Source organism: Hemiscyllium ocellatum, chromosome 29 (assembly GCF_020745735.1).
Source record: "Hemiscyllium ocellatum isolate sHemOce1 chromosome 29, sHemOce1.pat.X.cur, whole genome shotgun sequence".
Classification (NCBI taxonomy): Eukaryota; Metazoa; Chordata; class Chondrichthyes; order Orectolobiformes; family Hemiscylliidae; genus Hemiscyllium; species Hemiscyllium ocellatum.
Window position 1 is genome coordinate 21,520,078 of NC_083429.1, and position 288,358 is coordinate 21,808,435.

Sequence of the window (288,358 nt, forward strand, 5' to 3'; positions counted from 1 at the left end):
GGCGCAACAACTTGCTTTGTATTTACGACACTTTCATTTGGTTTAATATCCAAAAGCACATAACCACATAAATACAAAAGATTTATCTCTTTTGGCAAAATTTGAAGTGCTTGCTTATGGTCCTGGTCCTGTTTTGTTTATTATTTATGTAAATGATTTGGAGGAAAATATAGAAGGCATTGTAAGGAAGTTGCGGATTACACCAAAATTAGTGGCAGAGGAGACAGTGAAGAAGGTTTTCTATGATTACAAAGGGATCTTGATCAAATGGGTCAACGGGCTGAAAAATGACAGATGGGGTTCAATCGTGATAAATGCAAGGTATTGCAACGAACAAGGCTCATACAATGAATGGTCAGGCCTTTGATATTATTCTAGAAGAGAGACCAAATAGTGCAGGTACACAATTTCCTGAAGTTTGCGTCACCACCACCTTCTCAAGGGCAAATAGGGATAGGCTATCAATGCTAGCCAGCCAGCGACGCCCAAGTCCCACAAATGAATTTTAAAAAAACAGACAGGATGGTTAAAAGGTGTTTAGCATGATTGCCTTCATTGCTCACTCTTTTGAGTGCAGGAGTTTGGAAGTCACGTTGAGGTTGAAGTCATTATTAAGCTGGAGAGGGTTCAAAAGAGATTTACTAGGAGGTTGCCAGGTATGGACGGTCTGAGTTATAAAAAAAAGATTGGCTAGGTTGGGATGTTTTTCACTGCAGTGTAAGAGGTTGAGAGGTGACCTGATAGAAGTTTATAGATAGAGATAACGGTAGTTGTCTTTTTCCTAGGATGGAGGATTTCAAGACTAGGAGGCCCACTAAGGTGAGAGGAGAGAGATTTCAAAAAGACGTTAAGGAATTTTTTTTTAAACTCAGGGTGGTTTGCATGTGGAATGGACTTCCTGAGGAAGTGGTGAATGTAGGTACAGTTATGTTTAAATGACATTTGGATAAGTACATGAATAGGAAAGGTTTGGAGGGATATGGGCTAGAAGCAGACAGGTAGGACCAGTTTAGTTTGGGATTATGTTTAGCATAGACTGGTTGGGTCAAAGGATCTGTTTCTGTGCTCAATGATTCTCTATGTCTAAGGGATCCAAAGCTCAATTTGGCAAAACACTCATCACTATTTGGAACAACAAATTCCAAAAATAGTGAAGGTCAGCACAAGCCAAAAACTCTACAGACATCTCGTGTCACTCCTTTTCAGATACAAAAAAGCTAGTGGCATTGGGGCCAAAACAAAGAAACTTGACATTCACCACAGGAGCATTTTGTCTTTAAAAACCTACTATACCTAACACATCAGAAGTCATAAATTATGGAGATGAAGCAGAGAAAGATTTATTTTCCAATTCAGGAATAGGGACCATGTCACAACAGAATCTCTCAGAACCAAGCCTAATTTTCTTCTATAACTTTCAGGCAAACAAGTTGGTGGGCTCAAGTCTCATTTAGAGATTGCAGCACAAAATCTCGGCTGACACTCCGATGTGATACTGAGTGGCGTGCAGCATTCTTGGAGATATTATTTTCAAGGCCCTAGGTATTCCCTCAGAATGACATGAAAGATCCTACCTCATTATTCAAAAAGAAAGATGCTTCGAGTGAACTGAACAAACAATTATTCCTCAAATATGTAATAGTATTGCAAACAAAGGAATGGACCTGGTGGTCTGGATAGGGACTCCACCCTCTTGTGCTGGAGAACATAGAGCGGTCTTTAGTACAAATACAGAACTCCACTTCCTACTATTGCAGGTTGGAATTCTTTTAAAAAATGATTTTGAATGTTTCCTGAATTTTAAGCATACATAATAATTTTATAACTTTGAAAATAAATTTTAGATTACATACGGATGAGATTTGAGAGAATTGTCAACACTGAGATGGAGTGCAACAAATCACAAGAAGAAATTAAGAACCGGCAGTATGGGTATATAATTAACAGCTGAATTTCAAATACAGATAAATGCTAAACTTGTATTGAGCTCAGAGTACCATGTACAATTCTGGTCATTATATTAAAAAATTAGGCAGTTAGAAAGCAAAAAGATGTTGTAAGGACTAGAACAGAAACAGTGGGGGTGAACCTATCAAGAAAAAGGTGAACAATCTGGCTGTCTTCACACAAAAGCAGAAGGCGGAGAGTTGATTATAAAACAGGGTTAGATTTTGATGTGCAGACTCAGACTGGATGTTTTTACTTGTGGGAAAGTACAAAAGTACTCATCCATCTGACCAGATATGCTAAATTGTTCTAATCCCATTTGCCAGCATTTGACCAATATCCCTCTGAACCCCTCTATTCATATATAGATGCAGATGTCTTTTTAAACAGTATCATTGTACCAGTCTCCACCACTTCTTTTGGCAGTTCATTCTATACATGCACCACCTCTGCTTGAAAAAACATTACCCCTTGCAAAATGATCTCCCAACTCCTAAACTCAATGCACTGCCAATAAAGACAAGCATATCAAACACCTTCTTCACTATCCTGTCTACCTTTCAAGGAACTATGAACTTGCACTCCAAGGTCCCTTTGTTCAGCAACTCTCCCCAGGATCTTACCATTAAAATGTACAAGTCCTGCCCTGATTTGCCCTACCAAAATATAGCACCTCACATTTATCAGACAAGGAGCCCATCTGATCAAGTTCCCATTGTACCTGAGGTAATCTTCTTCGCTGTCCGCTACACCATCACCAGTTCCCACTTGGACAGTTTTCCTCCCTTACCCCACCACCCTTCAAGGGACAGACAGCCAAGAAATACAATCTTTTCAGATCTATTGATCAGAAGTTGTCCTGTATTGAAGAGAAACACAGTGAATACAATGCAATGTTTTTTTTCTTCTTAGAAGCTAAGTTTATGGTCATGGGATGCATGGCACTGAAAAGCCACTGCAGAAAATAACCAATCAAGAAGGTTAAGGTGATACTGATATAGCTTGGGAAATCAAAGTTTTAAAAAGGAGAAAAAGAGTGAGAAATTGGAACAAATAAATTTTTTTAACTATTGCACCATGGCAGAGTAAATATCAAATAAAAGTGCAGATATAGAAATGTTGATTGTAAATGTTGCTGAAGGTCTTGATTTTTAAAAAACCGAATGCTAGGTCATCACACTGCAATAATTCATGAAAGAGCACAGGTCCACCATTTAGTCTGCAATCTGCCAAGGATCAGTCTGGGAAGACAAGTTGCAGGAGATTCAAATTGCAGGAGATTCAAATTGCTTTTAAAAATTCAGTTCAAAGGTATCCAACATTTACATATGGAAGGACCAGGATTTGCCACGATTACGTCTTGTGAAGTAGAGATGAACAGTAACTGTCAATCAAAAATAATATCTCTGATGTCTTTTAGGATATCTGATCACAAGAGGATTGCAGGATTTCACACTATGTTATTTTCCAGTACTTTGGTTCCTTTGAAGAATCGGATAAAGTCAAATGCACTTAGGTCAAGTGTTTTGAACTTTCCATCAAGAATGAGTTCAGCAATAGCTCTGCCCACAGCTGGAGAGTGTTGTATGCCATGCCCACTGAAGCCAGTTGCAAAATACATGTTGGCAACCAATGGATGAGTGCCGATGATTGCATTCTGGTCGAAGGTGTTGTAATCATAGTAACCTGCCCAAGCACTTTTCAACTGAAGACAGAAATACACGAGATTAAAACAATGACAACAATTTTCCTATTGCATTTCTCTAAAAACCCATAAATGCCTCTAGACATACCCTGAAATTACACAAATAGCTCAGAGATCCCCTGTAAATGCACACATCCATAGAGACCCTTGCATATGCTCAATGATACCTCAGATTCCTCAGCAAATATGCACCCCCACCTCTCAGACACTTCTTGTAACTATGCACACAGGTCACACCCCCACCCTAACTCCCACAGAAAACACCTGCAAAAATGCAATCACACACCCACTGAGACTTCCAGCAGGTGAGATTCGGAGAGGTAACCAGCATTTTAATAAAACGTGTTATTTTTAAGGAAGACTTTATAGGAAAATGCAAAGTTGTATGTAGAGCAAATTTCACAGCTTTAGGCCTCATTGAGTGAAGGCACAACTGCCCATGGTCGGGTCAAAGGACTGGGAAGGCATTAGAGTCTAGCAAGGGAGATCAACAGAAATAGTAACCGAGAGTTAGCTGGAGCTAGCATTAAGTGGCTGGAGTTTACTCTTCTCACTTTTCAGTTTGGAATCCAATGGACATGCCCACCACAGTAGGAAGCTTCAACTAAAGCCAAATCAATGTTAGCTTCCCCACTTAACACTGTCCACAAAACAGATTTCAGGCCAAAAATGGTCTGTGACTCAAGTTGCAGTACATACTGAATTAATTGACGTTGGTTGGGTGGGTGGTAATGTACACGCTTAACGTTTCTAAACGCCCTTATTCTCCATAATTTATTTCTCCTTAACAGCCATTCCAGATTCCCAACCAGTGACTTCAACTTGTAGAACACAAGCTAAGTTTAAGGTAGGATCAGGCTCAGAAACAATGTCCTTTCACAGTTAAGCTAACTGCTGATTGTGAGCGATTTGTGGGCTCCCACAAGTAAAACAGCCAGGTAAGTGAGGGACTGAGGATAGATGGAGTCTTACTTCAGTCACCAAGAAGACAAGACAATATTCAGGAACAGTCACCAATATCCATGAAGGTATTAAAGTGTCTCACAAGCTTACCTTCAAACACTCAAAGGCAGGCACTCTCTGAGCCAGTGTGGGCCAAACCGAGTTATGGAAGTATTCATAATCCACCTCCAGATCACTGATATCTGGTTCCTCCTCCTATAAAAGCCAGGAATTGGATTATTAATGGAATTAGTGTGTCAATTATGTTTTACCCAAAGCAAAACAGATGACTACATTCCCATTTATTACAACTTTTTTTGTGGATGGCCTATTTGAGGTGACGAACATTAGAAATTGAAAAACAGAGAATGCACCATCTAACACTCCCAGGCAAAGTACAGTATAGCTCAGCCCAAACACGCACTCCCAGATCTCAGTGCAATTGGATTAAGATTGAATTAAATTCATGCCACAGTATTTGGTTCATGGCTGGGGCTTTCAATTCAACAACTTCAAGTAAGATTAAGCATCAGGATATTAATCTAAGGCTAGAGAATTAATTATCCCATAAAAGATGATGGAAGAACATTCAAAAAGAAATTGGAAAACTTCTTTGAAAAAAAAAACACTATCACCAGGCATAATGGACCAAATGCCTCCATTGCTGAGTGTCATACTCCCTGCCAAAGAGAATGGAACTAAACTTGGAATTTGACGAGATTGGATGGCGAAAACAGTTAATGAGAATAAAAACAGGCAGACATCTTCACAGGCAACCAAGCACAGACAGTATATAACCAACCTTGCCATCCTTCATCACAAGCTTGTAACTAAAAAAGAGAAATGAAAAACACAGCTTACATAGGCCTGGCTGTGCTTACCTCAGTTGGTGAAAGTCCTCCCAAGTAGTTTCCTCCTAAACCGTCTCGACGGCAGTAAACTCCCTTGTTGTCAACAATTAATGGGCATTCCAACCCTGGACCATTTGGGCAGTGGAAGACATACACATATCTGACAGAATAAGGAAACAAAAATATATTTCAATGAAGCCTCATTGCTCTAAATGACAATGACAACCTAAAATAAGCACAAAGTTAAAAATCACAACACCAGGTTATAGTCCAACAGATTTAATTGGAAGCACACTAGCTTTCGGAGCGACGCTCCTTCATCAGGTGATTGTAGAGGGCTCGATCGTAACAGAATTTATAGCAAAAATTTGCAGTGTGATGTAACTCAAATTATACGTTGAAAAATTGGTTGTCTGTTAAGCCTTTCATCTGTTAGAATACAGTGATAGTTTCACTTCTTTCATGTGTAAATCACAAAACCCTTTTTTTAAAAAAGTTGCATTCTCGGGTTAGCTGTTAACAATGGTGATAGCTAGACAATATGTTGAAGGTGTTAGCTCCCTGTGTTCTGTCTATGACCTGATGTTTAGATTGATTCTAATCCAAAGTGAGATAACAGAGTTTTACATAACTTCATGCAGTTTTTGAGCTCAGAGTTCTACATGAATGAATGCAGTTTTTGAGCAAAGTGCAATGTAACCCTGCAAGTACAAATTCACCGCACAAAATATGTGTGTGTGCGTGTCTGTCTGGGGTGGGGGTTGTGAGTGTGAGAAAGCTAGTGTGCTTCCAATTAAACCTGTTGGACTATAATCTGGTGTTGTGATTTTTAACTTTGTACACCCCAGTCCAACACTGGCATCTCCAAATCAAAAAATAAGCACAGACTCAAGGTCCTAGCATGGACCCAGAGTTTGCTGAGCTACTTAGTCTTGACAGACGTAGTGGTGGAAACAATACAATTAATTTTACCAACTTTTGGCTGGCAGCGAGATAAAAGCCAGGGATCCTGCTTGTAATCATTAACATTCTCAGTTGGCACACCACTCAATCACAAAGTTCACTCCAGGACCAGAATGTAAAAATCAAGCTGACATTCAAGCAGTGTTGAGTGAGTATTATACTGTTTGAAGTGCAGTGTTGCAAATAAAATGTTAAACCAATAATCAATTTGTTCACTCAGGTGGGGGCAAAAGATCACAGTAACCCCTGGCACCAACCAGAAAAGCATCTGAAAAGCAAAAAGGTCTGCAGTTGCTGGAAATTGCACAAATGCTCCTGATGGCATTCCAGTTGAAGTTTTCAAACTTTCCTTATTAGTGTCATAGTACCTCAAAATGAAGACCAAGGTACCAATTCCTGAGAGTGACATGAGAAAATGCCTCAAGGTAACAAGACTGCCTGCACCAATAACAATGAATGTGTCAGCCTAGAACACTGCAAAATGGAATAAACCATAGCTACCACAGAACTGTGCCTTAACTAACTTGCCCAAAGTTTCTTCTTCAAAGCAGCAGGGGGCAGACGTTTGAACAGTTTGATCAGTCCATCAGTTGTGAAGATGCCTCCCAAGTCAGAAATGCTTTGTGGAACAAGTTCATGTCCAGCCCAGTTAGCTCAGTTCATAGTTAGTCTTAATTCCAGGAGCAAGGTCTCAAGTTCCACACTGGGGATAACGATCCATTGTTTAATATTCTATTTAAGGAGTTAAAATATTGGACACTAATAAAAGGAGCAAAAAACAAAAACAACAGGTAATCTGGTCATCACTTTGTAGTATGTGGGAGTTTATTATGTGCAAATGAACTGCTGTCAAACAACTACACTTCAAAATTATTTAATTAACTGTAAAGCACAAATATTAGCTGGTTACAGCTATATAAATGCAAGTGCCTTTTTCGGACTTTGTGAACACAGGATTCACAAAATTGATATCTTTGTTGGCATGTTCTGCCTTTGCCGATACTTGAAGGTCAGATACCTCTGACCAAACTAAACCTACCGCAGTAACAGTCACTAATCCAAGGGGAGGGAACATACAAATGGTTAAAAATTACATATGCGTTTCAATAAGAAAGAATTGACATTTTACATCTCCTATGTAAAACTCAGTCAGGTTAATAAATTTGCAGAGGTTGTAGTGGGTGCAGTAAGCATAGATTCTCAGAATATTCTGATTCAAATCACCAGTCCAGAAAGTTAAACAAAATCTTGAGCTGTCATGATTTGTTGGACTGCTTTGAGATCATTACCAAAAGCCTGGTAATTCTACCATTCTATAATTCTACCAAATAAGGAGGCCATGCAGGCTTGTGCATTCCTGCCGGCCCTCTCCAAGAGCAAGTCTGCTAGTTTACTCTTCCCTGGAGTCAACAAATGTTTTCTCTTCAGGTCATAACCAAATTTTTGTTGTGAAGATCACGACTGGATCCACCTGCATCAGACACTGCGTTCCAGCTCAAAGTTCAACACAATACTCCAGTTGATGCCAAACCAAAGGTGTGCTTTATAAAGGCTCACCATACTTTAAATGATTTTATATTTACATTTCCATTTAAAAACCCAGAATTCCACATGCCCCAGTGATTCCTTTCTCAACCTGCCCTTGCCTATTTCAAATTGACCAGGGTTTTGGTAATGATCTCAGCAGTCCAAACAAATAATAAAGTTAAAAATCACACAACACCAGGTTATGGTCCAACAGGTTTAATTGGGAGCACACTAGCTTTTGGAGCAACGCTCCTTCATCAGGTGGTAGTGGAGGGCTCAATCCTAACACTGGACATTTATCCACAGCCCAGTCCAACACCGGAATCTCCAAACAAATCGAACAAATAATGGCAGCTAAAGATTTTGTTAAATATTCCAGACTGGTGATTTGCATCGGAATATTCTGAGAATCTATGCTTACTGCACCCCTCCCCCCCCCAGTTCTTCTGCATAACCCTGGGTTAATATCTTTCTGCTTTCCCTTTACAATTGTACACTACATTCTATACTGCCCTCCCTAATCTTCTGACAAAAAAGTAACAAACTCATATTTCTTTACATGAAATTTCAGTGTCATTTGTCTGCTCATTCTACCAACATACTTCACTTCTCTTCTCTTGGGATCAGTCAGTATCTTCTCCACAATTCCCAAACCTTAGTTTCAAATTTGGAAGTAACAGAAATTGTGCTTTGCACACCCAAGTCTAGATTATTGACATGAGTAGGAAAGCATCAGTCCTAATATCAATCCTGGAGAACTCCACTTTGTAAATCCTTTCAATACAAAAAAAACAACATTGCTCAGTACTGGTCTTTGCTGTCATTCAACTCCAATCCACAGCGTTTGTCCCCTTGGGCTTCAAATGCAGTACAAAATTACACTGGATCACTTTTGCACCTGATGCTTCAATCAGGAAGCCCCATTGGGAGAAAAAAATCACAAGCAGGAACACATTCAACACCATGCATCCTGACTGCTCCTTCCCAGCAAACCTCAGGTGGTGCCTGCTTTGATTCCTTAATCACATCATGTTAGAGCCCATGTGAACTTTCAGTGGAGTGGCCGATATACCAGATGATCACAAATGAAAATTCAACTAAGTTTGCGATCCCATAGCGGGGAGCGGGGGGGTGGAATAGGAATGCCTTTTGTTCTGACTGCAGATTCTGTAGGGCACATATTGCAGCCTTGCCTGTTCTGTATTTTGCAGAAAGATGCTTCATTTGCTCACCTTTTTCTGGGTTCTACTGGGAGTTTTATGCCCTCCAAGGTGCCTTCAGGTCCATTACCAATGCCAATCATCTCTGCCACTTTTCCTGACCATGCGCCAGCCACATTGACTATGATGGCACACTCCACTGGTTGGTACTCTATGCTATTTGGCATCCGCACCTGTAATGTAGAAGACACAGCAAGGGTCACTATGAGATCCCAATCAGACATTTATGAAGGGAATCTCTTGATTGGTATCCATTTGTGTTGTGTTAGGCAACAACTTGAGTGTATTGTAGGGACATAGTGCTCCACCTCTAGTCACCATTTAGCCTTGTCTGGGGTCGGAGAGTCCAGAACTAGAGGGCATAGGTTTAGGGTGAGAGGGGAAAGATATAAGAGAGATCTGTGGGGCAACTTTTTCACACAGATGGTGGTATGTGTATGGAATGACCTGCCAGAGGATGTGGTGGAGGCTGGTACAATTGCAACATTTAAGAGGCATTTGGATGGGTATATGAATAGGAAGGGTTTGGAGGGATATGGGCCAGGTGCTGGCAGATGGGACTAGATTGGGTTGTGATATCTGGTTGGCATGGATGAGTTGGACCAAAGGTCTGTTTCCATGCTGTACAACTCTATGACTCTGACTCTATAACAGCTGAGAGACATTCAGAGAACTTGTAAAGTCACCCAGTTCATTTAAAAAATTGATGAACAGCAGTTTTAGCAGTCAAAGCTTTCTGTACACTGCTGACCTATCAAGAAAAGGAGAATGGAAAGAGAGGCTTCATAATGAAAACGTTCTTCTATATCACACTCAGATGATTATCGTACTCAAAAGCTTTGGGTGACAGTAGGTGTGACCAAAGGTGGGCTTTTGAGGTCATAGGGTGAACAGTGAGAGCCTTGTTCCTCGGATGGTGATGGCGGGCACAAGATGACATAGCTTTAAATTAAGGGGCGTTATGAAAGTGTAGAAGTGTACTGTACCTTTAAGAGAATTAAAAGCTAGCAGATCTACTTAACAGCACCAAGTGTTCTGAACAAGACATAATGGAACCTTTTTGTTCAGCAGCTAGAGCAGCTGGTTGCCTGGAGACCAAAAAAATTCAAATTAGGCCAATCGGTTTAAATTATACCCCAGAAAATACCAAATTCCAATCACATTTGAATTTAGTATACTGACAATATTGAAAGCCAATGACACAATCTGATGCTTTGGGGTACAAAACCGGGGAAAATTGAACAGCTGAGGGAAAACTGCCAAGCCACCAACACAAGCAGACTTCCAGGAGAATAGCTCTCTTAAAAAAGATACCTTTATCAATCAGTAACCTGTGAAACAGAAATCCCTAAGAAGAAAAGAAGACAAAGGAAGATATAAAGAGGAGATTCGATAGCTGGCTGGTTTTAAAATTTGAATTTTTGGTAAATCTTAATTGGGGATTTTATCGGACTAGTATTGTAGCGGGGAAAAGTAAAAGATAGGTTAGAGAAAAGAGTTGTAAATAGTTGTTACTTAATTATTCGCTGTTACACTTTAAGAAATAAAGTTGTTAATTTTTACTTGAAATACTGACCTTTGGGATAGTATTTTGCCTCTTGAATTTTGACAGAATACTGCACAGATAAATCTTTTCCGTGTTGCTGGTGTAAATTAAGCAGGAAGGTTTATCCATATTGTAACAGGGATGATAGATATAGGACAGACGTCAGAGGTAGTTTTACTCTGAGAATAGACAGGCATAGAACACTCTGCCTGCAACAGCAGTAGACTCACCAACTTTGAGGGCATTTAAATGGTCATTAGATAAACATAGATGTAAATTGAATAATGTAGGTTAGATGGGCTTCACATTGGTTTCACAGGTCGGTGCAACATTGAGAGCAGAAAGGCCTGTACTGCGCTGTAATGTTCTATTCTCTAAAAGCCCTGGGAACTGCTCAGAGCAGTTGGATCTTAGAAGAAAATTGTTGGGAACGATGGTTTCGTACAGCTGAAAATGGGGTGAAGGATGCCCAGAGCAGTATTTGTTTGAAGCTAACAAATATTGAAGCTGGGATAAACCCAAGGAGTGGTGTCAGCTTTGTATTCGAGCTATCTGCATAGGTCTGGAATTGTATCGACGAGTAGGTGCTGAAATGCAGTCTCAAAAGTTGAGTGGAATGCAGTTTTAGGGGAGGAGTTAAACGATCAACATGTGAGCAGTTGCGTAAGCAGCCAACGTTTAAAAGAACTTCAAAGTTAGGACTTCAAAAGTGAAGTGAATTGGAATACCTTGTGAAGGAGATAAATTTTCAATCAATTTGGTGATCCACAGTATCACTAATATTTGGGGGGTTTCTAGGAGATCTGTCAGCTTCACCTTGACCACAACTTTTTTATTTGATAGACTCGATGGGGTGGTTCATGATATTTTGTCTCTCACTCATATTTTACTTATGAATTCTGGGTGTTAAAAAAATAGGTGCAGGACTAGGCCATTCGGCCCTATCAAGCCTGCACCACCATTCAGTGCGATCATACAATTTCAGTATCCTATACCCACCCTCTCCTTACACCCCATGATTCCTCTAGCCAAAGGGCCACATCCAACTTCTTGAATTTATCGTATGGCTTGGCCCCAACAATTTTCTGTGGGAGAGTTCCACAGGTTCACATTCTTCCTCATATGAGTTCTGAATGGTTTACCTTCTACTCCTAGACTGTCACCCCTTGTTCTGGACTTTGCCCAATATTGGGGCAGCATGGTGGCTCAGTAGTTAGCACTGATGCCTCACAGCACAAGGGTCCCAGGTTAGATTCCAGCCTCAGGCAATTGTCTGTGCAGAGTTTGCACATTCTGCCAGTGTCTGCGTGGATTTCCTCCCACAGTTCAAAGATGTTCAGGCCAGGTGAACTGGCCATGCTAAATTGCCCATAGTGTTATGTGCATTAGTTAGTGGGAAATGGGTCTGGGTGGATTACTCTTCAGAGGGTCAGTGTGGACTTGTTGGGCCGAAGAGCCTGTTGCCACACTGTAGGGAATCTAATCTAACTGCAAACATTCTTCCTGCTTTTAGCCTGTCCAGACCCATCAGGACTTTGTATGTTTCTGAGAGATCCCCCTTCTTTCTTCTAAATTCCAGCAAATACAAGCCCAGTCGATCCACACAGATAGAAGTAGCAGCTTTCAATGAAGAGTCAATGGACTAACAACAATTATGCTGCTTTCTCTCTATAGATGCTGCCAGACCCGCTGAGTTTCTATTTTGGATGCTCTCCAACATCCAATACTCTTGGTTTTATCCTAGTGTAGGTTTAATGTAGCTCTGGTGGTACAGAGATGATAAAGAGCCTCTTCTGAATAGTGTCAGTCTATGCAATAGAAACCCTTTCCTTGTGGGAGCATACAGAACCAAGAGTTATAACTCTAAAATTAAAGCCACACATTCAGGGGTGAGATCAACAGAAATTAAAGGAAGTTTAACTGACAAGGGTATTTTACACAGCCAAATAAATGGAATGAAGATGGAAATCAGCCATTATCTAATTGAGTGTAAAGGACTCAAAAAACTTAATGTCCTTCTATTAAGAGACTGAAATAAGTTACCACTAGTCCCGTACATTGACATGGTGAATTCTTTTTAGTGAGACACTCCTATCGTCGTCTGTCTTCATCTCTCTGGTTGAATACTGAAAATCTGCCAGAACACAGAAATTTTTTAAAGATCTTATTGAGCAGCCTGGAGATTAGTAATACTGCAACAATACTGCTATGCATATTGTCCTTCTATCAACCTCCCATCTAATGCAGCAAATATTGCGCAAGTTCAGTGGTGTAGATAGAGAGCTCAACCCTTCTCATTGCTTGGACAGAAGCGCTGAACCAGCTGAAAGCTCTGATGTTGAATCAGGTTTATACGAAGAGTGAGCTGCCAGAAATAATGGGTTACGAGTAAGCGCAAGTGCAATCACCAGATATCCTCAAGCTTCTTTGCTAAAATCAAACTTCTATTTTTGATTAATAGTTTGGCAAGACTTGTTAAAGTCACGTCAGTATCACTCCTTCATTTCTGTTTAGGTGCTAAACAAAATAGCAGAACAATGAGATGGGATTTTATGCTAATGTCACCACCCAATATATTTTGTTCAGCTTAATGTCACAGTTTACAAGATCGATGAAGATTGGAAGCATTATTTCATCTATTTTAGTGAATAAATGCCAAACTAATCTACATTCTTTCCAACATCACTCAACTGGTACTTCTGAGATATGGTGTGCCATGCAAAGTCGGTATTATGCATGTACCTAGTTGTCTGGAGAACAGTAGGAATCAATCATATAACACAAGACTGAAGACATATGTACAACACACACATATGTGAACAAGTTGGGTTTTGACACCTGCTCTCGTGGTGATTTTTGTGCAACAACTGCAACCACTCTGCCTGTTGTTCATTTGGATGATGACAGTGTGAGCAGGAGGGAATGCCAGTGACCCATATAACTTAAGATTATAAGATGGTGTACAATGAGTTGAATGATTAATACATGTAAAGAGAATTTTGAATGGTTAGATCTTCAGTAAAATGGAAAAATCATTATGTACCAAGTGATTCAGCAGGGAGTTAAAAAATTTAGTACAGTGTAAGTTAGTAATGGAAGCTAGTATTAATATAGCATGAAATGAAAATTTAAGTGCAGTACAAGCTAATGCACAGTTTACGTTATTAGAATGATACCAGTGAAAGCCAATCATGACATATTGTAAATTTTTGGATAATTTAAGAAGAAAGCAGGTTTTACTATACGATCAGAGCAAAGAATTGTGTACAGTCTATTTGTCTAATATGTCAAATGTACATATTTATAACGTGCAAGCTCTCCGTGCAGCCACTTGACATCAGCAGCGTCATCAAGACAGCTATGTTGTCACCCAAACAACGACTATTGACTGAACTTGACAGCAGGCTTATATACACCATTTAGCCACCGACAAGGCGATTGCTCAATTTGACAACTTTGCACATGAAATAAACATATCCTGAAAAGAATGTGTCTGATAATAATTATGGGGGGCTATTTTGAACAAGTATAATTAAAATTCAAAATGTGGAGATCCCAGTTGGAGTTCTCATATGGGAGAAGCCAAATTGTAGAAATGATGATCTCTGATGCACATTTGGTAAAAGTTGGTTGGAAACTTTATTACATAATCTGGCACATTATGTAATCATGCTGCAGTTTTCTATTTCTTTAATGTTTCAGATTTTCTTTCATCAATTACCCTTTCGTTCACTGATCTGTTCACCAGATTGATCTTGTGTTCCCTTAACAGATTAATTTTTATTTATACATTTAACTTTCCCTACATGAAATGATTGCTCTGACATTTTGCAGACTTGCTGATAAAGTACTACAGTGTAAAAATTAACGTTGGAACTAGTTAGTTTCTGAAACTGAACTGTGGAGTTAATAGTACATCTAGAATGAACCTCCCTCCTTAAGTTCAGAAATAAGAATGTTTGTTGGTGACTGCATAGTGATCAGCACCATTTCTGATTCCTCATTCAGAAGCAGTCCATGTCTAAATGCAACAAACCTGGACAATATTCAAACTTGAGCTGAAAAATGGCATATAATATTGCTGTCACACAAATGGCAGGGAACGACCATTGCCAACAAGTGACTACCTAACCACCCAATGATATTCAATGGAATTACTTAACAACCATTGACCAGAAACTAACTGGACTTGCCATATAAATACAGTAGCCTTTGATCTAGTCTTGTAGCAAATAACTCTCAACATGATTGCCCAAGGCTTGTCCACCATTTATAAGTACAAATCATGAATGCGATAGAATTGTCTGTATTTGCCTGGATAAGTGCAGCTTCAAAAACACTCAAGAATTTGACACCATTCAGAATAAAGTGGCCAGCTTGATTGGCATCACATCCACAAACAGTCATTTTACCATCAACATTTTGCACCTTCCAAAACTATCATCTAGACAGACGAGGGCAACAGAAACATTTGAACATCACCACCTGCAAATTCCTTTCCAAGCCTCTCACCATCCTGACTTGGAAATATATCACCAGTCAAAATCCTGGAATTCTTTCCCTCTAATGACATAATGGGTCAACTTACAGCACATGGACTGCAGCAGTTCAAGAAGGCAGTCCACCGCAACCTTCTCAAGACAAACAGGGCCAGGCAATAAATACTTGCCCAACCAGCAACACCCACAGATGAATAAAACAAAAGTCTTCATTAAATTTAATTGTAATCTTTTCGTGATACCCATCAACTGATGGAAACAGTTAGACAGATCACTAAGTTTTTGAATCACCTCCAGTTAGTCCCAGCAGCTGATCTCAGCAGGAATAACAGCCGAGGTGCTACAACTGGCTCCATGACCGGAGGTAGGAAGGAGGAAGCTATTATTCAGGGTCCTGTCCGCTATTCAATGAGCACAGTTGGAAGTAAATGTCAATGAATGTCGGACAAGTTCAATTCGGTTTGCCTACGATTGCCATGAAGCGGAACAGACGAGAAGGGTCAAGCAGGAGAAAGTGAGGACTGTATGTCCTATTTCTGCTTTGTAATAACCTGCCAATATTCTGTCTTAGTGTAAATGAAGAATTAGAGAAGTCTTGGGGACAATTGCCAGTTGTGAAATTTGAGAGCAAGAAATAATCAACTTGAAATATTCCTGAGACACCACAGAGATTGGGTATATGCACTGGGGTGTGAATTACAGTTGAGTGACTCTCCATTCTGAATCTGGAAACAACAGGCCTTTGATCAGTATTGACAAATACTGCATGATCATGATGTGCAATGGTTGCTACTGTTCATATTTTTAGCGCAAAAATGCTGAAAACAAGTCAGAAAGTCACGAATCAAGGCGACTGATGAAAACGATCAGTCGTCCTCATGGATATCCAATATTTTCTGGTGCAACTAAAACTATTACTGCTTCCTTCAACCAAATCTACCAACAGTCTGAATCATCTCCGAGAGGCAAAAGAAAATTGAAAAACCATTGGATAATTTTGGCTAACTGAAAACAGTTAGCACTTATACAATACCTTCATATAGTAGTGTTGTGGAACAAAATTTGATACTCAAATGAAACTTAGGCCTGGAAACCAAACGTTTAGAACTCACCCAATTTCTTCTCAAACACTTGCAATGAATCGTGCACTCATTACACAAACTCAACTTGGTAAAATGGTGAATAATAATGTGCAAAATACAGGTAGCTGATATGTAATGTAGCTCAATGCTTACAATAATCGAGGCACCCCAAGCTCTCCCTGACAAACCTAGTTCATTAACCTTTCAGCAAGGACAAAATTTAATTGTTTTATTATTTTAAAGACCCCCATCAAATTTCCTTTTTAAAAAGCATATCACCCAGTGCGGAACACCAGATCGTTTGACTGTCAGCTGATTTGCATCTGAATTCTTGGTTCCATAACACATGATATACTTGTCTACAAAATTTTTGCTTTGCAATTTATCAAATGATTTGGTGATAAGTTCCTTTATTGAATGAAGCGTAAAATAAAAAAAAGCAGGGATATTATGCTGGAATTGTTTAAAGTGTTACTTATTTTGCACATAGTTCTAGTCACATTACAGGAAGGACATCATTTCTCACTCTCTCAGCTATGAGGCTGAGCTTATCTTAACTGAGGTGCATAAAATTATATGAGGGCCATGGCAGAGTAGACAAGACTGCCCTATTTCCTCTATTGGTGAATTCAGTTACCAAAGGGGCACAGATTTAAGGTAACTAGTAGAAAGATTAGAAGGGACAGAAGGAAAACTTTTGGGTGGTTGTCTAGAATTTACTGTGTGGTTTGGTGATAAGAGGCAGAAACCCTCAACTCATTTAAAACATTGCCTGGAACTGCACCTGTAACCTGCAAGGCTAGGACCAGGTGTTGGAAGGTGGGATTGGAACAGCTAGCTTTTTCAAAAATCTTTTCCAGGTGGTGCAAACATGTTTGGTTGAATGGCCTCTTCCTGTGCCATAACTTTGCTATGCAAGATCAGGATCTCACCAGCAGTACTCACATCCTTATGGGGAACTAAGCTTTTCTTAAAATCACGCTTGGCGTTATCTTGCCCCTGGTCTGATTATATTACTGCCAAAGTAGAAGGTGATTGCTGCTTAGTATTCCAGGTCCTGAGCCCTTGCATGCTTATCCCTCTGATCATAGCAAACAGATGAAGCAGAACTGGGGGATTCCGCTAAGCAAATGCTAATGGAGAATCACCAAAAATCCCCTCACCTCAGAATTTGAAGAGAAAGAGACTGAATTTTTGGAAATTGACATTTTGGTTTATTTCTAGAAGAACTTCAAGGAAGTAAAAATATGAAAAAAGTTTAAAATACAAATAGAACAGGAATAGTTGGGTTTGGAATAGTGCTTCTTTGTCTTTTGTCAATAAAACACTAATTCTTTAAAAGAAATTATCATGTTGCATGGCCTTTTCAGTTAATAATGGGGAATTCAAGCTTACATTTTGCAAGTCTCTACAGAGATTGTAACATTAGCTCTAAATTTAAGGCCATGATTCAATTTGGAGAGATACAAGGTGATCTGGTCAATGTCAGTGTCAGTCAACAAACAACATTCAATCATTTATTTTGCTGCTGCATGTCTGATCTTGTGCACAATTTAGTAGACAATTTAAACATTGATGATATTTCAAACAATACTTAACTGCTCGTGAAGTGTTGTGCAACATCACCGGGTTACAAAAGCAACTATATGAACAACAAACTGGACCAATGCTGGTAGTGGTTTAATGTACCAATGACCCATTTAAACCAATTCTTGAACTCAGACAATTGAATGCTCTCCACCTCTTTAAAAGAGGACCATACCATCAAAATGATTGCATTTAAACTGCTCACCTATCACCTCTCCATAACATGGAAACACGCCCATTGATATCGCTTTCCTTCGGAAAGCATTCAGCAGCAGCCAGGGGTCAAACCAACCTTCGTTCTCTAGACCTGTAACAGAGTTCAACAATCAATCGGCAAAATCAGGCCATTTCTATTAAAAGAAAACAAAGAACTGTGGATGCTGAAAATCTGAAACAAAAATGGAAATTGCTGGTGAAACTCAGCAGATCTGGCAGCATCTGTGTAAAGAAAGCAAAGCTGGTGGATTGTAGTATCTATTCATACTCTGATGGAAGATGATCCATCCCACATTAGTTTGCTTCGCTATTGGAATTCAGCCTTTAATCCCGGATGTAATTTTAAAATATAAATTAAACGATGATAATCTATAATCCCCATCAGATGTATGACAAATTGTTACAAAAATGTTGGGAATTGTTGACACACAATACTCGAGTTAAGATGTTAAAGCAAAATTCAAGAAGAAGTGCAACATTGCAACTTAAAACTGCTTGTGGACAAATTCCTGTAAGTCAAAGCTCCTTGACATATGTTTGAGTATCTGAAAGTGAGCAATATTCACCAGCACATAGAAATGGAATTGCAATTCCTGACAAAATCTAAAATATGTAATAACCGGGGATTAAATTCCAGGGAAGAAACCTACAAGCTGAGTTATGCAAAAGATTTTTGTTTGATTTTTTTTTGGGGGGGGGGGGGGGAAAAGAGGAGGTGGCAGCTAAAGCCATCAAGTGTTAAAATTTTGCCCATTTCAGCGAGTACGGATCTTCTATTCGGCAAGTCAAACAAACAATCTTGTGTTTGAGTGGCTATGTTCTTTTTGTCACAACACAAAATGGACTTTAATTTCAGCACAGTAGACACTCACATCACGCAAGGCCAAATGCTGGCTGATGCAGCAAATGACAATGTGGTGCACAAGGGCTTTACATTGAAGACTGAGCTGTCAAATAGTTTGAACTTGTACTTTGTATCGAACCTGGATGTGATCAATTTAACATTTGAGCCTGATGTCACTGTTACTCAACAGTGACACCTTCCACTTTGGTAAATACATTAGAATCACTAATTGTTCTAAATAATTCAAGTTTTTTTCTCAAAATTCAGACTTTTTCATGATACACTCACCATATGAAGCTAGAGCAACCCCGTCTGTGTTCATCCATGGGAATTTCCTTTGTAATTGCTGAGGTGAGAGCAGAGTGACTGCTGCTCCTTCAGCTCTAGAGAGATAGAAACATTGCATTAAAGTTCTAACTTGGAAATGAGCTACTCTCATCTTTCCATCAGTAATCACCATGCAACTGCTCCCCACAATTTGATGTCCTCGGTACGATAGATTGTACAAGCAAATATTGGTGACTTCTTGAGGAGATTGGCTTTTGAGAGTTTCTCTTCCTGTCAGCAATGGAAAACTTAACATTCAATTTGCACTTTCCCACATGGTTTATCTCAGGTTGAAAATCTCAGCAAACAAAATAAAGAAGACCTACATCCACCTAAGTTTGTTCAAAGTGGGTCAGATATGAACTAAAAAACTGTTTGTTGAGCCGGTGCAGCTCCCCTTACACCCACTCCCAGTTTCGGTTACACTCGAAACGTTGACTTCTCCACCTCCTGATGCTGCCCGGCATGCTGTGCTCTTCTGGCCTCCTGATCTTGTGGCATAGGAGTTGTACAATATACCCTATACCATAAGGGTGGAACAAACTAACAGTTTTCCATTCAGCTGAGCATGAGATTATGGAACCTGACTTTTCTTGCTATCTATTAACCGTTAAGAGAGAGTGAGTCTGTTTAGTACTGTTTCATTTCAATGTCAGTTACTGGAGCCTGAATTCTTTAGAGTTGAAAGATTTGGTTTTCAATAGTTTTGTATTGGTTTGGCCAGGGGTTCTTATCTATGCAACACAAAAAGCTCGCATGCAGGCGCAGGTGATCAAGGCATCTAATGGAATATTGGCCCAATTCCAAGGAGATTGCAGTATAACAGTAAGGAATCTGTACAAGTTGCTGGTGAGACCATATCTGGTGTACTAAGTGCAGTTTTGATCCCCTGATTTAAGGTGAGGTATTATTTTATTGGAGGCAGTTCAGAGAAGTTTCACGCGGATGACGCCTGGTACGGAGAGATCGTCTAAAACTATTCACTGGAGTTCAGATGTAAGAGGGGATCTCATATAGGATGTTTTAGGGGCTTTTGAGTTAATACTGAGAGAATGTTCCCCCTCGTGGGAGAATCTAGCATTGAGCATCTAGAACAAATTTAAGAATGAGACGAGGAGGAACTTCTTCTTTCAGAAGGTTAAGAATCATTGGACAGAGTTGTGGGGGCAGGGTCGTTGTGTAGACTTAGGGCTGACATAGATAAACTCCTAACAGTAGGAATATCAAGGATAATTGGGGAAAGGTTGAGATAGGCAATCTGTAGATCAGTAGGAGAATTAAGAGTAATGGGAAAGTGGACGTGAGAATGTCAGAACCCAACCTTAGCTTTTTTTTAGACTTACAGTGTGGAAACAGGCCCTCCGGCCCAACAAGTCCACACCGACCCGCCGAAGCGCAACCCACCCATACCCCTACATTTACCCCTTACCTAACACTACGGGCAATTTAGCTTGGCCAATTCACCTGACCCGCACATCTTTGGACTGTGGGAGGAAACCGGAGCACCCGGAGGAAACCCACGCAGACACGGGGAGAACGTGCAAACTCCACACAGTTAGTCGCCTGAGTCGGGAATTGAACCCGGGTCTACAGGCGCTGTGAGGCAGCAGTGCTAACCACTGTGCCACCGTGCCGCCCACTTTCAAACCAATATTTACAGAAATTTGGTTCAAGTCCCTTCATTTAAAACAATGATTTGATTTTTTGCCATACGTATTCATTAGAAATACAGTGAAAACTGTTGTTTAGTGCTTGCAATTTTAAGTGAAAAACTACTGCCTAATTCCCATGTACAAACATCAAGTGTACATGAGATACGGCTCAGTTTTGTCTCGAGAGCTAATATCTCAGTATTACGTATTTTGTAGGCTAATTCAAGAATAAATAGGTGGGAGAGGCGCTCGAGATGCTGGAGCACAACAAAAAATAGGTAAAAACAAGGACTGCAGATGCTAGAAATCAGAGTCTAGATTAAAGTGGTGCTGGAAAAGCACAGCAGTTCAGGCAGCATCCGAGGAGCAGGAAAATCGACGTTTCGGGCAAAAGTCCTTCATCAGGAATACAGGCAGGGAGCCTGAAGAGAGGAGAGATAAATGAGGGGGCAGGTGGGGGTGGGGAGAAAGTAGCTTTTGCCCAAAACATCGGTTTTCCTGCTCCTCGGATACTGCCTGAACTGCTGCGCTTTTCCAGCACCACTCTAAATCGACAACAAAAAACTTAAAGACCATACCTTCATTGGCTACTAGGCGATACCAGACCATGCAAAAGCGAGGATTGCAGATGCTGGAAATTAGAGTCTAGATTAGAGTGGTGCTGGAAAAGCACAGCAGCTCAGACAGCATCCAAGGAGCAGGAAAATCGACGTTTTGGACAAAAACCCTTACTTAGGAATGAGGCTGTGGACCTTGGAGGTAAAGAGAAAATGGGAAGGGGTGGGGCTAGGGAGAAAGTAGCTGAGAGTACAATGATAGAGGGTAACGGAGATAGGTCGGAGGAGAGGGTGAAGTGGATAGGTGGGAAGGAAGAGGGAATGTGGGACAGGTCATGAAGGCGGTGCTGAGTTGGAAGGTTGGAAGTGGGATAAGGTGGGGGAAGGGCAAATGAGGAAACTGGTGAAATCCACATTGATGCCATGGGGGTGAATGGTCTAGAGGCGGAAGATGAGTTGTGGTTCTGTTCGCCGAGCTGGGAATTTGTGTTGCAGACATTTCGTCCCCTGTCTAGGTGACATCCTCAGTGCTTGGGAGCCTCCTGTGAAATGCTTCTGTGACGTTTCTTCCGGCATTTATAGTGATTTGTATCTGCCGCAGATTCAATCAATAAGCACATCGACCTGGACCCAATATACCGACCACAGCAGCGGACAGCTGGAACTGACAACCGGAAACGGCAGATACAAATCACTATAAATGCCAGAGGAAACGTCACAGAAACGCTTCACAGGAGGCTCCCAAACACTGAGAATGTCACCTAGACAAGGGACGAAACGTCTTCAACACAAATTCCCAGCTCAGAGAACAGAACCACAACGAGCACCCGAGCTACAAATCTTCTCACAAACTTTGAGCAGAAGATGAGGCGTTCTTCCTCCAGGCGTTGTATGGTGAGGGAGTGGCGATCGAGGCGGCCCAGGACCTGCAGGTCCTCAATGGATGGGAGGTGGAGTTGACATGTTCAGCCATGGGGCGGTGGGGTTGGTTGGTACAGGTGTCCCAGAGGTGTTCTCTGAAGTGCTCTAAGGGTTGGTGTCCTGTTTCCCCAATGTAGAGGCGGCCACATTGGGAGCAATGGATACAATGAATGGCGTGTGAAAGTGCAGGTGAAACTTTGATGGATGTGGAAGTCTCCTTTGGGGCCTTGGTTGGAGGTGAGGAGGGAGGTGTGGGCCCAGGTTTTGCAATTCCTGTGACAGCAGGGAAAGGTGCCAGGAGGGGACGGTGGGTTGTTGGGGGGCATGGACCTGACAAGGTAGTTGCAGAGGGAACTACAGGAGGAGGATAAGGAGGATGAAATTGCAGTCTTTAAAGGAGGCAGCCATCTAGTGTGTTCGTATGTGGAAATGGTCCTCCTGGGAGAAGATGTGATGGAGGCGGAGGAATTGGGAATAAGGAATAGCATTTTTGCAGGAGGCAGGGTAGGAGGAGGTGTAATCCAGGAGTCAGTGGGTTTGCAAAAAATGTCAGTGTTGAGTCAGTCACCGTTAATAGAGATGGAAAGGTCCAGTAAGGGGAGGGAGGTGTCAGAGATAGTCCAAGTGAATTTAAGGTCAGGTGGAACGTGTTGGTGAAGTTGATGAACTGTTCAACCTCCTCATGGGAGCAAGAGGTGACGTTGACGCAGTCAATGTAGGCAGAAAAGGTGGGGAGTGATGGTGACGTAACTGCAGAAGGTAGACTGTTCTTCGTAGCCGACAAAGAGACAGGCATAACTGGGGCCCATGGCTACCCCTTTCATCTGGAGGAAGTGGGAGGATTCGAAGGAGAAATTTAAGGGTAGGGACTAGTTCAGCCAAACAAATTAGAGTGTCAGTGGAAGGGTACTGGTGGGGATGTTGGGAGGGGAAGAAACAGAGGGCTTGGAGGCCCTAGTCATGGCAGATGGAAGTGTATAGGGACTGAATGTGAAGATGAGGCATTGGGGGCCAGGGAAAAAGGAGGTCTTGGAGGCTGTGGAGGGCAAAGGTGGTCCCCTGTACGTATGTGATGAGTTCCTGGAGCAGGGGGTATAGGACAGCATTGAGGTATGTGGAGATGAATTCGGTTAGCAGGCTGTGACGACAGACCATGGCCTAGTCTGTGGGGAGCGGTCAGAATGCAGAGCAGCAGCAGCACGGAGTACCAAACCCACTGAGCTCGGGGAGCATGGCTTGGTCAGCAGGCAATGGTTGGAAGGCAGAGCAGCACGGAGTGAGTATAAAACTCACTGAGCTCAGGGTGAGCGGCCTAATCGTACATTGTGATTGCGAGAGATACTGGGGTGATATCAAAGGGAAGCTGCGACGTGTTTTAGATTAGATTCCCAACAGTATGGAAACATTTGGCCCAACAGTCCACACCGACCCAATCCCCTACTGTATATTTACCTCTGACTAATGCACCTAACACTATGGACAATTTAGCATGGCCAATTCACCTGACCTGCACATATTTGGCTCATGGGAGAAAACCCGAGGACCCGAAGGAAACCCACACAGACATGGGGAGAATGTGCAAATGCCAGACAGACAGCTGCTCAAGATGGGAATTGAACCCAGGTCCCTGTTGCTGGGAGGCAGCAGTGCTAACCACTGAGCCACCATGCTGCCCATACCAACTTGATTAGGTATTAGGAAATCTGTAGCAATTTTGAAAAACAGCATTGTAGAGAAGTATCAGAAATGAATTAACTTATACATTTATATAAATTAATAAAGTAACTGAGTCAAGATGGTTGGGCAGGTGATGTGCTGCAGCTGTATGCTGCCACCATTTCTGCAGCATGTGCTCGTTGCTGGAGGAACTCCGGCTCAGAATTAACAAGCTGGAATCTGAGCTTCAAACACTGACACACTCGGGAGGGGGAAAGAGTTACCTGGACGTTTTGTTTCAGGAGGCAGTCACACCCACTAGATTAAGTAATTCAAATTCAGTTGGTGATCAGGGACAACAGGGTGTGATTGCAAATGAGGTGGGTAGAGGGATCCTGAGTTCAGGAACGGAACAGCCTCAGTTCTGGACCTTGTCCAATAGGTATGAGATGCTTGCTCCGTGTGTGGATGAGGAAAAGGCCTGCGGGGAGAATGAGGCAGCTGACAACGGCATTGTGGTGCAGAAGGCCAATCAAGAGGGCGGAGCAAAGAGACAAGTGATAGTTACAGGGGGTTCTATAATTAGGGGGATGGATGGTATCCTTTGCAAGCCGGATCAGGAGTCCTGCATGGTGCCAGGACACAGGAAGGATATTGGAGTGGAAGGGGGAGAATCCAGGTGTTGTGGCCCATGCTGGGATAAACAACACAGGCAAAGCTAAGGAGGAGAACCTGTTTGGGGAAGACCAGGCACTAGGAACAAAATTATGGAACAGGTCCTTGAGGATTGTAATCTCTGGAGCCACATTCAAATTGGTTTGGGGATAAGAAAATTTGGGAATTAAACATCTGGCTAAGGGTGTGGTTTGGAAGAGAGGGGTTCCATTTCATGAGGCATTGGTATCAGTTTGGAACAGAAGGGATCTGTACCGATGGGACGGTCTCTACCTGAACCGATCTGGAACAAGTGTTCTAGGGAAAGGGACAGAGTGATCACTAGGAGTTTAAACTAGTGAGTCGGGGAGAAGGGAAAACGACTGAAAGTATGGTGGTAAGTAAAAAGGTAAGCAGCAGGGTAGCATGTGTTCAGGAGGGTTTAACTAGAAGGCAGACTATGAAAGAAGTAAAAATGAAGGTTAAGTCAGAAGATATTGAGAGATGTTGGAAATCATGAGGGTATGAAAATGGGCATAAAGGCACTTTACTGAATGATTGTAGCATTCGTAACAAGGTCAATGACTGAATGGCACAAATCACTGATTGAATATGATTTAGTAGCCATTACGGAGACATGCTTACAGGATGGTCACAACTGGGAGTTAAATATCCATGGGTATCAGACTATTCGGAAACAGACAGGAAGATGAGGGAGGTGGTGTGGTTCTGATATGAAGGATGACTTCAGGGCCGTGCTGAGAGATGATTTCGGTTCTATGGAGAATAAGGTTGAATCCATTTGGCTGGAAATTAGAAATTCTAAGAAGAAAACGTCACTGCTGGACGTAGTCACCACCAAATAATAACATCACATTGGGGCAAGCAATAAACAAAGAAATAACTAATGCCTGTAAAAATGGCTTGGCAATTATCATGGGGGATTTTTGATCTACGTGTCAACTGTTGAACCAGCTCAGTCAGGTTAGCCTCGAGGTGGAGTTCATTGAGTGTATCCACAATAGTTTTCTTGACCAGCATATAATGGAACTGATGAGGGAGCAAGTTATCCTAGATCTAGCCCTGTGTAATGAGACAGGAATAATTAATGATCTCATGGTTAAGGATTCTCTTGGAAGGAGCGATTACAGTTGAATTCAGAATACAGATGGAGAGTGTGAAGATAAAATCCAATACCAGGGTCCTGTGCTTAAACAAGGGAGACTACAACAGGATGAGGGAGGAGTTGGCTAAAGTAGACTGGAAGCAAAGATTTTATGGTGGAACAGTTGGAAAACAGTGGTGGACTTTCAAAGCAACTTTTCCAAAGTGGTCAGCAAAAGTATATTCCAGTGAAATGGAAGGACTGTAAGAAAAGGGGTAATCTGCCATGGGGTGTCTAAGGAAATAAGGCAGGCTATCAAACTGAAAGAGAAGGCATACAAAGTGGCCAAGAACAGCAGGAAACCAGAAGATTAGGAAAACTTAAAGGTCAACAGAAAGCCACTAAAAGAGCTATAAAGAAAAGTACATGAGAAAAACTAGCACCAAATATAAAGACAGATAGCAAAAAAGAGTGGCTAAAGTGAACACTGGTCCTTTAGAGGATGAAAGGAGACATTTAGTTATGGGAGATGATGAAATGGCTGAGGAACTGAACACGTATTTTGTGTCAACTTTAACAGTGGAGGACACTAATAACATGCCAGTAATTGACAAGGAGACAAAGGTAGGTGAGAACCTGGAAACAATTATTATGGAAGAGGTAGCATTGGGCAAGCTAGTGGAGCTAAGGATAGACAAGTCTCCTGGCCCTGATGGAATGAATCTCAGGGTACTAAAAGGTGGCAGGAGAAATAGCAAGTGCACTTGTGGTAATTTTCCAAAATTCGCAAGACTCAGATAGTTCCACCAGGTTGGAAAATAGCAAATGTCTTGCAACTGTTTTAAAAGGGCAGCAGACCAAAGATGGGAAATTTTAGGCTGGTCAGCTTAACTTTTGTACTGGGGAAGATGCTCGAGTCTATTATCAAAGAAGAAATAGCAAGGCATCTAGATAGAAATTGGCTCGTTGGGCAGATGCAGGATGGTTTCATGAAGGGCAGGTCATGCTTAACTAATCTTTTGAAATTCTATGAAGACATTATGAACATGGTGGACAACGGGGACCCAGTGGATGTGGTGTACTTAGATTTCCAAAAGGCCTTTGACAAGGTGCTACACAAGAGACTGCTAAATAAGGTAAAGATGCACAGTGTTACGGGTAAAGAATTAGCAAGGATAGAGGGTTGGTTGACTAATAGGAAGCAAAGAGTGGGGATAAATGAGTGCTTTTCTGGTTGGCAATCAATAACTAGTGGTGTGTCTCAGGAAAGAGTGTTGGGACTAGAATTATTCATAATTTACATAGATGATTTGGAGTTGGTGTCCACATGTAGCGTGTCAAAGTTGGCAGATGACACTAAGATGAGTGGCAGAGCAAAGTATGCAGAGGACTGTAAAACTTTGTAGAGGAACATAGATACATTGAGTGAGTGAACAAAGGTTTGGCAGATGGAATACAACGCGAATAAATGTGAAGTCATCCATTTTGGTAGGAGTAACAGTAAAAAGGATTATTACTTGAATGGTAAAAAGCTGCAGCGTGCTGCTATGCAGAGGGACCTGGATGTCCTTGTGCATGAATTACAGAAGGTTGGTCAGCAGATACAACAGATAATTAGGAAGTCACATGGAATTTTGTCCTTCGCTGCTAAAGGGATTGAGTTATGTTGCAGCTGTATAGGTTGCTGGTGAGTCAACATCTGGAGTACTGCACAGAGTTTTGGTCTCCTTACTCAAGGAAGGATGTACAGCCACTAGAGAGGGTGCAGAGGGGGTTCACTAGGTTGATTCTGGAGTTGAGGGGGTTGGTTTATGAAGAGAGACTGTGTAAACTGGAATTATATTCATTGGAATTTAGAAGAATTGGGGGGGGGTGAAGAGAAGAGGAGGGGATCTTATAGAAACATATAAAATGATGAAGAAAATAGATAAAATAGACGTAGAGAGAATGTTTCCACTGGCAGGTGAAACTAGGACAAGGAGCATAGCTTCAAAATTAGGGGGAAAGCAGATTTAGTACTGAATCGAGACGCAAGTTCTTCACCCAGAAGGTGGTGAATTTATGGAATTCCCTGCCTAGTGAAGTAGTTGATGCTACTTCAGTAAATGTTTTTAGAGCCAAGATAGATTTTTTTAAACAACAAAGGAATTAAGAGTTATGGTGAGAGGGCGGGTAAGTGGACCTGAGGCCATTAAAAGATTAATCATGATCTTATCGAATGGCGGAGCAGGCTCAGAGGGCCAGGTAGCCTACTTGTAGTTTTTACATTCAAAAAAAAAATTCAGATGAAAAAAACTTTTAAAAAAATTATTAAAGCCTTGACTTTCAAACATCTCACCTTTGAATTTGATAGTTTTCTTCTAAAATCGCACTTTGCTCCTGTCCAGCCAGAAAGAGATAGCCTGTGGGGTTGAACTGGATATCCACAGGTTCCTCATTCACCACATTTAAGTGCTCCTGTATTCAGGAAGGAAATTTACTACTATCAGAAATAATGGGCTCCTCCACTGATTCATTGGCTACATTATTGAAGCTCAAAAATGCAATTAAATAGATGTACTCAGTTGCTGGTACATTTTATTCAAGTGTGATTTTGTAGAATCCCTAAAGTGGAGAAAGAGACACCATTTGGTCACGAAGTCTGCACCCACCCACAGAAGAGCATCCCACCCAGACCAAGCCTTCCACCCTACCTCCATAAGCTCTCAATCACCATGGCTAATCCGCCTCGCCTGCACATTCCTGGACATTACAGACAATTTAGCATGGCCAATCCACCTAATCTACGCATATTTGGACTATGGGAAGAAACCAGAGCAACTAGCGGAAACCAAGGCAGACGTAGGGAAAACATTCAAACTCCACACATATGGTCACCCAATGCTTGAATCGAATCTGGGTACTTGGTGCTGTAAGGCAATGAGTGCTAACCACTAAGCTACTGCACCATCCTTATTTTCATTGGATTTGTTATCTTTAGTATTGCAGACAGCAATATTCTGAAAAAAAAATTGGTTTAATAGAACATTAGATGATTCATCTATATCTATTGTACAAGCTGATCATTTGTCAACGTTGAGTGCTTTTAATTCTTGATCAAACCTTGAGTTTACCTCAAAAGGTAAGCTTCTCACTGGAAGATCTAGAAGAATTATTCCCAGTTCACAGAACATCAGCAGCTCAGATAGTATGCAAAAAGAACTGGGTCTATTTACATCAGAGCAGCACAGACTTAAAGGCAGTCTGAGGAGTTAATTTGCCTAGCCTCCTGATAACATGGATGATACGGTGGCTGCCGACTCTCTAAGGTCAAGGGAAGTGGGTGAAGCAATTTCACTTTTGGGACAGGATTGTATTTTATGTGGATTCACAGATATGGAAACATACAACCAAAGTGATCTCCTGGATGAATTTTGAGGGACTCAAAGGAATTTTCCAGTGTCCTTTTCCCCTTTCGTGGTTTTTTTTTTAAAAACATACCATCATGCACAGGTAATCTCTCAGATCCTCTAGGTAAAAACAATGACTGCAGATGCTGGAAACCAGATTCTGGATTAGTGGTGCTGGAAGAGCACAGCAGTTTAGGCAGCATCCAAAGTGCAGCGAAATCAACATTTCGGGCAAAAGCCCTTCATCAGGAATAAAGGCAGTGAGCCTGAAGCGTGGAGAGATAAGCTAGAGGAGGGTGGGGGTGGGGAGGAAGCAGCATAGAGTACAATGGGTGAGTGGGGGAGGGATGAACGTGACAGGTCAGGGAGGAGAGGGTGGAGTGGAGAGGTGGAAAAGGAGCTAGGCAGGTCAGACAAGTCCAGACAAGTCATGGTGACAGTGCTGAGTTGGAAGTTTGGAACTAGGGTGAGGTGGGGGAAGGGGAAATGTGGAAACTGTTGAAGTCCACATTGATGCCCTGGGGTTGAAGTGTTCCGAGGCGGAAGATGAGGCGTTCTTCCTCCAGGCGTCTGGTGGTGAGGGAGCAGCGGTGAAGGAGGCCCAGGACCTCCATGTCCTTAGCAGAGTGGGAGGGGGAGTTAAAATGGTGGGGCACGGGGCGGTGTGGTTGATTGGTGCGGGTGTCCCAGAGATGTTCCCTAAAGTGCTCTGCTAAGAGGCGCCTAGTCTCCCCAATGTAGAGGAGACCGCACTGGGAGCGACGGATACAATAAATGATATTAGTGGATGTGCAGGTAAAACTTTGATGGATGTGGAAGGCTCCTTTAGGGCCTTGGATAGAGGTGAGGGAGGTGGTGTGGGCACAGATTTTGCAGTTCCTGCAGTGGCTGGGGAAAGTGACAGAATGGGAGGGTGGATTGTCGGGGGGCATGGACCTGACCAGGTAGTCACGGAGGGAACGGTCTTTGCAGAAGGTGGAAAGAGGTGGGGAGGGAAATATATCCCTGGTGGTGGGGTCTTTTTGGAGGTGACGGATATGTCGGCAGATAATTGGTTTACTCAAAGGTTTGTAGGATGGAAGGTGAGCACCAGGGGCAATCTGTCCTTGTTACGGTCGGAGGGGTGGGGTCTGAGGGCGGAGGTGCGGGATGTGGATGAGATGCATCTTTAGGAGGGCATCTTTAACCACGTGGGAAGGGAAATTGCGGTCTCCAAGAAAGGAGGCCATCTGGTCTGTTCTGTGGTGGAACTGGTCCTCCTGGGAGCAGATAAGGCGTAGGCATTGAGAATATGGGATGGCATTTTTGCAAAAGGTAGGGTGGGATGAGGTGTAATCCATGTAGTTGTGGGAGTCGTTGGATTTGTAAAAAACGTCAGTGTCAAGTCGGTCGCCATTAATGGTGATGGAGAGGTCCAGGAAGGGGAGGGAGGTGTCAGAGATGGTCCAGGTAAATCTAAGATCAGGGTGGAATGTGTTGGTGAAGTTGATGAATTGCTCAACTTCCTCGCGGGAGCACGAGGTGGCGCCAATGCAGTCATCAATGTAGCGGAGGAAGAGGTGGGGAGTGGTGCCGGTGTAATTACAGAAGATCAACTGTTCTACGTAGCCAACAAAGAGACAGGCATAGCTGGGGCCCATACGTGTGCCCATGGCTACCCCTTTGGTCTGGAGGAAGTGGGAGGATTCAAAGGAGAAATTGTTATAGGTGAGGACCAGTTCAGCCAAACGAATGAGAGTGTCGGTGGAAGGGTACTGTTGGGGACATTTGGAGAGGAATAAATGGAGGGCTTGGAGGCCCTGGTCATGGTGGATGGAGGTGTGGAGGGATTGGATATCCATGGTGAAGATGAGGCGTTGGGGGCCGGGGAAACAGAAGTCTTGGAGGGGGTGGAGGCCGTGGGTGGTGTCTCGAGCGCATGTGGGGAGTGCCTGGACTAGGGGGGGATAGGACAGTGCCGAGGTAGGTAGAGATGAGTTCAGTGGGGCAGGAGCATGCTGAGACAATGGGTCTGCCAGGGTGGTCAGGCTTGTGGGTCTTGGGAAGGAGGTAGAACCGGGCAGTGCGGGGTTCCTGGACTATGAGGTTGGAAGCGGTGGATGGGAGATCTCCTGAGGTGAGGAGGTTCTGTATGGTCTGGGAGATGATGGTTTGGTGATGGGGGGTGGGGTCATGGTCGAGGGGGCAGTAGGAAGAGGTGTCCTCGAGTTGGCACTTGGCTTCAGCGGTGTAGAGGCCAGTGCGCCAGACTACCACTGCGCCCCCTTTATCTGCTGGCTTAATGGTGAGGTTGGGATTGGAGCAGAGGGATTGGAGGGCTGGGCATTGTGAGGGCGAGAGGTTGGAGTGGGGGAGGGGGGTAGAAAGGTTGAGGCGGTTAATGTCCTGGCGGCAGTTGGAAATGAAGAGGTCGAGGGCAGGTAATAGGCCAGCGCGGTGTGTCCAGGTGGATGCAGTGTGTTGGAGGTGGGCGAAGGGGTCCTCGGAAGGTGGGCGGGAATCCTGATTGTGAAAGTAAGCTCGGAGGCGGAGGCTACGGAAGAATTGTTTGACGTCACTTTCTCCCCACCCCCACCCTCCTCTAGCTCATCTCTCCACGCTTCAGGCTCACTGCCTTTATTCCTAATGAAGGGCTATTGCCCGAAACGTCGATTTCGCTGCACTTTGGATGCTGCCTGAACTGCTGTGCTCTTCCAGCACCACTAATCCAGAATCTTGAATCCTCTAGCCTGCTCTGCCATTCAAAATGTTGTGGTTAATTGGTTAGTATTGGAACCTACACACTTCCAATAACCTTTCACCCCTTACTTATGAAGAATCTCTGCCTCAAATGTATTCAAAGATGATGCTTCCATGCCTTTCAAGGCAGAGAGTTTCAAAGACTCACTACCATCTTATAGAGAAAAAAATTCTCATCCATCTGAAATTTGTGATCATTGATTTTTAAACAGTGACCCCTGGATTCTCTAACAAGAGGAAGTACCCTTTTCACATGCACCCTGTCAAGGTTCTGCAGGATATTGTATGTTTCAATTAAGCCACTTCTTACTCATTTAAACTCCAAGCCTGTGTAAATTTTTCCTCTTAAGATAATCACGTTTGCCAAGAGTTGTCTAGTAAACCTATGAACTGCTTCGAATACATCTTTCTTTAAATAAGGAGACCTATGGTATACACAGTATTCCAGATATTATCTCAACAATGTCCTAATTGAAGCATAATCTCCTTTTGTTTTCAAATCACTTTGTAATAAAGAATAATATTCAATTGGTTCTCAAGTAATTTCCCTCTAATCAAAAACATGTCTGCTCACAACTACACTATGCTTCCAAAAATATATCTGCTCACAACTACACTATGCTTCCAACCATTTGGTCAATTACAAAGCCAAATTACATGTAATCCCACATATTTCCACTTTCATTTATATGAATTTGTATTTATAGATTTGTATTTATTCTTATATTAACCATTGTGAAATAGAAAAGCTTTAAAATCATAACAGCGAAGAATGTCTGCGCTTGCTTCGCTCATCAGTGTTTGTGCATAAATGACTAACTTCAGTTGGAGGGTTTGAGCTAAAGGGAGAGACTGAACAAGCTGGGGCTACTTTCCCTGGAGCGACGGAAGCTGAGAGGTGACAAATTGGACCGAAGAGTCTGTTGCCGTGCTGTACAACTCTGACTTCATAACACTTATCAGGTTGCCTATGTTTGCATTGTAAGATAAATTGTGTTATGATACAATAAGTGCCACTCCGACGTAAGCTGCAAATTAATGACTGTGACAAAAAAGTTTCACTGCAATGTTCAGATTCACCTCCAGTGTAATGACTGTGTTCCAATTTTCTGGAGCCATAACTGCAGAAATTAAACTTCCATCTTTTATCCATGTGTACTCATTTATTATTGGTCCTGCAAGTTTGCAATTTAATGGAGGAGTTTATGCTGACTGCTCAGTGGAGAAAATACATGTTTAAGTAACTATTATATCTGAATGCCTACATGTTGAACAATTTACACTCAGTCAGAGAAGTACAGCACGGAAATAGACCTTCGGTTCAACTCATCCATGCCAACCAGATATCCCAATCTAGTCCCACCTGCCAGCATCCACCTCATATCCCTCCAAACCCTTCCTATTCATATACCCATCCAAATGCCTTTTAAAATGTTGCAATTGTACCAGCCTCCACCACGTCTTCTGGCAACTCATCCCAAACACGCACCACCCTCTGTATGAAAACGTTGCCCCGTAGGTCTCTTATATCTTTCCCCTCTTACCCTAAACCTATGCCCTCTAGTTCTGGACTCCCCCACTTCAGGGAAAAGGCTTTGCCTATTTACCCTATCCATGCCCCTCATGATTTTATAAACCTCTTTAAGGTCACTCCTCAGTCTCCAATGCTCCAGGGAAAACAGCCCCAGCCTGTTCAGCCTCTCCCGATAACTAAAATCCTCCAACCCTGGCAACATGCTGGCTCAAGTGTTAGTACTGCTGCTTCACAGTGCCAGTGGCCTTGGTTCAATTCCAGCCTGTGGATTTGTTGGGCTGAATGGCCTGTTTCCACACTGCAGGGATTGTACGATACTAACCTGTTAGGGGCAGCACGGTGGCTAGCACTGCTGCCTCACAAAGCCAGAGACCTGGGTTCAATTCCCGCCTCAGGCAACTGTGTGGAGTTTGCATATTCTCCCCGTGTCTGCATGGGTATAGTGTCTTTAATGTAACAACAATGCTATGAACCACCTTGAAATATTTTATTTAAAAAAAATGACAATGGACCATACAAATACATATGACAACTGGCCAAAATATCTGAGGGTGGTGATCAGAACCAAATTGACCTTGTTGACAAGGTCGTTGATTGGCCTAGCATAACAAGTCTAATCAGGAAAGTCTTGGAAGACCACTGTAACCAGGAGATTAGATCTCCTCAGTTCAGGTGACTGACTCAGAGCTGGCTGGCCACAACAAGGGCCTGGGACTATCAAAAGGTCCAAAGCCACTTTACATGTCGACCAGGCAGTAATTCTGAGGTTTTGCAATGCCCGGCCCGGTGCCATTTGCTTTGTGTGCAATAGCAGAGGTGGAAACCAGGAGACTGGAGAGCCAAGGAATCATCAAACCAGAGCAATTTACTGAGTGTGCAACACTACTCATACAGACTGTGAAACTCAGGTTGGCTTTGGGGGAATTTTTAAGCAAACAGTAAACCACTTCTTGCAGCTGGATAAACAAAGAGGACCTGTACACAAAGTCGGTGGGGGGGGGGGGGAGAGAGAAAGAATATCCATTGCAAAGCTGGACGTAAGTCATCCCGCCTGCAAATGCAGCTAACCTGACGTGTCTAACCACGATATTCCAGCCACTAAAGTACAGAATGGCCTTAAAATGAATCAGTTAGTAATTTTCTACCTGGCATTTCCATATGTTTGTGGAAAAGCGCAGCAGGTCAGGCAGCATCCAAAGAGCAGGAGAATCGACGTTTCAGGCATGAGCCCAATTTCAGGAATGAGGAAAAAGGGCTCATGCCCGAAATGTCGATTCTCCTGCTCTTTGGATGCTGCCTGACCTGCTGCGCCTTTCCAGCAATACATTTTTCAGCTCTGATCTCCAGCATCTGCAGTCCTCACTTTCTCCTATTTCCATATGTTTGCATGGATTAACTTTACCAGCTAGAATTAATCCTCAACTACTTTTTATTTTGATACTGCTTAAATTTTCAAGAGTTAATTATCAAAGGTGCAAATCAATCTTGATTTGGAGCAGGAGGAAAAAGGTACAAGGCAAAAGAAAAATATTCCTCATCAGCTGGTGCCAAACTGTAAACCTAAATCCCTTGTTGGATCTAGTTCTAAAGCAACAGCCAAAAGCAAATACCATTGTCTGACAAGATTTCGGTTAGGTTTGCTCTGATATAGTTACCATAATAAGCTACTTTGAGCTGTATACTCCTTTTCCAGTCTGTCACTTGCGATCAAAGCACAGATAATATTTTGGGTCATAATTTGTAAGCTTTGTGTGCTTTTATGGAGTTTGTGTTCCTGCTACAGTCAAACAGCAGTTTCAGCCAAGTGTTCAGTACTTGGAACCCTGACCAACCTACCTTCTATCTTAACCAGTAAATCCACTAGTATAATCAGATTAAGGACAAGATATTGTAGATCATAATTTTAAGGATTGAATTTTTCACAGGGATTGTATACTGCCAGATTGATACTGAGTCATACTGATTTGGAACATCCAGCTTCTAATTCTTGCCTGTGCCGAATCATCTAATCTCACAGGTAGCTGTTGTACACAATTTATAACAGGAGCAAATAGGCAGAAATCAGCCAAAGTTTCTATGGGAAACCTTCAGGCTCAATTCCCACAGGGTCGAATATTCTTTCAATACTCATTGCACAGACTTGGGAAAGCTTGTGGGCAAGGTACTGAAAGGCTGCCAACACCTGTAAAATTGTACCCATGAATAAGTCACCAAGTTTGACAGAAAATAGATGGGCAAAGCGGTCTGAACATTTTTAAAAATAAATGTCTACAAGGCTGGAAGTTACCAGTAGTCCTTTAACCCCTGTAAGAAACCATTCACCAAAGTCAAAACGTTCAAGCAACAGTTAGCTACGAGCAACAGCCAACCAACTGGTACCTGGATATTGCGAAGGAAGTGAGCAGATTCAATAGACAGGTGGATATTTTCTGGCAGAGAGAACTGCTGGCGAATGCCTCCTACAGACAAGACTGTGGAGGCTTGGGCATACTGGGTACAAGAGAAAACAAATTAGCAACTGTAGCCAGAGACACTCAGTAAAACAAAACTTTACTTGGCCAATATGTTGGGTTGGACTAACTGATGCCACATTTTGCCTCTGTTATGCTGTTGTGTTGTCAGTTTTATTTTTATTAATAAGTGGGACAACACAAGATTTTCATTATTATATATATGAGGATTGAAAACATGCAGAAAATAAAATAAAACAAAACAAACTTCCGGTTTATTTACAAGATCACAGTTACATTATAACTTACGCAAAACAGCTTAGCACTTGGCTGTGTTTAACCCCTGCTTTCAGTAAAGTTGAGGCAACAGGTCGCCTTCACACTGGTTAGGTTTGGGCAATTTCAATTAACATTCTAGGCAGTGTTTGATTTACTTACATACATTCTCAGTTACAAATGACAGAGCAAGTTGTTGCCAAAGAAAAGATGAGAGAAAGTGGTTTTTAAGGAAAAACATTTAAATTGTTTCCAGCAGGGAAGCTGGCCATTATACAAAAAAATGCTTTGAGCTTCCAACAATCATATCTGTAGTTGCCCCAAAGTTGGAAAGTTCCTCAAAAAATTATAGAAATAATTATCAGTTACCTTCCCTCAATTGAACACTCATCTTTTGTATTTCAAATGATCAACCTATCAAACTCAGGGAGCTCATGGTGTTTGTCCCCCAATGAAAACCAGTCATCTCAAATAATGTTTGAATATTCCAGCAATACGTTTTTCAACCCAAAGGCACAGCTGCTAGTTTGGTGCAATTTCATTTGAATAAATAAGAGTACCATTCTGTCAGTGATCCCTCCTGGTTTCTCACACTAACTTTGGCACATGCAAACCATTTCTTTGACTAGATATATTATAAATGGTGGCAAATCTAAAACAGAAACAGAAAATGCTGGAAAGAGAATAGTAGACAAAAAGGAATACTGGACTCAATGTTAATTCCGTTTCTCTCCCCAGATGCTACGTGTCTCCAGCATGTTGTGTTTCAGAGCTCTGCTTTATGCTTTTCTACAGTTTGAGCTCTAAACCAAAATACAAAGTGAACAATTTTGTTCATATTTTCTCAGTGCCAGTTCTTATTTTTTTAGTGTATTTTCCTTTGATTTCTGGCTGACGAGCAGTTTCTTAAACAGGCTGCAAGCCAACCAAATGAAATTTTATTCCCAAACTGTATTCCACCCTCTAAAATGGTGTGTTGGAACAAGAAAACAAACTGATATATAAGCTAGACAAGTACATAGGATTACTGAAATGGTATCAGGGATATTGACCCAGAAAATTATGGAGAGAGATTACAGAAGCTGGACCAGTTTGTCTTAGAAAAAGGTGATAAACCTGAAAAAGCATTGCACATTGGTGTTGGAAGAATGAATGGTGACCTTACTGAAGATTAGATGGCATAGATGCTGGAAGGATGTTTCCCCACATGAGGGAATCTGGAACCACAGGGCAGAGTTTAAAAATGACATGACTCCAATTTAAGATGGAGAACAAGAGCATTTGTTCTTTCTGAACATTATGTCTTTGGAATTTTCTTTTACACTGCCAGCAAAGTCAGGAATTGTGGACGCAGGCAAAAAAAGTGGAATTATGGTCACGGTTAGGTAAATTTATCTAATGACGCAGCAGGTTCAATGCACCAGATGGACTTGCGTCTTAGAGCTTTATAAAGTCATGACGGGCATAGATAAAGGTAAATAGGGAAGGCCTTTTTCATAGGATGGTGGAGTTCAAAATGAGTGAGCATAATTTTTAAGGTGAGAAGAGAAACCTTTGAGGACGAGGGGCAATTCCTCACCAGCACAGACACTGTGGCCTACTGTCTGAAATGTCGAAATTAAAATTCAAAGGTCATAATTGAATATAATAAAGAAAGAGCAACATTCAGTTCAAGTGAAATGCAAAACTGGAGAACAAAGGAAAGGAATGGACCATCAGGTATCTGCAGAGTGCTGACATTTTGTTATATGCTTTTGTAGAATAGGCTTATAATAGAGAAAAGGCTACTTAAATTTTGTTTACTGTAAAATTAGTTTTAGTACCACTGTATCTAATTGAGACATGAAATAGTCATTATCCTTCTATTGATTTACTCACAGTTGGGTCTCTCTCTATGACCACCACTCGGACCCCTTCCCGAATTGCCTCTTTTTTCTTCAACCAGTAAGCAGTGGACCAGCCAATTACCCCTCCTCCCACAATGACAATATCGGCCCACTCAGGAGGCAGTCCAGGAGTCTGGTGCAATGGACTCCAATCACTGCCAGGAAGTACTTCCTTTGCTTTCTGCCTGAATTTGACAAACTCCTTTTCTAGATCTGGAACAAAGAAGAGCATTTCAAGGATAGATGATAACTACCACAAGCAAATAAAGTGCAAACATATTACTGTCAAATCTTCTTCAATCATGATCCAACATTCAAGCATATTTGTGCAACAAGTGATGGGAACCCTAAGAGATTTCACCCACAAACAGATGCCTAAAGGGCAAACACAGCACCAATATTATTTCCATGACTAAAGGAAACTCTCAGTTAGGTGTAAAATCCTAAATGAATCTAATTTATTTGGTCTGGTATTATACTGAGCAATGCAATTAACAATTGAACTATCAGTGATTTAGAAAAAGAATCAGCTAAGAGTTCTAAGTCTGAATGGTTGCTTACTTCAAAAGGTTATTGCTAATTAGCTTGGAGAACTATTATTTGTTTTGATGTAGAGGGAATTAATGTCATGCAGTCATTTACAGCACAGGAGGTAATTCAGCCTATTAAATTCATGCTGGCTCAGTTAAACAATCCAGCCAATCCCACTTCTCCACTGGTTTTCTGAAGACCTGTATTATGACAAGGGGTAACCCTCCCGCTAATTTAAACCAGCAACACGGAAAAGATTCACCCCGTGCTATAATCTGTTAAACTTCAAGAGACAAAGAACTATTCCCAAAAGTCACTAAAGTAAAAATTAAAACCTTCATTTTTTAAAAAAAACTAACAAAATAATTAAATAACAACTATTTACAAGACTTATCTCTAACCTATCTTTTACTCCCCCCTCTACACTACTGGTCCGACAAAAACCCTGATTAAGGTTTACCAAAACATTCACATTTCAAAACCAGCCAGCTGTCGAATCTTCTCTTTGTATCTTCCTCTGTCTTCTTTTCCTCTTCTTAGGGTTTTTGTTTCACAGATCGTTGCTACATAAGAGACCTTTAAGAGAACTATTCTACAGGCAGTCTGCATATGTTGATTCAACTTTTCAATTTGCTTAATATTTAAACCCCAAAGCATTGGATCATTTTATTTTTTTTTCAAGAGAACAAATGTCTTCCCTACACGGGATCGTTTCATCGGTCTTAATATTGTCAAAATACCAAATTAAAACTTGGTTGGAGTGGAGTATCTTGGGGCATGACTGGCTGAATTTGAATTTATTTTTTGTCTCATAGCAACCCAGGTACTGTGTGCTGCTGGAGCAAATGTTACACTGTAAATTCTCCAGCACTCTGGGCGCTTGTGAATTCTTTCAACTCTCAAAAGGTACAGCACACCTCTACAACTTCATAACACCTACAAGTTTATTTTCTCCAATACCCATTCAATTTTTTTGGTATTTATCAAACATTCAATGTCAACTTTCATTTTATATTGTACTTTTAATGTAATAAACAATCTCAGAAAGTTTCATAGGTATTATAGAACAACATTTGCCAATAAACCACAATGGGATTATCAGGAAAAACGTGAAGAAAGAGTATCTTTTGAATATCTCAACAAGGTAGAGATATTTTGAGAGGGAATGCCAAAGTAAAAGGTCCCCAGCAGCTGAACATACAACCACCAATGAAGATCAAGTGTGTTCAGGTGGCCAGAGATTTGGGAGAACTGGAAAACTGCATGAGGTTACAGAAACTGGAAAAGGTTCAGAAGAGATTTACTAGGATGTTGCCAGGTATGGAAGGTGTGAATTATAAAGAAAGGCTGAATAGACTGGGACTTTATTCACTGGAGTGCAAGAGGTTGACAGCCAACCTGATATGCCTATAAAATAATGAGGAGTGTAAATAGAGTTAATGGTAGTTGTCTTTTCCCGAGAATGGGGTATTTGAAGACTAGCAAGCACATTTTTAAAGTCAGAGGAGAAACATTTAAGACAAACACAAGGTGACCTTTTAAAAAAGAAAAAGAGGGTGGTTCATATGTGGAACGACCTTTTGAGCAAGTGGTGGATGTAGGCACAATTACAACATTTAAAAGGCATTTGGATAAGTACATGAATAGGAAAGGTTTGGAGGGATATGGGCCAGTAGCAGGCAGATGGGACTAGTTTAGTTTGGGATTATGTTTGGCATGAACTAATTAGGCCAAAGGAGATCATTTCTATGCTGTATGACTCTTAATAAGGAAGGGGAGGCCACAGAATGAGGAAAAATGTAAAATAGGCATGAAGAAAAGTATTGTCACAATTATTGCTTTAGATGTATTAACTGGTACGTATTGGGAACAGGTATGGCTGGCTAACAGAATTGTCAACGTATCACTTATTCACTACTTTATTTTCAACTGTAGTACTTCAAGGGGATGCTTCCCCACAAGTGGAAGGTGCTCTTTGATATTGCCAAAAATTAATGGCCAGGGTTGAGTCCATTTAAACTGAAAATGATCTCCAGCTTCTGAGAAGTCACAGAATGTTTTGCCAATGTAATGCCTCTAACTTTGAGTTGGGAATGCTTCTTTTTCTTGTAGTTAGAATAGCAATAACACTTGACTTTATTAATAAACAGTGCATAAAAGCTCATAGTTAAACTAGAAATTCAAAAAGAACAATTTGGCCTCAGAGAGGATTCACGGAAATGAGAGCAGGGATGAGGGATTTCAGTTTTAGGGTGGGACTAGAAAAGCTGAACTGAGGTTAGGTGATGATCTGATGGAGACGTTCAAAATCCAAGTGATTTCAATAGTGAAAATAAAGTTATAAACCATCCAATGCTTGAAGGATAAATAAACAGAGCTCACAGATTTGGCAAAAGAACCAGAAGTGACATGAAAACAACAAGTATGTAGTAAGCACTTATGGTCAGGTGTGCAGTGCCTGAGAGTTTGGCAGAAGGAAATTTGAAATGGGAATCAGCAAAATACCTATTCATGCTGTGGATTTTTTTTGGATGAAATGTTGAACCAAAGACCTGCTACTGTGAGGTAGCTACAAATGATTCAATGATCTTATTTGAACAAGTAGCTTTCCTGATATCCTGGCCAGCTTTATTCTTTCTCAACAGTTTGTTTATTCACATTTATCACTGTTGTTTGTTGAACCATGCTGTACCATTTGTGAATTTGTCCTTAATCTTAAGTGTGATGACTGATGTTGATAGGAAAATAGAAGTAGACCATACAGCTGCTTAAGCCTACTATGGCATTCAACATGATCATGATTGAATTTCTGCCTCAACTTCACTTTTCTATATTTCCCAAATCACTGCCAGCTGAGTGTATCAAAAAGGACATGAACATGGCACATGAAAAATTCAAATCTTAGCCTTGTTATCCAAGATTTACTCTTCACATTACAGCAAAAAAAATGACTGAAATAATAAAAGAAAAAAATTACCTTATCTGTCCATTTTGATGTCCCCCTTGATACTTTATTGATTCTGAATTGTTCACCTTGATAGCCCATGTTTTGCAGCTCATTAACATGTTTCTTTAAACATACCTTCATGAGTGGATTCTGTCAGTTTCAAATGACTCTTTTGTATTTCCTTGACAAAATTACTTCTCTCTCCAAATCTCTTGCATACTAAGCCTCTCTTTATACTTATTGTGCATGGCTTGCAACATAGCCTGAATAAAGTTTTGACAGGCAACGTGAAATTTGCTCTGAAACATATACAGCACATGTACTACTCCAGTCCAACTTTGACTGGGCCTGCAGTAGTATAGAACAATACTGAAATAAATGAAATTTGTGGTATCTATGTTCACTTTGTTTCTTAGCTATTTCTTTAACTGGTCCTGGTAGCAATCTGGCTTGTACAGACAATGTAAACCCAGACAAAGGTGTTAAAAATTGAAAGTTCAAGAGAGTTAACAATAAAAGATTGTATTTACCTATTGTAAATCATTGACAAGTAAAATCCAAGAACCTATTTGCTTGCTAAATTCTTTCTCAATAACTGCTGCCACTTACAAAGATCAATGGGCACACTAAATTTCCACCCCTCTGACAATCATTGTTCCACAGAACACTGGTATACATATCCATCCATCCCTTAAGGTAGGACAGGTAGATGAAGTGGTTAAGGAGGCATATGGAATACTTGTTTTTAGTAGCTAAGGGATAGAGTTTAAGAACAAGATGGTCATGCTGAAACAGTATAAAATATCAGTTAGATTCCAGCTAGTGTTGTGTTTAGGTCTGGAACCCACATTATGAGAGGAATGTGATTTCACTGGAGAGAGTACAGAGGAGATTTACTGGGATGTTGCCTGAAGGGAAGCTTAAATAATAAAGAGATTGAATACAATGGACATGATTTTGACGTATAAAATTATGACAGAATAGACTGGGTGGATGGGAAGAAGCTTTTCCCCCTTGACAGACAGATCAAAGACCTTTGAGCATGGATTTGAGATAAGGGGCAAAAGGTTGAGAGAGGATGTAAGGAAACTGATTTTGCCTGCAGACGGTAGTAGGAATCTAGAACTCGCTATAAGGACAGTGGAGACACATAAAAGCTCGTAACGTTGAAGTTGTACTAAATGTTCAGTTACGATTCCAGGGCATACAGAGCTGTGTGCTGGGACACAGGACTAGAATAGGTAGGTACTAGTTTTTGATCGGTGCAGACTCATGTCATTTATGCGGTAAGACAAAAAGAGCTCCTTTCACGAGAGTAACATATCTTCCGAGTTCTCATGAAAGGTCATAAAAAACGAAGTACGTTTCTCTCCTTCCAAAAAGGCTTTTAATTCTAAGATTGAACTGTAAAAGTGTTAGGAAGCGTCAATGTGTTAGCTGTTGGGGACGCTGGCGGTCACACTGCCACAGCCTTCCGTCGGGCTAACGCCAGACCCCCTTACCTTTCACAAAGTCGCTTAGCCTCTGTGCACTGGTGCTGACGGCGCGCCGGCCTTGCCCTGGGCAGGGTAAACAGAGGCAGGGACAGCGGCGCGGGGAGCCCAGGGGCCGGCACCTGCGGACAACTCGGCACAACATCACACCAACTGCTGGCCTGTGCGCGCGAGAGCGAGTGAAGCAGTGCGCGCAAGCGCAAAGCGCTGGGAAGGCGGGGCACCCACGACCCAGGCACGCGCTGACGTATTCGCCGTTACCTACGCCATTACGCCGGAACGGCTACCCATCACGTGATATCCCCTCGACCATTAAAGCGGGAATTTCAAACAAAAAGACCTGACTTCACTGTAAGCATGGTGTCTTTGCCCTTTCCCGCAGAGATATGGAGCTGCTGTACTCGCACCATTTCTCCTTCACTCGTTTTTTTCGGTTCGCGGTCCGCATGAAATGATCTATGGAGGCCGCTGTCCCGCTACCAACTCAACTTTAATTTACATATGATCCATCGAGTCCACCAACCCCGAGGGATTGGATGTAGTGAAATCACTGAGTACAGAACATGGGGGGGGGGTCACTGTCATAAAATTAGGACTGAGATATTTGGGAATAAAGTCAGCCTCAGACAAAAGGTCATGGAAATTCGGAACTCTTTCTGTCAATAGAATCCTTGCAGTTTGTATGCAGACCATTTAGGTAAAAACAATGATTGCAGATGCTGGAAACCAGATTCTGGATTAGTGGTGCTGGAAGAGCACAGAAGTTCAGGAAGCATTCAAGGAACAGCGAAATTGACAAAACGTCAATTTCGCTGCTCCTTGGATGCTGCCTGAACTGCTGTGCTCTTCCAGTACCACTAATCTAGAATGCAGACCATTTAGCCCATCAAATCCACCTCACCAGAGGCCTGATCTCTATAATTCTGCATTTCCCTATGGTTAACCCACCTAATGCACATACCACGTGCAATCTAGCATAGCAAATCTGCATACCTGAATAACTGCATATTTTTGGACTGAGGAAAGAAACCAGAGCACTTCAGGTAAACCCACACAGATGTGGGGAGAACGTGCAAACTCTACACAGTCACCTGAAGGTAAAACCAAATCTGGTGTCCCTGGTAATGTGAGGCAGCAGTGCTAGCGACTAAGCCACTGGGCTTCTACAGTCTATAAGGCAAATGGCATTTGTCAAGTCATGCAGAATTGTGGAACTGCTTCCTAGTCAACAAGCAAAATAGCCTTAACTCCTTTTAAACTCCTGAAAATCATCCAAATTTTTTTTTAGATTAGATTACTTACAGTGTGGAAACAGGCCCTTCGGCCCAACAAGTCCACACCGACCCGCCGAAGCGCAACCCACCCATACCCCTAACGTAACACTACGGACAATTTAACATGGCCAATTCACCTGACCCGCACATCTTTGGACTGTGGGAGGAAACCGGAGCACCCGGAGGAAACCCACGCAGACACGGGGAGAATGTGCAAACTCCACACAGTCAGTCGCCTGAGGCGGGAATTGAACCCAGGTCCCTGGCGCTGTAAGGCAGCAGTGCTAACCACTGTGCCACCGTGCTGCCCCAAATAGAACTTAATTCAGGCAGCTATTTTCTAATTGAAAAATGCTGAGCCAATCTAGGTGCATCTTTCTCAACTAATTTTGCCACATCAAGCTTGGGCCTGGGACTTCACTACAATTAGTGGTAACTGAACCAGCTGCTCATAAGAGACCACAACTGAAGTTGTACCTTTAATCTGTAAAGGTATAGGTGCTCAATCTAGCTGAGCTCTTGTGCAAATTTAAGTGTTGGAGACGAGAGCCAATTTTATTAAAGACTAGTTCTACTATCTATGCCAACATCAACCTCCATTAAAATCGGGTGACTATTTAACCATATATGTATTTTGATTGGTTCAGATTTGTGTGTTGCTAAGTAATTTAACTGTTCCAAGCCGGATGTACACAGACTTTTGAGGATTTGCACTCTCATGGATACTCCGGGGGACTCTTGCTGTCTCTTTTCTGCTGGCCCAGATCCTGAATAAAACTATAACTGTTTGGCTGAGGATTGGCTTTGTGTGGGGTTTCGCTGTGTATCTAGAGGAGCTCTGCTTAGGATATGTCCTGTGTAATTGCCTTCACTTAAATGGTGTTCCCCAAGCTCAGTTGGGCTAGTGAGGGTGTCTACTTCCATTTGAATACCCTGCAATTAATTTGCTCCACTTGCCATTTTTTTAATTGATAAAGTCAGTTGTGCAGTCCAGTTGGGTTTCAGCTAGTAAATGTTTTTTGCATGATTACATCAATAAAAGGCATATCAAATGGTTTCACGGCATCTCACTCAGGGTGAAAATAAAGTCACCCAGTGATTTTTGCCTTTGCCAGTGATCTTAACCTGGTCAAAAATTCCAATGCAGATTCTTGTATTCTCAAATTGCCAAGTAAAAATTATAGCATTTCAGAATTAGGAGGCTTGGCATTGCAATTTTCCTTGACTAAATCTGTCAACTCTTGAAAGGTTTTAGTATCTGGTGCCTCAAATTAGGTTCCTTATAGCCAAAAAAGCTTCCCAAATAAAAGCGTGATGCCAGAAATGCTTACCTCATCTTAAAGACCACGTTTACAAGTGAATTTCATCAGGAGTGTACTTTTCTCTTGTTGCCGTGGAAATAACTCCACAAAAGCCAGTATCCTAGCACCAAGTTATGCTCTATTTATACATCCTGGACTCTGTTCAAGCTTTTTCAGGGTTAACACAACCTCTGGCATGCTTGTTTTACATCTGTCAGCCAGGGCTCCCTGATTGCACTGGTTAACAACCCCAATCGGGCAAGTTAAAAATCAAACACCAGGTTATAGTCCAACAGGTTTAATAGGAAACACTAGCTTTCGGGCGCTGCTCCTACAACAGCCTGATGAAGGAGCAGCGCTCCGAAAGCTAATGCTTCTAATTAAACCTGATGGACTATAACCTGGTGTGGTGTGATTTTTAACTTTATCCACCCCAGTCCAACACCAGCATCTCCAAATCATGACTCCCAATCAGGGAACTCATTCGATGAGGTTCTCCTGGCTGACTTTGTTACAATCACCCCGCCACCTTTGGGGTTCTTCTTTTCAAATCGGGGACACGATGAACCAATTGTTTTAAATCACATTGCGGATTTTTTTTCAGCGGAATGTGCGAGTCTGCCGCGCAGGGGACTGAAGACCAACATTCACGTCAACACCTCCTTGCAGCGCCTGGTGACCGTCTCCAGGAAGTGACGCGACCTCCGGGAAGTGACGCGCCGTGGTCCTGACGTGTCCCTCTCCCCCGGATTATTCTGGATGGTTCTGAGGTAGCTCGCGCCATGCTCGACTTCTTCACCATCCTCAGTAAGGGTGGCATCGTGCTCTGGTGCTTCCAGGGCGTCAGCAGCCCCTTCAGCGGCACCGTCAATGCGCTCATTCGGAGCGTCATCCTCCAGGTGAGGGAGGGGGGCCCTGGGATCTGGAGGGCCGGGGAGTGAGAGAGGGAGGCCCCGGGGGATGGGGATGGGGAGCTTGGGACCCGGGACCCGGGACAGAGCACACTCAGGACCCGATCGCGGAGGCGGCGGTGGGGAGGAGAGGGGGTCGACCCATGGCCTGGGAGGGAGAGGGGGTCGACCCATGGCCTGGGAGGGAGAGGGGGTCGACCCATGGCCTGGGAGGGAGAGGGGGTCGACCCATGGCCTGGGAGGGAGAGGGGGTCGACCCATGGCCTGGGAGGGAGAGGGGGTCGACCCATGGCCTGGGAGGGAGAGGGGGTCGACCCATGGCCTGGGAGGGAGAGGGGGTCGACCCATGGCCTGGGAGGGAGAGGGGGTCGACCCATGGCCTGGGAGGGAGAGGGGGTCGTTGGAAACTCCGGCCTCTGGTTGATTGCCCCCTTTCCCGCGAACCATTTACGTCGCCGCTAGACCCCTGAACAGGTTGTCAATAAAGCGTTGGATTAGGGAACGATCTAAAGCGGAGAATAACGGAATTGCTTGCCTCCTCGATTGAGAGTAGTAATTGCCCATCTCACTGAATCAATAGTTGGTCATACTGAGTCTTAATCTTTCGCTGACGCAAGACTCGAAGAAGTAACATGTTTCACAAACTCAGCTTTTCAAAGTATGCTGCATCAAATTGTGTACTCTTGGAAGTGTGGCTGCTGTTGTCATTTGCAGCACCCATTTTACAGAGCATTGTTCTGTAAGTATCGGTGTGATCGTACTCACATCATTTGTTTTCATGATGTAGGTCAAATAATTAAATAGTAAGGGATCCTTCCATATCCGCCACAAGTTCACCTGTACCTCCACACACATCATCTATTGCATCCGCTGCACCCGATGTGGCCTCCTCTATATTGGGGAGACGGGCCGCTTACTTGCGGAACGCTTCAGAGAACACCTCCGGGCCGCCCGAACCAACCAACCCAACCACCCCGTGGCTCAACACTTTAACTCTCCCTCCCACTCCACCGAGGACATGCAGGTCCTTGGACTCCTCCACCGGCAGACCATAACAACACGACGGCTGGAGGAGGAGCGCCTCATCTTCCGCCTGGGAACCCTCCAACCACAAGGAAGGAACTCAGATTTCTCCAGTTTCCTCATTTCCCCTTCCCCCACCTTGTCTCAGTCGGTTCCCTCAACTCAGCACCGCCTTCCTAACCTGCAATCTTCTTCCTGACCTCTCCGCCCCCATCCCACTCCGGCCTATCACCCTCACCTTGACCTCCTTCCATCTATCACATCTCCATCGCCCCTCCCCCAAGTCCCTCCTCCCTACCTTTTATCTTAGCCTGCTTGGCACACTCTCCTCATTCCTGATGAAGGGCTTATGCCCGAAACGTCGAATTTCCTATTCCTTGGATGCTGCCTAACCAGCTGTGCTTTAACCAGCAACACATTTTCAGCAGCATCAGAAATAATTAAATACCAGCCCAGTTAGGATGATGAACTTGCCCTTTTTTTTTAAATCAGAATATTTTCTGCTCACCTTTGAAAGTAGACAGTTGTCAACTTAGATTTTTGCACTCAAATGTTTGGATTAGGATGCAAATTTTGTAACATGGAGTTGAGTGTTACTGATCGAGCTATCAGCAAAATGAACTTTTCATAGCCCTAGTTTGAATAAATAACTATGAACCAAACATATGTAAAACCAAATTAATAGTATAGGCAGCATGATGCATTGGGAAATGAGGTGATAGAACATAGAAAGATACAGCGCAGTACAGGCCCTTCGGCCCTCGATGTTGCGCCGATCCAAGCCCACCTAACCTACACTAGCCCACTTTCCTCCATAAGCCTATCCGATGCCCCTTTAAATGCCCATAAAGAGGGAGAGTCCACCACTGTTACTGGCAGGGCATTCCATGAACTCACGCCTCGCTGAGTAAAGAATCTACCCCTAACATCAGTCCTATACCTACCACCCCTTAATTTAAAGCTATGCCCCCTCGTAATAGCTGACTCCATACGTGGAAAAAGGTTCTCATGGTCAACCCTATCTAAACCCCTAATGATCTTGTACACCTCTATCAAGTCACCCCTAAACCTTCTTTTCTCCAATGACAGCCCCAAGTGCCTCAGCCTTTCCTCATATGATCTTCCTACCATACCAGGCAACATCCTGGTAAACCTCCTCTGCACCCGTTCCAGTGCCTCCACATCCTTCCTATAGTATGGCGATCAAAACTGCACACAATACTCCAGATGAGGCCGCACCAGAGTCTTATACAACTGCAACATGACCTCAGGACTCCGGAACTCAATTCCTCTACCAATAAAGCCCAGTACACCATATGCCTTCCTCACAGCACTATTTACCTGGGTGGCAACTTTCAGAGATCTGTGTACATGGACACCAAGATCCCTCTGCTCATCCACACTACCAAGTATCCGACCATTAGCCCAGTACTCCATCTTCTTGTTACTCTTACCTGATGAATCTAGTTTACTTCAAATGTGTGCAGTTTGCAAAGTTTCAGTCTTATGTTTAAGCAGTGCGCTGTCAGAGTTCCCAGCTGGGACTAGATATTTTTAAAAAATGGATTATAAATTTCCTGAGTTTATGCAATGCATAACTATAATATCAAAATGACTTCTCATGCTTGTTCATATTAACTAAGGACAATCCAGTTTGGGAATGTTGATTTAAAGACATATGCTTTTATCTCTGATTTGTCCCAGTTTCCCTCATTATTGCATCTAAAATCACTTTGTATTTTGAGTGTTGTTATGTTGGACAATAGAAATTTTGACTGTTTATTCATTGAGTAGGAGGTGTATAGCCCACATTACTGTATTGAGACCTTGTATAGAAATACAGACATAGCTGCATTTGTAATTCAGCATTAAATACAGTAACCTGATTAGTGTGGTAGCTGCAATCTTGCCATTGTAGAATTTATCTTCCCATTTGGATATAACTTGTTTTTACATCTCTGTACAATATTTACTGTATTTCATTTTGCGTTTGGGGAGAAGGATGAACATTTGTTCGTCATTCTCCGCAGCATACATCATCAGTATCAAACATAACTAGGAATGATCCACCAGGTGGCATATTGTGATCTGGGGATACCTGCATGATATTTTCCCCTTGCTTTGTGTGTAGTTTATGATCTCTAGGCATTGTGTGAAGCAAAGAGACTGGTAACAGGCTTTGGAATCACACTGGGGAGTTCAAGCCCTTGCTTGTTAGTCAAATTCCAAAGCTGAATTTAGAATGATTGAAGTACAAAATGAATGACAAGTCCTAATTGCTGTTCTGGGTTGCTTCTACAAATAAAGCATAAAATGAGCTATCAAATTGGGATGATTGTGAAATTGTTATGTTGACCTTCAAGAATTGTCAGGTTTTTTTTCTCTTCAGTTGAATAGAATAAGAGAATCAAGACTGTGGTGTTTATCTTGCCCCAGTTCAGGTAGAAGTGATATTATGTAATATTGTCTTCATTGTATTGGCAAAAAATCAAACCAGCTTCAGTGATCTCTGCTGAGAAGTGTAAGCTGAATTGGACTGGCTACGGCTTTCCTTGTTATTGAATAGCTTAGCGATCACCTTGCATTTATAGAAGAGGTTCTTTCTGAGGAGAGTTTCAAGGAATGTGGGAGAAAAGGATCTTAAAGTGAGAAGTTCAAAATGCAGAAAACATCATCTGAACGACTTGACTAGTTTCATATTTAAGATTGGAAAATTAATCAGAAAGCCAATCTGAATTGCTCTGGTGATTTATTGCCTCTGCAATCAAACAGCTTGTTGGCTGTCATCGCTTTGGTACATGTTCTTGATTTATGTTGCCAACTCTATTAACAATTGGCAAAAAAAATCACAAAATAGTTGTGCATGCTGGAACTCTGAAACAAAAACAGAACTTACTGGAAAAACTCAGCAGGTCTGGCAAGTTCTGTGGAGAGAAATCAGTTAACATTTCAGGTCAGCTGTCACTGACCCAAAATGTTAACTCTGTCTCTCCGCAGATACTGCCAGACCTGGTGAGGTTTTCCACCATTTCTATTTTTATTTGCTATTAATTTGTCCCTTGTCATCAAAATACGATATCAATTTTCAAACAGCACAATTTTGCAGAAGCATAGCCAGTTATTAATTTAATAATTAAATTTTATGTTGTTTATAGTGTTGGTTGAAGGATTAATATTGGCCAGAATATACAATCTTTGCAAACCAAAGAATTTTGTCGCTAGGGAGTGAACCTGTCAAGGCTTCTACTCCTATTTTTGTTCTTGGCTAACACCTATTTGTCATCTGTCAGGAGATGGGTTAAATAAATTGGAATCAAAGATTGACAGAAGAAATGGTAGTTGATCAATGGTCTGCTCTCAAAGAATAGGTGGTTCACAAACAGTTAAGGCATGTTTCCCCCAAAGGGAAGATCAGGCAAACAAATCCAGAGGTCTCTGGATGACTAGATAGATATTGTGATAAAAGGTAATATGTGCTTAGGGCATGTAAGTTAGAAATTACACTTGAGAACCCTCAGGCTGAAGATGGAAGGTTCAGAAGGATGATGAAAAGGCAAATAAGAAGGGCCAAGAGGGAGTATTGAAAGAAACTTGCAGTGAACAGGAAAAGGAATCCCAAAGTTTTCTGTGGACACAATCAGTAAAAGGGAAGCAGAAGAAGAAATTGAGCTGATTAGGAGCCAGAAAAGAATTAGCGTATAAATGCAGAGGTCTTGATTGAAGTATTAAACGAATATTTATATTTGCATTGGCCCTTCAGGGAGGAAGATGGTACCCAGGCCCTGGTAAAAATGCAGGAAACGCAGACATGAGGAATTTAAAATTTGTAAGGCTGATGTTTTGGATAGGCTATTGGCACATAAAGTTGGCAAGTTTTACAAAGATGCTGAAGGAAGTGAGGGTGGGAATTGAAGAATTACTGGTATTCATTTTTCAGTCACTCAGGTGCTGTCAGAGGGCTGGAGAATTGCAAACTATTCTGTGGTTCAAACTATGACGCAGAGATAAGCTCAGCAATTAGACTAGTCATCTTTGCTTTCAGAAACTTGGACAATAATTATGGGCAAAAAATAATAGTCACATCGTCAATGTGGATTAACTAAAGAGAACGAAAATGGATTTCATTTGGGAAAATAATATTCAATTAACTTGAGCTTTTAGATGTGGTAACAGAAGATATTTGATTCACTACCACTTGAGAACCTTTTTCAGCAAAGTTAGAATAAAAAAGGATAGTAACAACATGGATACAAAAGTAGCTGAATGACGAGAAAGACTAATGGATAGTTGAGGAAGCAGTGACATAATGGTAATGCCACTGGATTAGTAGTATAAAAACCCAGAGTAATTTTATGGGATATGGGCTTAAATCCCACCATGGCACATGGTGAAATTCTAATTTATTAGAAATTAGGAATAGAATCCTCGCAAAATGACAACTGGATAGCTGCTGCCAATTGTTGTAAAAACCCATCTAGTTTAGTATTGCCATTTAGGGAAGGAAATTGGCTATGCTTGTTTGGCCCACATGTGACTCCAGACCCACAACAATCTGTTTACCTAACTGTCTGTGTAACTGAGGATCATCAATGAACGCCAGCCTAAATAGTAATGCCAATGAGTTATGAATGAATTTTTAAAAAGATGTTGTTCAGGCACCATTTAATGGTGCAATTCCCTGGGTCCAGTGTTTTTTCACTCACTTTCAGTTGTGGGAGGGTTGATAGCTTTTGCTGATAGTATTTTAATTAGCTAGACATTGCAGTTTAATGCACATTTTTTAATATCTGCTAATTGAAAGGACTTTACAAGTATTATAAATGGAGGAATATAGTTTAGGACCTCAATAATACAAAGATGTATATGTTGGTGCAGTGAGCACATCAGGTGGCAGATGAGGTCCACAAGACCATAACACACAGGAATAGAAGTAAGGCCATTCGGCCCAGCAAGTCCACTCTGCCACTTAATCATGGCTGATGAGCATTTCAACTCCACTTACCTGCACTCTCCCCGTAGCCCTTAATTCCTTGCGAGATCAAGAATTTATCAATCTCTGCCTTGAAGACGTTTAATGCCCGGCCTCCGCTGCACTCCATGGCAATGAATTCCATTGGCCCACCACTCACTGGCTGAAGAAATGTTTCCTTATTTCTGTTCTAAATTTACTCCCCCTAATTGTAAGGCTGTGCCCACGGGTCCTGGTCTTCCCACCTTTTGTAAGCCATGTATTATCTTGTACGTTTCTATTAGATATCCCCTTTACCTTCTAAACTCTAATGAATATAATCCCAGGATCCTGAGCTGTTCATCTTATGTTAGGCCTACCATTCCAGGGATCATCTGTGTGAATCTCCACTGGACATGCTCCGGTGCCAGTATATCCTTTCTGAGGTGTGGCACCTGAAGTTGGACACAGTATTCTAAATGGAACCTAACTAGAGCTCAGAAGCACATTGCTGCTTTTACATTTCAACCTGCTTGATATAAATGACAACATTACATTTTCTTTCTGAATCACAGACTGAACCTGCAAGCTTAACCTTTAAAGAATCCTGGACTAGCACTACCCTTTATACTTCGGCTTTATGAATTTTTTTACTGTTTAGAAAATAGTTCATGCTTGTGGTCTTTTTTTCCTGTTGAATTTCATCAGCCATTCCCTGGACCACTCTCCTGAACTGTCTAAATCTTTCTGCAGCCTCTCCACTTCCTCAGCACTGCCTGCCTGTCCACCTAACTTGGTATCATCGGCAAACTTGGCCAGAATGCTCCCAGTCCCTTCATCCAGATCATTAATTTATAAAGTGAACAGCTGTGGCCCCAACACTGAACCCTGTGGAACACCACTTGTCACCAGCTGCCATTCTGAAAAAGAACCTTTTATCCCGACTCTCACCTTTCTGTCAGACAACCAATCCTCAATCCATGCCAGTACCTCACCTTGAACACCATGGGCTCTCACCTTACTCAGCAGCCTCTCATGAAACACCTTATCAGAAGTCTTTTTTGGAAGTGTAGATAGATAACATCCACTGGTTTCCCTGGGTTATACTTGTTACCTCTTCAAAGAATTCTACAGGTTTGTCAGGCACGACCTCTCCATACTAAATCCATGCTGACTTGTTCTAATCCGACCCTGTACTTCAAAGAATTTAGAAATCTCATCCTTAACAACGGATTCTAGAATTTTACCAACAACCAAAGTAATGCTAATTTGTCTATAATTTTTCACCTTTTGTCTTCATTCTTCCTTTTAATAAGGGGGTTACAACAGCGATCTTCCAATCATCTGGGAATTTCCTGACTCCAGTGACTTTTGAAAGATCACAACCCATGCCTCCACTGTTTCCTCAGCCACATCCTCAGAACTCTATGATGTAGCCCATCAGGGCCAGGAGGTTGATCAATTTTTGGACCTTTTAGCTTTTCTACACTTTCTCTTTTGTAATGGCTACCATACTCAACTCTGCCCGTGACTCTCCTTAATTGTTGGGATATCACTGATGTCTTCCACTGTGAAGACTGACGCAAATTACTTATTACTTTCTTCAGCTGTTTCCTTATCTCCCATCGCTAGCCTTCCAGCATCAATTTGGAGTGGCCCAGTGTCTGCTTTTGCCTCTCGTTTGTTTCTTATGTATTAAAATAAACTTTTACTGTCATTTCTAATATTACTGGTTAGCCTACCTTCATATTTGATGTTGTCCTTTCTTATTTCTCTCTTTGTCATCCTCTGTTTATTTTGTAGTCTTCCCTGTCTTCTGATATCTCAGTACTCTTGGCCACTTTATAGGCTCCCTCTTTTTCTTTGATACATTTCCTGTCTTGCTTTGTCAACCATAACTGTCTAATTCCCCCCCCTGCCCCTCACAATCTTTCTTTTCTTTGGGATGAACTGTGTCCTCAATTATACCCAGAAACTCCTGCCATTGTTGCTCTACTGTCTTCCCCATTAGGTTCCGTTTCTAGCCCGATTTTTGTCAGTTCCTCTATCATGCCCATGTAGTTACCTTTATTTAACATAACACCATTACATCTGATATTGTCTTCTCTTTCAAATTGCAGACTGAACTCTACCATATTATGATCGCTGCATCCTAAATGTTCCCTTAGTCAGGAGAAGTAAGAGGTAATCGTTTTGGTAGGAAGAATGTACAGATACAGTAGAAAGTGAAGGCTGTTACTCCAAAGGGAGTGCAGGAACAGAGGGCTTTTTTTTGTGTGTATGCATAGCTATTAAATGTGGCAGTGCCAGTTGAGAGCGGTAAGTACATCATTCTGTATCCCTGGTTTTATTAATGAGGTGGAGAGTAAAAAGTCAGACTTATGTTGAATATCTAGAAGATGATCGTCCAACTTCAGCAGGAGTATTGCATCCAGTTGTGGACAGTGCACCTTAAGAAAGATATGATGGAAAGTGTGTAGAAGAGGTTTAGGGGAATGGTTCCAGTGATGAGGAATTTCAGTTATTATGAAGATAGATTGGAGAAGGTGGCAGAATTTGGAGCGATAAAGGCTGAGAGGAGATCTGGTTGAAGTGATCAAAATCATGAGAGATCTCGATAGAAAAAGTGGGGAGAAAATGTTCTTCCTCATGAACTGATTGAGAACGAGATGACATAGAATTTAAATCCACTTCCGAAAGATGCATAGGTGATATGAGGGAAAGATTTTTTTTCCGTGCAGCAAGTGATTAGGATCTGCAGTGAACTGCCTGAGTGTGTGGTGTAGGTAAGCTCAATTAAGATGTTAAGTTCTTTTACTGACGTTTCATACACGAGATGCAATTCGCACCCACCAACTTTTGCAAATAGTTAAAGTTTATTAAAACCTACACAACCTAGTTGACCCCTTTGACCCTCCTCACAGACATGCAAAGTCGAGTCAAAGAGGCCCAAAACAAAGAAAATACATCCCCTTTTTACAGGTCAGTTGGTAATGCTTACATGTACTCTGGCCTCTCCCTCACCGTCACCTGCCATTGAAGACAAACCCCCAGCTATTCCCTAACAGTCAAATGTTAACCGAGGTACAATGGTAGGATGAGATCCTCCTCTGAGATAATGTAAATGCCCTAATCCTGGGTAATCATTATGCAAGCGATTTCCTGACTCGGTGATTCCCGAAGACAATGTAGATGTGATATGCCCTAGCTTCGGGGGATGGCTGTGAAAGCATTTCTGAAAGTTTAATTTGATAATGGGGGAGTAGTAGCAAATGACTGCATTAATGGAGTGGGAGTCATCCACATTCCTGTATGAATGTCGTCCCCACCCACTTCCAGGATGTTCAACTAGTGTAATTTAACCCTTTAATATTACATTAATGTCCAGAGAGATGCTCCCATTTAATCTTTTAACATTACGATGATACTCAAAAGCAAGGTAGATGTTTCAATGAAAAAGTACAATGTGCAGGGTTCCAGGGAAAAGGCAGAAAAATGGCATCAGGTAAGATGCTCATTGGAACAATGGCCATAACTTGCTTGGTAACAGTTGTGAATCTGCTACCTCTTTTCTGACATCTGAAAGTATGGGGCTACTTTTCATATATATGTTGTCAACACCCAGCTCTACAAATTCTCCACTTCCCTCAACTCATTTACAGTGTCTGAATTGCCAGGATGGTTGACTGACATTCAACACTGATTATTCCATATAATGGATAGCCAAACTAGTGGCAGTTTGGTCCCTATTGCAAACTCAATCCCCTAATCACTGATTCTGTCCAATTTCCTGACAATCATTTGAGGCTGTACCAGACTATAGTGTCATAAGTGGCTACAAGATGACAACCAAGCATGTATCAATGTCGTAATTAAGATAACCTATTTCCATGACACTGTCCAACTCAGTTAATCTATTCCTGAAACTCTCATCAGGCTTTTGTTACTGACTGGACTTGTTTATTGGAAAGCTCTACTGCTCAGCTTCCCATGCACTACTTTTATGTAAGCTTGAGGCATCTCTTGCATGAACCTTAACACAAACCGTGTCTCATTTATGCAGCAACCCTGTGTTCACTGACATACATTGGCTTGCAAACCTTGGATTTAAAGTTATAATGCTTCTTTCCAAATAATAATGGCATAAGGAAGAAGAGCATGTATAGATGATACAGCTCCTTGAAGGAGGAGTAAACATGAATGGAGAGAGTTTGCTTTGACTCCTATTTTTCCGCGTGCTCTGCATAAATCCCTTGATGGCATTGCCCCACCCCTCTTCTTCCAGCCCCATAACCTTCCAAGATAACACGTTTTAATTTTGATTTTTTGAGCATCCCTGATGTGAATGTGTATTCAACTTCCAAGGCTCCTCTGTGCCAAATTTGTTTTCTAACCCTGAAGAAAATTTTACAGCTTGTTTTTCTTTACAGGTACCTCAGAGATTTTATCTTTTTGGGCTTTTGCTTTAATGTATTTATTTATCTCCTGTTTTACTTCACACATGGGACATTACAAGCCCTTCTACAAATACAAAAACATTCATGAAAAAAATGTTTGTTTTTGAAGTTCTGTTCCAGCAGCAGCTGCTGTTTAATGGCTTGGTTCCTTTAGTTCTTGACTTATTGGTAAATCATAAAATGCTTACAGTGCAGATCAAGGCCATTCAGCCCATTGGGTCTGCACTGACCCTCTGAAGAGCTACCCACCCAGACCTGTTATCCCGATTCCTCCTCCTCCTCCTCTCTCTCTCTCTCTCTCTCTCTCTCTCCCCCCCCCCCCCCCCCCCCCACCAAATCAAATCAAAACGCTTAGAGACACCGTATAGTTTTACCTTCTTCTTCATTCTCCTCCCTGGAGGGAGAGAGAACGATCACCCATGTGTGCAGGGAAATGAGTTCTCAGTCTTTTCTAGATGGGCAGTTTCTTACTGAACTTTATAGTCAACTTACAGGGAGGAGCATCCAGATAAGGCAACATACATATTGATTGGGTGACCTTTACAATCAGCGAGTGTCAGTAGCATAGATGAAGCCATCTCATGTTACACAATGAATGTTCTTCACCTTAACTGGCTTCACATAATGAATACCTCTCACCTTGTTAAACTGACCGTACATGCTAAATGCTTCCAATATCGTTAAATGGCTCTATAATGAGTGCTTTTTCATCTTGTTAACCTGTTACCCTTGCCTCCAGCACCCCATTGTTAACTGTAAGTTCTTATCTTATCTGATCTGATCTTAGCTGACTCTCTTGTTTCACGAAACTCACAAGAAACTCTTTCCCTACCTGCTTATACCATATACACATTCTCATTCCCTCCTTTTATAATTTACTGGCATTACCAGCTTTCATAAGACTCTGACAGCCAGTATCCAAGCAAGTCATTGACATACAGCATTCAATAATGATAACAACAAAAATTACTAGTCTGTTACAGTAAGTAGAATTTGAAGAATCCTCCCATGTGGAAACAAAATCACCAGTAAAGTTCTTAAATTCACAGTCCTAAGTGACCATTCCATCCTCTCCAAGTTGAGTGGAAATGAGCCAGTTCTCCAAACTTTCCATCAGTAAAATACAACCTGAAAATAAAATTCAGTCTGTCCTTGTGCATCACTCCGCAGAGTATCTGATTTTCTGGATAAGGGCAGTTAAATGCTTCACAAAATTGAAGAGACTTCCATCCTTCTGGAGATGCTTGAGATGGAGGATACCAATGCATCTGAATGTGTAGTGCAGTTGCAGGCTAGATGAATGTAGCATTCTTTGCTGCTTCTGCTCCTGTTTTGCTGTTACATGTAACAAATGATCAGTGAACATTTATATCCCTTAAATGATCGAAAGACAAGAAATGGTTTAATGTCCATAGGAAAGTCACTGACAAAAAGCATACCGACCTCCTCTTTACCGTTGTTAGCTTCTTCACTTTTTTCGTGCTCGTGACCAGGGAGCTGATTGAATCCATTGGATCAGGTTGTGGAGGGGCGGGTGGTGGTCCAAAGGCGTGCTTTACCTGTGAATGAAGAAACTGTAGATACGATGTTAGCTGCTGGAAGTATCTTTGCATTTCCTCTCTCATTCCTTCTTTGCCAAGGTGGTTATCAGTATAAAGACAGTCACACATTTTGGCACGGTGGCACAGTGGTTAGCACTGCTGCCTCACAGCACCTGAGACCCGGGTTCAATTCCCGACTCAGGCGACTGACTGTGTGGAGTTTGCACGTTCTCCCCGTGTCTGCGTGGGTTTCCTCCGGGTGCTCCGGTTTCCTCCCACAGTCGAAAGATGTGCGGGTCAGGTGAATTGGCCATGCTAAATTGCCCGTAGTGTTAGGTAAGGGGTAAATGTAAGGGTATGGGTGGGTTTCGCTTCGGCGGGTCGGTGTGGACTTGTTGGGCCGAAGGGCCTGTTTCCACACTGTAAATCTAATCTAATCTACATAAAATTGTGTCTGCCTATTTCAACATTCTCTGTTGTCTTGAAGTCTGTCACCCTGTTCATTATTTATGACATTATCAAGTTTGATACAATCCATTAACTTCAAAATTTTACTGCCTAAATAAACAACACTTAATGGTCCTAAAATCAAACCCTTAAGGGATCCCATTCAGGTTATTCAAAAATTATTTTTCTTTAACAAATTAATCTCTGGCTAATGTGAAAGCTGTCAGGTATTTCAAAAGTTGGGAACAACAAGAAAACAACTAAAGGCTTCCTGTGCTTTAGCAATTGAAGGGGCAGTTTCAGTTCAGATTTAAATCTCAAATATTCACGGAAACCAAATGCAGAATATACTAAAAAAAGTTCTTGAAATGAAACTTCCCAAAAAAAAGTTGGATTACAATGGCAACTTTAGTAGAGATCAACTTTCTTTGAATTTGCAATATGAAGGATGCCAATGAAGTCTTCACAATAATTAACAGTTTAAATAGCTCAGCCTCAAGTTCTGATGTTCTCTAAAATCTCAACAAAACATCAAACTCAAAATGCACTCATCGTTCTGTGGGCAGTCCATTTAAAAACACAGCAGCAAGATATTATAATACATATAACGTTATCTGGCTAAAACAAGACCACTGACTTATTTTTTTTAATCAGGCATTGTAGAATTTCAGGCAAATCAGGAACTTAAGACACTCAATCAATTTGTTTTAAGGTTACAAGTTAGATCATTTTAAAAAGGACATATTGTTGTACAATTCTGATGTAAAAACAAAATCTTCCCTATTACAAAGCCCACAAAACATATTGGATTGAGATTCTGATTAAAACAAGGCAAAACAGTTACATAAAAGGATTTTCCGAACAAACCAACATTTTTAAACATCAAAAACTCACAGCATGGCATAATGTACCTTGAAGGAGAAAGTGAGGACTGCAGATGCTGGAGATCAGAGCTGAAAATGTGTTGCTGGAAAAGCGCAGCAGGTCAGTCAGCATCCAAGGAGCAGGAGAATCGACGTTTCGGCCAAGAGCCCTTCTCCAGGAAGGAGGAGAGTGTGCCCAGCAGGCTAAGATAAAAGGTAGGGAGGAGGGACTTGGGGGAGGGGCGTTGGAAATACGATAGGTGGAAGGAGGTTAAGGTGAGGGTGATAGGCCGTAGTGGGGTTGGGGGCAGAGAGGTCAGGAAGAAGATTGCAGGTTAGGAAGGTGGTGCTGAGTTTGAGGGTTGGGACTGAGACAAGGTGGGGGGAGGGGAAATGAGAAAATTGGAGAAATCTGACTTCATCCCTTGTGGTTGGAGGGTTCCTAGGCGGAAGAGGAGGCGCTCTTCCTCCAGCCGTCCTGTTGCTATGGTCTGGCAATGGAGTCCAAGGACCTGCATGTCCTTGGTGGAGTGGGAGGGGGAATTAAAGTGTTGAGCCAAGGGGTGGTTGGGTTGGTTGGTCCGGGTGTCCCAGAGGCGTTCTCTGAAATGTTCCGCAAGTAGGCGGCCTGTCTCCCCAATATAGAGGAGGCCACATCGGGTGCACCGGATGCAGTAAATGATGTGTGCGGAGGTGAATTTGTGGCGGATATGGAAGGATCCCCTGGGGCCTTGGAGGGAAGTAAGGGGGGAGGTGTGGGCGCAAGTTTTGCATTTCATGCGGTTGCAGGGGAAGGTGCCGGGAGTGGAGGTTGGGTTGGTGGGTGGTGTGGACCTGGCGAGGGAGTCATGGAGGGAGTGGTCATTTCGGAATGCTGATAGGGAGGGGAGGGAAATATATCCCTGGTGGTGGGGTCCGTTTGGAGGTGGCGGAAATGATGACGGATGATACGATGTATATGTAGGTTGGTGGGTAGGTGAGGACAAGTGGGGTTCTGTCCTGGTGGCGATTGGAGGGGCATGGCTCCAGGGCGGAGGAGCGGGAAGTGGAGGAGATGCGGTGGAGAGCATCGTCGACCACATCTGGGGGGAAATTGCGGTCTTTGAAGAAAGATGCCATCTGGGTTGTTCGGTATTGGAACTGGTTCTCCTGGGAACAGATGCAGCGGAGACGAAGGAATTGGGAATATGGGATGGCGTTTTTACCATTTAAATGTCATTTCCGCTGCCTCCAAACGGACCCCACCACCAGGGATATATTTCTCTCCCCTCGCCTATCAGCATTCCGAAAAGACCACTCCCTCCATGACTCTGGTGTAACACAATGAATGGTCTTCACCTTAACTGGCTTCACAAAATGAATACTTCTTACCTTATTAAACTGACCTTACATACTGAATGCTTCCAATATTGTTAAATGGCTCTGCATAATGAATGCTTTTCCACCTTGTTAACTGATTACCCTTGCCTCCAGCACCCCATTGCTAACTGTATGGTCTTATCTAATCTGAGTCATGCTCAGCTGAACCTCTTTTTCACAAAACTCAGAACTTAACTCTTTCCCTACCTGCTTATACCTTTACACATTCTCAGACCTACTACCCCTATCCCGGCAATCCACATTTACATGGCTAATTCACCTAGTCTACACATCCCTGGACACTATTGGGCAAATAAGCCCAGCAAATTCACCTAGCCTGCACATGTTTGGATTGTGGGAGGAAATTGGAGCACCCGATGGAGAGAATGTGGAAACTGCACATGGACTGTTGTCAGAAGTAAGAATCAAACTCCGGTCCCTGGCACTGTGAGGCAGCAGTGTTAACCACTGTGCCACCATGTGAATACACATATCAATTATATTCCTGTTTTCATGATATCTTAAAACATAGTAACCAGTTTGCACACAGTAAGGTATTACAAGCAGTAGTCAGCAAAGGGCTAGATAGTCTGCGTAGATATTGTCTATTGAGGGATGAATGCTGACCAGGATAATTCGGCTTGCATAGCATGGTGCAGGTGAAAAATAAGATGTAAATTAGCATTGAACCAGAATGTGATGAGAAAGCTTGAGAGATATTTTAAGGAGTATCTAAAGGGAACTTTATGGCTAGATGGCTGACCTGGAGCTACCAATTTCTTTGCATGAGAGAATTTACCTCTTCATTATTATGACACTAGCCATGATTATGTGCACATGACCCTGAAATGGAGCTTCAGGAAGGTTTGAAAAATTGAGGATTAAAATGTAGGGAAAATGCTTTCGTTTCTGAGTAAGCCCAAAACTCAGGACTACTAATGTAATATAGTGAATTCAGTACAAATGTTTTACCTTGACAATGATAAAAAGTAGTTGGAACACATGGATACATTTAAGAAGAAATTAGGTCGGTACATGAGGCAGAGAGGAATAGAAGGATTAGCTGAGAGGTTGAGTTGAAGGAGACAGTAAGCAAATGGCCTGTTGTTACCAATTCACATGAAATGGTAAAGTCAGTCATGTGGTTCGTTCTTCCAGGCAGAGAAGGGGCACTGGGGCAAATTAATTGAACATAAGCTGCTGGAATGTGGCGAATTGGTCAAGGTTATCATCTTTATCACAGTTTGAACAACAGTGCTCCTCTTAACTTTAAAACAGCTGCAGGCATCTCATCTGATGTTTCTGAAATGAGCTTTCTGCTTCTATGCTAATAGATACCAGAACTCAGCAGTGAAAGGCAATTGTCTTTCTAGACTCATTCTTGTTTATAGCCCAGAATGAAGCATGTAGCCCATAGTTTCCTGTCAGTGAATGAAGATCTGACTGTACTGATCACATTTTCCACCTCTGGCTGTTTTTTATTTCATTTGAGGAAGTCGGGTAAAGAGCCAAAGGCCTTCATGGTTAACGAAGAGCAAGACGAGAGCAAAATGAATCTTTGTGATTCAAGGGTTTACAGATTTAAGAATTTTTTTTGTGAGAGTTCATTCTCCGAATGTAGAGTGTCACTGGCAAATCTGGCATTATTGCCTACCTCCAGTTGCCTCCCCTTGAGAAGATGGTGGTGGACAGTCCAGTTGGACCAATGCACTCCATGGGGTCATGATACTCCTTCAGTGTAACTTGATACAACTAGGTGTGTAGCTGTTGAAGTAGTCGGTCTTGGATATACTTAATGAGCCTCAACATCCCTCTGCGGTAAGGCATTCTTTCTCACCTCTATCCTAAATGGGCGGTTGCTTATGCTGAGGTTTTGCCTTCTGGTCCTAGACTCTCCCACAAGTGGAAATAACACCTCAGCATATACCCTTAAGACTCTTCTATTTTTTTAATAAAGTCTCCCCTCATTCACCTAATCTCGTATGAATACAGTCTCAACTTCTCCTTGTAAGAAAATCCGTCCATATGCTTTGACCTAATGAATCTATTCTGAACTATCTCTAATGTCAGCATATGTTCCTTGAGATAAGGGGACGAAAACTGTTCATTGTATTGTATGTGTGCCTTATATAGTGCCTTATATACTTACAGGCAAAAGTTTGCTATTTTTATTCTCCATTCCAGTTTGTAATAATGGCAATGTTTATTTTGCCTTCCCTACTGTCTGAACTTTTATGTCAACATTTTGTGATTTAGGACACCCAAATCCCTCTGTTCTGTAGCTTTCTGTGATTTTTTAAAAAAATCCAAGTTAAATAATATTCGGCTTCTTTATTATTCTGCTAAATTGCATAAGCTGACATTTTCCCTCATTATATTCCCTCTGTCAAATATTGAGCCATTCATTTAACCTGTTGATATCCCTGATTAATTTTGTCATGCTCACCACTTGCCTTCCCGCCTATTTTTAGGACAGCTATTTATCCATTTCTATATTGAAATCCTGATCCACTTGTGAAAACATTAATACTCAAGCCCTACGACTCCTGGGATCATCACAAAAGTTAATGATTTAATCAAATTACTCAAAGTCCCCAATTTTCCTATCTGTCAAAAAACTGTTGTGGGTCAGACCAGGCCCCCTCAAAATATTTTAAGAAGGTGGCCTGAACCCTAATTTTTTTTTATATTTTAAAGGTAGATGTGAAGTGCATGTTCCAAATGTGATGCGCATTGGTCAAACTATTTGATGTTAAGCAAAACACAATTTATTTAAACACTATAATTAAGATGTAAACAAAAAAAAATTAGAGTAACAACAATAGGAAAATTTAACCTAATATTAGATATAATACCTGTTACTAATTAACTGATCCAACCTAATACTATCCCATAAACACATTCCTTGGCAAAAAGGCAAATTGAGATGCAGATTCTTACATATAGTTCTCCAAGAAGAAACATCAAGAGAAAATTCAGAGAGTGTGGCAGCCAAGAAACATTCACTGAAGCTTCCAACTCTTTGGAGATCCCAAACAGCTTCTCACACTACTAGAAAAAATCAAAACCTGCGCCTCTGGAAATGTGAGAGCTGGCCACACCCATTCAGGCTGTTTCCATTGTTCCAACTTTAAAAAAAAACTAACGGCCTCTGAAGTTGTTTACTGAAGTCATCTTCAACTAGCCAGTTCGGTGCCTCTTGCTTCCAATCTCTCTCCACAACAAAACAAGACAAAATAACTTTTTAAAATGACAGCATCGTCACAAAACATTGGCCAAGTTTTGTATTTAAGAAATTCTTACTTGTTTGCAAACAAATCGATTCTAAGTACAGGCAAACAAAGTATGAATTTTCAACTTAAACCTCTATTCCTTCTGAAACACTTAGACGCATCTGTCAACTGATACTCATAGACAAAAAAAAATTAGGGAAACACTGTTTAATTTAACCAGTCCACAGGCATCAATGAGGTATCTTTGTGCTCCTTCCAAGTCCTTCTGACCACCCTTTTCCTTTCCAAGTCCTTTCAATCTTAGCTGCACACACAACAGTTGACACTATGGTTAGTTGCTTGGTCACTAGTAAGAGCCAACAGCTTGATGGCTAATCATGAATGAAAGTAGCTAGCTGTCTTACCTCTTATTACTTCTTTTTAAGGAAAGAGAAGTGCTACTTGTTTCAACTTTGGAATATTTCCCAACTAAATTGTCCACACACAGTACATCCTCCTGTGTGGGAGCCAATAGGGTTGATTTGCAGATGACTCCTGACCTGCATAACTGGTCATGATTGAAAAATCAATCAACAGGCTATCCCTGCCACTAAGTCTTCAGCATCTCTTCTCCATATGACACCACCCCCTTACCCCCGGCTGTACCCTGTTCAAAACAAACAAACTGTCTCATGTGCATACAGTCACTCTGCTTGTTCTCCTCTATATCTCTCATCAACTCTGTCTCTCTCGCTCAGTGTCTCTGTCTCTCTTGGTCCCGCTGGGTGCCAGGGGCGGTCGGTCCCGCTGGGTGCTGGGGATAGTCGGTCCCTCTGGGCGCCGGTGGCGGTTGGTTGGTTCTGCTGGGAGCCGGTGGAGGTCGGTTGGTCCCGTTGAACGCCGGTGACGGTCGGTCCCGCTGGGCACTGGGGATAGTCGGTCCCTCTCGGTCCCGCTCTGCGCCGGGGGCGGTCGGTCCCTCTGGGCGCCGGTGGCGGTCGGTTGGTTCTGCGCGGTCGGTTGGTCCCGTTGAGTGCCGGTGACGGTCGGTCCCGCTGGGCGCCGGGGATAGTCGGTCCCTCTCGTTCCCGCTGGGCGCCGGTGGCGGTCGGTCCCACTGGGCGCCGGTGGCGGTCGGTTGGTTCCGCTGGGCGCCGGTGGCGGTCGGTCCCACTGGGCGCCGGGGATAGTCGGTCCCCGTCGGTCCCGCTGGGCGCCGGTGGCGGTCGGTCCTGCTGGGCGCCGGTGGCGGTCGGTCCCTCTCGGTCCCGCTGGGTGCCGAGGGCGGTCGGTCCCACTGGGTGCCGGTGGCGGTCGGTCCCGCTGGGCGCCGGGGATAGTTGGTTCCTCTCGGTCCCGCTTGGTGCCGGTGGCGGTCGGTCCCACTGGGTGCCGGTGGCGGTCGGTCCCGCTGGGCGCCGGTGGCGGTCGGTCGGTCCCACTGGGTGCTGGTGGCGGTCGGTCCCGCTGGGCGCCGGGGATAGTTGGTCCCTCTCGGTCCCGCTTGGTGCCGGTGGCGGTCGGTCCCACTGGGTGCCGGTGGCGGTCGGTCCCGCTGGGCGCCGGTGGCGGTCGGTTGGTTCTGCTGGGTGCCAGGGGCGGTCGGTCCCGCTCGGCGCCGGGGATAGTCGGTCCCTCTCGGTCCAGCTGGGTGCCGGGGGCGGTCGGTCCCGCTGGGTACCGAGGGCGGTCGGTCCAGTTGGGTTCCAGAGGTGGTCCTTCAAGCTGGGTGCTGGGGTGGTCGGTCCCGCTCTGTATATCTGTCTGTCTCCCCCTCTCTCCCTTTCCCTCTCGCTCCGTGCCTCTGTCTAAATAAGGCAACAATGTAAATATAATTCTTAATGAATTCCAATACTTGTTTTAAAATTTCAATTTCATCTTTCATTATTTGGTTCTTGTTTTAAAACAGTATCCTTTTCCCATTTTATGCCACAATCCAAAATAATTTGATCTTCACAGCACCTTACATCTGACTCCATACTCTGTTGCTGCATTCCAAGCCTTAATTAATCATTGCCTAATCTTTTCCTTACATTGATTCTTTTGTCAATCCCTTTAAATCTTTGTCATCTAGTTCTCGATATCTTTCACAGAGGGAGCTACTTCTTTTTCTTTGTCTAGATTATGATCTTGATCACCTCTTAATTTTTTTGCTCAATCTTCCATCGTCAATCTGTCCATTTAATAAAATCCCCCTTGCTCATTGGGAATGCCCTCCATCATGCTGTGTGGCATCATCACTGTGCTAAATGGGAAAGACTTAAAAGATCTAGCAACCCAAGACTAGGCTGTCAACAGTAGTAGAATTGTACTGCAGCACAATCTGTAACCTTATGACCCTGCCAGGGATCAACTCTGATTCAATTGGGAGTGCAGAAGACATGCCAGGAGCTGCACCAGGCATAATTTAAAATGAAGCGTCAACCTGGTGGAACTTGCAACGGGATTACTTGCATGCAAAACAGTAAACAGATCTATGCGGTCCCAGAACCAACAGATCTGATCTAAAGTCTGCAGTTCTACTACGTACAGTTGTGAATGGTGGTGGACAATTAAGCAACTCACTGGAGGAGGAAGCTTCACAAATATCTCCATCCTCAATGATGAAAGAGCCCAACACAACAGTGCAAACAATAAGGCTGAAGCATTCACAGCAATTTTCAACCAGAAGTACCAATGGTTGATCCATCTTGGCCTCTGCTCCTGATCCCTCACACCTCAGATACCAGTCTTCAAGCTATCCGCATCACTCCGTGTGATATTAAGAAATGATTGGAAGCACTGAATAGTGCAAAGGCTATGGGCCCTTACAACATTCCAGAACTTGCTGCTCCTCAGCTCTTCCAGTACGTTTACATTACTGATGTCTACCCGACAGTGTTGAAAATTGACCAGATATGTCCTGTTGCATAAAATGCACGACAAATCCAATTACACCCTCATCAGTCTACTCTCAATTATCAGTGAAGTAATGGAAAGTGTCGTCAACAGTGCTATTAAGCAATAACCTGCTCAGAGATGTCCAGTTCAGATTCCACCAGGACAACTCAGTTCTTGACCTGATCACAGCCTGAGTTCAAATGTGGACAAAAGAGTTGAATTCCAGAGGTGAGCTAAGAGTGACCATTCTTGATATCAAGGATGCATTCAACTGAGGGTGTAATCAAGGAGCCTTAGCAATACTGGAATAAATGGGTACTGGGGCCAAACTCTCTGGTTAGAGTCATACCTGTCACATGGAAAGATGGTTATGGCTTTGGAGGTGAGTGACCTCAGCTGCAGGTCATCTGTGCAGGAGGTCCTCAAGATAGTGTCCTAGGTTCAACCATCTTCAACTGCTACATCAATGACCATCTCGCTCACACCATTCTCACCCGCCACCCCCTGAAAATCATAAGTTCGGAGACTTGGATGTTCGCCAGTGATTGCACAATATTCAGCACCATTCATGACTCCTCAGATACAGAAGGCAGTCTATGTTTAAATGTAACAAGATTTGGACAATATCCAGCTTGGGCTGACAAGTGCAACTAACATTTGCATCACAGAAATGCCAAGCAATGACTATCTCCAATAAGAGAAAATTTAACCAAAGCCCCTTGATATTCAATGGTGTTACCATCACTGGGATCCCCTCCTATCAACATCCTTGGAGTGACTATTGACCAGAAACTCAGCTAGACCTGCCTCGTAATCATTGGCTACAAGGGCAGGTGAGGGGTTAAGACTATTGCAGTGAGTAACTCACTTCCTGACTCTCCAAAGCCTGTCCACTATCAAAAAGGCGCAAGTCAGGAATTGTTAGAATGTGCCTGGATGAATGCAATGGCAACTGAAGAAGCTCAAGTCGCTTACAAAATTGGCTTGAAGGTATGAGACAGGGTGATGTTAGAGGGTTTCTTTTGGGACTGGAGAACTGAGAGTATCAGTGTGCCACAAGGATCAGTTCTGGCTCTGCTGCTTTTTGTCATTTTTATAAGTGATTTGGATGTGAATATTGAAGGCATGGTTTGTGAGTTTGCGGATGACTTCAAAATAAATGTGTAACAGACAGTGTAGTGGACAGTGAACAAAGTTACCTCAGAGTACAACACGACCTTGATCAGGTGGGATAATGGGCCAAGAAATGGCAAGTGGAGTTTAATTGAGATAAATGTGAGGTATTGCATTCTAGTAGGGCAAACCAGGGCAGAACTTGTACAGTTAATTTTGGAGCACTGGCGAATGTTGCTGAACAAGGAGTTGTAGGGGTGCTGGTACACAGTACCTTCCAAATGGAGTCTCAGGTTGTCAGGGTGGTGAAGAAAGTGTTTGGCATGCTTGCCTTTATTGATCAGAATATTGAATACAGGAGTTGCTATGTCGTGTTGCAGCTGTACAGGACATCAGTGAGGACACTTTTACAATCTGCGCACAATTCTGGTTGCCCTTTTATGGTAAAGAAGTTGTTAATCTTGAAGGTGCAGAAAAGCTTTACAAGGATGTTGCCAGGACTTGAGGGTTTGAGTTATAGAGAGAGGCTGAGTAGGTTGGTGTATTTTTCCTTGGAGTGTTGGAGTTTGAGGGTGATCTTGCAGAGGTTTATAATATCATGAGGGACATAGATAAGGTGGATAGTCAAGGTTATTTTTCTCGGGTGATGGAGTTCAGAACGAGAGGGCATAGGTTAAGGTGACGGGGAAAGAGTAATAGATGAGGTGAGGGGGTACTTTTGCACACAGAGGGTGGTGCATTTGTGGAAGGAGCCGCCAGAAGAAGTAGAGGAAGAAGGTACAATTAAAAAATTTAAAACATTGAGCACTTTGGGGACAGTGACCACAATTTGGTGATTTTTAGTCTAGTGATGGACAGGGATAAGTGTGCACTGCAGGGCAAGAGTTATAGCTGGGGGCAGGGAAATTATGATGCGGTGAGGCATGACTTAGGATGCGTGGCTTGGAAAAGTAGGCTTCAACGGAAGGACACAATTGATATGTGGAGCTTGTTCAAGGAGCAGCTATTGAGTGTCCTTGATAAGTATGTACCTGTCAGGCAGGGAGGAAAGGGTCATGTGAGGGAGCCGTGGTTTAATAATGAATTGGAATCCCTTGTGAAAGGGAAGGGGGCGGCCTATGTAAAGATGAGGCGTGGAAGTTCAATTGGGGCGATTGAGAGTTATAAGGTAGCCAGGAAGGATCTAAAGAGAGAGCTAAGAGCAGCAAGGAGGGGACATGAAAAGTCCTTGGTTGATAGGATTAGGGAAAATCCAAAGGCTTTCTATAGGTATGTCAGGAATAAAAGAATGACTAGGGTAGGAATAGGTCCAATCACGGATAGTAGTGGGAAGTTGTGCGTGGAGGCTGAAGAGATTGGAGAGACACTGAATGAATACTTTTCGTCAGTATTCACTCAGGAACAGGACATTGTTGCCGATGTGAATACTGAGTCACAATTAATTAGAATGGATGGCTTTGAGGTATGTAGGGAAGCGGTGTTGGAAATTCTGGAAATGGTGAAAATAGATAAGTCCCCTGGGCCTGATGGCATTTATCCTAGGATTCTCTGGGAAGCAAGGGAGGAGATTCATAATAATTGTTTTTCAAAATCAAACTGCTGACTTCAAATTGCTGAGGAACCTTAAGTGTGACAGCAAACCATGTGACAGATTTGCTGCAGTACATTAGTTAATTTCTTGGATTATTTTGTTTTGGTTTGAAAACCTTTACAAAATATAACTAATAATGTTCAAACCCTCCAAGAAAATTAGAAGAGTTTGGAAAAAATACTTCCCAAACCATTGCAGCCACCAGATTCTCAATCTTCATCCCTGGATGGTTTCACTCAGTTGAATCAAGAATCTGTGGAAAATTTGCTGAAAAAAAACAAGCTTGTCATTTTCTTCCCTGTTTGTTTTTGGGCTAGTCTGTGCAATAGCTCTCGGATTGCACCTACTCTCAAATTGGCCTGACTTGACTCTCAAGTTATATTCTCTGTAATCTTAATATATGCAAAACTTCCTGGTCATGTTTATCTCGCGCTAAGTCTCATTCACCCAATACCCCTCCATTGTCTTCCAGTCAAGCAATGTCTTAGTTTTTAAATCCATTATTTTGTTTCTTGATTCCTTTGTGGCCTTCTCTTTTGCTATCCTTCAGTCCCTGAAACCTCCGATATGTGTCCCTTTAATCAGGACCTCTGAAATCCTGATTTGAATCACTCCTTCATTGGTGGTTACACTTTTGGCTGCCTGGGCTCTAAGCTCTGGAATTCCTTCCTGAAAGCCCACCACGTTCTCTTTACTCCTTGAAGAAGTTCCTTTAAAAACAGTCTATTTGATCTAATCTTTGGTACGAGCCAATGGGATCCAGAGCAATTTGACAAATAGGATCTAAAATTGGCTTAGTGACAGGAAGCAGAGGATGATAGTATATGGGTGCTTTTTATGACCGGAAGCCAATGTGACATACCATGAAAAAAATCTTTTAAATGTCCAGTGGTGTACCAGTCAGTTCATTCCTGGCTCACCTGCTGTGTACATTTTTGTGTACATTCATGATTTAGTCATAAATATGGGAGGTACGAACAGTGAGTTTGTAGATGACATAAACATTGGTGGTGTACTAAATTGTGACAAGGAAAGCTTTTGACTACAGAATGATATCGCAGCTGGTCTGATAGGTTGAAAGATAACAAATGGAATTTAATTGAATCGAAGAGTGTGGCGCTGGAAAAGCGCAGCCAGTCAGGCAGCTTCTGAGGAGCAGGAGAATTGACGTTTCAGGCGTAAGTCATTAGTCAGGAATGAGGTTCATTCCTGATGAACAGCTTATGCCTGAAATGTTGATTCTCCTGCTCCTCGGATGCTGCCTGACGGCTGTGCTTTTCTAGCACCACACTCTTTGATTCTGATCTCCAGCATTTGCAGTCCTCACTTTCTACCAAATGGAATTTAATGCTGACATGAAGTGGGAAAACTAACAAGACAAGGGAGTACATATTGAATCTTAGGATCCTAGGAAGAGCATAGGATCTAAGGGACCTTGGTGTGCACATTCATATCTGTGAAGGCAGCAAAAAGCTAAATATGATGATTAAGAAGGGTATGGGATAGTTGTTTTTATTAGTCAAGGCAGTAGATACATGAGCAAGGAGATTGTATTCAGCTCCAATTCAATGTTAGTTAGATCATTTTATTGTGTGCGATTCTGGTCACTGCCCTATAGGAAAGATGTGACTGCACGGGGGAATGTGCGAAGGAGATTTACCCGGATGTTGCCTGGGTTGAGCAATTCAGGCAACTGTGAATTGAGAGACTGTGTAGGCTGGTGTTCTTTTCCATAGGGCAGAGAACAGTGAGGAGAGATATGATGAAAATGTACAAAGTTATGAACAGCATATGTACAGAGAAACATTTCCCTTTTGAGAGGGTTCAATAACCAGGGTGCACAGTTTTCGGGTAGGGAACCGGAGGTTTAGAGGGGATTTTGAGGATGATGGGTATTTGAAACTCACTACACAAAAAAAAGGGCTAGGAATGCTGTAATCGTACAAGACTACAGGCCAAGTGCTGGAAAGTGGGATCAGAACAGATATTTACCTGATGAGCAGTCGGATTCAGAACACCATGGATTTTTTTAATGCTGTAAAAACTCGGACTATAATTGGCCCTGAGTTCTTGTATGACTGTGTGAAATATTGTCTCATTTCCCCTGTAAGATTTCACACTTTATTCCATCTCAGCTGGACACAGGTTGTCCAGTAGCACAGAAGTTAAACACTTTCGTGTTCCTCGGAGAAACTGCGCACATGGCTTAAGACAGACATTTTTATACCTTTTTTGAGAAAAGTACAGGGTATCGTGACAGAGCACATTCAGACAATTACCAATTTTAATGAAATGACTTTATTGACAGCAACTTAGCCCAATGGTATTTCCTGGGAACCAACTTTGTTTTCCAACATTCTCGTGAACCTAGTGTCTGCACCTGTACTTGAAAGGTCAGTAAGAATGGCTAATAATGTCTTATCTAGCCTAGTTATTTCTATGCTGTAAAGGAAGCATTGTCTGCTAATCTTTGTTGACACAGACAATGGTTAGTTCAGCTTTTAGCAGGGTTAAAAGCCATTTTATGCAGCTTTGAGCAGAATTGTCAATTTGCAGCCTAGAAGCCATTTTGTCATATTACTTGCATTAAGAAGCCATGTTATTGCTGCCTATGTGAGTAAGAGCATGTATTGAATGGTTGTTCCTTACTACAACTAGTTACTGCAGCCTGTATTCAAATTTCAGGTCCTCTGATCTACTGCTTTTCGTCATTTATATAAATGATTTGGATGTGAACATAGGAGGTACATAAGTTTGCAGATGACACCAAAATTGGAAGTATAGCGGACGGCGAAGAAGGTTACCTCAAAGTACGTTGGGATCTTGATCAGATGGACCAATGGGATGAGGAGTGGCAGATGAAGTTTAATTTAGATAAATGCGAGGTGCTCCATTTTGGAAAGGCAAATCAAGTCAAGATTGTATACTTAATGGTATGGTCCTGGGGAGTATTGCTGAACAACCAGACTTTGGAGTGCATATTCATAGTTCCTTGAAAGTGAGGTTGCAGGTAGATAGGTTAGTCAAGAAGGCATTTAGTATGCGTTCTTTTATTGGTCAGAGCATTGAATGTCGGAGTTGGGAGGTAATGTTGAGGCTATACAGGACATTGAGCCACTTTTAGAATATTGTGTGCACTTCTAGTCTTCCTACTATAGGAAGGATGCTGTGAAACTTAAAAGGTCAGAAAAGATTTACCAGGACGTTATCAGGGTTGAAGGGTTTCAGCTATGGGGAGAGGCTGAATAGGCTGGGGCTATTTTCCCTGCAGTGTCTGAGGCTGATAGGTGACCTTTTAGAGGTTTATAAAATCGTGAGGGGCAGGGATAGGGGAAATAGACAAGCTCTTTTCCCCAGGGTGCGGGATTCTAGAACCAGAGGAATAGGTTTAGGATAAGAGGGGGAAAAAGTTGAAAGGGACCTAAGGGGCAACATTTTCACGTGGAGGGTGGTGTGTATAAGGAGCGAGCTGTCAGAGGAAGTGATGGAGACTGATATTATTACATCATTTAAACGGCATCTGGGTAGGTATATGAATAGGAAGGGTTTAGAAGGATATGGGCCAAATACTGGCAAATGGGACTAGATTAATTTAGGATATCTAGTTGGCATGGTCAAGTTGGACAGAAGGGTCTGTTTTCATGCTGTACATTTCGATGACCCAGTGACATAGTACTTTTGCACAAATATATACACAAGTGCACAAGGTTGGAGCCTGCAGCAATTTATTTTCTTAATCATCTCCAGTCATTTTTTTTTTATTCATTTGGAGTACAGCGGAGTGCCTAAATGCTTGACACTAAGGCTGGGAGTTGAGTTGAGTTCTTACATTAATATGAGGTATCCAAAGTAATAGCTCACTAAAGGATGACGTAACAATAATATGTTTAACATTGAGAGATTGAGTAGGTTGTTCATTTGTAGGGGAATGCACATAATGCCAAGGGCATGTTATTTTAAACTTGACTTTGGTATCAAGTTGCCAGACGCACATACCAGGTGATAATTATTTTCAAAGTTTTCATGAATTGATAAAAGGGTATTTTTCAAATTGAGATATTCTTGGTTTTTTCTTGCATAGTTTTGCTGTTTTTAGTCCTGAAAGTGCTTGTGTTTGCAGAATGTAATTGAATTCTCTGTCACTTCATCTAGAGTTAACTGCTGATTCACTATGATTATGAACAGTGAGTGTTGTAGCTTTTTGACCATAAAGAGCATCAAACTGAGTTTGAAGCTGTTCTCACTTGATAAAAGCAGTTGTGTTTTCAATGATAGTTGTTTGCTGTCAATTAGAAGCAAAACCCTCTTTAATGGATACAAGAAGATGAATTTTTGTCAGTTTTATAACTGACCTGGAAGAGGGCCCAGACGGATGGGTTAGTAAACTTGCAGATGACAATAAGGTCGGTAGAGTTGTAGGTAGTGCAGAAGGATATTGTAGGTTACAGAGGTACATCGATAAGCTGCAGAGCTGGGCTGAGAGGTGGCAAATGTAGTTCAATGCGGTAAAGTGTATACTGGGCTAATGGTAAGATTCTTGGTAGTGTAGATGAACAGAGAGATCTCGGTTTCCATGTACATAGATCCCTGAGGGTTGCCAGCCAGTTGGTAAGGTTGTTAAGAAGGCATAGAGTGTGTTAGCTTTTTTTAGGAGAGGGATTGAGTTTTGGAGCCATGAGGTCATGCTGCACCTGTACAAAGCTCTGATGCGGTTGCACTTGGAGTATTATGTACAGTTCTGATCACCGTGTTAAAGGAAAAATGTGGAAGCTTTGGAAAGGGTTCAGAGGAGCTTTACTAGGATATTGCTTGGTATGGAGGGAAGGTCTTATGAGGAAAGGCTGAGGGACATGAGGCTGTTTTTGTTAAAGAGAAGAAGGTTGAGAAATGACTTAATTGAGACATATAAGAGAATTCTGGGTAATCAAAGATGGAGGACAGGATAAATTTCTGGTTATAACAGGCTGCTCCTTTTTTGAGGCATTTAAGGTGTTGGAGGTGATTTTCTTGAATTCCGGAACAGCAATTGCTGTTTTTTTTTAAATGTTGTTGCATTGTTTTGGAACTTCGGAGGGGGAACAAAGTCAAAACACTGCACTTGTATAATGGAGAGGAACAGACAAGGAAGCATATGGTGAGGTCAGTGCAGGAGCGAGAGAGAGAAAGAACCCCACACTGCTAACTAACACAGCTGTGAACCTGCACAGTTACTACATTTGCTGTTTGAATTCATGTATCACTGGACATCGGAGTGCATCTGGGATTAACAAACAGTGAAATTCACGACTAATCTTGGAGGAATCTGTTGGGAGAGGTCACAGCACAGAATCAGATAAGTGAATATTTTGAGCATGGCTAACTAAGTCTGCAGTAGATTTTTTGTTGATTATGTTATATGAGATATGTCTGTTTGATAAAACTTAAAAGTATATGCCATAAGTATTCATTTAAGCTGGAGCAGTGTTTTGTAGAGAAATAGGACAGTGCTATATTCTGGGTCTGTAGATTGAAGGAAGCAAAAATGGCTTTTAGTAGAGTGATATGCTCTTCTTGTCAGATGTGGAAGTTTAAGGAGAGTTTACATGTTACTGAGGATTATATCTGCAATAAATGCCATTGTTCGCGAATCCTATCAGACCGAATGGATTGGTTGGAGATACAGTTAGAGGCAATGAGGAATTTACAAGAGCAAGGGGGTGTGATGCATGGCTGTAATAGGAAGGGGGGAAAAAGCCACAGACACAATCACAGATGGGTTAACTCTGGGAAAGGTAAGAGAGGTAGGCAGTTAGTGCAGGAGTCTTCTGTGGCTATATCCATTTCAAACAGGTATGTTGTTTTGGAAAATGTAGGAGGTGATGGATTCTCAGGGGAACATAGCAAGAACAACCAAGTTTCTAGTATTGAGACTGGCTCTCATGCAATGAGGGATACATCGGGTTCGAAGAGATCGATTGTGTTAGGGGACTCTCTGGTGTGAGGTACAGACAGACGTTTCTGTGGCCAGCAGCGAAAAATCAGAATAGTGTGTTGCATCCCTGGTGCCAGGATCAAAGTTGTCTCAGAGGGTGCAGAATGTCCTCAAGGGGGATAGGGCCCAGGAAGAGGTCACGTTACAAATTGGAACCAACAACATAGGAAGGGAAAAGATTGAAATTGTGAAGGGAGATTACAGAGTTAGGCAGGAATTTAAAAAGGAGTTCCTCGAGAATAGTAATATCTGGATTACTCACAGTGAGATAGTGAGGGCAGGAATAGGACGATAGAACAGATGAATAAAACGCTGAGGAGCTGGTGTATGGGAGAAGGATTCAAATTTTTGGGTCATTGGAATCTCTTCTGGGATAGAAGAGACCTGTACAAGACGGACGGATTGCACTTAAATTGGAAGGGGTCTAAAAACAGGCTGGGAGGTTGGCTAGAGCTGCTCAGGAGGATTTAAATGAGTAAACTGGGGGAATAGGACCCAGGAAGATAGTGAGGAAAGAGATTAATCTGAGACTGGTATAGTTGAGAATAGACACGAGACAAACAGTCAGGGAGGGCAGGGACAAATCAGAGAGCAAGGTAGGACTGATAAATTAAACTGCATTTATTTCAATGCAAGGGGCCTAGTAGGGAAGGCAGATGAATTCAGGGTATGGTGAGGAACATGGGACTGACATATTACAGCAATTACGAAAACATGGCTCAGGGATGGACAGGACTGGCAGCTTAATGTTCCAGGATACAAATGCGACAGGAAGGACAGAAAGGGAGGCACGGGGTGGAGGGGGAGTGGCATTTTTGACAAGGGATAACATTACAGCTGTATTAAGGGAGGATATTCCCAGAAATACATCCAGGGAAGTATTTGGGTGGAACTGAGAAATAAGAAAAGGATGATCACCTTATTGGGATTTTATTATAGACTCCCTAATAGAGGAAATTTGTGAAACAAACTTGTAAGGAGTTCTCAGTTATCTGTAAGAATAGTAGGGTGGCTATGGTAGGAGATATTAACTTTCCAAACATAGACTGGAACTGCCATAGTATTAAGTGTTTAGATGGAGAGGAATTTAAGTGTGTACAAGAAAATTTTCTGATTCAGTATGTGGATGTACCTAATAGAGACGGTGCAAAACGTGACCTATTCTTTGGAAATAAGGCAGGGCAGGTGACTGAGGTGTCAGTGGGGGAGTGCTTTGGGGCCAGCAAGCGTAATTCTATTAGTTTTAAAATAGTGATGGAAAAGGATAGACCACATCTAAAAGTTGAAGTCCTTGATTGGACAAAGGCCAATTTTGACGGTATTAGGCAAGATTGGGGGCAGATGTTCGCAGGTAAAGGGATGGCTGGAAAATGGAAAGCCTTCAGAAATGAGATAACGAGAGTGCAGCGACACAATATTCCTGTTCGGGTGAAAGGAAAGGCTGGTAGGTGTAGGGAATGCTGGATGATTAAAGAAATTGAGGGTTTGGTTAAGAAAAAGAAGGAAGCATACGTCAGGCATAGAGAGCAGAGATCGGGTGAACCCTTAGAGTATAAAGGCAGGAGGAGTATACTTAAGAGGGAAATAAAGAGGGCAAAAAGGGGACATGAGATAGCTTTGGCAAATAGAGTTAAGGAGAAGCCGAAGAGCTTTTACAAATACATTAAGGACAAATGGGTAACTGGGGAGAGAATAGGGCCTCTCAAAGCTTTTGTGTGGAGCCACAGGAGATGGGAGTGATAGTGAACGAGTATTTTGCATCAGTATTTACTGTGGAAAAGGACATGGAAGATATAGAATGTAGGGAAATTGATGGTGACATCTTGAAAAGCCTCCATATTACAGAGGAGCAAGTGTTGGATGTCTTGAAATGCATAAAGGTGGATAAATCCCCAGGAGCTGATCAGGTGTACCCTAGAACTCTAGGGAAAGCTAGGGAAGTGTTTGCTAGGTCTCTTTCTGAGATACTTGTATCATTGATAGTCACAGGTGAGGTGTTGGAAGACTGGAGGTTGGCTAATGTGGTGCCACTGTTTAAGAAAAGTGGTAAGGACAAGCCAGGGAACTATAGATCAGTGAGCCTGACATCGGTGGCAGGCATGTTGTTGGAGGGAATCCTCAGGGACAGGATGTACATATATTTGGAAAAGCAAGGACTGATTAGGGTTAGTCAACATGGCTTTGTGCATGGGAATTCATTTCTCACAAACTTGAGTTTTTTGAAGAAGAAGCAAAGAGGATTGATGAGGGCAGATTAGTAGATGTGATCTGTATGGATTTCAGTAAGGCGTTCGACAAGGGTCCCCATGGGAGACTGGTTAGCAAGGTTAGAGCTCACGAAATACAGGGAGAACTAGCCATTTGGATACAGAACTGGCTCAAAGGTAGAAGACAGAGGGTGGTGGTGGAGGGTTGTTTTTCAGACTGGAGGCCTGTGACCAATGGAGTGCCACAAGTATTGGTGCTGGGTCCACTACATTTTATCATTTATATAAATGCTTTGGATGTGAGCATAAGAGGTATAGTGAGTAAGTTAGCTGATGAGACCAAAATTGGAGATGTAGTGGATAGCGAAGAAGGTTACCTCGGATTACAATGGGATCTTAATCAGATGGGCCAATGGGCTGAGAAGTGGGTGATGGAATTTAATTTAGATAAATGTGAGGTGCTGCATTTTGGGAAAGCAAATCTGAGCAGGACTTATGCACTTCATGGTAAGGCCCGAGGGAGTGTTGCTGAACAAGGAGACATTGGAGTGCAGGTTCAGAGCTCCTTGAAAGTGGAGTTGCAGGTAGATAGGACAGTGAAGAAGGCGTTTGATATGCTTTCCTTTATTGGTCAGAGTATTGAGTTCAGGAGTTGGGAGGTCATGTTGTGGCAGTACAGGGCATTGATTAGGCCACTCCTGGTCGAAACTTGAAAGGATTCAGAAAAGATTTACAAGGATGTTGGCAAGGTTGGAAGATTTGAGCTATAGGGCGAGGTTGAATATGCTAAGGCTGTTTTCCCTGGAGTGTCGGGGGCTGAGGGGTGACCTTATAGAGGTTTACAAAATCGTGAGGGGCATGGATAGGATAAATAGACAAAGTCTTTTCCCTCAGGTGGCAGAGTCCAAAAGTGGAGGGCATAGATGAAGGGTGAGAGGGGATAGATACAAAAGACACCTAAGGGGCATCTTTTTCATGCAGAGGGTGGTATGTATTTGAAATGAGCTGCCGAAGGAGGCGGTGGGGGCTAGTACAATTGCAACATTTAAAAGGCGTATGGACAGGTATATGAATAAGAAGGGTTTGGAGGCTTATGAGCTGGGTGCTGGCAGGTGGGACTAGATTGGGTTGGTATATCTGGTAGGCATGGACAAGTTGAACCGAAGAGTCTGTTTCCATGCTGTACATCTATATGACTGTCCGACTGTATGACCCTAAGATAATCAGGAGGCCAGTTAGGGTGGACAGTGGGAGCCTTTTTCCTCAAATGGAGATGGCTAGCACGTGGGGACATAGCTTTAAATTGAGGGGTGATAGATATAAGACAAATGTCAGGTCTTTCTTTACTCAGATAGTAGAACGTAGAACATAGAACAGTACATTGCAGAACAGGCCCGTTGGCCCTCGATGTTGCGCCAACCTATGAACTAATCTTAACCTATCCCCCTTCACTCTTCCATCATCATCATCCATATGCTTATCCAAGGACTGTTTAAATGCCTCTAATTTGGCTGTGTCAACTACATTGGCAGACAGGACATTCCACACCCTTCCCACTCTGAGTGAAGAACCTGCCTCTGATGTCTACCTCAAATCTATCACCCCTCAATTTGCAGCTGTGCCCCCTCACACAAACCCAACATCATCATCTTTGGGAAAAGACCCTCGCTGTCCACTAATCCTCTGATCATCTTGTATGTTTCTATCAAAGCCCCTCTTAGCCTTTTTCTCTCCAAAGAGAACAGACCCAAGTCCCTCAGCCTTTCCTCATAAGACCTTGCCTCCAGACCAGGCAACATCCTGTTAAATCTCCTTTGCACCTTTTCCAATGCTTCCACATCCTTCCTGTAATGGGACAACCAAAACTGTACACAATTTGCCCAGTGAGCCCAAGTAGCGTTTTGTACAGTTGGACTATGACATCACGGTTCTGGAACTCAATCCCTCTACTAATGAAACCGAACACACTGTATGCCTTATTAAATGCACAATCAATCTGGGTGGCAACTTTCAGGGATCTCTGAACATGGACACTAAGATCCCTCTGCACATCCACACTCCCAAGAATCTTTCCATTGACCCAGTATTCCAATTTCCTGTTATTCTTCTCAAAGTGAATCACCTCACATTTATCTGCATTGATCTGCCACTTCTCAGCCCAATTCTGCAGTTTATCCAAGCCCCCCTGCAACATTCTTTCACACTGTCTACCACTCCGCCAACTTTAGTGTCATTTGCACACTTGCTAACAAATCCACCTATGCCTGCGTCCAAGTAATTTATAAAAATGACAAACAGCAGTGGTCCCAGAACAGATCCTTGTGGCATACCACGAGTAACTGGAATCCAGGCTGAATGTTTTCCATCCAGCACCACTTGATGTCTTCTTACAGAAAGCCAGTTCCTAATCCAAACTGCTAAATCGCCCACATCCCCTTACTTCTGCACTTTTCTACTACAGCCTACCATGTGGAACCTCATCAAAGGCTTTACTGAAGTCCATGTACACCACATCAACTGCTCTACCCTCATCTACATGCTTGGTTACCTTCTCTAAAAACTCGATGAGGTTTGTGAGAGACGACCTGCCCTTGATGAAACCATGTTGACCATCTCCAATCAACTTGTTGCTTGCTAGATGATTATAAATCCTGTCTCTTATAATTCTTTCCCAAGATTTTTCCTGCAACAGATGTCACGCTCATGTCTTTAATTACCTGGGTTACCTCTGCTGCCCTTCTTGAACAAGGACACAACATTTGCAATCCTCCAGTCCTCTGGTACTAAACCTGTAGACAATGACCACTTAAAGATCAAAGCCAAAGGCTCCAACATCTCTTGCCTAGCTTTCCAGAGAATCCTCTGCTAAATCCCATCTGGCCCATGGGTCTTGTCTCCTTTCACTCCTTCTAGAATTGGTAAAATCTCTTCCTTACTAACCTCGATCCCTTCTAATTTATTATGCCATATCTCCTCCTTCACCTCTACAATATTCTCCTTTTCCTGAGTGAAAACAGATGAGAAATATCCGTTTAGCACCTCTCCGATCTCCACAGGGTTCACACACCACTTCGAAGTTGTGTGAGTAGTAGAGGCGTGGAATGCCCTGTCTGCAGCATTAGTAGACTCACTAACTTTAAGGACATTTAAATGGTCATTGGATAAACATATGGATGAAAATGGAATAGTGTAGGTTATTTGGGGTTTAGATTTGTTTTCACAGGTCGGTGCAGTATCTAGGGCCGAAGGGCCTATATTGCACTGTAATGTTCTATGATCCATGAATTGTGCTCCGTTACCATTGCTTTGTCTAATATCAGCTAATTCAGGACTGGCTACAGATCAAACCTGGGACCTTTTTGGATCTGTGTACTAAGCACTAGCCCACATCATGAATTCAGCCACCAAAGAGCTCTTGCTAATCAATTATAATAATTCCCAATGATGCTATTTAGAGTTCAACACAGTTTACATCACATTACAATACGCTTAGGGTTCAGAAGCAAAATGAAAAAGTGAATAAAGTAGTTACAGTAATGTACCTTTTTATTTAAGGTATTTGAGATGGAATTTAAAGTAGTCAGGGTTTAAAATATTCTTCTGAATTGTTCTGAGGTAGGATCACTTGATCTGAAATGTTAACCAATTTCTCTCCACTGATGCTAGACTAACTGAACTTTTCCAGCAATTTCTATTGTTGTCTCTGCTTTACAGCATCCACTGTTCTTTCAGTTTCAATTTAAAATATTCTTGCTGACTTGGTTTAGTAGGCTGTCAGGCATGCTTATTTATATCCTGGACTGATGTATTTTGTCTGTGTTGAGATTATAATTTTATATCTCTAAGTGCTGTGTAATATATCTCTTAGCTATCTTCCCTTTTGGGTCCCAGTCCAAGGCTCACTTGTCTGCCATGTCACAAACATCAAAGTAGCACACCTGCCATAAGTTGTCTACTTAACCTTCTCTTCTATCACTCCTCATAGTCATTGAATTATCGAAAACTCAATGAAAATCTTCTGCTTCAGTTCTTCAGAATTTTCTCTAACTTGTTTTTGTACTACTCTACCAGTACTTTACTGGATAAAAAATTTGCCTTATTTTAAATTGCACCTACAAGAGTTGTGTTTCAATCATACTCTATAATCCTGCATCCAAGGAACAGGAAATTCCACGTTTCGGGCCAGAGCCCTTCATCAGGCCCGAAACGTCGAATTTCCTGTTCCTTGGATGCTGCCTAACCTGCTGTGCTTTTAACCAGCAACACATTTTCAGCTCTGATCTCCAGCATCTGCAGACCTCACTTTTTACTCTATAATCCTGTTTAGGGCCTGCGCATGTAGTAACATTTTTGTCAGGGAGAGCATCTGCGCAACTGTTCAGAGTTGGGAATGATTCTTGCAACTTTCCTCTAGCTTGAGTTGTTCTTTAAATATGTACTAATTAATTTATTGTGAAAACCAAAACAACTGCTGATGCTGTGACTCAGAAACAAAAACAGAAGTTGCTGGAAAAGCACAACAGGTCTGGCAGCATCTATGAAGAGAAATCAAAGTTAATGTTTCAGGTCCCGTGACTCTTCCACAGTTCTGAGGGATGGCGGGATGGTAAGTTGCAATGAAGAAATAAGACCTTACAAATGGATATAGATAGTTTAGGAGAGTGGGCCAAAAATGTGGCAGATAGAGTTTAATGTGGATAAGTGCATGGTCATACATTTGGATGGAAAAAAACAGGAAGGTGACCTATTACCTTAATGGGGAGAGAGTTCGAGGTGCAAGGGGGATCTAGGTGTACTCATTCATGAGACACAGAAAACTACCATGCAGATACAGCAGCTCAAAGCAAGTGGAATGTTGACTTTTATAGCTAATTGAATAGAATGTAAAGGTAAGGAAGTATTGTTGCAACCGTACAAGGTATTGATGAGACCGCACCAGGAGTATTGTGCACAGTTTGGACCCCTTATTTGAAGAAAGTTGGAGCATTGGAGGCAGGTTAGAGGAGGTTCACTAGATTAATCCCATGAACGTAGTGTTTGTCGTTTGAAGAGAGATTTGAACTGTTTGGGCCTATACTCTCTGGAATTTAGAAGAATAAAAGGATATTCAAGATGATAAACGTTATGATAAAATAGACATGGAACAGATGCTTCCTTTTGTGGGGCATTCTAGGATGAGAGTATAGTCTTAGGATAAGGGATAGCCTTTGTAAAACAGAGTTGAGGAGAAACTACTTCTCCCAAAGGGATGTGAATCTGTCGAATTCGCAACCTGAAAGTGCAGTGAATGCTGGGACAGTGAGTAAATTTAAGGAGGAGTTAGACAGATTTTTAATTGGTAATAGGTTGAAGGGTAATGGAGAGAAGGCAGGAAAATAGTGGTGAGGAGCATATTGGCCATGGTTGACTGTCGGAGCAGACTTAATGGATCAAATGGCCGAATTTGGCTCCAGTATGTTATGAACTTATGAACTTTGAAGTATAAGTCATCAAGTGACATGAGGGTCAGACCAGGTTTCATATACATAATTCAGGTCATACAAAAGCAAACTTCGAATTAGAATATATGTTTATACATTCCTATTTTCGCACCTCACTTGGAGAAAAATGCAGTTATATTCTAGATATTGTAATGCAGTTTCCATTTCCAAATCTTGGCAAATGTGGAGATTTGGTAAGCTAGTCATTCCTTGCTTAGTGTATTAGTACAAGAGAAATATTTGTTATATCGACTTCCCAGTGCAAATTCACTAAGCCTTGCTATGTTATTGACAAGTGTCAGACAACAATGATTTTATTAATTCAACTGTTATCCCTTTTGCAGGAGAGAGGAGGAAATAACTCTTTCACTCATGAAGCCCTCACTCTTAAATACAAACTGGACAATGAGTTTGAGTTGCTATTTGTGGTGAGTATTCAACAGAGTTAAGATCCTTTCTAAATATATAAAGCACAGCAAGAGGTTATCCTGTCTGTTCAGATACTTTGTTGAATCTCAGTGTTACCAAATGTTGGACTATAAATTCCCTTAAACCTGAAGCTATGAGCACAAGAAAATCATAATGACACAGATGAAAGAATTTGTTTCAATGGGAGCGCAGTAAAACCTGTCCAATTGGACAGATAGTGGCTGTTGCAAACAATGTACTTATGATTGTATAAGTTGCATTTATAACTTGCAAGTGTCCATGGTTTCAAGCTTTTAACCTGCCAAACACCAGGCCTCATTATTCTCTCAGAGCCAGGAGCTACAGCAACAATAACATGCGTAGAAGTAGCATTTGTGAAGTCTGTGAAGAACAGATCCTTATCAGTTGCAGCTGTTGGTGCTAGAAGCTGCTACTTATGAAAGGGAAGAGAATAAATATCCAGAAAGATGGAGTTTGAGAAGATTGGATGCAACAAGATAGAGGGCCACAGTGTGATCTTCTCTTTCTACCTTGTAATTCCTGAACTTGCCCCCTTGTTTATGGCTTATGCCTGGTTATAGAGCCAAAGAGCTGTACAGCATGGAAACACACCCTTTGGTCCAATTCAACCATGCCAACCAGATTTCCGAAATTAGTCTAGCCTCATTTACCAGTATTTGTCCCACATCCCTCTAAACCCTTCCTATTCATGTATCCATCCAGATGTCTTTTAAATGTTGTAATTGTACCAGCCCCCACCACTTCCTCCGACAGCTCATTCTATACATGCACCACCCTCTGTATGAAAAGGTTGCCTCTTAGGTCCCTTTGAAATTTTTCCCCTCTCACCTTAAACCTATGCCGTCTAGTTTTGGACTCCCAAAAGACCTTGGCTATTCATTCTATCCACGCTGTTCGTGACTTTATAACGTCACCCTACAGCCTCCAAAAATCCAGAGAAAATAGCCCCAGCCTATTCAGCTTTCCCAGACAGCTCAAACCCTCCAACTTTGGCAAAATACTTCTAATCTTTTCTGAACCCTTCCAAGTTTCACAACGTCCTTCCTATATCAGGAAGGCCAGAACTTAATGCTGTATTCTAAAAATGGCCTAACTAAAGTCTTGTATAGCTGCGACATGACCTCTCGACTCCTATGCTCAACGCACTGACCAATAAAGGCAAACATACCAAACGCCTTCTCACCTATCCTGTCTACCTGTGATTCCACTTTCAAGGATACTTAAGTATTTTTTGGAACTCCTCACAATGCCAATATAGTTGAATGTGGAATCAGAATGTACACCCTCAATGCTAAAGAAGCACAGATAGCAATGAACTTGGGTATTAGTTGAATGAAGTTACATGCTGACGGAGACCCAAAAAACTCCTGATCTGAAGTGAGGATAAAACAAAAAAATGGATGCTGTATGAGATGCAGCCAATCCTAAAATAGTTGGTTCCTGAAGCTTATTGTAGGAATATAATTAATATTTTGAAAATAGTGGCACTGAAATAATGATCACTTGATACCAGTAACTGTTTTGGGTTTGAATTTAGTGGTTTCACTATATCTATAATATGTGTTGATTTACTTCTTGCAGTAGTCAGTGGGGACTCCATAGTTAGGGAGACAGATAGGAGGTTCTGTGGGTACGAGAGACACTCACGTGCCAGGGTTCGTGATGTCTCTGATCGTGTTTTTGGGATCCTTAAGGGGGAGGGGGAGCAGCCCCAAGTCGTGGTCCACATAGGCGCCAACGACAAGAGAGATGGGGATTTAAGGCAGAAATTCAGGGAGCTAGGATGGAAGCTTGAAGCTAGGATGAAAGCTTAGAGATAGGACGAACAGAGTTGTCTCTGATTTGTTGCCTGTGCCACGGCCTAGTGAGGCGAGGAATAGGGAGAGAGAGGAGTTGAAAACGTGGCTACAGGGATGGTGCAGGAGGGAGGGTTTTAGATTCTTGGATAATTGGGGTTCTTTCTGGGGTAGGTGGGACCTCTACAAGCAGGATGGTCTTCATCTGAACCAGAGGGATACCAGTATCCTTGGGGGGCGAGGGGGGGATATTTGCTAAGGCTATTTGGGGTGGGTTTAAACTAATCCAGCAGGGGGATGGGAAGCAAAATTGTAGTTCGAGTATAGAAAAGGTTGAAAGTAAGCAGGTCCAACACCAAGTTTCAGGACGCAAGATGGGACCGGCAAGAAGGAAGTTGGTTTGAAGTGTGTCGACTTTAACGCAAGGAGCATCCGGAATAAGGTGGATGAACTTGCAGTATGGGTTGGTACCTGGAACTTCGATGTTGTGGCCGTTTCGGAGACATGGATAGAGCAGGGACAGGAATGGTTGACGCAGGTTCCAGGATTTAGATGTTTCGGTAAGAACACAAAAGATGGTAAAAGAGGGGGAGGTGTGGCATTGTTGGTCAAGGACAATATTACAGTTGCAGAAAGGATATTTGGGGACTCGTCAACTGAGGTAGTATGGACTGAGTTTAGAAACAGGAAAGGAGAGGTCACCCTTTGGGAGTTTTCTATAGACCTCCAAATAGTTCCAGAGATGTAGAGGAAACGATAGCAAAGATGATTCTCGATAGGAGTGAGAGAGACAGGGTAGTTGTCATGGGGGACTTCAACTTTCGAAATATTGACTGGGAACACTATAGTACGGGTACTATAGGTGGGTCAGTTTTTGTCCAATGTGCACAGGAGGGTTTCCTGACACAGGATGTAGGTAAAAACAATGACTGCAGATGCTGAAAACCAGATTCTGGATTAGTCTAGTTCAGGCAGCATCCGAGGAGCAGTAAAATCGACGTTTTGGGCAAAAGCCCTTCAGGGACACAGTATGTAGACAGGCCAACAAGGGTTTAGATTTGGTACTGGGTAATGAGCCTGGCTAGGTGTTAGACTTGGAGCTAGGTGAATACTTTGGTGATAGCAATCAAAATTCTGTTATGTTTACTTGAGTGATAGAAAGGGATAGGTGTATATCACGGGGCAAGAGTTATAGCTGGGCCAAAGGCAATTACGATGCAATTGGGCAAGATTTTGTTTGAATTCGTGTATTGCTGGACATCGGAGTGCATCTGGGAAAATTAACAAACAGTGAAATTCACAACTAATCTTGGAGGAACAGTTGGGTGAAGTTCACAGCACAGAATCAGATAAGTTAATTGTTGTTTTTAAGTCTATCAAATAGAAAGGCTGCAGTAGTGGGTACAGTGGATTCTTTCTTGATTATATGGTTTTGGAGATAAGTTTCTTGATTAAACTTAAAATATAAGCCATAGCTATCAATTTAACCTGGGGCAGTGTTTGCAAAGGAATAAGACGGTGTTATTTTCTGGGTCTGTAGATTGTGAAGGAGCAAAAATGGTCTTTTCAGTGATATGTACTTGTCAGATGTGGGAGTTTAAAGAGAGTTTAAGGGTTACTGTGGATTATATCTGCCCTAAATGCTGTTGGATGCAAATCTTATCAGATCGAGTGGATCAGTTGGAGAGACAAATAGAAGCGATGAGGAATTTGCAACAGCCACAGTATCTGATGGATGTCAGTTATAGAAAGGGAGGAAAGTCTAAGATACAGTAACATAGATGGGTTAACTCCAGGAAGGGTAAGAGAGGTATGCAGCTAAAGCAGGAGTCTTTTGTGGATATACCCATTTCAAACAGGTATGCTGTTTTAGAAAATGTAGGGGATGATGGATTCTCAGGGGAACGTAGCACAAACAGCCAAGTTTCTTGTATTGAGACTGACTCTAATGCAACAAGAGGTACATCGGCTTCCAAGAGATCAATTGTGTTCGGGGATTCTCTTGTCAGAAGTACAGACAGACGTTTCTGTGGCTAGCAGAGAAAAAGCAGAATGGTGTGTTGTTTCCCTGGTGCCAGGATTAAGGATGTCTCAGAAGAGGGTGCAGAATGTTCTCACGGGGGAGAGGGGCCAGCAGGAGGTCATTGTCCACATTGGAACCAACGACATTGGAAGGGAAAAGGTTGAGACTCTGAAGGGAGATTACAGAGAGGTAGAATTTTAAAAAGGAGGTCCTCAAGGGTAGTAATATCTGGATTACTCCCAGCGCTATTAGCTAGTGAGGGCAGGAATAGGAGGATAGAGCAGATGAATGCATGGCTGAGGAGCTGGTGTATGGGAGAAGGATTCACATTTTTGATCATTGGAATCTCTTTTGGGGTGGAAGTGACCTGTACAAGAAGGACGGATTGCACCTAAATTGGAAGGGGACTAATAAACTGGCAGGGAAATTTGCTAGAACTGCTTGGGAGGATTTAAACTAGTAAGGTGGGAGTGTGGGACCCAGGAAGATAGTGAGGAAAGAGATCGATCTGAGACAGGTACAGCTAAGAACAGAAGTGAGTCAAACAGTCGGGGCAGGCAGGAACAAGGTAGGACTAATAAATTAAACTGCATTTATTTCAATGCAAGGGGCCTAACAGGGAAGGCAGATGAACTCAGGGTATGGTTAGGAACATGGGACTGGGATGTCATAGCAATTACAGAAACGTGGTTCAGGGATGGGCAGTACTGACAGCTGAATGTTCTAGGATACAAATGCTACAGGAACGATAGAAATGGAGGCAAAAGAGGAGGGGGAGTGGCATTTTTGATAAGGGATAGCATTACTGCTGTGCTAAGGGAGGATATTCCCAGAAATACATCCAGGGAAGTTATTTGGGTGGAACTGAGAAATAAGAAAGAGATGCTCACCTTATTGGGATTGTATTATAGACCCCTCAATAGTCAGAGGGAAATTGAGAAACAAACTTGTAAGGAGATCTCAGCTATCTGTAAGAATAATAGGGTGGTTATGGTAGGGGATTTTAACTTTCCAAACATAGACTGGGACTGCTATAATGTTAAAGGTTTAAATGGAGAGGAATTTCTTAAGTGTGTACAAGACAATTTTGTGATTCAGTATGTGGATGTACCTACTAGAGACAGTGCAAAACTTGACCTACTCTTGGGAAATAAGGCAGGGCAGGTGACTGAGGTGTCAGTGGGGTAGCACTTTGGGGCCAGTGACCATAATTCTATTCGTTTTAAAATAGTGATGGAAAAGGATAGACCAGATCTAAGTTGAAGTTCTAAATTGGAGAAAGACCAATTTCAACGGTATTAGGCAAGAACTTTCAAAAGCTGATTGGAGGCAGATGTTCGCAGGTAAAGGGGCGGCTGGAAAATGGGAAGCCTTCAGAAATGAGATAACAAGAATCCAGAGAAAGTATATTTCTGTCAGGGTGAAAGGGAAGGCTCATAACTATAGGGAATGCTGGATGATTAAAGAAATTGAGGGTTTGGTTAAGAAAAAGGAAGCATATATCAGGTATAGACAGGATAGGTCGAGTGAATCCTTAGAAGAGTATAAAGTATACTTAAGGGAGTATACTTAAGAGAGAAATCAGTAGGGCAAAACGGGGACATGAGATAGCTTTGGCAAATAGAATTAAAGAGAATCCAAAGGAGTTTTACAAATATATTAAGGACAAAAAGGTAACTAGGGAGAGAATAGGGCTCCACTCAAAGATCAGCAAGGCGGCCTTTGTGTGGAGCCACAGAAAATGGGGGTGATGTTAAATGAATATTTTGCATCAGTATTTACTGTGGAAAAGGATATGGAAGATATAGACTGTAGGGAAATGGATGGTGACATCTTGCAAAATGTCCAGATTACAGAGGAGGAACTGTTGGATGTCTTGAAACGGTTGAAGGTAGATAAATCCCCAGGACCTGATCATGTGTACCTGAGAACTCTATGGGAATCTAGAGAAGTGATTGCTGGGCCTCATGCTGAGATATTTGTATCGATAGTCACAGGTGAGGTGCCGGAAGACTGGAGGTTGGCAAACGTGGTACCACTGTTTAAGGAGGGTGGTAAGGACAAGCCAGGGAACTATAGACCAGTGAGCCTGACCTCAGTGGTGGGCAAGTTGTTGGAGGGAATCCTGAGGGACAAAATGTGCATGTATTTGGAAAGGCAAGGACTGGTTCTGGATAATCAACATGGCTTTGTGCGTGGGAAATCATGTCTCACAAACTTGATTGAGTTTTTTGATGAAGTAATGAAGAAGATTGATGAGGGCAAAGCAATAGATGTGATCTATATGGACTTCAGTAAGGCGTTCGACAATGTTCCCCATGGGAGACTGATTAGCAAGGTTAGATCTCATGGAATACAGGGAGAACTAGCCATTTGGATGCAGAACTGGCTCAAAGGTAGAAGACAGAGGGTCGTAGTGGAGGGTTGTTTTTCAGACTGGAGGCCTGTGACCAATGGAGTGCCACAAGGATCGGTGCTGGGCCCTCTACTTTTTGTCATTTACATAAATGATTTGGATGTGAGCATAAGAGGTACAGTTAGTAAGTTTGCAGATGACATCAAAATTGGAGGTGTAGTGGACAGTGAAGAGGGTTACCTCAGATTACACCGGGATCTTGACCAGATGGGCCAATGGGCTGAGAAGTGGCAGATGGAGTTTAATTCAGATAAATGCGAGGTGCTGCATTTTGGGAAAGCAAACCTTAGCAGAACTTATACACTTAATGGTAAGGTCCTAGGGAGTGTTGCTGAACAAAGAGACCTTGGAGTGCAGGTTCATAGCTCTTTGAAAGTGGATCGCAGGTAGATAGGATAGTGAAGAAGGCATTTGGTATGCTTTCTTTTATTGGTCAGAATATTGAGTTCAGGAGTTGGGAGGTCATGTTGCAGCTGTACAGGACATTGGTTAGGCCACTGTTGGAATATTGCATGCAATTCTGATCTCCTTCCTCTCGGAAAGATGTTATGAAACTTGAAAAGGTTCAGAAAAGATTTACAAGAATGTTGCCAGGGATGGAGGATCTGAGCTACAGGGAGAGCTTGAACAGGCTGTGGCTGATTTCCCTGGAGCGTCAGAGGCTGAGGGGTGACCTTATAGAGGTTTACAAAATTATGAGGGGCATGGATAGGATAAATAGGCAAAGTCTTTTCCCTGGGATTGGGGAGTCCAGAACTAGAGGGCATAGGTTTAGGGTGAGAGGGGAAAGATATAAAAGAGACCTAAGGAGCAACGTTTTCACGTAGAGGGTGGTACGTGTATGGAATGAGCTGCCAGAGGATGTGGTGGAGGCTGGTACAATTGCAACATTTGTGAGACATTTGGATGGATAAATGAATAGGAAGGGTTTGGAGGGATATGGGCCGGGTGCTGGCAGGCGAGACTAGATTGGTTTGGGATATCTATTGGATTGAAAGGTCTGTTTCCATGCTGTACAACTGAATCTATTATTCTATTTAGGAAGCATAGGATGGGGAAGGAATCTGCAGGGGATGGACACATTTGAAATGTGGAGCTTATTCAAGGAAAAGCTCCTGAGTATCCTAGATAAGTACGTACCTGTCAGGCAGAGAGAAAGCCGCAGAGCGCAGGAGCCATGGTTTACGAAGGAAGTGGAATCTCTGGTCAAGAGGAAGAAGAAGGCTTATGTTAGGATGAGATGTGAAGGCTGAGTTAGTGCACTTGAGGGTTACAAGGTAGCCAGGAAAGACCTAAAGAGAGAGTTCAAAAAAGCCAGGAGGAGACATGAGAAGTTGTTGGCGGATAGCATTAGGGTAAACCCTAAGGTTTTCTATCGGTTTTTAAGGAATAAAAGAATGACAAGAGTAAGATTAGGGCCAATCAAGGATAGTAGTGGGAAGTTGAGTGGAGTCAGAAGAGATAGGGGAAGCACTAAATGAATATTTTTCGACAGCATTCACTTTGGAAAACGACACTGTTGTCAAGGAGAATACTGAAATACAGGCTACTAGACTAGGTGTGATTGAGGTTCACAAGGAAGAGGTATTAGAAATCCTGCAGAGTGTGAAAATAGATAAGTCCTCTGGGCCAGATGGGATTTAACCTAGGATCTTCTGGGAAGCCAGGGAGGAGATTGCCGAGCCTTTGACATCATTCTTTAAATCATCATTGTCTATAGGAATAGTACCAGAAGACTGAAGGATAGCAAATGTGGTTCCCCTGTTCAAGAAGGGGAGTAGAGACAACCCTGGTAATTATAGACCATTGAGCCTTACTTCAGTTGTTGGTAAAGTGTTGGAAAAGGTTATAAGAGATAGGATTTATAATCATCTAGAAAAGAATAATTTGATTAAGGATAGTCAGCACGGTTTTGTGAAGGGTAGGTCGTGCCTCACAAACCTTATTGAGTTCTTTGAGAAGGTGACCAAACAGGTAGATGAGAGTAAACCAGTTGATGTGATGTATATGGATTTCAGCAAGGCATTTGATAAGGTTCCCAAAGTAGGCTATTGTACAAAATGCGGAGGAATGGGATTGTGGGAGATATAGCAGTTTGGATTAGTAATTGGTTTGCTGAAAGAAGACAGAGGGTAGTGGTTGATGGGAAATGTTCATCCTGGAGTCCAGTTACTCGTGGTGTACCACTAGGGTTGGTGTTGGGTCCACTGCTGTTCATCATTTTTATGAACAATCTGGATGAAGATGTAGAATGGTGAGTTAGTAAATTTGCAGATGGCACTAAGGTCGGTGGAGTTGTGGATAGTGACAAAGGATGTTGTAGGTTACAGAGAGACATAGATAAGCTGCAGAGTTGGGCTGAGAGGTGGCAAATGGAGTTTAATGCGGACAAGTGTGAGGTGATTCACTTTGGTCGGAGTAACCGGAATGCAAAGTACTGGGCTAATGGTAAGATTCTTGGTAGTGTAGGTGAGCAGAGAGATCTCGGTGTGCAGGTACACAGATTCTTGAAAGTTGCCACCCAGGTTGACAGGGATGTTAAGAAGGCATACAGTATTTAGCTTTTATTAATAGAGGGATCAAGTTCCGGAAGCATGAGGTTATGCTACAGCTGTACAAATCTCTGGTACAGCCGCACTTGGAGTATTTCGTATAGTTCTGGTCACCACATTATAAGAATAATGTGGAAGCTTTGGAAAGGGTGCAGAGGAGGTTTACTAGAATGTTACCTGGTATGGAGGGAAGGTCTTAGGAGGAAAGGCTGAGGGACTTGAGGCTGTTTTCATTGGAGAGAAGAAGGTTGAGAGGTGACTTAGCAGAGACATTCAAGATAATCAGAGGGTTAGATAGGGTGCACAGGAAGAGCCTTTTTCAAGTATGGTGACGGCGAGGATGAGGGGGTATAACTTTAAATTGAGGGGTGATAGATATAGGACAGATGTTAGAGGTAGTTTCTTTACTCAGAGTAGAATGGGTATGGAGTGCTTTGCCTGCAACGGTAGTAGATTCGCCAACTTTAAGTGCATTTAACAAGCACTGGACAAGCATATGGAAGTATATGGAATAGTGTAGGTTAGATGGGCTTCAGATTGGTATGACTGGTCGGAACAGCATCGAGGGCCGAAGGGCCTGTACTGCGCTGTTATGTTCTATGGTCTTACTGTGCAATGCCCATCCATGTATATAGTAGGAGCAACCATTGCTTATATTTTTCCCATATTTACTGGAATAAATGCCTACATTACAGAATTAATTGGGTCAATTTGCATTAATTATCATTTCAACACAGAGGATCTGAATTTTATTTCGATAGATAAAGATTGCAGAAAGTGCAACATAAAAGGATTTGGAGTTCTCGTGAATAAATCCCAGAAGAGTTCGCTTATAAGTTCAGTTAATAGGGAAGGCAAAAAGAATGTTGACCTTTATCACGGAAGGAGTACAGTACAAAAATTGGGAAGTTCTGCTCACCTGGACAAGGCACTTATTAGAAGTGCACTTAGAACACCACCTTTTTGGTCTCCTTATCTCAGGAAAGATATACTAGCACTGGAGGCAGTTCAGAGAAGATTCATTCCATTGATCCTGAGTATGGAGATATCTTGTTGTGAGATGTTGAGTAAGTTGGGCTTGTAGTCACTAGATCTTGGAAGAATGAAAGGCAACCTTTATGAAACATACAAGGTTCTTTGAGGACCTGACAGAGTAGCTGCTGAGGAATTGTTTCCCATTATTAATTGGATTCTGACCAGAGGGCAAAATCTCAGGATTTAAATCAGAGACTAGGAGGATTTTTTTCTGAGATTAGTTTATCCATGGAATTCTTTCCTGCAGAGGCTGGTTAATTCAATGTATTCAAAGTTGAGATGGACTAATTTTTAATTAGTAAGTGAATGAAGTATTCTGGGAAAAGGCAAGAAAGTGGAGTTGACAATTATCAAATCAACCATGATCCCATTGAATAGTGGAGCAGACCTAATAGATCAAATGGTCCACTTCTGATCCTACATCTTTGTGGTCTTAAAATTCTAAATAATCAAAAATGAAATGGAGTTGTTTCACAGACTCACATTGACTGATTTTAACACGTTGTTATTGTGAATGTCAGAATGAGGCCCAGTTCATTTCATGGCTTTTCCCCCTCTCTCTTTGTGCTTCAGGTGGGCTACCAAAAAATTCTGACACTAACGTATATAGACAAGTTTATTGATGATATCCACATGCAATTTCGGGATAAATATAGGAACCAGTTGCAGCAGCAAGGGGTGATGGGCCTCCTCAATGGTTCCTTTGATTTTTCGGATGACTTCAGAGGGCTCCTGAGGTAAGAGATTGAAACTTCATCTTTCAAAACTTACTTTTCCGTTTACTTGTCATACTTTCAAGGCAAGAAATAATACTTAAGACTTGTTTCAGTCCCTTGTGTAATTACTGCAGGGTGTGAGAATACAAAAGGGAAGGTTTTGCTATATTGGTTCCAAAGGGATATGCAGCAACACAATGGAAATATTCACATCTGTGGAATGGAAAACTGCTGGAGACAAAGAATCCAATTAAGAAGGGAGACAAAAAAGCTTGAATTCTTCAGCCTTGCAACTTAGCTCAGTTTGATCGACGGTTGATTTATGATGCAGTGATGCCAAGAGCATGGGTTCAATCCCTGCAACACCTGAGATTACCATGAAGGTTTCTCCTTCTCAACCTCTCTCGTGCCTGAGGCATAGTGACGTTAATGTTAAACCACCACTGGTCATCTCTTTCTGAAATTTGCCTATTGTATTTGTATTTATCTGTTGTTGTGGTTCTGTTCGCCGAGCTGGGAATTTTTGTTGCAAACGTTTCGTCCCCTTTCTAGGTGACATCCTCAGTGCTTGGGAGCCTCCTGTGAAGCGCTTCTGTGCTGATTCCTCCAGCATTTATAGTGGCTTGTCTCTGCCGCTTCCGGTTGTCAGTGTCTCCGGCAGAGACACACTACTATAAATGCCGGAGGAATCAGCACAGAAGCACTTCATAGGAGGCTCCCAAGCACTGAGGATGTCACCTAGAAAGAGGACGAAACGTTTGCAACAAAAACTCCCAGCTTGGTGAACAGAACCACAACAACGAGCACCTGAGCTACAAATCTTCTCACAAACTTTTGAATTTATCTGTTGTCTTGCTGTTGAATTTATCTTGAACTGTTAGGAGGTCTACAGTACATTCTTCACGCTTGTCCTTCCTGTGTGCCTCTCACTTACTCCTAACCACCCCTTCATCAACGTAAGTGCTATCCTCTCCCAGCTATTTTTGTTTCTAACGAAGGGTCGCTGGACTCAAAATATTAGTATCTGTGAAGAACAAAACAGATTTGTCAGACCTGCTACATTTTTCCAACACTTTGTTTTTGTTTCAGATTTTCAGCATCCACAGTTTCTTTGTTGATCCAACACTATAAATTGTACGTTTCAATCAGACTTAAATGAGGAATTAAACTTCCTGCTAGGTTTGTTTCCTATTGTGATGCACCTACATAAGTTATAGAGTTGCTGAAATGATTAGAGTACACAGTGAGACCGTGTGGCTTGTTGTCTTCATCATGGCTGAAAATCTAAGCTAGTCACAGTTGCCGCCCTTTTCCCTGTAGACCTGTGAATGTTTTCCCTTCAAGTAATTTTCCAACTTCAACTTCTGACTTTTTGCTGTGTACAAACATTTTGCCTTATTTTGACTTCACTTTTACTATTCACCTTAAATCAGTATCCTCTGTCCTTCAGTCAAACTGAACAATTTTTCTGTTTCTAATATGATGCATTCATCACTGTAATAGTCGAATGCAAATTAGAGATGCTTTTGAAGTATGTTTAAACAGAAAGGTTTTAGCTAGATTGGGATTGGAGAAATAGAAAGCGAATATCCCTCTTGTAAAGATTACAAACTCATAAACCATCTGTGCAGACCCTTTATGATTTTGAACCCCTGTATTAAATGTTCTCATAACTTTCTCAAAGGAGAACAGCCGTAGCACTCTAATCTCTTCAACTGAAAACCCTCATCACTGGAACCGTGATTGTGCTGTTTCTAATACGTTCACATCTGTCCTAAATTGTAGCACTTAAAATTGGATAATATTCCAGTTCAAGTTCAAGCAATGTAATTATAAAAGTTCACCATTAACTTCCTTGCTTTTGCACTTTGATTTATTTGAGTGATTTTTCAATCTGCCCATCCATCTTCAAAAACTTGTGCACATGCCCACCGGTGCCTCTACTCCAGCATCTCTTTAAAACCATTTGTTCTTCCGATCAAAATGCATTCAATTGACACTTCTCTGCATTAAGTGTAATCTGTTACTTGTCTGCCCATTTCATCACCATATGTATGTTCAGTTGAAGTTTTTCCTTACCCTTCTTGCAGCTCATAATAGGAGCAAGAGTAGGCCATTCAGCCTGTCAGAATGTGCTCCCATTCAATACAATCATGAATCATACATTCATCAAATGAAAACTTCAATGCCTTTTCCTATCCCATAACCTTGTCCGCCTTTGGTCATCAGAACTTTATTAATATCTAGTTTAACCTCCAAGTTTGACCTTTACAGCCATCTATGTTAAAGAATTCCAAAGGTTTACAACCAGAGTACAACAATTTCTCCTCATCACAGTTTTATGTGGCATATCCCATATTATTAAATTGTGCCCTCACAGCTCGAGAGCACCCCATCCTCCTCCCCAGTGAGGGGAAGGAGAAAGTTTAAAGGAGATGTGCAAGGCAAGTTTTTTTTTTACACAAAAGGTTGTAGGTGCCTGTAATATACCAGGGACGTGGTAGAAATTGATACAGTAGCAACGTTTGAGGCATTCGGATAGAAATGTAAACAGGCAGAGAATAAAGGGATACAGACCATGTGCAGGCAGCTGGGATTAGTTTTGAATGGCATCATGGTCAGCATATATATCGTGAACCAAAGGACCTGATCCTGTGCAGTACTGTTCTGTTGTGTTCTAGAGAATTCCTGCTAGTTTGCCCAGTCTGTCTTTGGAGAGCAGTCCTGCCATTCTGGGAACAAATCTGGGTGAGCTTTCATTGCGTTTTCTTGATGGCAATAATATCCTTCCTGAAATGGAAACCATATTGCCACCAGATGTAGTCTAGTCAAGTTCCTAAACAATTGAAGCAAGACTTCACTACTCCTGTACTCAAAATCTTTTGCACTGAAGGTCAACATTTCGTTAGCCTTTCCTGATAGCTTTCTGCACCTGCATGTTAGCCTTCAGTGACTTATTGATAAGGATATCGAAGTGTTTTTGTACATCTTCGCTTTGCAACCTCAAATCATTTAAAAATACTCTAAACAATACTGTCTCACTAAAGTGGGCAACCACACATTTTTTTCACATTAAGTTACATTTGCCAGTTCTTTTCCATTCACTAAGCCTGTCAAAAACCCCTCTTTCACAACACACTCCACTTGGCTTTGTATTATCTGTAAAAGTATTATTGTATAAGTTTAAGCTTTTCCCTATATTTTACCAAATTGTTCAGTGCAGAGTACAAGTGACAATAAGTCATCATTCATTCATTCATTCATTTGTAAATTTGCAAATCTTGCATTTGATCCCCTTCTCCAAATCTTTGATTGTATACTGTGAAATGCTGGAGACCAAGCAATGATCCTTGTGATAACCCATAACCTAGCCTGCTACTGGCCAATTTATTCATATTCTGTGTTCTGTCTGCTCGCCAATCGTTAATCCATGCCAGTGTGTTTCTTCCTGTCCCATGTGCTTTAATTTTTCTGACTGGCTTCCTCTGGGGGAAATTATCAAAAGCCTTCTAAAAATCTAAACATGTCCTTCAGTAGTTCTTTATGAATTTCATAGTGATATGTTGCAAATCCCAAAGTTTGTCAAATGTGATTTCTCAATATTTCTAAGTTTTGTATTGCTTACATGTGAAAGCATGCCCTGGACGCCCAAATCTAGGCTATTAGTATAGTTAAAGAAAAGTAGTGTCCTGATACTGACCATTGGTAGTTCCAATGTATACCCCATCCACAAGTCCTGAAACCAATTATTTGTCTCTATTCTGATTTCTGTCAGTCAACCGGTTTCATATCTTTGTTTCTGTGCTCATTTTGTTGCATGCTGATAAACCTGTGACAATCTATGAGATGTCTTATGAATGTCTATATGCACTACATAACTTTCATTTTGCTTTCAATATCTTTCGTCATTTTGGGGACTGTGGCTTTGTTTGTCCCACCATTATCCTCCGATGGAAATAGATTTTTACAGAAGCTGGACTATGTCTTTTGAAGAGAGCCCATTTTCTGTCATAGGTTTGCCAGTAATCTTTGGTTACATTTGATAAACCCCTGTTGACAAGTAAGTATACATATTATAGATCAAGAGAGGATCATCCTTCACTCCGAATCCCTCTTAAAGTAGAATAACTAGCTTGTTTTCCACTGCTTAGACTTTTCTATTGGGATCAGATACTGGCCACATCCTTTAGAGCTACCAAAGGAGGGAGTCCTTATAGAATCCCCACAGTGTGGAAACAGGCTGTTCACCCCAACAAGTCCACACCCTACTCCATAACCCTGCATTTCCTCTGGCTCATACAACTATCATACACATCCCCAGACACTATGGGCAAGTTAGTATGGCCAATCCACCTAACTTGTACATCTTTCGACTGCATTATGGAAAGTGTAGATGCACAAAAAAATGTACTTCTCTCAATGTAGAAAAGTAATATGACAACGTTGCCTTTGTTTTTTAAAAATCTTTTATCCATTTCTGATTGGATAATTCTACTCTCGATCTATTCTGTTTTGTTGGTGGTCTTCAGAGCTGCTGAGGAACGCACCAAAGGAAAAGCACCTTCTGTAATGAAGACATTTGAACAATCCGATAAATCAAAGAAAACTGTGAAATCTATGATAGAAGTCCGTGGAGAAAAGGGGAAGGAGAACAAGAAGAACAAGAAAGATGGTATGTAATGGTCTGTTGCAGAGGAAGTTGCTCAGATTGTTTATTGCGCTGCAGTGAAGGAAACAGATGTGATTAAACAGGGTGCTGAGTAAGGAAGGTAGCAAATTATCAGAGAGCACTGTCTTTACTGGAAGGTAAACCTTTGTTTCATGAGGCAGGAATCTGTTCATCAGAAAATGTTCATTACTTTCTCCATGTTGCTTCCTATGTTCATACTTCTTTGGAGTTACTGGTTGGATCAGATATATTGTATAGAGCACCTAATGAGGGAGGAATGAAATTTCTGTCTAATGTCAGGAGCCATTGCTGCTGCTTCCGTGTCTCAAGAGGGAAGTTGTGCAGATGGGTGTTCTTAAATTGGCAGCAGGAGGCAACTACACTTGCTTGTATGCAGATATTTGTAATGCTTGAGTAATGCACTATCCAGTTTAATATCACAGCTAAATGTTCCACTGTGCTGTGTCACAAGGTTTAAAACTGGAGGTTCTCTGGGCAAGAATCCCCCTCTTGAGTGGGAGAGGCAGTTATGTCTATAACTGTCCTTGTGTTTCCTAGTGGTAAGAATGTGTCAGTCTGCCATGTTTGTGGAGGTGGTTGTTGAAAGTGCAGAAAAAGAAAAATTCAGTTTTGATGAAGCCAGTTGTGAAGAGACGTTCTAATGAGAAGACTAGTGATCTCATTTCCAGTCTGAATTAGTTGATCTTGGGCAGGACAAATTTTGAAATAGAATTAAATGTCATCCATGACTCAGAAGAACAATAAGTAAGTCAGGAACCACTTGGCTCTTTCCTTGCTGAAATATAAGGGTGATTTTTGATGTAAAGTGCTGCACACATCCCGGTAATAAACATTGATATAAGGGAGCCACTGGTCGCGTGCCAGCTAATTCACAAATGCAAGATGGCAGTTAGAGCAGCGCCACCAAAACAGAAGAGTATTGTATAGCATCATGATTGCCAATAATATTTCTTTTTGAAATATAAACATTGTTGTAATTTGAAATACACAGCAAGCTTCCACAAACAGCAAAACAATAATGACTAGAATTTGTATTTTACCCATGTTGATTGAGGGATAAATATTAACCAGGTTCCTGGGGAGATCTGAGTCTTCAAATAGCTCACTGAGATATGACATTAACAAAAAGAGGGGAAATGGAGTAATGGTTTAATTTGCTGTCTGAAAGACACTGTCGCAGTGCCTCAGCAGTGCATTGGAGTGTCCACCTAGATTTTGTGCTCAAATTCCCAGGGTCTTGTGAAATGGTTAGTCTGCTACTGCTAAAACATGGCTAGCAAAAGTCAGTTTCATATTAAAAATAAACTTACATACAACAAAATTAGAAAAAATACATGGAAAAAGTTAAAATTAATTACTTGTTAATCATTGGAGCATTTGAGTGCTAGAGTCCACTTTTTTTAAAGCTTGTTATACCGTTTTGGATACTGTTGTGGGGGATGACTTACTAGGGGCATGCAATGGGGTGCAGGTCTCTAGCACAGTGTCTGTCCCTGTTCCACAGAAGGGAACGGGGGGAAGGAGGAGAGGGTTTGTCATTGGGAACACAACAGTTAGAGGGTCAGATAGAACGTTTGTTGGGAGTGAACGAGACTTCGGTTGATGTGTTGTCTCCCAGGTGCCAAGGTCCATGATGACTCTGATTGTGTCTCTGGGGTCCTGAAGGGAGAGGGTGCCCAGCCCCAAGTCGTGGTCCACATAGGTACCAACGACATAGGATAGGAATGTAAGGCAGAATTTCAGGGAGTTAGAGTGGAAGCTAAGAGCTAAAACAAACAGAGTTGTTATCTCTGGTTTGTTACCCGTGCCAAGGAAGGAATAGAGGGAGATATCAGCTGAGCACGTGGCTGCAGGAATGGTGCAGGAGGGAGGGTTTCAGGTACATGGATAATTGGGGATCATTCTGGGGAAGGTGGGACCTCTACAAACAGGATAGTCTTCACTTGAACCAGAGGGGTACAAATATCCTGGGTGGGAAATTTGCTGGTGCTATTGGGTGGGTTTAAACTAGCTCAGCAGGAGGTTGGGAACTGGAGGTGTGGTTGCAGTGCACAGGAAGGTGAGAGTAGGGAGGGCATGGACAGGATTTCACAGTCACAGAAATGTGCTGGTAGGGACAGCAAGCTGGTCTGAAGTGTGTCTACTTCAACGCCAGAAGTATCCAAAATAAGGTTGGTGAGCTTGCAGCATGGATAGGTATCTGGGACTTTGATGTTATCGCCATTTCGGAGACATGGATAGAGCAGGGTGAGGAATGGATGTTGCAGGTTACAGGATTTAGATCTTTCATTAAGAACAGGGAAGGCGGTAAAAGTGGGGAAGGTGTGGCCTTGTTAATCAAAGACATTGTAACGGTGGCTGAAAGAACTTCTGACTGCCTGACCTGCTGTACTTTTCCAGCAACATACACTCAACTCTGATCTCCAACATCTGCAGACCTCACTTTCTCCTTTTGGCGAGGACTAGCCTACTGAGGTGTTATGGGCTGAGTTTAGAAACAGGAGAGGTTACACTGCTGGGAGCTTTTTAATGGGCCTTTGCAGAGTTCCAGGGATGTGGAGCAGAGGATCGGCAAAACTATTCTGGGTAGGAGTGAAAGGAACAGAGTGGTCATTATGGGGGACTTTAACTTCCCAATATCGAAAATACTATAACTCTAGTAGTCGGATGGATCAGTTTTTGTCCAGTGTGTGCAGGAGGGTTTTCTGACACAGTATGTTCAAGGGCCGACAAGAGGGAAGGTCACACTGGATCTGGTGCTTGCTAATGAATCAGGCCAGGTGTTTGATATAGAGGTAGGTGAGCACTTTGGAGAGAGTGACCATAATTCAGTTACATTTAGATTAGCGATGGAAAGGGATAGATACATGCCACAGGGCAAGAGTTATCAATGGGGCTAGAGCAATTATAATGCAATTAGGCAAGATTTAGGATGCATAGAATGGGGTAACAAAATGCAGGGGATAGGGACAATTGAAATGTAGAGCTGATTAAAGGAACAGATACTGCGTGTCCTTGATAGGTATGTCCCTATCAGGCAGGGAGGAAGTGATAAGGTAAGGGAACTGTGGTTTACTAAACAAATCACATCTCTTGTTAAGCGGAAGAAGGAGGCTTATGTGAAGTTGAGAAGAGATGGTTCAGATGAGGTGATGGGAAGTTACAGATCAGCTAGGAAGGATTTAAAGACAGGGTTAAGAAGAGCAAGGAGAGCACATAAGCAGTCTTTAGCAGGTAGAATAAAGGAAACCCTAAAGCTTTTTATGGGTATGTGAGGAATGAAAGGATGACTAGGGTAGGAATAGGGCCAGTCAAAGACAGAAGTGGGAACTTGTGTGTTGAACCTGTGGAGATCTGAGAGGCGCTAAACGAATACTTCTCATCTGTTTTCACTCAGGAAAAGGAGAATATTGTAGAGGAGAAGAATGAGATATGGGATATTAAAACTAGAAAGGATCGAGGTTAGTAAGGAAGAGGTGTTACCACTTGTGGAAGGAGTGAAAGTAGACAAGACTTCTGGGTTGGATGGGATTTATCCTAGGATTCTCTGGGAAGCTAGGGAGAAGGTGTTGAAGCCTCTGGCTTTGATCTTTGAGTGGTCATTGTCTACAGGTTTCGTACCAGAGGACTGGAGGATTGCAAATGTTGTTCCATGACCCATTATAGACAAGTGAGCCTTATGTCTGTTGTAGGAAACCTCTTGGGAAAGAATAACAAGAGGATTTATAATCATCTAGCAAGCAACAATTTGATTGCAGATTGTCAACATGGTTTCGTCAAGGACAGGTCATGTCTCACAAACCTCAGAGTTTTTTGAGAAGGTGACCAAGCATGTAGATGAGAGTAGGGCAATTGACGTGGTGTACATGGACTTCAGTAAGGCCTTTGATAAGGTTCCACATCGTAGGTTGATGGAGAAAATGCAGAGGCAAGGGGTTGTGGGTGATTTAGCAGTTTGGATTAGGAACTGGCTTTCTGTAAGAAGGCATCAAGTGGTGCTTGCTGGAAAATATTCAGCCTGGAATCTGGTTACTAGTGGTATGCCACAAGGATCTGTTCTGGGACTGCTGCTGTTTAGCATTTTTATAAATGACTTGGATACAAGCATAGGTGAATGGGTTAGTAAGTTTGCAGATCACACTAAAGTCGGTAGAGTGGTAGACAGTGTGAAAGAATATTGCAGGTTGCAGAGGGATTTGGATAAACTGCAGAATTGGGCTGAGAAGTGGCAAATGGAATTCAATGCAGATAAATGTGAGGTGATTCACTTTGGGAAGAATAACAGGTAGTTGGAATGCTGGGTCAGTGGAAAGATTCTTGGTAGTGTGGATGTGCAGAGGGATCTTGGAGTCGATATACATAGATCCCTGAAAGTTGTCACCCAGGTTGATAGTGCGTTTAATAAGGCATACGGTGTGTTAGGTTTTATTGATAGAGGGATTGAGTTCCAGAGCAATGATTTCATGCTGCAACTATACAAAATGCCAGTTTGGCCGCATTTGGCATATTGTGTACAGTACTGGTTGCCCCATTACAGGAAGGATGTGGAAGCATTGGAAAGGGTACAGAGGAGATTTACCAGGATGTTGCCTGGTCTGGAGGGAAGGTTTTATGAGGAAAGGCTGAGTGAATTGGGTCTGTTCTCATTGGAGGGAAGAAAACTAAAGGGGATTTGATAGAGACGTACAAGACGATCAGAGTATTAGATAGGGTGGACAGTGAAAGTCTTTTTCCTAGGATGATGACGTCCGTTTGTATGAGGGGACACAGCTGCAAATTGAGGGGTGATAGATTTAAGACAGATGTCAGAGGCAGGTTCTTCACTCGGAGAGTGGCAAGGGCATGGAATATCCTGTCTGCCAATGTAGTTCACTCAGCCATATTGGGGACATTTAAACAATCCTTGGATAATGATGGGATAGTGTTGGGGGATGGGCTTAGATTCGTTCATTGAGGGCTGACAGGCCTATTCTGCCCTGTATTGTTTTATGTTACTACTTAAGTTTAGGATTCTGGAGTTATTGACCAGTTGTGAACCTGTCACATTCTCTTCCTCGTTATTGATATTGCTGATCATGAGAATGATCCAGTGATACATCAATCCTTGCAATTCACTTTGAAGAAGATATCCAAGAATATTGATGAATGCAATGTTCCTGATCCTACCCACTCTTGTAGTTCCTGATTGTTGGAAGTGTGATATCTAGGGCATAGTTACTTCACCTAATTGGCACTGCTAATTTCTGATTCTCCGGTATGGTGAGTAGTTGAATCATGAAGATATTGCCAGATCTGTCTTTACCTAATTCCTAATGCGGGCAGTTTACAGTGATCACTGAATAAAAATGACCAGATAGGGTAAGTTTGGAATGCTTGTTTGGAATGCTTTGGAATGCCTGTCTGCGGTGGGGTACAGTGCTTGCTCACATAGCCCCAGCAATAATACTTGCTCTAATGGTGTACTTATCCAGCTGTCTTGATTCAGTAATTCACTTATTTTCTTTTCCTTTCTCATGGTGAGAACATCACAGACTTGATGGGCAATTATATGAGAGTTCATTACACTTTTTTTGTCCATACTTGGATTTTTCTTTCTATTTTTTATCCCTCTCATCTTTTTTCCTGTATTTACTTTTTCTCTTTTCTTTCATCTGTCACATCCAGCACCTGTACAAGATGCACCGGAAAAGAAAATGGAAGGTCAGTTAAAGGCTCCTGCGACGGTGGCTGCAGGAGATGCCAACCAAAATGGTTTGACTCAGGAAGAAATCATCCAGAGGAATAGGGAGGAATTTTTCCGTAAAAGACAGGGGAAAGATAAAAAAGACAGCAGGTGAGAAGGCACCTTTATTTCTGAGGGAGTATATCTTTGAATTAACTCGCTGATTATATTTTCTCTGTTTACCTGATGGGTAATGCAAAATAATAAAACCTGTTTTTGCTAATTCGAAGAGGCACTTGTGGCTTGTTACAAGGACAGTTGAGACTACCTCTGCTACACTTTGTTAATGCATGTATGTTTTAGAAATACTCTTGCATATTCATGTAATACACTTCACAACACTTTGGTGAATTTAATTTGACAATGCTAATCAAATGTAATTTTGCTTGGAACATTTGATTTGCAGAATGTATGATTATCTGGTCATTAATCCTAACATTTACTTTAGGAGGTTGTAATCCTTTGCCAAACATGGGAATGCCATCAGGCCATGTAATTGCTTTCTAATTTATTGGTTTGTCTCTTCCAGTCATTAATTTTTCAACATAAGTTTATGAGATGATGGTATATAGAGATTGACTGCAGTAATGTGTCTCTCTCACTCCATGAACTGCAGCAGCAAGTCCCCTAAGCCAACAAAGCCGAAAACCCGTCGTGTCTGGCCACTGGATTCCAACAAAACTAATGCCAAAGATCTTGACTACAGCGAGAAACTTGTCAATGGTCAATCCAGCACCTATGCCAATAACGGAGGTGACACCAGTGTAGATATGGTATGTTTACTCATTATAGATTGTGCTGATCTTTCAGTATTGATCATTGGCCCTCTAATTGGAACAGTACTTTGTCTCGTTATTTTATTTCCACAAGCAAATTTTGCACAATTGCAAATGGGTAAAAAAAGGCTCAAAAATTTGGGTGTAATTTCCAAGTTTGTGAATATCTTGAGATTGGCACAATGTAGACTTATACTAGTTATTTATACTAGGATGCAGATCACCAAATGTTAATAGCATATAATATGCCAAGAAGACTGGGGATGTAGAAAGGAGCAGTGTGACAAAATGTAAAAGCATAGAAACAAACCTGTAGAAGGAAGAGTCATTGGTGAAAAACTATATATATATATATAGAATTATGCTTAGACCTTACTTGGAGGATGTGCAGATGTTGTCTCCATTTTATAAAACAATAGAGGAACTGGAACAAGATGCTAAAAACGATTGGCAAAAATTACACCAAACTAAGGTGATATCCCTATTAAGAACCAAAGAACATGCAGGCTTTTTTCTATAGAAGGGACAAGCCTGAATGACAATCTAAAATAGATTGGAAAAGGTTTGATGTGTTAGATGTGGAGATTCTCAATGAGAGCAGAATAAGGGGCCATAAATTTAACTCAGTCCCTAATAAATGCAACAGGGTTTCAGAAGGAACTTCACCAGAAAGGGATTAGAATTTGGAATTTGCTACCACAGAAGGTAGTATAGGTAAGTAGCATAGGTGCACTCTAGTGGAAGTCAAACATGTGCTGGAAAAGCACAGCCAGTCAGGAGAGTCGATGTTTTGAGCATAAGCCCTTCATCAGATATTCTAGCATCTGCAGTCCACACTTTCTCTTAGATTCTAGTGGAAGCTAGATAAACCCAAGGGAGAAAGCAAAGTTATGCTGATGGAATTAGATACAGTAGGCATTTTTATTTTTGCAAAGGCCCTTGCTTATGTGGGTAATATGATGTCTTGACTTAGTTTGTAACTGCAACTTCTTTATTCTTTTGAGAGCCTTTGGGTATTTTTTTCACTTTTGTATCTTTGCGTATTTATGCTATGTTTAACCTGATGTAAAGCTGAGGCTGCAGAGATGTCATCAATTGTCAGGCTTTTACTGACACGAGGATAGTCAGCCACAAAATTTTAACAAGGCCTGGTTTGTCTCTCCAGCTTGTCTTTTCCTTCCACAGGCAATTAGTTTGGGCAGTCACTGGGTATGCTGGCTGATCTCTTGCAGTGTTCCTTAAAAATGTATGAATTATTAAATAAGGTCAGTTTAAAAGAAATATAGATGTAGATTACTGTGTAAAACAAAAATTACTTGTGCACAAAGCACTTGGGCCTAGTTTTAGAAAAAAACCTAGTAACATAAACACAAAATATAGGTGCTGGAGTTGGCCATTCATCCCTTCAATCCTGTACCACCATTCACTATGATCATGGCTGATCATGCAATTTCAGTATTGCACTCCCACTTTCTCCCCATAACCCTTGATCCCTTTAGTTGCAAAGACCAAGTCCAACTCCCACATGAATATATCTAATGAACTGGCCCCAATAGCTTCCTGTGGGAGATAATTCCACAGGTTCACAACTCTCTGTGAAGAGACACTTGCTCATTTCAGTCCTGAATGGCTTATCCCTTATTCGTAGTCTGTGACCCCTAGTTCTGGATTTCCCCCACATTGGGGACATTCTTCCCATATCTACCGTGTCCACTCCCATCAGGATGTTATATGTTTCTATTCGATCCCCCCTCGTTCTTTTAAATTCCAGCAAGCACAAGTCCAGTTGATCCAGTTTTTCAGGGAGATGATGATTTACATATTCTGTGAAGATAATTTTTTAAGACTTAATTTACAAACTGCTTTTCTTCACACAATATTGCAGAATTTGTGCCGTGGATCAATGGCAGGAGATTTGAAAGCTGTAGATTATGAGAGCTCTGAAGAGCAAGAAGAAGAGGAAGAAGAAGTAGTTCAAGAGACTTCTCACAATGGGTAAGTATGTCCAAACTGAACCAGAACAATCTCCTTCAGATCAGTACTTAACCACCCATCCAATGGGAAGAAACCATTCATAAAATTGTTAAAGTAGAATGATCAAAGTTTACTTTTGTTTTTTTTCATTTACAATGCATGATCACAGCGTGAAGAAGAGAGGTGGATTTGGTGGCATGTTTGGAATGCTGAAGGGCCTGGTTGGATCTAAAAGTCTTACCCCGCAAGACATGCAGCCTGTCCTTGAAAAGATGAAAGATCACTTGATTGGTATGATGTAGCTATTTCCTCTGTAATGCTGAATAATGTTCTGAATTGTGCTGCTGATACCTGTTTGAATGCTACAACTTATCTGACTCGCTTAAGGCACTGTACTTGACTCACTTTTCCTTCCTTTTATCTTTTATTTTCCTCCAGCTAAAAATGTTGCTGCAGATATCACAGTCCAGTTGTGTGAATCAGTGGCCAAAAAGCTGGAGGGAAAAGTCATGGGAACCTTCAGCAGTAAGTTGAATTAATATTATGAACCTGAGTGTTTGGCTGCTATCACCTTGTGACATGATCCATGTTTGCGTTATGTATGTCACTTGATGGGATTAAACTTAGGATTGGAGGCAGAATTCAGTCCATTTTTTTCGTTAAACATTTCCACCTCAGGTCCCCAAGTTTAGGAAGCTTGATTACACCTTGAATGTCAGAAAGCAGTGGGGTGTAGGGAGTGATTCTTCGACCTCATATTTCCATGATTATGTGGTCCTTTTTGATCCCCAAATATCTTGCAAAATTGTATTTAAATTAAGTAGTTTTGTAGCATTTATGGGTTCATTCTGTCCTTCCAAAGTTGACCTGCTGTGAAAGTAATGGCACATTTATCCTAATTTAAATGAAATAATGTATAGAGTTCTCAGGAGATCTCCAGCCTGTGGCCAACCTTCACGGAAAAATATTTCATTGTAAGGAGTGCTTTCCTAATGGATAGTGCCATTTGAAAATGGGCCTTCCTTTCATTACTTATACATGTCTCACTGAATCATCACAGATACCCTGAGAGAAGACTCTGATGTTCGTGTGATTGCTGTCCCTCCAAGGAGACATCAAGAACATTGTTTACATTATTTAGCATAAGCTAACTGCAAGGATACAATGAGAAAACTTGGAACTGCTAGAGAAATGAGCAAATTTTGTAATTTTAATGTACATTTTCATAATCAATGCTAGTACAGTCTAAATCAGTAAATTAATTTATTCCAATTAGCTGTGGTTGTAACTCCTGTAATTGTACCCTGATCTGTGTTTCTGGACTTTTTTTCTAAAGTCCCTGAGTTTAACGTAGTTATGTTTGCCTCTGGATGGCAGCTTGTGGATGTGCTCATCTTGTTCAGTGATAGGCATTATGTGTATAGTGAGTTAATATAATCATTTAGTACCCTGGCTAGTGTTACTTTAAAACAAAAGGATGAATTGCAAGGGAAGGTTTTATCTGTTTTTAAAAAAATATAGAATCTATATTGCTAGCTGATGGTGAGGTTTGAGAAGATCTGTAGCTCAGGTTGAGGTTCTGGATGTAGGTTTGCTCGCTGAGCTGAAAGGTTCATTTTCAGATATTTCGTCACCATATGAGGTAACATCTTCAGTGAGCCTTCTGATGAAGCATTGGTGGTGTAGCCTGCTTTCTGTTTATATGTTTGGGTTTCCTTGGGTTGGTGATCATCACCCTCACCAACTGAAGAAACCCAAACATATAAATAGAAAGCAGGCTACACCACCAGTGCATCATCAGGAGGCTCACTGAAGATGTTCCCTAGTATGGTGACGAAATGTCTGAAAACAAACCTCCCAGCTCAGCGAGCAAACCTACATCCAGAATTAGCTGATCTTGCCATTTGTAGTGGGGTTGTGAGGGATTAGCTAACTATGGTTTCTGCTCCTGAAAGATGAGTAATTTTTTGCTGGAACTTGTTTGTGAATAGATAATTGGTGAAGTATGGATAGAGTGCAGCTGTGTTGTGTAGGCCCATTAGTGAGAACGTTATTGTATACGCTGGGTGTGGTTGTGCAGGGCTGCTAGTGTACTGGTACCCGTGTAGCATATAGGAGGAGGATCCCAAACATAATAGCTTTTGTCTGCATTTGTGGCCAACACCACCACCAGGTGGAGCATTCATGTATAAAATTGGAATGTTTCTGGTTTGATATACAATATAAAATACAGGTCATTCTGCTATAATGCGTGTTTTGTTAGCGTGAGCGTGCTGTAAAATGATCGATGAATTGTTTCTAAATTGACATGAACTTTTAAAACATGTGTTGGCTATAACTCGATTATATCGCCAACACTTTAAGTGCTGTTCCTAAAGTACAATTTTTCTATAAATATGGGGTTGCATGAAAACACAACCATCGTGTTATGGAAGAACTATCTGTACCTTTCACAATTAAAGGGAATCCATCTAAAAGGATTATTTTCATTTCAAATAATATCTGGAACTGAAACAACCTGTTTGGTATCAGCAGTTTTTAAAAATGCAGCCTCAGCAAACTTCAGGAACAAAACGCAATGTATGTTTAATCATGTTCTTAAGGAACCTTCCCTGTTCCAACCACTTGTAGCAACAACGTTGCAGGTGCTTCCATGCCCCCTCAGTTGGATCACAGTGGCTATTTTTAACGGCAACACCCATCTCAGCTTTTGTTATGTACACTTAATTTATTTAAATAATTTTTGTTTGATTTGGGGTGGCTCAGTGGTTAACACTGCTGTCTCACAGCACCAGAGACAAGGGTTCGATTCCAGTCTCTGGCACCTATCTGTGTAGTTTGCACATTCTCTCCATGTCTGCGTGGGTTTCATCCGCGTGCTCCGGTTTCCTCCCACAGTCCAAAGATATGCAGGTCAGGTGGATTGGCCATGCTAAATTGCCCATAGAGTTAGGTGCATTAGTCAGAGGGTCAGTTACTCTTCAGAGGGTCGATGTGAACTTGCTGGGCTGAAGGGCTGGTTTCCAGACTGTAGGGGAATCTAATCATTTGCATCATCCCCAAAATCCCATTCTTACTAACTAGCTAATTAAGCATATCTCTCTGTTCACTGGCAGCGGTGACCTCGACAGTGAAGCAGGCCTTGCAGGATTCCCTTGTTCAGATCTTACAACCAAAGAGACGTGTCGATATCTTACGTGACATTATCGAAGCTCAAAAACAGAGGCGTCCCTTCGTTATTACTTTTTGCGGTGTGAATGGAGTTGGGAAGTCTACCAACCTCGCCAAGGTCAGGCATCAGAAACCTATTGTTATCGTGTTTGTAAGATGATAAAGTTTGAAGAACCTGAAATACTAGAGCAGCAACAACTATTTGTCTCCATCCCCATCCTGACTCCTATGCCATTTCATTTTCGAAGTTTCAGGGACAACCAATGCTTTGAGTACATTTATTTGTCTCCAGGTTTCAGGACCAGCATCTTTCTCCTTTTTCACTGAACTCAACTATTCAGCCCAGGGCTGCATTTCTTTCCAATGGCACTTTATTTGTTCACTCCTGGGACGCTGGCACCCACTGGCTAGGCCAGCATTTAATGCCCATCCCTTGTTGCCCTTGAAGCTGGTGATGAGCTGCTTTCTTTAATTACTGCAGTCCATGTGCTGGACGTAGTGCTATTAGGGAAAGGAGTCAAAAAGTATGGCACTGATGAAGGGCTTATGCCCGAAATGTCGACTCCTGTTTCTCGGATGCTGTCTGGCCTGCTCTGTTTTTCTAGTACCACACTTTTTGACTCTGACTCTCCTGCTTCTGCAGTCCTCACTTTCTCCCTGTTTGGGAGGGGATTCCAAGGAAATGTATTGCCGTTCCAAGTCAGGGTAGTGAGTGACTTGGAGGGGAACTTGCAGGTGGTAGTCTTTCCATGTAGCTACTGCCCTTGTCTTTGTAGATGGAAGTGGCCTTGGGTTTAGAAGGTGCTGTCTAAAGATCTTGGGGGAATTTCTACAATACATCTTGTAGAAAGTAGCACAGTGTAATGAGCATCAGTGGTGGAGTAACTGAATGTTTGTGGATGAGGTGCCAATCAGGTTGACTGCTTTGTCCTGATGGTGTCACCTCTAACACCTCATTTCACCTCCAACATTTCTCTTCACTTCTAACATCAGCCGTCTGTGCACTGCTTCAGTCCAGCTGGTACTGAATATCTCATCTATTCTTTTATCACCTTTAGACTCAATCTTTGGTCCAGTCTGTCCTCCTCTCTCATTATGTCTCCGATTTGATTCTCATTTTTACCTTTAAATGCCTTCAGGTCTTGTTCCTTCCTATTTGTAGACTCCTCCAGCACTACAATTCCATTATGATCACCCTGTTCTGAAATTTCCTGCTTAAATTGAGCTGTTTGCAGTCTATATTAATGACTTAAAAGAAAAGACTGAAAGTGATGTATTCAGATTTATTGATGATACACAGTGAGATGGCATTGTAAGTTGTCAGGAAAATAAAAAGAGCTTTAGGTAACCCTGTGAATGAAAACAAAATGGCAAATAAGATGTGGAGAAAGGTGACATTTTTCACTTTCTTAATAAGAATAGGAAGCTCAAATTTTTTTTTAAAGGATTTGAAACTTGTAAATGTTCATGTTCATAGAACATGGTCTACCTCAACAAAGAAGGCTGAAAGTGGGTACGCAGATATACCAAATAATTAGGAAAACAAATGAGATGTTAGCCTTATTGTAAGAGAACTGGAGTACACAAATAAAAATGTCTTAGTACAGGTGGATAGGACTTTTGTGTGACCACCTTTGGAGCACTGTTCTTTTAATCACCATATTTAAGGAAGAATATACTTGCAGCGAAGGTTCACTGGATTTATCCCTGGGATGAGAAGGTTCCCATATGATCGGCTGACTGAAGTTGGCCCATACTCTCTGGGATTTAGAAGATCGAAAAGTAATTTTATTACAATGTGCAAGATTTTGAGGGAGCCCGACTAATTGTTTCCTGTGGCTAAGGATTCTACAACATAGGGCTCAATCTATGCATAAGGGGACAATTATTTAGGGCTCAGCTGAGGAGAATTGTCTTCAAATTGTTGTGAATTTTCAGAATTTTCTGTCTCAGATAATTGTGATTGTGGGTTATTGACTATCTTTATAGCTGAGATGAACAGATTTGTTTTGGCCAGTCAGGGAGTCAAGGGATACGGGAAATAAGGAAGAAAATGAAGCTGAGGTGATTGACTATTGCACACTGGCTGGTGGAGTAAGCTTGAGGCTGAGTCCTTTAGGTCTTACGTTTGTATGTTCCTAATTTCCTCCAGCCTGTCTATCCTTTTGATTTTCCCTAAAGCATCAGTTCAAGCAATAATCACTCTCCCTCCTTTTGTCATGTCTTTTTATTCTGTTACACCCTGAAGCACCAAAGGACACATTTTATTTAAGGCCATTGTCTAAGTACAAGTTTAACAGCATTGCCCCATGGGGTAGAATAGTTCTGTTCTCCAAATGTGGCCTTTTCCAAGTTCCCACAGTCTCCAATTTGCACAACATGGTGCTAAACAGCTGACTTCTGTTTTCCATCGTCCTGAATTCTCTCCTCCTTTCCACCCCCCCCATGCCCCATCTCTGACAAAATTTTGAATTACACTGTTCCAGTTCCCATGAGTTCTGACAAGTGTAGAAATTAATCCATTTCTTCTATCAAATAATGAAGGCGGCTTCAACTGAAGTGACATACCGAGGAGATTCTTTCCAGTGAGGAGTTTTTTTGGTTGCAGGCACTCTGAGCATGTGCAGAAGGGCAATAGGTGATGAATAAAGGATAAAAACAGCATTACACATTGGACACCCAGTAAAGGTGGCTGAGTTGATAAAGTACCATCAGCATGTGAGGTGTAAAGGCAAGTGGGCTGAGAAGAGTCCTGTTGAGGTCATGGTTGGGCAGCTGAAAACAAAAGATTCATTTTATAGGGGACACAGCTGGCTGTGAACAGAGAAACTCCAATGATTTTATCTTGTAGGGAATGAGAGAAAAAGACCAACTCTTGGAGACATGGAGAGGGTCAGAAGGAATGTACGCCTTTTGCTGGACTTGAAGTGATAATTACTGTCATAAGAATGTCTTCCAGCTCCCTATATTCAAGCATGTTGGTAAATTTCAGGAGCTAAGCAGAGAAACTTCAAATTCTAGAAGTCTGGGGAAAAATGTCAGTATCAGGATGAAATGGATCTTGCTGTTTAAGAGGGCAGTTTCACCTGAGTGAATGGGAAATCAAACTCTTTGCTTCCTGCAGATAACCTTCTGGCTGATGGAGAATGGGTTTCGGGTTCTTATTGCTGCTTGTGACACTTTCCGAGCTGGAGCTGTAGAACAGCTTCGCACCCACACCCGCCGTCTGAGTACCCTGCACCCACCTGAGGAACACAATGGCCAGTCCATGGTCCAGCTGTTTGAAAGAGGATATGGGAAGGATGCTGCTGGCATTGCAATGGAGGCCATTGCTTTTGGTAATTTTAGAAAATTATATGATGAGCCTTTTAAGTATGTCATTGTCTCTTTCTGGAGAAAGTGATGTATTCTAAAATGTGATCTCAAATATTTTTGTCCTTTCATGTGATTTAGTGAGTTATTCTGCCTTTTTAAATGTAAACGTAGACCCCTGTGACTGAGGGTGCATAAACTGCAATGTATACTGAAGCACAACTGGGATTGAGATCATTTTGAGGGAAATTTCAGACTCTTCATGTCTTTTTGTAGTTTCTACAAGTGTAGGGAAACCAGCAGATAGAAACAATCAGGTATTTTTCTCTGTATATTTGCCAGATATCCGAGAGAATAAATGGCAAACTTTGTAGGAATTAGTTACCGCATCTCGGAGCAGCTAACTGTTGATCATTAACAAAACGCCTTAAAACTAGGTCCCTAAGCATCAGTCTTCGATACAACATCTACAAAGCCCCAAGTCAAAAATGCAATGGAAGATTTTCCACAACTGTCCCGCTGAACTTGGAAAAGCTTGGGTGAGGCGATGGCCTCATGGTATTATTACTAGACTATTAATCCAGAAGTCCAGGTACCTGATTATGAATCTTGTCATGGCAGATGGTGGAATATAGATTAGATTAGATTCCCTACAGTATGGAATCAGGCCCTTCGGCCCAACAAGTCCACACCGACCCTCCGAAGAGTAGCCTACCCAGACCCATTCCCCATATTCACCCCTGACTATGGGCAATTCAGCATGACCAATTCACCTAACCTGCATATCTTTGGATTGTGGGAGGAAACCGGAGCACCCAGAGGAAATCCACACAGACACGGGGAGAATGTGCAAACTCCACACAGTCAGTTACCCAAGGCAGGGATCAAACCTGGGTCCCTGGAACTGTGAGGCATCAGTGCTAACCACTGAGCCACCATGCCGTCCTAAATGAAAATCTGGAATTATGAGGCTAATGATGGCCATGAAACTGTTGTCAGTTGTTTGAAAAACCCATCTGGTTCACTAATATCCTTTAAGGAAGGAAATTGCTTAATTTATCTGGACTGGTCTCCATGTGACTCCAGACCACAACAATGTGGTTCGCTCTAACTGCCCTGTAAGCAATTAGGGAGGAGCGATAAATGCTGGCCTTGCTAGTGACGTCCATATGCTGGAAATGAATAAAAAACTTGCCCAGGTGGGCAACAACACTCAAGGAGTTCAACCACCTTTGCTTTGTATCTTATCCATGACCTCAGTCACTTTGTCCACCACCAGTGAACAGTGATAACAGTGTTAGCCGTCTACAAAACAAAACTGTGACTGTTACCACCCTGAGGAACAGGGCAACAGACAACAGTGACCTGAAACTGCCAAATACCCTAACTTGGAATTATTTTGCTCTTCCTTTACTGTCACTGGATCAAAATCCTGACAAGATTGTGGGCCACATGGATTGTAATGATTAAGAAAACAACTCGCTATCACCATCAGAGTGGTACGAGTGCTGAGTGGTTAGCACTGCTGCCTCACAGTGCCAGGGACCTGAGTTCAATTCCACCCTGAGATGAGTAGCTGTGTGAAGTTTGCACATTCTCCCTGTGTCTGTGTGGGTTTCCTCCAGGTGCTCCAGTTTTCTCCCACAGTCCAAAGATGTGCAGGTTCGGATGATTGACCATGCTTAATTGTCCAGGGATGTGCAGGCTGGGTGGATTAGCCATGGTGAATACGGAGCTTCACGGATAGGGTAGGGGGGTGGATCTGGGTGGGATCATTAAGTATAGTGGAGGCAGTACCAATTGAGGTGTTCAAAGAAACATTGGATGCTTATTTGAATAGAAGTGTGCTGTGCAGAGGATTGGTGTGGACCTAGTGGGCCAAATGGGATGCTTCCACACTCGAATGATTCAATGATCTATGATATTTAGATCAATTCGATCCTGTGAATTAATTGACCTCACTGTGTTAATTAATGAGGCTTTTCCAAGCTTGGGGATAGTGTAGTCCAATATGGGTATAAAAGCTGCAGAATCAGAATTGTGGCCAAGACAGCAAGCTGTTTCCTATCTGATTCTCCTTGCTGAAATGAGTCTGACTGCTTTACTGATGCTCACATTTATGGTATTTAGGGTAGTCACTGAAAATGTGTTGCTGGAAAAGCACAGCAAGTCAGGCAGCATCCAAGGAGCAGCAGAATCGATGTTTCGGGCATGAGCCCTTCAGGATTCCTGAAGAAGGGCTCATGCCCGAAACGTCGATTCTCCTGCTCCTTGGATGCTGCCTGACCTGCTGCACTTTTCCAGTAACACATTTTCAGCTCTGATCTCCAGCATCTGCAGTCCTCACTTTCTCCTATTTAGGGTAGTCCCCACAATAAGTATTTGCATTTTCAGATTTGAAAATAAAACACCCTCTGCTTGAGTCAGCTCTTCTGACATTTATCTACAGTTGGGGCAAGATCCCTTGTGCTTGATTCAGTTTAAACTTCCAATGCCTAGTTCTGAATATTCAAGTTTGTGTACATTTCTTCCACAGCTCGAAATCAGAGCTTTGATGTGGTGCTAGTGGACACTGCAGGCCGAATGCAGGACAACACCCCTTTGATGACTGCACTTGCCAAACTCATTGCCATTAATGTGCCAGATCTGGTGCTTTTTGTTGGTGAAGCATTGGTGGGGAATGAGGCAGTCGATCAATTGGTGAGTATCAGCTATTGCTTAGTAGTTCCAACTGTGTGTCACACTGCTGAAATTACCAACTCCTTTAATCTCTTGTGTGTGGATATTTGACATCTGGAGCAAACACCTCATGTTGTCCCATTTTGAGTCAGCCACACAGAAAGAGAACTCTATTGCTCTAACATCAGTATTCGGCAGAATGCTGGAGTCTGTTATAAATGGTGTGGTAGCAGGACAGTTAGAAAATAGCAAGAGATTACACAAAGTCAACATGGATTAATGAAAGAGAAACAATGTTTGATACTTATTGGAGTCATTTTGAGGACATAACTAGTATAATAAAAGAGGGAGAACGAATGGGTGTGTTTTTGGATTTACAGAAAGCTTCTGATGAAGTCCCACTTGAAGTAATTGTATAAAATCAAGACACATGGGATTGGTGTTAATCAGTTAGCAGGGATTGAGAATTGGTTAGACAAGAATAGTGGATAAACAGGTCTTGTTTTGATTGGAGGGCAGTGGCTGGTTGGGTTCCACAGGGATCAGTGCTTCCAACTAAGCTATCTGCAATATATGTCAATGATTTGGATGGAGGAATCATGTGCAATCTTTCCAAGTTTGCTAAAAACCAGCTTGACTCAACTAGATGGGATTAAGAGTGGTGAGGAAGAAATAAAGAGCCTTCAGGGTGTTTTAGACAAGTTAAGTGAGTGAGCTAATTCATGGCAGACTTGGTGTAATGTGGATTATTGTGAAGTTATCCACTTCAGTAGGACAAACAACGGCACTTTATTATTTAAATAGCGATTGTTCTGGAAATGTTGATGTACAAGGGACCTTGTGTTACCAGTCACTGAAAGCAAGCACGCAGATGCAGCAAACAGGCAGATGCAGCAAACAGTTAGGAAGGCAAATGTCTTCTTTGCAAGAGGATTTGAATACAGGAGCAAGGAAGTCTTATCGCAGCTATATAGAGTCTTGGTGAGATTGCACCTGGAGTATTGTGTACAGTTTTAGTCTGTTTACCTAAGAAAGGACATATTTACCATTGAGGGAGAGCAACAGAGGTCCACTATGCTGATTCCTGCAAAGACAATTGTTGTATGAGGAGAGATTGGGTTGACTAAAATTTAGAAGATTGAGGAAGAATCTTATTGAAACATACAAAAATTCTGGTACTGTTCTGGAATAAGGATCACAATTTTGGGATAGAGGGTAGGCCATTTTCTGACGGAGATGAAGAAAGGGTGGTGAACCAATGGAATTCTCTATCCCAGAAGACTGGAGGCCAATTCAAGGAATATATTGAAGAAATAAATTATTAGAGACTAAGAGCATCAAAGGGTATGGAAAGAGAACGGGAGTATGGTGTGGATAAGAGAATCCGACATGATCATGTGGAATGGCAGAGTAGGACCAGAGGGCTGAATGGCTTGTTTCTCCTATTCTCTATGTTTCTGCACATAGAGGGAAAATGGTCACCAGTAGAGGGATGGGGAAGAGGAGAGAATGAGAATGTTTGAAAACAAGTGGAAGGCAGGAGTGATTTAAAAAATATGGTTGTCAAAGCAAAAGGGCATGTGATTACAGAACACTTCAAACAAAAACCTGGTCAAGAACAACTGCTGAGAGAGGTTTTTGACATCATTGGCATTCATTTGTAGTAATGGACAAAGTTCAATTTGCAGTTTTGCCTAGGTGCCTGTAAGTGACTGTGCACAGGCAGCTGTTTTGGCTTTGCAGCAACTGGAGATGACATGCTTTAAGGAAAATAAGGAACAACAAGTTTTTCTAATCCACCTTTTGATCATGCACCTTGAATGTACACTTGCTATATTTGGATGGCTATATTTGAGATACAATCAAGTGATAACTATGCAGCAGGCTTACTGGCCATACTTGTGGTACTTAGGGGTCATTTACCTGATGCATAGCGATGTTGGGTAATCTTGTCTTCCCTCATTCTCTTTAGTTGGGCCACAGTGAATCTGTTCTGATATGCTGAATAGTGTGTATGGCGTTAATCCTGATGACTGCACTTGACCAGGCCTGTTACACACCTGGTTGCTGTAACAGGTAATCGTCATAACCTCATTGGGCAGCTTCATGTGCATTTGGCTGTCTTCAAATTCTAGGCTGGATGCTGCACTGAACTTGCTCACACTTTTCCTCATTGAACATTTAAGTGTGATACATGTAATTCAGCATCTTTGCTTAAACTACCAATAACAGCCTGGTACCAAGTGCTACTATACCTCCATGCTCTTTCCACTACTGTTTTACCTGTTTATGATTGACAGACCTGACCCTTTCAGTTCTGTATGCCAATATGATAGTGACTGGCCCAGTGTTAGTGACATACATAGCTAATGTTAGTTTATGGTAGTGCTACTATCTCAATGTTCTCTCTAGGCACAATTCCAGCTTGGTAGAATCACAATGAAAACAAGTTCACATGCTTTACTGAAATCCCGGCAATATTCCTGCATTGAGGGGTTGTGATCTGTACTGAATCTTCTCCCACTCTCTTTTCTCCCCCCTCCCCCCAGGTCAAGTTTAACCAGGCTCTGGCTGACCATTCAATGGCTGAGAAACCACGGCTGATCGATGGCATTGTACTGACTAAATTTGATACAATTGACGACAAGGTAATAATCGTGAACCAATGATAATTTTAAGTAACCTGACGAGAATCACAGAATCCCTACAGCATGGAAACACGCATGTTGGCCCAACAAGTCCACACTGATCCTCCGAAGAGTAACCCACCCAGACTCATTGCCCCACCCTATATTTGCCCCTAATACACCTGACCTAAACATCCCTGAACACTATGGGCAATTTAGCACAGCCAGTTCACCTAAGCTGCACATCTTTGGACTATGGGAGGAGCACCTGGAGGAAATCCATGCAGACACAGGGAGAATGTGCAAATTCCACATAGGCAGTTGCCCAAGGCTGGATTTGAACTGGGGCCCCTGGCACTATGAGGTAGCAATGCTAACCACTGAGCCACTGTGCCGAATGTGGTACACCTGCAGTGAGATTTAGCCAAGTTCTTTGTTCACTTTTAAATCTGCAAATGCCTCACCATGATCTTTTGTAAATGTAAATCGAAATTTCTCAACTGATTTTTATTCAGTATGGAAGCAGGCCATTCAGCCCATCAAGTCCAGACTGACCCTCCGAAGAGCAGAGTCAACAGCGTGGTGCTGGAAAAGCATAGCCGGTCAGGCAGCATCTGAGGAGCAGGACAGTCAACTATTCGAGCATAAGCTCTTTGTGCTGAAGAGCTTATGTTCAGAACATTGACTCTCCTGACCCCAGATGCTGCCTGACCAGCTGTGCTTTTCCAGCACCACACCTTTTGACTCAGATCTCCAAGCAACTGCAGTCCTCACTTTCTCCAAAGAACATCCCACCCAGACCAACCCCTCTACCCTATTTCTGTAACTTGCATTTCCCATTGCCAATCCACCTAGTTTGTTAATCCCTGGACAGTATGGGCAATTTAATGTGGCCAATTCACCAAACCTGCACATCCTTGGACTGTGGGAGGAAACGGAACACCCAGAGGAAACCCATGCAGACTGAAGGAGAACGTGCAATCTCCACAGAGACAGTTGCCTGAGAGTGGAATCAACCCCGGGTCCCTGGTGCTGAGAGGCAGCAGTGCTTACCACTGAGTCACCATGCTGCTCAAATTCATGCTGATTGGTGTGGGTCTACCTGGACATTGTAAGTACAAGAGATGCAGATTTAGTCTTTCCACCTAGTTCAGTCCTTCTGCTCCTAAAACTCTAGAAAGCCGACATGGCATGTTCTCTGCAATCCAGGCCAGGTATGAAAGGTTTTCTGAGCTCAAAATTTGTTGCTGGTTAAAGCACAGCAGGTCAGGCAGCATCCAAGGAACAGGAAATTCGATGTTTCGGGCCAGAGCCCTTCATCAGGTTTTCTATCAGATCTCTTATTCAACTTACAGCTTGAGTAAAAAATAAAACCATTAATCTCAGGTTTCTAATGCTTCTAAATTGGAATCAAGAAATTTATTATTTGGCTGTTTTTAATCGTTCTACATCTCAGCAAGACTACAGAAAGTCTGTAAACACACTAACTATTGAACCAATATTTCATATTGCTGCTTAAATAGGGTCAGAAATTTAAACTGCTAATTTATAACTTGGCTTTGGAAAGCTGTATTTCTTTTTGTTGTAACATTTCACATGTGGTCCTCGGAGCTGTCATAAAATAAATGAACCAAAGAGAAGGTTCGAAACCTCTGCTGTGAAGACAATATTGCAGTTTGTGGCTGAGTTCTCAAATCTCATCCATACTGTTCTTGATTCATTATATTTACCAATGGTTAGAGTGAGAGTAAATGATCTAAATTAACAGGAAGAGGCCATTTAGTTAGTCATGTTTGTTTTATCATTCAGTGAGACCGTTATTGATCTCTAACCCATGTTCTTCATATTCCTGCCTTTGACACTTCCTTTGTGAACAAAATTTAACAATCTCAGTTCAACATCAGCTGTGATTTGTGAAAAATCATTCCAAATTGTTCAGGCAAAGTATTTGCTGACGTAACTCCTGAAAGGATTAGCTTTGATTTTTACATTGTGTCCCCTCCCACACATTCCTAACCTCTGCAGACTTGCAGAAATGACTTCTCTTTCTCCCCATGTCACCTGTTGACTTTCTAAATTTCAGTGAATATAACTCCAGTTTTATTTGTTAATTTCACACCTGAAAGGAAACCTCTGGTTTCACAGTGTAAATCACCCTTTCCCCCAACCAGTCGTCTTGTCCTCAATTTGCAGAAAGTTTTTCTCTACATACCCTCTTTCCCCTTAATAATTTGAAAACTGGTCTATATTTCAATGAATACTTTGAAGATGCTGCTTCTTTACAAGGTAATGTTATTTTGGCTTTTTTTTTCCAGAGGTCGTAAAAGACATGACTCCGAGAAGTCTGTGGTTGAAAGGTTTTAGGGCTAATTTGATAATAGCTGACAGATACTGCCTAAGGCAAAAGGCTTTTAAGTTTAAAAAAATATTTCTACAACGAAAGGAGGGTGGCCAGTTCTCCCAGCTCAACTTTTCTCTGGTTTGGTTAGCAAGCAGTAGTTGAGAATGCTGTTAGACTCCAAGAAGCAGGTCTATGCTGATCTCTGTCTGATTTCTCGTCTGTTTTAATTTTTCCTTTTGTGCCAAGGGATGTTTATGGGGATTGGTGTAAGTATCTGGAACAGCATCATTACTTTGGGATGGTCTGTTGGGTTTTCGGATAGGTTACATTATTCTGTCTTCTGTTCTCTTTTGTTTGTGTTTCATTCGGTAACCTCGTAAATAAATTATTTGTTTAAAACTAAGCGGTTTGACCAACTGCATCCCTCCTGGAATATCCACATCATACCTGCTTACAACAACGACAAAGAAAGAGTTGGGCCACTTTCTTAATGTTCTGAGGGGTCTGGCCTGTTCCATAACAATACAATCCTGGTTTATTTAATCTCTCCTTATAATTTAACTCTTGGAATCTAAATGTCTTTCAAGTGAATCCAAGCTGTGTAGCTCCAGAACAGTTTGTTGTTCCTTAGAACTACACACAGGTGTGCTCTAGATAGTTTAGTTTAGTATCAACCTGATCAGACATATTGTGATCCACCTCTGGAGCAGGTGTGTATTGAATCCAGGCCTTATGCCTCAGAAGGGGAAGAAGTGTCAAATAACTTTTGTGGCATATCAAGTCCTACAGTGGAGTTTGAACTCACTACCTTCTGACCCAGAGGTGGTAATATTATCACCTGATCCAGAAAGAGCATGTAGCTGTGCTGTATCCAGGGCTGTAGCATAACCGCCATACTTGAATCCTGTCTATCAAGACTAATATTCCATTAGCCTTTTAGATTGTTTAAAACATCACGAAGAGGCACAGAAACTATGTACATGGATTTCCAATTCTCTTTGGACTTCCATTGTTCTAGCTTTTTACTATTTAGAAAGTACATTGTTTTGTCAACTTAAGTCCAAAGTGGATAACCTCACATTTGCCTACATTAAAATCCATTGAGCATAATGTCCATAACTCATCTGATACCTCCAACCACCAGTGCCAGACTACTACTATGTGCTACAGTTGTACCCATTCTCTTGTCTCTTCAGTTGAGCTCCAAGGTTAACAGACTCTTCTGTTGTTTCAGGTTGGTGCTGCCATTTCTATGACCTACATCACTGGCCAGCCAATAGTCTTCGTTGGAACTGGACAGACCTACAATGACTTACGCAGCCTTAATGCCAAGGCTGTCGTCAGTGCTCTAATGAAGGCTTAAGTCCCTGCTTTTCACTATTGTCTTAATGCAGCATAACTGCCACTGGATTACCCTTTTCCAGCCCATCACTGATTTTTCCCTGCATATTGAAGGATTGCTGAATACATTATGACACCATTTATTCAAATGCAACACTTCAGCATCAGTGTGCTGCAATTCCTTTCCAACTTGCTCTTTTTAAAAAAAAATGGATGCACAGCAAAGTCTACCACCACATCACTGAAAAGAGATCTACTGCTTTCCTTTTGTAAAAACCCATGTCTTTTAACCTAGTGCAATAAACTTCAGTACTGGCTGCCTGTGAATTAGAGAACTTGTAAAGAGAATTTATTAAATAAAGCTGCTATCATTGTCAGCTGTGGCATTGTCAGTTGTTGTCTTTTTTTAATAGATTTCCTGTTTATGTGGATTTAAACGGTGCCAGTATTTTCTGTACACTGGAAAATATTATTTTATTCAGCACCAGATTGAGAAGATTTACTTGAATACTATAATTAAAATAGGTGGCAGAAGCATTCCCATACAGCCCAATTGACCTCTGGCCCTGGGATTTATCAATCTTAATGTTTGCCAAAATTTCCTGCACATCGACCTCCTCAATCTCTATCAGTTCAAGCCTGTTTCCTTGCTCCTCAAAGTTCTCATTCACAACAAGGTCCCTTTCCTTAGTGAAAATCGAAACAAAAACACTCATTTAGGGCTTACGCATCTACTCAGACTCCACGCACAATTTCATATGCAATCCCTGATCAGTCCTAACTTCTTCCTGCTCATTCTTGTATTCCTCACGTATGAGTAAAATGCCTTTGGGTTCTCCCTAATCCTTCCTGCCAAACCCTTTTTGTGCCCCCTCCTGGCTCTCCTCAGTCCATTTTGATCTCCTTCCTAGCAAGGCTGTAATCCTCTAAAGCTGTGTGTGACCCTTGCATCCTCCACCTTATGAAAGCTGCTGCCTTCCTTTTGACAAGAAGCTCCTCTGTTCTAGTCATCCAAGACTCCTTAATCTTATCCCTTCTTGCCTGTCTCGGAGGAACAAGTTTATGCATCACTTGCAACAACTGCACCTCAAACAGTCTCCACACGTCTTGTGCCCTTTCTGTGGAACAATTGCTCCCAATCTATACTTCCCAACTCCTGTCTGATAGTGTCATAATTTCCTTTTCCCCAATTAAATATTTTCCCATGGTAACTGCTCCTTTCTCTCTCCATGGCTATGGTAAATGTGAGGCAGTTGTGATCACTGCCATCAGTGTTCTTGTAGTGTGAAATCTGACACCTGCCCTGGCTCATTACCAAGCACCAAATCCAAAATGGCCTCTCCCCTCGTCAGCTTGTCTACATGTTCAGTAAGGAAACTCTCCTAAGCACACCTGACAACTGCTTCATCCAAACCATCTGCACTAAGAAGTTTCCAATCAATATTGGGACAGTTGAAGTCACCCATAACAACCCTGCTACGTTTACATTTTTTCCAATGAGTTATTAGATTTATATTAGATTCCCTACAGTATGGAAACAAGCCTTTCAGCCCAACAACTCCACACCAACCCTCCGAAGAGTAACCCACCCAGACCCATTTCCCTCTGACTAATGCACCTAACACTATGAGCAATTTAGCATAGCCAATTCACCTGACTTGCACATCTTTGGACTGTGGGAGGAAACCCACACAAACATTGGGAGAATTTCTGTGTGGAGTTTGCACAGTCACCTGAGGCTGGAACCTAACCTGGGACCCTGGTGCTGTGAGGCAGCAGTGCTAACCACTGAGCAACCGTGCCACCCCTTTGATTTCCGTACTGTTGTTATTTGGGGGGGAATCTGTTGAAGACCCCCACTGAGGTGACTACTTCCTTGCTGTTCCTAACTTCCACCCGTACTGACTTAGTACACAAACCTGTCTCGACAACCTTCATTTCTGTAGCTGTGATGCACTCTCTGGATGAGCGATGCTATATGTTCTGATTCCACTCAAGTTAACTTTAGTCAGCTAAAAAGCTCTCCTCAATTCATTAACCACTCTGCTACTACCAAGAAAATATTATTTTGATCATTGCCATCAATATTTGTTTAAAAGTATTCCTTTAACATTCCAACTTAGTTCCTTGTTGCCTGTGAAGGTACATCACCAACTACTCACAAAAGTAGGATCAATTACAATATTGGGAAACTTAAAAAACCCAGCTTCTCTTGGTCTCCTAGTGATCTGTATTTTGGAAAGAAGTTTAGTTGAGGATTTTGGGACACCATTTGTATCAAGTAATTGTCTCATTGTAGCTAATAGGCCTGAGATGTGATCAAGTACCCACCAGTATAGAATAGAGAGCAGCAGCTGGGCATAATGGTGTATTCCAAACCAAATCCTTCTCTAGTCCACTGGAAGAAAGTAATGAAGGAGGCCTCTGTGTTCTATAACAGCCATTACTGCTCATAACTAAAAAACTGCAGTCCTGACCTTCATGCTTAATAAGTGTAGATACGTCTACTCGGCTCATCCTTGAATCTTGAGTTCAACTTGCAACCTTGACATCAGCTTAAAGAAATTGCAATAAGCACTAATGATTTAAGAGATGGAAGACAGACCGGGTTGTAGCTTCTGATTCATTGAGATAGAATAAGCTTTGTTACAACATGGATTATAATACACCTTAAAATCACTGCCAAGTTAGCAGAGTTAAGAAATATTTGTTCCAACACAAGGTTCAATCAAAACTACTGCAGAATTGTATTAGGCCATACTTGTACTACTAACAGGGCTAAAGATAATCCAGGTTATAAAACCCATCTGGTTTACTAATGCACTTCTGCAAAGGTACTTCAGCTCATTTGCCAACACTTGATATTTAAGTGGTTTATCTTTTAACTGCCTTCTGAAGTGGCTTAGCAGGCAAATCCCTCAACCATGAAAGGGCAAGTTATGATGAAGCCAACCTGTTGTACACACTTGACGCCTGTATGTCTACCACTAGGTTTGGTCATGTCCCTTCATAATAAATCGTGAACACATGCACAGGAAGTTGAAGCAGAAAATCTTTGACCTCGTGATCCATAATGGTGTTTAAATGTGCAGTTCATTTTTCATGTGTTACGTGTGCATCAACAGAATACCAAAGCATCGTCTCTAAAACAGATGTATCAATAATGATTTTTAATGATAAAATCTGTACAGAAAGCAGTCATTAACAGTATAAAATTTCTACATCAAAACTGGAACCGTACAATTGTAAGAGTTGTCAAGTATGGGAGAATTGTATTAATGGCTATAAAATCCAGCTCATTCTAATGAGCAAAAAAAAACAAGAGATACATGTTGGTCACTGTTAGGCCTAGAAGTTTGACTTAGTGAAGAAAATGGGAGTGTCTGCAGTACAGCAAGGTATGACATTCTTTTGAGCCATTTTCTCAGGTTCAATGCCGGTAACAGGTATTGATTAACTTCTTCAGTGATCATTAATTATTATTCTCATCTGTGATGGGGCTGTGTTTCAACAGTCAGCCTTATGGAAGGCAAGTCCGTACTCATCTCCCCAGCTTTATGTCATCATCTGTTTCCATTCTCTGGCCTGGGCAGAAGCAACAAAAGTTGTGGTTGAGGAGACAGCTCCAACAGATCATAATACCTTCAATGTGCAACATAGACATTCCCCACAAGTATCAGCTAGTTGGAAGTTATGTGGTCCTTCAAACCTACTCTATCATTTAACACATCGATATTAACTTCATCTTTCTGCTCTCACTATACCCTTTAATTTTCTTAATCCCAAAAACATATTGCACTCTGACCCAAATATGATCAATGATCCAAACCACAAATGAAGAAATTCCTTCGGTCCCAAGTCAAAATGGTTGCTCCCCACCCAAACTCTGACGTCAAACACCAACTCCAGCCTTAGAACTATCCTGTACAATCCAAACTGATAAACAGGCGAGGAACAGCTATTTACAGTTAAGTCTACGTTTGATAAGTGGGAATTTTTTTCAGTAGACTAGTGAGAATTCAGGGCCAGAATGTTACTCCAAGAGTGAAGAACAAGGACAACAAGTCCAGGGAACTCTGGATGTCAAGGGATATTGTGAGTTTGATGAAGAAAAAGAAAGCAGCAAATGTCAGTGCACTAAAAACAGAGCAGGCCTTTCAAAAGTAGAGAATGTGTAGGGAGTTGCTTAATGAATTCGGAGGGTAAAGAGAGACCACAAAATATCTGGTGGAGGGAATCAAGGAAAACCCAAGGCTTTTTGTAAGTATATTAACAACAGAATTACCAGGGAAAGAGTGAGACCTTAGAAACCAAAAAGGCAGCCACTATGTGGAGCCAGAGGTCATGGGTGAAGTCTTACATGAACAAAGGATGAAGATATTGGGGCCAGGAGTTTCAGTTACGATGGTGAGGTGCCAGAAGGACATGACTGCACTGCAGAGATTATAGAGGAGCATCACCAGGGTGTTGCCTGGGATAGAAAGTTTCAGTTCTGAGAGAGAACTGGATAGGCTGGATTTGTTTTTCTTGGAGCAGAGAAGGCTGACAGGGGCTCTGACTGAGGTGTACAAAATTATGAGATTCCAGAGTAGATCATGAGAATCTTCTCCCCTTGGCAGAAGTGTCTCAGGCTGGTGTGCATAAGTTTAAGGTGAGAGGTAAATCATTTAAGAGGAGATCGAAGATCATTTCTTTTCTACCCAAAGGGTGGTAGAAATATGTAACATGGTGCCCGAGAGGGGTGATGCAGGGAGGCACATTCACAATATTTAAGCAGCATCTGTTGTGCCCTGGCATAGGAGGCAATGGACCAAATGCAAATAAACAGGACTAATATAATCTGGTATTTGTCAGTTGACACGGTTGGTGAAAGGCCTGTTTCTACCCTTTATGACTTTATGGCATAGTAATGGTATAACATAAGGGCAATTTTTAAAAAATGATCTAAAGCATGACAGATAGTGGACTCAAAAGAGGAAGGTAACTCAGCATTCATACCTTGGCTATTCAATGTAAAAGGACGATTCTTCAATATGTTGTCAACATTGGATGCTTCAATCAGAAAGAAATGGAAAGGAGTAAACACAACCAAGTAATAAATTCAAACTGCGTCCTCTATTTCAAGATGAGGTTGAGCATTTACAATAGCTTTTGCAGACAACATTTCAGCTGATGAAAGAAGTCATTCTTGGAAAGTAAACATGTAAATATTTAGGTCCGAACAGCAAGTGCCCTGGAGTTGGAGACAGAACAGGTCTGCCTTGCACAAAGCAATTGTATGCTGGAGTATAGCATGTCCCAACCCAAAGCAAAGCAGTGTACTTCTTATTAAACCATCTTGCCATGTGATTTTCCACATCAGCTATCAAGGTTACCCATAATATGACCTGGACATCTTTTAACACTACCAAGCTCACTTTTAACAGAAAATCAGTTAGGATGCAGCCTCTTTTGATTCTCTCCCCATTAATTTCAACAGACAATAACTGGGGCCTGACACATCCTGACATCAGGTCACCTTTTCTGGCTAGCCAAACTCTTCTTCTCAGGTGGAGAAACAGGAAAATCAACCTTTTGTTCATTTAGCCCCAATTTGAAAGCAGATTTGTTTTACTCAGAACTTAAGCTAAGAAGAAATGTGAGGGAATATTGAGATACTATTAACAAAAGGTATTACTGTTGCACCCAGCACAGCCCACATCTTTGTAATGGTGCTGAGACCCACCATCTACCTACACATAAACAAGTGCAAATCCATGAATTCTCACCTCATTGAGAAGTAGGTGTCAAACTATTTTCCTGTGGACAGGGACTAACTACTGAAGCTATAGTTGTGTCACTATGTTTTAGCTGAAGCAAAATGATTATTGGATTCACTAATATAAAAGTACAGCAAACTTTTTATTACCTGGCACCTGTTGATCATATATCTGGATAATCAAGAGATCCACATAATCAGTGTAAAGACACACACTAAGTAATAGAAATGTAATGCAGGGGTAGACACATCACTGTTATATTTTATTCATAGTGTTATGTCAAGGGGTAACTCTCCTGCTTAATTTAAACCAGCAATACAGAAATGATATATCCTGTGCAGTATCTGTTAAAATTCAAGAGGCCAAGAACTATTTAAAATAAAAATTAACAATTTTATTTCTTAAAGTATAACAGAAAATAATTAACTGTCAACTATTTACACCTCCTTTCTCTAACCTATCTTTTACTTTCACTTCTACCATACTAGTCCAATAAAACTCCCGATTAAGATTTAACAAAATTCAAACTTTCAAAACCAGCCAGATGTTGAATTTTCTCTTTATATCTTCTTTTGTCTTGTTTTAGTTTTCTCAGCGATTTCTGTTTCACAGGTTACTGATCGATAAAGGTTCCTTTAAAAGAGCTATTCTCCAGGCAGTCTGAAGATGTCGATGGCTTGGCACTTCTCCTCTCAACTGTTCAATTTCCCCAACCCAGTCTTATACCTCCAAATCATCGGATTGTGTCATTGACTTCTAAGATTGTCAATATACTCAATTCAAACTAGACTGGAGTTTGATATTTTTGGGAGTATAACTTAAACAGATTGGTCGAATTTGAATTTGTTTTGTTGTCTCCAGGTAACCAGCTAATCGAGTTGTTCGACCTAATGTTACATTATATCTTGTTCAGAACACTTGGTGCTGTGTCAGGTAGTTCTGATAGTTTTTAACTTTCTTAAAGGTACAGTACACTCATCTTAATAAGGAGAAAGGACTGCAGATGCTGGAGATCAGAGCTAAAAAATGTGTTGCTAGAAAAGCGCAGCATGTCAGGCACTATCCAAGGAGCAGGAAAATCGACGTTTCAGGCATAAGCCCTTCTTCAGGAATCCTGAAGAAGGGCTTATGCCCGAAACGTCGATTCTCCTGCTCCTTGGATGCTGCTTGACCTGCTGCGCTTTTCCAGTAACACATTTTTCAGCTCACATCTTAATAACAACAATACAATTCACTCAAATAATAATATAAGTTTGCCTTAAATAAAAAGCTGACCAGTGGCGAGCCCTCTCACTCACACCCTCAACTGACTCCCTAGGACACTGCTATAGATCAGAGTATTTGAGGAGAAATTGATTTAAATTGAATCAACCGTTGATATTTCGTGTGGCCATTCAATTGAATAACAAGTATACTTAATTAAAGGTAAATAAATTTTTTAAACCATATATTGCGGCACAGTGGCTCAGTGGTTCGCACTGCTGTCTCACATCACCAGGGTCCCAGGTTTGATTCCAGCCTTGGAAGACTGTCTGGGTGAAGTTTGCACATTTTCCACGTGTCTGCGTGGGTTTCCTCTGGGTGGTCCCATTTCCTTCCACACTCCAAATATGCCCAGGTTAAATGCATTGGCAATGTTAAATTGACCATAGTGTGCAGGTAACTGCAGGCTAGGTGGGTTAGCCACAGGAAATGTAGAGTTATAGGGATAGGGTGGGATGCTCCTCAAAGGGCCAAAGGGTTTGTTTCAACACTGTAGGGATTCCATCATTCCGGTTATACAGTAAATAATACAGCAAACTTCACTGTATTTGAGATATATAATTTTTGCCAGTTTATCAAGAGTGCCATATATAAGTTGCCAGTTAAAATAAAGTTTGCTATATTTGTACAACTCTAATTTACAGATAGCACTAAAATTCCTCAAGGTGTGAGATGCCTAAATTGCAGTACAATTCCAACTTTAATTGAAGGCTTGCAAGTAGCTTAAATCAGTTGAACTGAAATTGTAGAGTTCATACCATGCCATTGCTATGCAGTTTCAGAAACTGGCTTGAGCCTGCATTGCTCAAAGCAGAAACTTAGACTGATGATCCTACCTCACCATTCTGAGATACCATCACCATGGAGGGTTACACAGTGACAGCTAGGCCTGCATTATTCCAACGTTCCTTTAATTGGTTTTCTTGGCTCCCAATATACCCTAGAGGCATTGCTGAGTTTCCTGAGGGCAATTGCCCTTGGCATCTCTGAGAAATTTACTCATTTGAGTTTGTGGGCAATCCACAGCTTGTCCAATTAGCAACATATGTAATAGAATTTTAATACACAGAACGATGCAGGCCCTTCAGCCCTCAATGTTGTCCTGGCCTTTTATCCTACTCTACGATTAGACTAACCAACATACCTTTCATTGTAATATCATCCAAGTGCTTATATATCACTTAAATATCCCGAATGTATCTCACTTGACTACCACCATTGGCAGGGAATTCCATGCACCCACCACTCTGTGTAAAGAACCGACCTCTGACATTGCCTCTAAGCCTTTTTCCAATCACCTTAAAATTATTCCCTCTTGTCATAGACATTTCTGCCTGGGATCAAATCTCTGACTATTTGCTCTATCTATGCTTCTCAACATCTTGTCCACCTCTCTCAAGTCACCGCTCATCCTTCTTCATTCCAATGACAAAGCCCTAGCACCCTCAGCCTTTCTTCATAAGGCATGCCCTCCGGTCGAGGCAGCATCCTGGGAAATCTCCCCTTCACTCTTTCTAAAACTTCCACATCCTTCCTGTAATGAGGCAACCAGAACTGAACACAATATTCCAAGTGTGGTCTCATGGCTCTTCAACTCAATTCTACCGTCTAATGAAAGCCAACACACCATACACCTTCTTAATAATCTGGGTGGCAACTTTGAAAGATCTATGGACATGTCCCTCTGCTCCTTCACACTGCCTCTAACCCTGAATTCTGCATTCAAATTCAATCTTCTAAAATGAATCACTTTACACTTTTTCAGGTTGAACTCCATCTGCCACTTATCAGCCCAATTCTGCATCCTGTCAATGTCTCGTTGCAACGACAACAGCCCTCTACACTATCCACAATTCCATCAACCTTTGTGTCATCGTCAAACTTACTTACCTACCCTTCCACTTCCTCATCCAAGTCATTTAGAAAAATCGCAAAGAACAGAGGTCCCAGAACCGATCCCTGCGGAACATCACTGGTCACCGAGCTCCAGGCTGAATACTTTCCATCTACCAGTCTTCTTTGGGCCAGCCAATTCTGTATCCAGCCAGAAAGATTTCCCTGTCTTTCTTACTTTCTGAATGAGTCTACCACAGAGAACCTTATCAAACCCCTTGCTAAAATCCTTATACACTACATCTGCTGCTCTACCTTCATCAATGTCTTTTGTCACATGCTCAAAGAATTCAATCACAAAGCCTTGCTGACTATCTCTAATAAAACTATGGTTTTCCAACTAATCATAAATCCTGTTTCTCAGAATTCTGTCCAATACTTTGCCCACCATTGACTGGTCTACAATTCTCAGGATTATCCCTATTCCTTTTCCTAAACAAGGAAATAGCATCTCCAATCATCTGGCACGACTCCAGTGGATAGTCAGAATGCAAAGATCATCACCAAAAGGTGCAGCAGTCTCTTCCCCCACTTCCTGTAGTAACCTTGGTTATATCCCGTCCTGCTCAGGGGATTTGTCTATCTTTATGTTTTAAATATTTTCAGCACATCCTCCTTCCTAACATCAACTTGGTCTAGCATATCAATCTGTTTCACGCTGTCCTCACAAACCGATGTCAAGGTCCCCCTCAGTAGTGAAAACTGAAGCAAAATATTTATTAAGGACCTCCCCTACTCTTCTGACTCCAGGCACAAATTCCCCCCACTCTCCCTGATCAGCCCTACCCTAACACTGGCCATTCTCTTGTTCCTCACTTAAGTGTAGAATGCCTTAGGGTTTTCCTTAATCCTACCCGCTAAAGTATTTTCATGCCACTTCTAGCTCTCCTAGGTTCATTCTTCAGTTCCTTCCTGGCTACCTTGTAACCCTGTGTAGCCCTGTCTGATCCTTACCTCTTCAACTTCAAGCAAGCTTCCTTCTTCCTCTTAACTAGATTTTCCACATCCCTTATCACCCAAGGTTCTTTCAACCTATCATTCATTCCTTGCCTCAGTGGGACAAACTATCAGCAGGAGTCTCAACATTAAATACCATGAACACACAAACAAGGAATAGGCAATTCGGCCCTTTGAACCTGTTCCAGCATTCACTTAAATCATGGCACATCTACTCTTCAAATCTACTTACCACGTTCATGTCATATCCCTTGTTACCCTAACCCAAAATGAAGCGATGTAGGCAGAGAGCAAAAGTCACAGATTTCAACCCTTTGCTTTTCCCCACTCTTTGTGCAAGAGACACCAATCCATAACACGATAAGAAATCAGAGAAGACCTTTTGGTCCTTTAGTTTGTTCCATCATTTAATAGGATCAAGGCTACAGAGGTTCCTCATTGCACTTATCTTGTAACCCGTGATTTCCTGACTAAAGGAGAATCGGACTTTGCCCCCATAGCTTTCAGTCGCAAAGAGTCCAAAGAGTCTCAACCCTGAGAGAAGAAATTCCTCCACATGTCAGTCTTAAATTGGTGCCCTTCTATTCTGAGACTATGCTCTCTGTTCCCACATGGGGAAACATTCTCTCAGCATTTATCCTTCAAGCTCCTATAAGAACCCTATATGTTTCAATGGGATCACCTCTCATTCTTCTAAACTCCAGTGAGTAGAGTCTTCATCTGTTTCGTCTTTGCTCATATGAAAATCCATCCATTTCCAACAATAGATGTTAGGCTAATTGGCCTATAATTACCTGCTTTTTGCCTCCTTCTCTTTTTGAAAAAGCATGTTATATTAGCAGTTTTCCAGTCCTTAGGTCATTCTCTAGAAGCCAATCATTTTGGAAAATTACAACTAATGCATCCACTTTTTCTGTAGGTATCCTTGTTGGATCCTATGATGCAGCCATCATGGCCAAGCGACTTACCTGCTTTTAGCTTTATTACAGTCAAAGAGTCATACAGCACAGAAACAGACCTCTCGGTTCAACCAGCCCATGCCAAGCAAAATCCCAAACTAAACTAGTCCCAGCTGTCTGCATTTGCCCATGTCCTTCCAAACATTTCTTTTCATGTACTTATCTGTATAAATGTTGTAACTGGACACACATCCACCACTTCCTCTGGAAGTTCATTCTATACACAAACCACACTCGGTGTAAAAAAATTGCCCCCAGTGTCTTTTTTTTTTAAACCTTTCTCCTCTCACTATAAAAAATGTCCACGACTCTTGAAATCCTCCCCCTCCCCTAGGGAAAGATGTGTGCCATTCATCTTATCTTTACTGCTCATTATTTTATAAACTTATATTAGGTCACCACTCAACCACCTACAATCCAATGAAAACAGTCCCAGCCCATCCAGCCTCTCCTTAACTCAAACCCTCCATTCCTAGCAACATGCTGGTAAATCTCTTCTGAACCCTCTCCAGCTTATTAATACCCTTCCTTGACAGGGTAACCAGAACTGGTCACAGTACCCCAGAAGAGGCCTCACCAACATGCTGCACAATCTCAACATGACGTCCCAACTCCTATACTCAAACAGTTGAGCAATGAAAGTGAGCATGCTAAAATGCCTTCTTAATCACCCTACATGTGAAGCAAACTTCAAAGAATTATAGACCTGAACTTCTAGGTTTCTCTGTTCAACATTCTGCCACTTGCAACACATTTTGCTTGTATCATTACTGAAGGTGACGAGATTTAATTCCTCTTTGTATTCTTCAGTAATAATGGAATGTTCAAAGTTTCTTCCACCTATTTTCTTTCTAAATGGCCAAACTCAAATTATATTGCAGCATTGTTTTAAATTCCCCTACAATCAAATAGTTTTCATCTACCCAAATTTCTTGATGAACACTTTCTTAACAATCGTAAATCAAGGGATACCAAGTCCCACGCATACGACCTTTCCTCATAATTGAAACCTTCAATTCCTAGTGAATCTGTTGTATCCATTTCAAGATTAAGACCATTTCAAGCTTCCCTGCACAATCCAGAAGGGATCCAGAAAAACTCTGTACAACTCAAGCCTCACTCTGTCAGTATTGATCATAAAATTCTCTACTTTTGTCCATTTTTTGTACTAAGCAAGCCTGCAATCTATGATTGGTAACATGCATAGACCAGATAATTCCAAAAGTTGCTAAATGACAAGGTAGAATAGGATTTTCATTAGGTCACTCAAGACAGTCTGGAAGTCAATAAACAGGAGGTCACAGTTACAGGCAGGGAAGGGATTGAGGGCATGACACAGGCAGGCAGACTTTATTTTGGACTGATGCAGTTAACTGTGCTGTTGGGAAAACAGCTGCATTACACAGATTCTAAGTTCTAGAAATTTATGGGCAGCAAAATATTGGCGTTTGGGAGCCGAAGGAGTGGAAAGGTCACTGGCACTTTGTTGGGGAAGCCATGAGGAGCTTGGAAAAAGCCTGCTAGTGTAAATACTTCAATGTGATAGACAGGAGTAGGGATCAAAAGCCCAACAGCTATATATGCTGGATTCTACTAAGAAAAATTACAGCTCAGGGAAAACCCTAAAGGCAGTTTTAGTTAGCGAAGCTAACTGTCAGAGGAGAGCTCAAGTTATGCTTTTGAATAAGTTCTGCAGTGCAGCTTTGGAGCCCAGGGAAAGGAGGTGACTGACCAGAACAGGAGTAGCCCTAGGGCAGACCATAGGATGTCTCCTAAGATGAAGAGGGGCATCAGTGGAAATAAAGAATTGTAAACCTTTGCGGCATTTAATGAGCTTTAATGACTCACCATATTTTAAAGTCTGGGGCAGATGAGTTGCTGAGAAATCCATAAACACATCCCGAACACATTTGCTATCTGACGTTTGCAGTAGGGCTTTAAATCACAGTCTATTACCAAGGTTTACCATGTTGCACATGTATTATAGATTGCAACAAAGTCCTAACATGGAATACTAAAATTTAATGTTGTTTGTTCAAAACTGTGGAATACTGTGGTTTCAGTCTCTGAGTAAATGTTCTGGACTTCATCTTTTGTTTACTGGTTCCAAACTACACCATAGTATAAGTTGGTGTTCTCATCTGGGATGAGAACATATTTTGTCAGCTTTTTGATGTTTCCTTTCTCTACCTGTGTGATAGTTTTAGGAGGGTGTGAACCTGAACACACCCTCCTTATCCTGTTCTCGATCATCAATTCCCACAATTAAGCAATCACCTTGATTCAGCTTTCTCAGACCTCAAATAGACAACCTCATAACATATTGCTCTTCCTGGTTTCGCATCATCATAAAACTTAAAATGTACAAACTCCTAATTCTTTCATTATTTACTAATGATTTAGAAGGAAACCACTTAATGTGAAAAGTTGAAGCCCCAGTATAAATCTCCAGGGAACAATTTTCATAATCTCTTTTTAACGAATCTGACAACGTACACTTTATTCAAACTCTGTCCTGTCTTTCAGCTGATTATGCATCTGGCTTCTTGCCTACAGAGGCTGAGCAATGGGATTTACATTCTACAAATTAATCTCGGCTAGCCTGATGTTCAGATACACCCTTTCACCAAACATTCATCAGACAGCAAACAGGAGCAGGAACCCAAGCTGATTTTCCCTATGATAACCATTCTGAACGCTGCATTCATCCACTTCAACCCCAAAAAGATCTTTCACTGCAAAATTACATGGTACCAAAATCTTTTACAACTTGTGTCATCAGCTACTGGATTAAAGTCATTTATTCAACTTTCCAACATACCTTGCCTTCCTGGTGAACAGATGGTGTTTGTTAACCGTTCAAGGTATTCTGGCAGATCAAAATAATCATCTCCATAAGAGATGACTTTAATCCCCTTGTCCAGCATGTTTTCACGAAGCTTTTTAAATTCATCCACATCATCCCTGCGCACTAGCATGAAGTGTTCCAGGTCAGACTTGTTTCTCACTGCTTCTAGAAACAGTGACTGGAACGTGGTGTCCTCAACTGTCCGGCCACATCCGAGGAAGACAAAGGCCTTAGTTTCATACAATTTCTGAATTTCCCTCTGCTCAATAATAAAACAGAAACATTAATAGCACCCATTCCCTAATATGAAGACAAGATTTACTTACTGGACATAATGTAAATCAAATTGCAAATGTTAATATTCACTGAAGTTCAAACATATATATACAGTATACATATATTTATGTTCTCTCTTGTGACGGCTCCTGCTGGTGGCACAAGTGTCCTCCAGGTCCTTTCCTGGGTCACTACCAATCTCAAAGGATAATGTAAGTTAATCATTCAGTGGTTGGTAAAACAACAACACATAGTAAATAAAAACCGAAAGAGTTGCAGATGCTCCAAAACAGAAACTAAAACTGAAATTGCTGGAAAAACTCAGCAGGTGTGACAGCATCTATGGGACAGAAATCAGAGTTAACATTTTGGGTTCAGTGTCCCTTCCTCAGATAGTGAAGCCCAGCACATCAGAGCCAAACAGTAGTGAAGCATTCACATACATCAAGCCAGGATTGTCCAGCAGATGATCCATCTTAACCTCCTTTTGAGACAGCCAGCAGCATAGATGCCAGGCTTCAGTCAATTTGATTCACTCTAAGTGATATTAAGAAAAGGCTGAAACAGTAGATATAGGCTAAACTCCTTGAAAACTTTCCAGCAATTTGCATGGATGACTTGTGCCATGCTCCTAACCAATCTGTTCCAAGCCCAACATTATGAACAAGTCGAAGAGTGCGGCGCTTATGCTTGAAACTTAAATTCACCTGCCCCTCAGATACTGCCTGACTGGTTGTACTTTTCCAGTGCCATACTCTTCGACTATGAACTCCAGCATCTGCAGTTCTCACATTCTCCAACATTATGGCAGTGCCAGTTTATGTTCGCACAGTTTAAATCCCCTACCATTAAAAGTCTATTATACTTACAGATAGCCGAGATCTCCTTATATATTTGCTTCTCAATTTTCCACTGACTATTAAGGAGGCCCAGAATACAGCATCCCTTTCTTATTTGTCAGTTGCACCCGTACAACTTCACTGGACGATCTCCCAGGAAAATCCTCCTGAAGGACAGCTGTATTGTTATCCCTAACCAAACACACCTCTTCCCCCACCTGTCTTGCCTCCCTTTCTTTCTTTCTTGTAGCATCTATACTCCAGAACATAAAACTGCCAGGGCCATGATTCTCTGAGTCACGTTTCTATCGTAGCTATGATATTCCAGATCCATGGTCCCAATCATACCCTAAGTTCATCTGCCTTAACTATCAGGCCTCTTGCATTGAAGTAAATGCAATTTTATTGACCAGTCTTCCCTCGCTCACTGCCAAGCTCTTGTCTGCCTTGACTATTTGACTTGCTCTCCTTAACTACTGTACCAGCCTCAGCCTTTCCTCAATATTGCTTTGGCTCCCATCCCTTGTCCTCCTTACTAGTTTAAAGCTTCCTGAGTCCTACTAGCAAATCTCCTAGCAAGAATATTGGACACCTCCATATTAGGTGGAACCATCCCAATGAAACAGGTCATTTCTGCCCACAAAGAGATTTCAATGATCCAGAAACATGAATCCTTGTCCCCTGCACTAGGTGCTCAGCCACGCATCCATAAGCTTATCCTCCTATTCCTAGCAAATAGCACTGGTAGTAGTCAAGATATTTCTACTCACAAGGACCTACCTTTTAACCTCTTGCCTAGTTTCCGATATTCTCTGCAGAACTTCATCTCTTTCCCTGCCAAGGTTGTTGGTACCAACTTCCACAGCAACCTCCTACTGGTCATTCTCCCCTTTCAGAACATTCTGCACCTTTTCACAGACATCCTTGATCTTGACACAAGAAACGCAACACACCATTCTAATGTCTCACTGACGGCTGCAGCAACATCTCTAATCTGTACCCAAGATTAGAATATCCCCTAACACAATCAATTACTTGGAACCTGACATACCCCTTATTTCACCAGAGTTACAGTACCGGAAAACTTAGCTGTCTGTGATCTCCTCCCCTGACAGAGCATCCCTGCTGGTATCCAAAATGGCATACCTGTTTTGAGATGGGGATAATCACAGGAGTGTCCTGCACACCTGGCTATGTCTCATAACATTCCTAGGGGTCAACCATCTACTGTATCTTAGGTGTCTCCAATTTCCTGAAAATGCCATCCATCACAACACACTGTTGTTGTAAACTCATTGTCTCTAATTGCTGCTCTAACAGATCCATGCAGTCACAATCAAACACACTCTCTGCAGACAGAGTCTCCAGGAGTAATCAAATTCTCCCCGATTTCCCAGATGACAGGAAGAGCACATTATGTTACTAAAGCCATTTTTGCTCCTTTACCAGACCCAGAAATTACCTAAAAACAAACACAGTACACTTTGCTCAAAATACAGCGATAGCGCAGTCTTACTGCTGAAAGACACTGCTCTGGGATAACCTAATATCAATCCATAATGTTAAAAGTCAATCAAGAGGCAGATCTCAGTATAAATATAAGAAATAAAAGACTCCCTCACCTTACTCACTATTATAGGTTTACAAAAAAAAATTAAGATTTAGAGGTTTTTAGGAGTCTTAAAATCAAACACTTAGCTGATCAAGCTCAAAAAACAAAGGTCATTCTCTTTTCCTGTAGTTTCAGCTAGCGATTTTTTTGAAATCACTGATACCTCTGCAGCCGCATGTGAGGCTGGATATGAAGACTTCCTATGTCAGCTATGAAATGGCATTGCTTAAGTGTTATTTCAGTGAAACTTAGTCTCCCAAACCCTTGCACAACTTCTCAATCTGACAGCTGTGAATCTACACTTGTCAGCTGCTTCATGAAAAACCGATCTCCAAGCCTTCTGCATTTCTTCAGTCTCCAACCTTGCCACATGGTCATTCCCTCCATCAAAACCTGGTTGCTGTGGTGGGATCTAGGCTCATGTCCCCAGACACCAGCTTTGACACTAAATTACTAGCCCAGTGACATTACTGCTTGGACACCATTATTTGAAAACAACCCCACGTCTTGTTGAAGCATTGGAGTGGGTTGTTAAATATTAAGCCTTACAACTTATCAGGATAAGGAAACTGAAAATGCTTTCTCTAGCAAAATTAGACTTTCACTTTGCAGAGTCTCTCCTTGTTGCTTTGATCACCACACACAATACACAAATTTGTCATGAACTGAACCAATCTTGCATTAATCTACCTTATCACAAGTGGCAACAATAATTATTCTTCATAGACATGGGGTGTGGAGAGGTAGTGAAGGAAAATCACTGATTGGGAAATTAATCAAGCAATATATCCCAGGGAATTTCATACATCTAGATGTTTTGCTGCATGACAGTAGAAGCAGATGTGAAGACGGGTGATTCCCCAGGTGTATACTTTTAAACTATGCATTTAATTTTAGGACTAGGAAAGTAACATACAACTCACCATTACTTCTGTATTACGCAACACATTCTGGTAGCCCAAAGGATGTAGAACAATCCCACTAGGGTTAGTGTAAACTCCGTGGATATGTAACACGCTCAACTTTCTTTTCTCCTGTGCCCACTCAAGCACCTATCACAAACAGAAACAACAAGAAATTAGCTCATCCAGCTGTCAAAATACATCCAGCAAAATAAATGAAAATTGGTATACCCATTATGTGCTTAATTAAGTGAAGTGTCACAAAGCTGGCCTGTTTTTTTTCTAAAAGCAGTTCCTTTTCTCAAAGATAGCGTATCCTTGAATTTTTTTAGAGGAGTCATAAACGGGCCAGGCTCCAATTAGGCTAGTTTGGTACAGAGACAAAAACGATTTTGAGAGACCTTTTGTTTATGTGTAAACAGATGAGACTTCAGGCCAAAATGGTCATGTTTTAGAAGTGGCCTATGAAATGAAAGGGGAATGGTCAGCTCTCTAGCTGAGCAGTTCAGTCCAGAACTAGTTGGGAGTTCAGCACTGGAACAGGCTCTCTCTCTTTCTGGCCTTCTAACTTCAACCTGTAAGCATCAGTCCCTTTTTTTCTAAAAAACCGTGCTTTAAGGGTTTGTTTATTGGGACTGTTGTGTATATTCGGAACAGCACAATTAAGTCTGGTTTGGATAGAGTGAGATCTGTAGGGGGGTCCTTACTCTGTTCTTTGTGTTTCATTGTATAATTTTGTGAATAAAGTTTTGTCTGTTTTAAAATCTGGTAGTCAACCTCGCTAACTTACTCCGGGTAATTTTCACTGTATGCTTACTGAAACAAATTGCAAAGTTATGATCTGGGCTACCTGCTTAAGAATGTTTTGAATGGTCTGGTCTAGTCCAGAACAGTTGGGGGGTTCTTTGCGGGATTTTAAACAGCTAGTGTCTTCATTTTGGGTGTTAGTTTAGTCGGATAGACAAAGTTTGGGACGGTAATGACTCTTTCAGTTGCCTCAAGTTTTCTGGAAGTGGATGCGGTGATTTGGGAAGCTTTGCAAAAGGTGAATAAGACCAAGCTGCAAGAATTAGCAGACAAGTTGGGATTGGAACTGCCTGCTTCTGTGAGGAAAGGAGAGATAATTCAGCAGTAGCTCAGAATGCCAGAGAAACCATCAGAATCTACAGAGATGGCAAGGATTGCAATCGCAAATGAAGCAGCTTGAGTTAGAGGTGAGAGATAAAGAAGGAATGGCACAGTTTGAGTTACGGTTAAAAGCAGAAGAGAAAGAAAAAGAACCAAGGGCTTTAGCAAAAGAGAAAGAAAAAGAGAGAGCTTTTGAACTTCAGAAAATGATACTGAAAAAGGAAAGTCAGCTTAAAAGGATGGAGATAAAGACTGAAGGTAACCGTAGCGAGGAAATAATGCAAACTCATGTGGAAGAGCAGAGAGTTAAAATGGCAAGGATAGGAGCTGAAGTGGTTGATGATTATGAGCTGGTCCATAAAACATTGTTCTGCTTCCAGAATCAATTTCAGTCCATGAGGGATAGAAACTGGGGTAAAGAGAAATCCTCACGTAGAAAGGTAGGTATCAGTGAAGATCATAAGAATAACTTACCACAGGGTAAAAAAGAAACCATTGAGGGCAACAAAGAAGTTAAATAGCTCCAGTGTTTTCATTGTAACAAAGTGGGCCATATGAAATCAGTGTTGGTGGGCTAGATGTAGGAAAACTGGACAAGCCTGGAAGTTTTGTTGGACTAGTAACAAAAAGCACAAAGTAAGTTAGACAACTGCCTCAGAGTGTACAAGATGGTCAGAAATTGATTAAGCAGGAAGTGCTGGATCTGCTTAAAAAAAACTACATGCAAGAGTGCAGTTTATTCACATAGGCCAGGAGTAGTTACAATATTAAGGGACACAGGATCCTCTCAGTCTGTGATGCTGAAGGTTGAGGAGATATGCACTCCTGAGGGAATATTGCCAGAAAAGGTACTGGTAACAGGAATTCACTGTGAGACAAAAAGTGCTCAGTTATGTAAAGTGAGGCTAGAGAGTCTAGAGAAGAGTGGAGAATGTGTGGTAGGAGTACTAGACAAACTCTCAGCTCCAGGAATACAACTTGTCCTTGCAAATTATATGGCTGATTTGCAAGTAGGCATGCTGCCTATTCTAGTTAAAAGGTCAGTGAAGACACAGGCAACTGAAGATATTGAAAGATCTTTATTCAGGAACTTTCCAGATTGTGTGATCACAAGGTCACAGAGACACAAGCTGAAGCAGGAGAGATCAAAAGGCACAGATAAGGAAGCTGACATAGCTTTATCCGAGACTTTCTTTGATCAGATAAGTGGAACAGAGAAGGAGCAAAAGAGAAAGAAAAAGAGAGAGCTTTTGAACTTCAGAAAATGATACTGAAAAAGGAAAGTCAGCTTAAAAGGATGGAGATAAGGACTGAAGGTAACCGTAGCGAGGAAATAATGCGAACTCATGTGGAAGAGCAGAGAGTTAAAATGGCAAGGATAGGAGCTGAAGTGGTTGATGATTATGAGCTGGTCCATAAAACATTGTTCTGCTTCCAGAATCAATTTCAGTCCATGAGGGTTAGAAACTGGGGTAAAGAGACATACAAAGTATCTTCAGCTCTGCTAAGCTGATTAAGTTACAGCAGAAAGATGAGAACTTAAAACAGTTGTATCAAAAGGCACATACAGAGGAGAGTGAATGCATCCGTGTGTTATTACTTAACAAACGATGTCTTAATGAGGAAATGGAGATCATCACACATTCAAGCAGATGAAGAATGAGCCCAGAGAGTCATCAAATTGTTTTGCCAGTAGGGTACAGAAAGGAGGTGCTGGAGTGGTGCATGAGCTACCACTTGGAGGTCATTTAGAGATGAGGAACACACAGGCTAAAGTACAAAGACATTTTTACTGGCCTGAACTATACAAGGATGTAGTTGAATTTTGTCGACTTGTCATACATGTCAGCTAATCAGAAAACCACAGGCAGTAATAAAACCTTTAATATCTATTCCAGCATTTGAGGAATCTTTCACAAGAGTCTTGATTGATTGTGGAGGTCCCCTACCTCAAACAAAAAGTGGGAATAAATATTTATTAACAACAATAGAGATGTCGAAAGGATTTGCAGAGGTAATCGCATTACACAACATCACAGCGAAAACGGTTGGAGAAGAATTACTTAAATTTTTTTACTAAATATGGATTACCAATAGAGATCTAGTCAGATCAAGGATTGCATCCAAACTACTCAAAGAGGTTGTGGATAACTTGGGAATAAAGCAATTCAAATCTACTGCATGTTATCCGAAATTGCAGGGAGCGCTAGAGAGATGGCAATAAACATTAAAGACCATGTTGAGGGCTTATGGTCAGGATTATCCAGATGGTTGGGATAAGGGGACTCCGTTTTTATTTTCTGCGATCAGAGATACACCAAATGAATCAACCAATTCAGTCATTTGAATTAATTTTTCGGCAGGATGTAACTGTTAAAATTGATTAAGGAGAAATAAATAAATCAGAATTCAGAGACCACCCATTTAGATGTGTCAAATTTTAGAGAACGATTAAATAGAGCTGGAGACTTGGCTAGACAGCATTTAAAAGTATCACAGCATACAATGAAATCAGAAGCAAATAAGAAATCACAAATTTGCAGTTTTGTAATTGGGGATAAAAAATTGCTGTTACTTACAAAAACAGGTGAGCCTTTAAAAGCATGATTTAGTGGACCTTATCAAATTGAGAGGAAATTGTGTGAGGTGAACTACTTGGTAAGGACTCCAGACAGGAAGAAACCTCAGTGTCATGTGAATATGCTCAAAAGGTATTTTGATAGGGAAGGAAAGCAAGAGGAGAAGGTGTTAATGATTACAGCACAAAAGGAAGAACCAAGTTCAGAGGATTCTGAATTGGACATTCCTCAAATCAAACTGGACAATGAGGAAGTTATCAAAAATTGGGATAAATTATTTAGCTACCTTCGACAAGAATATCTAAATGATCTGAAAGAGTTATTACTGTCACATAGGGAGTTATGCAGAAACAAACTGGGAAGTACTAACCTAATTGTGCATGATGTGGATATAAGGAGATGCTGTTCCGATTAAGCAACATTCTTATAGGCATAACCCTCTAAAGTTGGCACAGGTTCAGAAGGAGAGAAAGTGCATGCTCCAAGATGGCATAATCGAAGTGAGCCACAGTGACTATAGCTCACCCATAGTCATGTTGCCAAAGCCAGATGGTACCCAATGGTTATGTGTGGACTATCACAAAGTCAACACTGTTTCAAAGACTGTTGCATATCCAATTCCACGGTTGGAGGACTGTGTCGAAAAAGTGGAACAAGCAACTTACATTTCCAAGTTGGACTTACTCAGAGTCTACTGGCAGAGAAAGCAAAGGCAATTTCAGCTTTCGTAATGCCAAATGGCCTTATCAGTTAAAAGTCATGCCATTTGGTAAGAAAAACGCTCCAGCCACATTTCAGAGACTAATAAAGTAATTGCCGGATTACCCAATTGTGTTGTTTACATTGATGATACGGTGATTTTTAGTCACCCATGGAAGGAACATTTACAGCATTTACCAGAAGTTTTTGTTGCAAACATTTCGTCCCCTGGCTAGGCGACATCATCAGTGCTCTGGAGCCTCCTGCGAAGCGCTTCTTTGATGTTTCTTCCGGTATTTATAGTGGTCTGTCCTTGCCGCTTCCGGGTGTCAGTTTCAGCTGTCCGCTGTAGTGGTTGGCATATTGGGTCCAGGTCGATGTGTTTGTTGATGGAGTTTGTGGATGAATGCCATGCCCCTAGAGGCATCAACAAACACATCGACCTGGACCCAATATACCAACCACTACAGCGGACAGCTGAAACTGACACCCGGAAGCGGCAAGGACAGACCACTATAAATACCGGAAGAAACATCAAAGAAGCGCTTCGCAGGAGGCTCCAGAGCACTGATGATGTCGCCTAGCCAGGGGACGAAACGTTTGCAACAAAAACTTCCAGCTCGGCGAACAGAACCACAACAACGAGCACCCAAGCTACAAATCTTCGCACAAACCTTGAGCATTTATCAGACTTGTTCAATTGACTTCAAAAGGCAGGTTTGGTGGTAAACCTCACTAAAAGTGAATTTTGCCAAAGCCCAAGTCAACTTCTTGGGCCATGTCATTGGATGTGGACAAATGGCCCAATAGAATGTGAAAATGAAAATAATTGGAGAATTTGCAAAGCCATTGATGCAAAAAGGAGTACTACAGTTCCTGGGACTGTGTGGATTTTACCGAAAGTTTGTGCCAAACTTTAGCAGTGTGGCTGCTCCACTCACTGAATTGTTTAAAAAGAGCAAGAAGTTTCAGTGGACAGCAGACTGTCAAAAGGCATTTAACAGCGTACAAACTGTGTTAACCACTGCCCCAGTATTAGCCACACCTGATTACACAAAGCCTTTCAAGGTGGCTATCGATGCCAGTGATGTGGGTGTCAGTGCAGTGCTCCTGCAGGAAGATGATGGGAGAATGGAAAGACCCATCGGGTATTTTTCCAGCAGATTGAACGTTCATCAACAGAAATACTGAACGGTGGAGGAAGAGTCTTCAAGCTTGGTCCTGGCATAAAAACATTTCAGTGTTTATATTACCAGCAAAGCATCTGAGACAATCGTATACACTGATCATAACCCAATGACAGAATTCAAGGACAAAACTGCCAGACTATTTGGATGGAGCTTGTTGTAGCAGCCATTCAATTTGACAATTGTGCATATGGCAGATTGCAAAAACGTGATAGCCGATGCATTACTGAGACTCAAATGAGATAAGGAGGCATTCAGTCACAGATGTGCCATGGCCAGAATTTGCATGTGGTTGTGCATATTTGCAAATGTATAGTTAATATAGTGTATATGTGTTAAACTACCAACTGGGTTTCTGATGGATTTTAAAATGAAGCCATCTTTTGATATTGATGGTTCTTTTTTTAAGGGGCGAGGTGTCACAAAGCTGGTCCCTTTTTTTCTAAACGCGGTTCCTTTTCTCAAGGATACCGTGTCCTTGATTTTTTTCAGAGGAGTCATAAACGGGCCAGGCTCCAATTAGACTAGTTTGGTACAGAGACGAAAACGATTTTGTTTATATGTAAACAGATGAGACTTTAGGCCAAAGTGGTCATGTTTTAGAAGTTTAGGATTCCTGATGAAGGGCTTATGCCTGAAACGTCGAATTTCCTATTCCTTGGATGCTGCCTGACCTGCTGTGCTTTAACCAGCAACACATTTTCAGCCATGTTTTAGAAGTTACCTGTGTAATAGAAGGGGAGTGGTCAGCTCTCTGGCTGAGCAGTTCAGTCCAGAACTAGTTGAGAGTTCAGCAGTGGACTGTGTGAACAGGCTCTCTCTTTTGCCCTTCTAACTTCAACCTGTAAGCATCGATTCCTTATTTTAAAGCTGTGTTTTAAGGGGTTTTGTTTACTGGGACTGTTGTGTATATTCGGAACAGCATAATTAAATCTAGTTTGGATAGAGTGAGTTCTGTAGGGGGGTCTTTATTCTGTTCTTTGAGTTTCATTGTGTAATTTCATGAAGAAATTTTTGTCTGTTTTAAAACCTGGTAGTCGACCTCGCTAACTGACTCCGTGTAACTTTCACTGTACACTTACTGAAACAAATTGCAAAGTTATGGTCTGGGCTGCCTACTTAAGAATGTTTTGAGTGGTCTGGCCTAGTCCATAACAGAAGTTTTTTGCTTCGTTCATTTCAATTAATTATATTTGTAAACTCTCAAGAGATAGAATTGATATTTTGATGTTGTTTCACCAAAGTTATACCTTACTCAGGCATCAGTTAATTGTAATGTTAGTTTTCATGTTATCCATTATCATCTTTGTTTATACTTTGATAGCACCCAGTCAAGTGTAGATACATTCTTTGTACCTCTCATGTGCTAAACAACTGTTTAAATTTAAAGCTTTAGAAAACACTCACACTCTGATCCAATGAATAGAGTAAACAATAAGTTAGTGCTGCCAAGCTATTTATCTAAGTCTTATCCTTTGCCTTTCCAGCTTCCAGAGACCTGTGAAAGAATTGTAGGGAACATAGTGCAGGATTGGGCATAACATGATTAAGAATTTGTCGTAATGAACAGAAGACAGCTGTAAAACTAATTTTCATAACATGTTAATTCTCACTTAACAGGAAAATCTTGTTGCATATCGTCTCCATAGTTACTAAATTTCAGGCACAATTGTGAATCATCGTTCCCTGCAGTCTGACTCAATAGTTCAATGAACAATATTTAAAACTAAAAATAGGAATTGCTGGAAATACACAGTAGGTGTGTAGGCATACCAACAGAAAGTAAACAAATTAAGATGTGGATGGAGACCAATTATCAGAAATAAAAACAGGAAAGAAAGAGAAACAGCCTTTACAGGCCTGACTAAAACCAAGGACAACACCAAAATTTAAAAACATAATAGCTACAGAAAAGAATAGACTATTTTAAGTTCCACTGGAAGACTCACGCAACAAAAGGTTACTCAAGCTAAGACCTGCTGTGACTGCAGAACTGTCTATCTTATTGTGACCAGTTTTTATTTTATTTATTTTCCTCTGGTTTCTCTTCATACTTCTCCACTGTCATGCTGAAGTTGGCAACGTCCTAACTTCCCCAAAGGTGCCCAACCACGGTCTTCTCACAACTTAGATTATATGTTTGGATAGTGCAATGAAAATAATTCATATTTTAGTTCAGCACAAAATGAAGACATTTGATTTTTTCCAAAGAGCATTCCAGTTAGTCCCACTCACTCCCCAAATCCCTGCAATCATTTGCCTGCAAATATCCCACCAATTCCTTTTTCAAGGCTTCTGCTGAATCTTTTTCCACTGCCTTTTTGGGCAAGAAATATCAACTCTTAATCACTTATTCTGTGAAAATTATTTTTCCTCATGCCATCTGATTTTTGGTCCTCTGAAATGCTATGCCTCTGAAAATCAATCCTTCAGCCACGGTCAACAATTGTTCTTTATTTATCTGAACTCCTTATGACTTTCAATACACTCGAATATCCTCCTGTTCTTCCTTGCTTTAAGAAGAGCTACCCAGTTTCTCTACCAACATAACTCTAATCCTTCTTCACTGCTCAACCATTCTGCTAAATTTATCCACAACCTTTCCTAAACAGTGAAGATTACTATTGGCCACACTCTTTCTGCTGGGTCTGAAATGTTCTTTTTTATGTACATAGTCATCTGTTTCCCAATAAGAAACTCCTAAGTTTTTAAAAAAAGACATACGGTATTGTCACTTTGATTCCAGTTATATTCAAACATACGAATCAGGAGGGCTACATTGTTCAGTACCTTCAACCTGCTTTATCATCTAATATAATCATGTCTGATCTGGCTGTAATCTCCGATCTCCATTCCTGCTTAACTTGATAACCTTCCCCCTCCCCTCCCCCCCCCCCCAAACCACATGACCTGAAAAATGTTCAAGGACTCCGCTTTCACACCTCTTCAGTAAGACAGATCCAGACACTGTCACAACCCCCAGAGAATTTTTTTCTTTTGCATAATTTATTGTTGAATGGGCAAACCTGATTTTTAAACTGTAACCGCCTAGTTCTAAAGTCTCCCTTAAGAGGAAACATCCTCTCCACATCAACCCTGCCAAGACTCCTCAGGGTCTTGTGTTTCAACTAAGTCACTTGTTTTTCTTCTAAACATATCTGAATGTTGTAGGACAAAATTTTAATTCTGTGCAATCACATCTATCCCATTCACAGGCTTTGACATGTATATTCCCCAGCTCCAATAGCTTGAATACCCTTGACCCAAGCACTGACAAGCTGATACAAGTTGTCACCAGTTTGTAAACTAGAAAGCATCTCAATCTATTTACCTTTTTCTCATCCGTGAGGTCTAAGGACTCTAACTGCGTTCCTTGGTGAGCTCCATAGATTTCAACTAGATTGTCAAAGTTGGTAGTCAAAACCAGGGTTCCATTCTCCATCAGTTTCAGGACTGATTGCAAAAGATGCTTCCCAACACTGTCCATTTTGGATTCAAGGTCATCAAAAACCTCATACAAGCAATCTTTGAAGAATGTTGACCGAACGTTACTGGTGCGCTGTGGGATTTGAACTGCATCATTAGATACAATCATACAATACAAAAGCAAGCACACGGGTTGCAGCAAAATCTCAAAATTCTCAACAGGATTTGCAAAACGTTGTCTGAGAAAAACCACATTACCCATTTAAAGGCAAATATTCATGTTCACGTGAGGCCTAAAACAAGAAATGGGGCACATGTATAAGAGACTGCATAAGATCTTGACAGATAAGGAAATCAACTTTTTTTTTTAAAACCATTGACTTAAAGGCAACGTTTGTACTGCCACAGTAATAATTATATTTTGTCTTAGAGATTTCTTAACTCTGAGAAAGATCAATTTCTCACCCATAATTAACTCAAATACAGCTTTTTATAATTCCTAGTTGTGATGAGAACTGCTGTTTTCCCAAACCTCAGTAACTTTTGAACAAGAGGTTCTCATGTTTGCACCATGGGAAAATGAACTACCGCTCAGGTAGCTTAGTGTGGAGTTGCTGTCAAAATACAGAAATCAACACCTTACACACTTTAAATCAGTACTGAGTTAGGGACTGAACAAAAGCTCCCAATTACATTCAGGAATGGATAAAATGCAGTCTTGGTATATTCGCTCATCAGCTCATCACAGCTTCCAAAAATGCAAACATTTTATGCTGTGTATTAGCTCTGAGGGTGAGTAAATCAGAGGAGTCAGCAATGTGATATCATTCTTTAACACAAGAAGTCCTCAAGCAGAGGTCCAGGACCTAAGAGTGGATGGCGATTCGTAAGTACTAGGTTTTTTAAAATTCAAACAGGAACATGTCTGAAGTGCATTTCTAGTAAGTTTAATTAATCATGTAGGAAACAGAAAACTGCACGGCAACCCAACCTCATTCAATACGTGTTCTGCATCATCTGGGGCCTTCAGGAGTCCTCCTGTAACCTGGACAACCAGGGGTGCTGGAGGGGCGAGAGATCTGGGCTTTCGAGCTTCAGCAGCAATTAGCGTCACAGCTGAGAATCCAGTAGGCTGTGAAATGTGTGATCCGTGTGTTCTAGAAGATGAATACTCTGCAGCATGCCAGATAGTCAGGGAGGATGTATGGATTGAACTCAGGAACAGAAAAGGAGCAACTGTCATATAAATACTCGGGCGAGTTTACTGCTTACCAATAGTCAGGGATAGACAGAAAACCAAATGTGTAGACAAATTGCCAAGAAGTGCAAACACCGTGATATAATAGCTGCATTTACGCTTGGAAGCTTGCTGGTCCTTACGCCAAAAGTACAAATGATAATGGAGCAAAGAATATGGGTTTTAAAAAAGTCGATTCATAACAAAAATACACACTTACTCAGTAAATAAAATCCAAATTCTTAAGGGACCGGCATGATAACTGTATCAAAATGAGATCCAAATAGCAGGCAAAATTCATTCGGCAGGGAAATGTCCATCACCCCAGATAAATTACTTATTTAAGCGAGATTTGGTAATCTTTTTCTATGAAGCAGCAACACATGACCAAAATCACAATAAGTCTCAGGTTAAGATTAATCCTAGCTATACCCTAACGCATTAAATCATTGGCGAAAGTGAGGACTGCAGATGTTGGAAATTAGAGTGGTGCTGGAAATGCAATATCCGAGGAACAGAAAAATCGACTTTTAGGGCAGGAAGAAGTGTCGATTTTCCTGTTCCTCGGATGTTGCCTGACCTGCTGTGCATTTCCAGGACCTCTCTAATCTTGACATTAAATCATGGGCAATGGAACATATGTTTCTTCAAAAAGTCAGCCCAAGATTCCATTGTGTAGGTTCCAAGTCTAGAGAAGGCACTTTCCCACAAGAATGGCAAAAATGGTCTGCATACCTCCAAACAAAAAGCAAGAACGAGAGAAAGATTCAGTGTTGAGTGACAGTTGCATCAGCCAACCTACTTGGCCAGTGTGTGGATAAAGTTCCAAAGACACAGTTTACCAAAGGCATTGTGCAGGGAGAATGAGCCACAATTTAGACCATTAGCAGCATGACTAAATTGCATTAAGATCACTTACAGGGCCGTCAACCAAGTCTCCATCAAGCTGTATCTAAATTTGTGCAGAATAAGTCATGAAACAAATGAAAATCAGTTAACCCATAACATCAGATGGGAGTGGACAAAAATCTGAAAAGGATTGATTTCAGTGTTGATATTGCAGCAAACAAATTGCTGCCACTGACAATTACAAATGCTGCACCAAAAACTGAAAGAGATCATATGGATGTTGGAATTAAATTAGTAACAACGCTGGGTATACTGGTACTTTGTGATAATGGTTATGAATAGCTGCTTTTTAAATACATGGACAAGAGCATAACTGCATTTTGAAATCACAGAGCCAGGTCTGAACAATGCTTCAAAATTTCACTCCTCGAATTAGAAAACAATTCAGTGGTTCTGTGAAAAAAATTGCGCATTCTCTCCTTTTACTAGGACTGCCTGCACAGAGTATTTATATAACAGATCTGCAGGGAAAAGAAACAATAAAAGCTGGATCTTCAGTAATTTGAAACTGTGATAGTTGTTGTTGTGGTTCTGTTCGCCGAGCTGGGAGTTTTTGTTGCAAACGTTTCACCCCCTTTCTAGGTGACATCCTCAGTACTTGGGAGCCTCCTGTGAAGCGCTTCTGTCATGTTTCCTTCAGCATTTATAGTGGTTTGTCTCTGCCGCTTCCGGTTGTCAGTTGCTGTCTGCTGCAGTGGCCGGTATATTGGGTCCAGGTCGATGTGCTTGTTGATAGAATCAGTGGATGAGTGCCACGCCTCTAGGAATTCCCTGGCTGTTCTCTGGTTGGCTTGTGCTATAATAGTGTTGTCCCAGTTGAATTCATATTTTTTGTCATCTGTGTGTGTGGCTACTAAGGATCGCTGGTCGTGACCAAACCAACATAGTGTACAAAATCCCATGCAAGGACTGCACAAAACACTACATAGGACAAACAGGAAGACAGCTAACAACCCGCATCCACGAACACCAACTAGCCACGATCAGCTATCCTTAGTAGCCACACACACAGACGACAAACAACATGAATTTGGGACGATACTACTATTATAGCGCAAGCCAAACCGAGAACAGCCAGGGAATTCATAGAGCCATGGCACTCATCCACTGATTCTATCAACAAACACATCGACCTGGACCCAATATACCGACCACTGCAACGGACAGCAATTGACAACCGGAAGCGGCAGTGACAAGTCACTATAAATGCTGAAGGAAACATGACAGAAGCGCTTCACAGGAGGCTCCCAAGCACTGAGGATGTCACCTAGAAAGGGGGCGAAACGTTTGCAACAAAAACTCCCAGCTCGGCGAACAGAACCACAACAACGAGCACCCGAGCTACAAATCTTCTCCAAAACTTTGTGATAGTTGTCATAGACTATAGTTCAGCAATGAGTTGAATTGGTCTTTACCAGATTTCGATAAACACAAACAAAGAATTCACTTACTGGTGAAAGTTTCTGTATCAAGTCATGTGCAACATGTACAAGATTCTTATCCTCACGGAGAGATTTTTGGAATCTTTTGTTCTCCTCATCCTCAAGGAGGTCAAAGTCATTAGCAGCATCCAGTAAAGCTTGAATTAGCCCTGTCCAGGATTTGAGTGCAGGGACTTGTGGTGCTACGGCGGCACTCACACCCGTTCCAATTACCAATACCAAGTCCTGGGGTCTCTTTGTCTTCAGACTGGGTAAAAGCTTCCTGTTGGATCAATTGTTTTATGTTACATTTCTTTAATGATGATAAATATTTCAAAACTAACAGATAATGAACATAACTTAAAAAATTTAAAATAGGAAGACCTGTACTCAAGAAGACAGTGAAATAGAACCGATACAGCGAGTAGAAACTCAGTAAATCAGGAAGCTTGCATAGGGGTTCAGTGGGGGGGGTGGGGGAAGAGGGAGAGAGCGAGAGAGAGAGGGAGAGAAGGGGATGGGGGGGGAAGAGAAGGGGGTGGGGGGGAAGAGAAGGGGGTGGGGGGGGAAGAGAAGGGGGTGGGGGGGAAGAGAAGGGGGTGGGGGGGGGAGGAGAAGGGGGTGGGGGGGGAGAAGGGGGTGGGGGGGAAGAGAAGGGGGAAGAGAAGGGGATGGGGGAAGAGATGGGGAGAGAGAGAAGGAATGGGGAAAGGGAAGGGGAGAGAGGGAGTGGAGGGAGGGATGCAGGTAAAGGGAGGTGGAGGGAGATGGAGGGAGAGGATGGGAGGTGGGGGGAGGTAGGGAGGGTTAGGGCAAGAGGGGATCGAGGGAGGGAGGAAGCAAGGGATGGAGTTGCGAGGGTTGGAGGGGGAGAGGGTGTGTGAGAAAGGGAAATGGGAGGGGGGAGAAAAAGGGGGTGGGAGAAAGATCCTTTATCAGAACCGGAAGAGGTTAGAGATTTACAAGTTCTGACATGTATATGGAACTGGGCAAAGTCCAACAAGTGAGAATGAGATAAGAAGAAAACAGGAGGTATACGTATAGGTGCCTAGGTATTACAACAGGATACTGCAGTGGAAGAGGAACGTTTCTGTTGTTGTGATCTGCATGGTGACCATTAGATAGATACGACTGGGAAAGAACTTCTGTTGAAGGATAATAAATAACTCAAGGCTAAATTAAAATCCAGAATCACAAAAGATAATAATCTCTGAATTACCACTTGAGCCAAATTGGCATTGGGTAAATAAGATGAAAAAGGTGAATGTGTTGCTTGAAGATTAGGAGTGGAAGAAATTGGTTCTTTTTCATGGAGCGCTGGCACAGCACTGAGGAAAGAGAGGGATGTGCCACTGAAAAGGACTTCATTTGAATTGAATCAGGACAAGGGTCCTCACCAATCATATAACTAGGGTTGTGAATAGGGATTTAAGTTTTGTCACAGGGCAGAAAAGATACTTCTTTAAAAAATTTTAAGGTTTAAAACTTTTTTGAAAAATTTTTACAAATTAAAATGAAGCGAGAGCGCAGAGGTGTAGGATAGTGAAGAGGCATACGATAATCGAAGTGTGACAGGTCAGGGCAAAAAAAGTGCAGCAGAAATTAGAACCAGAATAAGGAATAATGATAAAAAAAATCAAAGCTGAAGGGACTCTACCTGAATGTATATAGCATTTGTAACAAGGTAAGCAAGTTGATGGCAAAAATAGAAATAAATAATTTTGAACTGATAGCCATTACAAAGACATGATTGTAGGCTGACCAGGACTAGGAATTCAGTACTCAAGGGCATTCAATGTTCCCAAAAAATAGGCAAAAAGAGAAAAGGAGGTTGGGTAGCATTATTAATAAAAGATGGTATCTGTGCAATAGTGATTGTGATGTATGTGCAATAGATCATCATATGGAATCCTTTTGGGTGAAAATGAGTATAACAAGGGAAAGAATCGTGAATGGGAGTCCTCTCCAGACCCCCAAAGTGTTGTCGCACTGTCAAACAAATTACAAATCTGAAAATAATAGGAGTGCAAAAAGGACACGATAATTATCATTGTGATTTTAATATGCATATGACAGGACAAATCAGATGGTCAGACCAACATGCAAACAAATCTGTAGACTGTTTCTTAAAGCAGTGCAGTACACAAGCTAGTTGGCAACAGGGTAATTTAGACTTAGTCATGTGTAATGACGTAGAGTTCTTTAGGATCTCATAGTTAAGGATCCACTCCAAGGTAGCAATTACAAGGTAGTAGAATTTTAAATTCAGCTTAGCAGAGAGTAACTCTGATCTAAAATCAGTTTCTTCAACTTAAATAAGAGCAATTACAGAGGTATGAAGAAAGAATTGTCCAAAGCAGGTGGGGAGAACAAACCAGTAAGAGAAAAGGTCAATAGATGAGCAGCGGCAGATATTAATGCTCAGCAAAAATTCCTTCTATTCAAGAAGCAGGGCTCAATTAGAAGGATGTTAATCACCTAGGATTAACAGACAGTTGAAGAGAGTGTCCACTGAAACACAAAATGGTGAAAACTAGTGATAGGCCAGAGGATTGTGAATTTTTGCATAATTCTTGGAGGATGTGACTAGGGAACTGACCACAGGGAACAGGGAAATGGTAAATATTTCAAATCAATATGTTGCATTAGTTTTCACAGTGGAAGACACTATGAGCACTCTATAGACATCAGGTAAACAAGGTATTAACGAAAGCAAAGTTCTTGCAACGGTCTCTATCACAAGGGACAAAGTATTCGACACGAGCTGAAAAATGTGTTGCTGGAAAAGTGCAGCAGGTCAGGCAGCATCCAAGGAGCAGGAGAATCGACGTTTCGGGCATAAGCCAGAAGGGCTCATGCCCGAAAGGTCGATTCTCCTGTTCCTTGGATGCTGCCTGACCTGCTGCGCTTTTCCAGCAACACATTTTTCAGCTCTGAGCTCCAGCATCTACAGACCTCACTTTCTCCCACAATGTATTTGACAGACCAATGGGACTGAAGGCAAACAAGTCACCAAGACCTGATGGTTCGCATCCAACAATTTTAAAGTAAGTGGCTGCAGAGATAGTGGATTTCAGGAGGATCCCAATAGGTTGGAACGCTGCTAATGTGGAATTCCTGTTTAAAGAAGGAGGCACAGTAAGCAGGAAACTAAAGGCCAGTTAGCCCAGCATTTGTCATTGAGAAAATGCTAGAATCCATTAATAAGAAAAAAATAGCAAGACATTAAGAAAAAATTTCCACAATCACACATAGTCAACATGGTTTTGTGAAAGGGAAATCATGCTTGACAAATTTGCTTTGAGGATATAACAACCAGAGGTAATAAAGGAGAACCAGTAGATGAAGTGCATTGGGATTTCCAGAAGGTATTCAGTAAGATGCCACACAAAAGGTTATTGTATAGAGGTTTTTAAAATCATGAGGGGCATGGATGGCGTAAATGGAAAGGTCTTTGTCCTGGGTGGGGGAATCCAGAACTTGAAGGCACAGATTTAGGAAAGCTTTAAAAGGGCAACTTTTTCACCCAAAGGATGGCACGTGAATGGAATGAACTGTCAGTGGAATTGATGGAGGCTGGTACAATTACATAATTCAATTGGCATCTGGATGGGCATATGAATAGGAAGGGTTTAAAGGGTAATGGGCCAAGTGCTAGCAAATGGAAGTAGATAAATTTAGGATATCTGGTTGGCATGGACTGAAGGGTCTGTTTCCGTGCTGTACATCTCGAGTTACTGTCTGTGTGGTGTTTGCACATTCTCCCCGTGTCTGCATGGGTTTCCTCCAGGTGCTCCTGTTTCCTCCCACGGTCCAAAAGATGTGCAGGTGCTAAATTGCCCATAGCTGCGGGGGAATGGGTCTGGGTTGATTGTTCTTCGGAGGGTCGGTGTGGACTTGTTGGGCCGAAGGGCCTGTTTCCACACTGTAGGGAATCTAATCTAATCTAAAATTCCAACCCAATTATCCCATGTCCCATTGTCCCTCATAAGGTTATGTCTTCAATTATCTCATTACTCTTTACAGCCTCTGCACTTACGTAAATCCCCACCAACAGACTCTTCCCTTCCCTCTCTGTGGCAACTTACCTCTTATCAGCATAAAAAACTAGCTTTGAAAAAATGTATATTAACACAAGAACACACCTAAATACATTGAACTTATTCATTAAATAAACAGCTGGATCAGTCCATCAGTCGACACCATTGTGAAAATGGCAGGTTGGGAAAAAAGCCACAGCACAAACCCTACAACTGCTTTACATGAACAGGCACTCTGAAGTAGCTAACACATTTGTTTAAACTCTTGTGTTTAGTTTTTAATAGTTTCTTGAAAGCTTTGCCCATCCCAATGAGTTGATGCACAAGCATGCTTTTATTCACAATCCCAGATGCTGCCTCAAGCCCAGCAGAGATGTACAAGGGCCAGTCCCGAAAGAAGTATATAATTCTCCCATTTTGAGAGGCGTGATAGCATTCTTCCAGCCCTCAAAAGATTCTTCATGCTGACCTACGCAACCTCTTGTCATCTTTCCATCCCCATGTCCCTTCTGACTTCAATGCCAACATAGTTCCTCACCTCACCAACAGTCTTTTCATCCTCATGTACCACACCAACTTGTCCACAACTACCCGTGTGTACAGATGAAAAAACTATAGTTTTATTATTTTAATTTCGATATTGCAGACTACACTATGTTGCAAAAAGCACTCTCATTCATAAATGGACATCTCGACCTTCGCTGACAGATCAACACTTGATGACACATTAGATGGTTCCAAGGGATTTATGACATACTGTTCTCTACACACAATCCTCTCCATATTTAGTATTGCCAAACGGCAGCTGACCACATCCCCACAAGTGATCCCTGAGCCCCTAACCCCAAGCATTCCTGGGACAGTATCCACACGGGTATCTCACTCTTCAGAGGGGTACATTGGTGTCTAAAAGAAATACATTGACAACAGACTTGGCTTTTACCTGGTCCAATCTCCACATACACACACACAGATTCCAAGTACAAGAGACCCCAAAATCCAATTTCAGTGGCGGCCACTGATAATTTAAATGGCCAGTTGCCTCCAAAATATGGGCACGCACAAACTACGATCTGCTAATTCTGCCACCATGAAAATGAGAAATGCCAGAGGTGAGAATGGGGATTCTAGACTGCATCCAGCATTTTCACACGATGAAGACATTTTCTATTGTGGCGAAAATTGGGGCCAACATGTCAGATGGCAGAGAGCTGCAGTCTATAGATCATTGTGACACAAGTGGTTAGCGATTCAAAACAGCAGCTATGAATAGAAGCTATTACACAGATCGAGTCACTTGTGTAATGGTGATGCTGCCCCTTTAACAAGGCTATGTTGCCCTTGGTTTATTTCAAGAAGAGTCAAAAATGCAGAGATTCCAATATATCTGAAAGTATCTACAGGAAAAGGTTCTGAAGTTTTTGTTTCTTAAAGCACTTGTACAATGAAAAGGGAATGGTCAGTTCTTCCAGATCAGGGGCTTTTTTCTGGTTTGGTTTAGATTTAGTTGGAGGACCCAAAGAAACAGTTCCATGCTGATCCTCTCTCTCTGACATCTCTCACCTGTAAGAATCTGTGGTTGAATTTTCCTTTTTGCTATGGGGTGTGTTTATGGGATGTTGCAGGAAATCAGAATAGCTCTTGTTATGTGTTTGTATCAGGTGGGTTTTCAAATAGTTATTCTAAATTTGGTATTCTTTTGTCAGTGTGTAAATAAATTGTTTTGTTTAAAACCAGCTGCATCGCTCCTGGAATATTCACCTTACGTCTGCTTAAAATAACTAGAAAAGTTAGATTCTTGACTCTTAAAATGTTTGAAGGGGCCTGGCCTGATCCAGAACACTTGATCAACCAGTCTTTCACATAGGAGAAAGTGAAGACTGCAGATGCTGGAGATCAGAGTCAAAAAGTGTGGTACTGGAAAAGCACAGCCATTCAGTCAGCATCCAAGGAGCAGGAGAGTTGATATTTCGAGCACAAGCTCTTCAGCAGAAATGCTCTCCTTCTCCTCAGATGCTGCCTGGCCGGCTGTACTTTTCCAACACACCACAGTCTTTTATGTAAACAAAGATGCTGAAATGATTTGAACTCCTGGGTTTATAAATATGTTTTCCACCTATTGCTTCCCATTTCTCATCAGTGGCATTCCCTCCATTAAAACTTCTAAGAGATAATTTCCCAACATATGATGTTTCTAATATATTTTAGAATAGTTTTACTATTCTCCAAATCTGGACTTTTATTTGAAGGTGACAGTTTAGTTCCTAGGTAACATCTGCAGTGGACTTTATGCAAAGCAATGCTGAAACTTCCTGCTTTCTATTTATGTTTGGGTTTCTTTGGGTTGGTGATGTTATTTCCTGTGGTGAAGTCACTTCCTGTTCTTTTTTCTGAAGGGGTGGTAGATGGGGTCTAACTCGATGTGTTTGTTGATAGAGTTCTTGATGGAATGCCATGCTTCTAGGAATTTTCATGCATGTCTTTGTTTGGCTTTTCCTAGGATGGACATATTGTCCCAGTCGAAGTGGTGTCCTTCCTCATCCATATATGAGGATACTAGTGAGAGAGGGTCATGTATCCACTAGTATCCTCACATACGAATGAGGAAGGACACCACTTCAACTGGGACAATACGTCCATCCTAGGACAAGCCAAACAAAGACATGCACGAGAATTCCGAGAAGCATGGCATTCCATCAAGAACTCTATCAACAAACACATCAAGTTAGACCCCATCTACCACCCCTTGAGAAAAAGAACAAGAAGTGACTTCACCACAGGAAATAACATCACCAAAGGAAATGACATCACCAACCCAAACAAACCCAACCATATAAATAGAAAGCAGGAAGTTTCAGCATTGCTTTGTATAAAGTCCACTGAAGATGTTACCAAGTGAGGTAATGAAACATCTGGAAATGAAACTTTCAGCTCAGCAAGCAAACCTACATCCAAAACCTCAACCTGAGCTACAAACTTCTCAAAACTCGCTAAGTTTAGTTCCTTTTTCACGTGAAGCAATATATCTAAGTATCTGTGCTTGATGAACCGACACTTGAAAAGTACAGGTAGAAACCTCTTCAGACAGACAACATACAAGCATTGAAATGAGTAAAGCCAGGCTATGAAACCTGTTTCCTGTATCAAAAAAAAAATGCAATGGTTTATAGCATGGACTCTACTTGACCTATTTATTTTCCTGAGGGAAGCAATAAACAATTGCTTTTATCATCTTGGATGTTTTTAGCCAAGTAAAATTTCTTCTAATCTCCAATAGCCATAAAAGATTTTAGATTATATATCCAACTTTATAAGCTATGAGTTTATCTCGCCAGCAGAATTCCACGTACTTGAATTACATATGGCTGGGCTATTGACGCAAGTTGGGATGTAGGAATAAATGCTTCATTTTACCCATAAAGATAACACTACAAGAAAGACTACAACATGTATTTCTTTACTACAAATCCACTTGAAAAGACAGATTGGGTTCATCTTGTGTAAGACCCTGCACAGAAGCAGAGATTTTAAAAAAAAAAGACAGAAATGCATAGAAGCTTCTTCAAGTTGCAGTCCCCAATTTTAGTGTAAAACTGGTCCATGATCAATTGGCGATATCCAAATGTTAATCATCCAAAGGGATTAAAATGCTTTGTTGGTGGTTTACAATCTCTGTTAATGCTTGTTTTGCATTTAGATAGTGCTCCACTCACTGTACACAGTCTTGTTTATGATTGTAGATATTTTGTTCCTGCATTAGTTTCACTTACCTAACAATACATTTTTTGAAAATCTTGAAACAAATTGTAGAAATGATCACTAGATTCAAAAGTAAAACACTAACAAATACCTGTGACAGTGAGTGGATATTATTACAATTGAATACTTTACCTGCTTTTCTTAGTTGATGGTGTTCCATTCTTTGCAGTTGAATCTTGGCTCTGTGGAGATGCCATTCAGCTTCTGGGACATAGAGAAACTCTAAAGTTAGAAGTTAGATAATGTTTCAAAAATAAGGAATGATGCTGAAACTTATGGGAGTCAACAAATTTAACTTGTAAATATAAATAGTTTGAGTGCTTCTAAAATCATTCAGGCATAATATTAGAGCTTCTGCTACTCCAGCCACCTCCTTGATGACTCACTGCAAGTTATTTTGAGGTTTCAGCACAGATATAGTTAAATGCAGATATCACACAGGCGGATCCTTGGCTATTTTCCAAGTGGTAATGCTGACTGATCAAATGGTCTTTTAGATTGCAAAATACTCAAAGCTTGAAAATAAAACTATGCCAGAGTGTAACAGCAAAGCTGCTTCAAGTCTTACAGGCTTTATGACAGAATAATATTAAAACAGAAATAAGGTTCAAGATTACACACCAGGCAGCTCCTTGCTGGGAGGGATGGAAAGAATAGGTAGTCATCACCAAAAGATGCTTATGCACTTTCCCTAAAGCCAGATTCAGGTCTCAGCCAAAACATACTGTGTGGTTCAGGGACAGAAAAAGAATCATGAAAATGGAACTTTAATTAAGAATGATGGAAAACCATGTTGATAATGCAGAGTCAGAATGCTATACTTTAAGATTCACTCCCAAGATACAAGCATCTAATCATGGTTGACACTTTAATTAGTACTGAGTGGATGATGCACTGTTGGAGGTGCCATCTATAAATGATACACAAAGCTGAAACTCCACCCATTGCCTCAGGTGGATGCAGAATATCCCATGACACTGTTTAAACGTTGAATAAAAGAATTCTCCAATACTTATCCTTAAAACAACATCAGTAAAGAACAAAATGATCTAGCTATACATCTCATTGATGTTTGGGAGACCTTGCTGTACAAATTAGCTGTCAGGTTTCCTACATTACAGCAACGTTTACATTTTATGTACTTTCGGACATTCTGAAAGGCTCTTTTGAGGACATATGGACAAGGAGCATCTTTACTCAATATTTAACAATGCTTCAACTGGGTTGGAACATTTGATGAAGCAGTGTAGAGAGTATTTTGCTGTTTTCTAATCAACCTGTTCAGGAATGGTATTACACATCTCTAGACTAGATGGGACTTGAAGCCAGGCCTCTTAGCTCACAGGTAGGGACACTACCATTGTGCCACAAGAGCTTGAGAGAGAGTTTTGTACAATGTATTTAACTTTCAGCACCTGGAAGTACTTGATTCTATTTTTGAACAACAAACATGCTCCAACTAATAGCAGAAAACCCCTAGCTGGATTTAGTTTGCTATGCAAACAATGCAATAACCCTGGTGCCATTTTGAGCTTTTATTATTGTGAAACTGGTAGTTTTTGTTTGGAGCATTTCATCACAAAATTAGATCAGGGTTCAAGACAGCTTTAGTAGTTACAAGTTAGAGAATTCTAGGGTGTTATCAAATACAAATATATTTGCAGCAACTCAAAAAGACCACTTTGAATGGTGCCTGTAAACTGCTTTGTCTTTTTAAAGGAGACAAGGAGAACCTTTGAAATCTGCAATATGCACAGTGCATGATACAACTCAAATAACATGCTTACACTTGATTCAAAATGTGGACGCCATCAATTTCTGACATATAAACCAACTCTGTGCACAGCAACTTCTTTTCAATGCTTTGCAGCTGTAAGGTTAAATCTATAACAGATTGTAAATAGTTGTGTTGAAGGGGATAAGAATGAGAAGAGGAAAAAGAAATTGGGACACCTTACAGAGAATAGATCTAGACTTGAAGTGGGAAATATTTAAAACATTCATAAGGAATGTTTCAAGCAAATGCACACTAAAAAGAACAAACTAGCTTATAAAGACACAGTAGATAAATACAAAGATTAGAAATAATTGTAACTAAAGAAAAAGAAAGGAATACACTCTGTACATAAACTAAGGAAAAGATGGCAAAAGAACATACAAAAAGGTTAGGAAATAAGTCAATAAAATTAGGAAAACAGAGATAATGAATTCAAGGAATACAAAAATAGTAATGATTTCTGCAGATACAAATAACAGAAACATAATGGAGAATAGAGATAAGTTGCTAAACAGTCGCACTTGATAAACTCACAGGCATCAACAGCAAAATGTCAGAAATATCCAATAGACAAACTGACAGAGTTGTCATGACATTAGAAGATAACAGAACATAAGAAATGGAAGCTGGAAAAGGCCTTTCAGCCCTTCAGGCCTAGCTAATCTGCTATTTCAAAATCACAGCAATCCAAAAATCATACAAAGACATTTGAAATAGAGGTGGATGAGTTAATTGATAGAGTAATCAAATTTTAGAGACATTATAATAAATTTGTATGTAACCCTAGGTAGACCATGGTGTGAATAGTTTTAACCACAGTAGTATATAAAGGATATTGTGCACTAAAGAAACTGAAAATTAATTCACAGAATGATTTCAGCACAGAGGGAGAAAGAATTTAAAAGATTAGGATTCTATTCTCAACAGCAAAATACTGAGGGGAAAGCTGAAGGAAGCTTTCAAGCTTATAAAAAGAGTTTAGTCAGGTCAACATAGATAAATACCTACTTGCAGATGAAATACAAGATAATTGTTGATAAATTTAAAATTATTACATTATCCAGTCTGTTCTGAGAAAGTGGAACTGGTTACTGCAGGAAATAGTTGAAGTGAACAGCACAGATGCATTTAAAAGGAAGCTAGGTAAATAAGAGGGAGAAAGAAACAAAAAAAAGTATGTTGATGGAATTAGATAAAAGGAGGGGAGGACACTCACATGGAAAATAAACACTGACATATATGTATATAGTTGAGCTGAAACTATGGTAAAAGTAGATAAATTGGATTAATGAAACATCAGGCATGGAGAAACACTTTCAGTATGATTGCTGTGTAGAAGATCAGTCTTTTACCTCATCTCAGCTCAGCAGTCCAGTAATAGTTGTCTAATGTTTCCCAAAAACAGTTATTGGTCAAAGTTAACCCCTACTGCTCTATCACCATATTTACCAAAAATGGTAACTGTTATATCTAAATTACTTGACCAGAATAAGAGGAACAGTGTATTAATTACAGCCATTAGGTGGACTCACTTGCAATCATGTCAACTTCACAAGCTGTGATAAATAGTGTACTACAATGTATAATAAAATGTATGCAATGATGCAAACAGCAACAATGGTTTACAGAAGCAGACAGTGCAACATCAGTCTCTTGCAAGTCAACCAAAACAAGTCTTCTCTGGTTTAGAAACATAATAAATACAGAAATAGTGCCTGGTTATTCTACAACCCTGCAAGCTGGTCACAAGGCAATATGGAAAGAATGAAACAAACTGTCAAAAAGAACTGACACAAACTCGGCAGAGGATAATTGCTGAAATCCAGTTTTCATTGTTTTCCAATCAAATACTGTATCAGTGTCCATATTTTAATACATATTCCAATCTTTAGGATAAATGGTCACACTAAATGGGCAGAACAAAAATAACAACCAGCAAAATTAAACAGATATACTCAACATGCAAAATAAATTCACACAACACTAACAAGAATTGTAAGCATATGCCAGCCATGCCCCAATGCTAGCTGGCTGACATTCCAGCACATTATTGTGGATGGTCATTTTTCAGGTGAGATGTTAAACTACTGGTTAGGCCATTGTTGGAATACCGTGTGCAGTTCTGGTCTCCCTGCTGTAGGAAGGATACTGCAAAACTTGAAAGAGTTCAGAAGAGGTTTACAAGGATGTTGCCAAGGTTGGAGGATTTGAGCTCAAAGGAGAGGCTGAATAGACTGGGATTATTTTCCCTGGAGTGTCAGAGGCTGAGGGGTGACCTTATAGAGATTTATAAAATCATGAGGGGCATGGATAGAGTAAAGAGACAAGGTTTTCTCTCCCTTCCCCCCCCAGGGTGGGGGATACCAAAACTAGAGGACATAAGTTTAAAGTGAGAGGGGGAAGATTTAACAGGGATCTAAAAGACAACGTTTTCACATAGAGGGTGGTGCATGTATGGAATAAGCTGTCAGAGGAAGTGGTGGAGGCTGATACAATTGCAACATTTAAAAGACACCTGAATGGGTATATGAATAGGAAGGGTTTAAAGGGATATGAGCCAAATGCTGGCAAATGGTGCTAGATTCATTTACAATATCTGGTTGGCACGGACGAGCTGGACCGAAGAATCTGCTTCTGTGCTATATCTCTCTATGACCCTACAAAGGCCAGAAAAGTATGTGTTTTCAACACAGAAGACTGGATGCTGTCATTAAAAACGGCCTCCACGATCCATCTGCACATGCATAGTCCTTCCAAAAACCTACAGTTTACCGAAAGCAGCCTTGCAGCACACTTTTGTTATAGCTGCATGTTTGAAATTTGCTTGACCTCAGAGGACTCGATATGCAAGTTAGAAGGCCCGCTTAATTATGGAGTTAGAAACTTCAACCTTTACCAATGCCTAATCAAAGCCACTTAAGCTGGTGCAGTTACTGGATGGGAGTTTAAAGAGCATATTTATTGTGAACACTGCAAGAGTTCTTGTCGCAATTTGATGCACTAAAAGTGACAGAAGGATATGGTGCTGTTGCGGGTATTAACAATATGTGGGATATGGTGCCTCCCTTTCAATTTCTATTCCCGGCCTTTGACCTGCTTCCACTGTGGAACCGGATGGTGGCATTGACACATGCGCACATACTGCTTTAGGCCTATCCTGTCATAGACCATGTCAATCCACATGTCTATGCATGCAGAGTGGCTATGTTGTATTTGTATAACCACTCCAGAATTTAAAAGCTTCGTTGCAATTTTGCACATGTAGCATTTGCTCCACTTAGCTGTGCTGGTGGCCACAAACACTGCAAGTCCTGACTGACCACTTGGACAGAAAAATATCATGGCTTTATTTTGAAGAGGAGGAGGTTATCCCTGGTGACTTGACCAATATTTATCTCCAGGCTACATCACCAATAAACAATTATCTGATCAATATTATTCCTGTTTGTGAGAATGACTGCACTCAGCTTGGCTACTGTATTTCCTACATTATAAAAGTGACTACATTTAAAAGATGCTAATTTTGAGGTACGTTTGATGTGTCAAAGAGACAGTCTGTGGATGTTATTTATAAAGATTTCCAAAAGGTAGTCAATCAGGTTCCACAGAGACATAACAAAAATGGCAATGCACAGAACTAAAGGTAATTTACTGGATAGAGAATTGGTTCCAAGCTCAGAGACAGTGAATAAAGGATGTGACAAGTGGTGCCACATACGCAACCCCCACCCCAAAAGCATGGGTACTAATGACTCAACTTATTCTCTAATTTATAAATGACAGACTGAATAGAAAGTTACAGGTTAAATTTTGATGGTGAAATAAATCGTATTATTAAGGGCAGAAAATTGCAAAAGAAAAACTGAAGATTTAATCAGTGGATAAAATAGTGACTGATGAAGTTTACTCTGGGCAAGAGTGGTTCTCCATTTTGAACCCAAGAATTGTCAGTTTCTAAATAATGAAAAAATAATTGTAGAAAAGTATGGAGCTTTAGGGTTGTACGCAGTGAAGCGATTGATAGCTAAAAGGACCACTACAAAACATAATTCATCTCAAGAGCCGGAATGGATTGAGGTAGAGGTTAGTTAGTAAGATTAAAGTTATGGATTTTTTAGAATTCGGTGTTCAGTTCTGCATACCACACCATAGATCTTGGAGGGGCTATAATGCAGATTCACCAGAATAATACTGAAGCTAAAATTATAAAGGACAGTTGGCACAGACTAGGCCCGAAGTCCATAAAGTACAAAATATTAAGGAATTATTTAAATTCAGTGATTAATTTAAAAAATTTGAAAACATAAATAGAGCACAGTATTTCTTTCTTCCCTTGGGGAAAGCCAAAACAAGAGTTTGACCTTATCTTTAGAACGAGGCCATAGGTGAGGTCAGAAAACAATCATACAAAGGGTAGCAGAAATCTGGAGAAGTTTCCTCCCAAAATGTTTCTGAGGCTAAGTAAACATTTGAAAAATTTAGATAATTAAGAGATTTGTTCGATAATAGTATTGAGTTACAAAACAAGATGGGTAGATAGAGCAAAAACTATGATCTAATTGAATGATAGAAGAGGCTCTAAGGTCTGAATGGCATGCTGTTGTTCCAATTCTTTTCAGTACAATGTGGTGTTTTACTTGAAGCTGGTGTACTTGGTTACTTCCTGCCCCCCTCTAACATGCTGGGCTTGGCCAGTTCCCCAGGGAGCATCAGGCACACATGTTCTGGAGCTGATGGTAATGTGCTTGTTGCAACGGGTCAGGCAGGAACCCTGCCCCACAATGCATTCAAAAATATCGCTGGCGAACAAGTTCATGATGCTCATGGCCTTGGAGGAGGTGTCAGTGTCAAGGTGAACCTGCTTCATCACTTTGTAAATGTGGGTGGCATAACTTGCTTTCCTGGACATGCACCTTTTCTTGTCCCTCTTCATCTGCAGTCTCTTCACTGCTTTCTTGGCATCCGTCTTTGCAACCTGTCCTTTCTTTTCCCCCAATCACAGTGACAGTCAACTTTGTCCTGAGGTTACAAAACGGCCCCATGTATGCATGCTTTTCTTTATTTATTCATGGATGGGTATAAGAACAGGAAGGGTTTGGAGGGATACGGGCTGAGTGCTGGCAAGTGGGACTAGATTAGGTTGGGATATCTGGTCAGCATGGATGAATTGGAGCAAAGGGTCTGTTTCCATGCTATACATCTCTATGACACTATGTACAATAAGGTCAGTATGATACGACAGAAACACCTCAAGCTGCTGCCCTTACACTTTAACACTGAAGCAGTGTCTCTGTTGCCCATGGAACCCTGCTTGACAAGGAAAACCACATAAGCAAATATGTGGATCCAATTTTCCACATTTAAGATTTGAAACCAATTCTCTCAATCAACAGGTTTTTTTTAATTGCAGAGCACAAGTGATTTGTTGCAATGCGTGGACCATTTAAAGGTTTTTTTCTTGGCCATGCACAAATGATAGAGTGCCAATTTACACAAACCTGGTGGGATAACATTTCAGTGCTACGTAGGGGGACTACTGCCATAGTCTCAGTGTCACCAAGAAGATTGGGTCACAGACATTATAATGTTGCCTCATTCAGAGCTTTTGACCTTGAAAGCAATACAGCTGGAAAAAACAGGATCCAAGGAAGTCCACAGAAATTTGCTTAATGGGCATTAAAACTAAAACTATTGAGAAAACTCAATCTTGCCACTCATTTCTTTTGGAGGCACTGAATTGACAGCAACGATCCCTGTAGGTCACGCAGCAACTCAAATGTTTCTGCGCAGGATGCTCATATTTTGGCCCTTGTGCATTTAAACAAATTATTCATGCACTGGAATAAAAATGGAGTCTAGTGAAAAATAAGAAAACAACACCAACCTCAATAGTGGAACTTCGGTAGGCAGACGCCAATGCCACCTCCACTTAACATTCACGGAAGCATACCGAAGAACTGGTCTCAGCTTCAACCTCAAGAAGGCTCACACCCTTTACCAATACATTCCAAGTCAAGTTCTGGTCCAGCCTTCTGTTAAACTCAACAGAGAAGGTACTTCTTATTTCAGGCTGACATCGATGTCAAGATTCAACACCGCATTTAATCTGCAAGTACCATCTTCCGGTGCCTAAAGATGAGAGTCTTCAATGACTGCGACATCTGTGCTGATATCACAATCCTAGTGTATAAGGCAGTCATCCTTCTAACTCTTCTGTATGGGTCTGAATCTTGGACTATGTATGGATCCCATCTCAATTTATGGATGCTGCTTGAAACAGATTTTCCACATCAGCGACAAGAACAGGCATACTGACGTTAGTGTCCTTGAAACAGCACTGCCATCAGAGTCATTGAAAACCAACTCCACAGGGCCAGCCACTTGTTTAGAATGCCTGAGTTCCAACTGCCAAAGAAAACCTCCACTCAGTTCAAAGAAGGCACGTGAAAAATAGAAAGACAAAGGAAGTATTGCAGTGACTCTCTGAAGACTTCTCTCAAGAAATACAGCATAGATGTCAATGTGTGGGAGACTCTCATTCAGAAGAAAATGAATTGGAGCAAGCTCCTGTGTGGAGGGAGACAATTCTTTGAGAAGACTTGTCTGCTGGAAGAAGTATGGAAAAGGAATTGGAGAAAAGAATCCCAGCTATGAAAGAGGCAACGGAACCCATGACACAGCATTTTCCAAGTATACAATAATATTTGTTAGTGAGTGATTGCTGACAATAATGACGACTTGACTCAAAATGTTAACTTTGTCTCTCTGCACATGGATGCTGCTAGATCTGCTTGGTACTTCCAGCATTTCTGGATTAACTCAATGGACAACTCAGACTAAATCATCTTCATCTCAGGCAGTCCTTTTTCATTGCTTGTAAAACATACACAAATCTCAACAGATTAAAACTGAAATTTCATGTTTGAGGAAATGTCATTAGGATACAGTTCAAAAAATTAATTTTAAATATATTTTTAACGTAATCAACTGAACCCTTTAATATGAATTCCAAATCAGTACAATAGAGTGTCATGGAGTACATCAATTGAACTGATCGACAAATACAGTCTTGCATACACATCAGTAACATTCATTCAAGATTTAATCTTGACACTGGGTACTAAAATTCCATAAGTCTCATATCCTTGATGAAAATAATTAAAAACTTTTCTATGCAGGCTATGAGCAGCTTTTATTCAGTAGTAACCTTTTTGCATAGGTCAGAAGGTCATGGGTTCAAGACCCTTGGGAGAAATTTGAGCACAATCTAAGTGGGTAAGTCAATACAGCCCAGATAGAATGTCTCATTTTATGAAGATGCTATTAAATCAAAGCCCCATCAGGCAATTACAAAAGTGACCGATCTTATTGGAAATATTCAAAAGTTCTTCTGGGAACAAGCCTGATCATCTGCCTTTTCTGTTCATCAGATTCAGTTGTGGGCAAACTGGATGTCATGCTTGTCGCTATTTTATGGTAACAGTATTTCAAAAGTAATTGACTGAGATACCCTGAAAATTCAAAAAGGGTGGATGATTTAATAGCAGCATAAATATTAAAATGCAGAAACTGTGCAGCAAGACAACAAATAAAATTGTAAAAAGAAGTTGACATTTCCAGTTTGTCCCTTCTTCAAAATGAATACTTATCCATGTCACTATCTACGACACGGTTTATTCATAGACAACTATTATGATGGGCTAAATAATCTATTGAAAGCTTATTATTTTAAAGTAATAAAAATACAAAGATCCAATGCTGCCCCAATCTTAATTTAGAAAGCACTTTAAAGTTACTTTACAACTAAAACACTGATCAATATCAGGTCCATAGTTTGTCACAATTATCCAAGAGAACACCCATGACAGTCAGAACAAATGAATTACCATAGTTACAACATGCACTGACTAAGCAAATATTCAGTCTTTTAGTGCACTTAGCTTAGACAACTAATGCTGGCCAACGAACAACTTTCTTGTCTCTTGCCAGTAGATTAACTCCACAGTGTAAATGGCCTACCATTCTGGGGCAGACTATATTGCAACTTCCACACTGAGCAATTGAACTCTCATTTGTGTAACAAGCAAAGATTTCCAGCTCCCACTGCCAAATCTTCAAAGAGCACTCAAGTCTTTTATAATAGCCGGTACATCTGGCAGAGGGGCAGAGAATCAAGAGCCTCTCAGCAGCTAGACATCTGTAGTGGGGGAAAAAAAAAATTCTTGGACAAGGTCAAACTAAATCTAAATCTAAATCTGAAATGCAGTGGTGCCCTAAATTTGTTTTTCTAAATAAGAAATTGGTTCTTCAACCTTTCTCACAGACTAATCAAATTCATATCTGTGGCAGGACAAACACTTATATAACATTTATGATCTTTGATGCATAATAATTGTCCTGTATCTACACTGCACTACTAGTCCCAACAGCTCATTACCAGATTTCCCACACACTAGTCAATAGCAAACACCAAGATCAACTCTACAACATAACTAAACGCATCCAGTAGAACTGTGAACCTAGTTAAAGCTTGTGAATTTATTTTTAAAAGGCTGTTTATACTTGTACCCTCCTTGTCTCTTTGTATTTTCACAGGAAAATCGACAAATATCCTTTTCATTAATTTTAGCATTGTAAAGTGTGCCAAGAAAGCTCACTACAATGATTTTCAAACATAATGTACATCATAAGACAATATATGACAAATCAAAAGATCAAGTAATTAATTTTGCAGTTGACAAAAACTGCACTGATGTTTTAGCATGAAAGTAATCCTAGTCCAAACGGACCATAACGCTGCTAGCTCATTAGAAAGAAATGACTGGTGGTTTAACCTGAAGGTCAACATGGCTCAGGTGAAGGGACAGGTTGAGGAGGAGAGTCCTTACATAGTAAACTTAGCCAGTATGGAAATGAAACCTACGTTGTTGGCATCAATCTGCACTGCAAACCAGCCAAATGACCTAACCGATCTCCACAAAGCTTGATGCTCGTATTCCTCTCACAACAACTCAAACCTTTTTTTTCCAACCATATTATTCCTATTTCCTAAACATTTTCCACGCAATGTGCTCTGACTCGCAAATGTGCCAGACGATTGTGATTTAAATTCCATTCTAGAGGATTCAGGCTGACATTTTGTAGCATTTTTAAGTTTCCTCTTTAACTGTCAATTGTCTAAATTCATCATAGTGAGCACCACATTCTAACTATTCCAGGTTCGTAAGTTTCTCCTGAATTTCCTATTTAATTTCTCAGTATGTCACATTATTGCCGCATGTTTATTTTTATTTACAAGTAGATAATAAGTAACACTCAAATTGTCTGGTTCCTACTTCTAACAGCCCCAACTTCCCAATAGTCAATTCATTACGATAGTCCTACTCAACAGACACCTTAACTTCATCAGTCCCATTCCATTCCTCCAGATCACCATACCACCACACTCCTAAAATCTTCATTATGGTTGCTTCCTAGACAGGTTCCTGAGTCCCTGAACAACTCTTGTCCCATGTCATTACTCCCTCTTTTTCCTGATCACATTGCCTCCCCCACATACACTTAACCACCCCCCCCATGCCCCTCACACTATCCACTCCCAATTTCGTCACTAATACCCCAACAAATCCCGAGATGTTTCTTCCCTTGTCTCAACAATCAAGTTCCAGTTTCACTCTCCCGTTACTCCCCACATTGTTTCCTCACCCTCAAATCCACTCATCTCTGGTATTCTAGGACTTCCCAGTTCCCCATCCATATTTTGACACTCTTGCAGAGAATCCTATTATTCCCACTCTCTCACCATAGGATTGCCCAGTCCCAGATTTTCCAGTCCTTCGCCCCTGGTCGTCGATTCAGGGTCTTTTCCTAGTTTATGCAGTTTTCTCAGTACATATCATTTTCCAGGTATTATACCCCCTCCATTCCTGCTTTTCACAAGTGTTAACCCTCCTCTATTATCAAGTTTCCTAGTGTTAACCCTTCTATTTCCAGTTTTTCTGGAACTATCCCCCTCTATTCCCAGTAATATCATGGTATGTGACAGATTTCCTAGTCCCTCTCTATTCCTGGTGAGAATCCCCTTTATTTCCATTTTTTTTTCCCTGATGAGATCCCTTCTCCTCCCAGATGTCCAGGTGATAGCCTCATATTTCCTGGTAATATCCCCTCTATTCCCAGATTTTCCAGTATCTCCCTCCCTATTTCCAGCTGGCCTGGTGATACCCCATTTCCAATTTTCCAATATATATCCTCCCCTGGTTTTTCTGATAATATGTGTATTCCTGGCAATATCCACTTCTATTCCTGGTTTTCCCAGTAATATCTCCCTGTATTCTTGGTGATAACTCCCTCTATTCTAGGTTTTCCTGTAATATTCCCTTGTATTCCCAGTGAAATCACGCTCTATTCCTGGTTTTCCCAGTGCTATTCCCCTGTATTCCCAGAGATATTCCACTTTAGTCCCTGTGTTTCCCCCTGTATTCCTAGTATTTTCCCCGTATTAATAGTGACTTCCCCTTATTCCCGGTGACATTCCCGGTGATATTCCCCCTGTATTCCCAGTGGTTTCGCCCTGTATGTTTCCCCTTGTATTCTGGTGATACCCCCTGTATTCCCATTATTTTTCCCACTGTACTCTTGGTATTTTTCATCCTGCATTCCCGGTGGTTTCCCCATGTATTCACGATGATTTCCTCCGTACTCCTGGTGAATCCCCCTGTATTCCTAGTACTTTTCCTCCAGTATTCCTGGTAATTTTTCCCCTATATCCCCAGGATTTCTGCTGTATTCCTGGTATTATCCCCCTGTATCCCCAGGATCTTCCTGTATTCCCAGTATTTTTCTCCTGTATCCCTAAGATTTCCTTTGTATTCCTGGCATTTTCCCCTTGTGTCCCAGTGATTTTTCCCTATATTCCCAGTATTTCCTCCCCCCCCCCATACCTCTAGGATTTCCCTTGTATTCTTGGTTTTGTCCCTGTGTATTCCTGTATTTTCCCATGTATCTGTAATATTTGCCCCCTGAACTCCCAGTATTTTTCCCCTGCATCCCTAGGATTTCCCTTGTATTCCTGGTATTTTCCCCTCTGTAGTCTTGGTATTTTACCCCTGTATCCCTTGGATTTCCCTTGTATTCCCAGTAGTTTCCCCATGTGTTCCCAGTGATTTCCCCTGTATTTCTGGTATTTTTCCCCATATCCCTAGGATTGCCCTTGTATTCTCAGTATATTTCCCATTGTATCCCCAGGATTTCCCTGTATTTCGGTATTTTTCCCCCCCGTATCCCTACAATTTCCCTTATTTTCCCCCTGCATTCTTGATGATTCCCCCCGTGTTCCCAGTTTTTTCTCCCTGTAATCTCCCCCGTACTCCCGGTGATTTCCCTCGTGTTCCCGGTATTTTTCCCCAGTATCCCTAGGAGTTCCCTTGTATTCCCAGTATATTTCCTACTGTATCCCCAGGATTTCCCTGTATTCCAGTGTTTTTCCCCTGTATATCCCTCAGATTTCCCTTGTATTCCCAATGATTTCCCCCCTGTCCTTGATTTTCTCCCTGTATTCCCGGTGATTTCTCCTGTGTTCCTGGTACTTTTCCCTCTGTATTCTGGGCGATTTCCCCCATATTTCCCCCTGCATTCCCAGTATTTTCCCCCATACCCCTTGCATTCCACCCTCCAACCACGTATTCCCCCCCCCCCATATTCCTGGTGATTTCCCCCTAAATTCCCGATTTTTTCCTGTCTGTATTCCCGGTGATTACCTCCTGTATACCCGGTACTTTCCTCCCTATTCCGCCCCCCCCCCCGTGTTCCCTGTAATTTCCCCCTGTATTCCCGGTATTTCCCCCTATATTCCCGGTGATATCTCCCGGTATTTCCCCCCATATTCCCTGTATACCCGGTACTTTCCTCCCTATACCCCCTCCCCCGTATTCCCGGGTTTTTCCCCCCGTGTTCCCTGTATTCCCGGTATTTCCCGGTTACCTCACTCTCTCCGGACGCCGCGCGCTCTGCCGGCGGATAAACTGTTTCCCAACGGCGGCTGCGCGGAGCCACAGCCCGAGCGGCGAAACCGCGTAACTCGAAACGCAGTCCCCAGCTCACTGCAGCTGGCAGCTCAGAGGCAACACAAAGGCACTGGCAGCTCCAATCGCCTCTCTCATCATTGTCCTCCAGCTTCCCATACCCCACCTCCTGCTCCACCTCCCCCCATCCACATCCCACGCCCCAATCCTTCCCCATTCAAGGGTGACTAAGAATGAACATCCAGGGGTATTCAGTATCTGGCAAAGACAGACATAGACAGGGATGAAATTAATGCAATAATGAAGTAGAATACTGCCTTGGAAATTCATAATGTGGAATATGTATGGATGCAAATAAGAAACACAAAGAAGGATGAAAACATTAGTGTATGTTCTATACAGGGCCTTACATGGTAGCAGAGATGTAACGGAAAGCATAAAACATAACATTAAAAAATATATACTATAAGAGTACAACTGTGATCATGGGTAATTTACAAATAGATTGGACAAGCCAAACTGGCAATAATACTCTGAGAAAGTGTGGACTGGAGATGTGGACAGGTTATGCTCAAACATCGACTCTCCTGCTCCTCGGATGCTGCCTGACTGGCTGTGCTTTTCCAGCACCACATTTTTTGACACTGATAATAATATTGCAGAGGAAGATTTCCTGGAACATGTGATTTTTAACTAAAAAATATATGTATAACACCTGACAAAGGAGCAGCACTCCGAAAGCTTGTACTTCCAAATAAACCTGTTGGACTATAACCTGGTGTTGTGAGATTTTTAACTTTAGTCTACACCAGTCCAACACCAGCAGATCATGACATTCCACATTATGACGTTTATTTAAGGTCAAAACATTAAAGAACCAACTAGGAAGCAGCCTTTCCTCCAGTGAGGGAACAATAGAATGTGATGGAAAAGAGGTACCTCCAGAGCCACTCAGCTCTGACCTTATTACAGCCTTGTTCTAAACATAGATAAAAGGTCTGAATTGCAGGTATCACAGCTCTTTACATCAAGGCCACATTTGACTGATTCAATGGTATTACCATAACTGAATTCCCCCACTATCAACATCCTTGAGGTTTCCATTGATCAGAAACTCAACTGGACTTGTCACATAAACAGAGTGGCCACAAAAGCAGGTCTGAGGCTAGAAATATTGTGGTGAGTAACTCACTTTCTGACTTGCCAAGGTATTAACAAGGTACAAGTGTAGCTCCAGCAACACTCCAGAAGCTTGACACCATCCCAGACAAAGCAGTCCACTTGATTGGCACCACATCCACGAACATCCACTCACTCCACCACCAACGCTCAGTAGCAGCCATTTATACTCTGCAGAAATTCACCAAAGATCCTCAGACAGCACCTTCCAAACCCAGGATAAGGGCAGCATATACTTGGAACACCACCACCTTGAAGTGCCCCACCAAGCAGCTCACCGTGCTGACTTGGAAATGTATTGCCAGTCTTCCACTGTCACTGGGTCAAAGTCCTGAAATTCCCTCTGTATGATATTTTGGGTCAACCCACAGCAGGTGAACTGCAGCGGTTCAAAAAGGCAGCTCACCACCACCTTCTCAAAGGAAACTAGGGATGCCCAATAAAATACTGGCCAGACAGCCAGCAATGCCCACTGTCATGAGTGAATAAATTTTAAAAAATCAAGCAGCATCTATAGAGAGATGGTTTTTTTCAGATTTCCAGTATCTGCAGTTCTTCATATTTTTCCTTGACTGCATATACAATTCTGCATTGCAGAAGAGGACCTTTAGCCCATTGAGTCTGAACCAAGAAAACATTACTCTAAAGCAACATTGGAGCCACTTTCCAGCACTTGATTGCCTTCAGTGTTTTGACATTTCGAGTGCTCGTTCAAGTACTTCTTAAAGGTTGTGAGGTTATTTCCAACTGCCACCGGGACATGGACCGACTCAACCCCCTCACCCACTCCAACCTCTCACCCTCAATGCGCAGTCGTCCACTTCCTCTGCTCCAACCCCAACCTCACCATCAAATCAGGGGACAAGGAGGGGGTGCAATGGTAGTTTGGCGCACTGACCTCCACATCGCTGAAGTCAGATGCCAACTTGAAGACACCTCCTCCTACTGACCCCCTCGACCTCACCTCCCATCACCAAACCATCATCTCCCAGATCGCACACAACCTCATCACCTCAGGGGATCCCCCGACCTCATAATTCAGGAACCTTGGACCACTCAGTTCTATCTCCTACCCAAGAGCCACAAGCCTAACTACCTCGGCTGACCCATTGTCTCGGCCTGCTCCTGCCCCATCGAACCAGGTCATAGACTTCCAGGCCGTGCATTCCAGTTTCCCACCAATCTGAGTGAAAAATATTTTCCTCAAATTCCCCCTAAACCTGCTGTCTTTCACCTTAAAATTATGCCTTATTGTTACTGACCCTTCGACTAAGGGAAACAGCTGCTTTCTATAAGCCCCTCACAATCTTATACACTTCAATCAGCTCCTCTCTCAGTTTTCACTGCTCCACTGTCCCAAGCAACATCCTGGTGAATCTCCTCTGCAGCTCTCCTTCTTTCCTTCCGGTAATGCAGTAACCAGAGCTGAACACAGTACTTCCGCTGTGGTCTAACCAAAGTCTTGTACAGCTCCAACATTACCTCTCTGCTTTTCTAATCTTTGCTATGATTAATTAAGGCAAGTGTCCCAAACACCTTCTAAATTACCTTACTAACTACCTTATAACTTGTCTTGTGCCTTTGGGAGTCTATGAGTCAGAGGAACAGACCCCACTCTGTCCCTCTGAGCTTCCTAGTGTCCTGCCTTTCATTGAGTACTCCCTTATCTTGCTAATTCTTCCAAAATGCATCATCTCACACTTATTGTGCAAAGAAAAAGGATTACTTAACAATCATGTTGTGTAGGATCCATTAGGGAAGAGTGACCACAAAATGAGGCAATTGTTCATTAAGATGTAGAGTGAAGAAGTCAAATCCAAAATTAGGGTCTTGAATCTAAATAAAGCCAAGTTACAAGGCACAAGTTAATAATAATGAATTTGGGAATCTTACTAAAATGGTTAACATTTGATAGGCAGTGGTCAATATTTATGCATGAATTACAATAATTCTTCATTCCTACCTGGCGCAAAAATAAAACAAGTAAGATGTATTAACCAAGGCTTACAAAATAAATAAGAATGCTATTTGATACAAAGAGGAAGCATATAAAGTTGCCAGGAAACCAGCAAGCCTGAGGAATGACAGCAGTTTAGAATTTAGCAAAAGAGAACCAAAAAAACTGATGAAGGGAGAAAATAGACTGTACGAGTAAACTTGCAGTACAAATAAGAACTGTAAAAGCTTCTATAAATATTTGAAGAGAAAAAGATTAGCAAAGACGAACATAGGTCCCTCAGTTCATATGACAAGAGGAGGTGCTGGAGGTCTTATAAAGCATAAAGATAGACAAATACTTGGGTCCTGATCAGGTGTATCCCAAAAATTTGTGGAAAACTAGGGAAGAGATTGCTGGCCCCCTTGCTAAGATATCTGTATCATCAACAGCCACGGATGAGGGGCTGGAAGACTGGAAGTTGGCTAATGTGGTGCCAGTATTTAAGAAAGATGGTAAGGAAAAGCCAGGGAACTGTTCAAGGCTTGTGTAAAAGGGAACTACAGATCAGTGAGCCTTACGTCAGTGGTGGTAAAGTTGTTGGAGAGGACATTTCGAGGGACAGGATTTACATGCATGACTGATGAGGGATAGTCAACACAGCTTTGGGCATGGGAAATTGTGCCTCTCTAGCTTGACTGAGTTTTTTTTTTGAAGAGGTGACAAAAAAAGATTGATGAAGACAGAGCAGCAGTCATTGCTTGTATGGACTTCAGCTAAGCTTCAACAAGATTCCTGAAACAGCTCCAGAGTGGCCAGAATCCCATCATGAAGTCACCCTTTACTTACACATGCATAGTACTTGACATAGGTCTGGCTTCCTCAGAGCCAAGAGAATCCCTGACACTCTGTTTGTATCTGTCAGACTAGGTTAACAGCCCCAATCAGGAAACTCATTCTCTGAGCTCCACTCGGCTGACCTTGTAACAATCACTATATCCCTCTCCTTTAAGTCTGGGGACATAGGCTTGTTCTTTTTCACGTAGCCTCTCCTGGGACGTTTCCAACGAGTTCCAGTTCCTCCAATTCAGCCTTAGAAAAGGGTGGCAAGATCCGGACGGTAGTCTGCATTTTGTGCCCAAAGTCTCTTGGAAGAAATTCACCCTCTCCTTGAGGCTGGAAAAGCATCGGGGCAGCGATATCCACAACATCTATCTCAGACCCCGCGGTTCCCTCGAAGCTAAACAGAGGGGGAGAACCACGGCTTCTGACAACCTTTCCGGCTGATCTGAGGGGCCGGGTATGGAATAGTCCTGACAAGTTCGCATGTTTGCAGCTTTTGAGCCTTAGTCCATGCAGTTCTTCAGGACCGCCTTGCCTACCCAAACTATAATGTCACAGGACCTGACCCCACATCGACCATGCCCCTCACCCATGCAAGGCCATTTCCATGATTTCGGTATCAAACTTTGTCCCTGGAAGTAAACTGTCTCTCTGGTTTAGAGGAATCTCGTGTCCAGCATTGGAGTCCCCAATGCCACTTCGCCCTCTCCCCAGGTCCAGGAAGATCAGATTTAACCTGATACGAATCCTTCTCCCCATTAGCAACTCTGCTGGAGCTATCCCCGTTATTGCGTGAGGGTGGTTCTACAATCAAATATAAATTGGGACCATTTTGTATCAAGTAAAACTATAGGCTGTTTCTTTAAGCCTGGCTTCAAAGTTTGAACTGTTTTTTCTGCCAGATTATTGGATGATGGATGGTACGGAACTGTCCTTTTATACCAAATGCCATTCAACTTTAGGAAATGTTCAAATTCCCTGCTGGTAAATGGTGGTCCCTTGTCTGTGATTAACACTTCCAAGAGCCTGTCTATTGTAAAAGATGCTTGCAGCTTTTCTATCATCTTCACATTTGACAAATGAATCTTTGCACATCTAATCACTTTGAGTGGGCATCTACAATGACTAAGAACGTTGAGCCCATGAAAGCCGTTGAGCCCACTCAGTTACCCGAGGTGTAACTGAGTCCAAGGTCTGGTGGTACTAAAGGGTCACAGAAACACTGCAAAGATTGTGAGAACATTGGGATCGAACTGAATTCTGGGATTACTCCTCGAAGGAATCTCGGATTTGGGACCATTGAGGGGTTGCAAAGTGTGGAAGCAGTAAGATTGATTCCTTGATTGATAGCACTGGAGGACCTAGAAATGGGGGAAAGATCTGGAGAAAGGGAGATTTGAGGTGCAGAAGGACTGCACAAATAGTTCTGAATCACTGACAGAACACAGGCAAGATTTAGCTTGACACGAGAGTCTTAATTCACCTGGATATTTTTCCCTAACAACGGCATAGAGGGAGTTTTCAATCTTATCTGTGTTTTCAAGGCATGCGAATTCTAAGAATTTCACAAAATTCCATCATCATGTCAACAGGATTTCAAGGCAGGGCCTTCAAAAGACAACGTCTAGTTGTCTTATAATGGAATGTTGTCAGTACCAACCAGTCAGATCACATGAAAAGTTGGAATTGAGGCCTGTAGAACTGAACCAAGCAAACCTCAAAAATTAGTGCATAAATTTGGGAGATGCATGAACCAGTAGTTTAAAAAAAACAAATGAAAGAACTATGGATGCAGTAAATCAGGAACAGAAACAGAAATTGTCGGAAAAGCTCAGATGGCAGCATCTGTGCAGAGAAATCAAAGATAATGTTTCGGGCTGAGTGACCCTCCCTCATAACAAGTTCTGAGCTTTTCCAGCAATTTCTGTTTTTCGCTAGTAGTTTTATCTTTTGGTACTTAAGATTGTGGGCTCACTTCTTACTACAAAAATTGTTTAAAAAAGGTTGATATTGCATGCCAATATCTGGTATGGTACTCCTACACTTCTCTTCGGAAGAGGGGTGACAGAATTTTGATCCAGCGATAATGAAGGAATGGCATTGCAGTAACAATTGACAATGGTGTGTAGCTTGGAGGGGAACTTGCAGATGGAAGTGTTCTCAAATATCTGCTGCCTTACCTTTCTTGGTGGTAGAGGTCACAGATTTAGAAGGCATTACTAAAGGAACCCTGGTGATGCATTATGTAAATTGCTGCCACTATTCATCCGTGGCAAAGGCAGTGAATTTTGAGGGAGGTATACGGGGTGCTAATCAAAATGGGCAACTTTCAGATAACTGCTTTCTTAGATTCCATTATAGTCAAGGACAGCCAGGGAGGAATCCCTGGTGTACTTGCCAATATTTAACAATGAATGTCAACTTCACATCACATTGCTCGTTATGTTACAATGATGATTATACTTTAAAACTACATTGGGACCACAAAACTTTGAGAATTCCAGTGGTCATAAAAGCAAGAAATTTCTTGAAAGAAGATTAAATTAGTTATTAGCTTCCTATTGTACATTTTATTTATGGGACGGGAAAATAATTTCATGATTTTGACATTCCAAAGCTTGCAGCTAAAGGGCGGCACGGTGGCACAGTGGTTAGCACTGCTGCCTCACAGCGCCAGGGACCTGGGTTCAATTCCCGCCTCAGGCGACTGACTGGGTGGAGTTTGCACGTTCTCCCCGTGTCTGCGTGGGTTTCCTCTGGGTGCTCCGGTTTCCTCCCACAGTCCAACGATGTACGGGTCAGGTGAATTGGCCATGCTAGATTGCCCGTAGTGTTAGGTAAGGGGTGTGTATGGGGGTGTGGGTGGGTTGCGCTTCGGCGGGTCGGTGTAGACTTGTTGGGCCGAAGGGCCTGTTTCCACACTGTAAGTAATCTAATCTTAAGTACTCTCTAATTTGCATGCAATGCAGTAACACTGCAGTAAAAGACTTTTTTATTGAAAATTGCCTAAAGGCATCAGCTGAAACCTTTGTATTTTCCTGGAAAGGAATTTTATGTGAGATGTCTGATTGTTGTTTTATATTATTATTTATTTTTGTTCAATATTGACTATAAAAGTCACCACATACATTTCCTTTTTGGACTGAAAACAGGAAAGGTATTCGAACTTTGCAATAACGCTGAAATATCAGGAGAGTTTTGCAACTTGGAAAAGGAAAAGTTGAAACGGTGAGATTGATACATAATTTTCTTTTCTTTCATTTATTTAAGTGCATTGTTTGGTTTTAGTTTGTTGATATAAAGCTAGGCTTACAATGGCAGGAGACCTCAAACCCCTGGCATGTGTGTCTTGCCTGATGTGGGAGCTCAATGGCGTGGCTGACGTTCCTGACTCTTACACTTCCAAGAAGTATGTCCAGCTGCAGCTCTCGTTTGACCGCATAACGACTCTGGAGCTGCGGATGGACTCACTGTGGAGCATCTGCAGTGCTGAAGAGGTCGTGGATAGCACGTTTAGTGAACTGGTCACACCATAGGTTAGAATTGCTGAGGGGGACAGTGAATAGGCGACCAAAAGACAGAAAAAGAGTGGAAAGGCAGTGCAGGTGTCCCCTGTGGTCATCTCGCTCCAAAACGGGTATGCATTTTGGATACTATTGGGGAAGATGGCTCACTAGGGGAGGGCAGCAGTTGCCAAGATCACGGCACCGTGTTGGGCACTGCTGATCAGAAGAGTGGGAAAAGGACTCATAGGGCCATAGTCATAGGGGATTCTATTGCGAGGGGAGTAGATAGATGGTTCTGTGGCCGAAAACTGGACTCCCGGATGGTATGTTTGGGTCAGGGATGTCACCGATTGGCTGCAGAGCATTCTAAAAGGGGAGGGTGAACAGCCAGTTGTCTTGATGCCTATATTCATAAGTAAAAAACAAGACGAGGTCCTGAAAGCAGAATTCAGGGAGCTAGGAGTGAAGTTAAAAAGGAGGACCTTAAAGGATTACTACCAGTGCTACGTGCTAGCCAGCGTAGAAATGAAGAAATAGGCAGAATGAACACATGGCTTGAGGGATTGTGTAGGAGGGAGGGGTTCAGATTTGTTGGACATTGAGACTGGTTCTAGGGAAAGTGGGACTATTACAAAATGGATGGTCTACATGGAACTAGTGCCCTTGCGGGAGTTTTTACTCCTGCTGTTGGGGAGGGTTTAAACTAATGTGGCAGGGGACTGGGATCCAGCAGAGAAAACAGGTAGGCAGCGAGGTGGAGACTGGAGATTGTAAGAATCATGAAGCTAGCATTAATAAAGGGAAGAATAGGCAGAGAGCAGATGAACGCAAAAGAACTACTGGTCTGAAGTGCATCTACTTTAACGTAAGTAGTGGAAAGGCAGATGAACTTGGATTGGTGCCTAGAAGTATGACATCACTGCAATCACAGAGACTTGGTTGAAGGAAGGACATGACTGGCAACTAAATGTTCCAGGATATTGACACTTCTGACAGGACAGGGAGGGATTTAAAGGGGTAGGGGAGGGGTGGCGTTGCATTGCTGGTCAGGGATGATATCACAGCTGTGCTAAAGGAGTACACTATGGAGGGCTTGAGCAGCGAGGCATTATGGGTGGAGCAGAGAAAGAAGAAGGGTGCAGTTACATTAGTGGGGCTGTTTTACAGGCCTCCCAACAGTGAGCATGAGATAGAAGAACAAATAGGTAAATAGATTATGGAAAGATGTAGAGCCAATAGCGTATTGGTGATGGGAGATTTTAATTTTACCAAAATTGACTAGGATACACTTAAGTGTCAGAGGTCTGGATGGGCCAGAATTTGTATGATGCGTCCAGGAGAGTTTTCTAGAACAGTATGCCAATAGCCCGACGAGGGAAGGGGGCCATATTGGACCTGGTGTTGGGGAATGAGTCAGACCAGGTAGTAGAAGTTGCAGTGCAGGATTTCTTTGGGAATAGTGACCACATTCTGTAAGTTTTAGAATACTCATAAACAAAGGTGAGTGGTCTTGAGGGAGCAGTACTAAACTGGGCCAAGGCCAATTATATAAAACGTAAGCAGGAGCTGGGAAATGTGGATTGGACACAGCTATTTGAAGGGAAGTCCACATTTGAAATGTTGGAGGCTTTCAAAGATAGGTTAAAGATAGTGTAGGATAAGCATGTCCCATTGAAGGCAAAGGATAGGAAAGGCAAGATTCATGAACCGTGGATGACAGGAGAAATCGTACGACTAGCCAAGAGGAAAAGGGAAGCATACACAAGGTCTAGGCAGCTAAGAACAGAATGGGCCCTGGAGGAATATCAGAAGAGTAGGATCAGTCTTAAACGAGGAATCAAGCAGACTAAAAGGGGTCATGAAATGGCTTTCGCAAGCAGATTTAAGGAGAATCTCAAAGCCTTTTATTCTTTATAAGAAGTAAGCAGGTAACTAGAGAAAGGATTGGTCCACTAAAGGATAATAAAGGAAGGCTATGTGTAGAACCTGAGAGAATGGGTGAGATTCTGAATGTTTACTTTGCATCAGTGTTCACTGAGGAGAGGGACGTGATACATGTTGAGATTAGAGATAGAAGTTTGATTAGTCTGGATCACCTTGACATAAATAGAGAAGATGTGTTGGGTAGGCTAGAGATTATGAAGGTAGAAAAATCCCCAGGACCGGATGGGATCTATCCCAGATTGCTGAGGGAGGCAAGAGAGGAATTAGCTGGGGCCCTGACAGATATCTTTTTGGCTTCCTAAAACACAGGTGAGGTGCCGGAAGACTGGAGGGTTGCTCATGTTGTCCCCTATACAAGAAGGGTAGCAGGGATATTCCGGCTAACTACAGACCAGTGAGCCTGACGTTAGTGGTGGGAAAGTTGCTGGAGAGGGTAAGGATCTATTTATATTTAGAAAAGAATGGGCTTATCAATCATAGGCAACACAGCTTTGGGTAGGGGAGATCATGCCTTACCAACTTAATAGAGTTCCTTAAAGAAGTAAGTTGATAGATGAAGGAGCCGCTGTAGATTTCACATACATGGACTTTAGTAAGGCATTTGAGAAGGTTCCCCATGTTAAACCAATAGAGCTAGTGAAGCCACATTATGCAGGGTGTTCTAGCTAGGTGGATAAAGAACTGTTGAGCAACAGGAGACAGAGCGTAGTAGTTGAAGGGAGTTTCTCGAAATGGAGAAAGGTGACCAGTGGTGTTCCACAAGGATCAGTGCTGGGGCCACTGTTGTTTGTGATATACGTAAATGATCTGAAAGAGGGCACTATTGGTATGATCAGCAAGTTTGCAGATGACACGAAGATTGGTGGAGTAGCAGACTGTCAAAGAATACAGGAGAATATACATAGACTGGAGAGTTTGGCAGAGAAGTGGCAGATGGAGTTCAATCCAGGCAAACATGAGGTGATGCATTTTGGGAATCTAATTCTGCAGCGAATTGTACAGTGACCAGAAAAGCCTTGGGAAAAGTTGATGAGCAGAAAGATCTGGGAGAGCAGATCCATTGTACCCTGAAGGTTGCTGCACAGGTGGATAGAGTGGTCAAGAAAGCATATGATATACTTGCTGGCAGGTCATGTGAAAACTGCACACAACGTTGGTTCTGCCACATTTAGAATACTGTGTACAGTTCTGGTCGCCATATTACCAAAGGATGTGGACACTTTGGAGAGGATGCAGAGAATGTTTACAAGGATGTTGCCTAGTATGGAAGGTGCTAGCTACGAAGACAGGTTGAATAGGTTAGGTTTGTTTCCATTAGAAAAAAGGAGGAGGGGGAGAAAGACCTGATTTAGGTCTACAAAATCATGAAGGGTATAAACAGGATTAGCTTTCTCCCAGGGTAAAGGATTCAATAAAGAGAGGTTGCGCTTTCAAAGTGAGAGGTGAAAAGTTTAAGGGGAATGCACGCAGCAAGTACTTTACACAGAGGGTGGTAGGTGTCTGGAACGCTTTGCCAGCAGAGGTAGTAGAGGCAGGCATAGTAGATTCATTTAAGATGCATCTGGACAGATGCATGTGTAGGCAAGGAGCAGAGAGATACAGATGCTTAGGAGTTGGGCGACAGGTTTAGATTTGATTCAGAGCTGAAAATGTGTTGCTGGAAAAGCGTAGCAGGTCAGGCAGCATCCAAGGAACAGGAGATTCGACGTTTCGGGCATAAGCCCTTCTTCAGGAACGATTCCTGAAGAAGGGCTGATGCCCGAAACGTCGAATCTCCTGTCCCTTGGATGCTGCCTGACCTGCTGCGCTTTTCCAGCAACACATTTTCAGTTCTGATCTCCAGACCTCACTTTCTCTTCCTAGATTTGATTCAGCTCAGGCTTGGAAGGCCGAAGGGCCTGCTCCTGGGCTGTAAGTTTTCATTGTTCTTTGCATCAGACCAGCAACAGGAGCTTTGGAAAACTACCTAATGACAGTTCTTGGATTTATCCAGCTGCAGTTAATTGTAATTACTCTACAAATTAATTGCAGAGTAGCCAGAGACCTTCAGAGTCAACAAACTGAAAAAAAATCTCCATCTCCTGGTAGGAGTGAAAAGCTAACAAAAAAACTTAAAAGAAAGAATGAAAACTTAAAGGAAAATAATGGACCTAGATCTGTTAGATCAACTATCATTGTGAACTTAAGAACTAGGAGCAGGAATAGGCAATTCAGACTCTCAAGCCTGCTCCACCATTTATTATGATCATGACTGATCTCATCTTGGCCTCAACTCCATTTTCCCACCTGCTCCCATCACCTTTTGACTTACATTCTGGATGCATATGAAGAGAGGATACTCAGGGAGAATAATTGGGCACATTAAGGACCAAGAGAGCAATCTGTGCCTGGAACCAGAGGATATTATACAAGTGTTAAATGAGTACTTCATGTCATCTTCACTTTGGAGAAGGCCCTAGTGAGAGAATTCAGGAAGAGGGACCGAGGGGTTCTTGAGTAATTTGACATAGGGAGTTACAGCATACATTATAACCTCCCTGCTTTTATGTTGGAGCTGTTCTGAGGAAGTTATTAAGCCAAAAAAGAATAAGTTCCATTTTTGCTTCTTTATCGTGACATATTGGGAACTCAAGGGTTAGAAATTCCACTACTAAAAGGACTCATTGCAGTATTGATTGCATGCTTGTCCTCTTACAGAATGAGACTGGACATCACTGCAGGAGAGGGGGGGGCTGGCTGATTCCAGGAGAACAGAATCCTCTGGAGGCATACATGTGAATTTCACTTCTAGCCTCAGGCAAAGGTATTCGTCCTCCCTAGACAAGACTAATAGCCTTGGCCATAACCTTATTAACTGCTTCCCCTATCTCTTACCAGGAGCTTGTGAATCCAACAATGAGAACAAAGCAAAATCCTTCTGCCTAAATCCCTATCCATCAACATATGATTATAAAGAATATGATAACCAGTTCCTGTAAACCATTTGCTATTTGTCACAGGAAATCAGCAATCACTGGGCATTGTAAAATTGTAATTACCGGTCTCAGAATGTAACAACAATCAGGTACGTGACTTGTAGACTGCTGTATTATTCCTATAAAATATACTGCTTGCATGTAGGAAGAGAGATTCATCGAGGGGTGCCACCACAAGACTCCTTTGTTGTCATCCAGAATCTCTTGCTGGCTGTCCAGAAACAAAGCATCTACTTTTGAACTGAAATTTGTGTCATCCGGAGTTGAGAGTCAAACTTCCACAGTACAGGAGTTTGGTGTACTCTGCACAGTTCTGGTCACTGCACGGTAGTTTAAGTTGTCACAACCCCAGAGCCCCACAATACTGGACATTTTTAATATATAATTCCAAGATGTGTTTCATTAAAAAAATGACACAGCAAGCAAGGAATGACCACATTTGTCTCATGGGAAGTTAAGTTCATCACCAGACTAGTTCCTGTGGGAGCAATTGCTTTGTGAGGTAAGCATTAAGTAGACTAGATTCAGTGAACTTTAGAAGAATTTAAACATTTAAGATTTTTAAAGTGCTTGACTGGCTAAATGCAGGAGAAAACGTGTCTTTGGCTGGGGAATCTAGAACATAGGATTACAGAATCAGAATTTGGGGATAGTTATTTAGACGAGACAGGAAGAAATCCTTTCCTTCAACAGTTTATGAATTTTTGGGATTTTCTATCTCAGATGGCTGTGAATACCCAATCATTAAGTACATTCAATACAGAAGGCAAGAGACCCTTAGATATTAAGAGAATTAAATGACGTACAGACCATGTGGAAGGTTGAAGTAGCAATAGAAGGTCAGTCAAGATATTACTGAATGAAACTGAAAGGTCAAAAGGCCCACACAAGCTCCTTTTGCTATGCATTAATATGAAAAATATCAAATTATAAAATCATTATGTGGTTCATTAATGTCCTATAGAGAAGGAAACTTCTGTCCTTACCCAGTCTGCCTACATATGACTCCAGGCCTACAATAATATGGTTGTCTCCTAACTGCCCTCTGGACAGTAGGGACGGATAATAAATACTGGCCCACTTTCCAACCATGAATAAAAACAATTAGTATTTTGCTCTAATGCACCTACCAGAGGCACCAGTGAACATCCAGTTGAATGCCCACGATCATCTCTTGGCTCTGACTGTCCTTGTTGGTGAGAGGGCTGATCAGCGCCGCCCTCAGGGACAAGGACGTCACTGCAGGCCCCGCTCTGACGTCACCAAAGATATCCAATCAGAGGCTCGATCCCGCGGGACCTCTGCGCCTAACGTCACCGCATGTCCCGCCTTCTCAGCGCGGTGGATGGACAGCTGTGTTGATGACGTTTTAGGCCGGTTTATGATAGGTCGGTGATGGTGTCAGTCATCCTCCTGGAGACGGGGCTTGGCCCAGGCGGCTGCAGCGGCTGGGAGGATCCGGTGACAGGGCCGTGGCTATGGGGCTTGGAGTGGCGGCGGTCGCTGGCTACCTGCTTTCATGGGGCCTGCTGGCTGTCGCTTTTGGCGGCTCGCTGTTCGCCGTCTGGAAACTGGGGCTGGTTCAGCGGCTGCGATATCGGGTGAGCAAGGAGGTGGGAGGCAGGTCATTGACCTGTGCAGAGTTCAGAGGTCAGTGAGACTGAGGGGAGGGTGGAAGGTCAGAGGTTAGAGGGGCCTTGTTGGTGGTCATTGGTCAGTGAGCCTTGTTGGAAGGGGGAAGGGTCAAGTATCAGAGGTCTTAATGAGCCTTTTTGGGGAGGGGTCAGAGGTTATTGAGTCTTGTTGGGTTCAGAGGTTCAGTGACCAATGTCCCTTGTCCTAGCAGCTGGTTGTCAGGGAGCAGTGATCAGTTGCTGAATCGTGATGGTTGTCAGGGGAATTTCCCCCTCTCTGTAGCATGTGGGTGTCAGAGGGCTATAGTTTCTCTATGGGGTGTGGCAGGAATGGGATACCTGAGGTGCTGGCTCCTTCCTCAGGTGGGATCATTGACTCCTGCTGTGCTGAAGTTGGGGTTAAGAGGTCAGTGATCCCTATCCTGGATGAAAGCTCGCTCCAGCCCAGGGAATCCACAATACTCTGACACTAGCTGTGGTGGGTGGTCATGACAAAGCTGCTCCAAAGTAGGAGAGGCTGACATTCTGCACATGTGGTTTAAAATGCTGCATAAAATAAAGTGCACTGTATCGGAGCGGAGGCTATTTCAGTGGATGAGTGATGTTTTTCTCCTTGATTCATTGAACAGGTGGAAGCTTCAAGCCCCAGACATGGTGGTGAGAGTGTAGCAGAGGTGCTGAAGGCTCATGGCGTGAAGTACGTGTTCACCTTGGTGGGAGGACATATCTCACCAATCCTTGTGGCTTGTGAGAAGATTGGCATCCGTGTGGTAGACACGCGACATGAGGTCACAGCTGTATTTGCTGCTGATGCTGTGGCCAGGCTTTCAGGTAATAAAAGTAGCTGCTCACTGTGTAGTGGAGAATCATACACTGAGTGCAATCTCTAAAGAAACACCCAACTGCACCAAACCAACACTTCCCATCCTTGTGGTTTCCCTGACAATCTTCCTAATTTGGAGATAATGAGGATCCAGTGGATGTGGTATATCTAGATTTCCAGAAGGCACTTGACAAGATACAGCATAAAATATGGATACAGAAGGTTAGATTCCAGGAGGTTAAGAGTACAATATTGGTTTATAGAGGATTGGCTGTGACAGAAAACAGAGGGTTGGGATAAATGGGTCCTTCTGTAGATGGTGAACTGTAACTCATGGGGTGCCATAGGGTTCAGTTCTCAGACCTTTACTCTTTACAATCTATTTGAATAATCAGCAACAGGATCAGAATGCAACAGAGCAAAATTGATGGAGGATTCTAAAACAGATGGGAAAACAGCCTCTGATGAGGAGATAAAGATGGGTATTGATAGACTAGGAGAATTAGCCAGAATCTGGCAGATAGAGTTTAATGTGGATAAATGCAAGATTTTCCATTTTGGTTGGAAAAATAAAAGGGCAAATTATTATTTGCCTTCCTCCTGTTCCTATGCTCCAGATACCGTAGAAATGAATTTCCTTCAGGTCACAAATTAATTTTCATTACTTTCTCCAGAATCAGTTATTCACTTATGTAGTTTTGAAGTTATTTTGCTGATCTTACAACAAGCAGTTATCACTTCTTGCCTTTTGCTATAGCCTTACTTTGGCTTTGTTGTGTAGCTATTTCTGCGTAACGTGTAGCCAAAAATATGGTGTGCTTTGATTACTGTCTCTGACCTGTTTCATTGTTATCCACATAGGTAAACACTTCACAGCAGAAACACACAGGTTGTTCAGTGTACCTTGCCCTTTTTTTTTGTAGGTTCACTACTTCGGTCCAGAGTCTGCATCTTTCTTATCTAAATGTCACTGCTAGTCTTATAACATGGTGTGGGGGACAATTGCATTTAGTAAATGTTTAATGAGGGGCATTAAAGATGACGTTGGAGATAATGCTGTAAAATGGGGTGATAAAATAACTTTTTGTTTTTCTATCATAATCTAAGTTCTGTTTATCAAGTCAGATTGCGACCAACAGTTAGTCTGCACTTTTGGGATAGACATCATGTATTATCTTAAATTGGCTGCAGCATAGATTCAACATTGTAGGTTGGCTGACCTGCCTGCTATATTGCCATATTGATGCTTCTCCCAAACTGTACAGCTCAGTCCTTACATTGTACAGCAAAACCGCACACCATTCAGTATCTAACTGAAAAATCAGGAGATTGCACACGGAGATCAAAATCCTGTCTTTTCCCTTTTACAGGAATGGCAAAGAAAGCGTGGCCATGAATGCTGTAATTATTTTCAATAAATTGGGGGATGATTGACTTAAGGTCAATACATTGATGGGTTTGTCTGTTGTTGCAATGCAAGAAGCATGGCTATTGAATGTGTGTACTGATAGCTAATTGCCTTTGTGTTTCAGGTTCTATTGGTGTTGCTGCAGTAACTGCAGGTCCTGGTTTAACCAACACTGTAACTGCAGTGAAAAATGCGCAAATGGCAGAGACTCCAGTACTTCTAATTGGGGGAGCAGCTGCAACTCTTTTACAGGTAGACAGAGCCTTTCCATGAGGGAGTGTTTGCACGCGGTACATCTGATGCATTTAATAACAACGGCATGTGTTTATATGTATTAACTCATTGTAACACATCCCAAGGTGCTTTGGAGCATCAGACAGAGGATTGCATCGATCCACATAAGGAGGTACTGGGGCTGGTGATCAAAAGATGAAACAAAGAAAGAGAAATGGATGTTTAGGGAGAGAATTGCAGAACTTGAGGCCCAGGTAACTGAAAGCCCAGATATCACTTATGGAGTGATGGAAATAGAGGTTGATCAAGGTCAGAATTACCTGGACAAAGTTTATGGCATTCAAGCATTGCAACTGTCATTTATATATACTGTTTTTAATGTCATAAAACAGTCCAAGGTGCTTTTGTAGTAGTGTTATCAACAAACTTGAGTCTGAGCTGTATAAAGAAAGATTAAGGCAGGTAACCAAAAGCTTGTGTCTAAGAATCGAGCTTTAAGGAACGATTTGAAAGAGGGGAGCAAGGTGTAGAGATGAAATGCTAGAGATTGTACCTAACCAGTTTAATGCACAAACGTTAATAGTGGTGTGAGGAAAGTCTGGGATATTTCAGGGTTGTTAGAGAACTTAGGTTTCTCTCGTTCAGTTGTGGCTGGCAAGATCAGCATTTATTGCCCCGTTACCCCTTGAGAAGGATTGTAGCTCGCGAGGTTACAAGATAGGGTTGTCATCATAATAGGATTTGCATATAGCGATGAGAGTTTTGTAATCAAAATGTTACCATTCTGAATGCTAGTATATGTCCCTGAACAGGGGAAGGGTGTGAGTTAAGTGGGCTGCAGTATTTTGTTCGAGTTAATGTATCAGGAAGATGTGAGATGAAAAACAATGTATTCAGATTAGACTGCAAGCAAGATATGCTTTGCACCGAATGATGAATTAGAGTATTGACAGTTCTGTGTCACGTGATTATCAATAAAGTCTGCATATCTTTTAACGCATTTTAGTCCAGATCTAAATTGGATGGCAAGGTGTTATAAAATGTTAAGTGTGGCTATGTATGTGAGAAATACACATTCTTAAAATAAAGTTGCTGTCAGGAAAATACTTTCACGAAGTTTAGTCAGCGATAGTTTCAAATAGATTTTGTCTAACATTGCACGTAACTTGGAATCTAATCAAGAGTTTCGTGTAGTTTGTTTTATAAACCATATTTTTATGCACTGGCTTTCAAGTAGGAAAAGATTCCAATAATAACATGCTGTGTCTCTTTTTCTCCTGAGAAAGGAAGGCTAAAGAGATGACCTGATAGAGGTCTTTTAAAAATATGCAAGGTTTTGAAAGTTGGATAGAGAGAGAATATTTCCTCTTGTGGGGAAGAGCATAACTAGACACCATCAATGTAAGATAGTTACCAAAAAGTCCAAATGGGAATTTAGGAGAAACAATTGGAACTTCGGATCAAAAATGTGGTGAGAGCAGTAACTCATTGATACCAAGAGTGGTTGAAGTGTAGAGCGTAGATGCATTTAGGATGAGGCTTGACAAAGATAAGAGGGAGAAAGGAACAGAGGATTGCAATAGATTTTAGATGTGGAAAGAGAAAAAGAAGATCTTTGTTGTGAACTGTTTAGCTTGAGTGGCCTGTTTCTGTGCTGTACATCCTATGTAATAGGCAGAAAAATTAGACTGCGAGTTGATGATGGGGAAATTCACTTGGATCACACAAACTTGGCGAGTTTTGAACAAGACGTTGAAGGATAGAGAGATGAAGAAGTGGTGCATGGAAGGGAGTTCTGAAGCCTGACACTCGAGGCAAATCCAGCAAAGGTGGGAAGAAAGATTTCACCAAATGCAGGTCAAACATGAATTTCTGAGGGCCTGGCTGCCAGGGTAGGATAAGAGGAGACGTGAGATGAGGGCAGAGATGTAAGTACAAAGGGAATTAGAAATTGGAGTGTGCCATTAAAGGTGGCCACGAGGAGTTGTTTGTGTGGAAGGACTCGTGCTGGGAAACTCAGTTGCCTGTAGTCCCTAAGCATGCAAGGATGGTGTCACATACATCGAGAATGAGCCAAGGCATTAAGTTAATGTTCACAATCAAAACAAAAAAAACTTGAGGCTCTGAATGACAAAAAAAATCAGCCTCTAATACAGATTCAGACCTCATTGTCCCAAAGTCTTCCCTTCAGCAGTACCTCAGGATCGAGAGGATGCTTTCCTTTCGCTCTGGTGTTGTGTATTCTGAGGTGATTAAACAGTGCAGTGCTGAAGTCATATACCCTTCCGCAGGTGGGGCAGGTGGTGTTTGTTGATGTGGATGATTAACATGTTCAAAATTCTCTGCTGGTTCTTGGCCTTCAACTAGGCTTATCAGAGACGCTCAGAATGGTTGGCTCCTTTTTCTCCAAATTGGATGGCCCTGGGCTAGAGATTGCAGGCTGGTTATTTTGTGACAACACTAGTGTGTGCCTAATCCAGTATCCACTTCATGGGAAGGTAGAGACCTTTCAAATTCTGGGTTAACTCTTAAATTAATGTTCTTCTACAGGCACATAGACATTGCTAGCTGAGAAAAAAAACAAGTTTCATTTAGACATCCTTCACCCTTCTGGCAGGATGTCATAGTGGAGCTGTGGAGTAATCCCTGCAATCGGAGTCATGTAATTTGAAAACATAATTTTCTGTAGCAATTGTATTTGTGTTTGAATGATATGATGCTACCTACCATGGTGATGGCTGGTGGGTTCTGACCTTGCACTCTGGGAGATTGAAACCTTCTCAGTTAGAATCTATAACAATGCTGGGATGCACTGGAGCCTCCAACTGGTGTATATACGGACAGCTCCACCTTTACTACAGCTTTGCAAAGCTGTAGTACAGCACATATGCACTCCAATATGTATTGGAGGATTCGGAACTAATTTTAATGAGTATGAGATCAATGAGCACCAAAAGTGTTGGCTGAACAAGATGGAATGTTAAAAACACTGCTTCAGAAGTGTAGCAGTGTATAGAAGCTGAAGGAGTTAGTAAGGAAACATTGGAGTTGGGTGGTTTGGGGACATTGAAAGCTTGGATGAGAATTTCACAAGCAAATGAATACGATTGTGTGATATTGTGGAGATCTGTGTAGTTTTTTAATGTCACTGAAGATATGTTAAGCTGATTGATTTAAGTTGATTGAATAGGATGCTGAGGTTGTGGACATCTTCAGAGTCCAGAGGTACCAGAAAGTTGGGAGACACAGTGGGGTAGGTTATGTTTCATAGTGTCTGTGTACATGTGTGGCTACTAAAGAGAAGAGCAAAAAAGAGAAAGATTAGATTACTTACAGTGTGGAAACAGGCCCTTCGGTCCACACCGACCTGCCGAAGCGCAACCCACACATACCCCTACATTTGCTCCTTACCTAACACAACGGGCAATTTAGCATGGCCAATTCACCTAACCTGCACATCTTTGGACTGTGGGAGGAAACCAGAGCAACTGGAGGGAACCCACGCAGACACGGGGAGAACGTGCAAACTCCACACGGTCAGTCGCCTGAGGCGGGAATTGATCCCGGGTCTCTGGCGCTGTGAGGCAGCAGTGCTAACCATTGTGCCACTGTGCCGCCCACAGGTGAAATTTAAGATAGCAATACAGGAAAAAGAGGAGAATTTTTTTTATATATATGCTGCTGTGCCATGATGAGGAAGACAGAATGTGGAGAAGGAAGTTCAATCAAAACCCAGGGCTCATCAGATGTCCAGACACTGTTAATGGGCTAATGGGGGAAATTTGGTACAATAAGTAAACCTCAAATGTGACTTTAGCTAAGTGCATTATCTTATTTCTACTTATCCTTTTAGGGCAGAGGTGCGCTGCAAGATATTGATCAGCTGTCACTTTTCGGAACCCTCTGTAAGTTCTGTGCTACTGTCCGTACGGTTCGTGACATTGTTCCTGTGCTCCGGAAAGCTATTGCAGTGGCTCAGTCTGGTACTCCAGGTATGAAATTCAATAATCTCACCTGATACGGTTTTCTGTTCTTTGGCTCCAAAACAATCTCAAATAAACTTCTGTTAAAAATGCATAGTGAGTCTGCAAGGTTTTCAGAGCCAAAGGGCAGGTCAATATTTGTCTAAAGATACTAATTTTAACCAAATTTTCTCATCTTGTTTCAGTTGCACAAACACTGTTAACTCTAGTTTTTAGTTATTTGTGCAAGATGGCTGAAAGGTGAGCGGATTAAAATTGGGAGTAGCCATGTAACCCGCAAGTCTGATCTACCATTCAAAAGGAGAAAGTGAGGACTGCAGATGCTGGAGTACCAGAGTTGGAAAAATATGGTGCTGGAAAAACACAGCAGGCCAGGCAGCATCCAAGATGCAGGAGAATCAACATTTCAGGCATAAGCCCTTCTTCAGGGCTTCTTGCAGTGACACTGAAAGAATGATGGTATATTCCCAAGTTAGAACGTTGTGTGGCTTAAAGAGAAATTTGCAGATGATGTTTCCATGTATCTGCTGCTTTTGTCCTTCTAGATTGCCATGGTGATGGGTTTAGAAGGCTGCTGTGTAAGAAGTCTTGGTGAATTTCTACATTGCAACTTGTAAATTATACGTACTGCCGTACTGCTGCTACTGTGTATTAGTGGTAGAGAGAGTGAACGTTTGAGGGTGTGATGCCAGTCTAGTGGGCTGCTTTGCCATGGATGGTATCAGGCTTCTTGACTGTTGTTGGAGCTGCACATATAGGTGCAACCTTCACAAAACTATCAGTGACGCCACACAGTGATACCTGAGACCCAGACTAACCACACAAACATCTATTGTTTGTGGCAAGGCTTACACTATATAATGGCTACAAAGTGAAGTTGAACAGAATCATTGGCAACAATACATCCCTACCTGATGAATTCAGTGCATTCGACACTCGCTTTGAACAGAAGGTCAGTGAAATGATGTCACCTATTCCAACAGGCTCTTGCACCAACGGTTACCACCCAGACATTAGTTCGGCCTTCTCGTGAGTGAACCCACAGAAAGTGATTGGCCTGGATGGAGTCCCCATCCGTGCATTTAGATCATGTGCAGACTAACTGGCGAGAGTAATCACTGGCATCTTTAAGTTCTCCTTTCTACAATGTCAAGACCCCATTTGCTTCAAGAAGGCCACGATTGTCCTAATGCCAAAGAAAAATGCCTCAATGGCTACCACCTGGTGGCTCTGGCCTCCATAATTATGAAGTGCTTTGAGAAGTTAGTTATGTGCAACATAACTCCAGCTTCCCAGATTGCCTTGATCCTTGTCTACAAGTCCATGGCACATGTCATCTCCCTGACCCTACGCTTATTCCTGGAGCATCTGGATAACAAGGATTCCTACGTATTGACTACACTCTGCCTTCAACACCATCATTCCAAACAAACTCCTCTCCAAGCTCCAAGACCTGGACCTTAACTCCGAGACTTGACTGTATCCTCAAATTCCTGATCTTAGACTGCAACCGGTAACGACACCTCCTCCATGATAATCCTCAACACTGGTGCACTGAAGGGTGACTACTCACCTCTTTACACATAATATGCTTACAACCGTGTGGCCAAATTCTGCCCCAACTCCATTTATAAGTTGCTGGCAACACCACCATCGTAGGTCAGACAGAGTACAGGAAAAAGATTGAATGCTTAGCATATGGTGTGAAGGCAGCAATCTTTCCATCACATCAACATCAACATCAACAAAGGAGCTGGTCATTGACTTCAGGAAGCGGAGTGAAGGACACGCCCCTGTCTGCATCAATGGCGCAGAGGTGGAAATGGTCTGGGAATGGTGCTTACCCACAATCTCTCCTGGTCTACTGATGTCACTGCAATGGTCAAGAAAGCACATGAACATCTCTACTTCCTCAGCAGGTTAAGGAAATTTTGGCATGCCCACGAAGATTCTTATCAATGTTTATAAATGCACCATGGAAAGCATCTTATCTGGGAATACATCACAGTGTGGTATGGTAACTGCTCTCCCCAAGACCGCAAGAAACAGCAAAGAGTCATGAACACAGCCGGTCCATCACGCAAGCCAGGCCTTCCATCCATTGACTCCACTTGTAGTTCCTGCTGCTTCAGAAAAGCATCCAAGATAATCAAAGACCCCCTCCCACCCTGATTATACTCCCTTCCACCCTCTTCTGTTGGGCCAAATAAATAAAATTTTGAATACCCATACAAACTGATTCAAGGACAGTTTTGTCTCCGCTGTTACAGACTTGAACGGAGCGCTCAAATGTTATGTTGATCTCTCTGCACCTTCTCTGTGGCTGTAACACTATATTGTGCACTCTGTTTCTGTCATCCTGATGCACTTTGTGTGGTATGATCTGTCTGTAGAGCATGCAAAACAATATATTTCACTGTATTTCAGTACATGACTGTGTGTGAAATCAAATCAAATATCATTATCCAGACGAATGGGGAGTATTCCATTACTGTAATGTATTTTCTGCATTGGCTGCAGATAGTCTAGATTCATCACAACATGGTAAAAATCTCAATGGCAGTCTTAGTCTTTGGATCATATCAATGATGCCACAAGCCATATATTAACATTGAACAGGTTTGGGATGGGCTGAGGGCAAATCCCTGGAATAGAACCATGTGACTTGTTTGTGTGTTACTGATACTGGAATAGAAAGCAGATTTCAAAGTTAGTGCCTCATCTTGTGTGCCTGTTGGCATCACTGGTCTAATGCAGCAATCATTGCTGTTGCTTAGAAGGTCACTAATTTCTGGAGTGAGAATTTCACATATATCTGAATCAGCTTTTCTGGTGTTAAAGCATATTGCTCAGGCAGGAATAAATGAAGCTTCAGGTAGATTCTAGTTTGTTCACAGGCAGTTTTTTGCTGACTCTCTCAAATGGGAGTTGTAGCATAGCAGTTATGTTGTTGGAATACTAATTAAAAATGTGAACTAATGTTCCGGAAGCATAAGTTCAGTCTGTGGCTGGGAAGTTAAATTCGGTTAATAAAGTAAATCTAAATCCATTAAAAGTCTGTTGTCAGCAATGTTGGCTGTGTACATATAAGATTGTTATAAAATCGCAATACGATTCCTACATTGTCATTTAGGGAAAGAAATCTGCCATCATTAATCGATCGGGTAGTTGTGTGACTCCAGACTCCACCAATATAGTTGAGTCTGAACTAACCTCTGAAATGGCCTGCTAAGTCTTTTAAGGACAGTTAGAACAGAGCAATTAAGCCCCACCAGTGATACCCACATTCTGTGAGTGAATGAATTAAAAACCCTGTTTTCCTAATTGGCTGAGTATGAATTGATCATCTCACTTGGCTCTGTTGGTCCAAATTCAGTTAGTTCGTATTTAATAATGTCTATTGTAAAACAGATTTTTAAATTTTTTTTCTACTTTTTTTGTTTTCCTGCATGTTTAGGGCCTGTGTTTGTTGAGTTTCCAATTGATGTCCTCTACCCATATCATGTAGTTCGAAAAGAGGTCATTCCAAAAAGTGCACCTAAAGGAGTTGTGGGAAAAGCTGTTAATTGGTGAGTTTACTAAAATCAAATTGAGTTGAGAGAATAAAGCCAATTAAGGAGAATTGCCCTTAGTTCTATGTTTTAAAGCAACAATTTGCCTATTGAACTGTACAATTACTTTTCCAATATGTTGCTTTCAGAAGTATGCCTTTACAAAAGTGGAAAATTATTGATACAACACTGTCAATCTTTTGTGCACATGAATGTGGTTTTTCTGGTCAGGAAAGGGCTGTAATGAATCAACTATCCACCAGAAGGTGCTGTTGCTTTTTCCCCAGTTTTCTGCTCAATTTAGCCATCATCTCCACTGGCACTAACTGAATGTGGCCACAAGTATTGCTTTCCCATTTTCTCTCCCTAGTGTGGTGACTTGTGCTGCAGGACAGTTCCACGGGCACCTTTCAGCACCTCACAAAAGTGGCCATTTCCCCAATGTGAGCCCAGAAAGTGAGTGTGAATGGTCAATTCAACCGTGAAGGCATCACAGCAGAGCTCAAGCCTGTCTTCACCCCAGCGTCCACACTGTTTCCAGCAGAGGTAAGCTGGTTGGGGTTTGGAAACTGGAACGCTGGCTGTTTTTGTTTTTTCCCCTTTCTTAAGATGGGTTGGGGTGCAGTGGGAGTGCTGAAAATTAAAATCACCCCCTATGAGAGCAAAACAGCCATTTGAACTTAAAACGGCTGAGGAAGGATATCACTAAATTCAAATTCAGAGGAGAGAGGTTTCACTTGACTGTCTCCTGGGCTGAAGTTGTTTTTCTGAAGATGTTTTGAGCCTGCTTCGACTAGATTTCAGAGAAACGAGAGGTAATCCTATTGAAATCTGTAAAATTTTTCAAGAGTAAATACAGTAAAAATGGCTTGAAGGAATCTTAAAACCTACACTCTCAATGAAGGGTAGGCCATTTAGAAGTGAGAAAAGGAGTTTCTTCACTCTGAAAGTTGTGAATCTTTGAAATTCACTATCCTAGAAGATTGGAGGTTCTGTCATTGAACACAGTCAAGATGGAGTTTGTTGAATTTCTAGATACTAATGGATATGAGAATAGTCCAGGAGATAGACCAGCCATAGGGGTGATCTAAAATGGGATTGAAAACCTGAAAGTCTGAATGGTCTACTCCTGCCCCTTGCTGCAATGAAACAAGATTCTCAATTTGACATGCTGGAAGGATGTTTCCGTCATGTGGTGTATCATCGCTAGGGGGCACAGTTTTAAAATAAGAGAAGCGTTTATTTTCTTAACTCGAGTTACTAATTGACTTCCCTTCCCTGGGAGTGTCCATGGTAGAATTACTGTTTTTTTTAAAACTGATATCGGTAGATCCTTGACTGACAAGGGAGTGAACGGTTACAGAGGATAGATAGGCAAGCAGAGGCAATAGTTACATCGGCCATTAGAGCAATTCTCAGCTTTGACAAAGGGTCAGTTAGACTCGAGACGACAGCTCTTTTCTCTCCTTACAGATGCTGCCAGACCTGCTGAGATTTTCCAGCATTTTCTCTTTTGGAGCCATTAGAGCAGGCTTGACTGACCAAAGTTGTAACGTGGCACTTTAGTGATGTTGCTTGATGATGAAGAAATTGAGCTTTTCTGAAAAGGAAGACATTGTGGAAGCTTTTCACTTGCAAGAAAAATTGGTGCATATTGGTAGGGAAAACTAATTCATATGTGCAACTCCTTTTGTGATGTAGAGTGTATGTACGTGCGCGTCCATATCGTTTATTTTAAGTTTTGGATTTTTGGACTTCAACTTTTTTTTTTCTGTCTGAAGAATTTAGTAATTAACTTGTAACAAACCATTGTGATTTCTTTCAAAACAATGTGTGAAAGCTAACCTTTAGTACTAATAGATTTTTGTACAGATTTGGAGGGGCTTATGGCCAAGCAAGGGAAAACATTATGGTCAAGATTTCTCTTAGAAATTTCTGGACATGTTTTTTAGGGGAAATGAAGTAGTTCAGAGAGAGGGTTTCCATTTTGGACAGTTCTGTAAAATTTCATGGATGAACATGAATATGTAAAGCTGAGAAAGAGAGAAGGTTTGTAATACTACATATTATTAAAATAAGGAGCTGGGAGTAGTTTCAGACTGGAAGTGTTTGGTTGAAACCCTGAATAAATTGTTTGTAGTTAAGTATGTTTATGTTTAAATGTGTAGCAGCTTCTTTCTGGAGTTATCAGATTTTGCAGACTGGAAGTTGAAGTTGCAGTTAACTTAAACCAGTCACAGTGTCAGGAAAAAAATGTTGCTGGTTTCAATACTGTACAAAGGATGTTTTGGAATCTGAAAAGGCATGTTTTGGATTATACATTTATCATGTGTTTAAAAATCTCTCCTTTTTGTTATATGTAAATAGGTGTATTCTGTATTGTCTTTACTTTTGGTAATGAGCTTCTGTTTTATTGCATTGCATGCTTCTGTTTCAGTGTAAGACTGTCTGTCTGTAAAACCAGGGGAAAAAAAACTGAATGTGATCTTACAAGCCAGATTTTCAGTCTAAGATCTGACTTGCCAAGTAATGACATTAGTTAGGGTTATAACACTATAGAAATAGATCCTTTCCCTGCAAAGGATACATATCCAGACACTTTTATTATGAAGTAACTAAAGATATGGGGGGAAAAGACATCGTCATCTGTAATGCACCATGCAATGTCTCAACAATTGTAGTCAACCCTGGCTGACCAATTTACTTGAGTTTTCCTTCAGTAGAAATGGTTGTGCTCTTTCAAATTTGGTATTCTTGCATTTATCCCAGTGATTGCAAGATGACCTACTTCAACAACATGTCTCCTTTTCCTCAGCAATTCTTTTGTTGACTCATTATGGTTTAATGTACGAGTGAAGAACAGGCTCCATTTCTACAATTATGTTTGTGTCATTGAGGGGTGGGTGAGTGGTGCAGTTCTAATATGGCAAGTAATGAAGGAACAAGTTTAGATCTGACCCTTTGTCACTTCCTCTCCAAACCCAACCCATCAATAGGAAACATGGGAGTGTAACACAGGTACTTAATCTGTGGTGGCAGCAGTGAATGTTTTCCATCTATTTTCAATCAGCAAAACTGATCTTTAAATGCGAGGTCTATACAATAGTGTATAGTGACGTTATAGTTTGACTCTAGTGGCTTGTGTGTCAATCCTGAGAACATAGGATCATTGTACAATTCCCTTACCTGCTTTGACTTGTTGTGAAGGGGTAACTGAGTCATGAATGGGGAGGGGAGAATATGGGATAATTTGGTTGATCGTGCACTGTAGATTGGTCTTGTGTGTGATATATTGACAAATTAAGGGTTGGGTGGGTTGTCTTGACTATTCCAGTTGGTTTGGGTAAAATCATTAAATTATATTCCAATGGTATTTGAGTTGTTGGAGTAAGTTATACCAGGAAGAGAATATAGGATATTCATCTCAAATTTCTGTTTGTTATCCAGTAATCTGGTGCGACATGTGGCTCAATGGTTAGCAGTGCTGCCTTACAGTGCCAGGGGCCAGGGTTTGATTCTATCCTCAAGCAACTGTCTGTGTGGATTTCCTCAGGCTGCCCTGATTCCCTCCCACAATCCCACAGAAGTGCAGATTAGTTGGATTAGCCATGATAAATTACTCATTGTATCCGGGGATGTGCTGGCTAGGTGGGTTAGCCATGGGAAATGCGGGGTTACTGGGTAGGGGTGTTCTTCTGGAGTTTGAACATTCTCCCTGTCTGCGTGGGTTTCCTCCTGGTGCTCCAGTTTCCTCCCACATTCCAACGATGTGCAGGCTAGGTGGATTGGCTGTGTTGAGTTGCCCATAGTGTCGAGGGATGTGCAGGCTAGATAGCCATGGGGAATGCAGCGATAGGATGGGGAATGGGTCTGGGTGGGGTGCTCTTCAGTGGATTGGTATTGAATGGCCTGCTCCCATACTACAGGGATTCTATCTCTGCAGGTTCTGGTGAGTTTTTTTCCTCTTAAAATTTATTTGTGTTTGGTAAAGTTTGATATGTGTCCAAAGTGTAGCCACATTTATCTTGAACATACTGGTATTACTTATTCTCTGAGCTCATTACCTGCAATTCATTCACATATATACTTGAAGAGCTGATGACAGTTTAAAAGGTAGCCCATTGAATAAATGTTCCTGTGTCACTCGAAGTTTGCACCTAGATAGGAATTGTGTTTAGAGTTGCAAATCAGTTTTTTTTTCTTTTGTGCAATAAGTTCTCTTTATCTTTCCTCAGGTATCTTCATAACCATCTAAATAACCTGTTTGCTGGAGCCTGGGACAAGAGGGACATCTCACCGCTACCAGTTGATCATCCCATGGCCACAGCTAATGAGGTGGATTTTCGTGATGCATGATATTCAAAATTAACTTATATAAGGCATCATGGGAATTAGCATCTTAGCTCGAAATCGGTGTAAACTAGAAATAGCCAAATGATTCTAATACAAACATGAATTGCAAACAAAAAAATTTAGGAGCAGGAGTGGGCCATTTGAACTCTAATACCTGCTCTACCATTCCATAAGATCCAGGTGCACTACATCCAGTAGATGTAGTGTACCTGGACTTTCAGAAATCTTTTGATAAAGTCCCACATTGGAGGTTAGTGATCAAAATTAGGGCGCATGGTATTGGGGGCAAAGTACTAACTTGGATTGAAAGTTGGTTGGCTGATAGGAAACAAAGAGTAGTGATAAACGGCTCCATTTCAGAATGGCAGGCAGTGACCAGTGGGGTACCGCAGGGATCAGTAATGGGACCACAGCTTTTTACAATATATGTTAATGATATAGAAGATGGTATTAGCAATAACATTAGCAAATTTGTTGATGATACTAAGCTGGGTGGCAGGGTGAAATGTTAAGAGATTACAGAGTGACCTGGACAAGTTAGGTGAGTGGTCAGATGCATGGCAGATGCGGTTTAATGTGGATAAATGTATGGTTATACACTTTGGTGGCAAGAACAGGAAGGCAGATTACTACCTAAATGGAATCCTTTTAGGTAAAGGGGCAGTACAGAGAAATCTGGGTGTTCTTGTACACCAGTCAATGAAGGTAAGCATGCAGGTACAGCAGGTAGTGAAGAAGGCTAATAGCATGCTGGCCTTCATAACAAGAGGGATTGAGTATAGAAGCAAAGAGATGTTTCTGCAGCTGTACAGGGCCCTGGTGAGACCACACCTGGACTACTGTGTGCAGTTCTGGTCTCCAAATTTGAGGAAAGACATTTTGGCTATTGAGGGAGTGCAGCGTAGGTTCACGAGGTCAATTCCTGGAATGGCGGGATTACCTTACACTGAAAGACTGGAGTGACTGGGCTTGTATACCCTTGAGTTTAGAAGACTGAGAGGGGATCTGATTGAGACAGATAAGATTATGAAAGGATTGGACACTCTGGAGGCAGGAAACATGTTTCCGCTGATGGGTGAGTGCCAAACCAGAGGACACAGCTTAAAAATATGGGGTAGACCATTTAGGACAGACCTGAGGAGAAACTTCTTCACCCAGAGAGTGGTGGCTGTGTGGAATGTTCTGCCCCAAAGGGCAGTAGAGGCCCAGTCTCTGGAATCATTTAAGAAAAAGTTGGATAGAGCTCTCAAGGATAGTGGAATCAAGGGTTATGGAGATAAGGCAGGAACAGGATACTGATTAAGGATGATCAGCCATGATCATATTGAATGATGGTGCAGGCTCGAAGGGCAGAATGGCCTACTCCTGCACCTATTGTCTATTTATCTTGGCTGATATCATTGTAGCCTCACATCCACGTTTCCACCAACTGGATTTCCCCATACACTTTCACTTCTCACACTCGTCCAGAATCTGCCTACCCCTGACTTGAAAGTTTTCCAAGAACCTGCTCCATCGATTAATGGGGACAGTTTCAAAGGCTTGCAACTATTTGTGCAGCGTAGAGAGGACGTTGCTTATTACCACTTATGTTGAGATCCACTAACTTAGTTCAGGCCTGATCAAATCTTTGGTCCTTATCGACCAATCTAAGCTCAATTAGTTTTGCAAATTTAATGTAGGAGCAAATTACTGCAGCTGCTGAAATGTGTTCTGAAAACAAAAAGTGATGGAAATCAGTGGGTCAGGCAGCATCCATGGAAAGAAAGCTAACGCTTCAAGTCTCGATAGAATTAAAGAGATGTACAACACAGAAACAAGCTCTTCGGTGCAACTCGTCCATGCCGACCAGATATCCTAACTAATCTAGTTCCATTTGCCAGCACTTGGCCCATTTCCCTCTAAACTCTTCGTATTCATTTAACCGTCCAGATACCTTTTTAAATGTTGTAATTGTACCAGCCTCCACCATTTCCTTTGGCAGCTCATTCCATACACGCACCACCCTCTGCTTGAAAAAGCTGCCCTTAGGTGCCTTTTAAATCTTCCCCTCTCACCTTAAACCTATGCTTTCTAGTTTTTGCCTCCTCCATTCCAGGTAAAAGACCTCCTCTCTTTACCTTATCCATGCCCCTCATGATCTTATAAACTTCTGTAAGATCACCCTTCAGCCTCCGATACACCAGGGAAAACAGCCCCACCCTATTCAACCTTTCACTATAGCTTAAACCCTCCGACTCTGACAACATCCTTGTAAATCTTTTCTGAACCTTTCAAATTTCACAATACTTTTCCAATAGGAAGGAGACCAGAATTACACGCATTATTCCAAAAGTGCCCTAACCAATATCCTGTAAAGCCTTAACATCTCCTGCACTCAGTGCCCGAAACACTAAAGGCAAGCATACCTTTTGACAGCTTCACTATCTTATCTACCTATGACTCTACTTTCAAGGAGTTCTGCACCAACACTCCAAGGCCTTTGTTCAGTAACACTCCCCAGGACTTTACCATTGAGCGTATAAGTCAGCGTATTGCCCTGATTTGCCTTTCCAAAATGTAGGACCTCATATTTCTCTGAAATAAACTCCCATCTGCCACCCTTCAGCCCAAGTGTTCATCTGATCAAAATCTCATTGTACTCTGAGGGAACCTTCTTCGCTGTCCACTACCTCCAATTTTGATGTCATCTACAAACTTGCTAACTCTCTCTCCTCTGTTCACAAGCTGAAATGCTGCCTGACCTGTTGTGATCTCCAACATTTTTTGTTTTTATTGCAAGTTTAGTACTTTGTTCATGATGTTAGGCACCAATCTGAAGGGTTTTTTGATTTTATTTTTTAGGTGCAGTGTTGTGTGGAGATGGTGAGCAGAGCTAAAAAACCAGTCATCCTTCTGGGCAGTCAAGCAACACTCCCACCAACACCTGCGGACAATGTCCGGTAAGTCATTGAGCAACTACTGTCTGTGGGCTGGCCTTACATCTTGCTTTATGAAAGTATTGTTACATTCCAGTTTATAGACTTAAATACATGTGAAGTGATCAGTGAGGATAAAAATGTTATGGAATGCTCCTTAAGCATTGGGTTAAACACTGAGCTCATGCACTGTTTTAATATTTAAGATCTGGGGTCGATTATGGCCTGGAATTTGCCCTTCTTTGCTTGTTGTAGGAGTCAAAATTTGCAATTTGAGAGTTGTGCAGAGAAAGGAAACACAGCACTTTTCCATAGGAGGCCTGGAATCTTGCTCAATTTTTAAAAACCTATTCTCTTGTGGGATGTAGGACTTGCTGACAAGGACATTATTAATTGTCCATCCTTTTGGGTCCTTGACTTGTCTGGGTTTATCAGGCAATTTTGGACCTGGTTAAGAGTCCCCAACACGTGTACATAAGGCATTGTTTGCAAGTTGCCCATAGTGTGTCCAAGGATGTGCAGGCTAGCCATGGGAAATGCAGAGTTACACGAATGGGATGGGGTGGGTCTGGGTGTGATGCTCTTCGGAGGGTCGGTGTGGATTTGGTGCACCGAATGGCCTTGGAAGGATTCGGTGATTCCTGCACAGTTTCCCACTGTGACTGCATTTTGAAGGTTGAAAATTGTCACCACCCCTCTCAGAGCTGAGTGCTAGGTTGGCGGTGGGTGTGGCGTGGGATGTGTCTGGGCAGCTGGCCATTACTGCCTCTTGAGCTCATGACCCCAAAATTACAGCCTGTGACCCTACATGAAGTCCTGTCCACTAGTTAAGGAAGGCTTGAGGAAAGGACAGCAGACATTAGTGAACCAGATGCATTTTGCTGACATTAACTTCGTGATTACAAATATTAGCTTTGTATTCCAGATGTATTAATTTCAATTCCATCACCTACCATGGAATCTAAGACTATATCCCCAGATCAATAGCCTGGGTTACTAGACCAGTGACGTTAGAGCTACACTGCAGCATGCCTTTATTGTTAAAGAAAGTGGAACTAATGAAGGAAGAGCTTTGGAAGATCTATGAGGATCCTCTGTGCATACACCCATACTCTATCTGATAAGATGATGGGGATAGCAACAGTGATTAGTGTTCATCTGGGCTTACCAGATGATCTTTTCCACATCTCTTGTATCTTGTGTGGGAAGGGGAGTTGGAGGAATGGTCAGAGAGAGAGAGAGTTTGTGAGAATTGAATAGGGAAGGAAGTGAATGGTGTTGGATTAGGGAAATGCTGAAGATCAGGGATGTAATGACTAAAGAAGGAGGAAAAATAGAGATTGTGTAATGTAACGTATAGGTGACACTAACTCAGGTTTCAGTATGATGTGTGCCAATTCCACATGAAGTGAGTTTAGGACATAGATTAAAATAATCTCGAATGTGCATGTACGTATAATAAAGCTCTTTTGGATTTGAATCGACCTAGACTAGGCCAGAAGAACTGAATGGACATAGACAAAGCATTTTGTGAACTGTTATGAGATTGTGTTGCTGGAAAATAGCAGCAGCTGAAAATGTGTATCTCCAGCATCTGCAGACCTCACTTTCTCCTGTTATGAGATTGGCCAATATTCTCTCTCCCTTTTTTGAAATACTTTTTTAAAAATGCAAATTGGAAAGAAAGACATAATAATATTTTGACTTTTATGTTGATTTCTACTTGTTTATTTCCATTTGATCCTTCAGTAATGCTCAACACCATTTGTGATCTATAATTGTGACACAATTATGTACCTGGTATTGTAAAACAATTTTCCAACTAGGGCAGCTCTGGAGTCTCTGGCTATCCCTTGCTTCCTGGGAGGCATGGCTCGAGGAATGCTGGGAAGGGACAGCCCCATTCACATCCGACAGAACCGAAGGGATGCTTTGAAAGAGGCAGACCTGGTCATATTGGCAGGTGAGTGAGGTCCTGATTGAACCGCAATAGCAAATTTTGAATCTAATTATCTCAAAAGCTTGCAATAAGCGTTGAAGTGGAGTAAAACAGATAGTTGGGATTATTTTGGGCTTGCCATGCCCCTTAAAATGCAGTTGCACTTGAGTATGTGGCCCTGTGGGATGCTTTACTCAATGTTAGGAGCTAGTACAATGAATCTTCTGTGGCTTGTCTGCTAGGACATTTCCAACTTGATGCTGTGTGTGCCTGGAACGTGTGTGGGTGATAACTTGCCTTCTTCCCTGCATGCTGTGCGAGTGCTGCTGGAGTGGCTTCACTAGGGTAGCTAATCTCACGAATGAGTCCTGGACTGACTGGTGCTGGCCATTCACAGTCTTTGTTTTTTTTAAGATGGACTTTGCTTTTTCTCTCCGACCTCACCATGGGATAAAATGTGAGAATAGATGTTGGCCATGTGGCCCTTGGAGCTTGATTCATTGTTCAGTTAACTCATGGCCAATCTGTATCTTTACCCCACCTGATGCTGTATATTTTAGTACCTTCACCTGAATTCAGAAAAATGCAAAATGAGATTTTCAGTAAACTCTAGTTTGAACTGCTTGTCTCATTATTTGAAGGCTTCAGTTTTACACAGGCTGCCTGTAACTAAACTGATATTAACTGGTGTGTGCATCACTTTTCTCTTTAAAAGAGAACCCAAATGTGTTACATTTCTCATCTTCTGTACTCTGGGTCATTTATGGGCAGCTGCCCTTAGCTGGACGTCGACTTGGTAAATTATGATGGATTAAGTGCAAAGAAACCTACAATTAATGAAATGGACAGCCTGCAAAGTGGGTATATTTTAACTGCAGCAAAGTTCTGCCCTTAATCAGAGCTCTCATCAGCTGGGCTTCTATGTGATTATCTCCTACTCTGTGTCATTGGTGATTAAGGTCCCCTCAATCTGTGCACCCAATCCCATATCCCCACCAAATCTGATGGCTTTTATGTTTTTTGAACAACAGGTATAGTGTGTGATTTTCGTTTGTCTTATGGCCGTGTCCTCAGCAAACGGAGCCAGATAGTTGCTGTAAACCGCGACCGTTCACAATTGCTGAAAAACTCAGACATGTTCTGGAAGCCAACACTCGCTGTGAGAGGTAAGTGGTGATTAACTTCCTTTTAAGAACCATGGGGTAACTCTGCACAGTGGGCTCCGTGCAATGCAATCCATGCTTGCATTCAAACCTGTGAACCCTGTATCTCGTGATTTAGTCTGAGTTAAGATCTGAGACTACACAAAGAGTTGCTAAGTTTAGTTTTGGCACTGTCTTTGACTGAAGCGGGGAAAGAAATTCTGTGAATGGTGAACAGCTAATCTTGATCGGCTTGTTTGTTTTCTTATATCCACTGCAGTAGAGTGAACACCCCCGTTCTCCCACCCCCAATCAATTCCATAGGGTAGTTGCGTGGGAAAACGACCACTCAGAGAATGCCTGTCCTCTATCCCAGCCCTTAAACTAGCTGCATTATCTTTGTGCATAGACCCTGTAACAGAGAATGCATGGAGCAAAGCTGATCTTGCTTCAGTTACAGTCCTGGTACTGCATAATAAGTAACAAGGTGAGGGGTAACTTCACGATAATCTAAGTTAAGAAGACAATTCTAACCTTGAAATACACAGCAAAGCCAAGTCTCTACCCGTTCTCTGACACTATCCATGACAGAGCCTCAAGCAACTAAACTGACTCCTTACAACTTTTTGCTATGGACTTTAGAGACAATTCATTGAGTCTTTTCCAGGTCTGCTTTCTAACTCAACTTGCCTAGTTCGAAAGCTTCACAAACTAAACCCTTCTGCTGAGGTATCTGGTTCCCTGAAATGCCATCATTGGGGTGAGAAACTAAAATTGTTTCTAAACTCAACACTGCTGTTTTCTGAACTGAGCTGAAAACCGAGCAAATGACCTTGAACATTTACTTCACCTGTTGTAATCCCAACAAAATAAATCTTGCCAAGCCCAGGGGTCTGTACTTACTGTTTTATCACAGATTGATTGATTTATTTTGAAATCCAAAATGATGATATATCTTTTTCATAATACCTGCCCAAAGACCAACAGGACTAGGAAATTCTGGCTGTCACTGGTTTATTGAAAGAAAGAATAAGTGAATGACACTTGGCAACATTGTTTTGAAAGGATTTTCATGCAGATTGGGACTGACTATCAAGTCACTGAATGAATTTACCCAATGCTGTCACTGTACTCTGAAGCATTATGGTCTTTATTCAGTTGTAACTCTTGCCAAATATCTGATCATTTTAATCTTTCTTTGTCAGGTGATGCTGGTTCCTTTTTAGTTCGGTTGGCAGAGGGTTTGCGAGGTTACCAGGCTCCCCATGATTGGACCCGATACCTGAAGGATGGAGATGTCAAAAAGGAAAAGGCTAATTGGTACAAATACATGAATGCTGTAACATTGGAAAACCATGTGCTTTTTAATAGTATAATATAAGCAACAGACCTACATGATCATGCTTTAAGTTATGAAAAACTGAGATGGGGTAAAGGGAATTTCTAGTGATATGAGGGACAAAATTAAATGCGAGAGACTAAAGAAAATGCAACAGAAGAAACACCTAAGTTCAGAAAATTTAAGCTAAGTAGTTGAGGCAAAAACAAGTTTTCATCGGCTGTCCTTTGCTTTGGGATAGGTTTGACCCATAGCACTGTGATCTCCATATTGAGGCAGTTCCAGGGTCCACTTCAGCTGGGGTCAGAATTGAAACCAATGCTGCTGGCACCGGTTTGGACCATGCTAGCTGTCCACCCAAACTGCTTACGCGAAACTCTGTTATAGCCTGGAACTATGGATAGTGATGGTAGAGATGACACATGGCTAATAAAGAATCTCTCCGGCCATTATTGCTGCCACTGGTGTGTATTTGTAGGACTTGCATATTGCCACTCAACTAGTCTGAGGTGTCAGTGCGGAGCACTTTGGGGCCAGCGATCAAATTTGATTTGGGGTAGTCAACATGGCTTTTTGCCTGGGAAATTACGTCTCTCAAACTTGATTGAGTTTTTTGAAGAAGTAACAAAGAGGATTAAGGGCAGAGCGTTGGACGTGATCTATAGGGACTTCAATAAGGCATTCGACCATGGGAGACTGGTTAGCAAGGCTAGATCTCGTGGAATACAGGGAGAACTAGCCGTTGGGATACAGAACTGGTTCAAAGGTAGAGGACAGAGGGTGGTGGTGGAGATTTGTTTTTCAGACTGGAGGCCTGTGACCAGTGGGGTGCCACAAGGACCAGTGCTGGGTCCACTGCCTTTTGTCATATAGTGGCAGATGGAGTTTAATTCCGATAAATGTGAGGTGCTACATTTTGGGAAAGCAAATCTTAGCAGGATTAATGCACTTAATGATAAGGTCCTAGAGAGTGTTGCTGAACAAAGAGACCTTGGAGTGCAGGTTCATAGCTCCTTGAAAGTGGAGTCACAGGTAGATAGGATAGTGAAGAAGGCATTTGGTATGCTTTCCTTTATTGTTCAGAGCATTGAGTACAGGAGTTGGGAGGTCATGTTGCGGCTGTACAGAATGTTGATTAGGCCACTTTTGGAATATCGTGTGCAATTTTGGTCGTCTTCCTATTGGAAGGTTGTTGTGAAATTTGAAAGGGTTTGGAAAAAGATTTACAAGGATGTTGCCAGAGTTGGAGAATTTGAGCTACAGGGAGAGGCTGAACAAGCTGGGGCTGTTTTCCCTGGAGCATCGGAGGCTGAGGGGGTGACCTGATAGAGGTTTATAAAATCATGAAGGACATGGATAGGATAAATAGGCAAGTCTTTTCTCTGAGGTGGGGGAGTCCAGAGCTAGCGGGCATAGGTTTAGGGTGAAAGGGGAAAGATATAAGAGGCAACTTTTCATGCAGAGTGGTGTGTGTATGGAATGAGCTGCCAGAGGAAGTGGTGGAGGCTAGTACAATTGAAGTATTTCAAAAGGCATTTGAATGGGTATATGAGTAGGAAGGATTTGTAGGGATATGGGCCGGGTGCTGGCAGGTGGGACTAGATTGGGTTGGGATATCTGGTTTGGCATGGACGAGTTGGACCGAAGGGTCTGATTCCATGCTGTATATCTCAATCACACTGTGACTCTAGTCAGCCCTTGGGCAACTGTCTGTCTGTGTGGAATTTCGACATTCTCTCTGCGTCTGTGCAGGTTCCATCCCACAGTCCAAAGATACACCAATTAGCCATGAGAAATACAGCATTGCAGGGATAGAGTAAAGGGATTGGATGCTCTTTGGAGGCTCGGTGTGGACCCGATGACCTGCTTCACACTGTAGGGATTCTACAATTATAGTTTGGCCACATTACGAATGCACTTTTCTGAGCCATCAAGTCCTGGAGTGACTTAAAGCCAGAAATTCTAATTCAGAGACAGACATGCTATTCACTATGATACAAGACCTGTGTCCAGCTGTGAATATTTGAGATTAAATGGAATAGATCAATGAAGGGATGCGGTGCTGACCTTGAGCTGAACTGTTAGCTGACCTGCATGTTCAAGGTAGTAATTATATTGTAATCGTCTGGGTCACTTTGAGTTTGAGAAGAATCATCTAAACATCCCAGTCCCAAGTACTGGCTGAGGAGCTCTGCAGCATATTACATGGGCTTTCCTGTCGATGGATGACAGGATGGCACCCAGATGTCATACAGACACATCAATTGCTTGCAAGGCTCTAGCACAAGTACTACATTTTGATCAAATTGTCAGATGTTGGAAAAAAATCAGTAACAAGTGGTCAATGCTTACAAGAGGGAAGGATCAGGCCAGGCCAATGAAAAAAGGGACTAGAATTGCATGTTGAGTTTTATTGTTGAAGATTTAAATTGTGGCAATAAATTCAGAAGTGTGAATGTTTGTAATGATGTATGATGCAAGCTTCAAAAATCAAGAGGTGTGTGCCAAATATTAGGAAGCTTGCAGTAAGAAGGGAAAGGGGTTAGTGCTTGTTTTACCCATTAGGTAAGGTGCCATTCAGATAACCGATCCAAAACATGGCACTGTTGACAGTGCAGCACTTCCTCAGTGGTGCTGAATAACTAGGCCTGGATTATCATGTCTGGATGGATTTTAACCCTCCTTTAGCTGGGTCAGAAACTTCAAGGTCCCTCCCTAGGAATACTCTGTTGATATGCCATATGTGCTGCAGTAGTTCACCCTCACCTTCCCAAGGAAATGAGCAATGAATATCGGTCTTGCTACTTTACACAACTTTCTTTAAAAACTTTTTTTAAAAAGGCTAACATATTAGTAAGCTGGAGAGGGTTCAGAAGATAATTACCAGGATGTTGCCAGATGTGGAAGGTGAGTTATAAAGACAGGCTGAGACTTTCTTTAACTGGAGTTTAGAAGGTTCAGAGATGTCCTTTGAAGGAGATTATAAAGTTAATAGTAGGTGTCTTTTCCCTAGGGTGGACAATTTCAAGACTAGGGAACACATTTTTAGGATGAGAGGAGAGAGATTTTAAACAAGACATAAGGGGCAAATATGTTTTACAAACAGGGTAGTTTGCATATGGATTGAACTTCTTGAGGAAGTAGTCAATGTGGACACAATTGCAATGTTTAGAAGAAATTTGGATAGGTGCACAAATAGGAAAAGTTTGGAGGAATGTGGGCCAGGAGCAGGCAGGTGGGACTAGTTTAGTTTGAGATTATGTTCTATATGGATTGGTTGGCCTGAAAGGTCTGTTTCCACACTGTATGTCTCTGACTGTGTGTGGGTGTGATTAATTTGAGTCACGGAATACAAAATTTCAAGGCTTTAAAGTCTGGATTGGTCAAATAAAATGTATAGATTGGGCACAAGTTCTGAAATGGAATTTTGTCTTTCATTTTTCAGTGAAAAAGCGGAGGAGGAAGTGATGACACATCTGAATCCTCTGAAAGTTCTGCATCGTGTTGAGCATTTGATGGAGGAGGACAGCATCATAGTGACTGATGGGGGTGATTTTGTGGGGAGTGCTGCTTATATCTTAAAACCCCGAGGACCTCTCCGCTGGCTCGATCCTGGTTAGTACAAACTGAATTGTTGGAGGAGCTCTGGGGAGCGGGAAATCCTTTTTGGAAAGTGAATATTGCTCTAAGCTGGCTGGAGTTCCTTTCTGTGGTGAGAGTCTATTTTCATTTGGATGGGGTACCAATGTGTAGGTGCTTCTAGGAGTGGGGTCGGGAGGCAAAGAATGTTTATTCTACAATCAAGTATTAATTATGGAACAATTCAGATGTTAATTTTGCACTGAATTGTAGAAAAGAACTCCTTATTTCACCCTTTGGACATCTCATATACTTTGCAATCTATGAATCACTTTTGAATTGTAATTGCTTTTATTAGGCAAATATCCCAACCAATTTGATTCAGCAAAGTCTCATTCACAGCAGGACTGAATGATCAGACAATCTGATTTTGGCAATGCCAGTTGGAGGAGAAATGTAACCAAATACCTTAATTCCTTGCAAGGTCAAGATTTGGGCTGATTGGGTGCAGTTTAATGTTTTGTCTGAAAAGCATTACTTTGGGTTACTGCAGTAGTCTCTGTCCAGTGAGCTGGAATACCTATTTGTATTATGTGCTCCAGAATCTTTAATGCGCAACTATAACCTCATTTTTTTGTGTCAATTTCAAAATAAGTTTCTATCTCAAAATTAACGTCCAGAAGTGGAAGAGAGAGCTGGGTTAATGTCAGTGGAAGTTGTCAGTAAAGCAGAATGTGATGCTGTTGAATGAAAGGAGCTTGATGTTGGGTCAAGGCAGATTATATGGGAATTGGGGCAGCAAGATATAGTTATGGTCTCTGTGGCACTCCTGTGTTCGAGGTGGTGATTGTTTGCATATTTGCAGCTTTATAAATGCTAGTAATCTGGAATAGTCACTGGCCAGTTGAGGATTTTTATTGAGAGCAAGTTGATTGAATTGGAACAGGGCCGGGACAGTGTAGCAATCCTTCACTGCTGCACTGAATGTTGTCCGTGTTCCTAATCCAACTCCTGGTCCAAGGCTTAAGCCAATAATTATGTGATCTAGGAAAGAAAAACTGAGCCATACTGTTTGCTACCCCCTTACCTCAGATACCACCCACACTGATTTAAGACCTCCATCTATCTTGTGTTTCCCTATCTGTTTGCAAGCAGCATCTGTGTTTCTCACAGATTGTTCCTCTCTGATCTTTCTGCCCCCAGGAGCATTTGGCACACTTGGAGTAGGTGGTGGATTTGCGCTGGGAGCCAAACTTTGCAGACCAGAGTCGCAGGTCAGTGCATTGTACCCTGTTTCTTTACAGAAGCTGAGTGCATAAGGCTGAGAACAGAAAGTGAAAAATTATGAATATTTTATCAGATCTTTTAAATGTCTAATTTAAAATATTTGGATGCCTTGAGGAAGCCAGTGAGAGATTAATCCAGCCTGCCAGAGTTTTGTCCTTAAGACGGAGGAGTGGACGTAAGGCCATTCAGCCCATCGAGTCCATTCCGCCATTTAATCATGGATGATGGGCATTTCAACTCCATTTACCCGCACTCTCCCTACATCCCTTAATTCCTTGCAAGGTCAAGAATTTATCAATCTCTGCCTTGAAGACATTTAATGTCCTGGCCTCCATTGTTGTCTTCTGATGAGACTAGGCCAGTAAATTGCTTTCAGTTTGGCAAGCTCAGTGTAAGGATTACTGCAATTGACAACCATATGATACAGACGGGATTGGCTTTCTCAAAGTCATAGTTAGGATGTATTATTCCAGAACTTTCAGGGAAGCCACTGCTGAGTTTGTACTGCAGGATGTTCTTGTGAAGATTCAGTAATTTTTGGCATAAAGGAGCAGTGCTGTGAGTTACGAATTATCACAAATTTGTGCCAGTCAGTGGGAGCTCACCATAATCTCACCACATGGTACAAGGACAAAGAAGAAAAGTCATGTGTGATGTCCAAGAAGATGGGTGAGATTCTTAATGAGTATTTTACATCAGTATTCACTGAGGATAGGGACATGATGAATGTTGAGGGTATGGATAGATGTTTGATTACTCCAGGTCAAGTCGGCATATGGAGTGAGGAAGTGTTGAGTATTCTAAAAGGCATTAAGATGAGCAAGTCCCCAGGTCAGGATGGGATCTATCCCAGGTTACTGAGGAAAATGAGAGAGGAAATAGCATGGGCCTTAACACATATCTTTGCAGCATCCTTGAACACGGGCGAGGTCCCAGAGTACTGAAGAATTGCTAATGTTGTCCCCTTGTTGAAGAAGGGTAGCAGAGATAATCCAGGTAATTATAGACTGGTGAGAGTGACATCAGTGGTAGGGAAACTGCTGGAGAAGATATTGAGGGGTAGGATCTATTTACATTTGCAAGAAAATGGGCTTATCTGTGGTAGGCAGCATGCTGGGAAAGTCTTGTCTTACCAACTTAATAGAATTCTTTGAGGAAGTGACAAAGTTGACTGAAGAGGGAAATGCCTAGATGTCATGTACGTGAACTTCAGTAAAGTGTTTAATAAGGTTCCCCCATGATAGGCTGATGGCGAAAGTGAAGTCGCATGGGGTCCAGGGTGTACTAGCTAGATGGATTGAGAACTCACTGGGCAACAGGACACAGAGTAGCAGTAGAAGGGACTTTTCTCCAAATGGAGAACTGTGACCAGTGGTGTTCCACAGGTATCCATGTTGGGATCACTGTTGTTTGTGATATACATAAATTCTGGTTGAAGATTTGTAGCTCGGGTGTCCGTTGTTGTGGTTCTGTTCGCCGAGCTGGAAGTTTTTGCTGCAAACGTTTCGTTCCCTGGCTAGGGAACATCATCAATGCTATTGGAGCCTCCTGTGAAGCGCTGCTTTGATGTTTCTTCCGGTATTTATAGTGGTTTGTTCTTGCCGCTTCCGGGTGTCAGTTTCAGCTGTAGTAGTTTGTATGTGGGGTCCAGGTTGATGTGTCTGTTGATGGATCTTCTTGCCATTTCCGGGTGTCAGTTTCAGCTGTAGTGGTTTGTATATGGGGACCAAGTCTATGTGTCTGTTAATGGAGTTTGTGGATGAATGCCATGCCTCTAGGAATTCCCTGGCTGTTCTCTGTCTGGCTTGTCCTATGATGGTAGTGTTTTCCCAGTCAAATTCATAGATTAGATTAGATTACTTAGATTACTTACAGTGTGGAAACAGGCCCTTCGGCCCAACAAGTCCACACCGACCCGCCGAAGCGCAACCCACCCATACCCCTACATTTACCCCACTACGGGCAATTTAGCATGGCCAATTCACCTGACCCGTACATCTTTGGACTGTGGGAGGAAACCGGAGCACCCGGAGGAAACCCACGCAGACACGGGGAGAACGTGCAAACTCCACACAGTCAGTCGCCTGAGTCGGGAATTGAACCCAGGTCTCTGGCGCTGTGAGGCAGCAGTGCTAACCACTGTGCCACCGTGCCGCCCCTTGTTCCTGGTTGTCTGAGTGTATGGCTACCTAGGGATAGCTGCTCGTGTCGTTTTGTGGCTAGCTGATGTTCATGGATGCGGATTGTTAGCTGTCTTCCTGTTTGTCCTATATAGTGTTTTGTGCAGTCCTTGCATGGTATTTTGTAAACTACGTTAGTTTGGCTCATGCTGGCTATTGGGTCCTTCGTTCTAGTGAGTTGTTGTCCGAGTGTGGAAGTTGGCTTGTGTGCTGTTATGAGTCCTAAGGGTCGCAGTAGTCTGGCTGTCAGTTCTGAGACGCTCCTGACGTATGGTAGTGTGGCTAGTCCTTTTGGTTGTGGCATGTCCTCGTTCCGTGGTCTATCTCTTAGGCATCTGGTGATAAAGTTGCGTGGGTATCCGTTTTTGCGAATACCTTGTATAGGTGTTCCTCTTCCTCTTTTCACAGTTCTGGTGTACTGCAGTGTGTTGTGGCTCTTTTGAATAGTGTCCTGATGCAGCTTCGTTTGTGTGTGTTGGGGTGGTTACTTTCATAGTTTAGGACTTGGTCTGTGTGTGTTGGTTTCCTGTGTACCCTTGTGGTGAATTCTCCGTTGGGTGTTCTCTCTACTAACACGTCTAGGAATGGGAGTTGGCTATCCTTTTCCTCTTCTCTCGTGAATCGTATTCCTGTGAGTGTGGCGTTGATGATTCGGTGTGTTTTTTCTATTTCTGTGTTTTTGATGATTACAAAGGTGTCATCGACGTATCTGATCCAGAGTTTGGGTTGGATTTGTGGTAGGGATGTACGTTCTAACCTTTGCATAACTGCCTCTGCTATGAGTCCCGAGATTGGTGATCCCATGGGTGTTCCGTTGATTTGTTCGTATATCTGATTGTTGAATGTAAAGTGTGTGGTGAGGCACAGGTCCAGTAGTTTAAGTATGCCGTCCTTGTTGATAGGTTTGGCCTCTTGTGTTCTGTTATGTATGTCCAGTAGGTTGGCTATTGTTTCTCTGGCTAGGGTTTTGTCAATTGAAGTGAACAGTGCCGTCACGTCGAATGATACCATGGTTTCTTCTTTGTCTATGTGTGTATTCCTGATGATGTCCAAGAATTCCTGTGTTGATTTTATGGAGTGTTTGGATCCGCTGACTAGGTGTTTCCGTTTTTGTTGTAGTTCTTTGGCCAGTTTGTATGCTGGTGTCCCTGGTAGTGATACTATGGGTCTGAGTGGGATGTCTGGTTTGTGTACTTTGGGTAGTCCGTAGAATCTGGGGGTGTTGTTGCTTTCAGGTTTCATTCTTTGCTGGTCCGCTTTGGTTATCTGTCCATTTTTTTGCAGATTCCTTAGTGTGTTGATTATTCTATTGGTGAGTTGTGGTGTGGGGTCGGAATAATTCATTTGGTAGGTGTTGGTGTCTGCGAGTAGTTGTTGTGCTTTATTGATGTAGTCTGATTTATCTAAGATGACCGTCATTCTGCCTTTATCTGCCGGTAGTATGATTATGTTCTTGTCATTTTTCAGTGCTTTCAGTGCTTCCCTCTCCTTGGTGTTGAGGTTATGTGTATGTCGTTTTCTTACCATCATAGGTACGACCGTTTTTCTCTTCTGTCAGTCCATTGTTCCTGAGTGTGCATTCCAGTGCTGCTAGGAAGTCTGCTGTGTTGGCATCCCTGTAGTTGTATTTGAGTCCCTTGGCCAGTATAGTTCTTTCCGTGTCTGTGAACTGTCTGTGGGAGAGGTTTTTAACCCAGGTGTGTGTTGTAGTGTCCTCCTGTTTGTGAGTTAGTTTGTCCATTTTTTCTTTTAGTGCCGTTTTTTTGCGAAGTGTTGTCCTGTTCTGTCCTATAGTGATAGCCTGTTCTATGGTCCGGGTCCATTCCTGATTAGTGGTTTTTAAAATTAACGACTTTTGGCGCGCAATTTCTTGCTTGTATTTGTGCAGTCGGTTGTGAGCGTCTGTGATCATTACCTGGACCATCCTGAATCCGTTCTTCTTGGCTGTTTCCCTGGCTTGTGGATTATTTACTGGAGGTCTGTACTTGACACATTGTGGCAGGATTTGATTTTTTCTGCATTCGTGGAGGAACCGGAGTTGTTCATGTGTTGCGCTTAGGCGGTTAGCGCAGGATTCCCATCTCCTGGCATGTCTCAGCGTTTCTCGCCCGTAAGTGTTTAAAGTCTGGTTGAAGATTTGTAGCTCGGGTGTCCGTACAAACTGGCCAAAGAACTACAACAAAAACTGAAACACCTAGTCAGCGGATCCAAACACTCCATAAAATCAACACAGGAATTCTTGGACATCATCAGGAATACACACATAGACAAAGAAGAAACCATGGTATCATTCGACGTGACGGCACTGTTCACTTCAATTGACAAAACCCTAGCCAGAGAAACAATAGCCAACCTACTGGACATACATAACAGAACACAGGAGGCCGAACCTATCAACAAGGACGGCATACTTAAACTACTGGACCTATGCCTCACCACACACTTTACATTCAACAATCAGATATACGAACAAATCAACGGAACACCCATGGGATCACCAATCTCGGGACTCATAGCAGAGGCAGTTATGCAAAGGTTAGAACGTACATCCCTACCACAAATCCAACCCAAACTCTGGATCAGATACGTCGATGACACCTTTGTAATCATCAAAAACACAGAAATAGAAAAAACACACCGAATCATCAACGCCACACTCACAGGAATACGATTCACGAGAGAAGAGGAAAAGGATAGCCAACTCCCATTCCTAGACATGTTAGTAGAGAGAACACCCAACGGAGAATTCACCACAAGGGTACACAGGAAACCAACACACACAGACCAAGTCCTAAACTATGAAAGTAACCACCCCAACACACACAAACGAAGCTGCATCAGGACACTATTCAAAAGAGCCACAACACACTGCAGTACACCAGAACTGCGAAAAGAGGAAGAGGAACACCTATACAAGGTATTCGCCAAAAACGGATACCCACGCAACTTTATCACCAGATGCCTAAGAGATAGACCACGGAACGAGGACATGCCACAACCAAAAGGACTAGCCACACTACCATACGTCAGGAGCGTCTCAGAACTGACAGCCAGACTACTGCGACCCTTAGGACTCATAACAGCACACAAGCCAACTTCCACACTCGGACAACAACTCACTAGAACGAAGGACCCAATAGCCAGCATGAGCCAAACTAACGTAGTTTACAAAATACCATGCAAGGACTGCACAAAACACTATATAGGACAAACAGGAAGACAGCTAACAATCCGCATCCATGAACATCAGCTAGCCACAAAACGACACGAGCAGCTATCCCTAGTAGCCATACACTCAGACAACCAGGAACATGAATTTGACTGGGAAAACACTACTATCATAGGACAAGCCAGACAGAGAACAGCCAGGGAATTCCTAGAGGCATGGCATTCATCCACAAACTCCATTAACAGACACATAGACTTGGACCCCATATGCAAACCACTACAGCTGAAACTGACACCCGGAAACGGCAAGAAGATCCATCAACAGACACATCAACCTGGACCCCACATACAAACTACTACAGCTGAAACTGATACCCGGAAGCGGCAAGAACAAACCACTATAAATACCGGAAGAAACATCAAAGCAGCGCTTCACAGGAGGCTCCAATAGCACTGATGATGTTGCCTAGCCAGGGAACGAAACGTTTGCAGCAAAAACTTCCAGCTCGGCGAACAGAACCACAATATACATAAATGATCTGGAGGAAGGTACAGGTGGTCTGATTAGCAAGTTTACAGATGACACTAAGATTGGTGGAGTAGCAGATAGTGAAGGGGGCTGCCAGAGAATACAGCAGAATATAGATAGATGGGGGAGTTGGGCGGAGAAATGGCAGATGGAGTTCAATTCGGGCAAATGCGAGGTGATGCATTTTGGAAGATCTAATTCAAGAGCGAACTATACAGCAAATGGAAAACTGATGTGCAGAGTGACCTAGGTGTTCAGGTCCATTGTACCCTGAAGGTGGCAACGCAGGACGATAGAGTCGTCAAGGAGGCGTACGGCATGCTTTCCTTCATCGGACGAGGTATTGAGTGCAAGAGTTGGCAGTTATATAAGACTTTAGTTTGACCACGTTTGGAATACTCTGTATTCTGGTCGCCATATTACCAAAAGGATGTTGATGCTTTAGAGAGGGTGCAGAGGAGGTTCACCAGGATGTTGCCTGTTAGAGAGGGTGCGAGCTATGAGGAGAAGTTGAGTAGATTAGGATTATTTTCATTAGAAAAACGGAGGTTGAGGGGGACCAGATTGAGGCTTACAAAATCATGAGAAGTATAGACAGGCTGGATAACAAGAAGCTTTTTCCCAGAGTGGGGGACTCATGAGGGGTCATGAGTTCAAAGTGAAAGGGGAAACATTTAAAGGAGTTATGCTTGGTAAGTTCTTTACATAGAGGATAGTGGGTGTCTGGAGCACATTGCCAGTGAAGGTGGTCGAGGCAGGCATGATAGCGTCATTTAAGATGTATCTAGACAGATAAATGAATGGACAGGGAGCAGAGGGATACAGATCCTTAGAAAACAGGCAACAGATTTAGATGGATGATCTGGGGCGCAGGCTTGAAGGGCTGATGGACCTGTTCCTGTGCTGTAATTTTCTTTGTTGAAGAAGTTGCTGCCTTTGTCGTAATTAAAGCTTGCTGCAGAAAATCAAGCGATGGGCTTTCACAGTACAAGGGGTCCTGTTAATGAGGTAGCTTTTAGACTTAATGAAATGTGCACATTCCCAATTCAGAAAATGAATGATAGATGTTCATGCTGTTAGACATTGAATTGTGGGGCGATGTTTTTATCATTTCTGTTCTGGTATTTCCATTGCTGCTCTATCTCCTATCCATCCAATCTTGCTTTCACTATTAATTTCATAGAATCCCTACAGTGTGGAAGCAGGCCATTCGGCCCATTGGGTCCACACCGACCCTCCAAAGAGCAACCCATCCAGACCCAAGCCCTACACTATTCCTGTAACCCTGCATTTCCCATGGCTAGCCTACCTAGCCTGCACATCCCTGGATATTATATGTAATTTCCCATGGCTAATCCATCTAACCTGCGCAGTGGGAGGAAACCCACGCAGACACTGGGAGAATGTGCAAACTCCACACAGACAGTCACCAGAGGCAGGAATTGAACCTGGGTGCCTGGCACTGTGAAGCTGCAGTCGTAACCGCTGAGTCCACTTCTTCTGGAATTAATTAATTGATTGATTCAAATTCAAACAGTTTCCTTCAGTTACTGTTGGCCCGGATTCACTTGTCCTGTTTCCCTCACCTTGACGGGGTTGGCACTGTGGCTCAGTGGTTAGCTCTGCTACATCACGATGCTTGGATTCGTTTCCACCCTCAGATGACTGTGTGGAGTCTGTGTGGGTTTCCTCCAACAGTCCAAATATGTGTAGGCCAGGTGGATTGGTTATGCTAAATTGGCTGTGATGTCCAGGGATGTGCAGGCTAGGTGGGTTAGCCGTGGGAAATGCAGGGTTTCAGGGATAGGGTGAATCTGGGTGAGATACTCTTCAGGGGGTCAGTTTGGACTCGATGGACCAAGTATCCTGCTTCCACGCTGTGGAGATTCTATGATCAACTAGAATTTCCTGCAAATGGCAGCACCAAATAAACTGGAACTCTTGGAGAAAGAAGTCGAACACACAGAAATAACTGTGAGGTGGCTGCACTTCACAGTTCTTCTGGGGAGTCAGAAATCCTTACTGCACATCAGACCTCTTGTTCTTGGCTGGAGATTGTTCAGTACCACACCTGAGTTCCTCAAGTGTGTTCCCAGCACTTTGAGAAATTTGGAAACATCCATGAATTTCAAAAGGCAGACTCATTTTTTTAAAAAGTGTGTTCATTGGACCCTGAAGAGAAAGAGATTGCTGTAGTGTTGTTCAGAGTTCAGACTCCCTATTTTTATTTAATATTTAGGTTTGGATTGTTTATGGCGATGGTTCCCTTGGCTACAGCATTGCTGAATTTGACACATTCAAACGTCACAAGGTATGTGTCACATCTCTGCTTATACTAAATGGGCAATTATTAATACTTAGTAATTTCTTACTGTTGCAAGGTTCACTGCTTTCTGGAAATGTCTCAGCAGTCTCAAGATATCTTCATTGGATAGGAATTTGGGATGGTCCCCTCATCCTGCTGCTGCTGTTTTGTAAGCTACCCTTGTCCAGAGTTGTTTTACTAGTGGAAGGAGTCTGAGTTTCCTGTGCCATATCATGACACAGGCGAGCGAGTAATGGTCCTACCTGGTCGCTTGCTAATGTTTCATCCAACATGGTCAGATCTTTGTGATTGGGACATTATATAAATACTACTTGTTATTGTGCCTTTACCTTGACGAGACCCTGCCCTTCACTGCAATGCCCTCAGCCAAGTTTGTGACCAAATCAATAACTCCCAATTTATAGAGTTAGGGTATGGACCAGCCAGTGTGGAGAGTGCTTTAATTCACTAAGGTCATTTGGAAAGGCAGGAATTTGTTCTGATGTAACTTCAATTAAGTAGAATAATTTGTCTTACTTTAATCTTTTTAATACGATGGAATATTTCAATATTAAGGAGGAAAGGCAATGGTCTGATGATGTTGTTGCCAGACTGGTAATCCAGAAACTCCGCAAATGTTCTGGGCACCTGGGAGATTTTTTTAAAGTCTGGAATTAATCATCTATTATGACCATGAAACCAATGTCAATTTTCAGAAAAACCCATCTGGTTCATTAGAACATAGAACAAAGAAAATACAGCGCAGTACAGGCTCTCCGGCCCTCGATGTTGCGCTGATCCAAGCCCACCTAACCTACACTAGCCCACTTTCTTCCATATGCCTATCCGATGCCCGTTTAAATGCCCATATAAGACAGAGAGTCCCCCACTGTTACTGGCAGGGCATTCCATGAACTCACGACTCGCTGAGTAAAGAATCTACCCCTAACATCTGTCCTATACCTACCACCCCTTAATTTAAAGCTATGCCCCCTCGTAATATCTGACTAATGTCCTTTAGAGAAGTAAATCTGCCATCCTTACCTTGTCTGGCTTTTGTGTGAATCCAGAGTCACAACAATGTGGTTGACTCTCAGCTGCCCTCCAAACTGTTATAGTAAGTCACTCAGTTACATCAATCAGTATAAAGTCTCAACAAAGAAATTAAACCAGGTGGATCACCTGCAAGCGGCCTAGGCATCAGAAAAGACAGTGGCTGAAACAGACTGTTGATCCTGCAAAGTTCTCTCCTCAGGGGCTAGTGCCAAATTGGGAGAGCAGTCTCAAACTAGTCAAGCAACATCTGGCATAGTCATACTCATGGAATCATACCTTACAGACAATGTGCCAGACACCACCACCACCATCACCAATTCTGGATAGGTCCTGCATCCAGCAGGACAGACCCAGCAGAGGTGGGAGCACGGAGACGTACACTTGGGAGGAAATTCCCCTTGGAGTCCTCCATATCGCGCCCCATGAAATCTCATGGCTTCAGGCTAAACATGAGCAAGGAAACTTCCTGCTGATTATGACATACCATTATCCCCTGACTGATGAATCAGTATTCCTCCATGTTAAACAGCATTTGGTGGAAGCACTGAGGGTGACAAGGGCAGAAAAGGTACTCTGGGTGGAGGATTTCAATGTCCACCAGCAAAAGTGGCCCAGCAGCAGCAGCAGCACTGAGCTGGTCAGGTCCCAAAGGGCATAGCTGCTAGACTGGATCTGCAGCAAGTGGTGAGGGGAACCAACAAGAGAAAAAGACATGCTTGACTTCACCCTTAATACTCTGCATACTGCAGGTGCATCTGTCCATGACCGTATTGGTAAGAATAAACTCCACACAGACCTTGTGGAGACAAAGTCACATTGAGAATGCCCTTCATTGTATTTTGTGGAAAAGCGAGGTGCTGGAAAAGCACAGCAGGTCAGGGAGCATGTGAGGAGCAGGAGAATCGTCATTTGGGCATAAGCCCTTCATCAGGAATGACTTGATGAAGGGATTATGTAAGAAACGTTGACTGTCCTGCTCCTTGGATGCTGCCTGATCTACTGTGGTTTTCCAATACCACACTTTTCAACTCTGACTCTCAGTATCTGCTGTCCCTCTTCCTCCCATTGTACTTTGTGGCATTATCACAGTGCTAAACAGGACAGACTTCGAACAGATCTAGCAACACAATACAGGGCAATCAAGAGGTGCCATGGGCCATCAACAGTTGCAAAACATTACTCCAACACAATCTGCAGTCTCATGGCCTGACATGTCCCCACTCAACCATTACCATCCAGCCAGGGGATCAACCCTGGTTCAATGAGAGTACAGGAGCAGTGCCAGCCTTACCTACATATGAGGTGTCAACCTCTTGAAGCTACCAAACATTACTACTTGCTTGCCAAATAGCATAAGCAGCAACTGATAGAGCTAAATGATCCCACAACCAATAGGTCAGATCTTGTAAGTCTTTCCTATCCAGTTGTGAATGGTGGTACATAATTAACCAACTCACTAGAGGAGGAGGCTCCATAAGTATCTTCATTGTCAATGATGGGGGCTAACAACAGAGCAGTGAGCCACTCACCATCCTGACTTGGAAACATATTGATGTTTGTTCACTGTCACTGGGTCAAAATCCTGGAATTCCCTCCCTAAGGGCAATGTGAGTCAATCTACAAAATATAGACTGTTCAAGATCCACCACCACCTGCTCAAGGGCAACTTGGGAACAGGTGAGAAATGCTGGCTTATCAGCAGTATCCATGTCCCAAAAGTGAATTTTTTAAAAAAATGACACTTTGTGTTGCTGACTGTATCTCTGCTGATGTGAGTCTGACTACCTCTCACTACCACACTGTAACTCTTCCTAACACCTGTTACTGACAAAATCTCATTCAGAGTATATGGGTACAACCATCGTTTGTTGTTCATTTGTAATTGCCCTTATAACAGTGCTGATCCACTCTTGAATGCCAAGGGGTGTTCCTTGGTCATATCAACAGGCACTGAAAGTCAATGACATTCCTATAGGTCTGGAGTCAGAGATGCCAGATCAAGTAAGACAGCTTTTTTGTCCTTCATAATTGTACATTGGTGTATTAGATGTATTTTTACAAAAAACCTGGTAATTTCATGGTTACCATTATTGATATTAGCTTTCTCTTTCAGATTTCTTCATTTCATATTGCTGTTATTGATTTCGTTCCCTCACTGTCATCTCATGGCCACTCCCTTTCCAAACAATCAGAAACGTATATTTTTTAGATCAAGTCTGAAACAGCTATTTGTTTTAATAAACGTTGCAGGTAGTCGAGGGTGTGTATTTAAAACTAATTTTCTCACTCATTATTGACCTGTGTTCTTTCAGACTCCTGTCATCGCCTTGGTTGGCAATGATGCTGGCTGGAGCCAGATTTCCCGAGAGCAGGTTCCCTTGCTTGGCAGCAATGTGGCCTGTGGCCTGGCATACACTGGTAGGTGGCTGGATCTTCAACTGTGGTAATACAGAACAAAAATACACCTATTCTGGCTTGTTAAGCTGTCCCCAGCACCCCTTCTGCCTTTGTATTGATAACAGGCAGACCTATGGAAATGGATAAGGAGTTCTCTTCACATTGAATTTAATTCTATGTGAAAAGCAAATTACGTTTTTAATAATTTGCAAGCTGTTTAACTGCTGACTCTGAACCAGTTTGACTAAGCAGACAAGTGCTAATGGTTGAGTATGTAAAGCAAAAATTTGATTCTGCGTTTTATTTTGTTTTTTCTACTTCTTAAATATTTACCCCCACACTACTTCCTAACTGCGGTAGTGCTTATTTTTTCCCCAGCATCCATGTTGTGTGTGGGCAGGTGTGAGACAGTGAGAGACACAAGGTGTACGAATCTTTATTCAATTTCCACCACCAGGAAGATAGGAAACACCCGAGTGGCCAGTGACAAGCAGTGCCCTTCACATCAAAGGGCAATGCTGTGTGATCAAACAGTGAAGGGAGAGGGCAGGGACTAAATCAAAATAGAATTGGAGGGGGAAATAATGCACTCCACTCCCTGCGGCGCCCACCCCTCCCTGAACAACTCCAGGGTGTTGGTGGACACCGCGTGCTCCTTCTGCAAGGACACCCGGACTCGAACGTAACCATGGAAGAGGGGCAGGCAGTCGGCCCCAACGATCCCCTCCACAGCCCGCTGCCTGGACCTGTTTATGGTCAGTTTGGCCAGGCCCAGGAGCAGACCTATGAGGAGGGAGTCTGCGTTTTAACTTGAATCTGCTCATTAAACCCACTTTCACTGAAATCCAGTTCCATAAATGACATCCATCATCTGAGGGATCCAAATGGCCATGAGAGCTTAGACGGTGTCGATAGGCAGTTTCCCTCTGGAGACTATCATAACGTAGCTTTCAACTCTTTTGCTTTGTCCAAACCGGAGAGAGTGAACAGCTGCACCATTAGGAATGTGTTTTGAGCTTGAGGGATTTGTTAAAGATTTAGCCATCCTACACCTTCCATGTATACCCGCTAATATGGTGCAGCTCTGAAACTGAACCAAGACTCCTCCATATCTCCCCATGTGTATGCATGCTGAACAGTAGGATGGCACAAGCAATTGAACAACTGCAATTTGTGCTGTTCAATTGCTCCAATGTTAACTTGGAAATGAACAGCTTTTGCTGAACTTCTGTTAACAACCTGCCATTAAGTCCCTGAATAAAGGAAAGGAAGCCATGAAAGCTACTGATGGCTCAGATCAGAAATGATTACATGGAGCTTGTGTCCTTCCACGTGGTTTCAAGGAGCTCAGTCAGGGAAAGGGAATGTTTGATAGGGTAAAGTCCAATCCTCTTGTCACACATTTCCATGGGGCTGAGGGCAGTGGTGGAAGTCACTCTTAATCCCAGTTATTGCTGATGTTCTGAGCACGTGGAAGGGCCATGACCTTTGTGTCTTTGCTCCACAGATTATCATACAGTTGCTGAGGGATACGGTGGTAAAGGCTTTCTACTGAACCGGGAAAATGAAGATCAAATGGACAATATAATAAGGGCTGCTCAGGAGGAGTGCAGGAATGGGAATCCGACCCTCATAAATGTCCTGATAGGAAAATCGAATTTCAGGGAAGGTTCCATCTCTGTGTAATCATTCCTTTTGTACAGATCATGGATTTGCTGTTTCGTGTGTGCCTTGCCCCATTAAGCTCTTGTCCTAGTGACATAGACAGAAAACAGAATGGTGAAAGATTGTACATAATCATGCAATAGCATTTAATGCACAAGGTACTTAATCAAAGACTAATTTACATGAATGACCACTAATATTTTGATTTTATTTGTTTTTTAGAAAACAAAAATCAGGTTATATTTTATTATTTTTTAAGTTAATCTGTGTGTTAAATTTGAGTCTATCATAGTTGTGTAGCTTGGAACTGGTTAACAGTGGTTTTCATTGCAGTTCCTGGAAGCCACTTGAACAATCTCTCTCTTTGTCCAAGGAACCTCAAGGTTCGTGCTGCTGGGTTTGTCTGTGTGCTGAATGAGCTGTAGCGTGATGCTGTACCCTCCCCAGCAAAACAAAACAGGATCTAGAAACAACATGATCCTTATATCATGAATCACAGGCTCTGGCTAAAATAAAGAAAGAGCCCTTTTGTTTTAGTTTCACTTCACGTGGGAAGTGCATGGCATCTACTGCCTGTGGTAACATGATTTGAATCCAGGAGCTGCTTGTTAAATGGTAGCCATCACCCCTTCCCAAATAGCAGCTGTTACACCTGAAAGAATCTTAAGAAACTGCAATTCCAAAGCTGCTCAATAGTTATCAACTTCACTGCAGTCACTTTACATCCCATTTTTGTAGCAGTGCTGAGAATGCCTGTATAAAGGTCCGGTGTGGTTGACAGTGACACCATGTTGTACATGCCACAGTGAAGCTTTTTTTTTTGTGATCAGATCCATTCTTGAGTCTGCTGGGTTTTCCATGTCCTGTGCAGTTGGTTTTTCCACACGTTCTGCCACTTGCCTCCCCATGTGCTCAGCCGTTTGTCTTCAGCCGAGATTGAGATTGATATCCTTCTGGCCACCATCCTGAAGATGTTTTGGACGTAACAAGGTAACTCAGGAACTTGTGGCAATCCTCGCAAATGGGCAGTTCTAGTTTGTAGTGCCAGTGGTGCTTTCTGATAGTTACTGCTTCTGTTTTAAGAGATTGTGGCAAGATGTGGAAAGAGAAGTGACAGGACTGTCACTGTCTAATCCACGCAATGCTCCATTCTTCCCACACTCTCAACATGGTATACGTATGAATTAAACGGAATCATTGTGCTTCATTGTGAATATCTCTACATTTAGATTATTTTTCTTTGTAAAATGATAGCTATTTTGATAGCTATTAGGCTGTTTCAAATTAATTCTTTCAGATAAATGCTCATTGTTGATCCAAATAATTAACCACTTCCACTCTTAAAAATATTATTCAGAGGGGGAAAAGATGTTCGCGTTTCTTCAATAATGCGAAACACCCCCACCCCCTTCCATGTTGTGCACCAATTCACCTAATTATTGGTTAGATTCCATCATTAACTTAAGACAACTCAACTTTTAAGCTGTTACCTAGACTTTTTACTGAGGCCTCAATATATTAATCCTTTACATTATCAACAAGATTTCTGAATGCTTTGTAAGGCATGAGTTTTCATATTGTTCTCAGTGTGCTCAGTTTGACAGTGGAGCCATGGAAGACTCCAGCTTGTGGATTGCAAAAGCAGCCATGACTCTTTTTTAAAAACAAAAACAGAAATTGGAAAAAGTTCAGCACGTCTGGCAGCATCTGGAGAGAAATCAGAGTTATTATTCTGGATCTGGTGGCCCTTTTGAATAGTTTGAACTGTTTTGAGTAATTTGATTTTCCAATCGCCAGGCTTTCTTTTAATTGTGTGTTGCCCGTTGCCGATTTTATCTTCAGTTCTTCCTTGGTGTTGATGCCTTCTAACCTTTTGAGCTAAGGATTTTCAGGAGCAGAAAATATTTTAAGTGATTACTAGATCATTGGCTATATAAGGATATGATACTTGAAAGAATAAAATATAATTTCTTGGCTCAAAAACCAGTACATGAGTGTGCAGAAGAGCTACCAATGAATGATACAACTTTCTAGACAATCATTGTCATCTTTTTGATCCATCTTGTACAAATGTCTGGTGTTATCCAGCTGAATGGTGATTGTTTTATGTTTTGGAAATATAACTTTTTTTTTCATTCTTCTCCTATTCTGAGAATTTGTAGTTCATGTATTCCCAGACACTTACATCATCACAATCTGTTTACTACCAGAACAGGTTTGGCCTTCTCCTCCACATTGTCCTTCGGTATTTGGTGAAGAGTCTTGCGCTTGTTGATGAGAAGTTTTTCACTTCATTACAAGTTCTCTTATAAACACTGTGTGGATGTTGTGTCATAACAACCATCCTATTAATTGCACTCCGATTCCTTCAGTGATCGTGCCGACCAGCACTGTTGCTGGAAATGCAATTTTCCACCTCTTGCTAATTGTCCATGGGAATATTAGGAATAGAAGGAGATCATTCAGCCTTTTGCCCCACTTAGACTAGGCTGGTCTGTGCCCCATTTGTCCATGTGAGCTGAATTCACCTGATATTCCTGCCTGATGAAAACCTGATGAACTCAGTATTGAAAGGTCCATTTGGTCTATAGCATCCTGGCCTTTTGATTGGGAGTATTCCACATTTTTTGCTAACATTTGCCTAAAAATGTGATTCTTGATTTTGCCGCTGAACTGGTAGACTCTAATTTCAAAGTCTGACCCCTTGTTCTTGATTGTTCCACCTGAGGCAATGGTTTCTTTGTATCTAGCTTGCTAAAAGGATTTGATAGCACTGAAACACCTCTGGCAGACCATTCCTCAAAATCTTCTCTTCAGGCTGGAACACATTTACCCCAACTATCCTCTTAATTTAACCTCTAATAAACATAGTGTGAATCTGTATGCTGGAATTTAAGGAGCTTTTAGTTAAACTGCATTTAATCTTCAAGTTCGTATTTTGTAGCTTGATATGTGTTCCTTCTTCTCGTTTGCCAGACTTTCACCAGCCATATCTCTCAATTGATTTGCAGACTTTTCAGGAGTTAGCATACTCAGTTGCTTTAATTGCATGCTATTTATTCTCTCATGCCTGATTTTGATATTCTTTTAGTAGTGATAGCTATCCACTGTGAACTTTGGCATTTGTGACATAGGCCTCTAAAGCACAATACCCTGGTCACGTGTTCACTGCTCAAAGTAAGTGGTGATAGCAAGGTTAGCATTGCCATGTCAGCATTTATGTTGCTGCGGTAGGTTTTCTAGATCCATCTGAAAATGTGTTGCTGGTCAAAGCACAGCAGGCCAGGCAGCATCTCAGGAATAGAGAATTCGACGTTTCGAGCATAAGCCCTTCATCAGGAATGAGAGAGAGTAGCCAAGCAGGCTAAGATAAAAGGTAGGGAGGAGGGACTTGGGGGAGGGGCGATGGAGGTGGGATAGGTGGAAGGAGGTCAAGGTGAGGGTGATAGGCCAGAGTGGGGTGGGGGCGGAGAGGTCAGGAAGAAGATTGCAGGTTAGGAGGGCGGTGCTGAGTTGAGGGAACCGACTGAGACAAGGTGGGGGGAGGGGAAATGAGGAAACTGGAGAAATCTGAATTCATACCTTGTGGTTGGAGGGTTCCCAGGCGGAAGATGAGGCGCCCCTCCTCCAGCCGTCGTGTTGTTACGTTCTGCCGGTGGAGGAGTCCAAGGACCTGCATGTCCTCGGTGGAGTGGGAGGGAGAGTTAAAGTGTTGAGCCACGGGGTGGTTGGGTTGGTTGGTCCGGGCGTCCCTGAGGTGTTCTCTGAAGCGTTCCGCAAGTAAGAGGCCTGTCTCACCAATATAGAGGAGGCCACATCGGGTGCAGCGGATGCAATAGATGATGTGTGTGGAGGTACAGGTGAACTTGTGGTGGATATGGAAGGATCCCTTGGGGCCTTGGAGGGAAGTGAGTGTGGAGGTGTGGGTGCAAGTTTTACATTTCCTGCGGTTGCAGGGGAAGGTGCCGGGGGTGGAGGTTGGGTTGGTGGGGGGTGTGGATCTGACGAGGGAGTCACGAAGGGAGTGGTCCTTGCGGAACGCTGATAGGGGAGGGGAGGGAAATATATCCTTGGTGGTGGGGTCCGTTTGGAGGTGGCGGAAATGACGGCGGATGATACGTTGTATGCGGAGGTTGGTGGGGTGGTAGGTGAGAACCAGTGGGGTTCTGTCTTTCTAGATCCATCTGCAGAGATGGGTTGATTCCTGTTCCTTGGTTAAATTAAGTAGAATTTTGACTGAAGTGGGTTTGACATAATTGAGCAGAATTACTCGTTGATTACGTAAAGCAAGTTCTGAAATTAGGCTGTGTTCAGGAAACTGCTGTTAATATCAAAAGCCTGGAAAGCAGGCTGTTGAAATAGTCTATTTAAGCAGCTTCATATAAAATTTCTTGGTCCTCATCTAATGCTGCTTAGTGCCTCTCTTCAAATAGTAAAGGTATTTAATTCTAATGTATTTCAAGTTAGATTCAAAAATCTTCATGTTAAGATAGTAATAATTGAATGGCAATGAAGCAAGTGTAGGAATGATACTTTGCCCCAAGATGGCAGTAGTGGTCTTTGGAAGTCCATTAGTTGTACTTGGTTCTTGCTGAGCAGCATTGCAGTAATCTCTCTCTTTATGACTTGTTTGTTGGATGTCTAGATTTCTTCCCTGATAATACAGAGTTAGCCACCTATTGGCGAATTGGATAAGTAATTGTTGGAAGTTAAAACTCAAGTGTGAACAGAACCTCCCTGTTGTCATATATCCATTGAACGAATTCATTGGTAGTCCCTTGCAAACAAGGATGACTGTGTCTTCCACTCTCTGGGTGAGTCCGTAGCTGGGTGTACGGACCAGTATGGCTACTGTAGTCTCTGGTGGTCACGAGAAGGGGTTGTGGAACGTTGGCTCCTCATCCTGTTTCTGCCTGGATTACACTATTTTCCATGGCAAATCTTGAGATGCTTGACACTTTCCCGGATGCTGCTCCTCCGCTTTGAAAGAGCTTGTGATAGTGATTCCCAGGTGTCTTTGGGAACACCACACTTTGCCAGTGAGGCCTTGAATTACTTCCTCTGTCCAGCTGGGGCTTGCCTGTCATTTCAGAGATGGGTGTTGAGCTCCTGCTAGAGTAGTCTTGTGCCCAGCCCATTGCTGCCAATCAAGGGAGGGGTCAGTTCCTCGATGCTGGGGATGTTAGCCTGGTGGAGGACACTGGTATTAGTGCATCTGACTTCCCAGAGGATTCGCAGGATCTTGCGCATTGGTGGCACTGCTCCAGTGTTTTGAGGTGTCTGCTGCAGACAGTCCATGTCCCAGAGCGATATGGGAGGAAGGGAGCCACTATGATTCTGTAAACCATCACCTTGGTATTGGATCTGATGATGTCCTGTAACATCTTGTTCGTCAGGCTGCCAAAGGCTGAGCTAGCACACTGGAGGTGGTGCTGGATCTCTTCAAATAGCTCCTTTTACCGCTACAGCACTCCCCGAGGTGTTGGTTAAAAGGTTTTGTGGTTAGCATCAAATTGCAATTCTGGGTTTTAGATGATAATTCCTTTGTGTGACTGACTGCTTAGCAAAGCTTTGAGATCTGTTGATTTTTTTTCTTATGATTCTTAACAAATTCATAGTACGAATGGATTTGGGGAATAGGATAATTTTCTTTCTACATTCCCTACTGGCGATGACCGTACCAGCGCTTGGGATAAAATGGAAAATTTATCTATAGCCCCTTCGATGAGTGTTGCATTAGTGTAGCTGGGTGGAACTTGTCATTCAAAGATTTGCTGTGGAATTGGAAGGTGGTGAATGAAATCTGTTTCTGGCTGTGAATCTCTAAGATTCCTGTTGGGTCTTGTGCTGGTGGGGTTGGGGCAGTGGGAGCAAGAGGAACCATTTAACTTGTGAAATTTTCTATCAGGTCTTGCCATGCCTGCGCTGCACTTAAACCACACCTGACTTATGCAGAGCTTCAGAGAACCTACTGACTTGGGCCTTTGTGTGTCCCTTCCCTGTGTCGAAATTGGACAACTGACCAGGGTATAAGTTTGCTTGCTAAGCTGCAAGGTTTGTTTACAGACATTTTGTCACTTTATTAGGTAACATCATCAGTTACCTAGTCAAAGGACACCTCTTTGACCGGGACACCACATCCATCCTAGGACAAGCTAAACAGAGATGCGCACGAGAATTCCTAGAAGCAAGGCATTTCAACCAAACTCTCTCAACAAACACATCGATTTGGACCCCACCTACCAACATCTGAGAAAAAAAACAGGAAATGACATCGCCAACCCAAGGAAACCTAAACATATAATTAAAAGTAGGCCTTAACACCAGTGCTTCACGGGAGACTCACTGAAGATGTTACCTAGCAGGGTGATGAAACCTCTGAAGATAAACCTTCCAGCTCAGTGAGCAAACCTACATTCAGAACCTCAACCTGAGCTACAAATCTCAAAACTCACTGGACAGCTGACTGCTTGTGCAGTCTGGATGTGAGGAAACAACCAGCAGCAGAGATCAGAATGGGAATTTTAACTTCTAATCAGTTAACAATTAGCATTTGGGTTTCTTTTTAAATTCTTAAAGCATGTTTACATTTAATTATAGGTGATTATGAACTAGGCTAAGTTCTACCTCTATTTAAAAGTAAATGCTGTGCTTTATTCTGTACCTTGGCTGTGCATTGAAATATTAAAAGGCTTCATTTCAACCTGAGGCTCACTGTGTAATTCATGCTTTGAGCATCATACCATTGTACAAATTAGATTTAGATTAGATTAGATTACTTAGTGAGGAAACAGGCCCTTCAGCCCAACAAGTTCACACTGACCCTCCGAAGTATAACCCACTAAGACCCATTCCCCTACATTTACCCCTTCACCTAACACTGTGGGCAACTTAGCATGGCCAATTCACCTAACCCGCACATCTTTGGACTGTGGGAGGAAACCGGAGCACCCAGAGGAAACCCACGCAGACATGTGGAGAACGTGCAAACTCCACACAGTCAGTTGCCTGAGACGGGAATTGAAGCCGGGTCTCTGGCGCTGTGAGACAGCAGTGCTAACCACTGTTGAATGTAATTGTACAGAACTTCTCCCTCCAGTTTCTACATACCAACGGAAGCTGTTTAGCTAGTTTTATGGAATCATTGCCATTGTTTTGTGACAGTGTATTGCTAGGACTTGAGTTGGATTGTTATTGTTTCAAGTCACAATCCCTGATTTGAGTTCACTGTGTAGAACGTCAAGATAACCAGTCACTGTATGTGACAGAGTATATCCAGATATATCTAATTTTATCTCAGATTGGCCAAGTGATCTGTCTGCTTTGTGAGATTTATTGCTTTAAGGTTTGATAATATTTTATAAGATTGGGGTAGCATTTGAGATGGGAGAGTTGACTCCTTTTTTTTGTACTGAATGGTTGGATGCAGAAAGTAAATGTACAGGTGAAGTCTTTACTTGTACAGAGTGATAGCTAATTATTGTGATCTCTCCATTCCCAATATCTTTAACCTCCTCCAGCCTCCATGCCCCCTATGCTTATGCTCCTCCAATTCTGAACCCTTGCACATCCTCTTCCAGATCAACAGGTTCTAAGCTCTGGAATTCCATGCCTAGAATTTTCAGTGTCTTGACTTTTTCCTCCTCCTGCTCCACCAGTATTAGTTTTTTTTTGAAAACCTACTTGGGGGATTTAAATTAAAAATGTGGGTACGTCATTTGGCCCATCAAGCCTACTCTGCCACCTGGTTCACTAATGTCCTAAAGGGAAAGGAACTGCCATCATCACCTGATTTGGCCTATATGCAATTCCAGACCTACAGCACTGTGGTTGGCTCTGAACTGCCCTCTGGACAATTGGTGTGGGCAATATATGCTGGGGTAGCCTGCGATGCTATCATCCCATGAATGAATAAAAAAGTCTCATCATGATCAGGACTGGTCCTCTATTTCAATATTGTAACCCCACCCTCTTTAAATATAGTCAGTGACTTTGCCTCTGTAGTCTTCTGTTGTAAAAAAAATATTCTATGGATTGACCTCCATTCAAATGAATAAATTTCTCCCATCTTAGTCTGAAATGGCCTAACCCATATCCTGACACTGGGACCTTTTTTTTTCTGGAAACCTCCACCTTGCATCCAATCTGTGTCTCTGTCAGAATTTTGTACATTTTGATATCCCCTGTCATTCTTCTGCTTTCCAGTGACTATAGGCCCAGTTGATCCAGTCTCTCCTCATGTAAACAAATGTGCCATCCTAGGAATACCAAGCAATCCCACCGACAACAGATCAGATCTAAGCTCTGCAGTCCTGCCACATCCAGTTTCAAATAGTGGTGAACAATTAAGTAACTCACTGGAGGAGAAGGCTCCACAAATATTCCCAACCTCTATGTTGGACAAGCCCAACAAACTGCAAAAGATAGGACTGAAGCACTCTCAGCAATCTTCAGCTGTAAGTGCCGATTGGATGATCCATCTCTAGTGATCCACAGCATTGCACATACCAGTCTGTAGCCAATTTGATACACTTCACGTGACGTCAAGAAACAGTTGAAGGCACTGAATACTGCAAAGGCTATGGACCCTGACAACATTTCAGCACTAGTACTGAAGACTTGTCCTCCAGAATTTGCTGCTCCCCTAGCCAAGCTCTTTCAGTACAGTTACAATACTGTCACCTATCAAACTACAGGGAAAATTGTGCAGGTATGTCCTGTACACACAATTCAGGACACAACCCGACCAATTACTGCCTCATCGTTTAGTTGAGATGCCATCAACAGTGCTATCAAGCAGTGCCTGCTCAACAATAACGGATACTCAAAAAGTACAGTCCACAGATTCCTCAAAAACAAACCACGACAAACAAATCAAACACAGCCAGAAACCCTAACCACCTTACCATACTTCAAAGAAGTTTCAGAAATGACAGCCAGACTGTATTTTTTGAGTGTCCGTTCTTTTTGAATACGTTGTATAGATGGTTCTCCTCGTGTTGTCCCAACACAGACGAACTTCGGAAAACCATCTATCCTGGGACAGGCTAAGCAAAGACATGCTAGAGAATTCCTAGAGGCCTGGCACTCTAACCACAATGCCATAAACAAACACGTAGATGGTGTCTAGATCTATCAATCCCTCTGAAAACGAATAGGAAATGGCATCACCACAAACCCCAGCAACCCCATCCAGGACAAACATATTAATAGAAAGCAGGAGACAATAGCTTTGCTCCACTTGGAGGTCTCCACTGCTGATGTTATCTAGCCAGGTAATGAAACAGCTGGATATCAAACCTACAGCTCAGCGAGCAAACCTCAACCTGAGCTACAAACCTTGCAAAAAGTACTCAGTGTGCTGCACCAGAGTTGTGTATATCTGCAACATGACCTCATGGCTCCAAAACTCAATCCCTCTCCTAATAAAACCTAACACACCATATACCTTCTTAATAACCCTATCGACCTGGGTGGCAACTTTCAGGGATCCATGTACGTAGACACCGCCATCTCTCTGCTCACCCACACTACCAAGAATCTTACCATTAGCCCGGTACTCTTTAATCCTGTTACTCCTTCCAAAGTGAATCACCTCACACTTTTCCGCATTAAACTCCATTTTCCACCTCAGCCTAGCTCTGCAGCTTACCTATGTCCCTATGTAACCTGCAATATCCCTCCGCATCATCTGCAAATTTACTCGCCCCTCCTTCTCTGCCCTCATCCAGGTTATTTATAAAAATGACAAACAGCAGTGGCCCCAAAACAGATCCTGATGGTAGATCACTCATGAACACTTCCCATCAACCCACTGTCTTTAGATTAGATTAGACTTACAGTGTGGAAACAGGCCCTTCGGCCCAACAAGTCCACATCGACCTGCCGAAGCGAAACCCACCCATACCCCTACATTTACCCCTTACCTAACACTACGGGCAATTTAGCATGGCCAGTTCACCTGACCCGCACACCTTTGGACTGTGGGAGGAAACCGGAGCACCCGGAGGAAACCCACGCAGACACGGGGAGAACGTGCAAACTCCACACAGTCAGTCGCCTGAGGCGGGAATTGAACCCGGGTCTCAGGCGCTGTGAGGCAGCAGTGCTAACCACCGTGCCGCCCACAAAACAACTGATTCCTTTGTATTTCACAAGAGCAGGAGCAGATAGAGCAATTACTGCCGTGACTCGGATTTGAACCGAGGTTGCTCCGGCCACGGCGCAGAGTACTAACCACTATACGATCACGGCATCCCACACACAAGCACAAAGTGGTCTTCTGATCCAAACCGCTAACTCATCCTCAATCCCACGCCTGTGTATTTTCTACAATAGCCTACCGTGGGGAAACTTTATCAAATGCTTTACTGAAATCCATGTACACCATATCAACTGCTTTATCCTCATCCATCTGTTTGTTCACCTTCTCAAAGAACTCAATAAGATTTGTGAGGCACGACCTACCCTTCACAAAACTGTGTTGACTATCCTTAATCAAATTATTCCTTTCTAAATGATTAAAAATCCTATCTATTATAATCGTTTCCAACACTTTACCCACAACTGAAGCAAAGCTCAGTGGTCTATAATTACCAGGGTTGTCTCTACTCCCTTTCTTGAACAAGAAAGCAGCATTTGCTATTCTCCAGTCTTCTGGCACTATTCCTGTTGACAATGACAACATAAAGATCAAAACAAAAGGTTCTGTAATCTCCTCCTAGCTTCCCAGAGAATCCTAGGATAAACCCCCTCCGGCCCAGGGGACTTATCTTTTTTCTCACTTTCCAAATTGCTAATACCTCCTCCTTATGAACCTTAATCCTGTATAGTCTAATAGCCTGTAACTCCGTATTCTCCTCAACAACATTATGGTTTTCCTTTGTGAATACTGACGAAAAATGTTTGTTTAGCGCCTCTCCTATCTCCTCACACTCCACCCATAACTTCCCACTACTGTCCTTGTCTGGCCTTAATCGTATTCTAGTCATTCTTTTATTCCGGATGTAGCTGTACAAAGCTTTAGGGTTTTCCTTGATCCTACCTGCCAATAGCTTCTCATGTCCCCTCCTAGCTCTTCTTAGCTCCCTCTTTAGGTCCTTCCTGGCTAACTTGTAACTCTCAAGCATCCTACCTGAGCCTTCACATCTCATCTTGACATAAGCCTCCTTCTTCCTTCTGACAAGCGATTCAACTTCTTTAGTAAACCATGATTTCCTTATTTGACCACTTCCTCCCTGCTTGACAGGTACATACTTATCATGGAATAGCTGTTCCTTGAACAAGCTCCACATTTCTTTCCCCATCCTAAATCTTGCCTAATTGCCTTTCCCCAGCTATAATTCTCTTGCCCTGCAGTACGTACCAATCCCTTTCCATTGCTAAAGTAAACATAACCAAATTGTGGTCGCCATCATCAAAGTGCTCACCTCCCTCCAAGTCTCATCCCTGGCCTGGTTTGTTCCCCAGTATCAAATCCAATGTGGCTTCGCCTCTTATTGGCCTGTCTACACACTGTGTCAGGAAACTCTCTTGCATACATTGGACAAAAACTGACCCAGCAGTCACCACTATTCGCCACTACTCAGGCTCTGAGTCTTTCCATGTAGCAATACCTGGACAAATGCAGGCTTGGCTAATAAGTATCATTTGCACCACTGGAATGCCAGGCATTGACCATCACTGTTGATCTAGCAACCATCCTTTGACATTCAATGCTGTTGCCATTACTGAATCCCCCACTATCTCAACATCTTTGGTGCTTACCACTGACCTAAAACTCAACTGGACTCGCCATGTAACACTCTGGTCAGACACTAGGAATACTACAGCGAGTAACTCATATCCTGACTCTCTACAGTCTGTCTACCATCTACAAGGCACAGGTCAGGAGTGTGATGGATTACCCCCCCCCCCCCACACTTGTCTAGATGTGTGCAGCTCTAGTAACAGTCAAGAAGGTTGACACCATCCAGGAAAAACTAGCCCACTTGATTGGCACCACATTCACAAACATTCACCACTGACACTCAGCAGTAATGTGTACTGTCTACAAAATGCACTGCAGAAATTCACCAAAATTTCTTAGACATCTCCTTCCAAACTCTCAGCCACTTCCATCTCGAAGGATGTGGGCAGCAAATACATGGAAACATCACCACCTGCAAGTCCCCCTCCAAGCCACTCACCATCCTGACTTGGAAAAAATCCCTCTTCCTTTATTGCTGCTGGCATAGTGTGTCTCCCTACAGAACATGGACTACAGAAATTCAAGATGGCAGCTCACCACCATTTTAAGGGCAGCTAGGGATGGACAATAAATGCTGGTCAGCTCGTGGCATCCATGTCCCATGTGTGAATAAGAAAATTTCACTGTTTCCTCGATGGGAATTATATCTTTTCTTAGGTAAGGATATCAAAAATGCACATCATAAAATGTGGGTTTTCATTGAAGTTCTGTGCAGGTGCATTAAAACTTCCTTGCTCCTATAGTCAAACCCTTTTACAATGAAGGGCAACATATTGTTTACCCTCCTAGCTGCACCTGTGTGCTCACTTTCAGGGAGGCATGGTGACTCATTACTTAGCACTATTGTCTCACAGTGCCAGCAACCTGGGTTCGATTCCAGCTTCGGGTGACTGTCTATGTGGAGTTTGCACATTCTCCCTGTTTCTGTGTGGGTTTTCATCGGGTGCTCCAGTTTCTTTCCACAGTCCAAAGATGTGCAGATTAGGGGGATTGGCGATGCTAACTTACCCCCTAATGTCCAGGGATATACAGGGTGGATTAGCCATGGCAAATGTGGGCTTATGAGGAAAGGGTAGGGCTGGCTCTGGGTGAGATTCTGTTCAGAGAATTGATGCAGAATTAATGGGCCAAATGTCCTCTTTCCACACTGGAGAGAATCTTTAGTATACAAAGACACACAGGTCCTTTGTTCATTAATCATTCTCAATCTATCACTTAAATAATACTCTGCCATTTTATTATTCCTGCTAAGATTACAACTTCACACATTTAACAATCCATCTTGATGTATTTGCCTGTCACTCAACTTCTTTCAACTACTCTGTAACCTCTTTACATCCACCTCAAAACTATCTTCCACCTAGTTTTGTATTGTTAGCAAATTTGAAAATATTATGCTGTATCCTCTCATCCAAATTTGATACATACAGTGAACAGTTGGAGCCCAAGCACTGATCCCTGCAGTGGGCCCACTTGTCATTGCCTTACATTCTAAAAATGTCCCATTTATTTTTACACTGTTTCCTGTCTGCTAACCAATCCTCAATCTATACCAGAATGTTACCACCAATCCATGTGCTTTGATTTTGCACAATAACCTCTTAAGTGGTTATTAAAAACTTTCTGAAAAATACAAAGACTCATTGTCCCATTTTTTTTTCCCTCAGCTGTTCTACTGGTTATGTCCTCAAAAGAACTCCAGTAGGTTTGTCAAACATGATTTTCCTTTCATACACCCACATTGATTTTGAATAATGTTATTGGAATTTTTAGTGTTATGATATCCCTTTAATAGACTCCAGATTTGCCCTACTATTGATGTCAGGCTGTCATTCCCAGTTCTCTGCCGCAATTTTTAAACAGTGGGGTTACATTTCCCTATCCCTAATCTGATAGAACTGTTGTGGAATCTATAGGATTTTGGAAGATGAAAATTAATACATCCAGTGTCTTTTTTTTAATACTGGTACTGAGTTCCATCACAAATCTCTTCCTTCCCAAAAAAATCTTTGCTTCGGTGTTGTCTTCTGTGAACATGGGACAAAAACAGTTGTTAAATTGCTCTGCAATTAATTTGTCTTCACTAATCTTTTCCTTTTCACATAGTTACAAAAACTCTTGCAGTCTGCTTTTAAGTTTCTTGCAAATTTACTCTTACATGCTATTTTTACTCTTACTTAATGTCTTGGTCCTCCTTTGCTGAATTCTAAACTGCTCCTAGTCCTCAAGCTTGCTGCTACTTTGAGCAACTTTATATGACTCCTCTTTGGGTCTGACACTATCCTCCTTTTCCTGTTGTGTCCTTGTGCTGGAAAGGATTGTACTGCCGCATTAGTGCCTGAAATATAAGCCATTGCCTGTGCCTTGTCACACCTTTTTGGGAAGCTACCCAGTCTATCACAGGTAACTCTCCACTCATTATCTTCAGTTTCCTTTGTTTATATTTAGAATCCTAATTTGGATTGGACTCTCTATCCCAATGAAGAATTCTATCATTGTTATTTTTCTCTTAGAAAAAAGCTTGCAACACGATTACTAATTAGCCCTTCTCACTGCAACATCTCTTCAAGCTTTTTGTCACCTGTTTTCACATTTTATGTTGCTCAATTTCACATTTTGAATGAATTTTTTGTATAAAGTGCATTGAAATGTTTTACTGAATAAATTGTGTGATTTAAACGCCAAGTCTGCATGGAGATTTCCCTTAAAGTACATCTTTGTGGCTTAACTGCTGTTGCTAGAGCCAACCTCTGTCTAGCCAGTGGTTTCCAGTTGATACTTTGGGTGCCTAGTTGAGGGGCATGCTGCCTTGTCCAGTGTCCCCTTTTTGTTAGGAAGTTGATGGAGGCAGTATCTACCTGCGCAGATACATGCCAACATTCCAAAGTCATTTCGAGGAAGAGCAGAGAATTCTCTTGTAGTCCTGAACAATCCTGAGACAGCTTCGGGTGCAGAAAATATAACACTTGCCCTTTTACCTGCTTTCTCTTAATTGTCCATGGTCCGAAATACTCCTCCTGCCAGATTAAACAGCAATTTGGGACTGATTTCAATTTGTCCCACAGTATTCATTACTCACAGTATCACCTGTTCTAGCTTGGAGAGACCAAACCCAGATTGTGTGAGTGCTTCGTGGACCTCCTCCCCTCAGTCTACAAACATGACCCTGAATTATCACTTGCCTTAGATTTCCATTCTCCACGTTGCTGTCATCCTGGCATATCTGTCCCTGCACTCTTCTGATCAAATTGAATATGAACTTGAGCATGGCTTCACTTTTCAATTTAGTTATACAGATATACTGCACAGAAACAGACTCTCCTATCCAGCTAGTCCGCACTGACCAGGCATCCCAATCTGGCCTAGTCCCAGTTGCCAGCATTTGGCCCATATCCCTCTAAACCCTTCTTATTCATATACCCATCCGGATGCCTTTTATTTTGTTAATATTTGTATGTGGAAAAAAGATTTTATGTTTTTTACAAAATTACAAAATCACTACAAAATACTGTGACAACTTTATAATATAATGACAGTAACAGGAAACAAACTACTACTCAATTCCACAAATCGCTGAAACGAGAGAGAAAACCCGACAGACACTACAATTCAATAAATAACTAAAGGGAAAAGAAAGAAAGAAATATAAATAAACAAAACAAAATTAAACCAAGTTATACCAAGGTAACTTAAGTTATATGAAATTAAGTGACTACACTCAGTGCAATCCCACCGAAGCTTCCCACCACTAGGATAGTAAGTAAACCCTTATTTGTTCAGGATTCTTCCCTCCAGGGGCCCCCGGACCGCCAGACATTGCCCTCATGACTACACAAAGGTCCTGATCAATATAGCCAACAAGTCTGCATCAATATAATTCAGAAAGGGCCACCATATTCTATCAAACAGTTCCGTTTTCTGGTGCACCATACTCGTAAGGAAATCCAGGGGATGTGCTCCATAACTAATCTATGTCAGCCCAAACGTCCCTGGGAATTCTCTGACACCCAGCTCATTAGAATGTTTTTCCTCATACAACAATATCAAACAATTTCTTCCCATGCACATCTAAAGAGGGGAGATTTAGAAGACTCAAGAGGACAGACATCGGATCCAACTTAATGTCAGTTCCCAAAACCTCTTCAAAACACTCTCTGTGGCATCCCAATACCTGTGAAGCTTGTAGCATGACCACAAGCAATGAGTAAGAGTGCCAACATCCATTTTACATTCGGGGCGCACTGGGCTCACTGCTGACTTGAACTTTGCAAGCTGTTCCGGTGCCAAATGAGCCCTGTGGAGTATCTTCAGTTGGAATGCCTGGGCTCTTTACAAATTGAAATCTTCCTAACGTTCTCCTAAATATCTTCCCAAACCTCTGATGAGATTTCCACCTCCACTTCTTGAGTCCAGATTCTGCATAGCCACTCAATGTCCTTTGAAACATTACTTTCTAACAAGTGCTAGTGGATGCTCACCGAGGGAATGCCCACTCTGAAGACGGAAGCACTCTGAATTAGATTAGACTTACAGTGTGGAAACAGGCCCTTCGGCCCAACAAGTCCACACCGACCCGCCGAAGCGCAACCCACCCATACCCCTACATTTACCCCTTACCTAACACTACGGGCAATTTAGCTTGGCCGATTCACCTGACCCGCACATCTTTGTGACTGTGGGAGGAAACCGGAGCACCCGGAGGAAACCCACGCAGACACGGGGAGAACGTGCAAACTCCACACAGTCAGTCGCCTGAGTCGGGAATTGAACCCGGGTCTACAGGCGCTGTGAGGCAGCAGTGCTAACCACTGTGCCACCGTGCTGCCCACTCTCCTGTGCCACTCTCCTTCCCATATCTGACTTATAGGGACTAATCATCAATGTAGTCTTTTTTTGTATCAAGTCCCTAACCTGGAAGTAACAAAAGAGGTATCTCCTAGGTATTTTCTGACTCAGCTGCTTGAAAGACATCATGACCTTCCTGTAAAATATATCTCCCAAACAGGAGGTTCCTCTAGACTTCCAGGACTTAAACCCAGAATCCTAACATTCCCACTATGGGTGTGAAAGGGGAAGTTTTTTTGTAAGTTGCTCTCACTTGCCACATCATTCTTCATGCTTTAACTGTGTTAAGGACAATTGGGTTTCTGCAAAGGTCCACAACATCCTCACCTTGTCCATAAGCTACAAATTGATGAGGAAGCATTTTGCCCGGGAGGCCTCAATGTCCAACCACATTGACTGCGGGTCCTGGCAGCCCCCAGTCAGCCATATAGGATAATTAGGAACTCCATTGACATTTTTTTTAAAATCCAAACTTCCCATCCCCTGTGGAAGCTGCAGTTTAATAAGAGGCAGCCTATGATGCCAGATGAAAAATCCAAGCCAACTGTAAAGCTTCCGTAGTGCTTGCCTGGGCAGCATCAGAGGGAGGATTCGCATGGGATATAATAAACGAGAAGAACATTCATTTTGACCAGAGCTATTGCTCCCAACCAAGATATCAGAAGATCCTCCCAGTGCCGAAGGTCCTGCCTTATCTTCTGTAGCAACTACGCATAATTAGCTTTATATAATTGATAAGACGGTGATAAAAATGGCCAAATACAAGAAACCTCCCTGTGACCATTTGAAAGGGAAACGGGTTTGATCCCCAAAATCGGATATACTAGTAAGGCCCATCTCAGGCATGGCCTCCGGCTTCATAAAATTAATTTTATACCCAAATAGATTAATCGCTTGTATTAAACAGGGCATAGATGTCATTGGATCAGTTAAGCAAAGAACGATGTCATCTGCGTAAAGGGAAATTTTATGCCTGCCTGATCCTACCTCTGGGGCAATTATGTTGGGTTCCCTCTGGATGGCCTCTGTCAGCGGCTCAATCCCCAATGTAAATGAGAGCGGCGAGAGAGGGCACCCTTGTTGGCAGCCTCTGCCGACACTAAAACTATCTGATTTTATTCCAATAGTGTGACCCGCTGCTTTTGGGTCACTATATAACACTGCCACCCACTTGGCAAAACCCCTCCAAGACTAAACCGTTCCAGGACATAAAAAAGGTATGGCTACCCCACCCAGTCAAGTGCTTTCGCTGCATCCAGTGAAACTATCAAACCTGGAATCGATCTTTGCTGGCGTACTTGGACCATATTTAATACTCTTCTAATGTTGTTGGTCGACCTACGACCCTTAATGAAATCTGTCTGATCCTCCTTTACAATGAAAGGCAATATCCTCTCCAGCCTTCACACCAGCATTTTCGACAGGATTTTAAAATCCACGATCAATAACAATATGGGCTTGTATGAAGTGCAATCCTTTGGGGCTTTTCCTTTCTTAATAATAAGAGAAATATTTGCATCTCTCAAAGAAGATGGGGGGCAGTGCTGACTGTATGAGTAATTGGTCACCCGGAATGTCTATAGACTCCGAATTAAACTCACTTTGAAATCCATCTGGACTGGGTGCTTTACCACTCTGGAGCAGCCTCACCACCTCCTGTATTTCTTGGATTGTCACGGGGCATTCGGAAAAGACGCCTGCTCTGAAGTTACACCTGGAAAGTCCAGGGTCTTAAGAAAGGATTCCATCTTCATCAATCTGTCCTCACAGCTCTCCAACCGGTACAGCTCAGACCGGTACGGCACAGTGGGCGGCCCGGTGGCACAGTGGTTAGCACTGCTGCCTCACAGCGCCAGAGACCCTGGTTCAATTCCCACCTCAGGCGACTGACCGTGTGGAGTTTGCACGTTCTCCCCGTGTCTGCGTGGGTTTCCTCCGGGTGCTCCGGTTTCCTCCCACAGTCCAAAGATGTGCGGGTTAGGTGAATTGGCCATGCTAAATTACCTGTAGTATGAGGTTAGGGGTATGGGTGGATTGCGCTTCGACGGGTCAGTGTGAACTTGTTGGGCTGAAGGGCCTGTTTCCACACTGTAAGTAATCTAAAAAAAACTTCCTAAATACTGCATTGATCTTTTTGGCATTGCAAGTAAGAGTGCCAGCAGTCTCTCTGATGGATGTAATAGATTGGGGGGGGGGCATTCTTCTTTCTGGCTAAGTACACTAGATATCTACCCGGTTTATCACCATACTGAAATCATCTCTGTTTCACAAAAGAGATTTCCCTTTTTGCTGTCTGGGTGAGTGCAGCGTCCAAAGGAGCCCTAAGGACTGTAATCTGCTGCAGTTTGGTTACAGACAGTCTGTCACTGTTTGCTAACTCAGCTGCCTTCAGGTGAGCCTCAAGCAAATGCTACTGCTCTCCCCTCTGCTGTCTCTGGGTCGCTGAGTAAGAAATACTCAAACCCCATGCATAGGGCCTGGCAGTCTCCCAAAGAAGCAATGAATTACTGACTGTATCCAAATTAATATCCCAAAAGATTCTAAATTCCCGTGAAAAGCACTCTGTAAACTTGCTATCTTTCAAAGGAGGGGGTCCATGCGCCAATTCTGGGAGCCCTTCCCACTACTACTGGCCTTGACCTCCATGTATGCTGCCCGCATGATCGGAAATGGCTATGTTGCCTATTCTGCAAGACAGCACCGAATTCAAAAAGGTCGATGGGACAAAAAAAAAGTCAATTCTAGTGTTGCTGTTATGTGGATTAGAGAAAAAGGTGAAATCCCTACCTTCAGGGTGAAGATATCTCTATACGTCCACCAACCTGTTCAGGTCCACCAACTGCCTGGATTGTGGGGACATATGTGCAAGACCCCTAGGCATCCTGTCCACTTTGGGGTCAATTAGTTGATTAAAGTCTCCCCCTGTAAATGTATGACATGCCCCAAGGGTCATCAACCTGGAAAGCGCATCCGTTAAATATTTAAGGGGGTGCGCCGGGGGGCAGTATACATTCAACATCCCATTTTCCTCTCCATATGTTAAAACTTTAAGAATTATAAATCGCCCACACTCATCCTTGATTTGGCCTAACATTTGAAATGGGAAGTTCTTCCGGATGAGAATAGCAACTCCTCTACTTTTCGAATTAAAGGATGAGAAAAACACCTGGCCAAACCCTCCACGTTGCAACTTCAAATGCTCCTTACCAGTTAAATGTGTTTCTTGCAAAAAGGCTACATCAACTCTTTCTTTTCTAAGGCTTGACAGTATCTTTTTTCTCTTAATTGGTGAATGGCTCCCCTTAACATTTCAGGTACACAATTTAAACGAATGGCTCGCCGTGATCATCCAAAACAGTCTGTGACCCCCGCCCCTCCGGGAGGAAGAACTCATAGCACACCGAGTCAAAACCATAAACAGTTCGTATAAATTTAAAAATACAACTTCCAAAGCTACCAAATCAAAACTTCTAACATCCACTTATACAATATACCAACATATAACACAAATGAAAGGAGACTTGCTGCTCCCCCCCCACCTTGGCTACAGGGAGTGCTCATATCAACCGCTAAAGCCATGCTCCTGCCCCAGACAACACAAAATAAGGAAAAAAAACAATATCTTATAACAAGAAAGTTAAAAGTGGGCACTCAATCCATCCCCTCCATAGTGTAAACCTTGGCACTCCTGGTAAAACAACAATTAGATTACTTACAGTGTGGAAACAGGCCCTTCGGCCCAACAAGTCCACACCGACCCGCCGAAGCGCAACCCACCCATACCCCTACCCTTACATTAGCTCCTTACCTAACACTACGGGCAATTTAGCATGGCCAATTCACGTGACCCGCACATCTTTGGACTGTGGGAGGAAACTGGAGCACCTGGAGGAAACCCACGCAGACACGGGGAGAACGTGCAAACTCCACACAGTCAGTCGCCTGAGTCGGGAATTGAACCCGGGTCTCTGGTGCTGTGAGGCAGCAGCGCTAACCACTGTGCCACCGTGCCACCATATATAACTTCTCCCCGCTTCCTCCAACCGACAACCCTCCCACCCCCATCCCACACCAGAAAAAACTAACAAAAGGAAATAATATAAAAAAGGGAAACAAAGGATGATGGGAAAGGAGAGACAAGGGAACGGGGAGAGAAAAAGAGGAAACAATTATGTCCCAACATATATTAAATAAAGACAGCCCCCCCACAACCAGGTAAACCAGGCAAATTACAGAGAAATAAAAGTAAACCCATATTATTCACGCCAGTCAGTCTATTTTAAAGCTTCCAAGAAGTCCTTTGCCTTTTCTGGTGAGTCAAAATTGAACACAAACTCTCCATGGCTAAAACGTAGTATTGCCAGATATCTTATGGAATGCTGGATATTCAAGTCCGTCAGCCACCTTTTTACCTCATCAACGGCCTTCCTCTTACAAATCATGACCAGAGGGAAGTCTTGGAAAAGCATAATTCGTGATCCTTTGTCTATCAGAGCCTGAGGATCCTTCTCCAGTGCACTCAAGGCAGGGGCGCTGGTCCAATCCAGGCCTGCGCACTGTGGCCTGGTGAGCCCGCTCCACCCATACCTGGCCTACCTTAACCTCCAGCCTCAGAAACTGTGGGAGCCATTGATCCAAGAAACTGACGAGCTGACCTTCCTCCTCCCGTTCAGGAAGCCTGACCAGGTGGATGTTCTTCTGAAGGCCTTTCTCCTTGAGATCGTTGACCAGCTCCTCCAAGGCCCATACCTGCCGTTCCAGGGCCTGGACCCAACCCGCCGAGGATTCCGCTGTGGTTTCGGAGGCAGCGGCCATTGCTCCGCCTCCCCAACACGCTGCCAGAGATGCTGGATTTCCTGGTCCTGTTCCTGCAGCATGATTGAGATCAATTCGAGCCTGGCCCGGGTCTCCTCCATCAACGAATCAATCTTCTCTCAAGAGTTTTCACAAACTCTGAGATCAGGCTCTGCTCCACAGGTAAGTCCCCTGGGGCGATCATGGAGACTGATGCTGTGGCCACATGTGCGTCCGTTGTTGCAGGGGGCGTACCTGCTTGCTGCGATCCTCGTGGTCCCTTCCCATTGGTCGTTTTCCTAATAATTTTAAACTAACACAGGATAGTTCTAGGGGTCAGAAAATAATTATTTCTACCACATTAGGTAGCAAAGAGAGGGTGAGTACCCACTTTGTCTGGGTTCTGGTACAGAGCTCAGCAGGACAGCCCTACTGGGTCGCTGCCATCTTGAATCCCTGGATGCCTTTCAAATGCTGTAATTATACCAGCCTCCATTACTTCTTCTGGCAACTCATTCCATACACGCACCTCACTTTGTGTGAAAAGTTACCCCTCAGGTCCTTGGTTGATGAGGGTGAGGCTGTTCTACATCAACTTCCTAAAGGTGGTTGATAGAGTCACAAGTGAAAAAAATTATAAGAGTCGAGAGTGTGGTGCTGGAAAAGCACAGCAAGTCAGGCAGCATCTGAGGAGCAGGAGAATTGATATTTCGGGCATAAGCCCTTCATCAGGAATCTTATCTGCAGTCCTCACTTTCTCCTCGAAAAATTATAAGGCATGGAATAAAAGGAACAGTAGCAATGTGGATACAAAGTTAGCTGAGGGATAAGAAACAGAGCAGTTGGTCAATGGGTATTTTTGGGGTGGAGGAAGTTTTGTAGTGGAGCTCCTCAGGGGACAGCGCTGGGACCCTTGCTTTTCATGATATGTGTTAATAATCTAGAACTTAGTGTGCAGGGAATAAATTCAAGCTTGTGGATAATGCAAAGCTTGTGACAGTTATATATGGTAAGGGTCACAGTGTAGAAGGACATTGATGGAATGGGTGGGTAACTGGCAGATCAAGCTCAGTGTGGTGATGTGAGAGAAACCATGTACCAGGGTTTTACTATAAACTCAATGTCCTATGATCCTGCCCCATTAGCTAAATGATGAAAGAACAGCAGTCTAAAAGCTAATGCTTCCAAATAAACCTGTTGGACTATAACCTGGTGTTGTGTGATTTTAAACTTTGTCGCTTTCCACATAGGTCTTGTTGATGGGCTGGATATTCTGTTTCTTCACATATTCCAGTCCAGAAATTTGAAAAACAATTAAAATTCCAGCAATTAAAACAGTAATACGATGAAGACCAGACAATCTGTTTTAATGATCTTATTAATGGGATAAACAGTGGTCAGCTCTTCAGTGCAAACTTCCCTTTGCTTCCATAATGGTGCCTTTTGGGATTTTTGACATTGCCCTAAGAGGGCATGTGGCTTGGCAGTTTCATGTTCCATCTGACAGACACTTTCTTGCACAGTGCAGCACCAGAGGATCAACCTGGATTTACTGTTTAATACTCTGGGATGATATGAACCCTGCACCTCCTGACTCAGGGTTTACCCTGGTGCATGGCTGACAAACAAACTGCTTTGTACTGAAGCTCACACAGCAAGAATAACTTGTTGTTTTAACTCATTTATAGTATGTCAGCATCGCTGGCTGACCAGCCTTTATTGTTCCTCCCTAATTGCCCTTGAGAAGGTGGTGGTGAGCTGCTTTCTTGAACTGCTGGAGTCCACCTGCTGTGGGTACACCCACAATGCCATTATGGAGGTAATTCCAGGATTTTGACCGCGACACCGTAGGGACGGCAATATATTTCCAGGTCAAACTTGAACTTCTTTTAATGGTTTTGCCTCGGTTCACAACCATTGGAGGGATCTGGACTACAGAGGTAGGCTGTAGCTAGGAATTAAACTATCCGAACCACCTCACTTGGAGCCCTAATGGTGGGTCTCTCCACTGCAGCCTGGGCTGGAGCAGAGTGGGACTGGGTGTGGTGGAACCCAAATGGTGACGCAGCAATGACAGAGATATGTTCATTACCACCCTCCTCCCTTTCGTACTTGGCAGAGGAGGGGAAAGATGCCTGTTAACTAGCCCCAAATGCAACCTGTATTTTGCCATTTTGTTCAACTTGACTTTACATTAAATAATGCTCATAGACAACCCTTATCTGGCAATGTGTGTGCCCCCTCAACACCGTATACACAACAGTCAGTTATTGACTGTGTTTCCTTAGGAAATGAGTTTGGTTACACATTTATATATAATGCAAACCAGGCCTATGCACAGTACAGTGATGCCAATAACATAATCATATCTCTATCCTGATGTCCATGACTTAAATCCTTCATCAGCTCCATATGTGACCGGGCCACAGGATATCATAGAGGCCAGTGTTCCCTCACTTTCCCTCTACTGTCTCACTCCAAACCCTGCTCCCAGCAACTCCAAATCCAATCAGTTGTATTGTTCAACAAGTTGTTCTAGAGTAACAGCAAAATTCCTTTAAAAATATTATTTAATGTCATTCATATTTCACAGTATTCCCATCGCATATAAAACACTGATGAAATACTTTTGGAAGTGCAGTCTGTTTTATAATAAAGGAGACAGTGACAGATTGGTAATTAGTAATCCATAGTGGATTAGTAATCCAGAGGTTTGGGTGAATATCCTGAGGTGACAGGTTCAAATCCCACTGCCGCAGCTTTGGAATTGAGAGCTCGTCTCAGTCACGGTGACCATGGGAACATTATTATTTGTTGTAAAATCTCATTGAGTTCTCTCAGGGAAGGAGATTTGCTGTCCTTACCTGGTCTGGCCTGCATATGACTCCAATCCCATTGAAATGCAATTGTCTCTTAACTGTTGCCTGAAGTGGGCCAGCAAGCTACTCCGAATGTCCAAGGAAAGAATAACATCATGATACACTGATGTACTACACCTGGAGGAACGTCAGTGAAAGACATTCTCTGTTTGCCCAAAACATTTGATCTTCCAGAGCAAGGAGTTGGCGTATTCCAAGATGTAGGACTGAGTGTTGAGGGATGCACTAAAGCTTGAGGCATTCCCCCCACCCCACCCCCCTGCCCCCTTTAGCCTCAAATGCATGTAAATATAGTCTTGGACAAGTAAGAGTTGCCTTTGGTTTGTTTGTTGGATAGAGCCAAATTCCAATGTTTGTTTCCTCATACGTTACTCCACAGAACCGAGCTGCATCAATGACGATGTATATATATATATATATATATGAAGTTTTTTGTGAATAAAGTAAATTTTTGATATTAAAAAGTCCCATTAAAGAATAAAAAATAATAATTCTGGAGTAAGAAAGGGAAGTAATTTCTTCTCACCTTTCTCTTTTTGAAGCTTAAACTAAATTCTAAAGAAAAACATCTTCAAGAATAATTTGGAGTTGGGGTAACGATGACTTTATGAGAAATTGTTTATTAAACATGGGTGGATAAACTCCTTTAGCCAATAGGTGGCAGCATTGACCAAGTTATGTTAACCCTCAGGTAGCAGGATGTGAACTGAACCATACTCAGACTCTGATAGTTTCTCATAGGCATTTTGTGGTTGTGTTGGATAAACCCAGTATATTTCTTGTTTACTCTGCCTTTCCCCTCGTCAGCCCTGAATCCTCACCTCAATGTCTGAAGGTATTCAGTGCACACTCAGTGCTTCACTGAAGGAATGATAAGGAGGTGCTGGTGTTGGACTGGGGTGGACAGAGTTAAAAATCACACAATACTAGGTTATAGTCCAAAAGGTTTATTTGAAAGTACTAGCTTTTGGAGTGCTGCTCCTATGTCTGGTAGTTAGTGGGGCAGGATTGTGCTCCACTAGTTACCTGACGAAGGAGTGGCGCTCCGATAGCTAGTGATTCTAAATAAACCTGTTGGACTATAACCGAGTATTGGATATAACCTGGTGCTGTCTGGTTTTTAACCTTCTCTCTGAGGGAATGCAGCACAGTTGAAGACATTGACTTTCAGATAACACACCACACAGTGCCCTTGCAGAAGGCTGTAGAAGACCTCATTGTATTGTTCATATGAACATATGAAATAGGAGCAGAAATAGGTCATTTGGCCCCTCAAGCCTAATTTGCCACTCAATAAGATCATGGCTACATTGTGTTTTGAACTCCACATTCTCATTGTTTCTGATAGCTTTTAATTCCCCTGCCTGACAAAAATCTCTCTACTCCTATCTTAAAGATATTCAGTGACCAAACCCCACCCATCACTAACCTTCCACCATTTCCACCACCTTCTGAGACAAAGAGTTCCAAATTTGCACAACTCTCAAGGAAATTATTCTCTGTCCTGAAAGAGAGATACTGAATTTTAAAATAGTGCCCCCTAATTCTGGATCGATTCACAGCAAGCATCCTTTGTCATGACCATTCAGAGAGAAGTAGCTGAACTCTCCCATCACTAAACCAGATTAACAGGTTAGTATCTTATTGCAGGGACCAAACACACAGTGAAGTGGCTCACCATTGCTGCTGGGCAGTTCATGTGGGCCAGGAGCGTTCAGCTGGGAGAGCTCAATCTACGTATCACCCCTTTATTTTCGTCAGTAGTTGCTGGGAAACATTGAATTTAAAAATTCCATTATGATTTGGCCCAGTCAGTATTACCATTCTCTCAGAGTCAGAACATCACAGAATCCACCTCCATGAACCTGGGCTGTAAACCAGGTTACCAGCTCTGGTGCAGTATCTGCCCTGTCAGAGGAGCTGGAGATACCTGGGTGAGGGCTTTTGGAACCTGGAACAACCTGGTGATGATGTCATGGAGCTGCTTGTGACTGGGTATAAATAATACAATGTGGGTGAAGTGAATGAGAAAGATTGCGTTTGGAATACTGATACCGTTGAGAGCATCATCTCCAAACAACGCAGCAGTAAGATGTAAGCCTGGGATATCTCAGATTACCATGAGTGCTTGTATATGCCAATAAACAGAGTTCGAAACAAGCTCATGAGACCTTTACCTATTCCTTTGTCTGCCCAACTGCACCTGTTTCTTTGTGGGAGCCAGCTCCACCAATCATTTACTCCATTCCCCTCTCCCCACCCCTTCACTCGCGTACATACCAACCATTTCCTAGCTACAACCAGTTCTGAAGAAGGGTCACTGAACCTGAAATAGTAACTCTGCTTTCTCTCCACAGATACTGCCAGGCCTACTGAGTTTCCCCAGTAAACCTCTGATTTTGTTTAAGAGCAGCCAGCCTGTTTATTAATCCTTGTTGTGATTATCCACCTGCAGTGATTGTCACAGGGTCAGCCTAGAATTTGAGTTCCCTGTCTGTTAATCTGCTCCAATCAGGGAGCCCTGGCTGACAGATATAAACAGGAGTGTCAGAGATTCTGTTCACTCTGAGAGCTGGCTGTGAGGGAGCTGGATCAGTGTCAAGGACTCTCCACATGTAAATACCTGCCTTGATTGATTTACTTCAACACCTGAGGTTCTTAATCTGAGTGGCTTTTTGGCCATTTGAGGGTAGTTAAGAGTCAACCACATTGCCATAAGTCTGGAGTCACATGTAGACTGTATAAAGGTGGCAGATTTCGTTCTCCAGAATCCATTAGTGACCCAGATTTGACAATTAGTTGGTGGTCATCATTAGCTTCATTCTGATTATAGTAAATGAATTTAAATTCCACTAGCTGCTATGGTTTCCTCAGACAATTAGCTGGGCCTTCATCCCAGTGACATTATCATCAGCCTCCTACATGCAACAGTTCAAGAAAAAGACTCAGTCAACACCACCACAGGGTACTTAGGGACAGACAATAAATGACAGACCCCACCCCCCAGACCTCCCATGGGGACATCTGGCGTGACCTCCTACTTTAAGGGCTGTAATTCCCACTACCCCATGATCAACAATGCCCTCAATCGCATCTCCTCCATTACCCGGACCTCCACCCACAAACCTCAACAAGGATGGAATCCCTCTGGTCCTCACATTCCACCCCACTAATCTCCAAATCCATCCTCCACCATTTTTTCCATCTACAATCCGACCCCACCACCAAAAATATATGTCCCTCCCCAGCCCTATCTGCATTCTGCAGAGGCCATTCCCTCTGCAACTCCCTCATTAGGTCCATGCGCCTCTCCCCCCACCAATTCCTTCTCCGCATTCGGCAACTTCCCTTTCCACCACATGAGGTGTAAAACCTGCACCCACACCTCCCCCATCCACTCCATCCAAGGCCCCAAAGGATCATTTCAAATCCATCAGAGATTTGCTGGTACATCTTCCAACCCCGTTTACTGCATCTGTTGCTCTCGATGTGGTTTGGTCTACATTGGACAGACCAAGTATAAATTCGTAGAGCAGTTCAGAGAACATCTCTGCTTCGTATGCACCAGCCAACCCCACCTTCCAGAGGCCATCTGTTTCATCTCCCCCTTCCACTCCTTCCATGACATGAGGTCCATTCTGAGCCTCCGTCAATTCCTGAACAAGGCCACCCGCAAACTGGAGAAGGAACACCCACATCTTCCACACTGGGAGCCTACAACCACACAACCTCAACATTAACTTCACCAGTTTCCAAATCTCCCCTTCCCCCACCCCATCCCAGATCCAACCCTCTGACTAGGCTCCACCCTCCTACCTGTCCATCTTTTTCCCCACCTCTCTGCTCTGCCCTTCCCTCTGACCTATCACTATCACCTCCTACCTGCATCCACCTATTGGCATCCTACATACCTTTCCCTCAGCCCCACCCTCCCCTTATTAGTTTCTCAGCTCCCTTTCCCCTCCCAGGCAATGATAAAGGATTCTGCCCAAAGCGTCAACTCTCCTGCTCCTCTGATTCTTCCTGACCTTCTGTGCTTTTTCCAGACCACACTCTATCGACCCCCACATCCCACATGCAGTTGGATTAAATAAGCTGACTGCAAACCCACCCTGTGGAACTATCTTTCGAAGATCTTTAACTTTGCAACAACTACGCTGCCCCAAAGACAGAGCCTGAGTCCTTGGTTAGAATGAAGCTGTCTGTATAATACCCTCAGCGCAACGCTGCCACTTTTCCAACATGGTCCTTGGCTCTCCATGAATCAAGCATTCATTTCCAAGGCCGCTCTGAGAATGAATGCTGTCTAAACATTTTTATTAAATTATAAAAGAGGGGAACGAGAGATACAGACCATTCAATCACCAGGCTAGATCTGTCCTATCAATTAACAAATGTATCTCTGTTTTCCATTTACCCATGCCCCCACCCGTACTCTCTGGAGTTTAGAACAATGAGAGGAACTTTATTGAGACAAAAATGATTCTTTGGGGATTCTTCAGGAGCTTGACAGGGTAGAGACTGAGATGTTGCTTCCTCTTGTGGGAAAGTCTGGGATCAGAGGGAATAATCTCTGAGTAAGGGGTTGCACATTTAGGACAGAGATGAGAGAGATTTTCATCTCTCAGATGGTAGTGAACCTGTGAAATTCTTTACCACAGAGGGCAGTCAGGGCTGGACTGTTTCTTATTTTCAAGGTTGCGATAGATTTTTAATCAGTGAGAGAATAACGAGTTAAGGAAAAGACAGGAAAATGATGTTAAGGATTGTCAGTTCAGCCATGATCTCTCTGAATGGCAAAGCACAGATCAATGGGCTGAATGGCCTTCTTGTGCACCTTCGTTTGATGTCCTTATGGTCTTGGTGTAGAGACCCTAACGGGCATGTTGGTCATCCAATAGCGGAACAGTTGGAGGTCTCCACCTTTATGAAGTCATCCAATCAGAGTTAACAACCCTCAGCCTCAATGTGGAGTGGCTACATGGATAAACCAATAAAACAAGGTCAACTTGCAGATTAGTACTAATTACTATGTCACCACAAATGAAACCCTGTATTTTTGGAATTACTTCACAAGTGGACATTTTTCCATTAGAAAATCGTATTGGTTGGAATCACACTATGTGATGGTTATAACAAGTGTTGATTGTGAAATGTGTTCGTAATTTTCTTATCATTATCACTTGCACTGCACTATATTATTTCAGCTATGAATGAAGCTACACTGAAACAGAAACTGCCTTCAAATATTCAAATAAATCTAAGAATTGTAGATACTGGAAATCTGAAACAATCAAAAACTGAAACTGCTGGAGAAACTCAGCAGGTCTCACAGCTTCTGTGGAGAACAAAACAGAGTTAACGTTTCAAGCCCAGTGATCCTCTTCAGAACTCTGAACTTCACAGCCCAGTCTAAAGATGGGTCACTGGACTGGAAATGTTTCTTTCTCCACAGGTGCTGCCAGACTTGCTGAGTTTCTCCAGCACTTTCTGTTTTCACCTATTTCAAATACTCTGTTCCTTGAGCTACAGAATCTTGCAGAGCATGTGGTACCTGAAACAGAAATGGAGTGAAATTGCAGTTTTAGGCAGTGATGCCGTTAATTAACTGAGTCTATTTTTCCAATGACCCCTGACTCTGCCTTGCCGCCATATCAATAATTGATGATTTAATCAGTTACTGAGGCAACATCTCTCGTTGATGAGATGCTTTCAACTTCAAGGGGAGAGTTGAAACAGACAAACCTAGCACCAACTACACCTTGCAGGTTTTGCATTTTTTGTTAAATCTTCTTCATCAATTCCCTCTTCATTAATGTTTGTCATTCCGTCTTCCTTCTCTGGGTTTCAATGGAGTTTGAGTCCAAGAGTGCAACTTGCTTGTAGATTTGTCACCTCAGAGTCCATTCGCTAGGCATAAAGTTCAATTTGACAGGAAATGAGGGTGGGGCTTGTTGAAAGGGGTCCCAACTCCAACTCCTCTTCTTGAAAAGTCAGGGTAAAATATTGATCATAAAGACAGGCATCACCCACGTCAGTGCACTCTCCCATAGGAACATCTACCTGATGATTTTTACCTTCTGCTGCTAAGAGATTGTTTTCATTCACTCGTGGGATATCGGAATCACTGACTGGGTCAGTATTTATTGGTATCACTGACTGGTTCAGTATTTATGGGTATTGCTAACTGGGTCAGCATTTATTGCCCATCCCTATTGTCCTTGAGAAGGTGGTGGTCAGGTTTGATATAGGTTGACCCGCAATGCCATGAGGGAGGAAGTTACAGAATTTTGACCCACAAACACTGTGGGAACGGTGACATATTTCCAAGGTGGGATTGTGAGTGGCTTGGAGGGGAACCCATGGGTGGTGGTGTCCCTTTTTATCTGCTGCCCTTGTCGGTCTCGATAGAATTAGATGTGAATTCTGAAGGTGCTATGTAAGGACCTTTGACAAATCTCTGCAGTGCATCTCGTAGATAGTGCGCACTACTGCTACTTAGCATCACTGGAGTGAGCAGATGCTTCTAGATGTGGTGCTAACAAGTGTATTGCTTTGTCCTGGATGGTGTCAAGTTTCTTGAGTGTTGTTGGAGTTGCACCCATCCAGGTAAATGAGGAGTATCCCATCACACTCCTGATTTGTGCCTTGTAGATAGTGGAGAGAGTCAGAAGTGAGTTATTCGCTGCAGTATTCCTGGCCTCTGACCTGCTCTTGTAGCCACAGCTTTATGCATTTACAAGAGATATGAGCACCCCTGGCAAATGGTTTAGTGATTCTAGTGAAAGTGCTGGTGAGCCTCCTTCTCCAGTCTAGTGGGCTTGATACAATGGAATGCTTGGCTTTTTAGGAAGACCATTAAGACTCAATGACAATGTGATTTGAAGTCACATGTAGTCACAGGTAAGGATGACAGATTTCCTTCTCTGAAGGACATCAGAGAACCTGGAGGTATTTACCGCAGGCTGAGAGATCCATGGGTTTTTTAACTCCGTATTTATTTTCTTATCTGAACTTAAGCTCACCACCTCCGACAGCTGATCCAAAAGCTGCTGATTAACCCTTCCTCTGGATTACTCGTTCCCGACAGTGACCCCCCCTACCCAATACATTTGCTCCCCTTTCTCCCTGATAGTGACTTAATAGTAACTACTAATTCTTATTTATGTTCTCTGGGCCTGATTTCCATCTTCATCTTGAAGTGGGCCAATGAGGGAAATGGGTGCGTCAGCAGATTTGAGACAGAGTTCAATCATATCATGGACATGACCTGAAAAGAATGTGAGAACTGGTTTGATCTGCCTTCCCTGAGACACCCCTTCGTTAGTCAGCCCTCATGGGTTAGGCCACCATGAAGATTGGGATTATAACCTATACTTCTGAAAGGCTACTCCCTTAGATATACTGGCTTCACTCTGAATGTGCTGCGTCGCTATTCCTCTTACGAGGGAGTGACTGTAGTCTGACTCTTGGGAATTCCAACACACGTTTTGTTTACTACCACAAATGTTCTTGCCGGAAACTTGTGCCATCCCCATTCTGTAGGGGAGATACACTGTGGGTGTATTACTCTATGACAGTAATTACACTTCAAAAGTACTTGATTAGTTGTAAAGTGTGAGGTGTGGCTATCATGAAAGTTGCTGTATCAGTATAAGATTTTTGATCATCAGGAAGGATTGAAGGGAGTTTCGGATATAGGTTAGCAGAAAATGGTGCCTGTACTCTAAGGCCTGAATGAAGAAAACGAGGGTTGTGTTCCCTGGAATTTAGAAGGTTAAGGGGCTGAATTTGTCAGAAATGTTCAAAATGTTATCGGAACAGATAAGTTAGAGAGAGTAAAGTTATTTCTGAGAGTTGGAGAGTCTGGGATTAATTCTCCAAATTAGATCAAATTCCTTTTGAGAATGAATTGAGGAAGCACATCTTCACATAGAAAGGGCTGTACATATTTTGAACTCTGTCCTTCAAATGATCACTTTGGTACTAAATGAATTATAAATTTAAAATATGGCTGATCTGACAGCAGAACAGATTTGCAGGGCCTACATTGCCTGCTACAATTCACGTGTACCTGAAGGAAGTATATCCAATGTATTATGAATCTTTGGTCCACCGTTCTGCTGTGATTCGGTAACGCTGAACTCCCAGAGCTATTCGTATTGTCTAGCTGTTGAAAGTGATTCATCTGATATTACTCCTAGATTCCCTTCCAAGTCTGTGCTAATCCATTTCCACTTGTTGAATATTAATGTGATAGATTTTCATGCTATTTCTGTTATACTTTGCGCTCATCGGTATCAAATTGCGTTATTTATCCATTTGGTGAAATACAATCTCAACCTCTTTGTTGATCAGTTGCTGTGACTCAAAGAGTCATAGAGATGTACAGCTCAGAAACAGACCCTTCAGTCCAACTTGTCCATGCCGTCCAGATATCCCAACCTAATCTAGTCCCACCTGCCAGCACCCGGCCCATATCCCCCTAAGCCCTTCCTATCATATACCCATCTAGATGCCTTTTAAATGTTGTTATTGTACCAGTCTCCACCAATTCCTCTGGCAGCTCGCTCCACCTTCTGACTCCTCTCAACCCATCATGTATCATTTCACAGAGGGTTTTTGTATCCCACTGTTTGGTTTCAGGGACTATCCTGATTTCTTGCTGGTCTTCAGAAAGAGATTGGTACAATTTATCAGGAAACAGTGTCAGATGTTTCCACTATTTCTCTTGAGGTCCTTTTTTAATCCACTTGTGGGACATGTGTGTCACTGACTGAGCCAACATGTATTGCCCATTCCTCGTTGCCCTGGAGAAAGTGGTGGTGAGCTGTCTTCTTGAACTGCTGCAATCCATGTGATGTTGGCAAACCCACAAAGGTATTAGGGAGGGAGTTGTAAGATTTTGACTCTGTAATTCTGGAGGAACAAATCCCTGACAAGGATCCTGGTCGATCAGGGTCAGGATGTTAAATCACTAACAGATACAGCTCTTCAGTCAACCGTGCTATTCATTATTCTCCCGTGCTCCCCCCACAGCTCTCATTCTTTTATGATCAGATTCACTCTCCTCATTCAACTTTGTTGGGATTTCTGCTCCATTCTGTGTAAGTTCCATTTACCACATATCGCTGGAGCCTTTACTACAATTAGGGATGGCATTGTGGTGGTGTCATGGCATTGTCACCAGACTAGTAATTTGGAACTTTTGGGCAAATGTTCAAATCCCACCTTGGTAGATGGTGATGTTTGAAATAATACAAGTCTAGAATTAGAAAGGTGGCCTATAATGGTGACCACAGTCGGGTGCTTAAAAACTCATTTAGTTCACCTCTAGGAAAGGAAACTGGCAAACTTAGAATCATAGACTCCCTACAATGTGAAAGCAGGCCATTCGGCCCATCGAGTCCACATGACCCTCCAAAGAGAATCTCATCCAGACTTGCTCCCCACCCCATCCATGTAACCCTACATTTCCCATGGCCAATTCACCTAACCTGTACATCTTTGGACTGTGGGAGGAAACCAGAGCACCCGGAAGAAACCCACGCAGACCCGGGGAGAATGTGTAAACTCCACACAGACAGTCGCTCAAGTGTAGAATCATTCCCAGGGTCTCTGGCGCTGTGAGACAGCACTGCTAACCATTGAGCCACCATGCCATCCTTACATGAGACTTCAGACCCACAGCATATGGTGGATTCTTAACTGCCCTCTGGAGGATAAAATGCTTTTCCAACCTTAGTAGGTCTGGCCTATATGTAAATCAGACCTAGAGTTGGGCCTTTGAAATGGCCCAGTGATCTGCAACTCAAGGACAATTAGAGACGAGTAATAAGTGCTGACCTCATCAGCTATGCCCACATTCCTTCAAGGAGTTAAACTAAGAATGAGAGGAACCCACTCCCCATCCATAGTGGAGTGAACTGAACATAGTGTGTGGTGAGTGAGGTCTGACTAGTGCTTTACTGAATTTTACTGTTAATGCTCTGAACTTGCTGGTCATGTTTTTTCCCAGTGTGTGAATATTCAGGTCCCCAGCCCAACTGGAAGGTGGACACAGTACTTTGTAAACCCTCCCTATTGCTATGTCACTGTGGCCATGAGAGTCACCACTCTGGGCTTGGTACAGGACAACCCTGTTAAGACACAAATCGAGGTGTGCTATCCATTTTCTGACTGAACTTGTACCTTTCCCTGTTGAACCCTTTCAGCAGGTGACCAACACAAGAGGTACCTTTCTCTATACAGTTGTTGATTGGGAGGAGTGGGGCAGATTCAGTGAGATAACGGTAGTGATTGTAACAGGAGAAAGTGAGGACTGCAGATGCTGGAGATCAGAGCTGAAAATGTGTTGCTGAAAAAGCGCAGCAGGTCAGGCAGCATCCAAGGAGCAGGAGAATCGACGTTTCGGGCATGAGTCCTTCTTCAGGAATGAGGAAAGTATGTCCAGCAGGCAGGGAGGGTAGGGAGGAGGGACTTGGGGGAGGGGCGTTGGAAATCTAATAGGTGGAAGGAGGTCAAGGTGACGGTGATAGCCTGGAGCGGGGAAGGGGGCGGAGAGGTCAGGAAGAAGATTGCAGGTTAGGAAGGCGGTGCTGAGTTCGAGGGATTTGACTGAGACAAGGTGGGGGGAGGGGAAATGAGGAAACTGGAGAAACTGATTGTAACAAGGTCAGCCAAATGGACTTTATAGAATATGAGTTCCCTGACTGGGGCTGTTAGAGTGTCAAAAGTTCTGTTCACTCGGAGCTGGCTCCAAAAGGGAGCTAGATCAGTGTCAAGGACTCTCCATGTATACAGAGGAACCTTAATTATCCAACATTTGATTATCCAACTATTGGTTTATCTGGTAAGATCGCAAGATCCCAATGCGTGGTTAAACTATGTTATCTGGCATTCGATTATCTGGAATTTGATTAACTGAACAAAATACAGCCTGCCCATGTCCTTCAGATAATCAAGGTTCCTCTGTAATTAAAGGGTAATTTGGTAACAGGATACTGGTCTCTATTTCAATAACGCATATCATAACTCCATTACTAACCTTGTCACTGGAAGCTGATCTCATATTTTTACTGAGTATATTTTTCACAAAGGTTTCGTGGATGAAGATTCTACACTCTCTGTTTAAGAGAAATATTGGGGATGATTTCAGTAATGGATCCAGGAGAGCTGCTTGTCAGGTTGTTCCAGGCTTCTGTAGAATGCTGGTGTGATTTAATTCACTCAGGAATTTTGCATTCATGTGATGACAGGCACTTTTACTTGCATGTTCCCAACTGGAGGTATGGATAGTGATGGAAGATGCTCTAAATGTCTTTCTATCATGTCTCTGACCAGGAATCTCTGCCCTATTACCACCTGCCATCAGCATGTTGAGCAAGGATTTACAGGTTCATAGACAATTTGTTTGGCTGCAGTTAGTCTGTTCAGTTAATCAAGTTCCAGATAATCGAATGTTGGATAACATAGTTTAACCGCGCATTGGGATCTTGCAATCTTACCAGATAAACCAATATTTGGATAATCAAATGTTGGATAATCAAGTTCCTCTGTATACATGGAGAGTCCTTGACACTGATCTAGCTCCCATGTGGAGCCAGCTCCAAGTGAACAAAACCTTTGACATTCCTGTAGTTGTCTGTAGGCCAGGGCTCCCTGATTGGACCAGATTAACAGCCCCAGTCAGGGAACTCATATTCTATGAAGTCCATTTGGCCCCTTCCATAGTCCTCAAGACGTGGAGTGGGACTCAAACCCATAGCGTCTGGCTCAGAGGCAGGGTATCACCCACTGCACAACAGTATGTCCCCCCACTCTGATGGCCACATGATAGCAGGACAATGCAGTTGCTGACTCATCGTAGTTATCAATCTCGAGGAGCCCATAACTCGAGGAGATGGGTAAACACCAGTGGACGAGAGATTGTTGCCCAAAAGATCCAAAAGTCATGTGGTCCTCACATACATTGTGGAGGTGGTGGCTAATGCTTTCAATTCATGGATTCGAATCCCACAGTTGTAGATAGTGAAATTTGAATTAAATTAAATTACATTCAATAAAATCTGGAGTTAAACCTTGTTTAATTAGGAGCATTTCAATTGTTAGAAAAATTGATCGGGTTCCCTAATGTCCTTTTGGGCAGAAAATCAACCGTTTTTGTCTACATGTCATTCCAGACCCATAGTAGTGTAGCAGACTCTTAACTGTCCTCTGAAATTGGCTAAACATCAGTCAGCTCAAGGGCATTAGAAGTCTCAAATATGAAATTTAATGTTGATATCACTCTTTGTGCACCTTCCCTGTAGCCAGAACATTATATTGTTTGCTCTGTTCTATTACCCTCATGCATTTTGATCTGCCTGCACTGAATGCAAAACAAAACTTTTCACTAAACGTAGGTACATGTGACAGTAATAAATTAATTAAATAAATCAAATCAAATAATTATGAGCATCAATTTCTGCCCTTGCCAGCAATAGTCACATGATATGGAAGAATAATAGAAAAATTTGCACTTACCACAGGACATGCCTCAGCGTACTGATCATAACATATGACTTTCTAACAGACACCTATCTAATTTTCCTTTGAGTGAGTCACAGTATCTGTTCCCCTCATCTTGCCAGGGTGTCTGTTCCACAAATTTATCACTCACTCAATGTGACGCCGTTTCTGCAGATTAGTTCGGAATTGACCTGCTCCCTGGGAAACCAGGGCTGGGTTCTTTGATTCCACGCTTTTGGACAGGGTTGAAACAATTTGTAAAAGTCAACAATCCAGTTGAATATTCAGAAAACAGTTATCATGCCCTTCCTAAACCTTCACATTTACAATGAAAAGGTAACTTGGCACTTCTCATCATTAGCTATATCTGTCTCCATCTCCCTCCACGACCCTTCAAACCTGTTATCCTCTAAACAGCTGAAATATCCTTTTGTTCTCTTGTTATCTGTGGTGATCAGAACTGTACATGGTATTTCAACCGCAGTGGTACTAATGCTTTATAATGTTGGAGGATTACTTTGATAAATATTAAGCCATTAAGGAAGTATTTGGGCAGGTAACTAATTGCTTGGTCCAAGAAGTAGGTTTGAGGAGCACCTTAAAGGAAGGTGGCTAAATGTGTGCTTATCCACTTTGGTGGCAAGAACAGGAGGGCAGGTTACTATCTAAATGGAGTCAAGTTAGGTAAAGGGGCAGTACAACGAGATCTAGGTGTTCTTGTACATTAGTCAATGAAAGCAAGCATGCAGGTACAGGAGGCAGTGAAGAAAGTTAATGGCATGCTGGCTTTCAGAACAAGAGAAATTGAGTATAGGAGCAAAGAGGTCCTTCTGCAGCTGTCCAGGGCCCTGGTAAGACCGCACCTGGAATATTGTGTGCAGTTTTGGTCTCCAAATTTGAGGAAGAACATTCTGGCTATTGAGGGAGTGCAGCATAGGTTCATGTAGTCAATTCCCGGAATGGCGGGACTATTTTAGAGCGACTGGGATTGTATACACTTGAGCTTATAAGGATGAGAAGGGATCTGATTGAGATGTATAAAATTATAAATGGATTGGACACTGTGGAGGCAGGAAGCAGATTTCCACTGATGCGTGAGTCCAGAACCAGAGGACACAGTTTAAAAATAAGAGGTAGGCCATTCAGAACAGAGTTGAGGAGAAACTTCTTCACCCAGAGAGTGGTCGGTGTATGGAATGCTCTGCCCCAGAAGGCAGTGGAGGCCAAGTCTCTGGATACTTTCAAGAAAACGATGGATAGAGCTCTTAGAGATAGTGGAATCAAGGGTTATGGGGATAAGGCAGGAACAGGATACTGATTGTGGATGATCAGCCATGATCATAATGAATGGTGCTGCTGGCTCAAAGGGCCGAATGGCCTACCCCTGCACCTATTGTCTATTGTCTATTGGAACAGAGAGAATTCCTTAGTATGCAGGTAGCTAAAGACACAGCTGCCAATGATGCAGCAAAAGGTAGGACCTGTCTGTTCTCTTTATTCTACAATGGGGTGTGGATAAACCAATTCAGAGGGCAGTTGAGAGTCCTTCTCAAAAGGACATTAGTGAGCCAAAGGTGTTTTTCTGACAATTGACAATGGTTTCATTGTCATTATCAGACTCATAATTCCACAGTTGAAATCAAATTCCACCATCTGTCACGGTGGGGTCTGAATCCAAGTCACCAGAAAATTTGTTTGGTTTCTGGATTAATAGTCGAGTAATAATACCACTTGACCATCACCTCCCTGTTTCTATGATCATAGATGTCGAGGTCAACATTACTGAGGCTAGGCCTTATTTTATAATAAACTCATTTTTTAAAAAATTGAAATCAAACTCCACTAGCTATGTAGTAGGATTTGAACCCAGGTCCAAGAAACATTAGCCTTGGCCTCTGGGTTACTAGCCTAGAAGCATTGTCACTATGTCACCACCTCCTCTTAAAGGGCTTAGTTGACTTGGCTGAGTTGACTTTACTCTTTTCACTATCTCAGAAGGCTATCACAATCCAGAATCAAAGTGACTACAGTGTGATGTTGGAAGAGTTAGATATAGTCCTTGGATCTATAGGGAACATTGGGTATGAAGAAAAAGTGGGAATGGGAGAACTGTTGAATGATCAGCCATGCTCATACAGAATGGTGGAGCAGGCCTGAAGGGCTGAATGGCCTACTCCTGCTCCTATTTGTGAAGTTTCTACGTCAGTGATCAGCCGATCAGTAAATGTGTGAATAAGGCATGTGGAAATTGCAGAGGCACCTGTACAGTTACCTTTTTGTTAGTGATTTAGGGCTACCAGAACAGGCCAGAGGGACAACTCAGTGCTGTCCACTACAACTTGAAACCGATGCCTGCTGGGAAGGGTCCTGCTGGTGTATAAGAGGCAGGCAGCAGCTCCATGTTTCTGCATTTACTACATGACAGCCACAATACTGAGCCCTGTCTGTGGCACATCAAAGAGGTCATGTCTCAACACGCTGGCTTATTCAACCCTTAATGTAAACTGAACAAAAAACAGACTCCCTGCACGTATATATGAGATTCCTAGGACTGGCTGGCAAAGTTTCAAGCACAAAGGCCTTAAAGGTAGTCAAGGCTTTTGGCTAAGAAGGGGCATATTTCAAAAGAGCCCTTGTGTTAAACAATAATGAAGGCAGTTTGGGTCTGTTTCTCATGAAGCAGTGACCACTGATTATAACAGCTGGGCTGACTTCCCATTTGACAATTGGCCAGGATTATGATAGTCCAAACCTATCTCATCATAGGACACGGAGACAATGAACTTTTCACCTACTGACTGGACTGTGCCAAGTGTATGCACACCACCAGCTCCTCTGTAGTCAATTCATCTTCTGTCTCATCTTCGTTCTTTAACTTCTCAAGCATTTTGTTCGTGAGCATATCAGGCTGAGTGAAGTAGGAAATGTCTTATGTCAAACTCTTTACAGTCTCAGGACACCCCATTGCACTTTACAGTCCGGAAACACACTTTGAAACATAGCCATGGTTATAGTATAGAAAACAGGAAGTATGGTGGCTTCGTGGTTAGCACTGTTGCCTCACAGTGCCAGGGACCCAGGCAAAACTCAAAACTCGCTAACCCGGGTTTGATTCCAACCTAGGGCAAGTGTCCGTGTGGAGTTTGCACATTCTCCTCATGTCTGCGTGGGTTTCCTCCCACAGTCCAAAGATGTGCAGGTTAGATGAATTGGCCATGCTAAATTGCCCATAATGTCCAGGAATGTGTAGGTTAGGTGCATTTGTTAGGTGTAAATGTAGGGGAATGGATCTGGGTGGGTTACTCTTTGGAGAGTCAGTGTGGACTTGTTGGTCCAAATGGCCTGTTTTCACATTGTAGGGATTCTAAGAAGCAAGTATGGCTAGTACACAGCAGGATCTCAGAACAGCCAGCGATAATGACCCAATGGTCTGTTTTCATGATGTTGGTCACGGAATAAATATTGACCAGGACCTTCAGGCTGACTTACTTTGCTCTGCTCTGCTCAGTGACATGGGATCCTTTACAGTCTCTTGAAAAGAGATAGGGGTCTTGGTTTATTTGAGTGACTGCACCTCTGATTGTGCCTCTGTACCTTTAGTATCAGTTTAGGATGTGCCTGGGGCTTAAAGTAGGTGATGGGGATTCAAGCATTTCTCAACCATTTAACTGGTCAGCCTCAATGATTCCACAGGTTTCATCATCATGGAGCAGGAATCCTATCCAATGACAGCCAGAGAGAACATAGCAGCCTGGATTGATTCTGTCTTGGTCTGACATGCACAAATTTGCTCTGAGTTGATGGGCTGAATGAGCTTCTTCTGTATCATTATTGCTCTATAATTCTGTGACTGGCCTTTGGATAATGAGTCATTGGGGAATGATCAGGAGCAAGCTTTTGTTTACTCTCAGTTCCTCCAAACTCATCTGCAATCTTCACTCTATGTGAAGTTAGGTGTCAAATTAGCGGATAGAATTCACGAGAATGGTCTAGGAATGAGGAACTTCCATTATGAAGATAGACTGGAGAAGTTGGGACTGTTTTCCTGAGAAGGAGATTTGACGTTGTAAATTAATTCTCTGACTAAGAAGGCGTTTAGTATGCTTGCCTTCATTGCTCAGACCTTTGAATATAGGAGCTAGGATGTCACGTTGAGGTTGTACAGGATGTTGGTGAGGCCTGCTCTGAATACTGTATCCAGTTCTGGTCGCCCAGTTACAGGAAGGATATTACTAAGCTGCAGGGGGTTCAGAAGAGATTCACCAGGATGAGAAATGGAGGGTTTGAATTATAAGGAGAGGCTGGATAGGTTAGGGCTGTTTTCGCTGGAGTGTAGGAGGCTGAGAGGTGACCTATGGAGTTATATAAAATAATGAGAGGTATAGATAAGGTGAATGGCAGGTGTATTTTACCAAGGGTGGGGGATTTTAAAACTAGGGGGCATAGTTTTAAGGCGAGAGGGGAGAGATTTAAAAAAGACATGAGGGGCAATCTTGCTTTTACACAGAGTGGTTTGTGTGTGGAATGAACCTCCAGATGAAGTGGTGGATGATGGTACAGTTACAATGTTTAAAAGACACTTGGATAAGTACATGAATAAGAAATGTTTGGAGGGATATGAGCCAAGCGCAGGCAGGTGGGACTAGTTTAGTTTAGGATTATGGTTGGTGTGGACTGAAGGGTCTATTTCTGTGCAGTATGAGTCAATTACTCCATAAATGTTCAAAATCATGAAAGGTTTGGGGTGACAGTGAGAAATTTTTCCTACTCATGCAAAGAACAATATGGGACTGCACAGACTTAAAGTAATTGGTAAAAGAAGCAAACGTGATATGGGAAAGAGTTTTTCATGCAGAGAGTGGTTAAGGTCTGCATGCAGTACCCAATGGTGTGGTGGGGGCAGGTTCAATCAGAACATTCAAAAGGGAATTAGATTAAAATGGAAGAATACACAGAGTCATGGGGAGAAGGCACGGGAATGACATGAGGTGAGATGCTCATGAGGAGAGCCAGGATATATACAATGTGCTGAATGGCCACCTGCAGTAATTCTGTAATCTCATTCAAATGGCAACTAGGGGCCTACGTGTAACCACAGTGCTCCTGACGGACCCTACTCAGCTAACACAATACCCAATTAGCCTCTAATTGGAATCAAGTTCTTCCTACTCTGGGCCAGGAGATACATTAACCTGGTATGCCATAGTGGGCCAGGAACATTCTGTAGCATGCACATTATTGTATTACAGAACCTTTGTGCTGCATAGTGTGCGTGTTCCTGTGATAAATATTGTAAACAAGCAGCTGAATTATTGACGTTAGCTATTTGGAATTTCTCTGCAGTGGATGAATAGAACGAGAAACACAATCTACCACACATTCCAAGTCACAATGTGAATTATTCAAAAGGACAGGCTCTCACATGAAGCATATCAAATCTCCAGATCACTTTCTATTAATACATGGATGCAGGGCCGTGTTTGATGTTGCTGGTGTTTATGGAAGCTTGACTTAGCTGTTGTAATTAAGCAACACACGGTTGAAAGCATTAAAAATCTAGTTTCTCATGCAAACAGATTAGGGACATCCAAGTTTGTTTGTCATTATTCTTTCCTGGGATGTGGACATCGCTGCCAAGTTCAACATTTGTTCCCCTCTTTAATTACCATTGAACTGAATGGCTTCTTCAGCCATTTCAGAGGGCAGTTCAGAATCAACCACACTGCTGTGGGTCTGGAGTCACATGTGGACCAGACCAGGTGAGGATTGTAGATTTCCTTCTCTAAAGGACGTTAGCAAACCTGATAGATTTTTACAATAGTTGAGAATGGTCATCATTAGACTAGTTTTTAATTCCAGATTTTATTATTGAGTTCAAATTTCACTATCTGTGACTGTGGAGTTTGAACCCATGAATCGAAAGCATTAGCTAACACCTCCCCAGTGTGTGTCAGGATATGTTGGGGAACAATTTCTCACCCACTGGTGTTTACCTCAAGGAGCTTTGAGCTCCTTGAGATTGATAGCTACGATGACTCAGCAAATGTATTGTCCTGCCATCACGTGACCAACTGAGTTAGGGACGTATTGTGGTGCAGTGGGTGATTCCCTGCTTCTGCGCTAGATACTGTGGGTTTAAGTCCCACTCCAGGTCTTGAGGACTATGGAAGGGGCATCAAACTGCAGCCAGATAAATTGCCTATCAACCTGCAAATCCTTCCTAGACACGCCGATAGCAGGCGGTAAGATGGGGAGAGATTCCTGGCCAACTACTGAAAGAAAGAAAATTGGAGCATCTCCCATCACTATCCATAGCTCCAAGCTGTAATGTATTTCCATCCCAAATGGATTTAATAACAATCAATGACTGAGATTATCTTTTTTAATAATCCATCTTTATTAATTGAATTTAAATCCACTAGCTGCCATTGATGGTATATCCCTAAACCATTACCTTTGTTACTCGCCCATGGACATCTCCAAAAATGTCCAGATCTGTGGAGAAATGGTACCCAGGTTCATTTAATAACTGGCTGAAACCAGCTGGCCCCAGGACAGGATACAAAGGAACCTCAATCACTTGGCATTCGAGTATCCAAATATCAGATTAACCGAGGAGATTGCAAGGTCCCGATGCTTGGCTAAGCTATGTTACCCGGCATTTGTTTATCTGGAATTCGATTAACTAAAGGAAATACTCCCTGTCCGTGCCCTTCAGATAATCGAGATTCCTCTGTATAGAGGGTCATTGCCCTGTAACATAAGTTAACAAAATCATTATAATGGATGCAAATCACTGCAGATAATTCCTGTAGGAAGGAGATTGAAACACAGGGTGGTTAAATTAAACTAATGCCAGAACTCATTTACACCACTGTAAACATTTCCAGGCTACTTCGTAGAAAACAAAAACTATCATGTCACCAGGAAAGGTCCAAAAATGATTGACAAGAATTCATTCATGTCAGAACTAAGAGATACAGTGGTCAGGAATAGACTGAAAAGGTTTCCAGGTTGGTAGCATTGGGCTCTTGGAAATTGCAATTTCTGTTTTGAACTTTTGTTTTACCTTTTATTTTCAGTGAAGTCAATTAAAATGAAATTCAGGTACAGTGTAAAACAGCACTCCATTCCAACTTTGGTTATTTATTCCAAGCATTATAATGCCTTTTATCTTTCCTGCTGTCCAACCTATCACATCTCTTCTCTTTTGCTCTTCCTTCACTCACTCCCTTTTAACTTTGCTCAAATCCGACTAGATTTCCATTGTCCCTCAGGCTCTAAAGGAAGTACTTTGACCTGAAACATTGACTTACCAAATTCATTGATTATTTCCAGCATTTTCTGTACCTATTGCTTGTGCTTAAACCTTGAGAAATTAGTGCAACTAATGTTGTCATCTCGAGATGCAAAATAAAGGCAGTAGGTGCAGTTATGCCTTGCCCTAACTAAATGGTGGAACGAGTTTTAGGGACTAAATGGCCTGCCTGTGTTTGTATTACCATTATGAAATGGTTACCTACCTCTTAGCCTATCTACCTGGCTATGTAGATGGACCACAGAAAAGATGATTACTCTCCATTGAGGAAAGTTATAGAGTCATTGAGACGTATACATGGAAACAGGTGTTCAGCTTTACCTGTCCATGCCAACCATAATTCCAAACTAAACTAGTCCCACCTGCCTGCGCTTGGCCCACATCCCTCTAAACATTTCTTATTCATGAACTTGTCCAAATGTCTTTTAAACATTGTAATTGTACCCATCTCCACCACTTCCTCTGGAAATTCATTCCACACACAAACCTGTAAAAAAAAACCCTCATATCTTTTTAAATCTTTCTCCTCTCACCTTAAAAATACACCCCTAAGTCTTGAAATTCCCCACCTTAGGAAAAGCCATCGGCCACTCACCTTATCTATACTTCTCATTATTTTATAAACTTCTATAAGGTCACCCCCTCAACCTCGTACATACCAGTGAAATAAAGTCCCAATCCCTCCCTATCAGACAAATTCTCCATTCCCAGCAACATACTGGTAAATGTCTTCTCAACCCCTTCTGCTTAATAATATCCTTCCTATAATAAGGTGAAGTAAGACTTGATTGAGGTATTCACTATTATCGAGAGCAGTCAGGAGAGAGCAGTTAAGGAGAAGCAGTTCCCATTAGCAGAAACATTGAGAACCAAGGAACACTGATTTAAGGTGCTTGGTAAAAGAACCAATGGCAATAGGAGAATTAATTATTGAAATGCTTAGGAGCTGGAATGCATTGTGTGAGAGCAGGGTGGAGGCAGATTCAATTCAGCTTTCAAAAGGGAAATGGATAATTATCTGTAGAGAAAGAAGATGCAGGGCTATGGGAGAGGAACAGTGCTGTGGGACTAGTGTGATGATGCTGATCCTTTAACAAGGTTAGGTTGTCCTTGGGGTTTTTTTTCAGAGTGGTCATAAACACATAGATTCCAAAATATCTGGGTTTATCAACTTGAAGAAGCTCTGGAGTTTGTTTTAAAAAAAATCACTTGTACAATGAAAGGGGAGTGGCCAGTTCTCCCAGCTCAGCTTCTCTCTGGTTTGGTTTGGTTTGGTTTGATTTAGTTTAGTTTTATCAAGTGGCCTGTCTATTCAGAGGCTGCTGGTCAAAGAAACAGCTGATTGGGAGAAGGTGTTCCATGCTGAATCTCTCTGCCATCTCTCTCTGACATCTCCCCTGTAAGACCCTGTGTTTGGTTTTAACTTTTTTTGCTAAGGGGTGATTCTGGGGATTGTTGCGGGGATTTGGAACAGCATCATTAAGTTGGGATAGTCCGTTAGGTTTTCGGATGGGTTGAGCTATTCTGTATTCTGTTCTCTTTTGTTTGTGTTTCATTTGGTACTTTGTAAATAAGTTCTGTTTTGTTTAAAACCGAGGGGTTTCGACCAGCTGTGTACTCCTGGAATATCACTATACACCTGCTCAAAACAGTTAGAAAAATGAGGGTCTGGCCTACCTTCTTGAAATGTTTTGAGGGGAACCGGCCTGGTCTAAATCCTGAGATTGCTCCTGGCAACAGGCTTTATAGGCTGAATGGACTCTTTTGTGCTCTCACAATTCCAGGACTCTTCTGAGTACCCAAACATGGACTGATTTCTTAACTCCACGTGGCTGCCTGTGCTAGCTCAGTCCAAAAACCTGCTGCTGGTTAAACTGTATCTGCATAAACATCTCATGTCATTGACAATCACAGCCTCAAGGTCGGAAAACTGGAAGATAGTGCAACTTAAACAGACGTTCTTAATCAATCCAAGTATTTCAGCACAGCGGAATAAAATATCCATCTTAAGCTGCATAATATATCAGCTTTGTATTTTGATCCTTTGTAATTGGAGATTTTTGTTCAGTGACATTAATCGAGCCAACATTTCTGCTTGAAGCCTGAAGTGCTGACGTTAAAAACATTCCCTCACATAAACCAACTTGACTCCTGACCAATGGAATGTAAAACAATGTAAGAATTTTCGCATCTGCTAGAGAATGGTTTATAAATTACTTGATGGTGAAATTGCTTTTCTTAGTCATTTAGAATAACCTTGTCGATATAATATGTACCACATTTGGAGCACTTCTGTGAGGATCAGGACTGTTAGCCAAGACCGGATACATCAGCCACAATTACAGATGAAAGATGTGATCAATGTGCCAACCCATCTGGTCCTGTCTGGCAGCACTACATGGAATTCTGATCCATGAAACATTCAAAGGGCTGGGGAGAGGCTTTGCCAAGACAATAAACTGTAGAAACACTAGTCATGTTCAGCTCAAGACCCTAATCACTGCAATCCTGTGAACGATCATTGGGAATGTTTTCACCCAGAGAGTGGGGAGCCCATACAATACTCTGCCACACAAAGTGGTTGAGGCCAAGACATGTTCGTTTCACTGTTTCCACCCGGCGTCTGCTTTCTCCTGACAGCAAGTCTCGACCATCTTCCCCAGGTGCTCCTCCTCCATTTTGGATGGGCTCGGGCCAGTGATTCCCAGGTGTCTGTGGGAATGCCACACATTGCCAGTGAGGCCTTGTTGGTATCCCGGAAGCACTTCTTCTGTCCACCTGGTGTTCCCCTGCCATTTCAGAGATGGGAGTAGAGCTTCTGCTGGGGAAGTCTCATGCTAGTCATGTGGACGGCATGCCCATCCCATCACAGCCAAACAAGGGCCTCGATGCTGGGGATGTTAGCCTGGCTGAGGACACTGGTGTTGGTGTATCTGTCTTCCCAGAGGATTTGCAGGATCATGCGTAGGCTGCATTGGTGGTACTGCTCCAGTACTTTGAGATGTCTGCTGCAGACAGTCCATGTCTCAGACCCGTATAGGAGGGCGGGAACCACCACAGCTCTGTAAACCAAGACCTTGGTGTCAGTTCACCCTTTTCCTCAGGTGGCTGAAGGATTTGCCTGCATCCTAAAGCACTTCATTGGGAATGATGAGAAACTGGCATTGAAGCAGAGAGAGACAGACAGAGGATGCCAGAGGTGAGATCATAAGTGAGTTTTAAGGAATGACCTTGGGAAGAAGGCAGAAAGGAGACATCTTTTGTAGATGAGAGCTCCATAGGATGGGGCTTAGATATGACCAGTGGTGGGATAAATAGAAAAGAAGGTGCTTTTTGATATTCTTTCACAGGATTGGTGTTGCTGGCAGCACCAGCATTTATTACCCACGCCTAACTGTCTTATTGAATGATCATGTGCTCTAGGGACACCCGTGGTGCTGTTAGCAAGGGAGTTCCAGCAACAGTGAAGGAATGACAATACTGTTCCAAGTCGAGATAGCATGTGGTTTGGAGGGAACTTGGAGATGGCTGCGCTCCTATGCGTTTGTCCTTCTCGACAGTAGAGGTTGAGAGTTTGGGAGGTGCTACTAAAGGAACTTTGGTGAGTTGCTGCAGTGTATCTTATTGATGGTACACACTGCTGTCAAGACTAAAGTGGTGCTGGAAAAGCACAGCAGGCCAGGCAGCATCCGAGGACAGGCAAAAGCCCTTCATCAGACTGCTGTCACTGAGTGTCAGTGATGGATGGACTGGATATCGAAGATGTTGAGAGGGCTTGATCAGAAATGATGAAGAGACTGTAAATGGACTTTTGTTTAGGGCAATGGTGTTGAGATAACAAGGACAGGAAAGGAACTATTGGTGATAGGCACTCTGCAGATGATGAGAGAGGTAACCTTTGATCAAAGTGAGGGTGGGAAAACCATTGTGACCCTGGGAGGCAAAGAGTCTGATCAATCATGTGATTGGCTGCTGAGAGACCAAAGAAGAGTAATATACCACAAAATTGGTAATTTTGGTGAGGCCTTTACATGGTGTAATGAAAGGGTTGGAAACCAGGTTGGAGGGATTCAGATATGGAGCTATCAGAAAGGGACTTCTAGCTGGGAGATAGCAACATGTTCAGGGATTTTCAATCAGAAACAAATTAAACAAATTAATTGCAGTCAGAGTCGCAGCAAGGCGAAAGTGAGGACTGCAGATGCTGGAACCAGAGTTTAGATCGGAGTCGTGCTAGAAAAGCACAGCAGGTCAGGCAGCATCTGAGGAGCAGGAAAATCGACACTTCAAGCAAAAGCCCTTCATCAGGAACCTTCCTGACGAAGGGCTTTTGCCCGAAACGTCGATTTTCCTGCTGCTCGGATGTTGCCTGACCTGTTGTGCTTTTCCAGCACCACTCTGATCTAAACTCAGAGTTGCAGCACACCAGTTTAGCTCTCATATTATATTAATGACATTAATATTTCAAATCATGGATTGAATATTGAATAATGACTATAATTCCCAGTCAAATTGAGTCGTGATGCTAGAACTCATTTCAAACACTCACTGTTTGTGGTAATTATTCAAGTATCACAATCATAACTCCAATGGTATCAATCATGGCTCAGTTAATGAATCGTAGAGGTACTGAAAGGTGCTTTTCCTCTGTATTCCTTAGGGACTTACTTCATTGTGCCTATCCTTCCCCTATTAGCACGGAAACAGACCTTTCAGTCCAACTAATCCATGCTGACCAAGTTGCTCAAAGTAAACTAGTCCCACTTGCCTGCATTTGGTCCATATTCCTATAAACCTTTCCTACTCATGTATCTATCCAAATGCCTTTTAATATTGTAACCGTACTTGTATCTACCACTTCCTCTGACAATTCATCCCACGTACAAACTACCCTCAATGTGAAAAAGATGCATCTCAGATCCCTTTTATATCTTTCTTCTCTCACCTTCAAAAATATGGCTCCTAGTTTTGAACACTCCCACCCTAGGAAAAAGACCTTTGCTATTCATTTATCTATGCCCATCATGATTTTATAAACCTCTGTAAGAACAAAACAAGAACAAAGAAAATTTACAGCCCGAGAACAGGCCCTTCGGCCCTTCAAGCCTGAACCGATCCAAATCCACTGTATAAACCTATCACCCAATTCCTAAACATCTGTATCCTCCTGATGAAAGGCTTATGCCTGAAATGTCGATTCTCCTCCTTCACCTCAGATGCTGACTGACTTGCTGTGCTTTTCCAGCACCTGTCTACGGAACCGACTAATCCCGCACGGACTCCGGACTACTAGTTTCAGAGAACACCTCTAGGACACCTGGACCAACCAACCCAACCACCCCGTGACTTAACACTTCAACTCCCCCCCCACTCCACCAAGGACATGCAGGTCCTTGGACTCCTCCATCGCCAGACCATAGCAACATGATGGCTGAAGGAAGAACGCCTCATCTTCCACCTAGGAACCCTCCAACCACAAGGGATAAACTCAGATTTCTCCAGTTTCCTCATTTCCTCTCCTTGTCTCAGTCCCAACCCTCGAACTCAGCACCACCTTCCCAACCTGCAGTCTTCTTCCTGACCTCTCCGCCCCCACCCCCACTCCAGCCTATCACCCTCATCTTAACCTCCTTCGACCTATCGCATTTCCAATGCCCCTTCCCCAAGTTCCTCCTCCCTACCTTTTATCTTAGCATGCTGGGCACACTCTCCTCATTCCTGAAGAAGGGCTCATGCCCGAAACGTCGATTCTCCTGTTCCTTGGATGCTGCCTGACTTGCTGTGCTTTTCCAGCACCACATTCTCGACTCTGATCTCCAGCATCTGCAGTCCTCGCTTTCCCCCAGTTTAAAATCATTCCCAGGTAACCAAGAGAAAGGTGTTCCTTGCCCACAGATTGAGTTGTCAAATAAATTCTGACATTTATGGTCATTGGCAAATTGTACATCACTTCCAATTAGTCTCTAACAATAGCCTAACAAACCGAATGGAAATGCTGTCAAATATTGCACTCCAGTCACCTCAGACCCCCTATCACAGCTTCAGTGCGATCTCCTTACTCAAAGCCAGCTCTTCCTCCCAGTGGACTACACTTGCCAACTCAACTGATTCCTCACTGCAGTCCCCAACTGATCCAGCCCACACGTGTCTCCATAATGCACCATGTTCTTCTCTCTAAATGCTCCAGGACAGAGTGGGGTGGAGTAAAAAATACTGTTACAATCATCCAAAAAATAATTTACTAAAATCTGATACCCATACCCCTCTGGAACCTCTTCCCCTCCCTTCTTCCTCTGACTCCATCCCCTCTCCCAAACACACCTCCTATTACGTATTTACTATCCCTTCTGACTTTCCGGTGTCCGATGGTAGAAGTTCCATAATCAGCAAAGATCTGAGTTTCATCCCTTTACGTGACCCTACCTCTGTGCCTATTTCTTTGTACAAGGGTCATCTCCCCATTCCACAGACCCCTTCATCCATCTCCAACACTCTCCCTGTTCTTGGACCCCCTCTCTGTTCATTGATAACTACCAACATAATGATGGTTATCTTAAATTCTCTGCCCCCCTCCCCACTCACCTATTCAAACCTATCTTCCTCTGTTAAAAATCACACAACACCAGGTTATAGTCCAACAGGTTTAATTGGATACACACTATCTTTCGGAGCGACGCTCCTTCATCAGGTGATTGTGTGATCTTCCTCTGAACTGACTGCACTGTGTGCTCTCAGCTCCAGCCTGCTGACAAGGGTCATGTTGTTATCATTTAGATTGCAGAGGCTGAGCGCCAGTTCTTTGATTTCTCCTCCTATCTCCTCCTGGACCATAACCCAACCATGAAATATTAGACCATCGTGTCCACCACGGTCACTAACCTTGATGTTAGTGATGATGTCCTCGTCACTGCTTCCCAGCTGATAGTCTCTCTTCTACCTCATTCCCATAATACACACAGGACTGACGGGGCAAACCCATAGTTGCTGCCTTCTCCTGCCCCAACAGAACTCATCTCTTCCTACCTTCACTCGGTCTTTTCTCCCCTGGTCCAGTCCCTTCCCTCTTACATCTATTATTCCTCTCATGCTTAATGACAGTTTCAGAATTTCCAGTTTGCAGGCTCCAACCGCCTCCTCTTTACCATGGACATGCAAACTCTTTCCACCCCCCCAACAGAATGGTCTCAGGGCTCTCTGCTTCTTCCTGGAACCGTCCTCATCCACCACCACCCTCCTCCACCTGGCTGGGCTTGTCCTCACCTTTTCCTTTGACTCCTCCCACTTTCTTCAGGTCAGAGGGGTGGCCATGGGCATGGTCATGTCTGCCTCTTTGTGGGGTATATGGAATATTCCTTGTTCCAAACCTACTCGGGCCCCCACACACAACTCTTTTTCCGATATATCAATGACATCATTGGTGCTGCTTCCCTCTCTCATCTGGAAGTGGAAAGGTTTAAAGATTTTGCTTCCAACTCTACATGTCTCTCACCTTCACCAGCTCCACCTCTGACTCCTCCCTTCTCTTCGTCAACATCTGTTTCATTTCTGGGAGTAGGTTGACAACAAGTATCTATTATAAACCCACTGACTCCCACAGTTACCTTGACTATACATCCTGACATCCTACTTCCTGTAAAGATTCTATCCCATTCCCCCAGTTCCTTCATCTCCAACACATCTGTTCTGATGATGCCAATTTTGACAAGGAGGCCTCTGAAATGTCCAACTTCTTCCTCAACCAAGTATTCCCAGCACCATGGTTGACAAGACCCTCAGCCATGTTTGACACATCTCCCGCAATTTGGCCCAGAATACAGAAATAGTGTGTTTTTTTTCCATTAGGGCAGATGCAATGCAACAAGTAATTGTCCTGGCAGCTTGTGGAGCAGCAGCTTTGTCGGTTATTAGGAGCTTTACCTTCCCTGATGCACCAGGCAGTAAACCCTATCAAGAGTTGATGGATTTAGTTAAGGAATATTATGACCCCAAGCCTCTGCTAAATTTGAGTAGCTATCAGTGTTACTCAGCAAGAGGTCAAGGGGAATCTGTATTGGGATTTTTGATCTATATTTACTTTATTAAACAATACACAGTTTACAAAACAGTTAACATTAATAGTTACATACAGAGAAACAGCAATTTTACAAGGGAGAGGAATGGCAAAGCCAGGCCCCAAACCCCAACATTCAACCAGTTTTCAGGGAAATGAGGATAAACTTCAAATCCCACTTTCATTGGGATTTTTGATCAGGTTAAGACGACTGGAAGAGGCATGTGACTTTGGTTTAACCCTTAATGAGATGCTGAGAGATCATTTGGTTTGTGGGATTAATTATGCAACCATGCAAAAGTGCTCAACTGGAATTCAGACAGGCTGTCCAACCTGGAAAATGCAGCAAGTGGGACAAATGAGTAACAGGGCATTCCGATGCAAGTGGACACTCTTCCAGCTTGACTGAGCTTCAGGAACAGCATTTGAATGAAGGCAATTGCATAGTCTCTGTCAGGACATATCCTGAACAAAGGGACTCTCAGTCAGCCCACAGCAGACACCCAAAACAAAGCCAAGCCTCAGCCAAATGGTCACAATTTTCTTCTGGGTCAGGGCTGGAGGGCCATTGTAGTTGCTGCTGTTGTGTGTGGGCTTGAGGCAGCAAAAGAGCTCCACTGAGAGACCTAAACTGAGTGAGAAAACCCATAGGTTGGTGTCCAGGAGTGTGTACACCTGGAAAATCCATCTACATCTGGTTTGGAACAATTACATTGCTTAACAACATCAAAACCAGAAACAGTCAAAATAAACATCTGGTTAAATGGTCACCCGGTTCTAACGGAGATTGATATGGGCGAGGCTGTTTCAGTAATAGCAAAACCAGTCTTTAACAAAATTCCAACCTTTAAGTTTATGCAAGACCTCAGCTAGACTGCGAAACTATACCGGAGTACCTTTACAGGTTAAGGGTCCAACTTTGATTCTGGTCTCTTATGAGAAGCAGCTGGTTCAGTTCCCACTGATTGTAGTAAAAGGTTCAGGCCCAGGCTTGATGGGGTGGAATTGGTTGGGAAAGCTTCACCCAGATGGACTCAACATGTTCGGATTAGAAAATGGCTGCCTGAGTGGAGTCCTAATCAAATAACCAGATGTTTTTCAGGAGGGTCCAGGGCTTATTAAAAGGAGACAAGGCCACCTTCCACTTTGATCAGGAAACAATTCCATGATTCTGCAAGGCCCACCCAGTGCCATTTGCCTAATGGGCTACAGTAGAGGCAGGAATCAGGAGACTGGAAAGTGAGGAATCATTGAATCGCGGCAGTTTGTGGAATAGGCAGCACTGGTCATACCTATTGCAAAGCCCAATGCTTGGTCCAGCTTTATGGGGATATTAAACAAATGGTAAATGTTTTTGGCAGCTGGATAAATAGCCAAACCCTCGCGTAGAGGATTTATACACAAAGCTGCTGGGAAGGTGGTGCTGTCCCTCACAAAACTGGACATGAGCCTTGCGTACTTACAATTACAGTTAGCTGAGGATTCCCAGAAGTATGCTACAATTAATACCCATAAAGATTTATACCATAATGCAATACTGTCACTTGGGGTGTCACCAGCCTGTGCAATTTTTCAGCGGACAATGGAGAACGCTTTAGAAGGCCTACCAAGGTCAACATTTATATAGATGATGTGCTAATGACAGGGAACACCAATACGGAGCACTTGGGGAACTTGGACATAGTGTTTAGATGTTTCTCACAGGCAGGCAGCTGCCCTAGAACAGAGAAATGTGTATTCCCGACTACACAAGTAACCTATCTGGGCTACAGAGTTGACAATACCAGTTTACACCTATTGGAAAATAAAATGAGGATGATGAAAGTTGCCCCGTCTCCCACATTAATCCCAGAGCTTAGATCTTTCCTTAGGCTGGTGAATTAACACAGATAGTTCATCCATAACCTGGCCTCCATTCTGGTATCTTGTTATCAACTCTTAAAAAAGGGTCAGCCTTGCAAATGGTCATGTACCCAAGGGAAGTGAAGAAACTGCTACCATCCTCTAAGGTGTTGGCACACTGTGATCCCAAGTGAACTCGGGTATTGAGATGTGATGCCTCCTTATATGGCATGGGGTAGTATTAGCTTATAGGTGGCCCAGTGGAGAGGAATGCCCAGTAGCATGTGCAATTAGGACTTCAACCCCAGGGCATCAATGTGGACCTCAACAATTTCCCCATTTCCCCTTCCCCCACCTCACCCTAGTTCCAAACTTCCAGCTCAGCACTGTCCCTATGACTTCTCCTACCTGCCTATCTTCTTTTCCACCTATCCACTCCACCCTCCCCTGACCTATCACCTTCATCCCCTCCCCCACTCACCTATTGTACTCTATGCTACTTTCACCCACCCCCACCCTCCTCTCACTTATCTCTCCACCCTTCAGGCTCACTGCCTCTATTCCTGATGAAGGGCTTTTGCCCGAAACGTCGATTTTCCTGCTCCTCGGATGCTGCCTGACCTGCTGTGCTGAAAGAGGATAAGACAGTGCCTCCTGTAGCTTCATGCCGAATTCAGCTGTGGGCTCTAATAATAAATGCGTATAATTACAAGTTGGAACACCATCCGGGAGGCAAAATGGCATTAAGCCGCCTCCCCCTGGCAGCTGCACGACTGGACGACTCTGTTATGGTTTTAGTTTTCTGAACACAGGCAGGTGTAAAGAAACAGCCTACAGCTTCACCAGCTATCAAGCTGCCCTGTGACTATAGGACCACTCCTCATGCAGTACAGGGATAACTCCAGCAGAGTTGCTAATGGGGAGAAGATTCCATACCAGGAGAGTGAAATGGCATAAGGGTAGACCTTCACCTATCCCCCCTGGTCCAGGAACTCCCCATATACGTTTGAGACACCATCCACACCCTCCACCTCCTCAGTCTGTTTCCCCGGCCCCCAATGCCTCATCTTCACCATGGATATCCAATCCCTCTACACCTCCATGCGCCATGACTAGGGCCTCCAAGCCCTCCATTTCTTCCTCTCCTGACGCCCCAACAGTACCCTTCCATTGACACTCTCATTCGTTTGGCTGAACTGGTTATCATCCTTAACAATTTCTCCTTCGAATCCTCCCACTTCCTCCAGACCAAAGGGGTAGCCATGGGCACACGTATGGGCCCCAGCTATGCCTGTCTCTTTGTCGGCTACGTAGAACAGTCCATCTTCCACAGTTACACCAGCACCACTCCCCACCTCTTCCTCCGCTACTTTGATGACTGCATTGGTGCCACCCCGTGCTCCAGCGAGGAGGTTGAGCAGTTCATCACCTTCATCAACACATTCCACCCTGACCTTAAGTTCACCAGAACCATCTCTGACACCTCCCTCCCCTTCCGACACCTCTCCATCTCCATTAATGATGACTGACTTGACACTGACATTTTTTACAAACCCACTGACTCCCACAGCTACCTGGATTACACCTCTTCCCACCCTACCTCCTGCAAAAATGCCATCCCTTATTCCCACTTTCTCCATCTCCACCGTACCTGCTCCCAGGAGGACTAGTTCCACTACAGAACACACCAGATGGCCTCTTTCTTTAGAGACCGCAATTTCCCTTCCCACATGGTTGAAGATGACCTCCAACGCATCTCATCCAAATCCTGCACCTTTGCCCTCAGACCCCACCCCTCCAACAGTAATAAGGACAGAACACCCTTAGTCCTCATCTTCCAACCCTACCAACCTTTGCATAAACTGCATCATCCACCGACATTTCCGCCATCTCCAAACGGACCCCACCACCTGAGATATATTTCCCTCCCCACCCCTTTCTGCTTTCCGCAAAGACTGTTCCCACTGTGACTACCTGGTCAGGTCCACGTCCCCCAACAACCCAACCTGGCACTTTCCCCTGCCACCGCAGGAATTGCAAAACCTGCACCCACACCTCCTCCCTCACCTCTATCCAAGGCCCTAAAGAAGCCTTCCACATCCATCAAAGTTTTACCTGCACATCCACCAATGTCATTTATTGTATCCATTGCTCCCGATGTGGTCTCCTCTACATTGGGGAGACTGGACGCCTCCTCGCAGACCACTTTAGGGAACATCTCCAGGGCACCCGCACCAATCAACCAGACTGCCCTGTGGCCCAACATTTCAACTCCCTCTCCCACTCTGCTGAGGACATGCAGGTCCTGGGCCTCCTCCACCGCTGCTCCCTCATCACCCGACGGGTTGGCACCCTGCAACCCCAAAGGATTAATGTGGATTTCTTCAGTTTCCTCATTTCCCCTCCAGCCCACCTTATCCCAGTACCAAGCCTCCAACTCGGCATCGTCCTCAAGACCTGTCCACCATTTTTCCCATATATCCACTCTACACTCCTCTCCAACCAATCACTTTCTCTCCCACCTTTATCAACCTATCAGATTCTCACCTACCTTTCCCCCCAACCCCCCTCCCATTTATCTGTCAGACCCCCAACCCACAAGTCTCATTCCTGATAAAGGGCTTATGCCCAAAATGTCGATTTTCCTGCTCCTCGGATGCTGACCTGCTGTGCTTTTCCAGCACCACATTCTTGACTCTGATCTCCAGCATCTGCAGCCCCCATTTTCTGCTGAAGAAGTTCTGACCCTGATGGGAAAGATATCTTCTCTTATTCTAATCAGAAGAGGTCTCTACTCAGGTTTACCGTACATAAGTATATACAAGGGATGGTAAGACAGGACATCTCCTAGGATTTTACAGATATCACTATGCTATATGTCCTTCCACATATGCACAGTAGCTATTCTTAGAGTCATAATATAGTCAGCTCATATAGAATCATTGAGACAAAGAGATGTCCAGTATGGAACCAGATCCCTCAGTCCAACTTGTCCATGCCAACCAGATATCCCAACCCAATCTAGTCCCACCTGCCAGCACCCAGCCTATATCCCTCCAAATCCTTCCTACTCATATACCCATCCAGATGATGCAATTATACCAGCCTCCACCACTTCCTCTGGCAATGCATTCCATACACGTACCACCCTCTGAATGAAAAAGTTGCCCCTTAGGCCTCCTTTATATCTTTCCCCTCTCACCCTAAACCTTTGCCCTCTAGTTCTGGACTCCCCCACCCCAGGGAAAAGACTTGTCTATTTATTCTCTTTATTTCCACATTAATATTCATATATTGAAAAAGCGTGTGCTTATAGGAATCTAAAACCCCAAAAGAAGCCTCACAGGGTTGGTCATGGTGTTTGCTGAAGGTACACTTAAGCCTTGGAGAAGAATATGAAGAGGTCAATTGCTAGTAACTGATGTTCCACAATCCTGCACGTCCACTTGCCCCCATAACCTTTCTTCTCAGGGATATGGAAGAGTTTATAGCCATGCAAATACTTGTAGCTTGCAGTGCATTGTGTGATCTTCAAGGACATTTCAACTCAAGTCCTGTTATACCAATTGGAGCTGAAACAATGCATAGAAACTCTTTGGGCTTAATACTGTCATCTGAACTCCTTTCTTGAAAATGTGCACCATGTAATTTAACATTCTGTTCGTTCTTAGAGCTTAATTATCAGCGCATTAGTGGGATTTGGTTTTTGGCACTTTGATCAAATGTTAGCACTTATGACTGTTTGAGAAACAACTAATTGATAACCTTAGGCATTAAAAACATGGACAGTTGGTACCAGCTGTGATACTTGAGAACTAAGCTGAGTGATGTGTTATTGTTTACTGTACTTTTTCTTTCCCAGATCTGAGCTTTTACTGGATGTGTGCCAGCCATGTGAAACTAGAGCTCAAGCTTTTTAAAAGGAAGCAGTGCAATGAACAGCTACATTTTCTCACAGGATTGACACTAGCCGTACAAAAATTCAGATTGGACTCCAAATGAGCAAAAGTTGGTCACTTAGTTAGAGTTTACGTTTTTTTTAAGTGATCGCCCTGTGCGGTCTGTGTAATAGTATGCAAACCTAGCTGTTTCCAAGGGACCTGTGGCCAAGGAGGTTTGTGGTTGAGTATAGCCACTGAAGAGTTTGGGTTCCTTGATGATGAAGATTAGCAACTCACAGGCCTTGAGGAGATCACCAGGAATTATTGTGGAGAGCATTTATTTCCCAGAATTCAACTCTCAGCCATTACCGTTAATGCTTTCAGTGATGTCATCATGGTCTGTTGCTCAGGGGATATGGGTAAATATGTCAATCAAACTCTGCGTTTGAGTGTGTATTATAATGCTTGCCTTTTCCAAAACAGAAGAAACAGATCACCGTTGTTATATAAAATTCACAGCCTCTAGGCCCAGTCAATCTGTGCTGAAGTTTCTGCTCCACTTGAGCATCCTCCCATTCTATTTATTTCGTCTCACTCAATGAACATATCCGTTCTCATTCTGCCTTCTCTGTTTATTTCACTTCCTCTACACTGCATTGACACTATTTATCTCAACTAGACATGCACATGGATAGCAGTGAGTTGAATGGTGCATAGGTTAAGTTACTATATTTTACATTAGGATTAAACCTTGGCACAACATTGTGGGCCAAAGGGCCTGTTCTGTGCTGTACTTTTCTATGTTCTAACTATTTACTGTGTTAATAAACGACAATGAGGCAGTCGACAACAACCAGGAGAAAGCAGCCTGCTTGATTGGCACCACATCCACAAACATTCCCTTCCTCTACCAATGACACCCAATAACAGCAGTGTGTACCATCTACAAGATGCACTGCAGAAATTCGCTGAAGATCATTAGACAGCACCTTCCAAAGTCACAACCACTTCCATCTAGAAGGATGAGGGCAGCGGATACATGAAGGCACTATCACTTTCAACTTCCCTTCCAAGCCACTCACCAGGCTGTCATGGAAACAAACCACTGTTCCTTCAGAGTCAGTGGGTCAAAATCCTGTAACTCCCTTCAAATAACATTGTGGGTGCATCGAATTCTCCATGAACGGTCTTATTCAGGACCATTACCTTCTCAAAGGGCAGTTATGAATTTGCAATAAATGCTGGACTAGCCAATGATGTTTACATCCTGGGAAAAATGTAACAAAAAATTGCACATTCCCATCACAGTCCAGGTAAAGTGGCGTCTCCTGACTCACTATTTGGACTAGAGTAGTGCTGGAAAAGCACAGCAGGTCAGGCAGCTTCTGAGGAGCAGGAAAATCGACACTATTCTAATCTTGACTCTAATCTCCAGCATCTGCAGAACCCACTTTTGCCTCACTATTTGGACTCTTTCGTTACCATCTTATGTTTAGTTTTAAACTTTTTTTGTAACTGGTGACTTCTATCTTTTTATAGATATTTTTATTAATAAAGAAGATTTTTTACAAAATCGCAGAAATAGTACAAACTAGTGTATTATATTTACAATATAACACACAAATATAAAATTAAACAAAAAACCTAATTATTAATCTGTTCTACAAACAGCCAAAACATAAAATAGGATATTATACATTTCTCACAATAAACAAAAAGGTAGATAAATAACTAGGTGCATGCTCAAAGTAGATTTATATCAAGTCATAACAAAACCCATATATGAGACTTCCTCCTGGGCGGGATGGGACCATTCGCCGCTGCGAATTGGCCACTGAAGACGATTCACCAGTTCGCCACCGCACCATTTTTGGTTTTT

At 42.4% G+C, this 288,358-nt stretch overlaps 4 protein-coding genes across 13 annotated transcripts; 2 read left to right on the forward strand and 2 right to left on the reverse strand.

Annotated features, from left to right (window-relative positions):
- Positions 1-1,925: 1,925 nt before the first annotated feature.
- On the reverse strand, positions 1,926-43,231 carry foxred1 (FAD-dependent oxidoreductase domain containing 1). Its single transcript, XM_060847079.1, has 11 exons — positions 43,056-43,231; positions 38,068-38,288; positions 35,843-35,953; positions 28,140-28,258; positions 19,218-19,312; positions 18,075-18,176; positions 12,759-12,835; positions 9,168-9,328; positions 5,476-5,605; positions 4,706-4,810; positions 1,926-3,652 (listed from the first exon to the last, which is right to left on the reverse strand). Exons 1-11 carry the CDS (start codon positions 43,189-43,191, stop codon positions 3,398-3,400), a joined length of 1,512 nt encoding a protein of 503 aa, XP_060703062.1. The 5' UTR covers positions 43,192-43,231; the 3' UTR covers positions 1,926-3,397.
- A 3,105-nt stretch (positions 43,232-46,336) lies between these two features.
- On the forward strand, positions 46,337-123,626 carry srpra (SRP receptor subunit alpha). 2 transcript variants are annotated; one of them, XM_060846700.1, is made up of 14 exons: positions 46,337-46,520; positions 83,969-84,052; positions 94,470-94,633; positions 99,142-99,284; positions 104,967-105,135; positions 105,641-105,797; positions 107,686-107,795; positions 107,944-108,065; positions 108,213-108,299; positions 110,891-111,063; positions 114,070-114,283; positions 116,794-116,957; positions 119,486-119,584; positions 123,139-123,626. In XM_060846700.1, exons 1-14 carry the CDS (start codon positions 46,404-46,406, stop codon positions 123,265-123,267), a joined length of 1,932 nt encoding a protein of 643 aa, XP_060702683.1. In that variant the 5' UTR covers positions 46,337-46,403; the 3' UTR covers positions 123,268-123,626. The 2 variants fall into 2 exon arrangements, with proteins under 2 accessions (XP_060702683.1, XP_060702684.1); XM_060846701.1 differs by having other exon boundaries at positions 105,644-105,797.
- Positions 123,627-126,445: 2,819 nt separating this feature from the next.
- fam118b (family with sequence similarity 118 member B) lies at positions 126,446-188,341 on the reverse strand. 9 transcript variants are annotated; one of them, XM_060846781.1, is made up of 8 exons: positions 188,252-188,341; positions 161,071-161,142; positions 153,170-153,422; positions 149,478-149,705; positions 140,575-140,703; positions 136,898-137,183; positions 128,244-128,297; positions 126,446-126,830 (listed from the first exon to the last, which is right to left on the reverse strand). In XM_060846781.1, the coding sequence occupies exons 2-8, from the start codon at positions 161,133-161,135 to the stop codon at positions 126,787-126,789; spliced, it is 1,059 nt and encodes a 352-aa protein (XP_060702764.1). In that variant the 5' UTR covers positions 161,136-161,142; positions 188,252-188,341; the 3' UTR covers positions 126,446-126,786. The 9 variants fall into 9 exon arrangements, with proteins under 9 accessions (XP_060702764.1, XP_060702763.1, XP_060702767.1 ...); XM_060846780.1 differs by having other exon boundaries at positions 161,071-161,160; positions 188,252-188,328; XM_060846784.1 differs by lacking the exon at positions 188,252-188,341 and adding an exon at positions 177,649-177,667.
- A 210-nt stretch (positions 188,342-188,551) lies between these two features.
- On the forward strand, positions 188,552-229,525 carry ilvbl (ilvB (bacterial acetolactate synthase)-like). Its single transcript, XM_060846911.1, has 15 exons — positions 188,552-188,722; positions 189,385-189,586; positions 191,111-191,238; positions 195,074-195,212; positions 198,661-198,772; positions 202,990-203,089; positions 205,952-206,049; positions 207,852-207,988; positions 208,996-209,130; positions 210,312-210,426; positions 213,891-214,060; positions 215,228-215,298; positions 223,428-223,499; positions 226,862-226,967; positions 228,454-229,525. The coding sequence occupies exons 1-15, from the start codon at positions 188,600-188,602 to the stop codon at positions 228,630-228,632; spliced, it is 1,887 nt and encodes a 628-aa protein (XP_060702894.1). The 5' UTR covers positions 188,552-188,599; the 3' UTR covers positions 228,633-229,525.
- Positions 229,526-288,358: the final 58,833 nt, after the last annotated feature.

Coding starts and splice junctions, on each gene's coding strand:
- foxred1 (XM_060847079.1), bottom strand. CDS start 43,191: ATGTTGTGCCGAGTTGTCCGCAGGTGCCGGCCCCTGGGCTCCCCGCGC. Junction 18,177..19,217: donor GGTTGCTCTAGCTTCATATG/GTGAGTGTATCA, acceptor ACTCTGTTACAG/GTCTAGAGAACGAAGGTTGG. Junction 4,811..5,475: donor GAGGACTTTCACCAACTGAG/GTAAGCACAGCC, acceptor TGGCTTTTATAG/GAGGAGGAACCAGATATCAG.
- srpra (XM_060846700.1), top strand. CDS start 46,404: ATGCTCGACTTCTTCACCATCCTCAGTAAGGGTGGCATCGTGCTCTGG. Junction 99,285..104,966: donor CAAGAAGAACAAGAAAGATG/GTATGTAATGGT, acceptor TGTCACATCCAG/CACCTGTACAAGATGCACCG. Junction 107,796..107,943: donor CAAGAGACTTCTCACAATGG/GTAAGTATGTCC, acceptor GCATGATCACAG/CGTGAAGAAGAGAGGTGGAT.
- fam118b (XM_060846781.1), bottom strand. CDS start 161,135: ATGGCATCTCCACAGAGCCAAGATTCAACTGCAAAGAATGGAACACCA. Junction 153,423..161,070: donor CCATCAACTAAGAAAAGCAG/GTAAAGTATTCA, acceptor TTGATCCAACAG/GAAGCTTTTACCCAGTCTGA. Junction 128,298..136,897: donor CTGTTCACCAGGAAGGCAAG/GTATGTTGGAAA, acceptor TTCTGATTGAAG/CATCCAATGTTGACAACATA.
- ilvbl (XM_060846911.1), top strand. CDS start 188,600: ATGGGGCTTGGAGTGGCGGCGGTCGCTGGCTACCTGCTTTCATGGGGC. Junction 191,239..195,073: donor CAGCTGCAACTCTTTTACAG/GTAGACAGAGCC, acceptor TTATCCTTTTAG/GGCAGAGGTGCGCTGCAAGA. Junction 195,213..198,660: donor GGCTCAGTCTGGTACTCCAG/GTATGAAATTCA, acceptor CTGCATGTTTAG/GGCCTGTGTTTGTTGAGTTT.